Here is a 215,892-nt window from a genome sequence, read left to right as displayed (position 1 = left end):
GTATGGGAAATAAAGTATTGAAGAATTGGTGGTAGTTAAGGTCAAGGGTAAAGGTTTTCCCCAGAGATTAAGTCCAGTCGTGTCTTACTCTGGAGGTTGGTGCTCATCTCCATTTCTAAGCCGAAGAGCCGGCGTTGTCCGTAGACTCCTCCAAGGTCATGTGGGATGACTACATGGAGCGGCGTTACCTTCCCGCCGGAGCAGTACCTATTGATGCACTCACATTTGCATGTTTTCGAACTTCTGGGTTGGCAGAAGCTGGGGCTAACAGTGGGGGCTCTCTCCGCTCCCCCAATTCAAACCTGTGGCCTTTCGGTCCAGAAGTTCAGCAGCTCAGCACTTTAACACGCTGCGCCATCAGGGGATATTATTTCCTAAAGGTTGTGAATATACAATATTTCTGATTGGTTTTTTTTGTTTGTTGGAGGCAAGTATGAATGCTGCAATTAGGAAAAATGATTAGGATGTAATGGCCTTGCAGCTTTAAAGCCTGGCTGTTTCCTCCCTGAGTGAATTTTTTGTTGGGAGGTGTTAGCTGGCCCTGATTGTTTCCTGTCTGGAATTCCCTTGTTTTCAGAGTGGTGTTGTTTGCGATATTTTATGTGCTTCTGCTGTCTGTGGCCCTGAGAAAACAGAGGATTTGCCAGACTTTGATGATGGGAATACTTTGTTGGGAGGTGTTAGCTGGCCCTGATTGTTTCCTGTGTGGAATTCCCCTGTTTATTTACTGTCTTGGTTTTAGAGATTATATTGTTCTGCATTATTCTATCCCAGTAATTATTTCATATTAAAGAAGAATCTCACTTATCCAACATTCGCTTATACAATGTTCTGGATTATCCAACGCAGTCTGCCTTTTCATAATCAATGTTTTTGTAGTCAGTGTTTTAAATTCATTGTGATATTTTAGTGGTAAATTTGTAAATACAGTACAGTAGAGTCTCACTTATCCAACATAAACGTGCCGGCAGAATGTTGGATAAGCGAATATGTTGGATAATAAGGAGGGATTAAGGATAAGCCTATTAAACATCAAATTAAGTTATGATTTCACAAATTAAGGACCAAAACATCATGTTAGACAACAAATTTGGAAGAAAAAATAGTTCAATACGCAGTAATTCTATGTAGAAATTACTGGATTTATGAATTTAGCACCAAAATATCACGATATATTGAAAGCATTGACTACAAAAATGCGTTGGATAATCCAGAACGTTGGATAAGCAAGTGTTGGATAAGTGAGACTCTACTGTAAATACTACATAGCATTACTGCGCATGGAACTACTTTTTCTGTCAAATTTTTTGTATAATATGATGTTTTGGTGCTTAATTTGTATAACGATTACCTAATTTGATGTTTAATTGGCTTTTCCTGAATCCCTTCTTATTATCCAACATATTCACTTATCCTGCCGGCCTGTTTACGTTGGATAAGTGAGACTCTACTGTATATTTCTAATCTTATATTATCTGCTCAGAACTGGATTATATGAGGCTCCTTCTTCACAGCTGTATAAAATGCACACTGAAGTGGATAATATGGTAGTGCGGAGTCAAGATAATCCAGTTGAAAGCAGATAATATAAGATTATAAATGGGTTATATAGCTGTGTTGAAGGGCCTTGAGTCTACACTGCCATATAATCCAGTGCAAATTAGATAATCTGTGGAAGAGACCTAAGTGAGGCCTAAATCTGCCTGTTCCCTAACTGAAACCTGGCTGTCCCTTGGTTGCTAGGCAACCAAGTGGGCAGAGATTACCCCTCTAAACTGGCAGCAATTGGATAAAAACAATTATTGCTCTCCCTCTAATTAGGACTTTATTTTTCTTTTCTTTTTGTTGTATCAACCTTGAGGCGTGGATGATGGGTTGCGTTGTCAAATTTTGAGGTTGGGGGGCCTGTACTTATGTTGTTTTGTGAATTGCCGTGATGCCATCACTCTTTTATATATATAGATATGGTTCATTCAAAGGGCACTTTAATTGGTGGATGTGTGGATATCTTTCTGCCCCGGACTGTACATGTCAGCAGCCATTCTCTACCAATTCCTCAGCTATTCTTGCTGTTCTGTCCCAAAGATGGCAACCAGCACAGAAACTAGGGATGCAAACATTGTGAAGAATAGCTGTGTTTTGAAGACATCCTTCTCCTCCATCCCATACACAATACTTTCTACATTTCTAAACTGGCTTGCGACAGCTTAACAAAGAGAAGGAAAAGAAAAATACAGTACCCAAGTGAGCTTGCCTGGTAGTAGACACAGTATTCCAGGTGTGGTCTGACCAAGGCAGAATAGAGGGGGAGCAGGACTTCCCTGGATCTAGACGCTATTCCCCTATTGATGCAGGCCAAAATCCCATTGGCTTTTTTAGCAGCCGCATCACATCTAAACTATAAATCCTACCATCACATATGGTGGAGTTAAAGTGGAATCAAACATTATAATAATGTAGTACAAATACACTCACTCTTAACCATAATCAGATCCTGCCAAAGAATCCCGGAATTGCAGCATGGTAAGGGTGGTAGGAATTTTCTCTTACAGACTATGTCCTCCAGGATTCCCCATAGAAATGAAATTATTTTGAAATTATATGTCTACTTAACAGGTATATATACAGAAGGCAGGTCCATCAATCTCAACCTCTTCTATATCCACTGTTGGAGTATCTGGCTCTCTGGCATAAATATATTCTTCCTGTTAAGTGAATGCAGATCCACTGAATTAATGAAAATCCAGATACACACAGAAGCACATGCAGTCAGATGAGCACAGGCATAAAGGATGAAAAGGAAAGAAAGACTCTCAAGAGAGAAGATTCAAGATATTAGTGGTCATGTGCCTTTGAAGAAAACATGACAAAATCCCTTGCTACCATGTTATGCCACTAAAGCAGTTTTGCAATGCAAAATCAAGGTCTGTTTCCCTCTCAGCGCTTTACTTTCTAATATAATTAGTTACTTCATTTTTTTCAGTGGCTACCTGCCACTATGATGAAAACATTGTAACTACCAGAAAGAGACTATTCAGGCATGTAGTCATTTTTTTTAAATGGGAAGTTGTCACATATTGTGTCTTTGCACAACTCATTTATTTGTACACTGAGGCAGAATCTTGGCACGGGTGACCCATGCTTCTCTAGGATTTAAGTCTTTATAAGGGCAAAAAGTTAAATGGGGATGTCTTCTGGATCAAACCGACATGAGCAATGTCTAAACATCACCCCAAGAAACTGTTCCTGATGATGTTCTGGTGATGCAATGCTATGGCACAACACTGAAGCCCTTGAGCTAAAAAGAAGTGTCGAGAAGGATTTGCTTCAAAAGAGACCTGTTGGGTTCGCACAGCAAAATTGTGAGGGCAAAGTGGCTGGAAAATATATGGAAGTGTGGCATCAGGTTTGCTTAGAAAGAATATCATATATCACCAACATAATTTGTACTCAAACATTGTGCACATACTGCATTTCTTCTTAGATGGAGCTCTACAAGATGATGAAGGAAATTTCCCAACCAACCCACCTGATTAACTCCACATGACAGATTTATCTGATGGAAATATTCCTCCCCACTAAGAGGACTGTTTGTATCTAACAGCTCAGCATGAAACTGATAAAATAGGAGAGACACTCCAGAACAACCTGCGTGATGACTAAATATGGGGGACAATTTTATTGGGTATGTATTTTGTAAAATGAGAATCTATCTAATTCACATTTTATAAACTATCAGACAGATTTGGATTCAATTATCCTTCAGAAGATAATATTAATATTAATTAATATTATTAATATTAATTAATTACTGGTGCAAAAGTCCACCAGTAGGGTGGCCTTTTGCAGTTGGCAATGACAAAATTACGATCTGCCAGTTGCAAAAGGCCACCCTACTGGGATCTGCACGCATCATTCGAAAATACATCACACAGTCCTAGACACTTGGGAAGTGTTCGACTTGTGATTTTGTGATATGAAATCTAGCATGTTATTAGTTTGCTATGTCATACAATAATAATAATAATAATAATAATAATAATAATAATAATAATAATACTTTATTTGTAGCTCGCCCTATCTTCCCAAGGGGACTTAGGGCGGCTTTCAACATAATAAAGGCAAACATTTAATGCCTGTATAAAACAAAAATCAACATATAAACAACAAACAATAAAATACTTTACACAAGTTAAAACAAGTAATTTAAATAATCACAGTTAGATAATCAACATTTGAACCATTACAAGCCAGGTAAGCCAGTATTTCAAATCAGTTACCTATTCCGTTCCATTTATCAATGTTGTAAGCTGTATTCCTTCTTCTCGTCATATATTTGAGAGCATAGGAATGTTTTAAGTTGCTTTTTAAAAGCGAATAAGCAGGAAACCATTTTGATCTTCTTTGGCAGAGTATTCCACCGAGACCACCGAGAAGGTCCCCCTCTTGTTCCCACCAACCCTGCTTGAGACGGGGGTGGGATCGAGTGTAGGTCCTCCTCAGCTGATGGACAGGTTTGTACAAGGAAATGTGATTTTCTAGATAGCCTGGCCCTGAACCATTTAGGACTTTGTAATAACCATCACTTTGTATTTAGCCCCGAAAGCAGACCGGCAGTCAGTAGAACTGCCACAGCATGGGAGTTGTCTGCTCCCTGAACAGCATTCTGCTTAGTAGTCTGGCTGCTGATCTCTGGAACAGTTGAAGCTTCCAGACTCTCTTCAAAGGCATCCCCACATAGAGAGCATTGCAGTAGTCCAAGTGTGATGTGACTAAGGCGTGGACTATCATGGCCAGATCTGGCATCTCGATATGGCTGCAGCTGGGCACAAGTTTTAATTGTGCAAAAGTGCTCCTGGCAACGCTGTCACCTGAGGTTCCAGGGTCAACAATTAGTCCAGGAGCACCCCCAAACTGCACACCTGCATCTTCAGGGGAGTGTGACCCCATCCAACACAGGCTGCAATCCCACACCCTAAGCTGCTTTCCGGCTGACCAGGAGTACCTCTGTTTTGTCTTGGTTGAGTTTCAGCTCATTAACCCTCATCCAGTCCATTACTGATGACAGGCAATGGTTCAGGACCAGGATGGTGTCCTTGGCATTGGGTAGAAAAGAGTAATAGAGTTGAGTGTCATCCACATAAATTTGACACCGAACCCCAAAACTCTGGATGATCTCTTCCAGCAGTTTCATGTAAATGTTAAACAGCATAGAGGACAGAACTGAACCCTAAGGGACCCCACAAGCCACTGGCAAGGGAATCAAACAGGAGTCCCCCAGCACCACCATCTGGGCCCTATCTTCCAGGAAGGACTGGAGCCACTGTAAAACAGTGCCCCCAATCCCCATCCCGGAAAGACGGTCCAGAAGGATACCATGGTTGATGGTATCGAATGCTACTGAGAGGTCCAGGAGAACAAGCAGGGACACACTCCCCCTGTCTAGTTGTCTTCGAAGATAATTCACCAAGGCAACCAATGCCATCTCAAATCCGTAGCCAGGCCTGAAACCAGATTGAAATGGATCCAGGCAATCGGTTTCATCCAAGAAACTTTGGCATTGGGAGACCACCACCTTCTCTAGAACCTTGCCCAGAAAGGGGATATTTTACACTGGCCTAAAGTTGTTCAGCTGAGTGGGATCCAGATTACACACTTCTCCAAAACAGTAATATTTCAAGACATAGCCATGCTAGTCTCCTTTAGCCTAAGATATATAAATGAATCTTGAACACCTATCAGACTGAGGAAAAGAAACTGTGAAGGGAAGCTTTCATCAGTTCAATCAGATGAAGGGGACTAGAACTAGAAATGTCTTTTTCTCCGTTAGTCTCAAATTGCTTATAGCTTTTGATACTTTTCCTGAAGTTTACTGTGTGGTTTTCAGACTGAAAAAATGTATTAAAATGAATCTACAAGGGGAATTTGCTTCCAAAAAGTTATAAAATAAAGTAGATGCATTCAAAAATCCATATGTCAGGAAAATTGCGGACAAAAACAAGTGTATGTGCATGTTTAATCACAGTATGATGTGAAACAAATTTGTCTGAATGGAAAAAAAATGACTGAATGCATGCAAGACTGCCATGGAACACAAAGTCCAAACTTAATGCCTTTGTTTCATCTTGGTGATGCACTTTTTAGACATGCATCATTTTGTGACACAGTAATTCAGTTTTACTAGCAAATTGGAGATCAGACAAATCCGCTATGAGAGATACAGACACACATATAAAATGGAATAACAAAATGTACGGGGATGTAACATATCTAATTAAAATCTTCCATTTATATATTTTAAATATCTGATTTTTGTCTTATTTCACACAAACACAGAGGTTTCTCATTAGTTCACGTTGCACACAGTAGCAGTTTTTTCAACTTTTGTTTATTTGGGATATTTAGGATTGCAGAATAGTTTTTACTGACTATGATTGAATCAGTTAAGATCAGATGATAAGACAGACAGATCTCTTCACCACTAGCAGCAATGGCTTTGTGATGGTTGGCCCAGTTGCACAGAACTCAGTGCCTTAGGGATGTAGCACCAAAGCTGACATTCAATTGGTGTGGCAGGCTGGTTTCATTTGGAATATGTGTGGGGCACTTCTCTGCAATAATATTACTATCTTAGTTTTGCAGTCTGCAAGGTGTTATTGGCTGATGTTTCAGATCATCAGGGCCCTTTCACACCATGAATTGCAGTGCTACGATTCTAGTTTAGCTGTATGACTGCATCCTGTAAAATCTTGGGGTTGTTGTAGTTTAACGAAGTCTCAACTGAGATTATCCAAATATCTATGAATCGGTATGATGTTGTCAGGTAATGTTGCATATTCAAAGTAATGTCACTTTTGGTAGGCATATTATTATTATTATTATTATTATTATTATTATTATTATTATTGACACAATGAAATAGTTGGACACAGCAAACAAGATAGACATGCTGGATTTCATATCACAAAATCACAAGTCGAACACTTCCCAAGCATTTAGGACTGTGTGATGTATTTTCGGATGATGTGTGCAGATCCCAGTAGAGTGGCCTTTTGCAGTTGGCAGATCGTAATTTTGTCAATGTCTATTGTTTCTAAATGCCGGCTGAGATCTTTTGGCATGGCACCCAGTGTGCCGATCACCACCAGGACCACCTGTACTGGTTTCTGCCAGAGCCTTTGAAGTTCAATCTTGAGGTCCTGATAACGGCTGAGTTTTTCCTGTTGTTTTTCATCAATGCGACTGTCACCTGGTATGGCGACATCAATGATCCAAGCGTTTTTCTTTTCCACAACTGTGATGTCTGGTGTATTATGTTCCAAAACTTTGCCAGTCTGGATTTGAAAGTCCCACAGTATCTTTGCGTGTTCATTTTCCATTACCTTTGCAGGTTTGTGATCCCACCAGTTCTTTACTGCAGTGAGGTGGTACTTGAGGCATAAGTTCCAATGAATCATTTGGGCCACATAGTTGTGCCTCTGTTTGTAGTCAGTCTGTGCGATTTTCTTATAGCAGCTGAGGATATGATCAATGGTTTCGTCGGCTTCCTTGCACAGTCTGCATTTTGGGTCATCAGCTGATTTTTCGATCTTGGCCTTAATTGCATTTGTTCTGATGGCTTGCTCCTGTGCTGCAAGGATCAGGCCTTCTGTCTCCTTCTTCCTTATTATAATTATTATCCAGAGAATGAGGCATGCAAAGCAGCTCTTTTGCTGGAGATGCGATTTCTGAATCCTCCTTTTGTAGAGCTGCATTTGTGCCTCTGTGTCCTGGCATCAGATAGAATTCATGGTGTTTCTGGTTCCCATTCAGCATCTATGGGGCATGTCCACAATGCAAGGAGGATGATGTGGATGTTGGCATCTATGCCTTAACAAAAATATTTCTGTTAAAAGCAAAAGCATTGCAGAATATGCTAAAAGAATCGGAAGGCATGGGGTCATTTGAGATCCCCTACAAATTTTACTATCTATGGAAGGACATCAAGTCAAGGGGTGGGGAACAGCTGAGGGTCAGGAGGCTGCACTGGCCCTTGTTGGCCCTTGGCAATTGCTCTCTCCTAACTAAGCCTGAAAAATAATGATCCTCTTCCCCTCAAAGTGGAGAAAGATATTTAAGACCTCAGGAATCTACAAAAACAGTCCCAGGGCCAGCAACACTTCTTCTGCCCCAGATTTGATGTGATGACACTCCAAATCCTTACAATTCTATGATTCTATTTCATATTTTGAAAAGATTTGGAAGGACCTCACGGGCCAACCCCCTGCCAAGAAGCAGGAAAATCCCATTCAAAGCAAATACATATGACATTTATCTAATATATGATTCCCTCTTCCCTGGTTTGTGAAAATATAGAAATACAGAGTCATTTTGAAGTGGAAAAATGATTCAGACAGAAGAATAAAGGATTTGCTTTCATTTCTGCAATCTACATGGTGACTGCCCCCATCCCCAGAGCTACATTGTTTCATGTGAAAAATATTTTTTTCTCTCTGCTATCCTCCTGACGAACCTATCATTTGGCCCACAGCCTTGGATTTTACAGTATGACCTTGATTGTTATTCTCTCTCCTTCCATATCACTTTTGTGAAAATGGGAGATGTTGTGTATGCTATCATGTATGCCGTGGTTAGCTCCTAGGATACAAAGGTAAACAAAAAAATACCTTTTAAAATCACATGGTTAGAGGAAGCCTGTAGATGACAACAGGATATTTGTGCCAGAAGAGTGATTTGAATGCTGAGGCGAACCACTTTGAGAAGTGGTTTCGACTTGAATGAATGGTTTGCAGCACAAAAGGTTGAAAGCTCTGTCAATGTTTGCAGGCATTCATGGTGAAGCTAGAAGGGAGTGTTTGCAACATACAAATATCTATAACACGGCACTCTGATGAGTCTGTTTAATTGGCATCCAGAGAAGCAACTGCTGTTTCTGCAGACAGTGTAATTTACCTGTGGTTTTTTTTTAATGCTGTGAACAAACTAATTTTGCTATTCCAAATCCCTTGCTGATTCAACTTTCTTTTTTGGCTTACAGTCTTGTATGACAGCTAAGGTGCCCTTCAATACCCAAGGAAATTAGTTAATGAAAAATCAAGACACATAATTTGTTTGAGTGCATTGTTTTTTGCTGTTAATTACTTTGCAATACTACCACCATTGGTACAACAACGATAACAACAACAACAACAACAACAACAACCTCAAAATTGGACTTCAGGACCTCAAAATTGAACTTCAAAGACTCTAGCAGAAACCAGTGCAGGTGGTCCCGGTGGTGATCGGCACACTGGGTGCCATGCCAAAAGATCTCAGCCGGCATTTGGAAACAATACACATTGACAAAATTACGAGCTGCCAACTGCAAAAGGCCACCCTACTGGGATCTGCGCGCATCATCCGAAAATACATCACACAGTCCTAGACACTTGGGAAATGTTCGACTTGTGATTTTGTGATATGAAATCCAGCATGTCTATCTTGTTTGCTGTGTCATAATAAAATAATAATAATAATAATAATAATAATAATAATAATAATAATAATAATAACTTTATTCTTGTACCCCGCCTCCATCTCCCCGAAGGGACTCAGGGCGGCTTACATAAGAAAAACAGTCCATAAATTTAAAACACAATATAATAACATAGTTATTATTTAACATAGTTATATAATAACATAGTTGATTAGTGCAAAATTCTGAGTAAAATCCATGAGTAAAATAATGATGGGCAGAGGAAGACAAGGAATCGATCATATTAAAACACTAAAACCTATAAAATGGGGGGGCAATATTAAAATGCAGCACAGTTCGAAAACAATAATATTAATAATAATAATAATAATAATAATAATAATAATAATAATAATAAAACTTTATATATACCCCGCCACCATCTCCCCAACGGGGACTCGGGGCGGCTTACATGGGGCCATGCCCAAAACAATACAATGTAAACAGCATATAAAAGAACAGCACATCACAATACAATAAGCAATACAATAAATAATATCCATTACAAAATAAAACAAGGAGACAATGAAAACAAGGGCAGACCACATGAACATTAAGTTAAAACTCGGGGTGAGAAAGACATAAAAATAAAAACCACAGCGAACAGGGTCATAAGGGAGTGGGGTATTCTGGAGGATAGATATTAGAGAGAGCAACGTAAAAGAAATATAAAATGGTTACTCTCCAAAAGCACAGCGAAAGAGCCATGTTTTCAAGTCTTTCTTGAAGGCTGCTAGTGTGGCGGCTTGCCTAATCTCCGCGGGCAGAGAATTCCACAATCGGGGGGCCACAGCAGAAAAGGCCCTCTCCCTTGTTCCCACAAGGCAGGTCTGGGATATCGGGAGTGGGGACAGGAAAGCTTCCCCTGATGAACGAAGGGATTGGGAAGGCTTGTGATAGGAGATACGGTCACGAAGGTAGGTGGGTCCCAAACCATTTAGGGCTTTATATGTGATGGTATACACCTTGAAACAAGATACATGGCTGGTGGCCTCTTCACTCAAAAGCGCACATCCATGTGTTTAGACTCTGACGGAAGATGGACAATGAAGGAGCCAGTCTAATCTCCCTGGGGAGCAAGTTCCAGAGTCAGGGAGCCACTACCGAGAAGGCCCTTTCTCTTGTCCCCACCAACCATGCTTGAGATGGAGGTGGGAGCAAGAGAAGGAATTCTCCGGAAGATCTTAGGGCCCTTCCTAAGGATTGGATGATCAAGTCCTTAAGAAGAAGACAAGAAGAGCCCTTTTCAGTCAGACCAATGGCGTATTAAATTCAGCATGCTAGGTCCAGCCAGGTGCCTGTGGGAAACACACAAGCAAGGCATGAAGTGAACAGTTCCCTCTTGTTCTTTTTTCCAAGTGACTGGTATCCAAAGGTACAGTTGTGGCTGTTGATGCTCATGTCAATGGGGTACTGAATCCACTCAAATTTTAACCCAAATGTTAAATAAACTATCCAAGGTGCTGAAGCTATTGGCAGATTACGATTCAGCACCTTGGATAGCTCCTTTACCATCTGGACTAACATTCAAGGGGGATTCAGTGCCCCGCTGATATGGAAGTTACCCGTGTCTATTAGTAGCTATTTATAATCCTATCCCCCAAGAATTGTCATAAAACTGTCATTTTCCCCACCACCACATCCTTTGGGAGGAAATTTCATTATTTAATAGGCATTACTATACATCAATCTAAACCCCTCACGGGTGAAATGAAATATCACTTTCATGAAATATGGCTATACCAAACTGATGAAGAAAGCATAAAAATCTACCAACCACATATAATCACATAACATGATAATGAGAATGACGTTATCAGTGAAATCATCTCCCTTTGATGTCCAGAAATCTCCAACAGAAATAACATGTCTGGCAATATGGATGGAGTAATGCATTGCCCCATGACTTTAAATGAAGGATAGTGCAATACAGACGTATGGAGTTATCCACAGTCTTCTTTTTAAATGCAGTTCAAATTACTATAATTTTCTACCTGTCTCCTGCCATGCTCCTAAATATACTGGAATTTCTCCACAGTACTTTAATGAGTAGCTTAATCAGAGGTATAATTTACTACGATTTCAGTGAAGCTTTCTGAATACATATGAGAACTTTTTAAGAGATGCAGTTATATTTTTCTTTGTTTACCTGCTAGCTTCATGTCTTTAAAAAGGCTTCTCCCTTCTCTCTTCCACCCACTATATTGCAGCCTATTATGTTTAATTTTACTTGTACTGTTGTTTCTCAAAATATCCGTGTGCTGTTCAGGGGTTTTTTAAGGATGTGGAAGCCATTTGCTGGAAAAAGCTTTCCAGGTAGACACCCACAAAGATTCTGAACTCAAATAAATGCCATCAATTCAATGTTAAAGCAAGAATAAGATGTTTAAAAAGAACAAATTCCATCTGGTAAACGAGGCTTTCAGAACATAAGAACAAAATTCTGAATTTTTAATTTTTTGCAAGACAAGGGAATGTCATGTTTCTCTAATGTGTGCCTATGCTATGTTCAAGAATTCATTGAAACATGCTATGCTCCTTTCATTTATTTATCTTTTCCACTTGATATGCTCAGTTTCAGGCTCCTCACAAAGATGCAAAGACTATTTGGTCCTTTAGCAACAAGAATGGGGATATTTTTGGAAATTTCATCTGTTATGAAGGGGCTGCGGTGGCACAATGGGTTAAACCCTTGTGCTACCGAACTGCTGACCTGAAGATTCATAATCCACAGAATGGGGTGAGCTCTTGCTGTTAGCCCTAGTTTCTGCCAATCTAACAGTTCAAAAACATGCAAATGTGAGTAGATCAATAGGTACTGCTTCGGCAGGAAAAGTAAAAAAAGATGCTCCAAGCAGTCTTGCTGACTACACGACCAGGAGGTGGTCTATGGACGCAGGCTCCTCAGCTTGGAAATGAAGAAAGAGCACCTCCCCAAAGATGGAGATGAGCACCGCCTCAAGAGCCAGAAATGAAAGGAGAAGCCTTTGCCTTTGTCTGTGTATTTGTGTCTCATTGTATGTCATTGTAATCGATACATTGAATGTTTGCCTGTTTCAGTTTATACACTGTAATCCGCTCTGAGTCCCCTCGGGGAGAAGGGCGGAATACCGAGTCATAGAGTTGGAAGAGACCTCATGGGCCATCCAGTCCAACCCCCTGCCAAGAAGCAGGAATATAAATAAAGTGTTATTGTTGTTGTTGTTGTTGTGGTGGTGGTTGTGGTTGTGGTTGTGGTTGTTGTTGTTGTTGTTGTTATTATTATCATCCAATGTTGCTCTGATAGAAATGACTACTAGGACTCATTGGCCTCAGTCCTAATGTTGCTCCTGACAAAGGTATGCATCCACACTTTGGAATTAATGCAGTTTGACACCACTTAAACTGCCATGGTTCAATCCTATGGGATCATGGGATTTGTAGTTTGGTGAAACACCTGCACTCTTTGGCAGAGAAGGCAAAAGACTTTGTAAAGCTACACTTCTCATAATTCCTTAGCACTGAGCCATGGCAGTTAAAATTTGGCCAAACTGCATCAATTCCACAGTGTAGATGCACTAAATTTGCCTATATGTTAACTCCACATCCACTGACTGGTTCAATGGGACTACTCTAAAGATGACTTACTCAAAGGTATCCAATGACTGATTTCTTCCAATTTACCACAAGTAAACACTGAAGATTTTGAAGATGGCCATAAACATTTATGGCTCATCCAAATGGTCAGCATAAGCTGAAGATGATGTGTTATGCATACAATAGCTTTTTGAGCATGTTCCCAGATGTTCAAACAGATGTGAAGTGCAATATCAGAAATGTCTATGGAAATATACAATCTTTAACTAAAGTTTACTCGCTAGTATTTTTCAAGCATTGTAGCCACGTTGTTTGTTTCTTTGTGTGTGGAAACAGAGAGAGTTATACCATTAAATATTATTTTCTATCCTAGTATCATTCGGGTATATTGTCCTACAACTCTCAACATCCCTATGTATTGTGAAAGATAGGATTTGTAATCAAATACATCTAGACGTCACTATACTATGAAAATAAACATGGAAATGCAAATACAAGAAAGAGAAAGGCTGTCATCTGCTGTCTTTCTGTGTTTAAATGCCATTCTTAAAAATACATCTGATTCATTTGGTGCTATCTATTGTTTGTTTAAAATCTAGACTCACTGAAACACTTCCTTTCTCCCTTAACTTCTTCCTTCCTTCTTCTTCTTCTTCACACTGTCTATGTATATCTATACTCCAAATCAACAGACAAGCATGAAAAAAAACTTCACATAGCACTCAGGGAATACAAATATGACAGAACCTGGGGGGGAAAAAGTGTTTTAGTGCTTTTCTTAGGGCCTGGGTAGCCACATCCTGTTTGCCGGGATGAGAAAACAAAAGATAAACTTTCAATAACCTTGGCAAGTTGATGGGGCTAAAGTTCTGAGTTTGGAATAAAAAGTGTGTGTCATCTCTTAAATTTATCCATAACAACTGACCACAAGTTTATTCTCTGTTTTGGGAAGGTGTTTCTTTTCTTTTTCTTTTTAACCAGTGGACTTGTACATGTCAGCAGTGCACAGAGATGAAATGCAGAGCTGGATTTAACTGGCTGTTTTTTCTTTTTTTTCTTTTTAAACCATCTATTTCTCAGAACTCATTTCAGGCTTGCAGTTTTCCAGTTCAGAAGAGCATTGTTAAAGAGCAAGTTCAAAAGTGGGTGATTGAGTCCAATTCAGCCTTTGCTGAACTTTCTCTTTCTCTGACCTAATCATACTTTTCTCCTCCTCCTCTTCCTACCTTTTTCCCAATTCAGGAAACAGCCTGCATCACCAGCATCAAGTGATAAAATAGTACTTGCTGTTTTGTTTCTGAGCTCTTTTCAGAGTACTGGAAGTCCTGAAACCCTTGTGGCTGGTGTATGTAATGGAGAGTAGACTTCTGTCCAAGCTTTCACCAACTCTTTGTGCAAATAAATAAATAGTTAGATAAATAAAGGAAGCAAGCAAAGTATGACCCTTGTTTCTTAAGTGTACAATGAAATTCAGGCAGTGTACTGGGCAAAGCACATCAGTATCTGTGCCTGGAAACCATCTGGCTGCTCTTGGGTACACAAGGGGATACTGCTGCAACATCTGAAAAGGTACTTTAAGGGTTAGTGCCAGCGTCAGCCTTAGAAGTACAGGCAGTCCCCAAGTTACGAACAAGGTGAATTTGTATATAAGTCAGAAAAGGTACATTTTTCATTGTAAATCCAGCCAAAGACATACACACACACACACATACATGCATGCTTTGGCTAGCATAGGGAAAGGATAACACCTTTTTGCTGTCTGTGTCCATATCAGACACAGATATTTGTTGTCTAAAGCGATGAGATTAGGGAGTCCAGTCCTGGGAAAGGGGAAATATCAACTTGGGAAGATGGGACACGACCTCCTGTTATCAGGGCAGACGTGCTGGGTGATTAATATCCTTATTATGTCCAAGTGGCTGCACAAAGGACAGTTGACCTGATATCAGGATCCTGCTATTTCTTATATAGCCTGGTGTATGGAGCAGAGATGATGGGTGCTTGGATCCCATTTTTGTGATGACCAGGAAGCACTGGAGGGGACTCTGAGGCTAAGATGTGTCAGGGATTCCTCTTCTTCAGAAGAGGAAGGAGGCAGGAAAGTGTTCATGAATCTGAGGGTGAGTTGGAGTCTGAGGAGGAGACTTTGCTAGTACCCTCATTCCAGAAGAGGCGAAAGGAAACAGAGCAGAGATGTCGTTCAGCTAGATTAGCTGCCAGAAATGCAGCTGAGTAATTGGGAACTGCCCTAGCAGCTGTGTGGGGACCCAGGGCTATAAAAGCAGAAGCAGGTGCAGCCAGCTCTTGCTGGTAACAAACTGGCTCTAATGCCTTCACTCTCTGTGTGCCTGCTCCAAGTCTGCATCTGGACTTATGCCTGTTTCTTTGTCTGAAGTAAGCCTTCCTGGCTTTCTTTTGCATTATTTCACTGAGTGTACTGTACTTTATGTTTTGCTGAAGTAAAGCAGTTTTCATTTACTTACCACAATGTCATAAGGCTGTTCTTGAAAGACAAAACAGGACAAGATGTGTTGGTGAAAGGTTACCTGAGTTTGATTGGTGGCTTGATCCTCAAATTGGTTTCATAAAACACGAAATATTAACTTTACACATACAAAGGGGTTTGCAGACACCAGAAATTCCCGATTGCGGGAACCGGGGCACCCATGGGGGCGGGGGTTGGCAATAGAGATGTCTGCTGTATTTGTATCATTAGCTTAATTCGTGTTTCTGTTTCGTATTGTCTATTCGGATGGCACAAAACAGAAAGACCCCCCAATGAAACAAAAACTGACTTGAAACGAAAGGCAAGCGAGAGCTGATATTGGCTCCAAGCCTGCCTTTCGGATTGATCAGCTGTATACCCTGTAGACCCGGGAGCTTTGGGCCTGCAAGGCCTGGGTGCGTAGGCCCAAAGCCTGTACCCATAGGCCTGGGTGCCTGGGACTATGAGTTTAGGCTTTGGGCCTACGTGCACATGCCTGGCCGGGGCGGGGGGGAGGAGGTTGGGGTGGCTGGGTTGTCCTGCACCTCCCCCTTCCTTTGCCCAGCTCCTTACTGGGCATTTCAGTGGTGCTGGCTGGTGCTGTGGCCTTGGCCGTCTCCTTCCCCCCTCCGAAAAACAAAAAAAGAACAAAACAAAATAAAAGCAAATCAAATGTCTGACCTCCCAATTTCGGGAGGTCAGACAAAACGGATCAGGGCCTTGACAAAAGCCAGGAGACATAACAGAACAAGATAAGTCCTGAAAGCCCATCTTTAGTTGGCAAAGGGATTAGTTGGGATGCATGGAGGTTATAGAAGGAAGGAAGGGAGGGAGGGAGGGAGGGAGGGAGGGAGGGAGGAAGGGAGGAAGGAAGGAAGGAAGGAAGGAAGGAAGGAAGGAAGGAAGGAAGGAAGGAAGGAAGGAAGGAAGGGGAGCCACGCTTCCAGGGCTATGAGGCCAGGTAGTTACCAGGGCCAGCTGCAAGAGGTGAAAAGGGAGAAAAAAAGACACAGGAGGCAAAGAAAATACAAAGAATTAAATTAGAGGACAATGCATCACAATGCGCATTTATTAAAGGGCTATTTTGCAATAAAGGGGAAAGATAGAATGTATCCAAGGTGCTGAAAGCTGAGACTCCTCCGTATCTCCAATCGTTCGCAGAACCGATTCTCATTAGTTAAAATGGAATCATGGTGCTCTGAAATCTCTTTCTCAAGAGAGATTACACTTTCCTGCAAGTGGGTGAAGATCTTTTGGATTTGGCAGGTCTTTAAGAATGGATTGCTTAGTGTGGGGGGAGTAGGCATTGCATAATGTGCTAACTTGCCTATACGTTGTCTTCTATTTATTAGTTGATGGTTTTACTTTTGTATGTCATGCAATGGTTTGAATGTTGGACTGAGATCAGGGTTCGAATCCCAGCTACAGGATCACACTTTTGTAGCTTCAGAGGAAGGCAAGGGAAAATGCTTTCTGATTAAAAAAGTTGCCAAGAAAACCCCAACACAGGTTTGCTTTAGGGTTGTCATAAGTGAGAAGGCATTAAAAAAACTTTTGTAGGCTATGAATTTGTATCTATATTTAAGTATTGTAAATTAACATGATATATATATAAATAGGTAAAGGTAAAAGTTTCCCCTGACGTTAAGTCCAGTCATGTCTGACTCTGGGGGTTGGTGCTCATCTCCATTTCTAAGCCGAAGAGCCAGCGTTGTCCGTAGACACCTCCAAGGTCATGTGGCTGGCATGACTGCATGGAGCGCTGTTACCTTCCCGCCGAAGCGGTACCTATTGATCTACTCACATTGGCATGTTTTCGAACTGCTAGGTTGGCAGGAATATATATAAATAGAGTAAATAAATTATATATATATATATATATATATATATAGAGAGAGAGAGAGAGAGAGAGAGAGAGAGAGAGAGAGAGAGAGAGAGAGAGAGACCGTATAAACTTTTGTGTGAATACAAAGTTATTCATTGTTGTTGCTCTCAATTTACATGAGTCCACTGTGGAACTTTCTTTTTTTTTAAATCCTCACATACTTGTTTAACTAGAATCTGGATCGATTACACCCCTCCATCACAAAGATAACTGTTCAAAAGCCACTGGTGTTTGCTGCTTTAGTTCAGACAGAAGGCAATTATATTCAAGCAACTGACTAACAGTCTGACTCAATACACAACTTCCCAGCATCTTTGATTAATGTGGTCAAAGCTATGATCTCCCTATGACCCATAACATTCTCACCCACCCGTCCCCAACACTTAGAAGAAACAAAAGCTATGCCCTTCAGCCAATATGTTTTCTGGGAGGTGAACAGTGGATGCAAAGAGTTCAGCATATATGGATTTGTATTCCTCTGGAGTCGCAGGGGAAACATTATGGACAGAAAAATAATCTGGGTCAGGATCATTCCACACTTCTGTCCAGAAAACCCGCTTGGCATTTTGGTTTTGGATTTTAGCCTTTAAGAGGTCACAGCATTTAACTCATCTATCTTTCCTAGCAACGTATTTCAAAGTATTTCATGTCTGTTTTTCTAACAGCTGATAACAATCACCACTAAGGAATCTCCTCAAGATAAGAAATCTTTATTTAACCTTGCAGAGACATGTTTGTTTAGCCCTATAGTACTTTGCATTGTCTGGGTTTCTTCCTATGTATTTTGCTTGGTCATTAACACCATGGTTTTTAACCTGCTTCAATCAATGTTACTTTGATCATTAACATTCATTTCCTGGAGTACTTCAGGTGCCTGTTTGAGATCTAGTGTGCAGCCTTGATGGGGCTAGAACTGTCAACCTTCAGCTTACTCACAAAATAAATAAATTTACTTTTATTTCCCTTCTCCCACCCCAATGTTTATGGCAACAGCATCCTATGCACCTCTTAATCATGGAGTCATGTCTCAATAACTGCAGAACAATAGAAAGCTCTGTGGAAAAACCTAAACACCTACTCTCATCCAGCTGATAATTCCAGACTCCCATTGTCAACACAATCCATTTTGCTGCTTGTCCAAATGGCAGTTTCCTTGGCAGAAGAAGCAGCCAAATCAAGTGACCCAACATGTCACTCACTCTGCCAATTCCACATGTGTAAACTGGCCAGATTGTGGGATTATTTCACCTTGGCAAGAACCACAGGTTCAGAAGCCCTGCATGTCAAGTTCCTAAAGGACTGAATAAGACAGAGGTCCCTTCTACACTGCCATATAAAATCCAGCTTATCTGCTTTGAACTGGATTACATGACAGTGTAGACTCATATAATCCAGTTCAAAGCAGATAGTGTGTATTATCTGCTTTGATAATCTGGATTATATGGCAGTGTAGAAGGGGTCAGAGATAGGGTGAAGGCAAAGAACAAAGGCGTTTATTCACCTTGGCCAAAGCAGATGTCAGCAGAGTCTGCGTTCCATAAACTGATAATGCAAGCATACAAAATTATTTGCAGCACTCTGACAGCAGTTTGAAACAAAGGACTTTGCTGCCCTGGTTGCTGATTGGTTCAGATCATGGCTGGCTAGGATCCACTCCTTGATAGGTACAGGAGCATCCTCCATTGTCACTGCTGACTAGCTCCAGTCATGGAGGAAAATTAATAAACTGCCATTGCTTGATTTGAAGTCTAGTGGATGTTTTTGGTCTGCACAGAAAAGGAGTGAGGGAGGAAAGGAATGTGGCTGGGTTTGAGATAATGGGATTTGATGGCTCTGTTCCCGCCTAGGCTAAATGGGACAATGGTTTTCAGCTGGTCATATAATGGATGCCAAGGATGTTGGCATAGCTTCAATGGGAACCCAATGGAGGGGGTCCAATCTGGCAATTGGGATGGGGAAACATTCTCAGGAATAAAATGAGACAAAATCTGGGAGAAAAAAACTGTGCTTCTTCCTAAACCCATTATGCATCTCCAAGGGCATTGTGAGGGGATTGGGGCTTTTCCTTGAACTGAATGTTGAGACATTCCCTGAGGTATGGGGTGTATATGTGGTGGTTGCAGAGCCGGCTCTAGGTATTTTTCAAGTGTAGGCGAACAGAATTTTGGCGTCCCCCCCCCCCAAACCAATCACTGAAAAATAAAAGTGCTGGATAAGCAAAAATGTTGGATAATAAGGAGGGATTAAGGAAAAGCCTATTAAACATCAAATTACATTAAGATTTTACAAATTAAGCACCAAAAACATCATGTTTTACAACAAATCAACAGAAAAGGCAGTCTCAACTGCGTGCCCGTATGTTTCGCGCCCCAAGCGACCGCTTAACTCGCCTCATTGTTGGACCGTCTCTGGGTGTTTGTGTGCACCTTTGGGCAAGTTTATTGGGAAGTCACCTAATACTGTGTGGAAAGTCATTGCAGGCTCAGTTGCTGATGCTTATGGAGCCACAGAGTACAGGATTTGTTTTTGGGGTCTTGGTTTAGCTAAATCACACAAACAGGACAATATCTTCAGTTGCACCTGTAGGTTGCAGGATAGCTTACAGGTCACAGGACATAGGGTATATCGTGCATGCCACTCTTCTCCAGCAGCTTGTCCCACTTCTGCCGCCTCTATCCATTTGATACCCAAAGTGGTTGTCTCACTCGGCCTATGATAGTACAGTTGACCTTCCACATTTGTGTTTTTTACTATTGTGGATTTTATTACTCATAGATTTGATGGTAATATTATTTCTAGATAAAGATAAAGGTAAAGGTTTTCCCCTGACGTTAAGTCCAGTCGTGACCGACTCTGGGGGTTGGTGTTCATCTCCATTTCTAAGCCGAAGAGCCGGCGTTGTCCGTGGACACCTCCAAGGTCATGTGGCCGCCATGACTGCATGGAGCACCGTTACCTTCCTGCTGGAGCGGTACCTATTGATCTACTCACATTGGCATGTTTTCGAACTGCTAGGTTGGCAGGAGCTGGGGCTAACAGCGGGCACTCATTCCGCTCCCGGGATTTGAACCTGGGACCTTTCGGTCTGCAAGTTCAGCAGCTCAGCGCTTAAAGCGCCACCACCAGGGGCCCAGTTTGTTTTTATTTCTAGAAATCTGTAAATCGTCCTGTGCAATTCTATGGTTGGCTCCAGCATAAATTGACCATAGAATCATGTTGGAGAAGTTCCTAGAATCATTTTTGAGGACCAACAATGTCCTTTCAGGAAATTCCTAAAGAGGCATTCATTTGGAAATGATTCAATTGAGAGAATTGGGTGGAGAGAGGGAGATTTATACAATATCAGTAGAGAAGAAACAATAAAATGGCATTTTTATTTGTGGTTTTTCACTTTCATGGGAGTCTTGTACCCCAACCGCAGCAAATGTGGAGAGATGATTTTTGGTTCTGAGCATAACACACATACAGAGGCTGGTGGCTTAAAAAGTGTACGAGTTATATTATTCGGACAGTGATTTCTGCCTTCATATTTTCTACCCTCACATGGATGGAACATTCACCTCGTAGTATTGCAGTCTGCCATACTTATTGCAGAAGGAGCTGACACACACAAATAGGTATCCATGCATTTTCAGTGAAGGATAACAGAAATCAAGAATCTGTAGAATGACCAGCAGAGTAGAAATGTATGCATTGTACATCCACTAGACATCCAAGAATTCTGCTACTCTTCATGAAAGTTTCTTTCATCACATTTCTACCATTTTAGTGACTTCAAACTTTGGCTGAGCATTCTTTAGGCATCCAAAGACATGGATATGACAGAATCATGCAAAACAATGTACTAAAACATTAAATGTGTACAAGACTTTCCATGCATATGCGTTTTATGCATCTGCAACTCTGCATAAATATTCATTCCCAACTTTTACACTTTTGCTGACGCCACACAGGCATTGAGTGTTTTGTTAGCAGATTTTAATCATCTCAGCATTTGAAAGTAACAAATTAGAAGGAATTTCAAGTGAGCGGTTTGCATGGCTCATTGGACTTCAGAACTGATGGGATTGTTACGGTAGGTTGAGTTGCACAATATGCATTTATTACCTAGTCATTGTTATTTAGCTTGCACAACTCTTTTGCATGCAGAGAATCTTGATTTGCATTTTTGAAAGGTTCATGACATGCTTTTTAAATTAAGACGCATCAATTGGGGTTGACTTTTTTTCATGAGCTAGGAAAAAAAACTTATTTTATATTAGCAGATGCCAAAACTCTTCTACCTCCACAATGTCTTTCTCTACCTTCACCAACATTGTCTCACTACACTCCTAGAGTTACACAATGAGGCATTGGTGGCTTCATTTTACAGTGAGAAAAAGGGACAAATAATGGCATAAGGTACCAGATCCCAACTGATCTTGGAAGCTAAGCAATGTCAGCCCTGGTTAGTACTTGGATGGAAACCTGCCTTGCTCAGCTGCTTTTCTAGTTGCTTTTTAACTGCAGGGCTTTTCTTATGCAAAGACAAATTTGTTCACAGACAAATTTCCTCCACTCAAAGTAGTACAAGTCCATTATATTATGTCATTCCCACCACTGCCTCCCACATAGCCGTACTTTACAGGATTGTTACTAGAAAATAGGACATACAAGGTAGAGAATTCCTTAGAAGGGAGCAGATGTGGCAATTAAGTAGCCAGATAGGGAAAAGATAACATAGGTTTAAAATGTGTACACATCTCAAGGCTCCGTAATGGGTTATTCATTACTACAAATATCTAACAAGATATGCTTTCTTTGATCTCCTTTTGGAGACTCCCAGTGCCATGTGCAACTTTTGAGAACTTTTGTAAACTCTGGAGCTTAGAATTCATTGCTGACAATTGCAAAACCTAAATGTTTGTTTCTATGTAGGGGGGAAATTAAAATATTTCTTCTATTAACCAACAGACATATATGAACTTATACAGTCCCGCTGCACTTTGAAGATTATCTATCTATCTATCTATCTATCTATCTATCTATCTATCTATCTATCTATCTATCTATAGCAGGAGCCTTTTTTGACCACAGTTCCCTTCTTCAGCTAGATGGAGTCATGCCTTGGCTCCCTTCTACAAAGCAATATAATCCAGTTCAGAGCAGATAATCTGGAGTTTTTATGGCAGTGTAGAAGAGTTCTTTGAACAGAGGTTCATAGCTCCTAGATTCATCGCTGAGCCTGGAACCCCAAGTCTCAGCGGTGGCCAGGAGAGCTTTTGCACAATTAAAACTTGTGCGCCAGTTGCGTCCATACCTTGAGTCTTGGCCACGACGGTTCATGCTTTTGTTACTTCTTGAATAGACTACTGCAACACGCTCTATGTAGGGTTGCCTTTGAAGACTGTTCTGAAGCTTCAAATGGTCCAAAAGGCAGCAGCCAGATTGTTCACCGGAGCGGCGTACAGGGAGCATACAACTCCCCTGTTGAGTCAACTCCACTGGCTGCTAGTCTGCTAACGAACACAATTCAAAGTGCTGGCTTTAGCCTATAAAGGTTCAAAACATAGAACACAATATGTATATTAGAGCATCATATACATAATAATGTTAACAATAATACAAATAATAATACAACTGATGATCCAATTCTGTCAGCTGTAGTGGCACACAGTCGTAACTTACAAAGTATAGAGATTTATAGACTGCAATCATCCAGATTTAATTGCTACACAGAGCAGTTTTCAGTATAAACATATATCAGACATATAACAACAAGATTCCAACTAAAGTTTGTTAGCAACACGGTATGTGTACATTCAGTCTCTTCAAAATGGCATGTAATATGCTGTAAAACTAAATATATCAGTGTACAAATCAATTGGCTCAAACCTGGCTTGGAGTCAAAACAAATCAAAGTCTCTGTAGTCTTGGAGTAGTTCTATGGGACTCCTCAGGATGTAAATGCAGTCAATTAGCTGTAGCTTCAGTTTGTAACACTTGTTGCAGTCATTTACAGTTCCCAGCCAGGAAGCCTGGTCAAATAGATGTTATTTTAAAGTGGCTGGCTGTGAGCCAAAGTAAGCTGTTTATATAAGCCGTTTAGTACTGGTTCCCAGGTTTGCTCCAGTTTCAGTTAACCCTTCATCTGGTAAGTGGCAATGTTTTGAATATTGTATTGTTTAGAATAGACAGCTGTGTTTAGTTATTATTATTTAGCCTATAAAGCCCTAAACAGTTCCGGCCCAGCTTACCTGTCTGATTGTATCTCCTTCTATGAACCATCTTGGACATTAAGATCGGCCGGGGAGGCCCTGCTCTCGGTCCCACCTCCTTCACAGATGTGACTGGTGGGAATGAGAGGCAGGGTCTTCTCAGTGGTGGCCTTGGGAGTTCCCTAGGAAAGGAGTTCCCTCAGTGGCTGTGGAACTCCCCCCTAGTGACATTAGATCAGCCCCCTCCCTCTTGATCTTCAGGAAAAAACTAAAAACGTGGATGTGGGACCAAGCTATTGGATAATCTATTAGTGCAATAAGTGAATGCAGAATGGTTTAATGATAACTGGAATAGCTTTGGATTATGATATTGGATTACGTGATTTTAATAATGTTAATGTTTGACATGTTTTAGCAGTTGGTTTTAATGTATATGTTTATTTTGTTGGATATATGTTTGTATGGCATCGAGTAGTATCTTTATGTGAGCAACTCTGAGTCCCCTCCAGGATGAGAAGGGTGGGTATAAATATGGTAAATAAATAAATTGGTGGGTCAGTATCTGCACTCTGTATACATCTGAGGAATTTGGCTGTAGTGCACAACAATGGAGAAGTCTTCAAGGTACTGCAGGACTTTGGTACTGATGTTAGCGTGATACATAGTCTGAGTGCTGAACAATTTGAAATCATGGTTCAATTCCCTGCTCAGCCATTGAAACTCAATGGAAGAACGAATGAATCCCACACTCCAGCATCAGAAAACTCTGTAATGCAGTGGTTCTCAGCCTGGGTCCCCAGCTGTTTTTGGCCCTCAACTCTCAGAAATCTTAACAGCTAGTAAACTGGCTGGGATTTCTGGGAATTGTAGGCCAAAAACATCTGGGGACCCCAGGTTGAGAACCACTGCTGCAATAGGTTTGCCTTAGGGTCACCACAAATTGGAAACAACTGGCAGGCACACAACCACATTCACAACAATAACAAGGCAATGGTGTCAGGAAGGAAAGGGCTGGAAGGCACAGCAGCTGTGAAGAAAGTGAGACACCGAAGAATCAGGCTTCATCTTGGGCAGGTCTGCCTTCCCTTTCCAAGCCTGGAAAGTGTGCAGTTGTGAGTATAGTGGTCCAATAAAATCCCAGCCCTTCTGTTTTATCTACTACTAACCAACATGCCCACTGCTTTGAAAATAGCTACATTTAATTAAAATATTTCAGCATAAAACATGTATTAGGATCACGGCAGTGAACTCTTAAAAATGTTATAATGTTAACATACTAAGTTAGTCTCAACCGTTGCTAGATCAAAAAGCAGAGCTATTGATTCCCAATTAAATCACAGCCAAAGATTGGAACCTTTAATGTAAAGAACTTAATTAGCTGTCTTTTTGCTCACCCAGGAATGATTGTAAATTAGATTAAAAAAACCTGAAGATTCACAGAAGAAGAGAAATTAACAGGAGTAAGACAGGAAAGACATATTTTTAAAAGGGATACTAGTAGGCATTTCACACTAACCTTTATAATATGGATGTTATAGCTTTGTTCCAATGGGTGGGGAAACCGTACGGAAAGGGTGTAATCATCATCACCATCATCATCTTTATTTATATTCTGCTCTATCTCCCCAAGGAGACTCAGAGTGGACTACAGGTATATATATGGCAAACATTCAATGCCGTTATACAATTGACAAAACAGACAGTACAAAAACAAAGGCAAGACTTCCCTCTTTTTTCATTTCCAGCATCTGGAGGCTGTGCTCGACCCGGGCATGGGGAGGTGCTGCTGTTCCATTCTTCCACACCGAGGAGTCTGTTGTCCATGGATGCCTTCCTGATCAAACCACTGGCATGTTTTTTAGGGGCGCCTTTCACCTACCCGCCAAAGTGGTACCTATTTATCTACTCACATTGCTGTACTTCAACGTTTCTCAACCTGGGGGTCAGGACCCCGGAGGGCATTGCGAAGGGGTGTCAGAGAGGTATTTTCTGTTGGTCATGGGGGTTCTGTGTGGGAAATTTGGCCCAATTCTATTGTTGGTGGGCTTCAGAATACTCTTTGATTGTAGGTGAACTATAAATCTTAGCAACTACAACTCCCAAATGTCAAGGTCTTTTCTTCCCAAACTCCACCAGTGTTCACATTTAGGCATATTGAGTATTCATGCCAAGTTTGGTCTAGATCTAACACTGTTTGAGTACACAGAGCTCTCTGGATAGAGGTGAACTACAACTCCAAAACTCAAGGTTAGTGCCCACCAAACCCTTCCAATATTTTCTGTTGGTCATGGGAGTTCTGTATGGGAAGTTTGGCCCAATTATATCATTGTTGTGGTTCAGAATGCTCTTTGAGTGTAGGTTAACTACAAATCACAGCAAGTACAATTCCCAAATGATAAAATCAACCCCCCCCCCCCCCACACACACACACACACACCACCAGTATTCAAATTTGGACATACAGTAGAGTCTCACGTATCCAAGCTAAATGGGCCGGCAGAAGCTTGGATAAGCAAATATCTTGGATAATAAAGAGAGATTAAGGAAAAGCCTATTAAACATCAAATTAGGGTATGATTTTACAAATTAAGCACCAAAACATCATGGTATACAACAAATTTGACAGAAAAAGTAGTTCAATATGCAGTAATGTTATGTTGTAATTACTGTATTTATGAATTTAGCACGAAAATATTATGATATATTAAAAACATTGACTGCAAAAATGGCTTGGATAATCCAGAAACTTGGATAAGCGAGGCTTGGATAAATGAGACTCTACTGTATTGGGTATTTGTGCCAAATTTGGTCCAGTGAATGAAAATATGTCCTACATATCAGACTGGTTAGCAACCAGCTGCAACAAATCACTCTGACCAAGAGGTCATGAGTTTGAGGCCAGCCTGGTGCCTGCATCTGTTTCTGTCTCTGTTCTATGTTGTGGCATTGAATGTTTGCCTTATATGTGTAATATGATCTGCCCTGAGTCCCCTTCGGGACTAAATAAATAAGATTCATAACAGTAGCAAAATCACAATTATGAAGTAGTAACGAAAAAAATGTGATGGTCGGGAGGTCACCATAACATGAGGAACTGTATTAAGAGATTACGGCACTAGGAAGGTTGAGAATCACTGCTGTTCCTGCTAAATAGGTAAAAACTAGGCTGACGGCGAGAGCTCACCCTGCCTGCAGCTTGAACTGCCAACTTTCCGGTCAGCAAGATCTTCTGTAGCTGGTGGTTTAACTTGCTGTGCTAGACACTGCCCTAGAACGTGCAGATTACATTTAGATCAGGCATGGGCAAACGTTGGCCCTCCAGGTGTTTTGGGCTTCAACTCCCACAATTCCTAACAGCTGGTAAGCTGACTGGGATTTTTGGGATTTGAAGTCCAAAACACCTGGAGGGCCGAAGTTTGCCCATGCCTAATTTAGAAGGAGAGGGAGAAGTGGAGAGGAGCTGTAATTGTTGGGAATCAGGATTAAAAAGTCCTTTCCATCTTGAATAAGATAGTGGGTTCTTGGTAACTGCTAGAGTTTGCTTCCAAGATCTCCCACCCTTTCTCCATTGATACCATAATCCATGAACTCTAAAGTCCCATTATATACAATGGCATAGTAAAAGAACATCCCCTTATATAACCCCATCTATGCCTTTTATTTATTTTTATTTAAAATATTTATATTATGCCCTTCTCACCCTGAAGGGGACTCAGGGCGGAGCACAACATATATATATATAAGCTTGCCCGGCCACGCATTGCTGTGGCGTTGTCTGGTGGTGTTGGTGAGAAACTGTTGAGGTAGTGGTGGTATTGAATGTCTGTTGTATAGCTGTCTTTATGTTTAGTATGCACACTGAAGTGGATTATATAGCAGTGTGGAGTCAAGATAATCCAGTTCAAAGCAGATAATATAAGATTCTAAATGGGTTATATAGATGTGGAAGGGCCTTGAGTCTACACTGCCATATAATCCAGTTAAAATCTGATAATCTGTGGAAGAGGCCTAAGTGAGGCCTAAGTCTTCCTGTCCCCTGGGCTGAGTAGGTTTGCTAGGAGACCAAGTGGGCAGAGCTTAGCCTTCTAACTTACAGCAATTGGATAAAAACTATTATTCCTCTCCCTGTAATTAGGACTTTATTTTTCTTTTCTTTTTGTTGTATCAACCTTGAGCCATGAATGATGGGTTGTGTTGTCAAATTTCGAGGTTGGGGGCCTGTAGTTTTGTTGTTTTGTCCACTGCCCTAATGCCATCACTCTTTTATATATATAGATGGCAAACATTCAATGCCGGAACATAAAATAAACCATAAATATAGATAGCAACATATGTGGGAGATGGCCATGTTAATTCAGACTTTAATGAAGAAAATTACATCATTATTCACTGTAAACCTCATTCTGAAATGTGAAGGTCTTGAGGCTATTGCTTAAGCACAGTAATAATACATTGTGTTACATGACTCCCTCACTTAACATCTGACTCTCGTGTAGGATCAAGCAAGATTGCTTTGTCAAATGTATATCCTCTGTTCTCCCAGTCTACGCAGAAAAGATAACAATGTACTCTCGGTTCCACAGTTGGACAAAGGATCAATTAATCTGAAGGGAGAATTAATGGTTTTCCTGAACTGTACCATGCTAGACTACAAGAGCCCGCATGGTGTCATGGTTTAAGTGTTGGGTTATGGCTCTGGAAAACTGTGGTTCCAATCCCCATGGAAACTCACTGCACAAACTTAAGCAAGTCACACTCTTCCAACCTCAGAGGAAGGCAAACCCCTGTGAGCAAATCTTGCTAAGAAACTCCAGTGATAGCTTCGCCTTGGGGGCTGCCATATGTCATAAACAACTTGAAAGCACACAACAAGAAGAGAACTATAAATTGGAATGTTCCCCATAAAACAAACCCTCTCTGCATATTTAAATAAAGAGGGAAAATGCCTCTTGTGTGAAATTTTCACATGCATGTTTGTTGCTGGGAGATGGGGTGTTTTCCTGTCTAAATTGGTAGATTCTGGGAGAAATTCTTTCCCCCTTGGCTTTGCTGATTGTATAAATCGGAGCCTCCGGTGGCCTTGGGGATAAAAGCCTTGTAAATTGAAGGTTGGGTTGCTGACCTGAAGGCTGCCAGGTTTGAATCCAATCCGGGGAGAGCACGGATGAGCTCCCTCTATCAGCTCCAGCTCCATGCGGGGACATGAGAGAAGCCTCCCACAAGGATAGTAAAACATCAAAACATCCGGACGTCCCCTGGGCAACGTCCTTGCAGATGGCCAATTCTCTCACTCCAGAAGCAACTCCGGTTGCTCCTGACACAGAAAAAAAAACTGCATAAATCAAGCCAATACTGGTTTGTCTATATATGACTTCTCATAGCTTTGTACAGCATCTTCTATATGAGACATAATAATTTAAAAGAAAATAACATAGCATTAGTACAATTCACAGGCACTTTCCAAAAATAGCACTATGGGAAGAAAAGGGGTACTTGAATAGATTACCCTTGAGGTTCTTCCAGTGGGCAGGAGAATTATAAATAAAACCAGTAAAATAATAAATTAAGTCAACCCAGCACTAATAATTTGGCAAGACTGACTTCTCCTCCTTCTAATTTGTATTGCCTAGACTAAAGACATGTGGGAGTGGTTTGAAGATTGTGATTCATGTTTTAATAATAATGTTGTAATTGGTATTTAATGTTTATTTGGTTGAATTGGGACTGGAAACTTGTTGGCAGCCAATAGAGCTGCTTCAATAGGGGCAATAATTAGCTCCAGTTAGTAAGCTGGCTGCCGATCTTTGTACCAATTGCAATTTCCGAGCCGTTTTCAAAGGCAGCCCCATGTAGAGTGCATTACCCTTGGTTCTGTTTCTAGTCTAGTTTTAACTTGAAACTCTAAATCAATTGGTCAACAGAATGAATCTTTTTTTTCATATAATTTTTATTCCAAAATATATGAGGAATGGGGAAGGGTAAGCCCTACACAATTTGGATCCAGCCTATCTTTGCGACCGCATATCCCCCTATGAACACTGGCTCTAAGATCTGCTGGGGAGGCCGTACTCTCGGTCCCACCTCCGTCTTTGGTGCAGTTGGTGGGGACGAAGAAAACGGCCTTCTCGGTGGTGGCTCCCTGGCTCTGGAACACCCTCCCCAGAGAACTTAGACAAGCCCCTACACTACAACACTTTAGGAAAGAGTTAAAAACTTGGTTTTTCCAGCAGGGATTTGATAACGGTTAGACACTAACCAGAACTGATTGTCAATTACTTAGCACTTTAGATCTATGTTTTGTGCATTCAGCTGGGCTGCTATATGGATTACATGGATTTTAAAACTGATTCTATTTCAATAGAGGTTGTTTTATCCAATTTATATGCCTGGCTTATGTAATGTTATTATTGTTTTCATGTTGATGTATTTTATTTATTTATTTATTTATTTACAGCATTTATATTCCGCCCTTCTCACCCCGAAGGGGACTCAGGGCGGATCACATTACACATATAGGCAAACATTCAATGCCTTTTAACATAGAACAAAGACAATACAAACATAGGCTCCGAGCGGGCCTCGAACTCATGACCTCCTGGTCAGAGTGATTCATTGCAGCTGGTTGCAGCTGGCTTGCTCTCCAGCCTGCGCCTGTTTTATGTATTATGTATTTTATGTATAGCATCTTTGTGTGCTGATTTGTAAGCCGCCCTGAGTCCCTATGGGAGATGATGGCGGGATATAAATAAAGTATTATTGACACAACGACATTATGGATTTCATATCACAAAATCACAAGTCGAACACTTCCCAAGTGTCTAGGACTGTGTGATATATTTTCGGATGATGCGCGCAGATCCCAGTAGGGTGGCCTTTTGCACTTGGCAGATCGTAATTTTGTCAATGTCTATTGTTTCCAAATGCCGGCTAAGATTTTTGGCACGGCACCCAATGTGCCCATCACCACCGGGACCACCTGTACTGGTTTCTGCCAGAGTCTTTGAAATTCAGTCTTGAGGTCCTGATAGCGGCTGAGTTTTTCCTGTTGTTTTTCGTCAATGCGACTGTCACCTGGGATGGCAACATCAATGATCCAAACCTTTTTCTTTTCCACGATTGTGATGTCTGGTGTGTTGTGTTCCAGAACTTTGTCAGTCTGGATTCAGAAGTCCCACAGTATCTTTGGTGTTCATTTTCCATTACCTTTGCAGGTTTCTGATCCCACCAGTTCTTTACTGCTGGCAGGTGGTACTTGGGGCAGAAGTTCCAATGAATCATTTGGGCCACATAGTTGTGCCTCTGTTTGTAGTCAGTCTGTGCGATGAGGAGATGATCAATGGTTTTGTCAGCTTCCTTGCACAGTCTGCATTTTGGGTCATCAGCTGATTTTTCGATCTTGGCCTTAATTGCATTTGTTCTGATGGCTTGCTCCTGGGCTGCAAGGATCAGGCCTTCTTCCTCCTTCTTCAGGGTCCCATTCGTGAGCCATAGCCAGGTCTTCTCCTTGTCAGATTTTCCTTCAATTTTGTCAAGGAACTTTCCATGCAATGTTTTGTTGCGCCAGCTGTCAGCTCTAGTTTGTAGTGCAGTTTTCTTGTACTGGGTTTTTGTCTGCTGTGCTTTGAGGAGTTTCTGATTTTTGACTTCAATCAAAGCAGGTTCTTCACTTTGCTTTACATATTCTGCCAGGGCATGTTCTTCTTCTTTGACTGCTTGTTTTACTTGCAAGAGTCCTCTGCCACCAGATCTTCTAGGCAGATACAGCCATCACTGTGAGGGTGCAGTGAATGATGAATGGTCGTGAGTTTTCTTGTTTTTCTGTCCAAATTGTCCAGTTCTGCCTGTCATTCTTGCCGCCCTTATAAATATTAATAAAATATCATCACTTCTATTCAAGTCCGTAATGCTTTCCGTTAAACCTAAGAGATAATATTCAGACTTCATTGGGAAGATTTTCCCTAGAAGTTTTTGTGTCTCATCGTGTACTTGTCTTCAAAATTTCGATGTTTCAGGGCAAGTCCACCAAGCGTGGTAAAAAGTACCTTGTTTTTTACACTTCCAACAAAGATTCTGGGCATTTTTATACATTATTCAAAAAAGATTCGGTGTTATATACCATCGATGGAACATTTTCATCCAATTTTCTTGTAAGTCTGAAGAATACGTATACTTTAAATTTTTATTCCATGGAATAGTCATTCTTTTTCAAATTTGGAAGGATCTGGTGATTGTATAAGCCTTGTCAGTTTGTTCATCTCTGCCAAGTCCAACATTTTTGTAATCCATAAACCTTGGGTGTGAATTTCTTCTTGTTTCCAACAGTACGCAATAAACATAAACAATCCTTGCTGCAGTTACCATGTATAAAAAGAGCATCAGGAATTTTTTGGTAGTGTTGAATGTGTAAGTTCCAACAGAAAGGCTTCTGGCTCGTGTGGTACTTTAATTTTTAAGATGTTTTCAATGTTCTTATGAATTATAATCCATAAGGACTTGTCCACTATATATGGTCAAAAATTACTTCATTTTGATGACATTTCCAACAAACATTTTTTTACAGAATGAATCTTATTTAGTAGACATCTGAGGTCATACTGGTCTGACTGCAATATTTTGCTGGGCTCTACCATGGCTGTGGCCCAGCCAAAAATTATGCCAGAAAAATGTGTATTTATACCTGAGGTAACCTTTTGTAAATCATCTACGTACCTGATCTACTCAACAGCCATTTCAGGACAAATACTGCAAATCCTTCCAGGAAGATTTTATCTGTTCTCCCTAGTTTGTGTAGTTTACCCTGGCATAGAAAAATACAATGACCACAACCAGGGCCATAGCCAGAAAAAAATTTCGGGAGGGGTTTTGAAAATTTCAGGGGGGGTTGAACCCCTAGCACACACCTCTCCCCGCTACAAACCTGTCAATATCTGCTTGAAATAGTGCCTGGAGGGACTCTTGCCTCTCATAGACTTAGCATGGGGATTTGGTTAACCAGTTAAAATTCATGAGTAAACCAGGTTTTTTTTATAACCTGAAAAATTTGGGGGGGGGGGGGGTTGAACCCCTAAAACCACCCCCTTGCTACAGGCCTGACCACAACACACCGAGCTTTCCCAAACAGATTGTTGATCCAAAGGACAAGTTCTCTTTGGGTATCTTGGAGAAAATACTCTTTAGGGCACACTAACATAAATAGCTATCCCTAAATAACCTTGGAAAACTCTGTGCTCTCCAGAATTACATGGCAATCAATCCCAAGCCACAAAGAAACCAGAGTTTTTCAGTATAGACTTTTCAAGTTAAACAATGGCTGCATTCATGCAATCTGTTGAGCTGATGTTTATCTGCTACCTTCAAATAAGCAACCAACCTAAATAACTTTTTCTATTGTAGATATTGCTGGATTCCTCTGTATATTATCAGCACCATAAAACTGTATTTTGCAATTTTTGAAGAAGAATGCCTATGGACTTCATCCCATTATTCGCGGAGAGTGGGTCGAAATGTCTTCTTAGCGCGCCATTTTGTCCTGCTGTATTTAAAAACAAATCATATCATTTCTCAACACATACCTCTTATTTTGGAGCTTTTGCCCAAAATTATTCATTTTCTGAGCTATCACATGAATGGGTGTAGTCCCCATCCATTTTTAAAGATATATGTTCAAATTTAAGGCAGAATTATGGTGTTAATATTAATTGTTCTAGGGCTATCTAGTGGCTACTACTTTGGTAAAAGAAAAATGGAATTAAAAGTTTAAAAGGTAGCAAAAGTGCTATTTCAAATGCCAAGAATACAGAGAAGGAGAAAATAAGCAAAAGCAAAGTAGAGATCTCTAGAAATTGTGCTATTCCGACTGAACATATTTTAAAATTACCGTGCAAGGATCATGCCACAGGATGAGTGGGGCACCAGAACTCGGTAGGACCCATAGGAACGCCCATTCCCCCACATCACTGAAACGATTCAACATGGGCAAATCTGACAGATCCCATCACAAGTGTAAACAAGTGCCTTCTCCTGGTTCCATGCATATCATGACCTTGGAAGATTTCTCCCCATCTCCAGTCCCCCCCCTCCTTTCTAAACACTTCTAAAAAGTTTTTAAAACAGTTCACTGACAAAACATCACAGACGACAGGCAGAAGTCTGTTAGCATCGTATGATGGGCTCTGTGGTACTTTGTCTATGAACTGTTTTAGAAGTGTTTAGAAATGGGGGGTTACGTGTTATAAACTCCTCACCCCATTGCTATGGCACATATCTTCAATAAAGGTTGCTTCTTATTTTTACATTTTTCACATATCCAATTTGAGAATGTAATTTGATCGCAACTTTGATCCCACAAGGACTCACCAACAGCATGCGGATCCAAAAATACAAGAATAGTTTTGTGCCAGATAAAACTAGCGAAGAATATCAGATAGGAAAGTAGATAAATGGACAGATGGATAGACAGATAGATCTTGCTGTCTGAAGCAGAACAGTTGTATGTTCAGGGATTAATCCATCTGCACATTGAATGATATAAATATATGCTTGGAAGAATTAGGCCACAAGTTGTATTGGTTACAGCTGCTGATGCACATGCATAGGTCCAGATACATGCATCAGCCACCCACCTGTTGATCAATAGCCCAACCATATGAAGCTCGAACCCTCAGAATGACAAGTAAGGGATCTATATGGACAGATTAAAGGTAAAGGTAAAGGTTTCCCCTGACGTTAAGTCCAGTCATGCCTGACTCTGGGGGTTGGTGCTCATCTCCATTTCTAAGCCGAAGAGCCGGCGTTGTCCGTAGACACCTCCAAGGTCATGTGGCCGGCATGACTGCATGGAGCGCCGTTACCTTCCCATTGGAGCGGTACCTATTGATCTACTCACATTTGCATATTTTCGAACTGCTAGGTCGGCAGAAGCTGGAGCTAATAGTGGGCGCTCACTCGGCTCCCCGGGTTTGAAACTGGGACCTTTCAGTCAGCAAGTTCAGCAGCTCAGCGCTTTAACACATTGAGCCACCGGAGGCTCCATGTGGACAGATAAAAATAATAATAATTACTTTATTCTTATACCCCACCACCATCTCCCTGAAGGGACTCAGGGCAGCTTACATTTGGGACAAAAGGTCTACAAGACATAAAAACAAAAATGATCAATTAAAACAAAAAACACCATTAAAACAAGAGCATGATAAAATACAACAAACCAGATGAAAACACAATTAAAACATAAAGTATAAAACAGCAGCATTAAAGCTCCATCAGACAATGTTATCCAAAAACCAAAGGTCAAAAATTACTAAAGTGACTAGGCTGTAAAAGGCTGGCCAGCCTGGGATACTGCAAACAGCTTACCATAGGGCTGGGAAATTTGATGAAGTGCCGAGAACAGGATACTATCTGGCAACCTAGGGACTGGGTATTTATAAACTAGGGACTAATCATTTTCAAATGCTTGTTGGAACATCCATGTCTTCAGATCCCTGTGGAAGGAAGACAGTGAGGGGGCTTCTCTAATCTCTCTAGAGAGAGTGTTCCAGAGTTGGGGGGCCACCACTGAAAAGGCCCTCTCCCTCATCCCCACCAACCGTGGAAGCGAGAGGACAGCCTCCCTGGCAGATCTTAGAGCCTACATCGGTTCATAGGGGAAGATGCGATCACAAAGTAGGCAGGGTCCAAACCGTTTAGGGCTTTGTAGGTCATAACCCGCCTTGAATTGGGACCGGAAACTTATCAGCAGCCAGTGGAGCTGCTTTAATAGGGGCATTGTGCACTCCCTATAATTAACTCCAGTTAGAATCCTGGCTGCTAACTTTCTTAGCTGTCTTCAAAGGTAGCCCCATGTAAAGTGCATTGTATTAATCCAATCTAGATATAACCAAGGCGTAGAACAAGATACAGTCGCACTACTGGTGCACTACTTTAACTGTGCAGAGGCCCTCCCGATCCCCGCCGACACCTGATCATTAAGCGTCAGCGCTGAGTCCGGGAGGTCCCCCAGACTGTGGACATGTGTCTTCAGGGGGAGTGTAACCCCATCAAGTACAAGTTGCCACCCTATACCTCGATTGGCTTCATGACGGACTTGTCTGGATTAATCTTCAGCTTGTTAACTCTCATCCAGTCCATAATGGCTGCCAGGCACTGGTCCAAGATCCGGGGACCTTCCTTGGCATTCAGTGGAAAGAAGTAATAGAGTGGAGCATCATCTGCGTACAGATGGCACTGAACTCCAAAACTCCAGATAACCTCTCCCAGATGCTTTCTTCTGGTTCCTCTGCCTCCACGGGCTGTGTGAAAGGCAACTGCTTCCAAGCAGACATGGCTACATCCAACACAGTGTCATTGGAGTCAGACAAATCAGACACAAAGTAATCAAATGTCTAGGACCATGCATCTCCTGGTGATAGTGGTCCCTCCAAGTTAAGTAGCTGAAATTGAAGCTGTAGAGGGCCTTGTTCCCCAACAAGAGTTTGTGGATGCTGAGGACATTGAAGACATTCCACCATACTTTTCAGAATGATGAAGAGATGGCACCAATTCCAGGACACTGGAAAGGACACTTTTATTAGTTAGGTCATAAGTCTCCCAGCAGCAATGTTGCTGCACACATTTTTTTGAATTTGGACTAGCTACACTTTGATGACTCCATTTACTCTTGTTGGTTTCTTGCATCTGGACTGCTGCCTTGTTATAACAACTCAAGAACCAGACAATGACCTGTAACTGAACTAGACTGAAATAATCAGCTCTTGTATCCTACACCAGCTGATTCCTGGGACACTTGCTGAGTTGCACATCCAAAAGTCCCTTAAGGGAACCCCCATTCCATATGACCAACCATTGTCTAAATTTGTGACAGAATAACAATACAATACAAAGCCACAAGATACACTGACTGCAAATATCTCAAATGGAGGGTGGAAGGGTGATATTCTGTTATAAGCATGAATTCTAAAGCATAGTAGAAGCAGAAAATACCACCCCTTCCCCAACCAGAGTGAAACTCACATTCAGGTGACTCTGGATGGGTAAACCAACCTATGAATTCCAACAACAGTTCAAGTTCATTGGCTGCCAATTCCCAACTTCCCAAAACTCACACCAAGCCACACGGGCATCTGGGAAGGAGAAGCTGTCAATCTACCATAGGAGGAAGGTCCACTGGCACATCCCTCCACCCCATTGCTGCAACTACACCACGTAGTGAGTCATGAAACATTGTAAATGGTGTCCCACTCATCCAACATGTAACCCAAAACAGGTCAAATACAAATGCTCTACAGTGTTCCCTCACTTATCGCAGGAGTTACGTTCCAGGACCACCCGCAATAAGTGCAAATCCGCGAAGTAGGGACACTATATTTGTGTCGTTTACAATCTCACTGGCAAGTAACATCTCTGTCCCCTCCTCGCCTCTCAAGCACGCGCATGCACGCTTGAGACAAAAACAAAGCTGCTTCGGCCTTCTTTTCTCTCCCTTCGGCTTCTCCTTCCTTCCTTCTCCTTAGGAAGGAAGTAGAAAGAGGGATTTATAATATTAGTTTATGAATTATACTATTATTTTAGCGTTTATTTAAAAACCGCGAAACAGCGAATCCGCAAAAAGTGAAGCGCAAAGTAGTGAGGGAACACTGTATTCTATCCCGGTCATAAAAATTGAACCAGAACAACTAAAATGATTAATGATATGCAACTGTTTCATGGCAACCAGAATCTGCTTCCTGAGAGGGCCAATTTACTTTGCCTAATACTAGGGCCACCTAAAGTAGATAGTAGATAGTACACTATGTAACACGATTTTTATTCTTGGGTTATACATGTCATTTCCTAATTTGTTCTATCATAAAAATATGGAAAAAGTTTATTAAAATGCAAATACATTATTTTTGCGGGACATCCCGCAGCACATTTTGCTATAGTTTTTCAATAAGTATCTCATAGAGTCTCAACCAATTCAAACTTGTTTGTGGCAGCCAAACAAAACAAAGATTCTGGAGTATAACAACTATTCTCAAAGTAAATATTTGTTGAGGTCTGTGAAGCCTCTGAGGATGAGGACAGGGATTTTCTGGTTGAGCCTGGTATTTCTCTGGGGGAAAGCGAAAGTGTTTTACAAAACGAAGGGAATGTTTTGGGTAGATCTATTGTCAGGGAAACATGCAGTAATTTTTATGAGTATCAGCCAGGGATTGACTCTGAAAGGAATGTGGAGAAGACAGGAGGGTTACAGATAACCCAAGAGTTTACAGATCAGAGGATATAGTGCAAAACAGAGACAAACCCGGTGTTCCCAGAGACTGAAAGATAAACAAAGGGAACCCAGGTGTGAGAAAGAGTGGTGTCATGGGCAAGTGGTAAAGAACTGAAGTCAATATTTGATAGGGAGATCAACATTGGATTTTCATGTGTCAAGTTGCCTGTCTTGGGAGTTCCGAGTTCCGAGTTCTGTTCTTGGTTCTGTATCTTGTTTTCCTGTTTAAGTTTTATGTCTCCTGTTTGGATTACAAACCTTGTTTCACGTTTCAAGCCTTTGGGATTATAGTCAAGTTCAAGTATCAAGCCTTTGGATTATGGACATGCTCATACTTTCAAGTTTTTGGGTATAATTCTAGTTTAAGTGCAATAACCCTTGGATTACAGTTTCTTGCTTTTGCCTTAAGTGATTTTTGGAATTCCTGTTTAGAGTTGCTCATTGCTTTTTGTTAAGCTTCTGGAAATCTAGCTCATGGATGTATTTTTAAATTGTTTTTGTATTAGAGACACATTTCTTAATAAACTTACTATTCTTGTTCATCTGTGCGGTGTTTGGGTGAAAAGAGGATCAAGTAGGCGGCTGTGCTACAACAATATCACACAATTAAACAGAAATAGCACAAGGAAGAGATTTTTTCAAATTTTGTTACATAGTGTTATGGACAGACAGTGGGAATGCATAACAACAATCCTTTTTTGACTTAAGAGAAGAAAATTGCCCTCCAAATTTCTGGAACATTATTCTAGTCTGCATGAAGGGAACGGCAGGGGCAGTTCACAATAGATTGGCATACAACATCTATAGTACCGTTCTTCCTTCCTATTACTTGTGAACAAGGATCTCTAATCTTCATCCATCTGAACTGGCACATATGCTGTAGCCACATCCCATTTCTGTTTTGGGGTTGTTTACTTAATATGCATGTAAATACAGAGATGTTTTAATTCCATTCACATAATTTTTTTTAATATGCTGTCAAGTTTGCATATTCAATAGTCTAGTTGCAAACTTTTTCAACCCTGGCAGCCTGGATTGACAAAATTTACTGTGTTCCCAGAATGGCCTTCCAACCGGCAATTTCATAAATATGCATGACACAAGATAATCTGTCTCTTTTACGATGTTGTTGCTCCATTTAGGGCTTTGCAAGACTCCTCAATCATGTGAGTCATTTTGAAATGACAACAGACATCACACGAACGCACGCACATGCACACACACACACATGCTCTGGGCTAAAACCTAGGAAAGGCCAGTTCTTTGTATGAGTGCTAAATTACCCATTCTGCCTCTTTCCATCCATAGACAGCATTTTGGAGGGTTTTATTTAATTTCTTCCAAGATGTTCATAATTTTGCCTAAGCTGAGAGCAATGTGATCAAAAGTGGCTCCAAATCTTGCAAAAATCGTTGTTGCCACTGCAGGAAAGGCACTCATTGACCCAATGAAGGCCACCATTATTGTGGCCCTCATATTCCAGCACAATGCATACTTACTACTCTTCTGCCAGCCTGCTTCTGCAGCTTATTCTTAAAGGCTTCTTTGTACTTCGGTCAAAAGCCCACAAAGAACTTTATGGCTGAGATTCCCAAAAGGCCCTTCTCTAAATTCCCAGTGCCAGAATTCCATAGTATGGAGCCATGGCTTTTTTGCACTCTTGAGTAATATATATATATAATTTACATTTACATTTACATATTCATTAAAAACACTGAAGCAAATCTATACAATAACTGTATTTGACTATGCCCTTCTTCATCCCACCCCTTCCCACTGTAGTGACTTCCCATCCTTTGGGTTGGAGACATTCATATATGCAGTAGAGTCTCACTTATCCAACACTTGCTTATCCAATGTTCTGGATTATCCAATGCATTTTTGTAGTCAATGTTTTCAATACATCGTGATATTTTGGTGCTAAATTCGTAAATACAACAATTACTACATAGGATTACTGCGTATTGAACTACTTTTTCTGTCAAATTTGTTGTATAACATGATGTTTTGGTGCTTAATTTGTAAAATCATGACCTAATTTGATGTTATATAGGCTTTTCCTTAATCCCTCATTATCCAACATATTTGCTTATCCAACATCCTGCCGGCCCGTTTATGTTGGATAAGTGAGACTCTACTGTAGTTCCATTCTTCCTTCTGAATGAATAGTTATTATTTATAGATTCCCTACAAAGATTCTAATAGATTAAATTATGAAGCCTTCTATTAAAATTTTCCCCTCTTTCTTTCATTTTTTTACAAACTTTTTTTAGTAATTTTTTATTAATAGTAAAAAAAATTAAGTAAAAAAAATAAAATAAAAAATACATGGAAAGTGGGAGTTTATAAAAAAGGTTAAAAAAATACATCAAACTTTAGGAATGATTCCCAGTCTTTGATAAAGTTTTTTGTGTTTTCTTTGTTCATCATTAATCATTTGTCCATTTCAGCTATTTAAAAAACTTTAACAATCATGGGAATTGCTTTCCAATTGTGTTTCCATTTAGTCACTTGTGTGCCTATAGCCCCATTTATTTACAGCCCTCATCAGCTGTTTTGGATTTAAAACGTGCACAGGCACTGGAACAGTCCACACCAGCGTATGGCAATGAAGTCATGTGTTTTTCTTGACTGCAGGAATATACAGTCATGTGAATATGCACATTTTTCAGACACCCAAAATCAGATCTTAGGGGAGCACACCTTTTAAACACGTGTTTTTCAGCTGTTAATGCAATCCAGAATGCATTTTTGGCAAACATCATCTAGCCATGCGGTTTCTTCCGCATTTTAGGGCCTTTGTAGAAAGGCCCTCAGAACCACTAGCAATAATGTTTGAGGACTCCTGGAAAACAGGAGAAATCCCCACAGACTGAGGACAAATGTTGTTCCCATCTTAAAAAGGGGGAGAAAGAAGATCCAAGCAAGTATCATCTGATCAGCTTGAAATAAAAATCAAGAAAGAATTCAGGGGAAAATAATTAAACAGACAGTCTGTAGGCACGTAGAAAGGAAGTCATGCTCACTAAAAGTCAGTATGTGTTTCTCCAAAAACAAGTTAAGTCAGACTAAACTAACTTTCTTTCTTTTTTCTTTCTTTTTTTTCATTTTGAGAGGGTTCCAAACTTACAAAATGAAAGAAATGGTTACTGACCTTTGGGGCCTAAATTATGGAGATTGACAAAATTATGATGTGAACTTTAGGACAGACCCATGGGTACTCAACACTGCTGCCTCCTCTATGCTATGAGAACACAGAGCAGGATGAAATTGTCATTATCAATGCCTTCTAGATGCTGCTGTAAATGTCAGCATGACACACTACTAATTTGTGAACAGTGTGGTATCAATTCACACACAAAACAAGGGGCTCACTCACCCTAATGCCCCAAGGAGACATATCACTTACCCTGGAACTTTTGGTCTGCCTTTATTGGGACATGTGGATCAGAAGTGACCAGCTTTTTCTTTCAATTCCTTGTTAATGAACTATGATCACAAGCTTCTGTCACAGATTACAATGAAGACTTGTTGGTTTGGTTTTCTTCCCTGAGCTAGACTGGATTTACAATGTGGATTTACATTTACATGTTTTCAGACAAACTCTCTCCAAGTTTGTTTTTATTATTATTTTATTATTGGCATCATCTTGAGCATCGGAGACAATACTTAGAGAAAATGTGGTGTGCTTTAAACACAGATGAAAAAGCAAGAGGGGAGATAAGTCTATGGGGCTGTTCTGCTTAAAGTAGGACAGTTGTGGTGCATACCAGCCATGAATGACAGTGATAATGATCTGGAGTCTCAAAAAGTCCACAAAATGTTTTTTCCACAAGTTGGCATGAATGTTGGCACTGGTACCTCTAGACCACAAGATCTCAGTCCAGGTAAAATTAGGTATGAAATGCAGGAAATTTATAATAATATTTGCTGAAAAGCAAGTTCTGTTGAAAATAAGCAAAATAGTTTATCAGTTTTGAGGCACATGAGGAAAAATAATAAAATAATACACTATTTATTTTCCACTTTATCTCTCCGGAAGGACTTAGAGCGGATTACAGAAACACATATAAGGCAAACATTCAGTGCCTTTTACACAATGACATACAACACACAGACAAAGATAAAGGTTTTCCTCTTTTTTTCATCTCTGGAGGCGATGCTCAACTCTGGCCATGGGAAGGTGCTTTTGTTCCATTTTTCCATGCCAAGGAGCCTGTTATCCATAGATACCTCCGATCGTGAGGCCAGCATGTTTTTGCATATCTACACAGGGAACCCTTTGACCTTCCCACCAAGGCGGAACCTATTGATCTACTCGCATTGCATGCTTTTGAACTGCTAGCTTAGCAAACGCTAGGACTGACAATCAAGTTCAACTCACAGCTTTGAACTGCTAACCCTGCAGTCACTTTCGTGCTTACATGTTTTGCTAATTATAGTTTCAAACTTTGATGAAGAGTACATATTTTAAAAATAAAAATTAAATAAATGCTACCATCAGTGGTATCAATCAGAGTTATGCTCTGTGAGCCGGCAGAACATTGAATAAGTCGCAGCCAGATCGCCCTCACATCCACATTGAATAAGTGAATATGTTGGATAATAAGGAGGGATTAAGGAAAAGCCTATTAAAAATCAAATTAGATTATTATTTTACAAATTAAGTACCAAAACATCATGTTATACAACATATTTGATAGAAAAAGTAGTTCAATGCGCAGTAATGCTATGCAGTAATTGCTGTATTTACGAATTTAGCACCCAAATATCACAATGTATTGAAAACATTGACTACAAAAAAGCGTTGGATAATCCAGAACGTTGGATAAGCGAGTATTGGATAAGTGAGACTCTACTGTATTAAGTTACCAGTTCTTACCAGAACAGAAATAGTGAATCAATAAAACTTACATAAACATTGATATATTCAACTCCTACTGATGGGATATGTCTAGTCATTGACTTTAGGCCTCCGTAGTAGTAGTAGTAGTAGTAGTAGTAGTAGTAGTAGTAAATGTATTTCTCACTTCTCTCTATGATTCAAGGCAAAGTTGTAGCCTTGGGGGGAACCCTTTTACTCTTACATTTATTTGCTTCTATATTTTGTTTTTTTCCCCCATTAAATTATCTCAAGTAAAGTTGTGTCTCCTATATCAGGCTCATATAGTTTTGTGCAGCAAAACTATCATTTAAGCTGTTAAGTCTAATGGCCTGTTAAGATATAATAAAATGTACCAATGCATCAAAATGGCTATTTATAAAGAAAATAACCACCATGACTCTTTCTCAAGATAACTTGATGACCTGCTCCAAGCTGAATAAACTTAGGAGCTATTTAATCAAAAAGGAGATTCTTGGCAGTATCTACCTGAAAGACCCAATAAAATACTATGAAAAGAATATTAATCTTGTGGTGGTAGCTGTCACTCATCCTTTACTACGGAAATGATTATTGACTCAGTACCTTGCAAACTCAAATCCACACCAGACTGTGTTCATAACTGCAGTTAAATTACTCCATCTCTGTCAATAGAGATTTGGAAAGTGATGTTGGACTTTGTTGCGTCAAAGTCCTAACAGACGGAAAATGAGTGGTTTTTCCCAAATGGACTGGAGGTGCTTTATTACAACTCAGTCCATTAAAATTGTCCTGTGTGGGCTTTGCAGTAAGACTCACAGTGTTCAGAGCCTGGAAAAGGTTCTTTCGTTATTTCTTTTTGGCTCCAACCTGCCAAAGGCCAGGGAATGTGAGTGACACTGTTATATCTCAGAAGCAGAATCATTGCTATTTATAAGCAAACAACTTATTCCACACCACTCCACACATACAGCATCTAGAAGAGAAATAGCATAATCTTAGGTAGGGTACATCTACATTGTATTTATTTATTTATTTATTTATTTATTTATTTATCATAATGAAGGCTGAGCGAAGGAAGATAGAGACTTTTGAACTGTTGGAGGAAAATCCTGAGAGTGCCTTGGACCGCAAGAAGATCCAACCAGTCCATACTCGAGGAAATAATATCCGGCTGCTCACTGGAGGGAAGGATATTAGAGGCAAAGGTGAAGTACTTTGGCCACATATTGAGAAAACAGGAAAGCTTGGAGAAGATAATGATGCTGAGGAAAATGGAAGGGAAAAGGAAGAGGGGCCGACCAAGGGCAAGATGGATGGATGGATGGATGGGTGGATGGTATCCTTGAAGAGACTGGCTTGACCTTGAAGGAGCTGGGGGTGGCCACGGCCGACAGGGAGGTGTGGCGTGTGCTGGTCCATGAGGTCACGAAGAGTCGGAAGTGACTGAACAAATAAACAGCAACAATTTATTTACTATATTTATACATCAATATTTGACACCACTTTAACTGCCATGGCTCAATGCTAAGTAATCATGACTTTTGTAGTTTAGTGAGGCACCAGTACTCTTTGGAAGGAAGGCTAAAAGTTTTGTACATATCATTTCATAGCATTGAGTTAAAACCGTGTCAAACTGCATTGATTCTACAGTGTGGATCCATTCTGAGTCTTTGTAAAAAAAAATCACAGTGAGAAACTCTATAATAGGCTGTTCAAACATGAGACCTCATCATACACAGACTTCCCACCATTTCTAAACACTTTAAAATCGGAGTCCCATCAAACAATGCAAGACTATTTCTGGGGTTGCCCATGGCGTTCCATTTTTAAAGTGTTTAGAAATGGGGCAGTTTTGAAGGCAGGTAGCTATTGACTTCAGACGTCTCTATGCACGTAGAAGAGAGAAAATATGCATACTTTTAGGTACTGCTGGATTTCTCCATTTAGGTTCATTTTATGATGTTTATTTGTGGGTATTTTGTTAGATAGAAATGGCACAGCATTTCTAATCATAAGAATAATACTGTTGGATGAACATGTGGTATATTGACAGCACCTGGGTATGAATGTGAATGTCATGATGCAATACCAAAAGGGTAATGGCTGAGTCACAACCATGTGGGGGTTATTCCAAGGGGGGGTTGCATCAGCCATTATCCCTTACTGATGATGACTGTTGATCAACAGGTCGATGGTTCGAATCCGGGGAGAGCAGTTGAGCTCCCTCTGTCAGCTCCAGCTCCCCATCCGGGGACATGAGAGAAGCCGCCCTCAAGGATGGTAAAACATCAAATATCCAGGCATCCCCTGGGCAACGTCCTTGCAGATTGCCAGTTCTCGCACACTAGTGAGAGATGAACATTAAAGCCTTCGGATATTTTGGATGAAAACCTTAATCCGTGAGTTTATTAAACAGTATGTGTAGGTAAGGTCAGATGCTGGCAGTTGGACTCTGCTGATAGACAGGGAGAAGCACATGTCTTTCCTGTATTTTTGCTTGCTTTTGAGACACTTGCTATCCATCTTCCAGTGGTTCGGATTTGGAAACTACAGTGTTCCCTCACTTGTCACTGGAGTTAGGTTTCAAGACCAACCGCAATAAGTGAAAATCCACGAAGTAGGGACGCTATATTTATTTTAATATTTATACATTATTTTAGTAGTTATACACTATTTGTAGTCTTTATCAACCAATCATGTGCTGATAAACCTTCTCCTTCTCTTCCTGTTGCTGCTTGGGCTCCTTTTCTCTCCCTTTGGCTTCTCCTTCCTCCCTTCCTTAGGCTGTAAATTGTAATTTTTTATGATTTATAATAGTCTTTTAGAGTTTATTGAAAAACCGCGAAACAGAGAATCCGCGAAAAGTGAACCGCGAAGTAGTTAGGGAACACTGTATAAATCACTTCACGACCAGCATCTGGTGACATATTCAAATGGGTGGTCTTAAATTTTCCTTAATTCAACTCTCGCTGCCATAACTCCATGAGGACAAAGCCTTGGTGGCCAGCAGGATAAATGAAACAATATCTATAATTAAAAGTTATCACAGTGGTAAGCCAAGACTGGGCTTTAGCCCAGTTGGTTAATCACCAGCTGCAATAAATCTTATCAATTGAAAGGTTGGCAGTTCAAAGCCCGGGTCGAGGTGAGCATCTGATCTATAGCCCAGCTTAATGCCCACCTAAGCAATTCGAAAACAGCTGTGAATAGATAAATTGGGTACCGCTCAAGTGGGGAGGTATTTTATGGCACCATACAAAAGTAATACAGTAGAGTCTCACTTATCCAACATAAACGGGCTGGCAGAACGTTGGATAAGTGAATATGTTGGATAATAAGGAGAGATTAAGGAGAGGCCTATTAAACATCAAATTAAGTTATGATTTTACAAATTAAGCACCAAAACATCATGTTATACAACAAATTTGACAGAATAAGTAGTTCAATGCACAGTAATGTTATGTTGTGATTACTGTATTTACAAATTTAGCACCAAAATATCACGATGTATTGAGAACATTGACTACAAAAATGCGTTGGATAATCCAGTATTTTGGATAAGCGAATGTTGGATAAGTGAGACTCTACTGTACCAGAAAATGCCGGTGATCAAAATAAAGGAGGAAGTCTTCAAAATGGAGGATAGAGCGACAGCATCCCCTGTGACCGGAATTGAGCACAATCTCTAAGATGCTGAAAATGGGAAGATGCCTATATATATATACACCTCTATCTGTTGTCTGTCCTGTCTGTATGACGGCATTGAATGTTTGTCATATATGTGTTTTGTGATCTGCCCTTTGGGGTGGGAAGGGCGGAATATAAATGCTGTAAATAAATAAATAAATAAATAAATAAATAAAGAGAAATCGCAAGCTGTATGATCACGGGAGTGAAAAAGACACGTGAACGTAGTAGTTTTTCCAGAATCGCAGGATTTTGCACTTCCACTATTGTGTCATTTCCCTTTTTTTAAAAAAAAAGGGGGGGGGGAAATAAAGCATCTGAGTGGAAATGACACTTTCCTACATGATGGTAACTGAAGTGGGTGATTGCTGTTGAGACAGCAAGAGTCTTTCACGTATGATGATTGAGACTAAATTTTCCATTTTAAAACAACATTGAAAGATACAGAATGCAACACTAAGAAGATGGTTCCCTTCGCTTTGACCAGGTTTCTCCCCCAAATGAAATGAGGTCAATGGAGGGGACAGGAAAAAAAGCATTTCTCATACTCCAGTTAACAGAAAATCAAATCGTGAACATAAAAAGCTGACATGCAGATCATAATTCTAATCAAAATTTTGAATTACTTTCACATTCCATGTTTGATGGAGGGATATCCTTTCTCCAGGAAAATAATGGCATACGGTAAGTTGTTCTGGTGGGCTGCAAAATTACTATAATGTCTTGGGGATTCTAGAAGTTGTAGAGCAAACAAGCACCTTTCTGAGGCTGTGCTCCAAAACTAGAAAACATCCCAGGTCCAAAACACTGTAGCAAATACAGACTGGGTGTGGCATGCAAAATAAATGAAATTAAACACCCACATCCAGAGAAATGAGTGGCACATCTGTACTATATCTGATTTCTTGCCTAGTTGCCAAGCACCTTGGTGGGATAGAGGTAGTTGTTTCCCCTTTGAATGTCACATCTGGAGCCTGAGCCAGAGGTTTTGTTTCCTGCATTCTAATTGCATAGTCTTAAAAGGTCACCCAGCGGAAGGATGGCAGAAGAGTTTGTATATAAAGCCCAGAAGGTTTTTTTTTTTTTTGGGGGGGGGGGGGGGGTTACTGTGCAATAAAACCTGAAAGATCATCTTTTTCAGCCCAAAGAGCATGAAACAGATTTCCCAGCCAGTCTCTGAAAGTCTGTTGGCAATATAAAAGGGAGCAATAGGAAATATCAGCACAGCATATTGAACTTTGGCTGCAAACCCATCTGATTGAGAAAAGGAAAAAAAAACCTCTGCATTACATTTCATTAACAACAACAACAACAACAACAACAACAACAACAACAACAACAACAACAACACAGGGATGGTGCCTGTGAGGACATCTACTGTTTAATGGTGCATTTTAAAATAAGGGTTGCCATTAAAAAGAAACCCAACAACCATCAGTATACTTCTTACTTCTCCCCAGAACTCAAAGCAAACTGTAACTCAATACTGTATTTCCATGCATCAGAATGCAACTAAAATGCTCACTACTAAAGTCTTCTCTCCTCGTGTCGTCATTACTCCACAAGGACAGACCCTTGGTGGCTAGCAGGACTAATGAAATGTTATATACAATGTTATACACAGCTGCCAGGACTCCAGTAATGCCCTGTGATGTTTCCTGTTTTAAAAAAAGGACCTCCAACCACTGTGCTAGAGCCTTGGAAGGAAGCTATTTAGAATTAAAATAATGGATAGAGCCAACTGCCAGGACTACTCAAATTACTGCTGCCAACGCAGCTTGGAGAAAATTGGACTACAACTCCCAGAGTCCCCTAGCCAGTGTGACCAGCTAACCAACTTTGAGAGATGCAGTAATTCTAAGTTGTGGATTTTAATCTGCATTTCATCACTTGATTTTATCTTATATTTTAACTTTGTGTATCATGTTGTATGAGTTTTAATAGTGTTTTATCTCTTGTTTTAATGATGTTGTAACCCACCTCGGGAGCCCCCGGTGGCATAGCAGGTTAAACTGCTGAGCTGTTGAACTTGCTGACTGAAAGGCTGGGAGTTCAGATCTGGGGAGCGGGGTGAGCATCCGCTGTTACCCCCAGCTTCTGCCAACCTAGCATTTCAAAAGCATGTAAATGTGAGTAGATTAAAAGGTACCACTCCAGTGGGAAGGTAACAGTGCTTCATGCAGTCATGCTGGCCACATGACCTTGGAGGTGCCTATGGACAACGCTGGCTCTTCGGCTTAGAAATTGAGATGAGCAACCCCAGAGTCAGACATGACTAGAATTAACGTCAGGGAAAACCTTTACAATACCTAACCCACTTCGAGCCGCAGGTAGAAGTGGGCAATAAATCAACAACAACAACAACAACAACAAGCCAGTCAAGGTGGTCCCAGTGGTGATCGGCACACTGGGTGCAATGCCTAAAAGACCTTGACCTGCACTTAAACACAATCGGGAATTGGGAAGTGTCCGACGTGTGATCCAATACAACAGCCAGCAGAGTGTTTGCTGTGGACTTATCGTGTTGTGTTTCTAATAATAATAATTTATAATAATAATAATAATAATAATAATAATAATAATAATAATAATAATAATCCACTACTCATTACACCCACATAATGATGTTGACAGACTTTATCTGCCCAGAAAATCACGAGGCAGAGGGCTTCTGCCAGTGAAACAAACGGTAAGAGAAGAGAAACATGCACTGGCAGATTATGTGAAAGATAGTCAAGAACCAACATTGATGGAAGTAAATAATAGAAAACTCCTTAAAGTGCAAAGGACGTAGAGTGCATATTGTAAAAATACAATGCAGAGCAGAAGAGAAAACTGGCAAAAGAAGGCTCTCCATGGACAGTTCCTGAAAAAATTGAGAGCAAAATTGACATGGAAAAAACATGGATATGGTTCACAAATGGAACTTTGAAAAAGGAAATTGAGGGCCCAAGAACAAGCAATTAGAACAAATGCTATCAAAGCTAGAATTGAAAAGTCAACTACAGATTCCAAGTGTAGATTCTGCAAGGAATCAGTGGAAACAATGGATCACATACTCTGAATTTGGAAGTCCCAGAGTAGTTTTCAGGCTTGTGATCCCACCAGTTCTTTTTCACAGATGGTATTTGTGGCACAAGTTCCAATGGATCATCTGAGCACTGGTATTATTCCTCTGCTTATAGTCCGTTTGCACAAGCTTCTTGCAGTCTGCGTGATTTGTGAAAAAGAACCGGTGGTATCACAAGCCTGAAAAAGTTACAGAAAATGAACACATCAAACTATTGTGGGACTTCCGAATTCAGACTGACAGAGTTTGGCGCACAATACTCCTGACCTCACAATTATGTTAAAAAACAAAGCATGGATCGTCTATGTTGCAATTCCAGGTGACAGCAGAATCAACAAGAAGCAACTGGAAATGCTTACACAATACGAGGATTTAAAGATCGTTCTGCAAAGACTCTGGCACAAGCCAGTAAAGGTGGTCTCAGTGGAGATCAGCACACTGGGTGCAGTGCCTAAAGACCTTGGCCAGCACTAAAAAAACAACCGGCACTGACAAAATTACAATCTGTGTCAGCTGCAAAAGGCCACCCTACTCAGATCTGTATGCATTATTCACCGATACATTACACAGTCCTAGACACTTGGGAAGTGTCCGACATGTGATCCAATACAGCAGCCAGCATAGTGATCTTGTTTGCTGTGTACTGATCTTGCTGTGTATCAAATGATGATGATGATGATGATGATGATGATGATGATAATGTGCCCCCCTCCAGACTCTGATTGTCCAGTAAGCCTTATAGGGCTCATCCAGGGGCGGTTCAACCACAAGGCAAATTAGGCAGTTGCCAAAGGCGCCATCCTTAACAGGACACAGTTGAGGTGCTCAAGCGTGCTCACGTACCCTCGCCTCCTCCTCCCAGGTGCCATTGCCGCTTCAGCTTCCTCCTCCTCTCCTCCTCCCCACGTGCGTGGCATGGGCACACACCAGAAATCCCTGCCGCCGAGAGGAGGAGGAGGCAGAATTCGCAGAGGCGGTGTGGACAAAGCAGCGGAAAGAGAGGAAGGCCTCCGCCCAGGGGTGGCCTTCCTCTCCTTCCTCTGCTTTGTCCCCGCCACCTCCGCGGCCTGGGCCCGCCTTCAGCCTGGGCCCACCTTCGGGCGTGGGCCCGTCTTTGGCCTGGGCGCACCTTCAGCCTGGGCCCGTCTTTGGCCTGAGCCTGCCTTTGCCCTGGGGCCGCCTTTGGCCTGTGGTCACCTTTGAGGCCTGGCCCAGGGCCAGGCCCACCTCCGTGGCCAGGCCCGCCTTAACCCACACCTATGGTAGGCATCCTCAGAGGTTGTGAGGTCTGTTGGAAGCTAGGTAAGTGGGGTTTATATATCTGTGGAAAGTCCAGGGTGGGAGAAAGAGCTCTTGTCTGTTTAAGGGTAGTGTGAATGTTACAATTGGCCAGCTTGATTAGCATTTAATGGTGTTGCAGATTCAAAGCCTGGCTGCTTCCTCCCTGGGGGCATCCTTGGTTGGGAGGTGTTCGCTGGCCCTGATTGTTTCCTGTCTGGATTTCCCCTGTTTTCAGAGTGTTGTTCTTTATTTACTGTCCTGATTTCAGAGGCTTTTTTTTTTTAATACCGGGGGCCAGATTCCCTTTTGGTGGCCTTTTAATTATCTGCCTTGATATTCTGGATTATATGGCTGTGTGAAAGGAACCTCACTGCTCTTCCACACAGCCATATAACCCAGAATGTCAACGCAGAATAACCCACAATATCTGCCTTGATCTGGTTTATCTGAGTCTACACTGTATTGTAATCCAGTTCAAAGCAGATAATGTGGATTATCTGCCTTGATATTCTGGGTCATATGGCTGTGTGAGAGGACCCTCAGTTCTCTTCCACACAGCCATATAACCTAGAATATCAAAGCAGAATAACCCACAATATCTGCTTTGAACTGGGTTATCTGAGTCCACACTGCCCTATTACCCAGTTCAATGTTTGGTGCTAAATTCACAAATATAGTAATTCCCACATAACATTACTATTTATTGAACTGCTTTTTCTGTTGATTTGTTGTAAAACATGATGTTTTGGTGCTTAATTTGTAAAATCATAATGTAATTTGATGTTTAATAGGCTTTTCCTTAACCCCTCCTTATTATCCAACATTTTCACTTATCCAACGCTTTTATTTTTCAGTGATAGGTTTGGTGGGGGGGGATTCTGTTTGCTTACACTTGAAAATTACCTAGGGCTGGCCCTGGGCTCATCCTGAGAAGACCAAGCTTTACATTGTCTGGAGGATACTTGTCTCAAAGCAAAGCCATCCCAGAATCACCTGGGACCTGATCTTTTTGCAATGCATTGTAACTCCCTGTTTGCACAGAAAGTCAGCATTTCAGTAAAAGAGGTCTAACCCCCTTCCCATCTCTTATCTCCCAAACCCACAGGATAAAGAAGATATTACTAATTCATATTTCATTTTTTATGAAGAGGAATGTGGAGACCGTGCACATTGGCATACATTTCATCACTCCAAAGATTTCAGTTTTCACAGCAGTTAGTCTCCCAACCAAACAGCAGACAAACAATGTCTTGGCAAGAAAACACACCTGACAGGATCCCCTGAGAATGAAAACAGGCTGCTTTTTGAATTTTAAATGCAAAGCCAGAGCTCATTATGAGATATCTGCTATTTGAGAAGCAAATGATGCTGGGATAATTGGCAGTGTTGAAACTCAACTATATTTCAGTTAGAAATCTGATCTGAAATTAACTGCTGGGAGGATACTGATCAAATCAGCAGCTTTTTGACTGAATTCACACACATCCTCTATCAAGCCTTGTTGTAAATGTTCTTCCATCTTGATGGTTTGTTATTAAAATGGTGCTGTTATGAATGGAAAAATTGTCTACTACAAAAATAGGTGCTTTTACTTACTCACCTCGGCAATATTCCCCAATCATTTGTTGCCTTGGGGTCATGTTTTAAGTGAATTTTCTTCCTAAGGATACTAATCTCAACCAGTCAGGGAACATACAGTGACTAGAATGGAGTCATGAAACCACATTATTATCGAGCCACAGTTAAACCCCCCTCAAAGAGTCATATTTCACCAAAGGTTCAGAAATAAATATATGATTTTTTTTCCTTTAAAAAAACCTTTTCAGGACTTTCACAAGTTCAAGGCATCTGGAGACCGGGAACAGCCCAGATAAGCCCAAAACCATTGTTGCATAACTGTATGGTTCTTGTTGCAGCCCAGATAAGCCCAAAACCATTTGCATAACTGTATGGTTCACCCGAATAAAAATAATAATAATAATAATAATAATAATAATAATAATAATAATAATAATAATAACAACAACTTTATTTTTATACCCCGCCCCATCTCCCCAAAGGGACTCGGGGCGGCTTACATGGGGCCTTGCCCGATACAACAATATAATAACAACAAAACAATAAAACAAATATCCCAACAATAAAAACATCAGCATCAATAAAACAGTAATTAAAATCAACATACAGCATAAAATGTTAAAAACAAGAGACTAATACACAGATCTCGGCCAAAGTGCAGAATATTCCAAAATGGGGAGAGATAGTTTCACAGCTAAAATGGACAATAAAGTGCAATGTAATAATGACAAAGCATCAACGATGGAGCTATTGTAGAATGGGCAGAAGCTGAGACATTGTTGCTCACAGAAACAGACTTAAACATGTGCATTCATTAACACTTTTACTCAACAACTGAGCCCCTGATGGCCCAGGATCATCACCTTTGTTCCAAGAGTCTTGCATCTTTATTTCCTGTAACTCGTATCTTTGTTCAACGGGGAATTGGAGTGTTGAGTTAATCAAAAGCTCATTAACATTTGATTGACATTGCATTTTTGGATTACTCCTTCCCCTAAAGGGACATTGCACCAGCTGATTGGTCCCTCGTCCTATCAATCTGCAGCCATCATTTTTGCCATCAAGAGAATCCTGCCTGGAGGTGGCAATGTTAGCAGATCCCCCAGCCAATCAGGGCACAGATCCTGGCCAGCCTCTTTTTTTTTCAGCCAATCAGAAGAAGGAACAGGAGGTTTTAATAGCTGTCAAATGGTATAAGACAGGGGTCCCCAAACTAAGGCCCGGGGGCCGGATGCGGCCCTCCAAGGTCATTTACCTGGTCCCTGTCCTAAACTTTAGACTTAGAGTTGACCTAGGTCTACCTGGTCTTTGGAGGTCTTTTTGCTTACCTATGGTCTTATGAGATCATCTAGATGGTCTTTGAAGGTCTCTGTGCTTAGCTACGGCCTTATGAGACAATCTAGATGGCTTTTGGAGGTCACTTTCCTTACCTATGGTTCTATGAGACCGTCTAGATGGCCTTTGAGGGTCCCTTTCCTTACCTATGGTTTTATGATATTGTCTAGATGGCCTTTGGGGGGCCCTTTCCTTCTCTATGGTCTTATGAAACCATCTAGATGGTCTTTGAAGGTCCCTTTCCTTACCTATGGTCTTATGAGATTAGATGGTCTTTGGAGGTCTCTTTGCTTACCTATGATCTTATGAGATCGACTAGATCAGGGGTCCCCAAACTAAGGCCCTGCAAGGCCATTGACCTGGCCTCTGTCCTAAACTTTAGACTTCGGGTTGACCTAAGTCTAAAATTACTTGAAGGCACACAACAACAACAATCTTAATTTTGGACTATTTCATCATAGTCCGGCCCCCTAACAGTCTGAGGGACTGTGAATCGGCCCTCCACTTAAAAAGTTTGAGGACCCCTGGTATAAGATATATTGCTTTCCTCTGTGTGTTATGCTTGTACTTGCATCCCTTTTGACCATATTGTATTAAACTTCTGTGGCTTGTCTTCAACCTGATGAGTTGTTTTTCTGTCCTGGACCTTTTGGTTTACCATATGCTTGCCGGGTACAGATCCTCTTATTTGTAGCCTTAGTTAACCACTACAATACCAGCAGTGAGCTTTGTCTAGGTGACAATATCAGTGATGGTGATAGTGCTGTGGTTTTGCATTGCGGCAACGATGGCAAAATTAAGCTTACTGTGTGAAATGATTTAGTAGGACTGTACTCACAATACTGATGCTACAGACCAGCAGTCCTTGTTTTATCATGAAATTCCAGTTTCCTTGCCCATCCAGCACAAGATTATAGTTCTCATCAAGGTCTAAGATAGGCAGATGTTAGATGGCAGGGAAAAGCCTTTCCCTCATTGGCCTCTCTGTCTGCCTGTCACTCTCTTCTCTCCTCCTATCACATTTCTTGTGAGGCTGATACTTCTCGGGAACACACCTGGCAAGCTCCTGGGTTCTCCATTTTGTTCTTCTCCTGTGAGAATGAAGAGAGACAAGATGTCTGCTGTGAGTTTGTAAGTTAAAGATTGTGTGGCTTCTGGGTTTTATGGTCATGTTCTAGCAGCATTTTCTCTTGATGTTTCACCTACATCTGTGGCTGGCATCTTCAGAGTATAATTAGTTATTTAGTTAGATAGCTAGACCGTGTTAACATTCTTATCATGTAGTTCTTTGAATAGTCTATTATAAATTTTCAATGTTGACTCTCCTATTGAATTGCTGAAGCTCAATTTCTCTATTGCTGGTACTAGAAGCTTCTGATTTGCTGAACGGCTGCTAATGCCATTGCTGATGCTTTACCTTTGGAAAAAAATTGTTTTTGAAAATTACCCCTAACAGTTTGTGTTGGTAGCTAAAGAGCCCCGGTGGCGAACTGTGTTAAAGCGCTGAGCTGCTGAACTTGCAGACCGAAAGGTCCCAGGTTCAAATCACGGGAGCGGAGTGAGCGCCTGCTGTTAGCTCCAGCTTCTGCTAACCTAGCAGTTCGAAAACATGCAAATGTGAGTAGATCAATAGGTACTGCTCCGGCAGGAAAGTAACAGCGCTCCATGCAGTCATGCCGGCCACATGACCTTGGAGGTGTCTACGGACAATGGCGGCTCTTCGGAGATGAGCACAAACCCCAGAGTCAGACATGACTGGATTTAACGTCAGGGGAAGCCTTTACCTTTTAGCTATTAGGAATGTGCAACATTTTTGGAAGTTTTGGAAGTTGTAAGATTTTGTTAAATCTGTATACCTGAAGCAATATCCGACAAGTGTGTATGGTCCATGCCAAAAACTTTAGAATCGAAACTTAACCAATACATTGTTGTTTGTATTTTGTAAATCTCGCAAGGCTCCCTCCCAAAGTCAGCTTCATTTTCATGGCAAGCAAGCAAAGCAAAGCCAAAAAGCCTTCCATTCCTCTGTAAAGTAATGGCTTTTCGCCATTAAGAGAGGGAAAGGAGGGACAAAACAGAGATCCATAGATAGAAGCATAGAACTCCAGGAAGTGTAGTTTGAGAATGTGAGGAGCCCTATGCCAGAGAATTCAAAAGGTGCTGCCCTAAACTACATTTCCCAGAATGCATCAGCATCAGAAAGCCCCAATCAGGATAGAGGAGAGAGAGATTTGCCCCTTCCTAACCAGCCAAAGTTCTAGTACACTATGATTTTTGTTCCTGGGTTATAAACGGCATTTCCTAATTGATTCTATCATAAAAAATATGGAGAAAGTTTATTAAACTACAAAAAATTGTCTTTGCGGGAGGGACATTGTGCTATAGCATGATAGTTTTTCAATGAATCGAGTCTCCACCAATTCAACATAGTTTGCGCCACACAAACAATGTTTCTGGAGTAGAACAACTGCTTTCAAAGTAAGAACTACACTATTAGGAAAATAACACTTTCAAACTAGGAACATATTTTCTTTATTATTAAAAAAATGCTGTTTATAAAAACTTTGAAAATTCCCCAATATTCCGTGGATAAGTGAAACATTCTGAAATTTGGCGGGCTAGCAGTAGTAAACCACAAGGTGGCGAAGTGTGTTAAAGCACTGAGCTGCTGAACTTGCAGACCGAAAGTCTCAGGTTCAAACCCCGGGAGTGGCGGGAGCGGCCGCTGTTAACTCTAGCTTCTGCCAACCTAGCAGTTCGAAAACATGCCAATGTGAGTAGATCAATAGGTAATGGTGCTCCATGCAGTCATGCCGGCCACATGACCTTGGAGGTGTCTAAGCTCTTCGGCTTAGAAATGGAGATGAGCACCAACCCCCGGAGTCAGACATGACTGGACTTAACATCAGGGGAAAACCTTTACCTACTAGCAATAGCAAATATGTTCTACCATTGTAGCAGGCTTCACCCCTATAGCTGTAAAAATGAGGGAGAAAGTGGCCCCTGACGTTTCCCAAAATATAATAAGCACAATTACTATAACAAAAAAGTAACGAAATTTCATTATTCTAATTATAATAACTAATTTTTCACTAAGGATACTTTAGAAACACTTGTTGTTATTATTATTATTATTATTATTATTATTATTATTATTAATAATAATAATAATAATAATAATAATAATAACAACAACAACAACTTTATTTTTATACCCCGCCCCATCTCCCCGAAGGGACTCGGGGCGGCTTACATGGGGCCTAGCCCGATAAAACAATCAAATATCAATAACACGACAATAAAACAATTATACCAATAAAAACATCAATATCAGTAAAATAATCATTAAAATCGACATGAAGCATACAATATTAAAACAGGAGACTAATTCATACTGTGTTTCCCCGAAAATAAGACAGTGTCTTATATTAATTTTTGCTCCCAAAGATGCTCTAGGTCTTATTTTCATGGGATGTCTTATTTTTCCATGAAGAATTCACATTTATTATTCAACAAAAAATGAACATTTATCTTATACTGTACAGTAGTTGTCATCACAAACCAGCATAACCAGACAAACTGAGAATCCTATCAAGAATTTCTTGTTACTACCATTATTTCCATGTACAACAATCTATGGTACGTACATTTACCAATCCTGCACGCTCTGGCGTTCTGTTTGGCAGGCATGCTTCCAAACACAAACTTTGTTAGGTCTTGTTGTCGAAGGCTTTCATGGCCGGGATCACAGGGTTGTTGTATGTCTTTCGGGCTGTGTGGCCATGTTCCAGAAGCATGGCCACACAGCCCGAAAGACATACAACAACCCTTTGTTAGGTCTTACTTTCAGGGGAGGCCTTATATTTAGCAATTCAGTAAAACCTCTACTAGGTCTTATTTTCTGGGGATGTCTTATTTTCAGGGAAACGGGGTAGTAAACAAAGTGCCAGCCAGCACCCTCCTTTCCCTCCCACCGCCACCCCTGGTTTTGTAATGACTTTTGAAACATTTTTTTATCGATCACACATGTCTAGTAACTATATTGCCAAGACAACCAGGCTGTCAGCACACTGCTATCTCACTCAAACATCTACATCTTTGCTGCTCTTGGCCAGGCAAGTTCAGTAGTTGCTCCCCCTGCTCTACAATACCCAAATCCATACAGGTAGTCCCTAAGTTATCGTCCTACAAACAACTCCAAGATATGAACAGGGGTGAGACAACAGGAAAGGAGAGGAAATCTACCCCAGGAAGGGAAATTCACTCCTGTGAGGCTCATCATGGGGAAACGGTGTCTCCACTGAAGCTTTATCACCAATCCTTGTTTCCACAAGACAATTTCTTTTCAAACCCCAGTTATCACAAGGATAGAAAGTATCCTTTACAGACAGTAAAACAAACACCATTGAAAAATCGGTGGCATTTCTTGCTGTTTCCTGTAAGGCAGTGTTTCTCAACCTGGGGGATGGGGTATCAAAGGGGTCGCCAAAGACCACCAGAAAGCACATATTTCTGATGGTCTTAGAAACCCCTTTGGCAGAGAAGCCTGAAGGATCTCTCCACCTGTTTGGCCCAATTCTATCATTAGTGAGGTTCAAGGGGCTCTTTGATTGTAGGTGAACTATAAATCCTAGCAACTACAACTCCCAAATATCAAGATCTATTTTCCTCCAAACTCCATCAGTGTTCGAATTTGGGCATATTGAGTAGTTGTGCCAAGTTTGGTCCAGATCCATCATTGTTTGAGTTCACAGTGATCCCTGGATGTAGGTGAACTACAACTCCAAAACTCAAGGTTAATGCCCACCAAACCCTTCCATTAGTTTCTGTTGGTCATGGGAGTCCTGTGTGCCAAGTTGGTTCAATTCCATCATTGGGGGAGTTCAGAATGCTCTTTGATTGTAGGTGGATTATAAATCCCAGCAACTACAACTCCCAAATCACAAAATCAATCCTCCCCCCAACCCCACCAGTATTCAAATATGGGCATATCGGGTATTTGTGCCAAATTTGGTCCAGTGAATGATAATACTTCCTGCATTTCAGATATTTACATTACGATTTATAACAGTAGCAAAATTACAGTTATGCAGTAGCAACAGAAATAATTTTATGGTTGGGGGGTCACCACAATATAAGGAACTGTATTAAGGGGTCGCAGAATTAGGAAGTTTGAGAACCACTGCTGCAAGGTGTGCATCTGAGCCCTTTTTAAATGTATTTCTGGAGGAAGGGGGTTGCCAATTTTCTCTTGTTCAACCAACTCTGTATCTCTTAGAATGAATTTCCTTACAAAATAACCAGTGCCACAAATTCTATGCCCTGGGATGTTCTGGTCCCACTGCCATAACTGTGCATCTGCTGATATATCTGTGTTCGATATTAACCTCATCATTGTGTCTGAAGAAGGGAAATTAACCCCATGAAAGCACTTGTTAACATAAACCAATCTTAAAGATACTGTTAGGCCCCTTCTACACTGTCATATAAAATCCAGATTGTTTGCTTTGAAGTGGATTATCTAGTGTATACTCATATAATCCAGTTCAAAGCAGATAATGTGGATTATCTGCTTTGGTAATGTGGATTATATAGCAGTGTGGAAGGGGCCTTAGAGTCCTTCCGATCTACTATCTTCCTTTCCATAATAAGGGAACAGTACATTTCCTCTGGTTTTAGCTTTCTGTGTCCTACATAGATTTCGCCTACCATAATTCTCTCATAGTTCACTTATGGCTTGTCAGCATAAAAGGCAAAAGTGGATATTATTATCTCATCACAAATGAAGCTTATCTAATCTGGATTAAATGAGCCTAGCAATGCTGTCCTCCTTCTGACTATGTCAAATGCTTGCTGGATAAGATTGTGGCCCATGTCAGCCAGTACTCTTTGAATGAAACTATCAGGCACCAGCTCTACATCCCGTCCTCAAACCCTTCAGATGTGCTAGATATTTAACCCCTATCTATAACTAGAACTGATCTAGAGGCGGTTCAACCACCAGGCCAACTAGGCAGTTGCCTATGGCGCCATCTTGTTGGGGGCGCCATCGAGGCAACTCCTGTCTCCTGTGGCCTGCCTCCTCAAGGTATTGAACTGCTTTTTCTGTTGATTTGTTGTAAAACATGACGTTTTAGTACTTAATTTGTAAAATCTTAATGTAATTTGATGTTTAATAGGCTTTTCCTTAATCCCTCCTTATTATCAAACATTTTCGCTTATCCAACGCTTTTATTTTTCAGTGATTGGTTTGGGGGGGGGGGCAAAATTCTGTTCACCTACACTTGAAAAATATCTAGGGCCGGCTCTGTCTAGAGATAGGATATTGGCACATGCATAGCTCTTCCCTTCATGTCTTTGCGCTCCCAGCAGCACCCCAGACATTCACTTACTGTGAAGTCGAGCTAGAATTTGGAGGGTCTCGCCCAAAGGGAGAGAGCCCACAGACCCACCAAAAGAAAAGGATCCAATACCCTGGCAAGAAAAGGGAGCCTTTATGATCAGCATTTCCTCTGATAAATCTCACCAGAGCTGAAAAAAATGCCACTGAGTTGTTTATTGTGATCCAGCTGGAAAGGATGTCAAACCACGATCATTCGTCAAGCAGACATACCACATAATGCATTACAGTACATTTTATAGCAAAACAGGGTGGTCATAGAATCATAGAATAGTAGAGTTGGAAGAGACCTCATGGGCCATCCAGTCCAACCCCCTGCCAAGAAGCAGGAAATCGCATTCAAAGCACCCCCGACAGATGGCCATCCAGCCTCTGTTTAAAAGTCTCCAAAGAAGGAGCCTCCACCACAGTCCGGGGGAGAGAGTTCCACTGCCGAACAGCCCTCACTGTGAGGAAGTTCTTCCTAATGTTCAGGTGGAATCTCCTTTCCTTGAGGACTCCAGGGGTCCTCAAGCCAACCAAGTATTATTTCCAGTTGTGTGAATATACATCTGAGACTGGCGTGCCTGCCAGAATCCGGATTCTTTGGGGACTGGATATGGAAACAAATAGGTGAGATCTTGATAGCAGTTTTGGCCAGGGTGTGGAGACAAAGGAAGAAGCGGTTGGGACAATCTCAGCTTTTCGAAGGTGGATTGTCCCTCACTGGAATATGACAGGATTACCAGGGGGCATCCTTCTCCAGGTGGCCTTGCTCTGAAGCCTGGAGAGGATGTCTATTGTCCTTGTTCATGCAAAGAGTCTTTTGGTTGAGTCATTTTGTTAAGGGATTATTCACCCTCGGAAATGGGAAGGTTTCCCTGAGGGCTGGAGTGCTGGGGTCACACAAAGGTGGCATTTCATATTTTTATAGTTCATATAGGGGACATGGGGAAAGGGAGACATATGAGGGATACATTCATGAAAGAGGAAATCATATCAACACATCCCACACACCAAAAAGTCCAGGATAAGTTCATATAACACATAGGTAGACATGGGGTTTGGGGAGGAAAAGTTCCCAAAAGACTCCCGAATGGTTGGGCAAAGTTCTGAAGAGGTTGATGATGTGTGTGTGTGTGGGGGGGGGGGGTGTCATCTGGATGAATTTATTATGAAATCCAACTTCCCTTGGCAGCGGGAAACGGAACGGCAAAGACAGCGCGGCTGAGGAGGATCACGGATGACAATCAGCTGTTCCTTTAAACAGAAGTTATTTCCCAGAGCGTAGGAGTCCAGAATGCAGAAAGTGAGATAGCAGTTAGTCTTAGAATTTGTCCAGGATAATGTGATACCAAAATGGAGCCGATCTGTTAATCCACGGTTACCGGGGTCCTCTGGGTTCCCAGTATCCATGGTTCAAAGGAGCGTAATTTGGTTTGCCAGTGGCTTCCCACGGCTGAGAAATAAAAGGTTCATATGTTAGAGAGTTAGAGTCAGTGGAAAGGAAGGCTCAGAGGCTACTGTTAGTGAAAGAAAATACATTGTATCAGTGAAGAGACACACAGTATCACTATGAGAGGGAGAAAAGTTAAAATGCAATGATACTTTTATTTGGGATTAGTTACAATGTTAGGGTTGGGGAAGAAGCAGAGAAGAGGATAGTTCCGGCTTGTTGAGGCTGCTGCTGGGGCTCACATTTCATTAGTGGCTGGCCCAATGGAGCTTTCTGGATCTGTGGAACTCCCTGCTGCAGGTCAGATCAGTTTGAATGCAGGGGGCCCCAGGGGGGCTCGATCTCAACTGAATACAAGGTCTTTGTAGAGGAGGGCTTCTCAAACCATGGTCCACGGACCCGTTGGGGCTCCGCGGGTAATAGTGAAGGGCTCACTATCATGCTGCTTCTCACCTCCTCCTCTTTCCTACTCTTGAGAAATTACAGTTTTGAACCACCGGAAACAGCAGAAGCCAAAGCAGAAGGAGCAGGAGGTGCAGGTACCATTGCAGGTGCATTTTGTAGACATTTTCTTTTAGATTTTGACATGCCGTGTACTTCATTCTTCTCTTCCATGTCTTTTCCCATTGGGCCATTTTAATCTCTTGGTCTATGTTTTGAGCCCATCTAACCATCGAGCCTTTTACTACTTGTATATCACAGGCCATTTTTTAAAACATTTTATTTATAGTTTTTCAGATACATAAAAAGTGTGGGCACAATACAAAAGAAAAAAGGCAGATTGCCGATAGAGAGAAAAGAAGAAAAACAAAAACCCACCAACAAACAAACCAACCTTGTCCATATACACATTTGCATCCACACACACCTGTATATATGTATATGTATATATACACATGACGGGTACCCACTCCCTACCCTTCCAGATCTTCTGCATTGCTAATTCGAATTCCTTCTTATCTGAGTCTTATTGCGACAAAAGCTTTTATTTCTTATGAGCCTAGGATTGATTTTAAACATGTCCAATCTGTTTTTGTTCTTGGCGGGTTGCTTTGTGAAATTACTTGAGTTAATAAGTCCATGTTCCTTATATCTAATAGTTTAAGCAGCCATTTTTCCACTGAAGGAGCTTCTTGCTTCTTCCATATTTTTTCTAGCCATATCCTAGCTGCCGTGGCCATGTATACAAAAATCTTTTCCGTATTGGCATCCATCTGGAAATCCGTTATTCCTAGTAAGAAGTATTCAGGTTTTATGTCGAATTTTTTTTCCAGAATTTTCTCAATTTCTTCATGAATTCCTTGCCAGTACTTTTAAATCTTTTTGCACCTCCACCACATATGGAAAAAGTCACTCTTATGTTTCCCACATTTCCAACATTTTCCATCACTTTTCCCCTTACTAAATTTCGCTAGTCTTTCCGGCGTCAAGTACAACCTAAAGAATAACTTGTACCAGTTCTCCTTCAATTCGGCCACATAAGTAAATTTGAGCTTTTTCCTCCATACTTTCTCCCACTCAGAGAAGTTTATCGAATGACAGGCCATTTTTTAAATGTTGTGCACATGTGCCAAATAAATGAAAGATTGCTTCAGGTAAGTACTACAACATCCTTTCCAGTGGAATCCCATAAAATGTCATCTTTAAAGGCTATTCCACTGAGCTCAATGGGACTTATTCCTCATCCTTCATGTAATATGCCTGTAGATAAAAGTCAAGATAGCTTCCTTTAATTAGGCGCAAGACTGAGACTCTGATCCCAAACACATGCTAGGCCTTGTCTCAGATTCTTAGACGATAAAAGACTGCAGCCGAGCCAAAGCTCACCAGGTTTCTGGAAGGGCCAATTGAAATATTATGCAGAACCGAAAATTAAAGTACTTCCTCAAATGCCCCTATCAATATATTTTCTTGTGAATATGAATAAATCAAGGAGAATAGTGTTTCTGTTAGGGGATTATGTGTTTCAAAATGTAAGATGTCCAAGCCATGTCAGAAGATTTGAGCCAATTTCCCCCCCCCTGCAATGCATCAATTTTATATGTTCAGAGGAACCTTCTTCCACCAGAAGGGAGCATTTAAAAAGCTGTATTCCTTGCACGTACAGCCCTGAAGTGATACCATACAGTACAGCTTGATTATTTGATTCTGCTGATTGCATAAACTGGCCCTGATATGAATCATTTCAGATGCCTTGCCAGAAATGCCTCCTGCTGAGAGTCTAATTGATGTGTGACGTTAATCACATCTGTGTGGTTTGTGTGTGTGTGTGTGTGATAGACATTTGACATCAGATGTCCCTTCCACACTGCTCTATATCCAAGGATCTAATCCCAGATTATTTTCTTATCCCAGATTATCTGGCAGTGGAGACTCCTATAATCCAGTTTAAATCAGATAATCTGGAATCAGGTCCTAGGATTTTATATGGCAGTAAGGGGTCTATGACAGTGTAGTGAACTATGACGCCTTCTACTCTGCTGTATCGTCCAGATTATTAAGGCAAGTAATCCACATTATCTGCTTTGAACTGGATTATTTGAGTCTACACTGCCATATAACCCAGTTCAAAGCAGATAATCTGGAGCCTCCAGATTATAATCCCAGAAAATAATCCCAGATTATTTTCTTATCCCAGATTATCTGGCAGTGGAGACTCCTATAATCCAGTTTAAATCAGATAATCTGGAATCAGGTCCTAGGATTTTATATGGCAGTAAGGGGTCTATGACAATGTAGTGAACTATGACGCCTTCTACTCTGCTGTATCGTCCAGATTATTAAGGCAAGTAATCCACATTATCTGCTTTGAACTGGATTATTTGAGTCTACACTGCCATATAACCCAGTTCAAAGCAGATAAACTGGAGCCTCCGATGGCCTAGGGGATAAAAGCCTCGTGACTTGAAGGTTGGGTTGCTAACCTGAAAGCTGCCAGGTTCGAAAGCAGAGACTGGATCTGTCGGGGGTACTTTGAATGTGATTTTCCTGCTTCTTGGCAGGGGGTTGGATTGAATGGCTCACAAGTCTATGAATCTATGATTCTATCAACAGGTGTAGGTTTAAGAAAAAAGCATTGCTTTATAACGTTTAATTAACTAAAATGTATGTACAATAGTGAAAGTAATATACACAATACAAAAGCACATCAACTCCTACTAAACTACAATACAAATTACTAATACTAAAACTAAAAATAATGCATCCAAATTAAGGATGTTGTACCAAAAACAGTAAAGCATGTTAAAAGTTGACTTCCAACTTTCCTATCAATGGCATAAGGAGCCCCCGGTGGTGTAGTGGGTTAAAGCCTTGTGACTTGAAGGTTGGGTTGCTGACCTGAAGGCTGCCAGGTTCGAATCCCACCCGGGGAGAGTGCGGATGAGCTCCCTCTATCAGCTCCAGCTCCATGCGGGGACATGAGAGAAGCCTCCCACAAGGATGGTAAAAACATCAAAAACATCTGGGCGTCCCCTGGGCAACGTCCTTGCAGACGGCCAATTCTCTCACTCCAGAAGCAACTCCGGTTGCTCCTGACACGAAAAAAGCAGATTATCTGGATTATATATAACAGTGTAGAAGGGAACTATGTCTGAAGGAGAAGAATATGCTTGGGATAACAGGGAAGAGTTTGTTGAAAAGAGAAGATATTTTGTTTGCAGGGAATGAAGGGGCATTTGGCCACTAGCAAAATAGGAAAGAGGGAGAAATGGAGTGGATAAGCAGGAGTGGGTTTAAACTTTTCCTAATCAAGTACCTTTCCATGTATACTACCATTCCCTCTGTCTTGTTGTCAACATGGGTAGCAATGTGGGAAGACTACTTTAGAATTTCAGTAGTTCTAACTGCATTTTTTCCAGATCAATGTTAAATTGTTTCTCTTTTTTCCTTCAATAGACATCCTTGTCTATTGTTGAAGTACATACCTAAATATTTGGACATCTGCTTCAGAATCTATGGCAACACAATGTCGTGGCACAATATTACAAGCTTCGGTAAATGGCTAGATGACACAGTATCTTCCTTAGTGATTTTCTTCAGCTGACATTGTATAAACTGAACACGCCACCATCCTTATCCTCTCTGGTTCAATTTGATTTCAAACAAAAGTTTGTGATCACATTCTGATTCAAAACTAGGAAGAGAAAACAGGTTTTTTTTCTGTTGATGTGTACAAAGCTTATGGGAGTAATTTAAGTGTGTATGTTTCTTATGTGGATGCTTTGGGAGGAGAATTATATAAAAAAAGAAGGCGGCAACCCTATAGAAGCTATGATCCACTATGGCCCCTTCTACACTCCCACATAAAATCCAGATTATCTGCTATGAACTGGATTATATGGCAGTTTCGACTCCTAGATTAGGTAAAGGTTTTCCTCTGACATTAAGTCTAGTCATGTCCGGCTCTGGGGGTAGGTGCTCATCTCCATTTCTAAGCTGAAGAGCCGGCATTGTCCGTAGACGCCTCCAAGGTCATGTGGCCAGCATGACTGCATGGAGCACCATTACCTTCCCACTGGAGTGGTACCTATTAATCTACTCACATTTACATGTTTTCGAACTGCTAGGTTGGCAGAAGCCAGGGTTAACAGCAGGAGCTCACCCCGCTCCCCGGATTCGAACTGCTGACCTTTTGGCCAGCAAGTTCAGCAGCTGAGCAGTTTAACCTGCTGCGCCATCAGGAGTTCCTATAATTTAATCTAATACACACACACAAAGTATATAATATAATAATTAGACTCATATAATCTAATAATGTGGATTGTCTGATTTGATAAATTAGATTACATGGCAGTGTAGAAGGGGCCTAAGAGGAGTGAAACCCAGCCAACACCTACGAATTGGAATCAAATTAAAGTTGCAGCATGAAAATCTTAACTGAATTGGCTAGACTTTGATGTCCACATTTCAACGAAAGCAGGAGAGAGAAATTAATACAAACAGTAGAATTCTATCTGTATCCATGGGATAAATGCATAGATTTCATGATCAATAAAGCACAGAAAAACAAAGGCTTGAACACACTTCAGTGCTTAAGAAATAAAAAGCAGCAAACGGGAAGCCAGGGATGTTGTCTCCGGAGCGTTTTGCCCTCGGTTTATATGCAACACATTGGAATCAATCTATTGTGTTATTCCTCTGCAGGTTGAAACTTGAAACATCAAACACAGTCTGCTAGTCAAGTATGATGGTCCACCTAGGACTCTATGAACCTCCTGATTTTGCTGCTTGCATTGACCAGGGAAAAAACTGGTAGGTTGAAAAGCAACTAACAGACCATACAGCAGGAATGGGCTGGAGGGTTTCATTTCCCTTAGCCCCCTTCTACACTGCCATATAATCCAGATTTTCAAATAAGATAATAATCCACATTATCTGCTTTGAACTGGATTATATGAGTCTACACTGCCATTGTTCCACTTTCTAGTCTCCAGGGCAGCAGAAAACAAGCTTTGCTCCCTCCTCCCTATGACTTCCCCTCACATATTTATACATGGCCCTCATCATGTCTCCTCTCAACCTTATCTTCTGCAGGCTAAACATGCCCAGCTCTTTAAGCCACTCCTCATAGGGCTTGTTCTCCAGACCCTTGATCATTTTAGTTGCTCTCTTCTGGACATTCCAGCTTTTACTATTGCCCTTCAACTGTGGTGCCCAGAATTGGACACAGTGTGATTCCAGGCGTGGTCTGGCCCAGGCAGAATAGAGAGGTAGCTTGACCTCCCTGGAAATAGACATTAAACTCTTATTTATGCAGGCCAAAAACCCCATGGGAGATAGATAGATAGATAGATAGATAGATAGATAGATAGATAGATAGATAGATAGATAGATAGATATCTGCTGCATTGCATTATTGGCTCATGTTTAACTTGCTGTCCATGAGGACTCCAAGATCTTTTTCACATCTACTGCTGTCAAGCCAGGCGTCCCCCATTCTGAATCTTTGCATTTCATTTGTTCTGCCTGTAGTAGAGTATCCCTTAGGAAGATGGAAGCAGGTTATAAATAAAGTATTATTATTATTATTATTATTATTATTATTATTATTATTATTATTGTATGACACAGCAAACAAGATAGATATGCTGGATTTCATTTCACAAAATCACTAGTCGAACACTTCCCAAGTGTCTAGGATTGTGTGATGTATTTTCGGATGATGCGCGCAGATCCCAGTAGGGTGGCCTTTTGCAGTTGGCAGATCGTAATTTTGTCAATGTCTATTGTTTCCAAATGCCGGCTGAGATCTTTTGGCATGGCACCCAATGTGCCAATCACTACCGGGACCACCTGCACTGGTTTCTGCCAGAGTCTTTGAAGTTCAATCTTGAGATCCTGGTAGCGGCTGAGTTTTTCCTGTTGTTTTTCATCAATGCGACTGTTATCTGTGATGGCAACATCAATGATCCAAACCTTTTTCCTTTCCACAACTGTGATGTCTGGTGTGTTTTGTTCCAGAACTTTGTCAGTCTGGATTCGGAAGTCCAACAGTATCTTTGCATGTTCATTTTCCAATACTTTTGCAGGTTTGTGATCCCACCAGTTCTTTACTGCTAGGAGGTGGTACTTGAGGCATAAGTTCCAATGAATCATTTGGGCTACATAGTTGCGCCTCTGTTTGTAGTCTGTCTGTGCAATTTTCTTACAGCAGCTGAGGAGATGATCAATGGTTTCGTCAGCTTCCTTGCAGAGACTGCATTTTGGGTCATCAGCTGATTTTTCGACCTTGGCCTTAATTGTATTTGTTGTGATGGCTTGTTTCTGGGCTACAAGGATCAGGCCTTCTGTCTCCTTCTTCAGTGTCCCATTCATGAGCCATAGCCAGGTCTTCTCCTTATCAGCTTTTCCTTCAGTTTTGTCAAGGAACTTTCCATGCAATGTTTTGTTGTGCCAGCTGTCAGCTCTAGTTTGTAGTGCGGTTTTCTTGTACTGGGTTTTTGTCTGCTGTGCTTTGAGGAGTTTCTGATTTTTGACTTCAATCAAAGCAGGTTCTTCCCTTTGCTTTACATATTCTGCCAGGGCATGTTCTTCTTCTTTGACTGCTTGTTTGACTTGTAAGAGTCCTCTGTCCTCTGATCTTCTAGGCAGATATAGCCAATCAACATCACTGCAAGAGTGCAGTGAATGATGAATGGTCATGAGTTTTCTTGTTTTTCTGTCCAAATTGTCCAGTTCCGCCTGTGTCCAATTATTATTATTATTATTATTATTATTATTATTATTATTATTATTATGTCCAATTGCGTTCATTCTGCAGTGTAGACACACCCTTCAGTCTGGCAAGTATAGCACCACCATATATTTTTTACATTCAGTGCATATTCGAATAGGTGAAGACTAGCATCTCACTTTCCTCCTCTGTCCTCCCAGCTTGTTGTGGTCATAATTTACCACAAACTGCAAGGACAAGTTGGCTGCTTCTGATCCACACATCTCAATGAAAGTAGATCAAAAGTTGACAGTTTTGTTTACAGTGTATGAGACTAAAGAGACCTTTCTTTGTGTCTGAAAGGAAGTACAAAGTCTCCTTGGGGCATTTGGGTGACTGAGCCATTCTCGCTTTGTGTGAATTGATACCACACTGTGTACAAATTAGTGGCTTGTGTCATGTTGACATTTAGAACAGCAACCAGAAGGCATTGGCAAAGACAATTTAATCCTGCTCACTGTTCTCAGAGCACAGAGAAAGTAGAAGTACTACACACCAATGGGTCTGTCCTAGGACTCGCATTGTCTTCTTCCCAGTCTCTATGATCTGGGCAACAGTCTCCAGAAATCGGGACTGGGAGAAGTTGTTCTGTTCAAACAAACAGAAACAATGTGCAGAATTCATAACTGCCATGGCAAGCTATTTCCGAAAGGTCCTCCATTTTAGGCTTTGTCTACACCAGTGGTTCTCAACCTTCCTAATGTCATGACTCCTTAATACTGTTCCTCATGTTGTGGTGACCCCCAACCATAATTTTTTTTCTGTTGCTACTTCATAACTGTCATTTTGCTACTGTTATGAATCGTAATGTAAATATCTGATATGCAGGATGTATTTTCATTCACTGCACCAAGTTTGGCACCAATATCTGATATACTAAAATTTGAATACTGGTGGGGTTGGGGGAAGATGATTTTGTCATTTGAGAATTGTAGTTGCTGGGATTTATAGTTCACCTACAATCAAAGAGCATTCAGAACTCTAGCAATGATGGAACTAAACTCAACTTGGCACACAGAACTCCCACGACCAACAGAAAATACTGGAAGGTTTTTGTGGACATTGATCTTGAATTTTGGAGTTGTAGTTCACCTACATCCAGAGAGCACTGTGGACTCAAACAATGATGGATCTGGACCAATATTGGCACAAATACTCAATATGCCCAAATTTGAATACTGATGAAGTTTGACATTTGGGAGTTGTCGTTGCTGAGATTTATAGTTCACCTACAATCAAAGAGCCTTTTGAACCCCGCCAATGATAGAATTGGGTCAAACTTCCCATACAAAATCCCCATGACCAACAGAAAATACTGGTCTTAGGCGACCCCTCTGACATTCCCTTGTGACCCCCCCCCCAGGGATCCTGATCCCCAGGCTGGGAAATGCTGGTGTACACCTACAGGATATATTTGAGTTAAAGAGCTCTGGAATTGCTCTGATATGGTTCAGGTGCATACCCAGAGCTACTTCATCAGCCAGATAGCATACCAGATTGAAGATGCAGTAGGCTACCACCACTGCTTTGCTGACTGCTAAAAGCTTTTTCCATGTCCCTTCTGCACTGCCATATAATCCAGTTCAAAACAGATAATCTAGATTTTATATGGCAGTGTAGATGGGGTCTCAGACGTTTGTTGGTGACATCATGTTTATGGTCAATGGCTTGGCACCCTGATGTGACATCACTCGAGTGCATCTGGGTGGGAGTTAGATCCACTGGTGCTGTGAATCAGGCAAGATCCAGCCCAACCCAGCTATCCACACCTCCAACCACCTTCCAGCTATCCACCCCACCTTCCAAGAAGCACTCAAGTAAATGCCATGTTCCATTGATGCATATTAGTGGCTGGATGCAACAGTTCTGCTGTGAATCCAGTTGTGCACCATGTGAACTCCCCTACAGCAGTGAGTCTACTTTAATATCGCCAATGTCATCCTTAGAGTAGATCCATTGCAATAAGTATGAACAAATTAGTCATTACCAACTCAATATCCTTAGCATGATCAAGATTAGTCTTGCTCATTGTCTGAATGATTCATACAGATGCTTCTCTGATAATCTGTAAATCCTATCTTATGGTGCACTCATATCTGGAACTTGTGCTTCCTAAACCACATTGGGGCTTCATTCCAAGTGCTGCTTCTGACTTCAGTAAATGCATTGCATCAGTAGGACATACCTATATGTTGACTCACTAGTCAACAATTGATTCAATGTGTCTATTCTAGTTGGGACTAACCAACAGGATTCTAAGATGATTACACTGGCCAACTCACATTTTGGTGCCTCAAATGATATACAGTAGAGTCTCACTTATCCAAGCCTCGCTTATACAAGTTTCTAGATTATCCAAGCCATTTTTGTAGTCAATGTTTTCAATATATCATGATATTTTGGTGCTAAATTCGTAAATACAGTAATTACAACATAACATTACTGCGTATTGAACTGATTTTTCTGTCAAATTTGTTGTATAACATGATGTTTTGGTGCTTAATTTGTAAAATCATAACTTAATTTGATGTTTAATAGGCTTTTCCTTAATCCCTCCTTATTCTCAGAGATATTCGCTTATCCAAGCTTCTACCGGCCGGTTTAGCCTGGATAAGTGAGACTCTACTGTACCTGTTACTGGGGATATTGGACTGCTGATTCAAAACATGCCATTAGTTTTCCCCTATCCCCTTTCTAGTTTTTGAGATACACAAGATACACCATATACAGCCTTCATCTGCTTTCCTATAAAAATTATGATACTCATATCTAAGAAACTAGAGCTAATGGGGTTTATCCAATGCAGTTTTCTGAATCTGTGTCCCAAATAACACCATAAACAGGCCTAAAAAGCAAGGCACCAATATTTTTTTTTCCTTGGGCTGTGATGTCTCTCCTGAACTGTTTACTACTTTATCTTCATAGAATCATAGAGTTGGAAGAAATCACATGGGCCACCTAGTCCAACCCCCTGCCATGCAGGAAAAGCACAATCAAAGTATCCCTGACAGATTGCCATCCAATATTTGTTTAAAGGTTTCCAAGGAAGGAGCTTCCACCACACTCCGAGTTAGAGAGTTCTACTGTTGAACAGCTCTTACAGTCAGGAAGTTCTTCCTAATGTTCAGGTGGAATAGCCTTTCCTGTAATTTGAACCCATTGCTCCAAGTCCTAGTTTCAAGGGAAACAGAAAACAAGTATGCTCCCTCTTCTTCATGACACCCTTTCACATATTTATACATGGCCACCATGTCTCCTCTCAACCTTCCCTTCTGTAGGCTAAACATAATAATAATAATAATAATAATAATAATAATAATAATAATAATAATAAATTATTTATACCCCGCCACCATCTCCCCGGGGACTCGGGGCGGCTCACAACGTTACAAAAGTAACAGCGCAAATACATTAAACAATATACACAGTTTAAAACTCAAGAAAATAATAAAACAGAAGTTAAAACAAAGGTTTATACAACAGTAATAATATCAAACAACCACCAATGCAAATTCGTCAACTTCAAAGGTGGGGGGGGGGGGGGAAACTATAGCAGCAATATAAGATAAAATCATTAGATTAAAATACCCTGATGAAAGGAACCTAATAACATTCAGAATAGAATTATAATGAGGCTGGTCATCCAATGGCTGTCTCTCCAAAGGCCAGCCCAAACATCCAGGTTTTCAATTGTTTCTTAAAGGATGGTAGGGAGGGTGCCAACCTAATCTCCCTAGGGAGGGAGTTTCAGAGCCGAGGGGCCACAGCCGAGAAAGACCCAGTTTTTTTAAAATGCTCCTCATAGGGCATGGTCTCCAGACCTTTGATCATTTTAGTCACCCTTCTCTAGAGTAGAGGGTTATTTCCAAGGCCCCATATCCTTGTACCATGCACTTCCCACCTCAGCTTAGAAAAATCTAATTCAGTATCCTTCTTTCACATTAGAACCTTGTTTCTTGGAGAAATGAATAATCTTGAGTGCATGGAAAGGGACTAGCTTTTCACCTTAACAGTTACATATATACTGGCAGAAGTTTTCTTGGTGAAATTAGCCAGACTCGCTCAGCCCAGTCCACAGAGAACCTTGCAACCTCTCTGATATTAACTGGAAAAGCTGAAGACTGTGAGAAGAAGCCAATGGGGCATTCTCACCAAAGCAGCCCTCTTGAAATAGACAGGATTGGCAGAAGAACACACTCTCTTTTGCAGTCCCCTTTCTCACAGTTCATTTCAATTGGGATGCCCTGGATTCAAGCCTGTAGCCGGAGGGGCGGGGAGGTGTTCAAACCACCCTGGGAATTTTTCAGGTCAAAAATACAAAATCTGTCTCAACCAAATTTTGATTATTCGCACTATCATTACCTACCTTTCTACCAATTGACATTGCCATAGCAGCAGTAGATGACATAGGCAACCATATAACCCAGAATATCAAGGAAGAATAACCCACAATATCTGCTTTGAACTGGAATGTCTGAGTCCACACTGCCATACATCCCAGTTTGAAGCAGATAATGTAAGTTTTTATTCAATTGTGTGGAAAGGGCCATGCTGGAAGCGACCATAGTGGAAGCTGCCAAAATGTGGTAGCTAGCAGGCAAAGCTTAAGGTGAAGGGGATGGAATGGGACGAGACGGGGGGAGGAGGGATTTGACTTGGATTGCAGGTGAAAACTGAGGAAACTTTGGAAATGGTGGTGTTTAGCACTGGTTCATCTAGTTCAATGATTCCCAATGTGGGTGCTACCACCCCCTGGTGAGCACTGCAGCGATCCAGGGGGGTCGGTGATGGCTACAGGTGCATTTGAATGTTTTAACTTTTTTTGTATTACCTTTCTATTCTGAGTTCAAAAGATAGTTTCATAATTTCAAACTTCAATGTTTCTAATTTACACCTTTCTTTACTATATTTTACGAAAATGGTAGAAACATTAATACATATATCTTTCTGTTTAATTGCTATTAAAATTTAAAGAAATTAATTTCCAGCGGGCGCTGAGTAATATTTTTTCTAGAAAGGGGGTGGTAGGCCAAATAAGTTTGGGAACCACTAATCTAGTTCATCCAACCTTTTTTTGACCAGGGTCCACTTGACCAGGGACCACTTTAACCTGGGACCACTCTGACTGGGGACCACTCTCCAACATTAGTACCAAAAGGGTTACGAATCAGTTTTTGGTCAACTTTAGAATCGGTTAGGTTATTTGGGATGCTGAATCAGAAAATTGCATTGGATAGACCACATCAGTTCTAGTTTCTGATACAGAACATATGCCATCTGTCGCCATCTGCTCACCCACAGAAAACAGTATTTAATAATCTAGATCTGATGTGATCTATCCAATACAATGGTCAGCTCTGTGGAAAGGAATAGAAATAAAATTAATAAAATAAATAAATAAAGAGGAAGGAGGTTTGCAGATTGGATTTTTGTTCTTGCGACCCACTGCTGGGCCACAGCCCACAGGTTGAGAACCACCGATCTAATTTAAGCCCTGCCAAATAAACAATGGAACAGGACCAAAGAGAAGAAGTTGTGTCATTGTTAGACCTTGGGCGTTATATGAACAAGACTGCATCTGATGACCAAGTGAAAGCTCAATTGGTGCAAAATCCACAGACACCATTGCCGGGATATGTATTTCCTGTGGATAAGAAGAAGCATCTAGGATTTCAACCCAAATGGTTCAGCAAATTTCCCTGGCTAGCCTACTCATTTCATGTACCAGGTGCACCATATTCTATAAGTATGGTGTGGTGTTTGGAAGAGAAGTTGGGTGGAAAGGTGGGTAGGGTAACTGAAAGCTTGGTGCATTGGTTGCTAAACCATTTGTGCAATGGGAAAATGCAATAGAGGTGTTCAGTAGAGACTAAACAAAATACTATCGGAACAACTTGTGCTTGGCTGAAAACTTCTTGTTAATTCATAGTGGAAAACGTCTTGATGTAATCCATCATCATGATAATGGAAATAAGAAGAAAACAGAAGAAAACAGAAAGAAACTTCTGCCAATTGTGGAAATTATTGTCCTTTGTGGCCAAAAAAAACCCTGACTTTAAAAGGGAGCAAAGATTCAGGGCCAATTACCAATGAAGAACCTTTGCACAATGATGGTAATTTCAGGGCCTTGTTGAGATTTCGTGCCAGATCAGGAGACACTGACCTGAAAAGTCATCTTGAGTGGGAAAAGTTTCAATCCCTCCTGAATTTTTTTCTGGCTAGGAGCCTGACTGGATTGTATTTCTAAGGAGAAGTCCATTGACAAATGGAAACCTTTATATTTAGCAGGAACTAAGATTTAAAATGGCAGCGCCCGCAATCAATTTCACCAAGCAATATTTAATCATCTGGATTTACGAATGAATGCACATTTTGCATAATCATATCTTTCTTTTGTTTTCTTCCACTGTGCAAAAGGAATAATTGAACAATGATCCCATGCATAGACTGGGGATATAAGAATATCAAGGTGAATGACAATTTAATCTGATACTCACCAGTGTTTGGGTGGATTTTTGTAAGTCCTTGATTTGTTCACAATGACACAATACGTATTTTAAACCCCAGTGATGTGTTTGTACAGCTTTTGACTGATTTTATTTGGCTTTCATAATATTTTCTCAGCTACTGTATGATCCCTTCCTAAATCCTTCTCAGTAATCTTCATCCCTCCTCAAAATCTCACATGGAATGACTTGGTCATGCACAACCTGCAACTATTTTTCCAGTGTGAAATTCATTCAAATTATGATAGCTGGGAAGAGGTCAGAAATCACTTGGACACGGTAGGAGATTGACTAAGATGAGTATATCTCAGTTAACAGAGTAATGTGTTCCTGAGCCTTACTCCTTTAACGGAAAATAGGGTAACTGAAAGAGAAATAACATACCGTATATACTCGAAGATAAGCCGGGTTTTTCAGCCCTTACTTCGCTTCTCCTCCCAGGCTGTTTATCTTATTTTTTTTAGAGAGACAGAGACAAGAAGCGAATGTTTTTAAAAGCGAAAGGAGAATGCCTTGCAAGCCAGATTGCATGGGTAGAAGGGGAAGGAAAAAAGATATTCTTGCAAATTTGCATGATTCATTACTATTACTATTACTATTATTACTACTACTACTACTACTGCAAGAACATTTGAGTCCAAAGGGAGGGAAGGAGGGAAAAGAGAGCAACAGAAGGTGTGTATTTCTTTTTATTCCTAAGGAAACAAAAATGAGGTGGGCTTTTTTGGGAGGGGGAGAGAAGTTTTAAAAAGCCTTTTCTGGCTACTTTTAGAGTTTGAAAAAGGGAGAAAGAAAATAGGTGGGAAAGGGCAGGAGAAAAGAGGACAAAGTTGTTGTTTTTTTTTGGGGGGGGGGGGGTTGCTTGCATTTCTTCCTTGGGTAAATGCATGCCCCAAAGCTTCTAAATATTTATATAGATGTTCCCCCTACAAATACATTAATATATGAATTTTCCTCTCATATGTTTACAGGTCTTTGCAAATCCTATGTAAATATAGATATCTAGAGATTTCCATGTACCTGTATATCTGTTCCTATATGTATACATTAATTTTATATATGAATTTTATATGAATTTTACCCTCACATGTTTGCAAGTGCAGAGGGAAAATACACATGCGCATGCACACACACACACACACACACACACACACAGATGTCTAGATAGATATAAACATTGATTAATAGGGTTTGCAAATATTGCAGGAGGAAAATGCACATAGAGAGAGGATTTGCAATGGTTTCAGGGGGAAATACACATGTGAAATTAGTATATATAATGATAGATCTATATCTAGCTCTGCATTATTTATGTACGCATTATATGTTTGCCTGTTACTATATTGGAAGCTGGCCTGAGTCCCCAGGGGGAGAGAGATAGGGCAGGGTACAAATGAAGCGGTTGTTGTTGATGATGATGATTATAAAGTTATTTTTGCTTTTCCACTTATAGAGTTAGTTTACTGTTTTTCTTTGAAATACAGTAAATATTCAAAACATTTAACCCACTGTTGCCTCAATTAATGTAATTTTATTGGTATCTAATTTTATTTTTGAAATTTACCAGTAGCTGCTGCATTTTCCACCCTCGGCTTATAATTGAGTCAATAAGTTTTCCCAGTTTTTTGTGGTAAAATTAGGTGCCTCGGCTTATATTCGGGTCGGCTTATACTCGAGTATATACGGTAATAGGTACAGGTTCCTGCACCATACAAAAGGGCAAATCAGCATGTTCACCAAACTTTTTATTCAAAACTAACAATAATGCACTTGTGAGATGAAACAATCAGGTTGGGTAACAAAGACACATTGAACCTTCTACAGATTATTGAAGGAACTAGCAGAAGTTATTCGGAACCACTAGCAATCATTATTGAGAGTTCTTGGAGAACAGGAGAAGTCCCGGCAGATTGGAGAAGGGCGAATATGGTCCCTATCTTCAAGAAGGGAAAAAAGAATGACCCAAACAATTACCGTCCAGTCAGCCTCACATCGATACCAGGCAAGATTCTGGAAAAGATCATTAAGGAAGTGGTCTGCAAACACGGATTTACCAGAAACTAGTCATGCCAGACTAATCTGATCTCTTTTTTTGATAGAGTTACAAGCTGGGTCGATACAGGGAACGCCGTAGATGTAGTGTACCAGGATTTCAGTAAGGCCTTCAACAAAGTCCCCCACAACCTTCTGGCAAACAAACTAGTAAAATGTGGGCTAGGCAAAACTACAGTTAGGTGGATCTGTAATTGGCTAAACGAACGATTCCAAAGGGTGCTCACCATCCTGGAAAGAAGTCACGAGTAGAGTGCCATAAGCAGGGCTCCGTCCTGAGCCCAGTTCTGTTCAACATCTTTATTAACGACTTAGACGAAGGGTTAGAAGGCACGATCATCAAGTTTGCAGATGACACCAAACTGGGAGGGATAGCTAACACTCCAGAAGACAGGAGCAGAATTCAAAACGATCTTAACAGACTAGAGAGTGCTGCTTGTCCACAAATGTCCCAATATTCATCTGTGAAATGTTGTTTGTTTGTTTTTCGATGTTATTTAACATGAGTGTGGTCATTATGTTACATTATTTCTTAGGGAAATAATGAATATGAATGCTCCCATTAGAAAATGTATAAGGATGTGGGTGAAGTACAATTCCAAAAAATCTTGGGTCAATCCTCCCAAAACTCCCCCGGTATTCACAGTTGGCCATCTTAGGTCTGTGCCAAGTTTGGTCCAGATCTGTCATTTGCTGGATTCCATATTCTCTGAATACTGGTGAACTCTCTGATGCCAAAGTCAATCAATCCAAGTTGGCAGAGTTGGGTCTGTGTGCCAAGTTTGGTCCAGATCCGTCATTGGTGGGGTTCAGGGAGCTCACGAAATACAGGTGAACTATAACTTCCATTGTTAAAGGTCAATCACCCCAAAGTCCACTAGTGTTCCCAGTTGGCCGTGTTGAGTTTGTGTACCAAGTTTGGTCCAGATCCGTCATCATATGGGTTCAGTGTTTTCTCAATACAGGAGAACTATAGCTCCTGGATGTTAATTAAGATCAATCACTCCCAAACTCTACCAGTATGCAAAGTTGGCCATGTTGGGTCTGTGTGCCAAGTTAGTTCCAGGTCCATCATTGGTGGGGTTCAGAGTGCTGTTAGATTGCAGGTAAACTATACATCCCAGTCCCTACAACTCCTATAAATCATGGTGAATTCTTTCCAAATCTCCCTCTCCAGTATATTCAGTTGCTGATCAATTCCTCTGTTTGCTGTGTGCCATAGGAAAAGGTAGGAAAGGGTTAAGGGAGACGTAGTGGGCTGAGTCATGCAAATGGAGAGAGAAAAAAGAACAGTGGGATGTACTCACTGTAACCTGCAATGTCCTTGGAGAGCGTGACTTGGTGGCTCCGCAGCATTGGGAACTATAGCCTGTTTGTGAAGGCCAGAGGCTTTCTGTGTGAGTGGACACCCGTGCCACATACACACATATAGATTTTCACTTTTATTATGTGTATAAATAATGTCTTCTTGGAAGGAACTGGAAGAATAGTCATCTCTTTTCATTGTCATCTAATGCCATTTCATTGGGAGTCATTTTTCATGAACATTCCGGTATTAAATATTATAAAAAGGAAGCACAATATTGTTCACATTAAAATCTCTTGTGAGGAACACACAACATTGAAGAATCAGATAGGGAAAAGTTGACTGTGCGATTAAATGTGTTCTAATTGTTTTAAATTCTCCCAAAGATTATATTGAACATGATCTTATTTACATGTGTCTGGCATCCATAATACATCTTGCAATGGGATTTTGGAAGATCTGTTTCAGCTGCGTCCATTGATCTGCTCCTCCAGCCACCTCCTGTGACAAATATAACTGACAGGAATGTCAATGCATGGTGACAGAAAGGAGCTCTAAGCCCACTCTTGCTTCTCTCGCTGGGAGGCCTTTAAATGACACATTTTATCATCCTTTGGGGCTGCTCTGATCAAATAAGAGGTGATTACCAAATCTCTGACTTACAGTTCAATTTGAGTAAGTCAAACAGGCAAAGATCAAAAGAAGAAGGCCAGGAAGGTAAGTAGATTGGGCATTCATTTAAGTCAAAGATATTTCCCTTAGACAAGAAATCTTTCAAAATGCCTGTCACCCCAGTTATCTTTAACCTTTTTTCCCCACTGAGGTCATCCTTTGTGGAACATTTTATTAGTCTGAATTCTTAACCATTTTGCCCTCAGATATATTACTGCTTGCAATTCAGATGTAGTCTCTCAACAAGGCTTTTTATTTTCCATGGTGTGTGTCTATGTGTGTGTGTGTGTGTGTGTGTGTGTGTATATGTGTGTGTGTGTGTTTTGTGTATGTGTACATATGTCTCTGTGTGTAGATATATAGATATATAGATACACACAAACATACATACATACAGTGGAACGTCTACTTAAGAGCATCCCACTGTAAGTTTTTGAGTTAAAAGCTATCATCCGGCCTGGTTTTGCTTTGACATATGAGCAGTGTTTTGAGTTAAGAGCTAGCACAAGAGGGCGCCAGAGCACAGGGCTTTAGGGAGCAGCCTCTGTGCCTCATGTTCTTGTCCACTTTGGGAGATTGCTGTCCACTTTGCTCTTGTCCGCTTTCAGGAACTTTGAGTTAGTTGATTTTGTGTGGTTTTTATTCCTGATATGTTTGGCTTCATGAAAAGAGGGGGAGGGAGGCTGGAATGAGTAGAGTATGAAGAAAAGGGTGCTTCTGCCTCTTCGCTTTGTGCTTCCTTGCCACAACTTTGTGCTTCTACCGTTTTAAAGTTCACCTTTTTTTTATCGTTCCACATAAATGTACATTTAGACATTGTTTGTTATTTATAAAAAGCATTTTTTTTTATTTTAAAACATGGAACAAAAATTGGGGGAGGGGATTTGGGAAGGGGCTGAACTGATTAATTGCATTTCAATGCATTTCAATGGGAAAATTCACTTTGAGATATGAGTGTTTTGAATTAAGAGTTCATAGAACAAATTAAACTCTTAAGTAAGGTATCACACACATATGCACATACACATGCATAGATAGATATATTTGAATGCCAAAGTCCATATTTCCGCTTTCTATGTAAGATTGTGAATTCTGGACAGTGAGGACAATCACAAGAAAAGAATTGATTCATTTGTCATATGATGTTCTACAGATACCCCTAACTGTCCAAAAATATACATAAATGGTTCCAATAGTACATCAAGCCAGAGCTCTCCTGCAAAGCCAAGATGACAAAACTGAGATCCATTGGACAGATCATGAAACTGTATGACTTGCTGGAAAAAGACAACAAGGGAAATTCTTTTTTCTGCCAGAGACTCTTTCAAAACAAGAATTCAAGTGGTCTAGATGGAAAAGGACATCTTAATTACAAGGTACCCTCCAAGATAGTTGCTTCAATCAAAAGCGAAGGTGTTCTTCTAACAACAATTCTTGAAATCCTTTATGTTGGCCCTATTCAGGGACCTTTTGTGTTCCTTTCCAACTTTTTCTGAACAATCCATCTTGCATTGTATGTCAACCTCTTCATCAGGGATGCAAGCAGTTACTATTACGGTCAAATATATATTTGCTCCTTTCTGTCTCAGAACCGAGGTGCTAATGGCTTATCATTAATTGCTGTCATGTTGGCTTCCATTTAGATTGAACCTGTGAAAAAAGAAGTCTCTAAGGTACCTTGTTATTAACAGCTCTGCTCCCTTCCAGAGTCCATCAGTCTGCAATACGACTTTCCTTATTTCCTCTTGTGTTTTACCTGCCCCCATCTGCTTCACTATTAAGAAACTGTTGGGTTGTTTTGTTTATAAACCCAGTAGCCAAACAATGGATTGTTTAGATTAGGAAGTTGGTACTCCAGTAAAAATAAAATTACAGGGTTGCAAAGCAACCCAATAACATGGATGTAGGCAATCAATCAAAGCAGAGGCCGGGGACTCTGAAACAGGCTTCAAGGTATGGGGACCTCAACGTTATTTATTTATTTACTTACTTACTTACTACATTTATATCCCGCTCTTCTCACCCCGAAGGGGACTCAGAGTGGCTTACAAATCAAATGAACATACAATATATTACTAGCATATAATAGCTAGGTTATATAGCATATAACCCAATATAAGCATTAAATTACTATACTGTACTATATCATTATATGGTAATGTTATTAGTAATATTACATTTAATATATAATATATAATTAATATTATTATATTGGCAGTAGACTTGCCGTTAACGTTGTCTCTTTGCAAGTATTAGCAGATTTATTGTTCAAACTTCCTTATCTATGGAGACTTTTACAAGCACATGTACTTGGAAGTGCCTTTCGTGTGTTCAGTGTTGCTTACTTTATAGTTAATGTGCTGAAGGCAGTCTTTATTTATTGTTCACTAGCTTGGTTACTTGGCATTGCTCAGGTTATTTGAAAAAGTTATTCTTTTCTTTTACAAAATGCATAAGGGTGAACTGCAACTCGCATCATGCCAGGTTAACCACCTGAAACTACACCAGTGCTTAAAGTTTGTCCTGTTGGGCAAGTTTGCTCTCTAGATGCATCATCGGTGGGGCCTGTGGGGTCTCTGGCTGCAGGATGAACTACAGCTCCCACCATGGTGGGTCAGTTCCCCCCAAACTTCTCCAGTATGTTCAGTTGGTCATAGTAGTTCTGTGTGCCAAGTTTAATCCAGGTCCATCCTTGGTGGGGTTCAGAGTGCTCTTTGATTGCAGGTGAACTAAAAATCCCAATACCTACAACTGCCATAAATCAAGGTCAGTTCCCTTCTCTCCAGTATTTTTTGTTGATCATTGGAGTTCTGTGTGCCAGATGTGGTCCGGATCCATTGTTGGTGGGACTTTGGGACTTTTCTTTATCGTGTCAGAAGTGACTTGAGAACATACTGCAAGTCGCTTCTGGTGTGAGAGAATTGGCCATCTCCAGAGATGTTGCCCAGAGGATGCCCGGATGTTTTACCATCCTGCTGGGAGGCTTCTCTCATGTCCCCGCAAGCTAGAGCTGACAGACGGGAGCTCACCACATCTTGCAGATACGAACCAGCAATCTTCAGGTCAGCAATTCAGTCATCAGATGGGTTTAATCCATTGTTGCACCACAACTCACTCCTCTGGGGCTGAGAAAGTGTGACTTGCTTAGGGTCACCCTCCAGTGGGTTTGGATCTGAATCCCAGTCCCCAGAGTCCAAGACTCCACCTGCGGCACCAAAGGTGATCTCCTTCAAAGAGATTTCCAGTCCCGTTCCAAGGCCAGGAAGGAGTCTCAGCAACCCAGGTTCTGCTTACCCTGGAGGGGTGCCAGGCGGGCTCCTTTCCCTTCTCGTCCCCTTCCTGCCTTGGGCTCTGCCACAGGAAAAGAAGGATCTTGGTGGCAAAATGCTGCCAGCAGGCCCATAGCCAGAAAAAAAATTGAGAGGGATTGAAACTCCCCTCCCGAGATGACTTTTGAGACCAGTATCTCCTGATCTGGCACAAGATCACAACAAGGCCCTGAAATGCCCATCACTGTGCAAAGGTTCTTCTCAGGTAACAGGTACTGAATCATTGTTCCCTCTTTAAGCTAGTTCTTGTTGGCCACAAAGGACAATACTTTCCACAATTGGCAGAAATTTATTTCTCTTTTCTTCTGCTTTCTTCTTATTGCCTTTATCATGATAACGGATTACATCAAAGCGTTTTCCACTGTGAATTAGCAAAGAATTTTCAGCCAAGCACAAGTTCCTCTGGTGGTATTCTGCTTTTTGGTGTTTATTGAAGACTTGTATTGAATCTTTCCCATCACACAAATTGTTTAGCAACCAATGCAACAATTTTCTGATGAGCACCTTTCCTACCATCATCTCCTCCAAACACCATACTGTACTTACGGAGCGCACCTTGAACATGAAATGAGTAAGCCAACCAGGGGAATCTGCTGAACCATTTGGGTTGAAATCTTAGATGCCTCTTCTTGTGCACAGGAAATACATATCCTGGCAATGGAGTCTGTGGATTTTGCACTAACTGAGCTTTCACTTGGTCATTGGAAACAGTCTTGTTCATATAAAATCAAAAGTGTAACAATGACACAACTTCTTCTCTTTGCTCCTGTTCCATGGTCTATTTGGCAAAGCTTGGATTAGATCAGTGGTTTCTAACCCGGGGTGGGCTGTGAGACCTAAAATAAGGTCCACAAGACATGCAGAGGAAAATAGCAACTGCACACGTGCTGAGGGTGTGCATACTACTATTGGAAGAGAGAGAGAGAGGAGATAAGGAGAGGGAAAGGAGGAAGGAAGGAGATGCCAGCACATTGCTCGGGGAGCAAGAGAGAGAAGGAGAGTCCATCAAAGTAATTATTATTATTATCTCCCTTTGCCGCACATCAGTTGTAATGGGAAAGCAGCCCTTTGTAAGACCCTGTTTAGTCCCCCAAAGTAATTATTAATATTATTAGCCCCCATTGCCACACATCATTTATAATGTGAAAGCAGCCATTTGTTTAGTCCCCCAAAATAATAATAATTATTGGCTTCTATTGCCAAACACAAAAGTTGCAATGGAAAAGCAGCCCTTTGTAAGACCCTGCTTAGTCCCCCAAAGTAGTAGTAGTAGTAGTAGTAATCATCATCATCATCGAAAAATCAGCTGATGACCCAAAATGCAGACTCTGCAAGGAAGCTGACAAAACCATTGATCATATCCTCAGCTGCTGTAAGAAAATCGCACAGACAGACCAAAGAGAGGCACAACTATGTGGTTCATTGGAATGATTCATTGGAACTTATGCCTCAAGTACCACCTCCCACCAGCAAAGAACTGGTGGGGTCACAAATCCAGACTGACAAAATTCTGGAACACAACACACCAGACAGCACAGTTGTGGAAAGGAAAAAGTTTTGGATCATTGATGTTGCCATCTCAGGTGACAGTCGCATTGACGAAAAACAACAGGAAAAATTCAGCCGCTATCAGGATCTCAAGATTGAACTTCAAAGACTCTGGCAGAAACCAGTAAAGGTGGTCCCGGTGGTGATCGGCACATTGGGTGCCGTGCCAAAAGATCTCAGCCGGCATTTGGAAACAACAGACATTGACAAAATCACGATCTGCCAACTGCAAAAGGCCACCCTACTGGGATCTGCACGCATCATCCAAAAATACATCACACAATCCTAGACACTTGGGAAATGTTCGACTTGTGATTTTGTGAAACGAAATCTAGCATATCTATCTTGTTTTCTGTGACATACAATTATTATTGTTATTATTATTATTTTATTATTATGACACAGCAAACAAGATAGATATGCTGGATTTCATTACTATTATTATTATTATTATTATTATTATTATTATTATTATTATTATTATTAAACGTTAAGGACAGTTTCTTGGGTCTCACGCTCCACTTTTTTATTTTTAAAAATCTCAGTCCCCTCCCCTTCCTTTTTTACATGAGCATTTAAAAAATCTACAGCCCAACCCAAAAAAAAATTTCTTGGTGTTTTTGCTTTTTAGGCCTGTTTCTGGAGTTATTTGGGGGTGCTGATTCAAAAAAATGCATTGGATAGACTACATCTTAGAGCCCCTGGTGGTGCAATGGGTTAAACGACTGAGCTGCTGAACATGCTGACCGAGAGGTCAGGGGTGCGAATCTGGGAATCGGCTCCCGCTGTTAGCCCCATTTTCTGCTATCCCAGCAGTTCGAAAACATGCAAATGTGAGTAGTTTTTTTTTTTTTCGTGTCAGGAGCGACTTGAGAAACTGCAAGTCACTTCTGGAGTGAGAGAATTGGCCGTCTGCAAGGACATTGCCCAGAGGACGCCCGGATGTTTTGATGTTTTTGTCATCCTTGTGGGAGGCTTCTCTCATGTCCCCGCATGGAGCTGGAGCTGATAGAGGGAGCTCATCCACGCTCTCCCCGGGTGGGATTCGAACCTGGCAGCTTGCAGATCAGCAGCCCAACCTTCAAGTCACAAGGCTTTAACCCACTACACCACCGGGAGCTCCAATGTGAGTAGATCAATAGGTATCACTCCGGAAGGAAGGTAATGGCACTCCATGCAGTCATGCCAGCCACAAGACCTAGGAGGTGTGTACGGACAATGCCGGCTCTTTGGCTTAGAAATTGAGATGAGCACCAACCCCCAGAGTCAGATATGACTAGACTTAATGTCAAGGTGAAAACCTTTACCGTTATCTAGACCACATCAGCTCTAGATTATTAAATACGGTTTTCTGTGCGTGAGCAGATGGCGACTACTGGATGGCATATGTTCTGTATCAGAAACTAGAGCTGATATGGTCTATCCAATGCAGTTTTCTGAATCAGCACCCAAATAATCAAACTGAATCTAAAGTTGACCAAAAACCGATTTGTAAACCTTTTGGTACTAATGTTGGAGAGTGGTCCCTGGTCAAAATGAACCCTGGTCAAAAAAAGGTTTGGAACCACTGGATTGGATGAAACAGTGGTAGAGACCTCAGTTTTCACAGTTTCCTCAATTTTCACCTGCAATCCAAGTCAAATCCCAACCCGTCCCATCCCGCACCTTAGGCTTTGCCTGCTGGCTACCACATTTTGAAAGCTTCCACTATGTCAGCTATTGCTGCAATTGCAATGTAAATTGGTAGAAAGGTAGGTAATTATAGTGTAAACAATCCAAATTTGATGTGTTGTCGAATGCTTTCATGGCCAGAATCACAGGGTTGTTGTGAGTTTTCCAGGCTGTATGGGGAAGGTTTATATATCTGTGGAAGGTCCAGGGTGGGAGAAAGAACTCTTGTATGTTGGAGGCCAGTGTGAATGTTGTGATCAATCATCTTGATTAGCATTGAATGGCCTCGCAAACTTCATTCCTGCTGGGGGAATCCTTTGTTCGGAGATGTTAGCTGGCCATGATTGTTTCCTGTCTGGAATTCGTCTATTTTCAGAGTGTTGTTCCTTATTTAATGCCCTGATTTTAGAGTTTTTTTTAATAACTCTTAAGATTTTGTTCATTTTTATGGTTTCCTCCTTTCTGTTGAAACTGTCCACATGCTTGTGGATTTCAGTGGCTTCTCTGTGGAGTCTGGCATGGTGGTTGTGAGAATGGTCCAGCATTTGTGTGTTCTCAGATAATATGCTGTGTCCAGGTTGGTTCATCAGATGCTCTGCTATGGTTGACTTCTCTGGTTGAGATAGTCTGCAGTGCCTTTCATGTTCCTTGAATGGTGTTTGGGCAATGCTGTGGGAAGGAGGAGGAAAAGGGAAGGACTAGGGAGGGAGGGAGAGGTCACATTGGTGGTGCTGGTCCTCCTTGTTGAAGAGCTCCATCCTCGTGGTCCCTATGTTGACTTATCTAAACCAATCCAAATTTGGTTGAGACAATGCTTGCAGTTCTGGAGGGATTCTAATGTTTCCTTCCCATAGAGTTGGCATGGGGATTTGCTCAACCAGTTCTTTTCTTTCTTTCTTTCTTTCTTTTTTTTCGTGTCAGGAGCAACCGGAGTTGCTTCTGGAGTGAGAGAATTGGCCGTCTGCAAGGACATTGCCCAGGGGATGCCCAGATGTTTTTTGATGTTTTTACCATCCTTGTGGGAGGCTTCTCTCATGTCCCCGCATGAAAATGGAGCTGATAGAGGGAGCTCATCCGCTCTCTCCCCGGGTGGGATTGGAACCTGGCAGCCTTCAGGTCAGCAACCCAACCTTCAAGTCACGAGGCTTTTATCTCCTAGGCCACCGGAGGCTCCTGGTCAACCAGTGACAATGCATGAGGCTGGTGGAGTAGTGGGTTAAAGCCTTGTGATTTGAAGGTTGGACTGCTGACCTGCAAGCTGCCAGGTTCGAATCCCACCTGAGGAGAGTGTGGATGAGCTCCCTCTATTAGCTCCAGCTCCATGCGGGGACATGAGAGAAGCCTCCCACAAGGATGGTGAAAACATCAAAACATCCGGGCGTCCCCTGGGCAACGTCCTTGCAGACGGCCAATTCTCTCACTCCAGGAGTGACTCAAGTTGCTCCTGACACGAAAAAAAATCAATGGCATAAATGGTAGTAAGCACCACATCCCCTGCTACTACGTCTTGATCAAAAATACTAATTCTCAAATCACATTTTAATTATCTTCTCGCCTTTTTCTCACAAAAGTGTACTATCAATGATATATATGATAGAAAGTCCTATTTCCCTCATATTCATACGGTTTCACGCTTTTCGATCAAAATTACTAATTAAGCCATGTTTAGTATCTTATTCCCTTTCCCTTGCTACCTATCAAATTTTGTGTTAGCAAAATAAATAATGTGTCAATTTCTGCCCATTCAAACACATCCATTATCATAGAATCATAGAATCATAGAATCATAGAATAGTAGAGTTGGAAGAGACCACATGGGCCATCCAGTCCAACCCCCTGCTAAGAAGCAGGAAATCGCATTCAAAGCACCCCCGACAGATGGCCATCCAGCCTCTGCTTAAAAGCCTCCAAAGAAGGAGCCTCCACCACGGCCCCGGGGAGAGAGTTCCACTGTCGAACAGCTCTCACAGTGAGAAAGTTCTTCCTGATGTTCAGGTGGAATCTCCTTTCCTGTAGTTTGAAGCCATTGTTCCGCGTCCTAGTCTCCAGAGCAGCAGAAAACAAGCTTGCTCCCTCTTCCCTATGACTTCCCTTCACGTATTTGTACATGGCTATCATGTCTCCTCTCAGCCTTCTCTTCTGCAGGCTAAACATGCCCAGCTCTTTAAGCCGCTCCTCATAGGGCTTGTTCTCCAGACCCTTAATCATTTTAGTCGCCCTCCTCTGAACGCTTTCCAGCTTGTCAACATCTCCCTTCAACTGTGGTGCCCAAAATTGGACACAGTATTCCAGGTGTGGTCTGACCAAGGCAGAATAGAGGGGGAGCATAACTTCCCTGGATCTAGACGCTATTCCCCTATTGATGCAGGCCAGAATCCCATTGGCTTTTTTAGCAGCCGCATCACATTGTTGGCTCATGTTTAACTTGTTGTCCACAAGGACTCCAAGGTCTTTTTCGCACACACTGCTTATCCAAGCTTCCTGCTCTGGATTTTCCATTTCCTTCCATGTATTCATGTATAGTCCAGTATTTTACAAACTTGTGTTCTGTGTTAACTTGTGTGCTGAGCATTTCCCATGGAGGATATCACATATGCTGGAAAGAAGTCTGGAGGATGAGGTCCCCTGGGCAACGTCCTTGCAGACGGCCAATTCTCTCACTTCAGAAGCGACTTGCAGTTTCTCAAGTCGCTCCTGACACGAAAAAAAAAATGCATGAGTAAACCAGGTTTTTTATTTTGTTTGACCTGAAACGTTTCGGGAGTGGTTTGAACCCCTTAAACCGCCCCCTTGGCTCCGGGCTTGGCTGCCAGGTGGGCAGGACGGGCAGCAGGAGGTCCGGGTCGGGATCGGGAAGCTGGCATTGAACTGAAGGGGGAGGAGAAAAGGAAAGAGGGGAGAAAGAGGAGGCGGAGAGGAGGAGGAAGAGAAGAAGGGAGGAAGAGAAAGAGGGGAGAAAGAGGAGGCGGAGAGGAGGAGGAAGAGAAGAAGGGAGGAAGAGAAAGAGGGGAGAAAGAGGAGGCGGAGAGGAGGAGGAAGAAGAAGGGAGAAAGAGGAAGAGGAGAAGAAGAGAGGAAGGGGGGAGGAGGAGAGAAAGAAGAGAAGTAGAAGGGAGGAAGAGAAAGAGGGGAGGAGGGAGACAGGAGAATAACACAGGAAGAGAGGAAGAGGGGAGGTGGAGGAGAAGGAAAAGGGGAGGACTAGAGAGGGAGAGGTCAGGTTGGTGCTGCTGGTCCTAGTCCTACTCCCTCCTTGTTGAGGAGCTCCATCCTTCTGAGGCAGACCTGGGAGGAGGAGGGAGGAGAGACGCTTTGGCCAAGGCTCCTCCAGCTGGGACCCACCTCCGCAGCCCTGCCGGCTCCTTCCACCTGTTCTGTCCGCGGGGCAGAGTCCCTCTCGTCCGCCTCCTCCTCCTCGTCCTCCTCCTCTTTGAAGCCATGCCGGGGCTCCGCCGCGACCGCCTGCTGCTGCTGCTGCTCCTGGGGCTGCTCCTCTGCGCAGACCTCTACTTCCACCTCTGGCCCCAAGTGCGGCGCCGCTTCGCCCCGGAGCCCGAGGGGGAGACCCGCTGCTCCTGCCCAGGACGAGGAGGAGACCGGGGAGAAGGCACCGCTTCCCCTGCTGCTCCTTCTCCCGCAGCCTCCCCAGCGCCGCCGCTGCCCGATGGGACGGAGGAGCCCCGGCATTCGCGCTCCAAGCTGCGCCGCCTCTTCGCGCACCCGCTCTACAGCGGCCCCGAGTGGCCGGCCGAGGAACTGCTCAGCGGGCAGGAGGCGCTGCGCTACTACAAGAGGAAGGTGGCCCGCTGGAACAGGTAGCTATTTCTTTATTTATCGTGTCAGAAGCGAATCGAGGGTACAGTTATCATGCAATTAAATTACATTAGAGTCCCTCTTATCCAACGTTCTGTATTATCCAACGCAGTCTGCCTTTTAGTAGTCAATGTTTTCAATACATTGCAATGTTTTGGTGCTAAATTCGTAAATACAGTAATTACTAACTAACATTACCATGTACTGAACTGCTTTTCCGGTCCATTTGTTGTAAAACATAATGCTTTGGTGCTTAATGTGTAAAATCATAATGTAATTTGACAGTTAATAGGCTTTTAATTTTAAATAGGCGGGCCGGGCTGTGGTGCAGCTGGCTAGTAACCAGGCCTGTAGCGAGGGGGGGTTTTAGGGGTTCAACCCCCCCCCCCCCGAAATTTTTCAAGCTATAAAAAAAATCTCGTTTACTCATGAATTTTAACTGGTTAACCAAATCCCCATGCTAAGTCTATGAGATGCAAAAACATTAAGAGTCCCTCCAGGCACTATCTCAAGCAGATATTGACAGGTTTGTAGCGGGGAGGGGTATGTGCTAGGGGTTCAACCCCCCCCCCCCCAAATTTTCAAAACCCCTCCCGAAATTTTTTTCTGGCTACGGCCCTGCTAGTAACCAGCTGCTATAAATCACTACTGACCGAGAGGTCATGAGTTCGAAGCCCGGGTCAGGTTAAGCCTCCAACCATTAATAGCCCCAGCTTGCTGTTGACCTATGCAGCCCCGAAAGACAGTTGCATCTGTCAATTAGGGAAATTTAGGGACGCTTTATGCGGGAGGCTAATTTACAACACCATAAAACTGCCAGCAAAACACGAGGAAAGAAATGCGGAAGTACAGCCACTACTGGACGGTGAAGCAACAGCTCCCCCTGTGGCCGGAATCGTGAAGCTGGAAAAATGTTAAAAATGCCTTTGAGTCTGTCTAATGTATGTTGTTTGTCTGCTGGCATTGAATGTTTGCCATATATGTGTTCATTGTAATCCGCCCTGAGTCCCCTTCGGGGTGAGAAGGGCGGGATATAAATACTGTAAATAAATAAATAAATAAATTTTCCTTAATCACTCCTGATTGTCCAACATTTTCGCTTATCCAACATTCTTCCAGCCTGTTTATGTTGGATAAGTGAGACTATAGAGCAGAGGCGGTTCAACCACAAGGCCAACTAGGCGGTTGCCTGTGGCACCATCTTGTTGGGGGTGCCATCGAGGCAACTCCTGTCTCCTGCGGCCTGTCTCCGCAAGGTATTAAACTGCTTTTTCTGTTGATTTGTTGTAAAGCATGATGTTTTAGTGCTTAATTTGTAAAATCTTAATGTAATTTGATGTTTAATAGGCTTTTCCTTAATCCCTCCTTATTATCACACATTTTCGCTTATCCAATGCTTTTATTTTTCGGTGATTGGTTGGGGGGGGGGGCGCCAAAATTCTGTTCGCCTACACTTGAAAAATACCTAGGGCCAGCTCTGCTATAGAGTTATAATGCGACAGCTATAATGGATTTTGTTTTTGTTCATGCAGTATTTTTGAAAAAAATAAAATACAAAAAAATACATTAACTATAAAGAGACAAAATGCTATGGGATCATGGGAGTTGTAGCTGGTAAGGCACCAGCCAGCCCTCATTGGTGGAGAAGACGGCAGGCTTTGTAAAAGTACAGTGCCCAGGATCCCATTGCATTGAGCCCTGGTAGTTGAACAGGGCCGAGCTGCATTCATTCTACAGTGTTGAAAAAGTTTTGTTAGATTGACGTTTGTGTGCCTTTTAACTGTAGAAGGGGCCTGCATTCATTCTACATCTCCACTGTAGAATGAATGCAGGCCCCTTCTAGACTGCCATGTAATCCAGATTATCAAAGCAGATAATCCACATCATTTGCTTTGAACTGGTTTACATGAGTCCACATTGCCATATAATCCCATTCAAAGCAGCTAATCTGCATTTTATATGGCAGTGTAGAAGGGGCCGCAGTTTGAACTGCCCTGACTCAGTGCTATGGAATCCTGGGAGTTGTAGTTTTAGCAAGGTCTTTTGCCTTCTCTGCCAAAGAGTGCCTCTGCCTCACCAAACTAAAACTCCCATTACATTATGTAACTCGATGTTTGTTCTTGGGTTATAAATGTCATTTTCTAATTGGATCTATTTTTAAAACATGGGGAAAATTTATTCATTTATTTATTTTAAATAAATTTTTATTAAAGTCATTTGCCAAGGAAAAGTTTATTAAACTGCTTTTAAACTTTGTTTTTGCGGGACATCCTGCAGCACATTTTGCGATAGTTTTCTCCTAGAGTATCAAACAATTCAACATAGTTTGTCACAGCCACAAAAACCAAATTTCTGGAGTAGAACAACTACAGTAGAGTCTCACTTATCCAACATTCGCTTATTCAACGTTCTGGATTATCCAACGCATTTTTGTAGTCAATGTTTTCAATACATTGTGATATTTTGGTGCTAAATTCGTAAATACAGTAATTACTACATAGCATTACTGCATATTGTACTACTTTTTCTGTCAAATTTGTTGTATAACATGATGTTTTGGTGCTTAATTTGTAAAATCATAACCTAATTTGATGTTTAATGGACTTTTCCTTAATCCCTCCTTATTATCCAAGATATTCGCTTATCCAACGTTCTGCCGGCCCATTTATGTTGGATAAGTGAGACTTTACTGTACTTTCAAAATAAGTACCGCACAATTAAACAGGAAGTAATGCTTTCAAGTGCCCCCGGTGGCGCAGTGTGTTAGAGCACTGAGCTGCTGAACTTGCAGACCGAAAGGTCCCAGATTCAAATCTGGGGAGCGGAGTGAGCGCCCACTATTAGCTCCAACTTCTGCCAACCTAGCAGTTCAAAAACATGCAAATGTGAGTAGATCAATAGTAGCTCTGGCAGGAAGGTAATGGCACTCCATGCAGTCATGCCAGCCACATGACTTTGGAGGTGTCTAGGGACAACGCTGGCTCTTCGGCTTAGAAATGGAGATGAGCACCAACCCCCAGAGTTGGAAACGACTGGACTTAACGTCAGGGAAAACCTTTACCTTTACTAATGCTTTCAAACCAGGAACAAATAATTTTTCAAATTTTCTTACATAGTGTTATTAGCCTTGCACTATGACAGTTAAAATAGTGTCAAGCTGCATTATTTCTACAGTGTAGCTGCACCCTTAATTGTTAATGGAATCATGGGCATGAATGGCCCAATCATGGGATTTGGATTTGGTAAGGAATAATAATAATAAAATAATTATAGATTTATTTATACCTTGTCACCATCTCCCAGAAGGATTTGGGGCGGCATTCAGAAGCACATACAAGTGCTATAACACGTAAATAAAGGTAAAATTACATCAACATGTTATACAATGACCCTTCTTGGCCTTCCTTGAATGCCCTCCTGAAGCTGGGCTGCCAAGGTTTCCTGAACCCCTTTATTAGAGAGCTAGACCCACTGACCTCTCTCGGGGGTGCTTGGTTCCCTATCCTGCAAAGGCACCCTACCCTTCAGCTTCCCTGCCTTTCGAAAGAATCAGATCGCTGTCCATCTCTTCCCGGTTTGTGTGCGAGGTCTTTCTCAACCCCGGGCGTTTTTTCATGTGATAAATAATGCTTAACTCCAATCTGTCTGGAGCTTCGCTTGCTGATTCCTGGCAACCAGGTTGCAGCCGAGAAGTGCACTCAGATAAGCATTTGCTCTCATGTGTTGACGACCAACCTTACCAAAAAAAGAGGAGAAATTGTTCTTCTTGCTATCCCTGTTTCCTTACATTTCAGGTTCTTTGTAGAGATGTTGGAGCCCTTCTCATTGAAGCATGGTCTAAAGTGCCGACCTAAGTTATTTTGCTGCCTGAGGCAAAAGGAGTCTAAAGGGCTTTGATTGTGTGTCTCTGTATGGTCGAATTTATTTATTTATTTACAGCATTTATATTCCGCCCTTCTCACCCCGAAGGGGACTCAGGGCGGATCACATTACACATATAGGCAAACATTCAATGCCTTTTAACATAGAACAAAGACAAACAAACATAGGCTCCGAGCGGGGCTCGAACTCATGACCTCCTGGTCAGAGTGATTCATTGCAGTTAATTGTACTGGCTTGCTCTCCCGCCTGCGCCACAGCCCGGGCCTATGGGGTTTGATTGGATGGCCCAACTCTAAAGCCTCATCTATACTGTCATATAAAATCCAGGTTGTCTCCTTTGAACTGGATTGTATAGCAGTGTAAATGAATAATGAATAAAATAAATACCTTTATTTGTATTCCACTCTATCTCCCCGACGGGACTCAGGACGGATTTCAGCAACAAAAGGCAAACATTCACTGCCTATAGATTCAGTGTAGACTCAGACAATCCAGTTCAATGTAGATAATCTTGATTATATGGCAGTGTAGATCCAGCCTAAAATGCCATGAGTGCCGACAGGACTGGAAGTTGGCTGATGGTGGGATAAAACCACAATAAACTCAGTTGGAGAGGATGAGCGATATGTTCCGTGGTGCAAACAGTCTGTGCTCTAATTCAGGAAAATTGTTGAGAGGTTCAGGTGGAGTGGGCAAAAGTGTTGCATGCCACTTGTGCCAACAAGGGCACTTTGCCTAATGAAGGAGCCAACATTGGATACCGATCCAGTCTTGCTTGCCAGCTGGCTTAGGACACCACTGTAAAGCCGAGGCTGTTTTTCTGTGGATGGACATCCGAAGTCAAGAGCTGCTTTCAGCCTCAGTGAGGCTGTCTTTGCAGGTGTGAAACGATATGCAGTCCCAAAGGCAAGCCCACCATAATGGCTGCTCAGGCTTTGGAAATGCATCTGCTAAAAGCATTACCCAAAAAGATAAACATTGGGTAGCTGAGGAGATGCAAGAGAGATGAAGGAGACAAGCAAACAGATCTCCCAAGTGACTGATTAATAATAATAATAATAATAATAATAATAATAATAATAATAATAATAATAATAATGGCTCACGAATGGGAAACTGAAGAAGGAGACAGAAGGCCTAATCCTTGCAGCCCAGGAGCAAGCCATCAGAACAAATCCAATTAAGGCCAAGATCGAAAAATCAGCTGATGACCCAAAATGCAGATTGTGCAAGGAAGCTGACGAAACCATTGACCATATCTTCAGCTGCTGTAAGAAAATTGCACAGACTACAAACAGAGGCACAAATAAGTAGCCCAAATGATTCATTGGAACTTATGCCTCAAGTACCACCTGCCAGCAGCAAAGAACTGGTGGGATCACAAACCTGCAAAAGTATTTGAAAATGAGCACGCAAAGATACTGTGGGACTTCCGAATCTAGACTGACAAAGTTCTGGAACACAACACACCAGACATCACAGTTGTGGAAAAGAAAAAGGTTTGGATCATTGATGTTGCCATTCCAGGTGACAGTTGGGTTGATGAAAAACAACAGGAAAAACTCAGCCGCTATCAGGACCTCAAGATTGAACTTCAAAGACTCTGGCAGAAACCAGTGCAGGTGGTCCCGGTGGTCATGGGCACACTGGGTGCCGTGCCAAAAGATCTCAGCTGGCATTTGGAAACGATAGACATTGACAAAATTATGATCTGCCAACTGCAAAAGGCCACCCTACTGGGATCTGCGCACATCATCCGAAAATACATCACACAGTCCTAGACACTTGGGAAGTGTTTGACTTGTGATTTTGTGATATGAAATCCAGCATATCTATCTTGTTTACTGTGTCATACCATATAATAATAATAATAATAATAATAATAATAATAATAATAATAATAATAATAACTTTATTCTTATATCCTGCCCCATCTCCTCGAAGAGACGAGGCAGCTTACATGGGGATCAAGCCCTAAAAACATAATGATACATAGCATGAAATTACATTCTAAAATTAATTTATAAAAATATAAAAACATCAAACATTGTAAAACAATTGCAACTGGCAAGTAAAGAGCTCCAATTGCTTGGGGTGAAGTGCAGACGTTGAGAAAAAAATACTTTTTAAAAATATTACTCTCAGAATCCTCAGCTAACATGGCTAATAAGAGCTGCTGTCCAAAACCCACTTTCCCAAGCATTAAAGAGGATTCAATTAGGACTGGAGGAGTGGTGCTAAGAGTGTGAGTTAGCTCTTTCCAACTTCAGTTTCCCCAGTCTAAGTTGTATCAAAGTTGTTATTACGTGAAATTTGAAAAGGGTGGGAGGCAAGTGGGAAGAACTGAATGCAAGCAAGCACTTCTCTCCCTGAAACTGACCAAACTACTGGATTCAACATTAATCCCAAGGAATGATGTGGCACTCCTGTACAATATGGGATATAGATCCAATTGGAGAGATTTCCCACCCCACCCCACCAGGAGCACATCTGCACTTTAGAATGAATGTTGCTGTTGCACCAGTTTAATAATAATAATAATAATAATAATAATAATAATAATAATAATAATAATAATAATAATAACTTTATTTATATACCACTCTATCTCCCCACAGTGACTCAGGGCAGTTTACAACATAGGTAAAGCATTCAATTACCATTCAGTTCCAGAGCATACAGCACAACCATGTTAAAACATCAACATAATTACTAATAATACTAATAATAACATACTCATGCAAAAATTCAACCACATTCAGTTGCTGATCCATTGGGTAAAATTCAACTGCCACTTCAACTGCCATAGCCCAAGAGTTTTAGTTTTATAATATCTGTAAGGTTTATAAGAAAAGATTTAGAAGACAAAGAGTCTTGGTGCCTCACCAAACTACAAATCCCAGGATTCCATAGCATTGAACCATGGCAGTACTAGTAGTGTCACACTGCATTTATTCTGTAGTGTGGATACCTGGTTCCACTCTTTGATAGTCTGTTGTCAAAGGCTTTCATGGCCAGAATCACTGGGTTGTTGTGCGTTTTCCAAGCTGTATGGACATGTTCCAGAAGCATTATCTCCTGACATTCTGCCTACATCTACCAGTATTAAAAAAAACTCTAAAATCATGACAGTAAATACAACAATATTCAAAAACAGGGTAATTCCAGACAAGAAACAATCAGGGCCAGCTAATTATCTCCCAACAAAGGATTCTCCCAGGCAAGAAGCAGCCAAGCTTTGAAGCTACAAGGCTATATTGATTTAGTAAGTCGTCTTCCACTAATAGTCCCGTATGTACGCCTCTCCTAGCACCTTTGATGGCTATGACACTTTGGATAACCACTCCCCCTGATGATATCGACATAACTAGCACTTTAGCCCAGTTTCCTACAGATCTTATCCATGATTTTATCATGATGTGTTGTATGTGTTTTTATAACTTGTTTTATTGTTGTTTGATTTGTTTTACTGCTTGTTTTTATATTGTCATGACCGGGCTTGGCCCCATGTAAGCCGCCCTGTGTCCCTTCGGGGAGATGGGGCAGGGTATAAGAATAAAATTATTATTATTATACAGTGCTAATCCAGGTGATCAATTGCAACATTCAACAGACAAGAGTTCTTTCTGCCACCTTGGACATTATTCCACAGATGTATAAACCCCACTTGCCTAGTTTCCAACAAACTTCATGACCTCTGAGGATATGAGATTTGTTGATGTTTCACCCATAGATGTGAAAAGAGGAGAGAGTCAGGAGAGAATGCTTCTGGAACATGGCCACACAGCCTGGAAAACACACAGCAACCCTTTGATGGTCTGTGGGGAAGGGAAATAGCTTTCTAGATGCTGGACTTAAATTCTTATGATTCCTGGTCATCAACTAAGTTGGTTATCAGGACTGAGCGGAGCTTCACTCCAACTTCGTTTGGAGATCCAAATATTCCCTGTTCCAAAGCTTGTCTGTTTCAACATCATCTGGACCAACTTTCCCTGCACAGCAGCACTGCTGTTAAATATCCTCACCTCCTTCTATAAAGTGTCCACTCTGGGCTAAGCACACACACATTGGCAGATCATACTTTCCAGGTCGCACTGTCTCTGTTATTGATCTGCACTCTGTTCCTGCTTAAATAAGTTATCCCCCCCCCCCCCTACTTTCCCTCTTTTGGGCTTGAAGGAGTCCCATTTCCCCATTTGCGGAGGAGGTTTCTGTCTCACATCTCTCTTGCTGGAATATTTAGTAGTGATCAAAAATCCAAGAGGAGCTGCAAACAGTTCCAAGATTTTGAGCAGAAAAATCTGTCTTCCAAAGTGGAGCCAGTTTGGTAACATGACCTTTCAAAATATGGCACTCTCTACACTCCTGTACTCCTGTCTTGCAAGAGATCAGGGCAGGAGCCCAAGTGTGTTCATTTATATGAATCGTGCTTGGAGAGGAAAAGAGCACAAGGACAGGGAAATCAACCTTCTTAGACCCAAAGCTGGGGAAGTGACTTTTTAGACTACAACTCCCAGAACACACACACATCCCCCTCCAGCGTGGCAAGTGGTGCTCTTGGACGTAGTCCCCCCAGATCCATTTTCCAAAATCAGTTTCAGTCTCAGTATTCATTTGTGCAAAGAGCTGTCCTAAGCAATGAGGTGGAAGGGTGGGGTGTACACTGAAATAGCAGCAGCAGAAGCAATTTGGACAAATAAAATTAAAACAAGAGCCAAGTCAGGAACCAGTATTTTTTTATAAAAGAAATGGGTACAAACTAGTTTCTGAATTAAGTTCCCAAGAATTTGTTAAACTACTCAGATTACTAATCTATTCCCGTAGTGTGTGGCACAAAAAGTGGGAGAGAAGAAAGGAAAACATTATTGTCACTGGAGATGATATCCCTTTTCCAGAAGTGACCAGACAGGTAATTGTTTACAAGAGATCCTCTTACCATATAATCCTGTTATTTCACTTTAATTTTTTTGGTTTCATCTTGTGGAATCCTGGGATTTGTTTAGAAGCCTTGTGGTGCGTTGTTGACTCAGGGTTAGTCCTATTGCGTTTTCTGTTTCCCATTTCCAGGTGAGGGAGTAGCTCCTGGGATTTGTAGTTTGGCCAAAGGCAACAGAATTACTCCCTGGTTAAGAAATCTAAACACCCATCTCCTCAACTGCAAACTCTAGAATTCTCAAAAATGCAGTTGTGACAGATAAAAATAGACTCATAATATTACAACTGGCCCCTGGTGGCACAGTGCATTAAAGCACTGAGCTGCTGAACTTGCGGACCAAAAGGTGCCAGGTTCAAATCCCGGGAGCGGAATGAGTGCCCGCTGTTAGCCCCAGCTCCTACCAACCTAGCAGTTCGAAAACATGCAAATGTGAGTAGATCAATAGGTACCGCTCCGGCGGGAAGGTAACGGCGCTCCATGCAGTCATGGCGGCCACATGACCTTGGAGGTGTCTATGGACAACGCCGACTCTTTGGCTTAGAAAAGGAGATGAGCACCAACCCCCAGAGTCGGTCACGACTGGACTTAACATCAGGGGAAAACCTTTACCTTTACCTATTACAACTGGGTGGAGTAAAAGGGAACCAATAATAATATAATAAAATATAAAACTTTATAAAAGCATCTCAATGCAATTTAAAATCTACAGGTATACAAACATTAAAACAGAATTAAATATCAATTGTATTAAACAATTCAAAGTTAAAGCAGCTTCATTTTAGGCAAGCTGGTCTTCTTATGCAACTGGAAAGTAGGAATGCTTCCTTTACTTTTCAAGTACCACATACAGTTTCAGTAACTACTTTTGTTAAAATGCTCCTTTAAAGAATCTGTCACCCTCTTAATGGAGAGAAAGCTTTTAAACTTGGAATGGATAAATGAGTCTAGAGTGAGGTTTCATTTGTAGCTTTCTTTGAGCTCCTTTCCCCAGGCTGTATGCATTTTATAATATTTGGCTGTTGCTCCAAAAACTAAGATACAGAGCTATGGATTCAAATTACAGGAAAAGAGATTCCACATAAATGTTTGGAAGAGCTTCTTGATAGTAAGAGCTATTTGACAGAAAAACAGGCTGCCTGGGAATGTGCTGGGGACTCATTCTCTGGAGGATTTTAAGCAGAGGCTGAAAGTCCATCTGTCAGGAGTGCTTTGATTCTGTGTGTCCCTGCATGGCAAAATGGGGTTGGATTTGATGACCTTGGGACATTCTTTGAACTCTCTATAATTTTATGATTGGCAAACCACACTGAATAAACAAAGTAGAAGAAACAGCTTTTCGCACCGGTAATTCGTATCTCCTTTCCCTTAGAAATCTTCCTAGAAACCAAGATGATTAAACTAAGGCTATCCAATTTTGGCACAGTAGTATTAAAGCGCTGAGCTACTGAACTTGCTGACTGAAAGGTTGGCGGTTCGAATCCAGGGAGCGGGGTGAGCTCCCACTGTTAGCCCCAGCTTCTGCCAACCTCACAGTTCGAAAACATGCAAATGTGAGTAGATCAATAGGTACCACTCCAGCGGGAAGGTAATGGCACTCCATGCAGTCATGCCAGCCACATGACCTTGGAGGCATCTACAGACAACGCTGGCTCTTCGGCTTCGAAATGGAGATGAGCGTCAACCCCCAGTCAGACACGACTAGACTTAATGTCAGGGGAAAACCTTTACCTTCACCTATCCAATTTTGAAGATCTCATGAGATGGCATGAGTCACTGCAGAAGATTATAATGCTTTATAATGTTGAAGACAATAGGATAAGAGAGGCTCAAGGAAGCCAGGGCTGCAGTGACTTTGCAGGGTCACTATACATTGACATCAAAGTGATGATAAATAACATGCAGAGTCCTGCTGCTTGCTCTTGCCCATGCATCCAGGTCAAAGTACATTTCAGACTGCCACCATGGGCTTCTAAAATGTGCACTGTGCCAAAAAATTAATTGAGGGCAGGTCGATGCTGTGTTATCAAGTGTGTTGAGCAACCACATCTTTTCTAAATGTAGCGGCTTGTTTAGCAACTTGCTGGCAGCCTTTCTACTTAGCAGGGTCACTTTTGTCCTGCAGGAAAAAAGTCAAGCTGAACACTTTGGCACCGCAGCCAAAAAAGGAGAGGGAAGGGAATTTCATCACCAACCTGCCATGATGTTTGCTTTGTGCCTAGTCCCTAATCGGCACAGCTTACGTGTCACCCTCTGAGGGGAAAAAAAGCAATAATGTCAGAACAAGAACTGATGTGAGATCCAAATAGTGGATCGATGCAAGCGTGCGACCTTGCTCTGGTTCAATGGAGTAACTGTACTTTAAAGCACTGAGACGTGAGACATGACTCACAATAGAGATAAATAAGCCTGTCATGCTAGGGCTAAGCTAGACAGGATGGAAAAGAGGTGAGAATAGCTGTTTGAGGAGCTGGTCTGAACTTTTGTAAATAAGAGCTGGTGATAGGATATATGGAGAAATAGGGAGCTGCTCAGTAGGGCAGCTATGGGGGAAGGAAATTTTCATTGGGAAAAGGAAGAGGAAGGAGAGTGAAACCTCCACTCCCTGATCGGTTTCAGGATTCAAACTGTTCAGAGTAGTTTAAAAGCTCAGAGAACTCTTCACGAATCAATTGCTTTCAGCCTTTGCTCTATACCTGGAAAGGGAACATCTAACCCTCTAAATCAGTGGTTTTCAACCTGGAGTCCCCAGATGTTTTGGGGCTTAAACTCCCAGAAATCCTAACAGATGTTGAAGACAATAGGATAAGAGAGGCTCAAGGAAGCCAGAGCTGCAGTGACTTTGCTGGGTCACTATATGTTGACATCAAAGTGATGATAAATAACATGCAACTGACTGGGATCAACTGGCTGGGATTTCTGGGAGTTGTAGGCCAAAAACATCTGGGGACCCCAGGTTGAGAACTACTGCTCTAGATGTTGAACTGCAATCCCATAATCTTTTCCTATTTGCTATGGGCTCTGGAGCTGAATTTTTTTGCAGTCTGGTAACAGAGACCACAGCTTGCCTTTCTATGAGGCCAGGGACTGAAATGTCTAGACCAGGGGTCCCCAAACTAAGGCCCGGGGGCCAGATGCGGCCCTCCAAGGTCATTTACCTGGCCCCCGCCCTGATGTATAATATAAATTTTTATATCAGTTTTAATACTATATTGTATATACTTATGATATTGATAATAATATTATCATTTTATACAATATAATAATTATTATAATACCATATAATAATATTAATTATATGTTATATATTACATATAATATTACAGTATAGTGGTATAGTTCAATATAGTAATATATAATGCTAATATTGTGCTATGCTAATAATACAATATATTGTATGTACATACAGCTGCTCTGAGTTCCCTTTGGGGTGAGATATAAATGTAGTAAATGAATAAATAAATAATGTTAGACTTAGGCTTGCCCAGAGTCTGAAATGACTTGAAGACAGACAACAACAACAATCCTAATTAACCTGACTATCTCATTGGCCAGAAGAAGGCCCACACTTCCTATTGAAAGTCTGATAGGTTTATGTTGGTTACAAATGTTTTCATTTTTAAATATTGTATTGTTCTTTCATTGTTATTGTTGTTGTTTTGCACTACAAATAAGACATGTGCAATGTGCATAGGAATTTGTTCGGGTTTTTTTTCCAAATGATAATCCGGCCCCTCAACAGTCTGAAGGATTGTGGACTGGCCCTCTGCTTTAAAAGTTTGAAGACCCCTGGTTTAGACTATTGGGAAAGGTTAGCATTAGATCCATTTACCAATTTGCCTCAGGTTTATACCTGAGCTAAAGAATGGAGCAAGATGTTTATGGGTGCAGTCGCCAATGAGGCAGGACCAGGCAAGGGTGACAGAACTTGTATGCTTTCGAATGGAACATAGGAATCTGTTTTGTATGGAGAAGGCCCTTGGTAATCTAGCACTGATCGGTGTTTCTAGCCATTCAGAATGAAGCCATTTTGGAAACTATGCATGCTAAAAATATGCCCAAGGGCATACTTATACAGTAGGCACCCCACTTTCATTTGTCTTAGCATTGCGGTACCCCTGTGAAAGTGAAAAATCAACAAACTACCTGACAGGACACATCTCCAAGAATTTCTAGATCCTTCAATGGGATTCTGTGATCATCTTTAAGAAGGCTCTTTGCTGGAAGCCTCCAAAAGCAATTATTTGTCTTTTAAAAAATTTAAATCCAATACACACATATTAAAACAAATCAAAACTAGAAGTGGACTTTCAGCCACTTTAAATTTGCCTGGATGTTTTCATTTTCTACCTGTCTGTGACCCCTTCTACACTGCCATATAATCCAGATTATCAAATAAAATAATCCACATTATGTGCTTTGAACTGTATTATATGAGTCTAAAAAGGTAGAGGTTTTCCCCTGACGTTAAGTCCAGTCATGTCTGACTCTGGGGGTTGGTGCTCATCTCCATTTCTAAGCTGAAGAGCCGGCGTTGTCCGTAGACACTTCCAAGATCATGTGGCCGGCATAACTGCATGGAGCACCGTTACCTTCCTGCCGGAGCGGTACCTATTGATCTGCTCACATTGGCATGTTTTCGAACTGTTAGTTTGGCAGAAGCTGGGGCTAACAGCGGGCGCTCATTCCGCTCCCGGGATTTGAACCTGGGACCTTTCGGTCTGCAAGTTCAGCAGCTCAGTGCTTTAACACACTTCGCCACCAGGGTTCACTGCCAGATAATCTGGATTTTATATGGCAGTGTAGAAGGGGCCTATGACACATACACCCCTGAGAGTCCTGTGAACAGAAAATTGGTCCCCATACCAATGTCATTTGACCACTGAAACAAAGGGAACACTGTCATGTATGGCAGTGCTATTCCAAGTGATGGTCTATGAACCAGTGTTGACCTGCAAGCTACTGGTTGTTGGTTTGCAGCAAGGTTCAAAGAGAGAGAGAAAGGTTATAGTCAATGGGCATAAATACATCGATGGCCCCTTACACATTGGGGGAATATCCTGCCAGTCATAGAAATGACTGGCACCTCTGTGAGACCCCCTAGGGGTGACAAAAGCGGTATATAAATACAATAAATAATAATAATAATACCATCTGCCAATAGTAAAGAACTGGTGGGATCACAAACCTGCCAAGGTAGTGGAAAATGAACATACAAAAATACAAGTGGACTTTTGAATCCACCCAAGTGAGGTTTCCATGACTGAGTGGGAAATCAAACTCTGCTCTCCAGTGATGTAGTCCAAAACTCAGTATTCCCTCATCCCAAAACAACTCAGACAAAATGTAATTCTCCTAGCTTTTATTACTGGGAGAATGGAGCTCCTTTCCTACATGCAGCCAATGCCTTGTCAAATAGGTTGGGGAAGGAGTTACTACTCTGTTTCCCCTAAAATAAGACATCCCCAGAAAATAAGACCTAGTAGAGGTTTTGCTGAATTGCTAAATATAAGGCCTCCCCCATAAGTAAGACCTAGCAAGGTTTTTGTTTGGAAGCATGCCCATTGAACAGAACACCAGAGCATGCAGGATGTATGTACCATAGAGTGTTGTACACAGAAATAATGGTAGTACAGTAGAGTCTCACTTATCCAAGCTAAACGGGCCGGCAGAAGCTTGGATAAGCGAATATGTTGGATAATAAGGAGGGATTAAGAAAAAGCCTACTAAACATCAAATTAGGTTATGATTTTACAAATTAAGCACCAAAACATCATGTTATACAACAAATTTGACAGAAAAAGTAGTTCAATATGCAGTAATGCTATGTAGTAATTACTGTATTTACGAATTTAGCACCAAAATATCATGTTATATTGAAAACATTGACTACAGAAATGGCTTGGATAATCCAGAAGCTTGGATAAGCGAGTCTTGGATAAGTGAGATTCTACTGTAACAAGAAATTCTTTATAGGATTCACAGTTTGTCTGGTTATGCTGGTTTGTGATGACAACTACTGTACAGTATATAATCAATGTTCATTTTTTTGTTCAACAATAAATGTTCATTTTTCTTCATAGAAAAGTAAGACATCCCCTGAAAATAAGACCTAGTACATCTTTGGGAGCAAAAATTAATATAAGACACTGTCTTATTTTCCAGGAAACACGGTAGCGTCAACAACTGTGATGAAGTAGTAGATGTACTGTAACTGTTCGTATTCATGATCACTATTCAGATACTAGTTTGATACTATTCCCACAATGGTAGGAGATTTGGGCAATATTAGTTGAAGCACTATATTCATATTGGTTGAAGGCATTCAAAAATTGTGTGTGTGTGTGTGTGTTTCAAAAGCTCTGGATTAAAAACATCTGCTGGTCAAGGAATTGGGGGATGGTTGTAATTCTAAAAGGTTTTGCATAGAAGAATGGAAGGGAAGAGATGAGGCCAACATTTTAAGGAAATCCCAGGAAAGAAATGAATGCAAAGAAAAGAAATGTCCTGGAGACATTTCAAATTAGCCAATTAGGTCACAGCAACTTGCCAGTGAGTGGAGGTTGTCTACAGTTGATTGATTGTTTACCCCGATGTCCAGAAACTACTGACTTCTTTTCCTTTCTAAGCTCCTGGCATGAAGTGAAGCCTCTGGGAATTGGCACTGCCTTGAGTTCGGACCAAACTCTTGGGAGCAAAAAGGTCCTTAACAGACTTTAGCTCGTAGCTTCTGGACAAGCATCCATATTATAAAAACTAACCATGGCAAGCTGGAAGAGATTTCCATGCCAGGGGCAGACCAATCTGAAACACTACTGTATTTTTAGACAAGTGGGGAGCTCTTAGCTGCTTCCTGTAGGACTGAATTGGACCCAAGATTGTTTCCAGAATCCTGTTTTCTACACCAGTCTTCACTGCTAGAGAGTGTGCTTTACTTAGCTCTTCTGTGGTCAAAAGCCAACATCCTCTTTGGGCAGCTTACTTCAAGTACATTTTGCCATCTTAAATATTGTCTGACTTACTATTAAAAAATGTCTGACATGGCATTACCGTGTTTCCCCGAAAATAAGACAGTGTCTTATATTAATTTTTGCTCCAAAAGATGTGCTAGGTTTTATTTTCAGGGGATGTCTTATTTTTCCATGAAGAAGAATTCACATTTATTGTTGAACAAAAAAATGAACATTGATTATATACTGTACAGTAGTTGTCATCACAAACCAGCATAACCAGACAAACTGTGAATCCTACCCTGTTTCCCCGAAAATAAGACAGGGTCTTATATTAATTTTTGCTCCCAAAGATGCACTAGGTCTTATTTTCAGGGGATGTCTTATTTTTCCATGAAGAAGAGCTCACATTTATTGTTGAACAACAAAATGAACATTTATTATATACTGTAAAGTAGTTGTCATCACAAACCAGCATAACCAGACAAACTATGAATCCTATCAAGAATTTCTTGTTACTACCATTATTTACATGTACAACAATCTATGGTACCTCTTGCAATTTAGGTTTCACAAGGTTTCCACGCTGATTTCTCTCTATTCTAGTTTCAATGTAGTCATGAATGATGAATAATATAATATACTATAATAATAATATGATAATATAATAATAATAATATAATGATATACAATATATTAATGAGATAATATAATAATTGGATATAATAATAACAGAATATGATAATGATATGGTATTAATAGGATAATATAATAATGGGATATAATAACAGAATAGCATAATAATATAATAATAATAGGATAATATAATAGAACAATAGAATGGAATAGAATGATATAAAATATATTAATAGGATAATATAAAATGGAATATAATAATAATAACAGAATATGCTAATAATAATAAAATAATAATATGATAATATAATAGAATAATAGTATAGAATATAATGATATAAAATATATTAAAAGGGTAATATAAAATGGAATTTAATAATAACAGAATAATAATATGAAAATATAATAGAATAATAATATAATAATAATATAATGATATAATAATAATAATAATAGAAAAATATAATATAATGATTTAAAATATATTAATAGGATAATATAATAATGGGATATAATAATAGTAACAGAATATGATGATAATAATATGGCAATAGAATAATAGTATAAAATAATCAGTTTCATGGCATAGGATAGGAAGATGAGAGGAGAATCCCAATGCGTCCTGTACCTTTAAGGAGCAAAAGCAGCAGGACGAAAGCCCTCTTCCTTCCCTCCCACCCTCCCTTGCCCTGGCTCCAGGAGCCAATCAGAAGCCTCTGGGAAGCAAGGGAGCATGGCCAGCATGGCCTTGTCTCCGAAGGAAGAAACGGCAGCGCAGCAGCAGCCACGGAAGGTTTTTCAAGCCGCGGCTGGGGGACAGGCAAGGCATGGCAGGGAGGGAGGGAGGCACAGAAAGCAAGCACTTTCCCTCCCTCCCTCCCTCCGGTGTATGAATGAGTGCTGCTTCTGCCCTGCAGCCATGCTTCCCAATGAAACTCTGCTGCAGCCTTAGTTGCTAGGTCTTACTTTCAGGGGAGGCCTTATATTTGGCAATCCCCCCAAACCCCTGCTAGGTCTTATTCTTTGGGGAGGTCTTATTTTCGGGGAAACACGGTAAGTGCTATAATTGCATAGTGTGGGATAGACAGACACAAAGAAGATACTTGGGATATTATTTTATGTAGGAGAAGTTTTCCCAAATATAAAGAGGCAATAGTGGGGGGGGGGGGGATCTTTGTTTGCTAAATGCCTTTGGGTCAGGCAGCTGTCTGGTGTGTGTGTGTGTGTGTACAGAAAGAGGGGAGTTGGCAACTTTATCTGTGACCTAGATTAGCCAGCAAGGTATTTCACCATTCTCAGGAACAGGGAGAAATAAGTAACTGAAGCAAAGTGGTCATGATGTTGCAGATAACGAAAGGGCAAATAGATAAGAATTCCGCACTCCTTCAAAGAGGGAAAATAAATTTGACTTCACATTGAAATGTGAAAATGCTGAAGTTTAAATACTGTGGCTGAGAATCTGGATTGTAAAGTTTTGCTCAAGTGGAACTGAGGCATATCTTCATTTCACTGCCCTATGCCCAGTTTTGAATGTGCTGCAGTTTACACATAAACAGGGATCAACTGATCAGCATCCAGCTATGTTCCTGCGACTGGTCATTCAGCAGCAAGCATCCTGGGACTCCTCTACATGTCCCGCAAGATGATATTATTGCTATGCATCTGGGTAAAGGAACATAGCTGAATACTTTTGATCTCCACTAGCCGGGGAACTGTAGCAGTTTAAAACATAGATTTGTGGAGATTTTTTTGTCATTACATAGATCAACAAAGAATTCAGACCTATATAACAACCAACAAAGTGAGCTCAGCAGTTGTAAATTTGGCTTGTTCCCTTTCATGTCACCAATAGGATGCTAGAGAATATCTGCACGACTTCCATTACATTTGATTATGAGACCTGGGAAGTTTTATTCTGCTCTCCCAGAGTTGGGAAAGGCAATCCTGGGGTTCGTCTATATGGGCTAAAATATAGTACGCACTTTATCAGTAATGCGATCCTGACATGTGACTTTATTGACAATTCACTTGTAATGAGCTTCTTCAGACTGTAATCTGTTTACAAATACGGTAGAGTCTCACATATACAAGCTAAACGGGCCGGCAGAAGCTTGGATAAGCGAATATCTTGGATAATAAGGAGGGATTAAGGAAAAGCCTATTAAACATCAAATTAGGTTATGATTTTACAAATTAAGCACCAAAACTTCATGTTAGACAACAAATTTGACAGAAAAAGTAGTTCAATATGCAGTAATGTTATGTTGTAATTATTGTATTTACAAATTTAGCACCAAAATATCATGATATATTGAAAACATTGACTACAAAAATGACTTGGATAATCCAGAAGCTTGGATAAGCGAGGCTTGGATAAGTGAGACTCTACTGTACTTGCCTTTGACCCCAAGGTTTTACTGAAGATACAGACTTTTAAATATGTGGCCTGTCCTCCAAACCACATTGCTTCGCTGTGTAGTTTAAGTTGGGCAGATGAACATTCCTGCCTTTTCTGAGTTGAATTTAAATTATTTTTTACAAAAGAAGGTGCCTATGTATGTGTGTATTTGCATAGTAATATATAATTCATTTGCATGCATAATGGGGAAAGACAGTAGAGTGTCCATAGCACTAAGGCTGAAAAGAAAATGTAAAGGATTGGAAATGCTGACCAATCGCTAAAAGCGAGGTGACTTTGGCAGGAGGAAATATGTGGCCAGTTGTGGTCTCAACACAATGTGTGTGACATTAACGGGGGTCAATGCAGGATTGATACAAACTAGGAAAATGCATGAGAAGATAGGAAAGTTTAGAGAAGAGAATGATGTTGGGGAAAATGGAAGGAAAAAGGAAGAGGGGCCGACCAAGGGCAAGATGGATGGATGTTTTCCTTGAAGTGACTGGCTTGACCTTGAAGGAGCTGAGAGTGGCAACAGCCGACAGGGAATTTTGACGTGGGCTGATCCATGAGGTCACGATGAGTCAGAAGTGACAGAACGAATAAACAACAACAAAAAGAAAAATGCAGTGCCAAACAAAAGACTGTGCATCAATGTAGATAAGTCCTTTGGGAATATGTACCCTGTTTCCCCTAAAATAAGACATCCCCAGAAAATAAGACCTAGTAGAGGTTTTGCTGAATTGCTAAATATAAGGCCTCCCCTGAAAGTAAGACCTAGCAAAGGTTTTGTTTGGAAGCATGCCCGCCAAACAGAACACCAGAAATGTACGTACCATAAAGTGTTGTACATGAAAATATTGGTAGTAACAAGAAATTCTTGATAAGATTCACAGTTTGTCTGGTTATGCTGGATTGTGATGACAACTAATGTACAGTATATAATAAATGTTCATTTTTTTTGTTCAACAATAAATGTGAATTCTTCTTCATGGAAAAATAAGACCCCCTGAAAATAAGACCTAGCACATCTTTGGGAGCAAAAATTTATATAAGACACTGTCTTATTTTCGGGGAAACACGGTATGTCTTCTGGGCTGTGTGGCCATGTTCCAGAAGTATTCCCTCCTGACGTTTCGACCACATCTATGGCAGGCATCCTCAGAGGTTGTGAGGATCATCCATACCTCACAACCTCTGAGGATGCCTGCCATAGATGTGGGTGAAACGTCAGGAGAGAATACTTCTGGAACATGGCCACACAGCCCGAAAGACATACAAACAACCCTGTGATCCTGGCCATGAAAGCCTTCGACAACACTCCTTTGGGAATAGTCTGCTTGTAGTAGCCATCTTGGAAGGCAATGCTTATTGTACAGATATTGCAGAAGTTGCGTCCTCAGAAATACCCTCTTCTTCATAGTAGCTGACACTCTATAGTTCCTCCTTTGCAATGTGATGATTGAAAGATTGAAAGTTCAATCTTGGGCTCTACAATGAAGAGACCTTTTCTAGTGACACAAAAGCAATTTTTGTGTTCAGAATTGCCCTGAAATAAATGAAACCAATAGCTTTTACAAGGGAAAGTGCTTTCATTTTCGCATCCTTCTGGAATTTGTCCATGGTTCATCAGACAGGGTGCTTGAAGAAACGCAGACGATGCTCTACTTAATCACAATAAGAGCTAGTGAAATATTAAAGGCCATCTAAGTAGCAAGTGTTTAAGTAGTATGAGGTTATGCCAGAGTTCCTGCAAATGGATATTGATTCAGAATTTGCAGAATGCCTAATATAAGCCAAAATGTGATGCTATTAAATAGACAAACCAAAGATAGCAACAGACTGCAAACATGGTTGTAGTGAGCATAAGGTGCTATTAGAGAAGACCTCAGAAATGTCTGAAGGGCCAGAAAAACAACAGCAACTACGTTTTAAGTGTATCTGACCTGAATTTTCTATGAATTTTATTTGATCATAAAAGGACCTTTTAAATATATCTGATGATAGCTAATATAATTGTTGTACACTAGGACAAGCAATTTGTGCATTTAGCTTGGCTGGTGCTTTTGTGTCAATGGGACATTGAATCCAATGTGGGCTGTTAAAGGAGCTCTCCAGGGTGTTGAATGCTTTTCCCATACAGCAGTGGTTCCTAATCCGTGTACCGTCCATGGCCCATGGGTGGGTTGTGAGACCTGAAAAAAGGTCTGCAAGAAATTTCAACTGCACATGTGCTGGGGGCGCACATGCCACCATTGGAGGAGAGAAAGAAGGAGAGGAAGAGAAGGAAGGAAATGCCAGTACGTTGCCCAGGGAGTGAGAGAGAGGAGAGTCCCTCAAATTTGTTGTTGTTGTTGTTGTTGTTATTATTATTTTATTGTATGACACAGCAAACAAGATAGACATGCTGGATTTCGTATCACAAAATCACAAGTCGAACACTTCCCAAGTGTCTAGGACTGTGTGATGTGGAACTAAGTGCACCTAACCCATTAGCATTATGGAGAATCAAACCAAAACGAAGTCTATACTGGCTCGGTTGTCGCCCAAGATAAAAAGGACCGCGGTGGATGCTGCTGATTCTGGACATCCATCGACAAGTGAGCTACGGAATCAAAATACAAATGAACAGTCACAGAAGCGGCAAAAATATACAATGCCAGAAAACCGCACTATTATTATTATTATTATTATTATTATTATTATTATTATTATTATTATTATTATTATCTCCCATTGCCAAACACAAGAGTTGCAATTTGTAAGACCCTGTTTAATCCCCCAAAGTAGTAGTAGTAGTAGTTGTTGTTGTTGTTGTTGTTATTGTTATAGCCGTTAGGGACAGTTTCTTGCGTCTCACACTCTGCTTTTTTTATTTTTTTCAACCTCAGCCCTCTCCCTTCTTTTTTTTTACACAAACATTAACAAAATCCATGGATAATAAATAGCACAGCCCAACCAAAAAAACATTTTTTTCCTTGGTGTCTTCAGTTTTGGGCCTGTTCCTGGGGTTATTTGGGTCCTGATTCAGAAAATTGCATTGGATAGACCGCATCAGCTCTAGATTATTAAATATGGTTTTCTGTGGGCAAGCAGATGGCAACTATTGGGTGGCATATAGTCTGTATCAGAAACTAGAGTTGATGTGGTCTATCCAATGCAAGTTTCTGAATCAGCACCCCAAATAATCAAATTGAATCTAAAGTTGACCAAAAACTGATTTGTAACCCTTTTGGTACTAATGTTGGAGAGTGGTCCCTGGTTGAGTGGTCCCTGGTCAAAAAAAGGTTGGGAACCACTGCCATATAGGCTCAGCACCTGAGATAACTTTTTTAAAACTAGCCTAAAATGTGGAATGGGTTCTCTATCCCATTGACATCAGACACTATTGGTTTGGTGTTTTCTACTCTGACTGGCAGTGGTACTCCAGTGACTTGGGTTTTTCCCATTGCCAGGTACTATATCTTTGTTTAACTAGAGGTGCCATGAACCAAACCTGGCCTATTCTAAATAGAAAGTATGTCTCCTGTAGCCCACTAAACTATAATCTGCGCCCCCAAATAAGCAGGGACTTGTTCACATCCAGCAACAACACCATCATGAAGGTTTTAGGGAGAGGAACAAAAAAGAAGAAAGAAAGAACAAGAGAAAGTAAGTGCTAGCACCTAATGCTGTACTGTATGAAAATATGTTGTCGAAGGCTTTCATGGCCGGGATCACAGGGTTGTTGTATGTTTTCCGGGCTGTATGGCCATGTTCTAGAAGTATTCTCTCCTGACGTTTCGCCCACATCTTTGGCAGGCATCCTCAGAGGTTGTGAGGTATGGAGAAACTAAGCAAGGAAGGTTTATATATATCTGTGGAAAGTCCAGGGTGAGAGAAGAACTCTTGTCAGTTGGAGGCCAGTGTGAATCACCTTAATTAGCATTGAATAGCTACATCTCCTGGTTCCTTCCTGCCTGGGGGCATTCTTTGTTAGCTGCCCCTGATTCCCATGCCTGAAACTGCTCTGTTTTCAGAGTGTTGCTTCTTATTTACTGTTCTGATTTTTGAGTTTTTTAATACTGGTAGCCAGATTTTGTTCATTTTCATTGTTTCCTCCTTTCTGTTGAAGTTATCCACATGCTTGTGAATTTCATGAAAATATGAAAATAGCATGATACCACACCACTGTACAGGCAGATTTATTTCTTGGGCAGAAAAGCGTTTCTCTACTCACCATATTACATAGAAAACTAATGGAAGTTTCTTATTATTATATCAAAACAGTATGTTAGATTTTTTTTAATCCTATTAAACTACACAGGGAAATAGTAAACAGGTAACATTGAGCCCTTGGGAATGAGTTACATATGTTTTGCTTGTTTGTTATCCTTTTGATATAAATATACAATCGAATACTCATTGTTACTACCAACTACAATGGAGCTGTTGGATCAATGGGACTTATGTGAATGTTGATTTACCAAGTGTTGATGAAGATTGACAATTAAGTGTAAGTCTTTGTATACATGAAATAAATATTTGGCAATCAATTCCTAAAAGCTAGTGTACCAAGGGTGCCTTAAACAAAATTGGACCACATCTGATACATTTTATATCCCCTCCAACAGGTTGCAATAATGTTTGGTGTTGAAAACTTGCAGAAATCATTGGTGCTAGCATTGCATTGTCACTCCACGTTTCCTGAATTAGAGCCTATATTTTCTCAATCTCCCTGCCATCCTCTTAATCTGCTTTCCACCCTCTTTTTTCTTTCTGCTGCTATATATCTGACCTTTGCTGCTTGCTGTTTTACTTATTTACTACCAGGATTACTTTTGTGATGTCTGGGCAAGCCATTTTGCCCTTGTGTGACTTAGCATTGTATCTTATTCTTCGGGGAAAGAGACAGTATTGATTATTCTCTCACCACGTTGGAGTGCAATATATGGCACTCATAAATGCAGGAACATTCTGAGAATTCTTACAGTCTGTGCTAACACTAAATTTGTCTGTGTTATTCCTGCCAAAATGCAAATGAAACAGAAGGAAGCAAGGGCATTTTTGGCAGTGGCAGCTCTTTGTATATTAAATCTAGTTTACTTAGTGATTTGTTGATGTCAACAAAGTGGAATGTGGGGCGTTTTTAATTCATCACACAAGTAGGAAGTCAAAGGTAGAAGGATAGTTTGGAATGTAGGCTGTTGCCTAATAAATTAAATGTTTCAGGGCCAGTTCCTGTAATGGTGTGTGTGTACCTTCGTAGGATTTTCTGCAGCAGGGAATGCTTGGAACTGGTTTTGCCGTTTCCTTCTTCTGAAATATAGCCTACATCATCTGGTATTCATTGGTGGTCTCCCATTCAGGTGTTATCCAGGTGTACCCTGCTTAGCTTAGGACATGATACCATTAGGGTATTTGAAGTTTTGCTAAAATAACATTTGGCCAGTCTGAGTCTCCAATTTTTTTCTCCCTAGTATTAGGGGATAAGGAGATGTGATATCCCAATCAGTAGACAGGGTATAAAAGGAGGAAATATCTGATGATGATGATGATGATGATGATGATGATGATGATGATGATGATAATCCAGACTGACAAAGTTCTGGAACACAACACACCAGACATCACAGTTGTGGAAAAGAAAAAAGTTTGGATCATTGATGTTGCCATCCCAGGTGACAGTCGCATTGATGAAAAACAACAGGAAAAACTCAGCCACTATCAGGACCTCAAGATTGAACTTCAAAGACTCTGGCAGAAACCAGTACAGGTGGCTCTGGTGGTGATCGGCACATTGGGTGCCGTGCCAAAAGATCTCAGCCAGCATTTGGAAACAAAGGACATTGACAAAATCACAATCTGCCAACTGCAAAAGGCCACCCTACTGGGATCTGCGCGCATCATCCGAAAATACATCACACAGTCCTAGACACTTGGGAAGTGTTCGACTTGTGATTTTGTGATACGAAATCCAGCATATCTATCTTGTTTGCTGTGTCATACAATGTTGTTGTGTCAATAATAATAATAATATCTTTATTTATATCCCGCTAACTAAAAAGACAGTAAATAAATGTAAAACATCTTCAAATGAACAATTTAAAAACAAGGACAATATACATTCACATTAATGTGGCATTATGTTGAGTTATATTGCACTCTGCTCCAGTCAATAACATGATGGCATTTTCTGGCACTTCAAATTTATTTTCTTCGCTGGAGGCCTGTCTAAACAGGAAAGTTTTTAATTGGTTCTTAAAGGAAGAAAGAAAGGGAGTTGTTTTGATTTCTTTGGGAAGGGTATTCCACAGGTTCGGGGCGGCCACTGAAAAGGCCCTCTCCCTCGTCGACACCAACTGTATTTGAAACCATGGCAGAAATATACATACCTATCAGGGTAGATTTTTATATTCGTGTCAAGAGCCTAGAGTACAAGCTTTCATTTAATAGGAGAAGGAGGAGGAGTATCCGAATCCTATAGAAATCAAGATATGAAGCAACTTATGGAGGTACTCTTCAGTCATTTTTTTCCTGAAAGTAAGAAATCCACCTGGGAAGTTCAACCATGAGAATGCTGAGAACAATTCCTATGAGCAATAGAGTCCAAGAGGCAAGCACTGGGTACATCACAGAGGTGTAAAGTCAGGAAAGGAGGGAGCAGGAGAGAAGGAAAATTGAGCAGCATGCAGTTTGGTAAGAAAAAATGGTTCATGCAATTAATGAAACAGATTTTGTAAACATAATATAAATGTACTTTTCTTGCTTATATTGGTTGGAACTTGGGTTAGTCTGAGTAGAACAACTGGAGCAATAGAGCAGAAGAAGCAAGCAAGTGCCACGTCATAGGAGTATGGAGTGAAGTGGTGCATGAACCAAGGGTATGGATACATTATGAGAGGAGAGGCAGGGTAGAGAGTAGGGAAGACAGAGCAAGGAGTACGGCAATTTGTGGTATGCAGGTGGCAGAACTGTCATAGGAGCAACGGAGGTAGTAGAAGAGACAGGAGAGAAAGCAATGCACTCAGTGGCATGTAATCAGTGGAGCCCCTGGTGGCGCGGTGGGTTAAACCCTTGTGCTGGCAGAACTGATGACTTGAAGGTTGGGTTGCCTGTTCAAATCCAACCCAGGGATAGTGTGAATGAGCGCCCTCTATCAGCTCCAGCTCCATGCGGGGACATGAGAGAAGCCTCCCACAAGGATGGTAAAACATCAAAACATCTGAGCGTCCCTGGGCAACATCCTTGCAGACGGCCAATTCTCTCACACCAGAAGCGACTTGTAGTTTCTCAAGTCGCTCCTGACACAAAGAAAAAAAGTGGCATGCAAGAAGGAATAGGGGAATAGAGGAAGAGATTTGAGCAATTGTGTGCAAGACGTAAGGAGCACCACAAGGGTGTGAAGTGAGGAAGGCAAGCATCAATGCAAAAGGCAACATACAAGAAACAGCCAAGAACAGAAACTGAGGTATGACAGGAAGCGGGGGGGAAACTAGAGAGGAAGCATTATGAGCAGTGATGAGCAAGAAGCAATAAGAGATGCACTTGTGAGGTAAGGCAAAAGGAAATGTAGGAGAGATTGGGAGTGCAAGTAAGATGTGTCACAGAGCTCAAGGAGTAAGTGAAGGAATGGCATAAGGCAGAGCTTTCCAAACATTTCCAGACTTTTTAGACACACATCATTTTGTGGCATAGTAATTCAGATTTACTAGCAAACGAGGTTAAACCAATCCCATATCAGAGATACAGACACATCCATAAATTATAAGAAAGAAATTAATAAGGACACAAAATATCTCAGGAAAACCTTTCATTTCTATTTTTTTAATATATGATTTATTGCCTATTTGACATAGACTCAGCAGCATCCCGCTACGTTTGTATGACACACCTTGTGATGGCAAGCCTGAGCCTTTGGGAAAACTATAGTGTCTGACTTTACTCAGGGGCTATCTGTATACCTTCTGTTAAGATCAAGACCCTTAACATACAGAGGCACTTTAGGCAAGGTGAAAAGATAACCAAAATGAGTTTACTGAAGGCAAGATGAATAAAGGGTTAACTCCACCCAGGAGTATTCTAAGATAGCTTAAAACAATACATTACAAAAGGAGATTTTTCTGGGGGCCGTAATTTCTCTGGAGTTACCAAAAACAAGTTATGCCAGACTAATCTGATCTCTTTTTTCAATAGAGTTATGAGTTGGGTTGATACAGGGAACGCTGTGGATGTAGCCTACCTGGATTTCAGTAAGGCCTTCGACAAAGTCCCCCACGACCTTCCGGCAAACAAACTAGTAAAATGTGGGCTAGACAAAACTACGGTTAGGTGGATCTGTAATTGGCTAAGTGAACAAACACAAAGGGTGCTCATCAATGTGTCATCTTCATCTTGGAAAGAAGTGACGAGGGGAGTGGCACAGGGCTCCGTCCTGGGCCCGGTTCTGTTCAACATCTTTATTAACGACTTAGACGAAGGGTTAGAAGGCACGATCATCAAGTTTGCAGACGACACCAAACTGGGAGGGATAGCTAACACTCCAGAAGACAGGAGCAGAATCCAAAACAATCTTAACAGACTAGAGAGATGGGCTGAAACTAACAAAATGAAGTTCAACAGGGACAAATGCAAGATACTTCACTTTGGCAGAAAAAATGGAAATCAAAGATACAGAATGGGGGGGACTCCTGGTTCGACAGCAGTACGTGTGAAAAAGATCTTGGAGTCCTCATGGACAACAAGTTAAATATGAGCCAGCAATGTGATGTGGCCAACGGGATTCTGGCCTGCATAAATAGGGGTATAGCATCTAGATCCAGGCAAGTCATGCTAGCCCTCTATTCTGCCTTGGTCAGACCACACTTGGAATACTGTGTCCAATTCTGGGCACAGCAATTGAAGGGAGATGTTGACAAACTGGAAAGCGTCCAGAGGAGGGCGACTAAAATTATCAAGGGTCTGGTGAACAAGCCCTATGACGAGTGGCTTAAAGAACTAGGCATGTTTAACCTTCAGAAGAGAAGGCTGAGAGGAGATATGATAGCCATGTACAAATACGTGAAGGGAAGTCATAGGGAGGAGGGAGCAAGCTTGTTTCCTGCTGCCCTGCAGACTAGGACACGGAACAATGGCTTCAAACTACAGGAAAGGAGATTCCACCTGAACATCAGGAAAAACTTCCTCACTGTGAGGGCTGTTCGGCAGTGGAACTCTCTCTCTGCTCCAGACTGTGGTGGAGGCTCCTTCTTTGGAGGCTTTTAAGCAGAGGCCGGATGGCCATCTGTCGGGGGTGCTCTGAATGCGATTTCCTGCTTCTTGGCAGGGGGTTGGACTGGATGGCCCATGAGGTCTCTTCCAACTCTACTATTCTATGATTCTATGAGTCTTTGAAAGTCCTCTGCCTCTGATGCAGATATTCGGGAGGATGGGAGGTGAAATGACCAAGTATAAGGACAAGAGAGATAAGCATGATGAGGGGAAAGAACATGTGCCACAAGGTGAGCGAAGAGGAAGAGAAGGTGCAGAAGCATTTTGCCAAAAACAAAAGGGGGAACCTGGAAGATGCTGAGGTAGGTTCAGGGATGGAAAGGAATGGGGAAGGGGTGTGTTAGGAACACAGAAAAGAGGCAAGTCAGCAGCAGAGGTCTTTGGCTGCAAAAACAACTGAAACTATTATCTGTCGTACCTTCCCCATAATCTACCATTAAAGGCTAACAATTTTTACTTGGCATGAGATTTTGTGGAGTGCAGCCCATTTCATCGTATACATGGAGAGTTGCTTTAGTTGGCAGATATTTATACACATGCTTAGTGTGGGAGGATATAATTAGTGAGAGGAGAGGGAATGGGAACATAAAAAGTTCAGATGTTTATCATTCCAAACAATGATTGGGTTGGAACACAGCATAGTCATTCAAGCACAAACAAGCTGCTTATCATGTGCATTCTGAAGAAAGGTCAAGTATATGAAATACAGTTAAAGAAGACTGTTTTCTACGTATACAGGTTGAACTTTCCTTATTTGAGATGCTTAGGACCAAAAGTATGTTCTATTTTGGAATACAAGTAATTGCATAGACAGGGTGAATTTTTTTCGTGTCAGGAGCAACCTGAAAAACTGCAAGTTGCTTCTGGTGTGAGAGAATTGGCCGTCTGCAAGGGCATTGTCCAAGGGATGCCTGGATGTTTTGATGTTTTTACCATCCTTGTGGGTGGCTTTTCTCATGTCCCCGCATGGAGCTGGAGCTGATAGAAGGAGCTTGTCTGCACTCTCCCCAGGTTGGATTCGAACCTGGCAGCCTTCAGGTCAGCAACCCAACCTTCAAGTCACAAGGCTTTGACCCACTACGCCACTGGGGGCTCATGACAAAGTGAATGAGAGATGGGGAAATCACCCATCTAGCACCTAGTGAGTTTTATTCAAGGGCAGACAGCACACTTTTCTCTCTTTTAGCAAAGTAGCTGGGAAGGGCAACAGTCCCATTTCCCCAAAAACATTTCAGTTTTTTTTAGTATTTTGGCTTTCCAGTTGAGGGAGACTCAATCTGTAAAATATTTATTCTGTTATTTCTGGAGAAAAATAGATTTGTCCACTTTTAATTACTATTTGTAATAAATAAATACCGGTGTCTGGCCGCTGTGTCGGACTGGATGAGGGCTAACAAATTGAAATTGAATCCAGACAAGACAGAGGTCCTCCTGGTCAGTCGTAAGGCTGAACAGGGAATAGGGTTACAGCCTGTGTTGGACGGGGTCGCACTCCCCCTGAAGACACAGGTTCGCAGTCTGGGGGTTCTCCTGGACTCATCGCTGAGCCTGGAACCCCAAGTCTCGGCGGTGGCCAGGAGAGCCTTCGCACAACTGAGACTTGTGCGCCAGCTGCGCCCGTACATTGGGAAGTCTGACTTGGCCACGGTGGTCCACGCTCTGGTTACAGCTCGTTTGGATTACTGCGATGCCTCTACGTGGGGCTGCCTTTGAAGACGGCCCGGAAGCTCCAATGAGTACAACGGGCGGCAGCCAGATTGTTAACTGGGGCGGCTTACAGGGAGCATACTACTCCCTTGTTAAGCCAGCTCCACTGGTTGCCGATATGCTACCGAGCCCAATTCAAAGTGCTGGTCTTGGCCTACAAAGCCCTAAACGGTTCTGGTCCAATTTACCTGTTCGAACGTATCTTCCCCTATGAGCCCACAAGAACCTTAAAATCTTCTGGAGAGGCCCTGCTCTCGGTCCCACCCGCCTCACAGGCACAGCGGGTGGGGACGAGAGACAGGGCCTTCTCGGTGGTGGCTCCCCAGCTGTGGAACTCCCTCCCCAGTGACATTCGGCAGGCCCCATCCCTTTTGGGGTTCAGAAAAAAACTGAAGACCTGGCTATGTACGCAGGCATTTGAAGAATAAGCATGTGTTGGCTTCGACTCGGTCTGAATTACGGCTCTTGTATAACGTCTGGTGGATGAATGGCATAAGCACTTTGCATTGTTTTAAACTTTGTATATTGTATTTTATGACTATTTTATGACTATTTTATGATTGTTTTAACTGTTTGAATCATTTTAGTTTATTGTATATCAGTGTAACGGCATCAATTGCCACTTGTAAGCCGCCCTGAGTCCCCTCGGGTGAGAAGGGCGGGGTATAAATAATTGAAATAAATAAATAAATAAAATTTGTCCTTATTTTTCTCTATGCTGCAGCACACTGTGCATGCATTGTATAGCTGCCACTCTTTGATGCTGACTAAGCTGCATCAAATGGTCCACGTTGATGGGTCCCCGGTGGCGAAGTGTGTTAAAGCACTGAGCTGCTGAACTTGCAGACCAAAAGGTCCCAGGTTCAAACCCTGGGAGCAGCGTGAGCGGCTGCTGTTCGCTCCAGCTTCTGCCAACCTAACAGTTCGAAAACATGCCAATGTGAGCAGATCAATAGGTACCGCTCTGGCAGGAAGGTAACGGTGCTCCATGCAGTCATGTCAGCCACATGACCTTGGAGGGGTCTATGGACAACGCCGGCTCTTCGGCTTAAAAATGGAGATGAGCACCAACCCACAGAGTCAGACATGACTGGACTTAACGTCAGGGAAAACCTTTACCTTTTACCTAGATGGGTCCAAAGCAGGGCTGTAACCGGCGTGGGGTGGGGGGTTAGGGGTTCAACCCCCCCTCCCGCCCCCAAAAATTTTCAGGTTAAAAAAAACCTAGTTTACTTATGAATTTTAACTGGTTAACCATGGGTGTCCCCTGAAGTTTATTTGTCTTGAGTGTCCACTGAAGTTTATCAATGGAGCCTGATTTCTAAATTATTTTGTGTTATGGAACTAGTCTTCATGATTCGCTAAAAAAAAGTTTCAACCCCCCCCCCCCCCCATTTTTTTCTGGCTGTGGTCCTGGTCCAAAGGTTTTTAATTTCAGTTCCCATGTTTCAGATCCTGCACTTTAAATCACTATTCTATATTGGTACTCCCTGATTAGGTGTAAGTATGACATTTGAAATAAAGTGGGAAGAAATGGAACAATTAATGTGTCTATTTTGCATAATATACCTTAATATCGAATGAATTTAAGTAATTAGAATTTGAGAAAACAGAGTATGCAACCTCGGTTACTATGGCTTCAGCAAACTCCCATCAGAAATGTGGGCAATATATGGTGGAGCAAGGATGGTTGAATCTCCTAGTTATCTTCCTTACTGAATGCAAACTTGTAAGGGACAATTCTGTTGGAAGAATCATCAACAACTACGAGGGCTGAATGAAAAGTAATGCCTCCACCTTCGTTATTTGGGTTTGAGTGGGAATATTTTAATAAATCAAATGCAAAAATAATCCTTAGAATCTGCTCTTTAGCTACCACTATTCACTTTTCCACATAATCACCAGACAATTGGATACATTTCTGCCAATGATGAACAAGTTTTCTGAAGCTGTCACAGAAGAAGTCGACACTCTGTTTCCGCAACCAGTGTCTCACAGTTTTTTCAACGTCTTCATCAGAAGCATAATAATGACCCCACAGATCTTCTTTCATTATCAGGAACAGATGGAATTCAGTCAGTGCTAAATCTGGACTGTATGGAGGATGTCGTACAGTAGCGAGATCCAGTCTCTGAAGTTCTGCTGTGGTGGCATGTGAAGTGTGTGGTCTGGCATTGTCATGCTGCAGGAAAACATTTCCATTTTCCTTTCGGACCCTTGTTAGCCATTGTTTCAAAGTTCGCAGCATTGTGATGTAATGCTCTGAATTTATTGTTGTTCCATGTTCAAGGAAATCAACATGGATAACACCATCTGCATCACAGAACATGTTGTCATGGTTTTTCCAGCTGAGGGCTGTGTCTTGAATTTCTTTTTCTGGGACAAGTCTTTGTGTCAATATTCCATAGCTGACTCTTTGTCTCCTGGTCATAATGGTGTACCCACGTTTCGTCTCCTGTCACAATTGAATGGAGAAAGGCATCACCTTCATTCTCGTAACGCAAATTTCAAGTCTGTGCACTTTAATTTCAGGTGTCAGCATCCTGGGTACCCATCGTGCACAGGTCTTCCAATAGCCAAGCAAAGCAATAATGCGACCCACATGTTCTTGTGAAATGCCAATTATGCTTGAAATTTCTCTCTGAGTGATACGATGATCGTCCTGAATCAATCTGTCAATCTTTTGCTTGAGAAACTCGGTGGTTGCTGTCACGGGACGTCCAACTCTTTGTTTGTCACGCAAGTCAGATGTTCCCACCTCAGCATCTTTAAACTTACTCACCCAACGACGCATAATACTCACATCAACACCATCACCGTAAACAGCTTGCATTCTCTGATGAATCTCCTTTGGGGTGACACCTTCTGCTGTCAAGAATTCAATGACTGCACATTGCTTAAGTCGCATTGACTGACCGTCTGCGCAGGGTTCCATACTTCGTACTTTAACAACATAACCGTTCAATGCTAAGGCTTCCTGCCAAATGGAACTGTAGAGGAGTCTACTGAACAAGTCAGTACCTGCCGCATATCAGGACTGCCATCTGTTGAAGAGTTACGAAGGTGGAGGCATTACTTTTCATTCAACCCTCATACACTTGTTCTTGCTACTCTCTTGTTCCCTAGGAATGATATGGTTTTTCCAGAAAGGTATTAGCATCTTTCATATTTCCTACTTGTTTTTTTTTCTTCCTTTGTGAGTCACCTGTCCCAAAAGTAAGTGACTGCCTTTAGTTATAAAAGAAAAAGAACTGGGCCAGATTGAACCACTTCGCTCTCCTCCTGCCTGCTCTTAGAGGAAGGGGCACATGCTGCAATATGCTGTTTCTGTCTTAGGTTAGTTTATAAAGGATCAGTTATTCTTCCTGTTGGAAACTGAAAATGTATTTCCCTGCCCATAATTGTGTTTTTTCAAACTCACCATCCTAAAATGGACAATTCTGCTGTGACTGGAATAAAGGCTCAAACAGACCTGCCATTCCAATAATACTCGCTCATGATTCATCCCCTCTAACAAATTCATGAGTTTATAATGGAAAAGGTCAGAAGAAAAATGTTTTAAAGTCACTTGGTCTAAAATTTTGCACTTGTATTGTTCTACTCGAATTTTTAAAAAAACATGCTCCTGAGTGGATAATCCCTTTCTTATAGATCAGGAAGTTACAAAACAGATAACTTGGTGTTAACAAATATTGAACATTCAGACATTTCTTGGAAATTAGGCAAGTCACACTATCAGCTTTCAAGGAAGGAATCCCCGGTGAGGCAGTAGGTTAAATCCTAGTGCCAGAAGGATGGATGACTTGAAGGTTGGGTTGCTGATCTGAAGGTTGCCGGTTTGAATCCAACCCTGGGAGAGTGCAGATGAGCTCCCTCTATCAGCTCTAGCTCCATGCAAGGACATGAGAGAAGCCTCCCACAAGGATGTTAAAACATCAAAACATCCGGGCGTCCCCTGGGCAGCATCCTTGCAGACGGCCAATTCTCTCACACCAGAAGCAACTTGCAGTTTCTCAAGTTGCTCCTGATATGGAAAAAAAGCTTTCAAGGAAGGTAATAGCAAACATCCTTTGCATAAACCCTGCTGAGAAAACCTTGCAAGTTGAGGTGTATGTCTCAATGCTATGAAATCCTGGGATTTGTGATTTGGTGAGGCACCAGCCCTCTTTGGCAGAGATAGTTAAAGACTTTGTAAAACTACAACTACTGTGATTCCATTACATTGAGACCTGGCTGTGAAACAATATCAAACTGTGTTAACTCTACAGTGTTGCTGTACCCTGGCTCACCATAAAATGAATAATGAATTTCATAATTCAACCTAGACCAGACAAGCCATTAACAGTAATAATTCTACATGTAGTTTCATTCAAACTGAGCACCAGTCTGCTAGCATGAGAAGCTCAAATGTATATGAGCTTGTCCATCCTTACAGGCTGTATCACATTGATTACATCTGCTGATTCATGTGTGGTATCAACATGAATTGGCTAATCTTTTAGTGACAACTTGCAAACTATTTCCCTTCTGCAAATGCATTCCCCATCATCTTCACTACACTTCAACTGCCTGGTGAAACATGCTCTTCTCTTTCGATAGTTTATCATAAGAATAGTACAATAATGTATGTGTACTCATAAATACTCACTAGGAGCCCCTGGTGGCGCTGCGGGTTAAACCACTGAGCTGTTGAACTTGCTGACCGAAAGACTGGTGGTTCAAATCCGGGGAGCGGGCTGAGCTCCCGCTGTTAGGTCCAGCTTCTGCCAACCTAGCAGTTTGAAAACATGCAAATGTGGGTAAATCAATAGGTACCACTCCGGCAGGAAGGTAACAGTGCTCCATGCAGTCATGCTGGCCACATGACCTTGAAGGTGTCTACGGACAACGCCGGCTCTTCGGCTTAGAGCACCAACCCACAGAGTCGGACACGACTAGACTTAATGTCAGGGAAAACCTCTATCTTTACCTTACTCATAAATAAACACAACCAAATTCAATGGGATTCAAGGATTGCAACACAGAGAATGTATCTATCTAAGGTGGTAAAGGTTTGATCCAGCCTAAGTAGGCTGATCCTAAGTTTAAGACACTTCTTCTTAAACTGTTGATCCTGACCCCAAATAGATACCCTTAGCTCCATGTTGGGGGTCATGAAAAATTTGGCAACAATAAAAGATTTCAGGATGCCAGCCATTTACACAAATTTGTTAGCAACAACATGCAGTGTTTGCAATGGGGTCTTCAGCTCTACTCCACAAAAAGGAAAATTGGCCTGTTTAGCAAGGCTAGATATCTCACAAAATTACAAATCGCACAAATCTGTATTATTGAGCCATTGCTGTTGATGTCATGTCAAACTGCCATAAGTCTTCAGTATATGGATACAGTCACAGTTAGAATAATCACCCTGAAATCAATGCAACTTACCCTGTCAGTCTTGCTTAATGTAATATTGATTTCAATAGATTTGTTCAAACTAATTCAGGATCCAACCAAATATAAACAGAAGAGATACAATGAACGTATATAATGCTTATAAAGACTATTTCATGAATAAATGAACCAGTTTTCTCTTCCCAAACAAATCAACCTCTCAAGTCCGGAAGTAAAGACTGATAGTTTAATACTATCAAGTGAACATGTTAGTGCTATTTTAGCATTGATTCCATTAGTTTAGGTAGTAAAGGTAAAGGTTCCCCTGACATTAAGTCCAGTCATGTCCGACTCTGGAGGTTGATGCTCATCTCCATTTCTAAACCTAAGAGCCAATGGTGTCTGTAGACACCTCCCAGGTCATGTGGCCGGCATGACTGCATGGAGCGCCGTTACCTTCCCACCGGAGCAGTACCTATTGATCTACTCACATTTGCATATTTTTGAACTTCTAGGTTGGCAGAAACTGGGGCTAACAGCAGGAGCTCACCCCGCTCCCTGGATTCAAACTGCCAACCTTTCGGGCAGCAAGTTCAGCAGCTCAGCGATTTAACCCGCAGCGCCACCATGGTTAGTTTAATACTATTTTAGTTAGTTTCATACTATTTTAATCACCACTTTCTATATCTTTTTAACCATATGTGTCTTTATTTATAATTTTCTGTATTTTGTAAAACACCTTGAGTCTCAGGTTGGGGAAAACGTGGAGTATGAATAGAGTAAGCAGTGAATTGCTTTTACCCCTTGATCAAATACCAGGCTAACTTTTAGGATGAATATCATATCGTATTAAGATCATTTGAATATATAAACACATATCAAGGGGAATTTGAAAATCCTGATTTTAAATGACTTCCATCTCTAAGACAATTTTGGAAAGAGCTCTCTGTGGAACAGCGTCATCATACCAGTCAGCCAGGGTCTTTGTTTGATCATTCAATGTGCAAATGCGCTCTCCAAATATCAATCTGCACGGAAACTGTCTGAATCACATCTGGTAGTGCTCTGAAGCCGGCTAGCTGGCATTTATAACATGCTCAGCGTCATTCATCATTTCCTTTCAATAGCACCACTTCATCTAGGAAGATAGGCAGTGATAGTCAAAATTAGCTGAAGAAATTAATGCAAACGTTAAAAGAGGATGATTGTGATAGACTTCATCTTCTACTCAGAAACAGAATCCACAACCCACTTTAATCCTTAATGAGCTGCTGCTGGGATCAACATTCCAGGCACCATGTTCTCCAGGAGGAATTGTTAGGAAAAGCATCTAAATAAAGCATTATTGTTAGTGGTCGTCTAGATAGATAGATAGATAGATAGATAGATAGATAGATAGATAGATAGATAGATAGATTTAACTTTTTTATTTCATGTTAAAAGCATTGCATACATAAATAAGTATAAAACTGATAAAATAAAGGGAGCACAAGCAGCTAATTGGTTTTAGACCAAAAACAGGCAACAGCAACTGCATTGTCTGTAGCTTTGAACAGTTCTTCCTCTGTGCACGAGGCAGGGCATGGTGGGCAAGCATACAGTTGATAGGAAAGTTGGAAGTCAACTTTTAACATGCTTTACTGTTTTTGGTAGAACATCCTTAATTTGGATGCATTATTTTTAGTTTTAGTATTAGTAATTTGTATTGTAGTTTAGTAGGAGTTGATGTGCTTTTGTATTGTGTATATTACTTTCACTATTGTACATAAATTTTAGTTAATTAAATGTTATAAAGCAATGCTTTTTTCTTAAACCTACACCTGTTGATAGAATCATAGATTCATCGAATTGTGAGCCATCCAGTCCAACCCACTGCCAAGAAGCAGGAAAATCACATTCAAAGCACCCCAGACAGATGGCCATCCAGCCTCTGCTTAAAAGCCTCCAAAGAAGGAGCCTTCAACACATGCTGGGGCAGAGAGTTCCACTGCTGAACAGCTCTCACAGCTCGGAAGTTCTTCGTAATGTTCAGGTGGAATCTCCTTTCATGTAGTTGGAAACCATTGTTGCGCATCCTATTCTCCAGGGCAGCAGAAAACAAGTTTGCTCCCTCCTCTCTGTAACTTCCCCTCATATTTATATATGGCATCATGTCTCCTCTCAGCCTTCTCTTCTGCAGGCAAAACATGCCTAGCTCTTTAAGCCATTCCTCAAACGGCTTGTTCTCCAGACCCTTGATCATTTTAGTCACCCTCTTCTAGACTCCATAAGCTAGATGGTATTGTCCCCCCCCCCCCCCACCCTGATGTGCGACAGGAAATTGCTGCCAAGTGCGAGAGAAATAAGGTTGAACACTGTGAAAGCCACCCACTGTATGGCTATCAGCCTCCTCCCAGTAGACTTAAATCAAGGAAAAGCTTCATGAGAACCATCACTCCCCTTAATGTTCCCCCAGCAACAGCAAGAATATCCCTGTGGGCAGCAAAATCAGGCAATTCCAACTGGACTCAAAGTCACTTACATTAAAAACATTTCAATACAATTTGAAATCTGCAAATATACAAAACATTAAAACATGGAGCCTCCGGTGGCTCAGTGTGTTAAAGCACTGAGCTTCTGAACTTGCAGACCGAAAGGTCCCAGGTTCAAACCCGGGGAGCAGAGTGAATGCCCGCTATTAGCTCCAGCTTCTGCCAACCTAGCAGTTCGAAAACATGCCAATGTGAGTAGATCAATAGGTACCTCTCCACCGGGAAGGTAACGGCGTTCCATGCTGTCATGCCGGCCACATGACCTTGGAGGTGTCTATGGACATTGCCGCACCATGAGCACCAACCCCCAGAGTCGGACACGACTGGACTTGACATCAGAGAAAACCTGAATTCACAGTTAAAATCCATGAAAACATATTCAAAGCTAAAGCCACAGCACCCCTTAATGTGATCTTTAAAACATTATTCTTTTCAAGCCTATCTGAATAAAAAGCCTGCTGATAGAAGGACAGCAAGGAGGGGGCCATCCTGGCTTCCTTGGGAAGAAGGGAGCTCCAGAGTTAAAGTCCAGCCACTGAGAAGAAAGGCCTGCTCTCTCGTTCCCACCAACGGATGGAGGTGGGACTGAGAGAAGGACCTTTCCTGAAGACCTCAGGGCCTGGGCAGGGTTTTACAAGGATATGTGGTCAGCCAAATAGCCTGAACCTAAGCCATCTAGGACTTTAAAGGTCATAACCAGCATTTTGAATAGTGCATGGTAACAGACTGGCAGCCAGCGGAGCTGCTGCAACAGAGGGGTTGTCTGATCCCTATAGCCAGCCCCAGTTAGCAGATGAAGTTAGTAGCCTTAGTTAGCAGCTGAATGTAAGCTAGCTGAATTTCAGGATCATAGAATCACAGAATAGTAGAGTTGGAAGAGACCTCATGGGCCATCCAGTCCAACCCCCTGCCAAGAAGCAAGAAATCGCATTTAAAGCACCCCCGACATATGGCCACCCAGCCTCTGCTTAAAGGAGAAACTCTCTACCATGTCTATCCTTCCAGTTGATGGACTCCAGTTTGAAAATACGGTGTTGCCAAAAATGCCCCATTCCTGAAAAGTCCACATCACAAGTCCATGGACACCATATTGCCCTGAACTGTTCATCCTACTCTGTAATTTAGCCAAAATGGGAAGGAAGCATTTGAACTGGAAATGTTATGATTGGAGTACTGTGCCCCTAAATATAGCTTTCCTTGTGGAGTTGTAGACAGATTTATCAATTGCATCCAAAATGGGCACAGGCATGACTGTTTATCTAGACTCCTTGACACTTTTCAGCACCATTTCTTAGTGGTGAATAGTGGTGTAAGTGATTTAGCTAGGATGGAAGAAGAAATAGCCATTTCCCAAATTCATGGGACTGCTGGGAAGAACAAATAACAAATTAACTAATTGACTGACTAAAATCTATGACGTCTTTCCAGTAGTGTGGGAGGAGAACAATAGCTCCTAATGTATCAGTTTTGTTTTGACTTTTAGAAACCAACTTCCTAGAAGCTCTGCAATTTTTTCAGAATGCTTTTTCCCCCTCAAAAGTAAACATTCCATTATGTTCCATTATGGGAGAGCAGAAAAACAATAACAAGGCATACTGTGCATTTCCTGAGAAATGTTCAGCACTTTGGTTTTACTGAATGGCTTTTTTTTTTCAGAGATCAGAACTTGTTTTTTTATTCCATGGCTTCCCATCCACAATAGTGTCCTATGTGCCTGTTACTCCCCCACTCGCACCTCATGAACTCCCAACTCTAGTATCACAATTGAACAAAGAGAAGCAGAGCATGGATTTAGATTGTGATAAAGACCTATAAGGAGATAAACTGAAAACAAATGCTAGCACAGCAAGTACTGGAACAGAAAGGTCAGATCAGTTGTGCCCCTACCTTGGGAAGTCAGACTTGGCCACGGTGGTCCACGTTCTCTTTACATCTAGGATAGACTACTGCAACACTCTCTACATGAAGTTGCCTTTGAAGACTGTTCGGAAGCTTCAAATAGTCCAACGAGAGGCAGCCAGGTTAATAACTGGGGCAGCTCTCACATTGTGTCAACTCCATTGGCTGCCTGTTTGCCACTGGGCATAATTCACAGTGCTGGCTTTGGCCTACAAAGCCCTAAATGGACCCGGCCCAGTTTACCTGTACAAATGCATCTCCCTCTATGAACCACCACGGAGATTAAGATCTTCCGGGGAGTCCCTGCTCTCAGCCCCGCCACCATCATAGGCGTGATTGGTGTGGACAAGAGACAGGGCCTTCTCAGTGATTGCCCCTCAGCTATGGAACTCCCTTCCTGGTGAGATTAGATCAACCCCCTCCCTCTTGTCCTTCAGAAAGATGGTCAAGACCTGGCTGTGGAACCAAGCCTTTGGGGCAGTGCAATGAGGCCATAATAGGAAGCTTACTCTGCTAACCGGAGCCAGCATGGTGTCCTGAGTTGGTTTAAACAGCTGATTTTAAAATAAATATAACTGATTTTAATGTTTAATATTTTTAATGTTTTCATGTTTGTGTATAATTATTTTATGGGCTCCGGGCTGTGGCGCAGGCTGGAGAGCAAGCCAGCTGCAACCAGCTGCAATGAATCACTCTGACCAGGAGGTCATGAGTTCAAGGCCCGCTCGGAGCCTATGTTTGTCTTGTCTTTGTTCTATGTTAAAAGGCATTGAATATTTGCCTATATGTGTAATGTGATCCACCCTGAGTCCCCTTCGGGGTGAGAAGGGCGGAATATAAATGCTGTAAATAAATAATAAATAAATAAATTATGTCCCAGCATGGAATGCTTGCCTTATATATGTTGTGCTCCGCCCAGGCCCGTAGCCAGGATTTTGATTCAGCGGGGGCAGGGGAGGGGGGCTTGGATTTTGATTCGGGGGGCTTGGATTTTGATTCAGGGGGGCTGGGATTTTGATTCGGGGGGGGGGGCTGAGTCTGAGTGAGAGAGGATCTACCCTAGCAAACATTTGTATCATTATCATTATCCCAATACCCCCATACATTTGAGCATGGTGATCAGATCATGATATGAATAAACATAACAGTTTAAATAATAAATGTACCACCCTGAGAATTTTGGGGAGGGGCTGAAGCCCCTCAAGCCCCCTCCCCTCCCCGGCTACATGCCTGGCTCCTCCCTGAGTCCCCTTCGGGGTGAGAAGGGCAGAATATAAATGTTTTAAATAAATAATAAATAAACAATCAATAAATAAATCAGCCAAAGGTTGTAGAAGGTGGAGCATGTGAGCCATCTCCTAATTCGTCCTCTTTCTTTTATTGCTGATCCTTTAGTCTCCCTGAACCCCCTTTCAGGTGCCCCTCTTCATGTGTTTTTGATGCTAAAGAAAGAGAACAAAGGGTTGTTGTATGTTTTCCGGGCTGTATGGCCATGTTCTAGAAGTATTCTCTCCTGAGGTTTTGCCCACATCTATGGCAGGCATCCTCAGAGGTCGTGAGGTATGGAGAACTAAGCAAGGAAGGTTATATATCTGTGGGAAGAGAACAAAACCTTTCTTACAAGCAGATACCCGTACTAATCAAATGAGAGTCATCACCCAACTTCCTCCTGGGTACAAGAATACATGGTTCTTCATTTCTGGAGAAAGCCTTTGCTAAAGTAAAGAGGTTGGGTTCTATTGTTGATTGGACTGGAATGGATCAGAAATTAACTTTCAATTGGACTTGTGTGCTGCTCCTTTGAAAGGCAAGCCAGAAGCACTCATTGTTATCAGGCTGCAATAGTGGAGAGGATGGCTCATTCCCAGTTTCTTCTGTGTGTGAAACTTCAAAACTCAATGATTGGGGAGCAGAGGAATGTAATCTTTGAGCCAGAATTAACTTAATTGTCTGAACTACATTTTGTCATTTCAGAGAAGTAAGAAATTTAGAAAATATGACAAGTAGGTAAGGGGCTTGATGGACAAAACATGTTTTTGTAGCTACAATGACAGAAAAACCTCTGGGGACATAAGAAAAAATCTCTGGGGCACTTTGTACATGGCTGTATTTATTGGGATTGCCACTTAACAACATTTGGAGAACCTAGTTCCTAGTTTTACCTTATATGATTCACAGTGAGCATAATGGTCCTTGTCCCCTTACATTTTGCATGGAATCCACTTTCTGATTGGTAATGCACAGTGCTGAGGATTTACCCTAATGCTAAAGAGATTTTGCAGTGGCATCTGGTGGTTTCTATGTCATGAGAGTGAGCCCCTGGTGGTAGCGCAGTGTGTTAAAGCACTGAGCTGCTGAACTTGCAGACCGAAAGGTCCCAGGTTCAAATCCCGGGAGCAGAATGAGCGCCCACTATTAGCCCCAGCTCCTGCCAACCCAGCAGTTCGAAAACATGCAAATGTGAGTAGATAAATAGGCACCGCTCCGGCGGGAAGGTAATGGCGCTCCATGCAGTCATGCCAGCCACATGACCTTGGAGGTGTCTATGGACAATGCCGGCTCTTCAGCTTAGAAATGGAGATGAGCACCAACCCCCAGAGTCGGTCACGACTGGACTTAACGTCAGGGGAAAACCTTTACCTTTTAGGAGAGTGAATCCATTCTAGATTCTCACTAGTGTTGAATGAGCTATCCGAGGTGCTATAACTATTTAAGCCTAAGGTTCAGTACCATGGAGAGCATCTTTAAAGCCTGGATGAATAGCATCTCGGAATGGATTCACCAGCTAACCATCAATAGCACTGAGGGAGTTGTTTCAAGAAGGGTTATCAGAAAGATAGAATTACTAGGTGAAATAGCAATTATTTTAAAAGTTTGATAAAATAAAGAGTGTTTTTGTTTTTTGTTCTTTTGGTTTTTTTGCACTGCTAAAAGTGCAGGAGACATTCCAGTATTCCACCTAGTTACCCTTGCAAGAGTATTTTGAATACTGAACACTGCTACTAACATTGTAGGAAAATAGTGCTGATGCTATGTGAAGAATGCATTAATTCTATTATTTCATATTTTCTGCTTCCTCTCTAACGCCTACTCACTTCCCTTTGGATTTCTTCTGATTACTCACAGCACATGTATATGTATATACAGACATACACAGTGTGTCCTGATGTACTTGCAGACCCCCCAGAAAGATATAAATATCTCTTGTGAGATTCCCATTGTGAACAGTGAAGATGCACTCTTTTAGGAACAGATCCTTCTGTTTTCTTTTTATACTTGCTTTGAGTCACTGGAAGCTGTCCATAAGAATGAACATTGCTTCCTTTTTAATTCAAATGGTTTGTGCCATGTTATTTTGCCTAGCAAGACTCAGGCGACTGTTGACATGAAAAATGGTCTAGTTGATATGATGGTTAAAGCAAACTCAAAGGCACCGTATAATTTAGGCCATTTTAGTTCACTGGTGCTTGACTGCCTGTTTGGCAAGCGAGGATGTGCATTAGTGCTGTGTCAGTATATGCCCATTCTGACTCTGACAGCTGAAGAATCATTGGGCCAAATCCGCAATACAGAGTTAAGCCAAACCTCTCCATTGGTTTGCTATCATTGCAGTGCTGTAGGTGCCATATGATGCCAAGGAAGACAGACGTTATTTATATCACATATAGTGCAGGCTTTGTATGAGAGTCGCCCCCCCCCCCCCAAAAAAAAAAAGAAGTCATCATGCCCCCACTCTGGGACTTAATTTGAACCACAGCTGAAAAACATTTGACTCTCAAATTTATTTTCAGTTCATTGTTTGTAAAAATATGCAAAGTAATAATACAGCTGAAAACACTTTTAAGCAAATGTGAGTCCCTTTATAGAGCTGCTGTGGTATAGTGGTTTGACTAACAGTAACACAAAGGAAAGGGCCGGGCTGTGGCGCAGCTGGCTAGTAACCAGCTGCAATAAATCACTACTAACCGAGAGGTCATGAGTTCGAAGCCCGGGTCGGGTTACACCCCCGACCATTAAATAGCCCAGCTTGCTGTTTACCTAAGCAGCCCGAAAGACAGTTGCATCTGTCAACTAGGAAATTTAGGTATGCTTTATGCAAGAGGCTAGTTTAACTAATTTACAACACCATAAAACTGCCAGCAGCATGTGGAAAGGAATGAGGAAGTACAGCACTCAGTGTCACTTGTGGATGATGAAGCAACAGCTCCCCTATGGCCGGAATCGAGCATACCCTCATGAAGCTGGAAATGTTAAAATTGCCTCTGTGTGTGTCTGTACTGTACGTTGTTTGTCTGATGGCATTGAATGTTTGCCATATATATGTTCATTGTAATCTGCCCTGAATCCCCTTCGGGGTGAGAAGGTTGGAATAGAAATACTGTAAATAAATAAATAAAGAGTACTCTGGAGACCAGAGTGCAAATACCTGTGGAAACTCACTGGATGACTTTGGGCAATTCTCTCAGCCTCAAGCGGAGGGAAAACCCCTCTAAACAAAACTCAATGATAGTGTCACCATAGGTCAGAAATGACTTGAAGATACAATGACAACAAAGTCCATTACCCTCACTTGTAAGTGAATTCCCTTGTCAATCTGTAATGAAAAGTCAGTGGTTCGGTATAGTTTTCTGGCTCAGTCTCAGCTCTACATCTACCGGTATCTCATTTTTTTACCCTGTAAGAGCCAAATAGGAAAAAATCCTGGAGAAAAATCTGATGGCCAATAGAATCCCTGATAAATTAGCCATGAATAGAAATTGGTTAAGAGAACCAATATATATTGTGGTTTGAGTACTAGATTAGGTCTCTGGGAGACCAGAGTTTGAACCCTTGCACTCAGCCAAGGTAAACAACTACTGTGAGTTATCCTAGCCACAGCAAATCACCTCTGAATAAATATTGTAAAAAAAACCCCTATGACTTGGTGGGTATAGGTTGGAAATGACTTGAAATGACAACAATGAATTAATTACCTAGTACACTACCTATTCCACATTTACGGGGTCTTTCTCTGGAATTGTTTGAGTCTCAAGATGGAGAGAGTGCCCCAATAAGTCTTAATAAACCATGATTCTGAAATCATGGAGACACATGCTAGGGTTGCACTTTCCTAGAATTACCGTAACTCTGCTTTCTTTATACTATATATTGTTTTTAATGCAGTTTGCACTTGTACACTAGTTCTGGAGGACATGAATATGCAGTTACAAGATGTATATCACCATAAGAGGTTGACAGGTTATAGTGGTTTGGAAAAAAACAAGTCCCTCCTGATTTTTCAGTAGTGTGTCTGCTACATAACTCAGGAAAAGGTTAAACTTGTTCTAAAGAGACCTCTTTGTCTATTTACCACACAAAACTGTTTCAGACTCTTCCCAATGTCATTATGCCCAGTATTTATCTTAATAAATATAGGTTCTCCACACCACGTTGATTTTATGGCCTGCCAAAATTATATACCGTATATACTCGAGTGTAAGCTGATCTGAATATAAGCTGAGGCACCTAATTTTACTGGGAAAACTAAGCTGAGGGTGGGAAATGCAGCAGCTACTGGTAAATTTCAAAATAAAAATAGATACCAATAAAATTACATTAATTGAGACATCAGTAGGTTAAATGTTTTGGAATATTTATCATATTTCAAAGAAAATCAGTAAACTAGCTCTGTAAGTGGAAAAGTAGGGTCAACAAAAACAATATGGCATTAACTTAATAATAATAATAATAATAATAATAATAATAATAATAATAACAACAACAACAACAACAACAACAACAACAACAACAAACTTCATTTGTACGCCACCCTATCTCCCCATGGAGACTCAAGTCAGCTTCCAACATAGTAATAGGCATAAATTCAATTCCTATATAAACAATGCAGAGTTAAATATAGATCTATATTTATATATACTAATTTCACATATGCATTTTCCCTTGAAACATTTGCAAATCCTCTTTTTATATAGGTGCATTTCCCTCCTGCAATATTTGCATGTTTATATCTATCCAGACATCTCTATATGCGTGTGTGCATGCATGCATTTCCCCTGCAATATTTGCAATCCATATATATATATATATATATATATATAGAGAGAGAGAGAGAGAGAGAGAGAGAGAGAGAGAGAGACATACAATTATATATGTAAGGTGAAAAGGCATATATAAAAATGTATACATATAGATACAGATATACAAGTACATGGAAATCTCTAGATACCTATATGTATATAGGATTTGCAAAGACTTGCAAACATATGAGGGGAAAATTCATATATAAAATTAATGTAGATAGATAGATAGATAGATAGATAGATACAAATATTTAGGTACATAGGGATTGCAAAGGCTTACAAGGAGAAATGCCTATATCTCTGTAGCAGAGATTAACAAATATTTCAGGGGGAAATGCTTTTCTAAGATTAATGGGTATATTATATATATTCTTCTTCCTGACTTGCAAGGGCTTCTGTCTCTTTTCAAAACATTCCCTTGGTTAAGAGGGAGGGAGGCTTTGGAAAATAAAACACACTGATAAAGGAGGAGATAAATATATCATATATTTCAAGCAATGGCCTCAGCTTGACTTTGACCGCCTTATAAGCCAAGGGAGGCTTTTTCAGCTCATAAAAAGGGCAGAAAAACTCGACTTATTTTCGAGTATATAGGGTACATATAGATGACTTGTTATCCTACATGGAATGCAAGGAGGATAGTGTGGTTTAGTAACTAGCGCAACTCTGCCCTGTTGATCTTGCACTAGCTCTCTTGACTCATAAAGCAGACTTGCAGTTGACCCATAGGCTTCTGGAAGCCACTGCTGGCACCAGCAATTAGTAGTGAACTCAAAATTGCCACGGAAAGAGAGGACTTCTCAGTTTATGGCTACGAATGGAAGAGCTACTTGAAATCCTGTCAAGCTTAAATGGATCCATGCATACTCTGGGTAGTAATATCTCTCTCCAGGGCTAATGGCATCTAGAACTTGCTGGTAGTGAAGTAATTTCTGTGTGTTCACAGGCTAGAGCTGTGGGGTGGACATAATGTTCCCCCCAAAGGTTGTTGGATCTCAATTCCTAACCAGCAGTGATGAAGAATGCTGGAACCTGCAAATATTTGGAGGACAATAATGTTTTCCACCCATGGCTTAAGGCTTAAAGACTTACTGAGTTGGATCCATTTTGTAAAGATACTTAAAGGATACTGAAAGATGTGGGATTGAAGGGAGCCATGACTGACATGAGTCACTGATTTCAGTGGACACCCTATAAATATGACTAAATCTGTGTTAAAGCCATGTTGACCTTCAATCTAAAGCTCATATCCTAAATCTAATTACTAGCCCAAATAAGATTTGGTTGTTAATTGCCTGCAAGCCATCTTCAGTTTATGGTGAACCTATGAATGAAGCAGCTCCAAGTCACTCTATCCTCAACTGCCCTGCTGATGAAACCTTGAGAACCTTTGACTTCCTTGATTAGATCCATCCATTTGTAATACAATCTTCCTCTTTACTCACCGCCTTTTACATTATGAAGCATTCTTACCTTTTCTAGATTTGTAAATAGTTTTTATTAAAGATTTTGACAATAAGATAAAAAGAAGGGATAGATAGGTAGGTAAATATAGGTAGGGTATTGGGGAGGGGGGTTGGTGAGGGGGATGTCGTAAAAACAACGTAGGGGGGAAAGAGTAAGGAAAGAAATAGAGAAAAAATAAAAAATGAAAAAAGGAATAAAAATAGGAAGAGGGAGTTGTACTTCCATTCTTCTTTATAATGGTGTAAAAACAGGGTTCTGTATTGTCCTTTAATTTTCTCCTTTCCTCTGTTTTTTTTTTTAATGTGATGGTGTTTTGGTCTGCTCTTTTCATTGAACTAGATTAGCATCTTTATTTTATTCTCTTTCAACCATTCCTTGAAAGGAGTCTAATCTGTCGTTTTGATATGTGTATCTTGTGATTGGAAATCAAGAAAGTCAATTCATCCATGTTCTTAATATCTAACGGTTTCTCTATCCATTCCACACTCCGGCGAACACAATTCTTGCCACCATTGTTAAATAAGTAAATAGTTTGCCTTTGTTTATTTCCCATTCAATATTAGTCATCCCTAATAAGAAGAGTTCCGGTTTCAATGGAATCTTTACTTTCAACATTTTTTGGCATAATTTGTGGATTTCTTTCCAGATTTTGCTTGCTTTCAGGACCACCACATACAGTGAAAGGTTCCTTTGCATTTCCCACACTTCAACATTTGTAATTTAGGTCTTTTGAGCATTTAGCAAGCTTCTGGGGGGTCATGTACCATTGGTGCATCATTTTTAGCCAATTTTCTTTCAGATCGTATGAATAGGTATATTTTAATTTTTTGTTCCATATTATCTCCCATTCATCCAACATTATTGTCCTGCCTATGTTCCTTGCCCATTTAATCATGCATTCCTTAATTTCTTCTTTTTCTGTAATCCACTCTTGGAGTAATCTATAAATCTTAGTGATTATTTTTTCCCCATTTGAAAGTTTTTTTTCCCCTAAGGTCGTCACTTTCTCTGTGAAGCCCACTCTGATGTCTTTTTTGAAGTCTTCTTTTATTTGTCAATGTTAGAACCATGATATATATATTCCCAAACTGACGTTTTAATTCTTCTTGAGATTTTATTTTAAATTCCTTGTACTCCTCCTTCAGAATGTCACGATATATGGGCCATGTATTCCAGACTAGCCCCCTTCTCTGGCATGCTTCCTAGGAAGATATCCATAAAGGAGTTTTGCTGTAGAGTCTTCCTTTGTATTTTTCCCAAATCTTTAATAGGGCAGAGTGTACGAAGTGATTACCAAAATTTTTCTTGCCTTTTCAAGAGAACCCACTCTTTTCATGATATGACCAAAGTATAGTGGCTTCAGTTTAGTTCTCCCCACTTTCGATAAACTCAAATCAGTTACTGAATCAGAATATATTATTGATTTTAATGATCCTGCTCTACTGTTACCCCACACAATCATGGTACTTCAGTTATTCTGTGGCTTCAGTAGGAATTTGCACCTTATTTCAAGAGTAATCTGCAAGTCAGGACCAGCGATGAGACAGTTTTCTTATCATGGTTGCCACTTAAACTGAGTTTATGAACTTATCTTAAGCTGGCTGATAGGAGGAGAAGAACTCCTCCTATCAACACAGCCCGGGCTGTGGCGCAGGCTGGTTAGCAGCCAGCTGCAACAAATCACTCTGACCAAGAGGCCAGCTCGGAGCCTGCGTTTGTCTCTGTCTTCGTTCTATGTTAAGGCGTTGAATGTTTGCCTTATATGTATAATGTGATCCACCCTGAATCCCCTTCGGGGTGATTAAGGCGGAATATAAATACTGTAAATAAATAAATAAATAAATTTTTGATGTTTTCTGTAAACATGGTCTTTCATGGGCATGTGAATGTGTGTATTTCAGGAGACACAAGGTGTATCGAGAGGAGCGCAACCTCACCTTGGACTCCATGGTTCAACTCAGACAGGAGGCAAGTTGGCTCCAGTTTCACCTCGGCATCAATCGCCAAGCCCTGTATCCACGGGACAGCCCAGCTATTGACCAACTTTTGGAAGACGTACAAGTTTTGAACACCGTCAGTGCTGGTAACTATTTTATTACAAAAATTAAAGGAAAAAATAATAAGGAATAGGAAGAAAAACTGATAGTAAAATAATAATGGATGAAACCAAATGAAATCCTTCCAGCTGTGAAACTGATGCCATCAGTGGAACTCATAGGAAGTATTTGCCTCCTTTCCCTCAGGATGTTGTTGTTTTTGTTGTTATTGTTGTGTGCCTTTAAGTTATTTCTGACTAATGCAACTCTAAGGAGACTTTATCGTGGTTTTTGGTTACCTGAGACGCTGTGAGTCGCCCATTGTTGCCTATGACCGAGCAGAGAATCCAGCATTTAAAGCACTATACCAAATCTGTTCTACCTCAGCCCTCCAAGATGGTTTTAATAAGATGTAAATGTTGAACATTGCAAGAAAAAGTCTGTTGTGTGAGTGTATTTCAACTGTTGAATTGCACTTTGGGAGAGGCTAGTCAACGTATAACTAATAATAAATCCCTTACTTATTCCTTCTGGCTGGGAAGCAATAAATTAAATTGGATATTTTTCCCTACGTACAGTAGAGTCTCACTTATCCAACACTCACTTATCCAACGTTCTTGATTATCCAATGCTTTTTTGTAGTCAATGTTTTCAATATATTGTGATATTTTGGTGCTAAATTCGTAAATACAGTAATTACAACATAACATTACTGTGTATTGAACTGCCTTTTCTGTCAAATTTGTTGTACAACATGATGTTTTGGTGCTTAATTTGTAAAATCATAACCTAATTTGATGTTTAATAGGCTTTTCCTTAATCTCTCCTTATTATCCAACATATTCACTTATCCAACATTCTGCTGGCCCGTTTACGTTGGATAAGTGAGACTCTACTGTATTTCATACCACTTTGTGTCCCATATTGGGAGAATGGCAGGACATAAATTAAATTACAAGCAGCCATGTTTAATTCTAGAAAGGTACACCTCTAAAGTATCAATCGCTCTTTGCCTGTCAACATTAGAGTCTGATATTCAGGCCCATAGTTAGAAAAAAAAATTCAGGGGGAGAGTGTAAAACATGTTTAAGTGAATCATGAAGAGTAGTTCCATACCACAAAACAATTTAAATTATATGATTCACTGTATATTTTTATATAGACTTAATTAAATCAAATTTCTATTTTAGTTTTTAAAAAACTAAAAATTACTCTTAATTGGCAATTTATGGTTACAAAAAATACCACAATGTCTGCTGGAAACACTTAAAAACTGTGCCAATACATGTGTTGTCGAAGGCTTTCATGGCCGGGATCACAGGGTTGTTGTATGTCTTTCGGGCTGTGTGGCCATGTTCCAGAAGTATTCTCTCCTGACGTTTCGCCCACATCTATGGCAGGCATACCTCACAACCTCTGAGGATGCCTGCCATAGATGTGGGTGAAACGTCAGGAGAGAATACTTCTGGAACATGGCCACACAGCCCGAAAGACATACAACAACCCTGTGCCAATACACTTTGACAGCAATCAGGCTCCATTGATAAACTTCGGTAGACACTCAAGAGTGCAAATCCAGTCAGTCTTTCTTGCCCCATTGTGCTTCTTTTCAAACATTTAAGAGTTGAAAATGACCTTTCATTTGTAGCTCTTGACACTGGCAATGTTGCAGAAAACTGGAAAATTTCTTCACATTCGGAAAAAACTGTCCCTCACAAGCAAGATATGCTTCCAGTGCATTTGATGGTTTTTCTTTTCTTTTTCCATTTTCTACACCACAGGTCAAATTCTTCCATCAGTGTGTCAGTATCTTAAAGGCATTCATTTTAAAGTTCTGTACACTTGTTCAAGTTGGATTTTAAATGGCCACAATTAATAGAGAGGAACACTTGCAGTTCCTGAACTACTTCCCTGTGACTTGTAAACCCTTCTTGAAGCTGATTCAAGTCCAGAAATGGGATGTATGCATTTGGCCTATATTATTCCATTGGTGTTGGTGAAGTTGCCTGCATGTTGCTTTTACAAGTTTGCCTTGGATAGATGCGAGAAATCCTCACTTCTCCACCCATAGACTACACCACTGATCTTGCTGTGTCAAAGATCTCTAGAAATTCTTTCACAGATTCTGTGCACATCTGCCTGGCTTTTTCTAAGAGATTGTCGACATGTTGCAGATATTGTAATTTCAATATGTTGTCAAAGGCTTTCATGGCCAGAATCACTGGGTTGCTGTGAGCTGAAATGCACAAGCATGTGGACAATTTCAACAGAAAGGAGGAAACCATGAACATGAACAAAATCCGACTACTAAAGTATTAAAAGTATTTTTAAAAGAGTATTAAAAACTCTAAAAGATATAGAAGATATAAGATATAGAAGATGAAAACTAGAGGACAATCTCTATGCGGATGACACCCAACTCTACTACTCTTTTCCACCAAAATCCAAGGAAGCCCCTCAGATACTGGATCAGTGTCTGGCCGCTGTGTTGGCCTGGATGAGGGCGAACAAGCTGAGACTTAATCCTAATAAGACAGAGGTCCTCCAGGTCAGTCGAAAGTCCGATCGGGGTATTAGGTGGCAACCTGTGCTTGACGGGGTCGCACTCCCCCTGAAGGCGCAGGTCCGCAGCTTGGGGGTCCTCCTGGATTTGGGGCTGACGCTTGAGGCTCAGGTGTCGGCCGTGGCCGGGAGGGCCTTTGCACAACTAAAACTTGTGCGCCAGCTGCGACCATACCTCGAGAAGTCTGATCTGACTACGGTGGTCCACGCCTTAGTTACCTCTGGATTATTGCAATGCGCTCTACGTGGGGCTGCCTTTGAAGACGGCCCGGAAATTGCAATTAGTTCAGCGCTCGGCAGCCAGGCTTCTAACAGGAGCAAACTACAGGGCGCGTTCTACGCCTCTGTTTAAGGAACTCCATTGGCTGCTGTTTGTTTTCCGGGCCCAATTCAAGGTGCAGGTTATCACCTACAAAGCCCTAAACGGTTTGGGACCCACCTACCTTAGAGACCGCATCTCCCCCTATGAACCTGCACGATCTCTTCGCTCTTCGGGGGAGGCCCTCCTCTCGCTCCCACCACCTTCGCAGTTGCGGCTGGTGGGGACGAGAGAGAGGACCTTCTCCGCTGTGGCCCCCCGCCTCTGGAACTCACTCCCGAGGGAGATTAGACAGGCCCCCACCCTCCTTGCCTTTCGAAAAAGCCTTAAAACCTGGCTTTTCCAGAGGGCCTTCGACGACTAATTTTTGGGGGTTGATTTGCCTGCCCATTTAATTTAATTAGAGAGTGTTCTGCCATGATTATTGATACCTTGCTGAATACTTCTGCCACGAAGCTACAGAAGCCCTCTATTTCGGCCTAGAACTGTTTTATCTCCTTGTTTTTAACATGTGATGTATGTATTGATTGTATGACTGCTTTTCATGTTTGATTTTACAATGTGTAATTTGTCACTGTTTTTATTATTGTTGTGAGCCGCCCCGAGTCCCCTCGGGGAGATGGGGCGGGATATAAGAATAAATTTATTATTATTATTATTATTATTATTATTATTATTATTATTATTATTAAAAGGAGGACAGTAAATAAAGAACAATACTACTACTACTACTACTAATAATAATAATAATAATAATAATAATAATGACAACAACAATGTTATTTTTATAATCCGCCTCCATCTTCTTGAAGGAACTCGGGGCAGCTTACATGGGGAGCAGGCCCTAAAAATCAAATAACAACTACAAATTAAAACACAGCAACAATATAATCAAAACAGTTAAGCAATAGAATAAGACAACATAAAAACCTCAGCGAACATCGAAACTAAAAAGTGGGACTATTAAAATTGCAAGGGAGGGGCATGGCATGTGCAAAATGCAGGACAGTAGGGTCAAGAGTGGGAGTAAAGTGCTCAAAAGACGGGAATTCCAGACAGGAAACAATCAGGGCCAGCTAACACCTCCCAATAAAGGATTCACCCAGGCAGGAAGCAGCCAGGCTTTGAAGCTGCAAGGCTATTCAGTACTAATCAAGTTGATTAATTGCAACATTCACGCTTGCCTCAATCAGACAAGAATTCTTTCTACCACCCTGGACATTATTCCACAGATATATAAACCTCACTTGCCTACTTTCTAACAGACTTAACAACCTCCGAGGATGCCTGCCATAGATGTGGGTGTAATGTCAGGAGAGAATGCTTCTGGAACGTGGCCATACAGCCCAGAAAACTCACAGCAACCCATTATAATTTCATCTTATTACAAACAACCAAAAACAAAATGTCAGGCTGGATTTAAACTGCCAAGTAATGCAGTCTGAACTACATTATATGGCCAGTGTAGACCGTATAATGCAGTTTAAACAGCATTATTTGGCCATGTATATCCAGCCTAAGATATAGAAGATGAAAACTAGAGGACAATACAAAAAAAATTATAAAACAGAAGGGCTGTGAATGGTGTTGCCTAGCTGTTCAATCATTACAGAATGAACATGAGACAAGGACATTAAATAAAAGAACCAATATGGTTGCAACCTTCCTCAGTATTATAACAGAAATTGTATTGATTTGGACATGTATTTGCAAAGAAATGTGGTTTGGTTTGTTTCCTCTGCTGTGCTGTGCCAGGACCATCTTGAAACCATATGGTCTTTCCTGCTGGCATATTCACGTAGAAGCCCACCCACACAAATGGCAATCATCACAAACCCAAACATACGACACACAGTGCAAAATTCCTCCCAGAATCATGTACATACTACATACCATCTGTCGTGGCCCTGAAGCTTGCCAGGTATGGACTGTTTTCTGTGAGCCACTTCTGCAGACGTGAAAATAGCTGCACTGTTTTACTGTCTTTCTTGAATTTCTGCAACAAGTGTGCCTTCAAGTTGTTTGGTACACTTCACGTATGGCAACCTCAAGGTGATTCTATCATGGATTTTCTTTGCAGACTTGGTTGAGAGGCAGTTTGCCTTCCCTTCTTCTAAGGCTGAGGAAGTGTGACTTGCTCAGTCGCTCACTAGATTTCTATGACTGAGTAGGGATTTGAACCTTTTTCTCCAGAGTCATAATCCGATACAAATCACTGTACCATGTTGGCTCATACTCCTGTTGGTTTTTTTGGGGTTTTTTGTGCATTGCAATACCTTTAATACAGCAGAATAACAATGATATACAAATACACAGAATAAAGGTAAAGGCTGTCGAAGGCTTTCATGGCCGGGATCACAGGGTTGTTGTATGTCTTTCGGGCTGTGTGGCCATGTTCCAGAAGTATTCTCTCCTGACGTTTCGCCCACATCTATGGCACGCATCCTCAGAGGTTGTCTGCCATAGATTATCCATACCTCACAACCTCTGAGGTTGCCTGCCATAGAAGTGGGCAAAACGTCAGGAGAGAAAACTTCTGGAACATGGCCACACAGCCCGAAAGACATACAACAACCCAAAGATAAAGGCTTCCTCTTTTTATCTCTGGCTTTCTAGAGGTGGTACTCAACTCTGGCCATGGGGAGGTGCTCTTGTTCCATCTCCAAGCCAAGGAGCGTATTATCCATAGACACCTCCTGGTTGTATTGCCAACATGGTTGTGTGGGCACCTTTATTACCTTCCTGCCGAAGCGGTACCTATTGATCTACTCACATTTGCATGTTTTTGAACAAGTTGGCAGGAGCTAGGGCTAACAGCGGGAGCTCACCCTGAGCTGTATCCTTGAACTGCCAATCTTTAGGTCAGCAGATTCAACAGTTTGGTTTAACCTGTTGCACTTTCATTTATGTTAGACATGGTTTTTACTACCAGATTTCAACCGTTGTAAAAACCAAATATAATTCATCCAAGCTATAAAAAACAAACAAAGCTTGCAATGAGTACCCTATCCCAAATCCATAGTTGATCCTAGTTTCAGAAACCTTTTTACTTCCACATTAGCTTCAGTTCTCTGTCCAAATAACTCCCTTTCTCTTTTTGTGTGTTCTTCCACTGCTCTGGCCTGGAAACCTTTTGTGTCAATAAAGTCTCTCAAATTTACATTCTGTTCTCCCAGTATAAAATCCCTTAATCATAAAAGATTCCTCCTACCCTGTTTCCCCTAAAATAAGACATCCCAAGAAAATAAGACCTAGTAGAGGTTTTGCTGAATTGCTAAATATAAGGCCTCCCCCAAAAGTAAGACCTAGCAAAGTTTTTGTTTGGAAGCATGCCTGCCAAACAGAACACCAGAGCATGCAGGATCGGTAAATGTATGTACCATAGAGTGTTGTATAGGGAAATATTGCTAGTAACAAGAAATGCTTGATAGAATTCACAGTTTGTCTGGTTAGGCTGGTTTGTGATGACAACTACTGTACAGTATATAATAAATGTTCATTTTTTGTTCAACAATAAATGTGAATTCTTCTTCATGGAAAAATAAGACCTAGAGCATCTTTAGGAGCAAAAATTAATATAAGACACTGTCTTATTTTCGGGGAAACACGGTAGTTACACAATTCTTCATTTCCATTTGAAAAAAATCAAACCATCTCTGTCTTACCTTTCATTCAGACTTGGGCTTCTCCACTTTGATCATCATCCTGGTTAAACTCTTGGATCATATAAGCTTTTGGTTCCTCTCAGGATTCCTCTCCAGTTGCTAAAAGTCATCATTTGGTTTTGATACACTCTCAATTATTTCACCTCTTTATATGTTTCTTCCCAAATTGCTTGATCGTCTGGGCATTCTAAATTGTCTTCCAAATATCCCATATTTCCTTCAAATTTGTTGATCTTTATCATTCATACCTTTGATTCAATTTCAGTCAATGTGGACGCTCCAACTGCAGAAGCACACTTATAGAATTGTAGAATCATAGAGTTGGAAGAGATCTCGTGGGCCACCCAGTCCAACCCCCTTGCCAAGAAGCAAGAAAATCGCATTCAAAGCACCCCTGACAGATGGCCATCCAAAAGCCTCCAAAAAAGGAGCCTCCATCACAGTCCGGAGCAGAGAGTTCCACTGCTGAACAGCTCTCGCAGTGAGGAAGTTCTTCCTAATGTTCAGGTGGAACCTCCTTTCCTGTAGTTTGAAGTCATTGTTCCGCGTCCTAGTTTCCAGGGCAGCAGAAAACAAGCAGGAAACTATTGTCCTTGTCATAGTTCAGAGGTCAACCAAATGTGCTTTTACACTTCTTAAAATGTGTTTTTCTTATTATTCTTGTCTCTTGTAAAAGATTTAAGTACCATTGCTCTACAGTTCTCCCTGGATCTTAATTCTTGCTTTTTATCAAAAGCTCTTTCGAAAAATTCCAAAGTCAATTGACCCAACATGTTTTGTTTATGCAAAGAAGTGAATTCACCAAAAGTGTTAGTCACACCATTGTATTCATAAAGCCTGTTTTAAGCATAATCCATTATTTTAATTCCACTTGATTAAAACGATGGGTTTTGTGGCTCTATAACCTTTTCTTAAGTAAGCTTCTCTCATGGTATTGTTCTCCACCCATGAGCATTCACCGCAGAAGTGATAATTTAATTACTAGGAGTTGGGTTGCAGACCTTTTTAAGTGTAGGGGATGGGCTTAGCACAGTGGGTTAAACCACTAGCTGCGGAAAATCCTGCCAATTGAATGGTTGGCAGTTTTAGTCTGGGTCGGGGTGAACACCTGCCATCAGCCCCAGCTCAACTGCCTACCTAGCAGAAATGCAAGTAGGTAAATAGGTCCCACTTTTAGTGGGGAGATAATAAAAAGGCGCCCTTAAGGATCTCAATCGGGAGGGTGTCTAAGGACAACAAAGCTCTTTGGCACAGAAAGATGGAGCAACAGTAAATTCACAGATCACTATGCTGACTGTTGTATTGGATCACATGTCGGACACTTCCCAAGTGTCTAGGACTATGCGATGTATCAGCGAATAATGCATGCAGATCCAAGTAGGGTGGCCCTTTGCAGCTGACATATAGAAATTTTGTCAGCACCGATTGTTTTTAAGTGCTGAACAAGGTCTTTACTGGGAACACCTTTACTGTCTTGTGCCAGAGTCTTTCCAGTTCAGTCTTTAAATCCTCGTATCGTGTCAGCTTTTCCAGTTGCTTCTCGTCAATCCTGCTGTCGCCTGGGACTGCAACATATACGATCCATACTTTGTTGTTTTCTACAATCATGAGGTCAGGAGTATTGTGCGCCAAAACTCTTGTCAGTCTGAATTCGGAAGTCCCAGAGTATATTGTTATTATTATTGACCTCCCAGGCTCCTTTTAATCCATGGAGGCAATTCTTAGCAGCCCAAAAGCAGTTTATTGGTGAGCATGGTGCAAGGGATTTCTTCCTGCAGTGGATCACTGACAAGGGGTGACTAGCAAGTCTCCATGTCCAACCTCTCTCACCTACCCCTCATTAAAAAACATTAGTTTTCTAAAAGTTTTGAAAACATTTAAAGTACAACCAATGCACCAACACCCATTAAAATATTCCCAAAACGCTGCAGAACGAAAAGGTCATTGTTTGCTGGAGAAAGGAGAGTCTTTCGTCTTGCCTCTGGTGAGACAGTTCCTGAAATGCCTGCTTAATTAATATGACACTGAATCCACTGCTTAAAGGTTTTGGTTTTCTTTTAGTGAAGCATGCTCATTTAATTAAATTGTTCTAATAATATAAACATCCCTGTTTAATAACCAGTTCATAATCCACATTTTTTAAAAAAGCACAAATCAAAACTTTACAAAATAAAAACAAGGATAAGAGAAATTACAGAAGAATTACTCTATTCTGACCACATTATTGTCCTGTGTAAGCTTTGTGTAAAACCAGATGTTCACTTGTTCTCATTCCATATCTGCCCTTTTGTCCCCATACTGGCAAATAATACCTGGCAATCCCTTCAAGAACGTTGCTGCTACTGTCGTAGCTCAGTACTAGATAATTCGTTCTACAAATACAAGCTCCTGGGGTTAGAGAGCCATCTTGAAAATATTGAGGTCCCATTCACTTTATACCATACTAGCTGTGCCCGGCCACGCGTTGCTGTGGCTTAGTCTGGTGGTGTTGGTCAGTCTACATTAGGTTGTATTTATGCTGTGAGCTCCACCTTCTTTATACTCACATTAGTAGTAGTATTTGAAGTCTGTTACCTTCTTCAATTTTTGTGTTGATTGATAACTGTTTGAGATCCCTGTTGTCTTTTGTTTGTTGTTAGTTGTAATGTCTGATTATGTTGAGTGCGGTTTATATTTTTATTGTGGTACAATAGTCTTTTTTTTGTTTTGCCTGTGTAGGTGTTTATTATTATTGTTGTTGTAGTGGTCATGAAGGTTGAATAAGTTAGATGCTACTGCATTGTTTTTTGGAGGCCCAGTGTAGCACTGATTGGCCTCTCAGCCTCAGTGCCTGGCTGCTTCTTGCCTGTGATGGTGTTGATTCTTATTGTTGTTGTTGTTGTCATTGTTATTGTAATTGTTTTTTTGGAGGCCAAGTGTGAATGTAGGGATTGGGGAGGTGGATGAGTTGTGTTGTCAAATTTTGTATTTGTTATAGTCACAATGCGTTGTTGTGAGTTTTGTGGGTCCGGATTGTGGTTTTGTGGTGTGGTTGTGTTGTTACAACTGAGAGGCAAGGCTTTTGTGTTGTGTTGCCAAGTTTTGTATTTCTGGGGCGTTTAGTTGTGTGCCAAGTTTTGTATTTCTGGGGCGTTTAGTTGTGTTGTTATAGTCACGATGCACTGTTGTGAGTTTTGTGGGTCCGGATTGTGGTTTTGTGGTGTGGTTGTGTTGTTACAATTGGGAGGGAATGCTTTTGTGTTGTGTTGCCAAGTTTCGTATTTCTAGGGCGTTTAGTTGTGTTGTTATAGTCATGATGCGTTGTTGTGAGTTTTGCGGGTCCAGTGTGGTTTTGTGGTGTGGTTGTGTTGTTACAACTGGGAGGAAAGGCTTTTGCATTGTTTTGCCAAGTTTTGTATTTCTGGGGCATTTAGTTGTGTTGTTATAGTCATGATGCATTGTTGTGAGTTTTGTGGGTCCGGATTGTGGTTTTGTGGTGTGGTTGTGTTGTTACAAATGGGAGGCAAGGCTTTTGCATTGTTTTGCCAAGTATTGTATTTCTGGGGCGTTTAGTTGTGTGCCAAGTTTCGTATTTCTGGGACGTTTAGTTGTGTTGTTATAGTAATGATGCATTGTTGTGAGTTTTGTGGGTCCGGATTGTGGTTTTGTGGTGTGGTTGTGTTGTTACAAATGGGAGGCAAGGCTTTTGCATTGTTTTGCCAAGTTTTGTATTTCTGGGGCGTTTAGTTGTGTGCCAAGTTTCGTATTTCTGGGGCGTTTAGTTGTGTTGTTATAGTCACGATGCATTGTTGTGAGTTTTGTGGGTCCGGATTGTGGTTTTTTGGTGTGGTTGTGTTGTTACAACCGGGAGGCAAGGCTTTTGCGTTGTGTTGTCAAGTTTTATATTTCTGGGGTGTTTAGTTGTGTGCCAAGTTTCATATTTCTGGGGCATTTAGTTGTGTTGTTATAGTCACGATGCGTTGTTGTGAGTTTTATGGGTCCGGATTGTGGTTTTGTGGTGTGGTTGTGTTGTTACAACCTGGAGGGAAGGCTTTTGCATTGTGTTGTCAAGTTTCGTATTTCTGGGGCGTTTAGTTGTGTTGTTATAGTCATGATGCGTTGTTGTGAGTTTTGTGGGTCCTGTGTGGTTTTGTGGTGTGGTTGTGTTGTTACAACTGGGAGGCAAGGCTTTTGCATTGTGTTGCCAAGTTTTGTATTTCTGGGGCGTTTAGTTGTGTTGTTATCGCATGATGCGTTGTTGTGAGTTTTGTGGGTCTGGATTGTGGTTTTGTGGTGTGGTTGTGTTGTTGTAACCTGGAGGCAAGCCTTTTGCATTGTGTTGCCAAATTTCGTATTTCTGGGATGTTTAGTTTTGTTGTTATAGTCACTGCGCAAACAACTTTATCATTTTATATATATAGATTACTATGGCCCATTCCACACAGCTATATAACACAGAATATCAAGGCAGAAAATCCCACAATAGCTGCTTTTGATGAGGAACTGAAAAATATGGATTTTTAGACATATATTGTATGCACATTAGAAGCAGTGAAATGTAGAAAAATCAGACTCTCTGTGTGTTACATTTTAGGGATGCACAAGCTGACAGGACAAGCTGGGAGAAGTGGGCCAGTTTTCTATACATTCCAGTGTGAATTGGTTCCTAGTACAGCTTGACAGGTCAAGAGTGGCCTCTTGATGGATCTCTCTTTTGGTGTCTGTGACTTGCTACAAGCTTTTAGAATGCTTAGATAGAAAAATGCTGATTGTGCATATTTATGCCCATGTATGTAAGTATGTGAAGTGACGTACTAATGACGAGATGTATGTAGAAGCATGTTCTTTGTCTGAAAATGTATAAAAGGCAAGTCAACGCCTTGATCGTCTCTCTCTGGTTTGCTTTTTGGAAGAGATTCCACTTCCAGGAACTCAGCTGAAATAATAAACCGGACTTTTTGGCCTCTCAAAAGGATCTCTCTTTGCGTTATCTCTCCCTTCATCTACAACACTTTGAAGTGGGATATCTGAGTCCACAATATGATATATTCCAGTTCAAAGAAGAAAATGTGGGATTTTATTCAGCTGTGTGGAATGGCCCTATAATTCCACTTGAACTGCAAATGGTAACCGCCTATGAAAGTTGAGAGATGTGCCATTAATATCTTCACCCAGGGGCATCTCTGACCAAAATACACATTTCAGGTTAAGAAGCAGCCATGACAAAGTTAAAGTGGGATCACAGAGCTATAATTCTGCAGTATGAAAGGGCCCTAGAACTCATCTGATTCTGTTGCATGTACAGAATAACCTTATTCCAGCATTTGCAATAGCCCTATTTCCTTCAAAACTAAGCTATAGGGCCCTTCCACACTGCCCAGATAATCCCAGATTATCTGTTTATCCCTGGCAGTGGGGACTCATATATTCCAGTTTAAAGCAGATAATCTGGGATCAGATCCTGGGATAAAGAGCAGTGTGCAAAGGCTCTTAGGGGACAGCTTGTGGGACGAAAGCCAGGCTGCTTAGCAATGCATAGTAGAGGCAACAAGTGGGTTCCTTGATTATGAAGGGCAGTGAATCCACTCTGGGTTTTAAGTCTGAACTTTAAAGGAGTGATCCAACATTCTGCATCTTATGTTCAAAGTAAGACCAATGGCTTCCAAGCTAGTTTTAATCAGGAATTTTAAACTTGTGCCTTGTGTTTAATCTTTGTTCTGTGTCTTTTAATATGTATTTTGTAGAGATATGTTTTAATATATGTATTTTATAAAAATGTTTTAGATGATTATGTGTTTTTAGTGATGTTGTAACCCACCTCGAGCCACAAGGAGAGGTGGGTAATAAATACTTTTATTGTTATTATTAAAAAGTTTCAGATTAAATCTTTAAATAGAATTACTACTATACTACTACTACTACTACTACTAAAGAGTTTCAGACTAAAACCTTGGGTGGATTCACTATTTTTTTATTTTTTTATTTACAGTATTTATATTCCATCCTTCTCACCCCAAAGGGCACTCAGGGCACATCACAATGTACATATACATACATAGCAAACATTCAATGCCATTATTACACATACAACACACATACAGACAGTAGAGGTAATTCAACATTTTCCAATTTCTGGTTTCAGCAAGTTATGCTCGATTCCAGCCACAGGGGAAGCTATTGCTTCATCCACTATGACACCGAGTCCTTTTTTTTTTTTTTAAGAATTTTATTAAATTTTTTATACTACACCGAAAGAGTGAGAACAACCAAGGTATAGAAAAGTAGGAAAAAGAGATAAAGATAAAAGTCTACAATCTACAAAAATATACCCACACAAAAAATGTGACTTCCATTCCATCTTCTTGGATAATATTTTCTTATTATTCCATAATATTTTTCCTTACTAAAGAAAAAAATTTGTAAAATTGTCTCTCGTAATTTTCATTTTCTCAAATTATCCAGATAGTCCTGAAGATCGTCCCAATTCATTCTTTTCATTATCTTGCCTGTATTTTTCTTCAACAAAAAAGTCAGTTCGTCCATATCCTTTATTTCTCTTATCTTCTCCACCCACTCCTCAATTGGTGGGGCTGAGTCCTTTTTGATTGTAGCATTTCCTCCTTGCTCTTCGCTCGCTGGCAGTTTTATGGTGTCGTAAATTAAATTAAATTAACCTCCCTGCTTTAAGCGGTCCCTAAATTCTCTACTCACAGCTGCAGCTGTTTTCAAACTGCTCAGGTGGACAGTAAGCTAGGCTATTAAATGATTGGGTGCTCAATCCGACGTGGGCTTTTGAATTCATGATCTTTTTGTCAACAGTGATCTATTGCTGCTGGCTGTTAACCAGCTGTGCCACAGCCCAGAGCAGCATTGATATGGAGCCACTTGTTCCAGCATCTACTGTCTGTGGTATTCATATTAGGGTTATGTTTGCCCTAATATCTTCTCTGTTCAGTGAATCTTCTCTGTTGAGTGAATCCGATTTTCAATCCCCCCTTTTTTTTTTGTTTCAGATTACAGCCAGGATGAGAAAGCATTGCTAGGCGTCTGTGACTGCACGCAAAGTAGGTAGACTATGTTCTGTTTCCATGACCTTACTTGATTAATGCAACATGGGGATCCTTTGCACTGCAAAGAGTAAATACATTTTAATAATAACAGTTCTTATTATACTACCCTGTGGTGTACGGGTTTCTTTTTCCCCAGACTTGGTAGCAGTGATGGTTTGTTCCCTACTTGGTTTCATGAATAAAGAGTTACCTTATATACTCGAGTATAAGTCGACCCGAATATAAGCCGAGGCACCTAATTTTACCACAAAAAACTGGGAAAACGTATTGACTCGAGTATAAGCCGAGGGTGGGAAATGCAGCAGCTACTGGTAAATTTCAAAATAAAAATAGATCCCAATAAAATTATATTAACTGAGGCATTAGTGGGGTAAATGTTTTTTGAATATTTACCGTATTTCAAAGAAAAACAGTAAGCTAACTCTGTAAGTGCATAAGTAGGGTCAACAAAAACAATATGGTATCAACAATAACTTTATAATAATCATCATTATCATCATCAACAACAATAACAACAACTTCCTTTGTATCCTGCTCTATCTATCTCCCCATGGGGACTCAGGCCGGCTTCCAACATAGTAACAGGCAAACATTCAATGCCTATACAGTAGAGTCTCACTTATCCAACACTTGCTTATCCAACATTCTGGATTATCCAACGCATTTTTGTAGTCAATGTTTTCAATATATCATGATATTTTGGTGCTAAATTCGTAAATACAGTAATTACTACATAGCATTACTGTGTATTGAACTACTTTTTCTGTAAAATTTGTTGTATAACATGATGCTTTGGTGCTTAATTTGTAAAATCACAACCTAATTTGATGTTTAATAGGCCTTTCCTTAATCTCCCCTTTTTATCCAACATATTCGCTTATCAACGTTCTGTTGGCTCGTTTACGTTGGATAAATGAGACTCTACTGTACTAATTTCACATTTGCATTCCCCCCCCTGAAATGTTTACAAATCCTCTGTGCATTTCCCTCCTGCAATATTTGCAAGTCCCATTTATCTATGCTTATATCTATCTAGACATCTCTGTGTGTGTGTGTGTGTGTGTGTGTGTGTGCATTTTTAAAAGGCCTATATCTATATTAATATCTATCTATCTAGACATTGCTCTATATATAGAGAATTATACCTTTATAGGACTTGCAGAGACTTGCAAACATATGAGGGGAAAATTCATATATTAAATTAATGTATTTCTAGGGGGGAATCAATATATTATTTACAAGCTTTGGGCCATGCATTTGCCCAAGGAAGAAATGCAAGCAAAGCCCTCCTAAAAACAACTTTGGCCTCTTTTTTCCTCCCCTTTCCCACCTCTTTTATTTATCCCCTTTCAAACTCTAAAAGTAGCCAGAAAAGACTTTTTAAAACTTCCCTTCCTCTCCCAAAAAACCCACCCCATTTTTGTTTCCTTAGGAATAAAAAGAAATACACACCTTCTGTTGCTTTTCTTTCCCTCCTTCCCTCCCTATTGACTCAAACGTTCTTGCAATAATGGTAATAATAATAATAATAAATCCTGCAAATTTGCAAGAGTCTCTCTCTCTCTCCCCCCCCCCCCCCCTTCCATCCATGCAATATTTTTCTTCTTCATGGCTTGCAAGAGGCTCTCACTCACTCTCCTTTTGCTTTTGAAAACATTCCCTTGTCTGTCTGTCTGTCTGTCTGTCTGTCTGTCTCTCTCTCTCTCTCTCTCTCTCTCTCTCTCTCTCTCTCGTAAAAAAATAAAATAACTCCAGCCTGGGATGAGAAGCAGAGAAGGAAAAGAAAACATACTGTGGCCTCCAGGCTCCGCTGCCTGGCTTGACCTTGACTGGATTATAAGACGGGGGAGGCTTTTTCAGCCCCCAAAAAGAGATTTAAAAAATTTGGCTTATCTTCGAGTATATACGGTACTTATTTTGTAGTGCATCAGGATTCAATAGAGGTTGGTGGAAGTGAGTAAGAAGAAGTGATCTTCCAAACTGCATAAAAATTTTGGGTTGCCCCTTCAAAATGCATTGTAACACTTTCTGGGGCAAGATCATTCAATATTTTGCCCAGGAAAGGGGGTTTTTTTTCCAACAAGAAGTAACCTGGAAATCAATTTGCATGTCACTTCCTTTTATAAAAGAAGCCTAAAACATTTGCAGGGCTGGATTGCCAGAATTGCCTCCCACATGTTTGGGGGTCTTTAAGGTTACAAACTGTTGTGGTGAAGTTTCTTCCTTCCACCAAAAAAGTTGGTGGGAGAAAATCCAGAAAATCTATCTACAGACCCTACTTTCCCTGTGCCAGGTTCAGATGTGGGAGTGCTCTATGGCTGGATCTACACTGCCATATAACCCATTATTTTAATCCATGCTTTTATTAGTTCTTGTCATTTGTTTTTATTGGCTAACGTTTAAATTTTTATAATTGTGCATGTTTTTTGTCTATTGTTGTGTTTTATATTGCTATTGTTTTTATTCGGGCTTGGCCCCATGTAAGCCGCCCTGAGTCCCCTTTGGGGAGATAGAGGCGGGATATAAAAATAAAGTTATTATTATTATTATTATTATTATTATTATTATTATTATCTGATCTTAGATTATCTGCTTTGAACTGGATTATATGAGTCTACACTGCCATATAATCCAGTTCAAAGCAGATAATCTAGATTTTATATGGCAGCGTAGGCCCCCTTCTACGCTGCCATATAAAATCTAGATCATCTGCTTTGAACTGGATTATATAGCAGTGTAGACTCATATAATCCAAAGCAGAAAAGTGGATTATCTGATTTGATAATCTGTATTATATGTCAGTGTAAAATGGGGCCTATTTTTATATTTATCAGGAACTAGCTTGGGAACCCGGCGGTGCCCGGGTTATTTGAAAAAAGCATTATTTGTCTTTGAATGTTATGTATTCTGTTTTGAGTGGGTGAACTACAATTCCCGGAATCATGGGTCAATCCTCCCCAAACCTTGCCAGTATTCAAAGTTGGCCATTTTGGGTCTTGTGTACCAAGTGTGGTCCAGATCCGTCGTTGGCTGGGTTCAGTGGTCTTTGGATACAGGTGAACTACAAGTCCCAAAATCAAGGCCCATTCCCACAAACCCCTGCAGTATGTTCAGTTGGTCATGAGGCTTCTCTGTGCGAAGTCTGGTCCTGGTCCATTGTCGGTGGGAGTCACTGTTTCTCTGGATGCAGGTGAACTATAAGTCCCTTTTTCCCGAACTTGTCCAATATGTTCTATTGGTTATGGGGACTCTGTGTGCCAAGTTTGGTCCTGGTCCATCATGGGTAGGGTTCAATTGCAGGTGAACTATAAATCCCAGTACCTACTACTCCCAAATGTCCAGGCCAATTCCCCTCAAAACCCACCAGTATTTGAATCTGGGCATATCAGATATGCATGACAAGTTTGATCCAGACCCATCATTGTTTGGGTTCATAACGTTCTGGGTGTAGGTGAACTACAACTCCTCTAAATTCCCCAGTAGGACTCACAGGGCTTTGACTTGATGCAGGGTGAACTACAACTTCCACCATGTGGAGTCAGTCTCCAAACTCCTCCAGGAAATTTAGTTGCTGCTCTGTTTTGCTCTGTTTGTTATGCAGACAGATTTGAACGGGAAGGGCAGTAGGCGGGGCCATGCAAATTCCACACCAGTGGAGAACCCTGGGATGCCTGCCTGTGGTGGAGAAAAATGCACAATCTAGGATGAAATGGTCCCCAAATGAAAGCATTCCTTGGGTGGTGGTTCGTAATGTTTGGGAAGGACATTGGCAGGGTTTGAGATACATGTTCTTGGAGCTCGCTGTAACTGCAAAGTCAGTGGAAAAGAGTGACTTGCTGGCTCCTCAGCACTGGGAACTATAGCCTGTTTGTGGAGGCCAGAGGCTGTCTGTGTGAGCAGACATCTGTGCCACATACACACATATGCGTTTTCACTTTTATTATGGATATAGAAGATATAGAAGATATAGATATAGAAGATATAGAAGAGATGGTTGATGGTCCCATGCACTTTCCCAGTGCAAAGAATCTGTATTGCAAAGCAAAAGTCTGTCAGGGATCCTGCTTTTCCATGTCACAACTCCATTCACACCAAGGAGTTGGATCGAAATTGCATCCAGCTTGCTTAGATAGATGAACAGACCTCAGTTGATCCCTGTGTCTGCCTTCGGGTCAGTGGGGAATTGGTGGGAATGGGCTGACAGCCACTGTGTTGCAGCATAACTACAGCACTTAACATCTGTAATTGTTGTGCAGTCTTCCAGCCCGTCTCCTTTTAACTTTAGGTTGCAAGAGTGACAAGTGAATTGGGCTCCTGTGCCCTCAGTTTTGGTCTAGAAGAATAAATTTCAGCAGGTATGCAACTAAATAATGACCAATATCTACTGAAATCTTCTTTTCTGCACAAAGGGAGAGACACTATCTCAGGTTTTAATTTTCACAAAACTGCCTATAGGCAAATGCCCCATTCTGACTACTGTTATCAGGCAGCTGGCCTATTAAAATCAATTCCACTAAACAAATTATAGTTAGTCAAAATTTGAACAGAAGTGTCAACTATGCTTTTCTTTCTTAGTTGTCAAGCCCAGTGGTGTGCATCTGAAACTTGTACTTCGATTCCAGGACTTTGGCAAAGCCATGTTCAAACCTATGAGGTAAGCTTGCTCCACTTGGAAGCATCTGAATTAATCATGAAGGTGATGGGGAAAATGTTTGTTAACCCTACTTTGAGCAATTTGTGATTAATGTGTTGTCAAAGCCTTTCATGGCCAGAATCACTGGGTTGCTGTGAGTTTTCTGGGCTGTATGACCATGTTCCGGAAGCATTCTCTCCTGACATTTCGCCCACATTTATGGCAGGCATCTTCGGAGGTTGTGAGGTCTGTGGGAAACTTGACAAGTGGGGTTTATATATCTGTGGAATGTCCAGGGTGGGAGAAAGAACTATTTTCCACTGGAGGCAAGTGTGAATGTTGCAATTGGCCACCTTGATTAATACTGAATGGCCTTGCAGCTTCAAAGCCTGACTGCTTCCTGCCTGGGGGAATCCTTTGTTGGGAGGTGTTAGCTAGCCCTGATTGTTTCTTGTTTGGAATTCCCGTTTTCAGAGTGTTGTTCTTTATTTACTGTCATGATTTTAGAGTTTTTTTAAAATACTGGTAGCCAGATTTTGTTTATTTTCATGGTTTGATTATGTGTCAAGTCTTTTCTGATGTATGATGAACCTGTCATGTGGGTTTCTTGGCAAGATTTGTTCAGAAAGAGCTTGCCTTTACCTTCCTCTGAGGCTAAGAGAGTGTGACTTTCCCAAGCCCACCCAATCATTTTCCATGGATCAACAGGGATTTGATTACTGGTTTCCCATGTGGTAGCCCAATGCCACGACTCGATGCTGTCCCAGATCATTCTATGAAATAAAGGTAAAGGTAAAGGTTTCCCCTGACATTAAGTCCATTCATGTCTGACTCTGTGGGTTGGTGCTCATCTCCATTTCTAAGCTGAAGAGCCGGCGTTATCCATAGACACCTCCAAGGTCACGTGGCCGGCATGACTGCACGGATCGCCGTTACCTTCCCACCAGAGCGGTATCTATTGATCTACTCACATTTGCACGTTTTCGAACTGCTGGGTTGGCAGGAGCTGGGGCTAACAGCGGCCGCTCACGCCGCTCCCAGGGTTTGAACCTGGGACCTTTCGGTCTGCAAGTTCAGCAGCTCAGTGCTTTAACACACTTCGCCACCGGTGCTCCTTCTACGAAATAAACCAAGATAATAAAACAAAACTGGAGTTGTCATCGTTCGCACAAATAGTGATTTTGTGAGTGGTGGTTTGTTTTATCAGTCAAAAGCAGATACGATAGGAGTTGATCTGGAGTTCTCACCCTAAGTTGAAAAATAAATTGAAGGCTTTAATCTTTTTCATTTCTGCTGCTATCCTGATACTAGTTTGCAACCCACACCTGCATGTTAAATGAAGTTGAAATCCCCCTTGATGTAGTGTGGGCTGCATGTACCCCAAATACATGGGAAGTCATAGGGAGAAGGGAGCAAGCTTGCTTTCTGCTGCCCTGGAGACTAGTACGAGGAACAATGACTTTAAACCAGGGGTCCCCAAACTAAGGCCCGGGGGCCGGATGCGGCCCTCCAAGGTCATTTACCTGGCCCCCGCCCTCAGTTTTATAATATAATGTATTGTATATACATATAATATTGATAATAATATTATAATGTAATACAATATAACACTAATAATAATAATACCATACAATAGTATTAATTATATATTACTAATAATATTACTAATAATATTACAGTATGGTGGTATAGTTCAATATAGTAATATATAATGCTAATAGTGTGCTATGCTAACAATATAACATATTGTATGTACATATAATTTGTAAGCCACTCTGAGTCCCCTTTGGGGTGAGAAGGGTGTGATACAAATGTAGTAAATAAATATAGTAAATAAATAAATTTTAGACTTAGGCTCGCCCAAAGTCTGAAATGACTTGAAGGCACACAACAACAACAACAACAACAACAATCCTAATTAACTTGACTATCTCATTGGCCATAAGCAGGCCTACACTTCCCATTGAAATCCTGATAAATGTATGTTGGTTAAAATTGTTTTTATTTTTAAATATTGTATTGCTCTTTTATTGTTATTTCATTGTTCTTGTTGTTGTTGTTTTTGCACTACAAATAAGACATGTGTAGTGTACATCGGAATTTGTTTGTATTTTTTTTCAAATGATAATTTGGCCCCTCAACAGTTTGAAGGATTGTGGACTGGCCCTCTGCATAAAAAGTTTGGGGACCCCTGCTTTAAACTATAGGAAAGGAGATTCCACCTGAACATCAGGAAGAACTTCCTGACTGTGAGAGCTGTTCAGCAGTGGAACTCTCTGCCTCGGAGTGTGGTGGAGGCTCCTTCTTTGGAGGCTTTTAAGCAGAGGCTGGATGGCCATCTGCTGGGGGTGCTTTGAATACGATTTTCCTGCTTCTTGGCAGGGGGTTGGACTGGATGGCCCATGAGGTCACTTCCAACTCTATGATTCTATGATTTCTGAGGCATCCTAAAAGTTTCCTGTGCCCTTCCCTTCCTTTTTTGCAAAATCAGAAGAGAGTAGTGGGGAATTCTAAAATGTTTTAACATTAAATAATACTTTCTTGAAACCTTTGGGGGGAGGATGACTCTATATCCTGATTCAGAATTACCAGGTGTCTCCTTAACTTTTTAAGGCTCTGATGGCCTCTCCAGGTCCTATAGGTATGTCACCCTATAGGATCTGGGGTTAGCATTATTCCCCATACTCGGTCATTTCCTTTTTTTTAACCGTGAAGAGCAGTGTTCCTTTTTAGGCCCCTTCTACGCTGCCATATAACATCCAGATTTTCTGCTTTGAACTGGATTATATGGCAGTGTAGACTCATATAATCCAGTTCAAAGCATATAATGTTGATTATCTGCTTTGATAATCTGGATTACATGACAGTGTAGAAGGGGCCATACACAGTACCCCAAGGACTGAGGTTTTGCAACCCATCCCCTTCCAGGGCCCATCCACACAGCCATATAATCCTGGATATCAAGGCAGAAAATCCCACAATATCTGCTTGGAACTGGGTTATCTGGGTCCACACTGCCATATATTCCAGTTCAAAACAGAAAATGTGGGATTTTATTCAGTCCCTGCTTGGAAACACCTCTTTATCTGCTCTTTGAAAGTAAAGTGTGTTGTGAGAGGCTATTTCCACAATGATTTTAACCAACCATTGGAATGACCTGAAAGGAGCGAAATGAATAAAATATACCTCCTGTGCCTATTGTGAAGCACTTTTCTTCACACTGAAATGATGTCAACTGCTAGGGTTCATAACCCCTTCCTTTCTTTCAGACAGAAACGTGATGAGGAGACTCCAGAAGATTTCTTCTATTTTGTTGACTTTCAAAGACACAATGCAGAAATTGCTGCCTTCCACCTTGACAGGTAATTCCACACAACAGTTTTCTGACCTCTTCCTTCCACTGCATAGCTGAAAACGAAATACATTGCAGCTTCAGATGGGGAGAAGGAAAAAAATAGTAGCTAAAGCTCAATGAAGGATGAAGAAAAGATCTACACTGTTCTATATCCCAGGATCCTTCAAAGTAAAAGCTATTTGTACTATCTAGGCTGATTCCTATCACAAGAACTGCAAAGGGTGCTTTGGGGCTTGATGGTGTTTTGTCAGCAAAACAAAACATTATTGATTGATGAGTCAGAAACCACCAGGCAATGAAGGATGGAGAAGAGATCTACACTGCTCTATATCCCAGGACCTTCAAAGTAAAAGCTATTTGTACTATCTAGGCTCTGGTCCCAGATAATCTGCTTTAAACTGGGTTATATAAGTCTACACTGCCAGATAATCTAGGGTAAGCAGATAATCTTGGATCCGATCCTGAGATATAGCGCACTGTAGATCCAGCTGGAGTTGAGAAAGGATTATTGCCGGGCTGTGGCGCAGCTGGCTAGTAACCATTGCAATAAATCACTACTGACCGAGAGGTCATGATTTCGAAGCCTGGGTCGGGTTAAGCCCCCAACCAATAAATAGCCCGGCTTGCTGTTGACCTATGGAGCCCCGAAAGACAGTTGCATCTGTCAAGTAGGGAAATTTAGGTACGCTTTATGCAGGAGGCTAATTTAACTCATTTACAACACCATAAAACTGCCAGCAAAACACGAAGAAAGGAATGAGGAAGTACAGCCACTAGTGGATGGTGAAGCAACAGCTCCCCCTGTGACCGGAATCGTGAAACTGGAAAAATGTCAAATGCCTCTGTGTCTGTCTATACTGTATGTTGTTTGTCTGTTGGCATTGAATGTTTGCCATATATGTGTTCATTGTAATCCGCCCTGAGTCCCCTTCGGGGTGAGAAGGGCGGAATATAAATACTGTAAATGAAATAAATAAATAAATAAATAAATATAGGACTATTGCAAGAAGTGACTCCAGATCATGGTTTTAATCAGCTCCCAACCTGGGTGACGTTTGAGGGAGAGCTACCAAACACTATGGGCCATGAGAACTATGCCTTTCCTGCCATCTACACTGCCATATAAAATCCAGATTATCTGCTTTGAACTGGATTATATGAGTCTATACTGCCATATAATCCTGTTCAAAGCAGATAATCTGGATTGTACATGGCAGTGTAGATGGGGCCTCAGTCAACCTCACTTTATTTCCTGCTGAATTTCTGACAGATCACAATGTGTGGTTGGTGGACTATGTGTTTGGCTTGGTATGTTGCAGGATCCAAGATTATTTGCTGTTTGTTTGCTTTTATGTTTAGCAAGTGACAAGCTAAACTCCAGTTCCAGCTATCTTGGGGACATTTTAAGAGGCATTTGTGTCAGTATTAGTCATTCTGCCTGGTGGTTTCTGACTCACCAACCAATAATGTTTTGCTGACAAAACACCATCAAGCCCCAAAGCACCCTTTTCAGTTCTTGTGATAGGAATCAGTCTAGATAGTACAAATAGCTTTTACTTTGAAGGATGTTCCAAGCTGTTGCTGTCTGAACATAAGTAGGGCCCTTTCACACAGCCCGATATCCCAGAATATCAAGGCAGAAAATCCCACATTATTTGAGTGTGAACTCAGATAACCCAGTTCAAAGCAGATATTGTGGGATTTTCTGCCTTGATATTCTGGGATATAGGGCTGTGTGGAAAGGCCCCTAGAGTTTGACTTGAGCAGACCAAAGACCTCTCTGGCCCCTGCTACAGTGCCATATAAAATCCAGACTATCTGTTTTGAACCGGATTATATGCCAGTGAAAACTCATATAATCCAGTTCATAGCAGATAAAATGGATTATCTACTTTGATAATCTGTATTATATGACAGTGTAGCAGGGGCCTCTATATCCAGCATTCAGTTCCCACAGAAAGTTCACAGACACAGAAAGTTCACAGACATGTTGGGAGTGCAGAAACACCCTCCCATTCATGCTCCATAGCAACTCTTATGGAGAGGCATATTGTCTCCAATAGGCCAGGCATAATACACAGCCATCACAACTGGTAGACATGGATAACTGGTTGTTCGCATGGTGCCTGTTCACTGACCTCACCAGAACAACAGGATGGGACTGTGGCTCTACTTAAGCTGCCATGGTTGCCTCCCATGCAATTCTAGGGTTTGTCATTTCTTCAGAAGAACCAAAAGTTTTTCCTTCAGTTGAAAATCCCAGGATCCTATACAATGTGGCCACAATGGTTAAAATGGAATGATGGGGCTATAATTGTATAGTGTGAAAGGGTCCATTGTTAAAGATACCTGAGGTTGCACTTGGCACCTTTTGTATGCAAATCTCTATGGTCGAGATACAAAGAAAAGGTTGCAAAAGGTTGAAAAACACAAACCAAAATCCACTTTCTTGTCCCAACTAGAAGTATACACATTGAGTTAATTGCTGGATGATAAGTCATTCTTTATGCAATTGATTCAGCATGTGTTCTATTGTTGGGGCCTAACCACTGGATTTAAGAATGTGTGAATCATTTATCAACCTATACCCATTTCTGTGTACCAGGAAGGCTATGCCCTATTCATCCTGAAATCCTTGCATAACTCTGAGTATTTTTGCCTCGTACTCCACATCATTTTGAAACTATGATTACTGACTGCAGCTGTTCCTGATACCGAGAACAGCTCCATGTCTTGTAAGGAAGCAATAGATATTTTCTACCTGAATAGTGGAAGCCAAATAGACAGAGTCTTCCTGTTGGTCAACCTCCAGACAATTACATACCATATTTCCATTTTGCTGCAATCCTCCTACATAAAGTACTTGGCAGAACATTTAATCCTACCCACATTTCACTACAATGCATGCCAGCCTTCATTTGCAAAATTGGCCATTCTGCTCCTTGGTTCTTCCCAGCTGACCTCATTCAAAAGTATCTACGGCTGATGAAACAGTATCACTAAGTGCAATAATGTGGCATGAAGCATAAGCCATTTTAAAAGAATGCTTTGCAGGAAATGTACCAGGCACATAGGGAACTATCACCATCTCCGCATAGGGAACTACAGGAAATGATATCATAGCGGACCATCCTATTTGGCCTTAATCCTATTTTGGGAGCTTACTTACTAGAAAGGATAAGATAGACAGATCTGGTCCAGGAAGTGTCCACATTTTTGACATGAGTTAATGAACCCGTCTTTCTTTCAGTGGCATCGCAAATGGACGAGGTTTCTTCCATTCCTTCTGATAAATGCTTCCCCTTCTTGTTTCCAGGATTCTGGATTTCCGTCGTGTTCCTCCAGTGGTTGGGAGAGTGATAAACATTACTAAGGAGATTTTAGAGATCACCAAGAATGAAATCCTCCAGAGTGTCTTTTTCATTTCACCAGGTATGTTTTGCCATCATTTCCTGAAGGTTAGCATTGGCCAAAATCTTGTTAGGGATTTGCATTTTCATAAGTGAACTTATATCTGTGGAAAATAGAATTGGGCAGTCTGATAGCATCCATGTTCAATAAAGGGCTTCTGGTAGGGAAGCCAGCAAAGTGGCTGATGGGCATTGGGATCAATACAGAATAGGACCAATGCATATGAATGGGGTGCTCACTAGGAGTGCTGATGATCATCAGGGAGATGTTGACAAGCTGGAATCTGTTCAGAGGAGGACAACTAAAATAATCAAGGGTCTGGAGCAGGGGCCCCAAACTAAGGCCCGGGGGCTGGATGTGGCCCTCCAAGGTCATTGACCTGGCCCCTGCCCTCAGTTTTAGACTTAGGCTCGCCCAAAGTCCGAAATGACTTGAAGGCAAAAAAATCCTACTTAACTTGACTCTCATTGGCCAGAAGCAGGCCCACACTTCCCATTGAAATCCTGATAGGTTTACACAATATGTTGGTTAAAATTGTTTTTATTTTTAAATATTGTATTGTTCTTTAATTTACTAATACTGTGCAATCCTAATAATGTAATATACACGATATACACAATATATTGTGTACACATATAATATTGATAATACATACATATAATATTGATAATAATATTATAATGTAATACAATATAATATTTATTTATTTATTACAGTATTTCTACTCCACCCTTCTCACCCAATAGGGGACTCAGGGTGGCTTAAAATAATAATACAATATAATAATATTTTATAATATAATAATATTAATTATATATTATATATCAAATGTAATATTACTAATAATATTACGGTATAGTGGTATAGTACAATATAGTAATATATAATGTTAATATTGTGCTATGCTACTAATATAATATATTGTATGTACATACAACTTGTAAGCCGCTCTGAGTCCCCTTCGGGGTGATAGAGGGTAGGGTATAACTGTAGTAAATAAATAAATGTTGTTGGGGTTTGTTTTTTGTTTTGTTTTGTTTTTTGCACTATAAATAAGAATGTGCATAGGAATTTGTTTGTATTTTTTTAATGATAATTCGGCCCCTCAACAATCTGAGGGGCCATGAACCGGCCCTCCACTTAAAAAGTTTGAGGACCCCTAGTCTAGAGAACAAGACCTATGAGCAGTGACTTAAAGAGCTTGGTATATTTAGCCTGAAGAAGAGAAGGATGAGAGGAGATATGATGAGGGCCATGTATAAATATGTGAGGGGAAGTCATAGGGAGGAGGGAGCAAACTTGTTTTCCGCTCCCCTGGAGACTAGGATGTGGAACAATAGCTTCAAACTACAGGAAAGGAGATTCCACCTGAACATTAAGAAGAACTTCCTCACTGTGAGAGCTGTTCAGCAGTGGAACTCTCTGCCTCAGAGTATGGTAGAGGCTCCTACTTTAGAGGCTTTTAAGCAGAGGCTGGATGGCCATCTGTTGAGGGTGCTTTGAATGTGATTTTCCTGCTTCTTGGCAGGGGGTTGGACTGGATGGTCCACTGAATGGACTGGATGGTCTCTTCCAACTTTATGATTCTATGATTCTATTCTCAGGATCTGCCAGTGCGCCATTTACACACCTTTGCAATTGACTAACAAGGTTTTTAGTTCCTCTGCTATGTAGCTAAGTATGGTTGGCCCCCACATCTACAGATTCTGTATCCACAATTCGAAAATATTTGGAAAAATATTAAGAGTGTTTGCCGTATATATGTGGTGCTCCAGCCTAGTCCCCTTCGGCGTGAGAAGGGCGGAATATAAATGTTATAAACAAATAAATTTTACAAATCCAAAAAAGCTAACCTTGATTTTGCTACATGCCGGGTACTACACTAATGCATAGGCATTCTCTGCTTTAACCTTCCTCATTTAACATATGCTCAGGTTCTCAAACAGTGATTTGTTCACTGTTTTATACAAAGGGCACCATCTTAATAATGCCATTGAGTACCTTGATATCCATGGAGCAGGGGTCCCCAAACTTTTAAAACAAGGGGCCAGTTCACGATCCTTCGGACCATTGGAGGGCCGGACTATAGTTGGCCACCGAGCAATAATTAATAATAATGATAATAACAACAATAATAAAAGGAGGGTTGGAAGAGACCCTTTGAGCCATTTAGCCCAACCCCCTTCTGCCTTTGTGCACCAAAAGCACAAGCAACGCACCATTGACAGATGGCCACCCAGCCTCAATGTTAATAATAATAATAATAATAATAATAATAATAATAATAATAATAATAATAATGGTTGTAAGAAAAGAAGAGATCCCTTGGGTCATTTAGCCCAACTCCCTTCTGCTCTTGTACCATGGGGGCAGGATAAATAGCTTCGATGGGCCGCATCCGACCCCCGGGCCTTAGTTTGGGGACCCCTGCCATGGAGGATCCTTGAACCAAATCACTTTGGGTAACAAGGGCCCACTGTATATATAAAGCTATGCATCATACACAATGGTGGAGGATTCTGGCTAAGTTTCTCAATGACAAAGTGTGAGCACAGCCTCTGACTTTTGAATAAATAAAAATTTGAAAGCATGCAGATCATAACAGAGACTTTTGCTTAATGCTAAAGGTATTTGTTATCCTATACATGTGGTGTTCTGGAAAGGTATTTCTTTATTCAAATGGACATTCTGTGAGAAAGCCACAGCTTGCCAAAGACTATGGAAGTGACAGAAACAAGATACAAGTGATCTGCATGTGTGACAGTCCACACATAGTTGGCATGCTTTCTTTGTCCTCTGTGAAGACTACTTGCTTAGGAAATTTGTCCTCATACTTATCTGTCAGGAAGAGTAAAAGTATAACATTCCAGGAAGTAGATGGATGACAGAGTTGGCAGCAACAGAGCGGCTACAACTCCTAAATCCCAAATGTTGAAAAAGCATGAGTCACTAACAGATATTTGTTTATGTACTTACTTTATTTTTATCCCATCTTTCTCCTGATATAGGTACTCAAGGTTGCGCACAATAGATATAAAATCCTAATTAAAAACAATGCAAAGACATTAAAATATAACAGTACTTCAACTATCCAGGGCCCAAGCCACATAGGACTTTATAAATCAAAACCAGCACTAAAAACAAGGCAGCACCTAATGGAGGTGTTGCAACAGGAGAGTTCTGGGTTCCCTGTTGTCATTATAATGATTGTAAGTGGATATTCAAAATATAAAATAATATTAGATTTTGTCCCTTTACAATCCTGAAACCGAGAAATCTACCCCTTTTAAGGAAAAAGGAAATAGAGGGGTTGTAGATATCTGATTCTTTGCTATTATAGTAATAGGACACTGTTCTAAACGCCATGTTACTCATGCATCCTGCTCTCTCCATAGCCAGCAATGTCTGTTTCTTTGCCAAGTGCCCTTACATGTGCAAGACGGAATATGCTGTATGCGGGAACCCTCACCTGCTGGAAGGATCCCTCTCTGTTTTCCTGCCTTCCCTCAATTTGGCACCCAGACTCTCCATCCCCAATCCGTGGATACGATCCTACACTTTTGCTGGAAAAGAGGAGTAAGTGGGTAAATGGACCTCTCTCTTTGCCTATGACTACTATCATTTCCATACGCAGCACTTTAAAAATGTTTGCTCTTTGGTGTTTATTGTGCCTGGTGGTTCTTCAAAATCCCATTGTATTGATAAGTTGAACATTTAAGATAAATGTTTTCCCCTGACATGAAGTCTAGTCGTGTCCGACTTTGGGGGTTGATACTCATCTCTATTTCTAAGCCGAAGAGCCAGCGTTGTCCATAGACACCTCCAAGATCATGTGGCTGGCATGACTGCATGGAGGGCTGTTACCTTTCCACCAGAGCGGTACCTGTTGATCTACTCAGATTTGCATGTTTTTGAGCTGCTAGGTTGGTAGAAGCTGGGGCTAACAATGGGAGCTCAACTCGCTCCCGGATTTGAACTGTCGACCTTTCGGTCAGCAAGTTCAGCAGCTCAGTGCACTATCGGGGGCTCCAATACATTTATCTGACAGCAAATCCCTGTTAAACACAATGCCACGAACACTAATGTTATTCCAGATCCATATAAAACCTATGTTTGGCCTCATCATTCAACAGTTGAATCAACTGGCCTTTTCTCATTGTGGACTAACCAGGATTCAGTCCATTGGGTTTAGTCTGCTGCCTTGTATTAGTTCACTTGTATTAATATACTCAACCCTCCAGATAGGTTGTAATAAAAATCCCATTAATTCCAGTCAGTACAGTCATCATATGTGCTGCTGGGAAAATAAGGAGTTGTATCAAATACTAGAGCAAAGCAAAACTACCTGTACTTTTACACAATGAAAGCAATGTGGTATTACTTCGGAACACAGTTTTGGCTTATTTGGGAGCATTGCTGGCATTTGGGAGATTGGGGACAGAATAAACAGCCAGATTTGTGTCTGACTTTAAGTCATTTTGGTGGGTTTTGAGATGAAATTTACTTGAAAACAGGCATAATTATTCTTTTTAAATGATTCTGAGGACTAAGGGGTTAGGAGGGCCAGCACTTTGCTTTCCCAGTCTAGAGAGAGTTAAGCTTATCAACCCTGTTCGTTCTGCAAAACATTTGGGAAACAGCTTAATGTGGTCGGAGCAAATCAATTCCTTGCCTAGTTTTCTCCATGCCTCACAACCTCTGAGGATGCCTGCCATAGATGTGGGCGAAACGTCAGGAGAGAATACTTCCAGAACATGGCCATACAGCCCGGAATACATACAACAACCCTCAAATCAAGGTTGTTTATTTCAATGAACTTCATGAACACAGTCCAGTTAAAATCAACTGGAATGGATTTGGAAAACATGATGTAACATACCATAAATGGAATAAAACAGAGTATGTCTTTGTAGAAGCCTTTAGGCCTTGAATCCTGCTGGTCATTCTAATTAGAGTGCACCAATTGAACCAATGGGATTTACAGAAAAGTTGACTCACTCTGTCAACAATTTATTCAGGGCTTTGCGGTGTCTGAACAAAGCAATGATCCCCAAGCCAGTGAAAGACTAGTATAGCACCGACTTGCCCAACTATGTGACTTTCTCATAGTGGTTCTCAACCTTTCTAATGCCGCAACCCCTTGATACAGTTCCGCATATTGTGGTGACTACCAACCATAAAATTATGTTTGTTGCTACTTCATAACTGTAAGTTTGCTACAGTTATGAATCGTAATGTAAATATCTGATATGCGAGATGTATTTTCATTCATTGGATCAAATTTGGCACAAAAACCTTATAAGGCCAAATTTGAATATTGGTGGGCTTGGGAGTGGATTGATTTTGTCATGTGGGTGTTGTAGCTGCTGGGATTTATAGATAACCTACAATCAACGAGCATTCTGAACTCCACCAACGATGGAATTGCACCAAACCTGGCACACAAAACTCCCATAACTGAAAATACCAGAAGGATTTGGTGGGCCTTGAGTTTTGGAGTTGTAGTTCACTTACATCCAGAGAGCACTGTGGACTCCAAACAATGATTGATCTGGACCAAACTTGGCACTAATCCTCAATGTGCCCAAATTTGAACATTGGTGGAGTTTGTGGGAAATAGACCTTGACATTTGGGAGTTGTAGTTGCTGGGATTTATAGTTCACTTACAATCAAGGAGCCCCTTGAACCCCACCAATGATAAAAATTGGGCCAAACTTCCCACACAGAACTCCCATGACCAACAGAAAATACTGGAGGGATTTGGGTTCCTAAGATCATCAGAAATATGTGTTTTCTGATGGTCTTTGGTGACCCCTCGGAAACCCCTCTCGTGACCGACCCCCCTGGGGTCCTGACCCCCAGGGTGAGAAACAACGTTCTAAAGTATTGGATTGCAGCTGCCATTATCCTTAGCCAGTATGGCCAGCTGTTGAAATAGCTGGAGATTATGGAAATTGTAGACCAAGACATCTGTAATGGAATAGGTTGGGGAATGCTCCTGTCGCAAGTTAAATATGCAGCAGATATTAATCTGTAATGTACCTGCCAAGTGGAGGCCAGGATAGAATCCAAAGGTTAAACAAATACAGATATCGCAGGCCAAGAAGTCAAGGTTCATGCTGAGCTTGTTGTTCTCCAAGTGACCAAGACAGAATTTGAAAAGCTTCTTTGGATGCAGCACCAGGATTTCTGACTCCCCCACCCCATTTGAATGCTTGTGGCATTCAGTCATGTATATTTACAGACTTATACAATGCTTGGTATTTCTGTTTATGCCCACCTTTCTTCAGTTTGATTATTTGTATACTGGTTATACAAAGGAGCCCGGTGGCGAAGTGCGTTAAAGCGCTGAGCTGCTGAAGTTGAAGACCGAAAGGTCCCAGGTTCAAATCCCGGGAGCGGCTTGAGCGCCCACTGTTAGCTCCAGCTCCTGCCATCCTAACAGTTCGAAAACATGCCAATGTGAGTAGATCAATAGGTACCGCTCCGGCGGGAAGGTAATGGCGCTCCATGCAGTCATGCCGGCCACATGACCTTGGAGGTGTCTCCGGACAACGCCGGCTCTTCGGCTTAGAAATGGAGATGATCACCAACCCCCAGAGTCAGACATGACTGGACTTAACGTCAGGGGAAACCTTTACCTTTACCTTATACTGGTTATACATACTGGTAGCGGATTTGACAGTTATTCTGCCAAAAAAGAAAAGAAAAATAGCCACCTCCCAAACTCTGCAGGCCAATATAATAAAGCCATTTGTTATAAAACGGAGACAAATGAAGAATGAAGACTGTATTGTGTGGTGGGAAAAAACAGACAGTTTTGACATGCAGTGTGATGAACAGATACCAAATTAGAGGTGGCTCTTCACACTGACATGGGTGGGAACATTCAGTTTTTGCCTGCCTATAAAGTAAGTCGTTTTGAGATCTGAATCCATTGGAGACAGTGCATGTTGTTTGTGTGGCTGTGGTTGTGTGCCTTCAAATCATTTCTGACGTATGATGACTCTAAGCAACCATACCACACGGGTTTCTGGATCAGAGAGAGTACATCTTGCCCAGTGGGTTTTCATGGCCAAATATGGAAACGAACATTGGTGTCCAGGGTAGTAGTCCAATGCTCAAAACACTGCACCACACTGCCTCTTGAGCACTGTTGTAGAAGAAAAGTGGTATCTGCTCAAAAACAAAATTATAAACATTTGTATTATGGACATTTCTTAGTGAATGTAGACCTCACTGCCTATTCTTTGAAAAGTGTAATAACATGAAACACACTGGATCTAAGTTTCAATCCTTTTCTGCAGGTGGGAAGTGAATCCCCTTTATTGCAATACAGTGAAGGAGATTTATCCTTACAACACTGGGAGCCGGCTACTCAATATCATTGACATGGCAATCTTTGACTTTTTAATAGGTAAGCGGAAACAGCTAATCATGTTAATTTGATCGAGAGCTATTTGCTAATATTATTGATCTGACATGCTGCCCCTGAAGCTGAAAAGGTCCCTTCTTATTTGGGATGCAGCTAGCTTGAGAATCCCTTAAAGATCTGTGTGTGGCATACCTGGATGGCATCAGGTTGGAAAAAAATGTGACAGCCAACAACATGGGGGTGAGATGTTAGAGTGAAGCTCCCAGGAACCAATCCCAACATAACCAACAATGAGGAAGACTAAGAGTTGCAGTCCAACAATATCTGGAAGGCCACATGTTTCCCCTTCCTGGTGTAGTGACTAAAAATAAAGATATGTAGCATAATGCAATATCGAATGTGTAGGAATAATAATATCTAGAAATGATAACATTGTAATGTAATAGTGCTGATATATTGCACGTAATAATGTTGTAATATAATATATTGTATATTATATATATTACAACTTATGATATGGTACAACATATTATAGAATACTAATAGTATAATGTACTGGTAGTGTATTATTATATATTGTGGTATAATAATATAGTAGTAAAGGTAAAGGTTTTCCCCTGACATTAAGTTCAGTCATGTCCGACTCTGGGGGTTGGTGCTCATCTCCATTTCTAAGCCAAAAAACCGGCGTTGTCCATAGACACCTCCAAGGTCATGTGGCCGGCATGACTGCATGGAGTGCCCTTATCTTCCCACTGGAGCGGTACCTATTGATTTACTCACATTTGCATGTTTTCGAACAGCTAGGTTGGCAGAAGCTGGGCCTAACAGTGGGTGCCCACTCTGCTCCCCGGATTCGAACCTGCGACCTTTCGGTCCACAAGTTCAGCAGCTCAGCGCTTTAATACGTGGCACAATCAGGGGATCCTAATAATATAGTATGATATAATAATATGATAATTGTATATAATATATTACTAGTAATATTGCAGTGTAATATGTTATTGTTTTTGTTATAGATGTGCATTTTTTTAGGGATTTGGGGGTCGATTATTTTTTGTATTTGATCAGCTTCCTACGGCACTGAATGCTTGCCAATATCTGTTGCATTATTATTAGTAGTAGTCGTGTACAACAGTGAGGAGTAGTACATGAAACAGATGGTGCAGATACCATCATTTGCTTTGTAACCAGAAGACTAATTCAGTATGGGCACAGCAGCTGAATATCACCTCCAAAACGCAGATATCTTTCCAATATACAGCACAAGTGAGCTAAGAGTCTGGCATGTGCTGCAAAGCTCACATGGCATCAGTACATGATGGATCAGATTATAATAAAATATAACTATCCTGACCAACATTCTGCCTATATAGCAGCTGTCCAGCTATCCACAAACCATTTTATATGTGTTTGCAGACTCTGTTGACTCTCTGCTCCCTGAACACCCATATTCAAGGAGGGATACTGTGAGCCTTTTAAACATTTATTTAGTTGGATATGATGTTTGCTACCACAGGCTTCTTGTTCCTTAGGATAAAAAATGCCATCACCACACTGATATATCCTAAATGTTATGTCTGCACACAACAGGGGTTGCTAATCAAGTTTTTGTCTCTCTTTAACAAGGCAATATGGACCGTCATCATTATGAGATGTTCACCAAGTTTGGAGATGATGGCTTTTTGCTCCACTTGGACAACGCAAGAGGGTAAGGTAGAAGATTTGAAGAAAGAATGGGTGATTTTCTTTCAAGAAGTAGTCCCAGGATGTTCTCAAGCAAGTAAAGTGTTAGCAAAATACATTCTAATTCCTCCTGGAATCTCTTGCATTTTAGTAGGGCATTATGAAGTATTGTACTAACCAATGGGGGCCGCAGTGGCGCAGTGGTTTAAACCCTTGTGCCAGCTGAACTGCTGACCTAAAGGCTGGCAGTTCGAATCCATGAGACGGAGTGAATTTCCATCTGTCAGCCTTAACTTCCCATGCAGGGACATGAGAGAAGCCTCCCAGCAGGATGGTAACACAGCCAGGCGTCCCCTTGGCAACGTCTTTGTAGATGGCCGATTCTCTCACACCAGAATTGACTTGCAGTATGTTGTTTATTTATTTATTTACAGTATTTATATTCCGCCCTTCTCACTCCGAAGGGGACTCAGTGCGGATCACAATGCACATATACATGGCAAACATTCAATGCCATTAGACATATACAGACAGACACATATAGACAGACACAGAGGCAATTTAACATTCCATCTTCCGGCTTCATGTTCTCAATTCACTTCTGACACAATAATAAAGTAAATAGTACTAACCAATTTTAGAGTTCCCACCAGGAAAACTGGGGATTCTAAGGTTGTGTATGGGTTTTGAATGTGACTAGATGCCAAGGATTTAGTTATCAGTGAATGTGTTCAGAATTCCATGAGAAGTATGTAGACAAGAAAAGCCAGAGGTTTGTAGTGTAAATTCAACCTCACATATACCAAAGAAGGGAATGGGAGTTCCTCTTGACATTTTATTAATTTCACACTGAGAAGTTTTCTGTATATTTGAGGGCAAAAACCAGGAACTATTCGGGTACATCTCCAGCTATGGAAGCTTCTCTGAGGGCCCTTCCACACAGCCTTATATCCCAGAATATCAAGGCAGGAAATCCCACAATATCTGCTTTAAACTGGGTTATGTAATAATGTGGGATTTTCTGCCTTTATATTCTGAGATATAGGGCTGTGTGGAAGGGTCCTGAGTCCAAATAGGGGAGTAAGGGGGTTCCTCTTCCTATTGCAACCTATAAAAAGGTAAAGTTTTCCCTTGACGTTAAGTCCAGTCATGTCTGACTCTGGGGGTTGGTGCTCATCTCCATTTCTAAACCAAAGAGCCGGCGTTGTCCGTAGACACCTCCAAGGTCATGTGGCCGGCATGACTGCATGGAGCAACCTATAGTGTCCCTCAAAAACCTTTCTGAAAACTCCTAGAGGTAGGATCAGGCCTAAGGTTTAAGGTAGTGATTAGGGAAAAGAAATTCTATTGCACCAACACTTATGCAGAGATAGCTGTATATGTTTGAATGTTATTGCCATAGACATGGCAGACCACACTTACAGTAATAATATTTTTTAAAGCAAGCAAAAATTCAGACATGTCATTTTTCTCCAAGAGCAGGATTAGTGTTTCACAGCAGCCTTTTAAAAACCACATATTCATTGGAAGAATTCTTCATGACAACCCGTTGGATCTGAAGCCACACTTCTACCAGTGGTGACAAGCGACTATATTTTTGTTTCATCCAATGAGCAAAAAAAGTGAACATGCAAACAAACACTTTTCCTTGGCATGAAGAGCAGGCAGCCTCTCGAGTAATAGAGTAAACAAATAATTATGAATTTTCCATTATTGAAAAGTATTGGAGTAATTTAATGGTTGGTCTTACGATCTCCTGTGCTTTCCATTAAAATGCCTCCAGTGGCCGAAAAAACTGAATTGTTGAAGATTCTTTTGAAGACATGCATAGGAATCCTTAGATGGGGTTCTGGGGATGCAGCACTGGGTAGGTAAAGGTAAAGGTGTTTATTGTGCCTGGTGGTTCTTCAAAATCCCATTGTATTGATAAGTTGAACATTTAAGATAAATGTTTTCCCCTGACATGAAGTCTAGTCGTGTCCGACTCTGGGGGTTAGTGCTCATCTCCATTTCTAAGCCGAAGAGCCGGCGTTGTCCATAGACATCTCCAAGGTCATGTGGCTGGCATGACTGCATGGAGTGCTGTTACCTTCCCGCCAGAGCGGTACCTATTGATCTACTCACATTTGCATGTTTTCGAACTGCTAGGTTGGCAAGAGCTGGAGCTAACAGCGGGCGCTCAAGTCGCTCCCGGGATTTGAATCTGGGACCTTTCGGTCCGCAAGTTCAGCAGCTCAGCACTTTAACACACTGTGCCACCAGATTGCACTGGGGGAGAGTGCAATTTTTTCACTGTTAATTGCAAAGCTACGCCACTTGCGGACAAGACATACAAATTAGTATTGCTCTTTAGACAAGAGTTTACATTAATCTAAACAGAGGAAATTGAGTTTGGGGTGGTGGATGTTCAATGAGAAGATTGTAGATTGGTCAAGCCCAACTCCAGCCTGACCTAGAGGGTGTGTAGGAGTTGCTTTTCAACAATTTATAGAGAAAGGCTGTTCAGTCTAGAGCATCTTATATACCGTTTATACTCGAGTATAAGCCGACCCGAATATAAGCCGAGGCACCTAATTTTACCACAAAAAAACTGGGAAAACATTGACTCCAGTATAAGCCGAGGGTGGTAAATTTCAGAAATAAAAATAGATACCAATAAAATTACATTAATTGAGGCATCAGTAGGTTAAATGTTTTTGAATATTTACATAATGCTCTAATTTAAGATAAGACTGTCCAACTCTGATCAAATCATTATTTTCATCTTCTTCAATGTAAATGTGCTTATGTATCCTTTTAATAATAATAGAGTAAAAATAATACATATAATAATAATAATAATAATAATAATAATAATAATAATAATAATAATAATAATAAATACAGGAAAATAATACAAGTAATAATAAATAGAGTAAAATAATAAATGCAATAATAATATCAGAATGAAATAATAAATGTATTATTAATAATAATAAAAATAGAGTAAAATAAATGTAATATAGTAGAGTCTCACTTATCCAACATAAACAGGCCGGCAGAATGTTGGATAAGCAAATATGTTGGATAATAAGGAGGGATTAAGGAAAAGCCTATTAAACGTCAAATTAGGTTATGATTTTACAAATTAAGCACCAAAACATCATGTTATACAACAAATTTGACAGAGAACGTAGTTCAATACACAGTAATGCTATGTAGTAATTACTGTATTTATGAATTTAGCACCAAAATATCACGATGTATTGAAAACATTGACTACAAAAATGCGTTGGATAATCCAGAACGTTGGTTAAGCGAGTGTTGGATAAGTGAGACTCTACTGTAGTTGTAACAATAATAGAGAAAAATAATAAATGTAATAATACCATTAATAATAGAGAAATATAATAAATGTACCATATATTCTCGAGTATAAGCTGACCCAAATATAAGCCAACCAGGACCCTCACCCGAGTATAAGCCGAGGGGGGCTTTTTCAGTCTTAAAAAAAGGGATGAAAAACTAGGCTTATACTCGAGTATATACAGTAGATTGCCACTTAGTTAAGTCCATTGAGGTTTGGAAAGTCACACAGACTGCAGGGAGGTTTTCTTTTATATCGGGTAAAACTTGACCTTTGTGTCCCATGCAGACACACACACACATCAACATTTTTGGTGGCAGTTGCTACTGGTAAAAGCATACTACTTAGGTAGGAAGGAGACCCTCTGCTCTGGCAATCTACAGGGCTCTGTACTTCAGGAGGATATGCCAATATTTCTGGTGTATAAAGAGTTACCCTAGTTGGGTTGCTGTGAGGTTTTTGGGCTGTATGACCATGTTCCAGAAGCATTCCTCCTGACATTTCACCCACATCTATGGCAGGCGCCCTCAGAAGTTGTGGGGTTTGTTGGAAAATAGGCAAGTGGGGTTTATGTATCTGTGGAATGATGTCCAGGGTTGGAGAAAGAACTCTTGTATGCTTGAGGCAAATGTGAATGTTGCAATTAGCCACCTTCATTGGCATTGAATGGCTTTTCAGCTTCAAAGCCTGGCTGGTTCCTGCCTGGGTAAATCCTTTGTTAGGAGTTACCCTAGTTGCTGTCAGATTTTAGCAGTACAATTACTGACAGTACCAATGGTATCAATAACAAACCTCTTCCCCCAGAAAAAGACCTTGGAGTCCTCGTGGACAACAAGTTAAACATGAGCCAACAATGTGATGCAGCAGCTAAAAAAGCCAACGGGATTCTGGCCTGCATCAATAGGGGAATAGCGTCTAGATCCAGGGAAGTCATGCTCCCCCTCTATTCTGCCTTGGTCAGACCACACCTGGAATACTGCGTCCAATTCTGGGCACCACATTTGAAGGGAGATGTTGACAAACTGGAAAGCGTCCAGAGGAGGGCAACTAAAATGATTAAGGGTCTGGAGAACAAGCCCTATGAGGAGCGGCTTAAAGAGCTGGGCATGTTTAGCCTGCAGAAGAGAAGGCTGAGAGGAGATATGATAGCCATGTACAAATACATGAAGGGAAGTCATAGGGAGGAGGGAGCAAGCTTATTTTCTGCTGCCCTGCAGACTAGGACACGGAACAATGGCTTCAAACTACAGGAAAGGAGATTCCACCTGAACATCAGGAAGAACTTTCTCACTGTGAGGGCTGTTCGACAGTGGAACTCTCTCCCCCGGACTGTGGTGGAGGCTGCTTCCTTGGAGGCTTTTAAGCAGAGGCTGGATGGCCATCTGTCGGGGGTGCTTTGAATGCGATTTCCTGCTTCTTGGCAGGGGGTTGGACTGGATGGCCCATGAGGTCTCTTCCAACTCTACTATTCTATGATTCTATGATTCAATGGAACTGGATTCCATTGCATATCCCATATATCAGGAAGTGGTTCGCCTCTGTTTCAAGGCACCAGGGACTTGTCTGGAACTGAAGATAGTAGGCTCTGTGGCATGGTGCTTTGATAGATTGGATTGGTTGACTCAGAACTTCGTACCATTTTCAGTCACTGTTTCCTCTGCAGGAAATTGACTACTGATTTCTAGGTTGAGCTCGAGGTGTGATCTGGTTTTTAGATCAATGCATTTTTTTCTCTGCCCTATGGCTCAGTAAAGTCCAGATTGGTTGTGTGGGAAATTATTAGAAAAAGAGATTAAAAATACCCTCCCTTCAGTGTGATGGAGCTGCAGTGACACAATGGGTTAAACTAGTGGTTCTCAACCTGTGGATCCCCAGGTGTTTTGGCCTACAACTCCTAGAAATCCCAGTCAGTTTACCAGCTGTTAGGATGTCTGGGAGTTGAAGGCTGAAACTCCCGCCCCGAGTCCCCACGGGGGAGATGGTGGCAGGGTATAAATAAAGTTTTATTATTATTATTATTATTATTATTATTATTATTATTATTATTATTATTATCTGGGGAGCACTGGGTCAAACCCTTGTGTTGGCTGGACTGCTGACCTGAAAGTTGGGTTGCTGACCTGAAGGTTGCCGGTTTGAATCCACGAGATGGGGTGAGCTCCCATCTGTCAGCTCTAGTTTGTGGGGACATGAGAGAAGCCTCCCAGCTAACACATCCAGGCATCTTCTGCGCAGTGTCTCTGTAGGGCCAATTTCTCACACCAGAAGCAACTTGCAGTATGTTCTCAAGTCGCTTCTGACACAATAAAAAAGTGTGATGGTTCTTTTCCAGTCTGATCTTTTGGGGCAAAGTCAAATAGGATCAAGCCATATATAACAGACTAGCTGTACCTGGCTACACATTGCTGTGACCTAGTCTGGATCAATGAGAAAGTAAGGACAGAGAACCGTGTTATTTTCCTGTTGGGATTGACTGTTGCTTATGCCGTTGCTAAGGGGAGGAGTCATCTGTTAGGATGGTTGCTAAGGGTGGGGAGACTGATTGGTCATTGCTTAGGGGTTTGTTTTTACCTTTCTCAGGTGGGTCAGTTTTGTGAGAGTAGGTTTAAAACACTCGTCAGATTGAATGCTATACTGTGTCAAAATTTCATATCAATTGGTGGAGTAGTTTTGAAGATAATGATGTCCTGCACTGACAGACATTACATTTTTATTTATATAGATTTACATCTTATTGAGTACCTCCTTCTGTCGAGCACTCACTCCAGCTGATCCTCCCCCCCCCCCCCCATTTTCTTAGCTTGTTTAGGATACTTTCCCATTGCTACTTCTTTAACACATGTATCTGTTTATCTCACAGATTTGGGAAGCACTCCCATGATGAGATCTCCATTTTGGCTCCCCTGGAACAGTGTTGCATGTAAGTACTTGCCATTCCAAATTATTTTAATTAAATGTGTAAAGTTTTGTCTTGTTCTTTAAAAAAAATCTTGCTCCCTGGGCCATAGAAAACAAGCAGGCAAGGACTTGATTAAGCTGATGGTGATCGAGTGAGACATCATCGGCCGGCTGGACCCTCAAGGTCCAATTTGTTTTGGCATCTATCAAAAATCCTTCTCATCTCCTCTTATCTCCCAAATTTATCCATTTTAGTTCAATAGGGGCTTCTAGGAAATGGAAAAAGAGTGTATTTTTACAATGCCGATTGTCTCTTAGCACTTTCCTTGCTAACATTGGTCCTGAACTTTTTTTCCTGCCCTGTGCCCATCCCAGTTTCAGAAGGTGAAGAGTATGGTGGGGAAATCTCCAAGGAATTGTTGCAATGAAATATACATCTCTGAGATCACCCCACTGTCACCAGCTGCTCTTTCAAAGTTGAGTGGGCCATTTAAAAAAAAAAATAGCATTCAGCAGATCTGACAAAAGAGATCAGTTTCTCTGAATTATTTGCAGAGCAGGCTTGCTTGAAATTACAGTTGCATGCAAATTTCACAGTCTTAACTAGACACCCAGCCTTTCACCTCCAGAGCTGCCATTTGTCATCTCTCATGGAGACCGAAGCATTTCTTTTGATTCCTGTCAAGAACATTTGGATTTGATTGGTATCGGAAGGGTCTGAAAGAGCCCGAATCCCATTTATTACATATGTGCCCCCTGCAGCCATTAAAGTGCTGGTCATAAATTTTGCTGCCAGAATTCTCTCCAAGCTACTCTTTTATGAATGGGTATAAATCAGGAATCTAGGCATTTAAAGAGCTGTGGCAAAGGGTTATTCACCTTCTGGGTTTTTTCATCAGCTACATCTAACCCATTTCCACCTTCTTCCTTCTGCCTCCCTGGGCTTCCTGATGCCCATAAGATCATCCCTGGCGATACAGCTATATTGAGCCTCCAGGTCAGATTTCAAAAGCTATTATTCACACCTTGCAGGACTTCTAGTTGATAATTACAGGGTTGCCAATAAATCACATGAGCCTGCGTGATTTCAGATTGGCTCATGACATGAGCCTGAAATAACCACCTCCTCGCAGCCACCAACTTTTACTCAATCGGTATATCAATTGCAGGGAGGATCTGGCCTGCAGCAACATCAAGCATTAATAACAAGAATCGGCAATTTGTGCCTCCAAGGAGGTGCATAGGACTGTTTGTGATAAATACATTTCTCTTTCAGAGATTCATTCCTGTTTTCCTCCCCAACCCTTTTGGCTGTGAAGCCACCCACCTTCCTTTCTTTTTTTCCCCATTGCCAGCCCCTGTGGCTCAGACAGGTTTTGTGACTAAAAAAAACCTGGCATCTTTCATGTTTTTTCCAGCTAAAGGTTGATTTAAGAAATAGCCATTTTTGGTGGAACGTTGCTTCAAGAGTGCATGGAAGAGTAACTCTTTGGGATCTGATCCATGTAGGTGCTATATTTCTACCCTCCCTTTGCTGAAAGAAGACAACTATGGTGTGTATGGCTTTCATAGAATCACAGAATCAAAGAATAATAGAGTTGGAAGAGACCTCATGGGCCATCCAGTCCAACCCCCTGCCAAGAAGCCCTTTTTATCGTTCCAATGGACCTGTGAGGTAGGCAGATAGTAACTACAAGCAAAAAGGAAGAGGGGACGACCAAGGGCAAGATGGATGGATCGTATCCTTGAAGTGACTGGCTTGACCTTAGAATCATAGAGTTGGAAGAAACCTCATGGGCCTCCCAGTCCAACCCCCTGCCAAGAAGCGGGAAAATCACATTCAAAGCACCCCCGACAGATGGCCATCCAGCCTCTGCTTAAAAGCCTCCACCACAGTGAGTTCCACTGCTGAACAGCTCTCATGATGAGGAATTTCTTCCTAATGTTCAGTTGGAATCTCCTTTCCTGTAGTTTAAAGCCATTGTTCCGCGTCCTAGTCTTGGGCTGTGGCGCAGGCTGGAGAGCAGCTGCAATGAATCACTGCAATGAATCACTCTGACCAGGAGGTCATGAGTTCGAGGCCTGCTCAGAGCCTATGTTTGTCTTGTCTTTGTTCTATGTTAAAAGGCATTGAATGTTTGCCTATATGTGTAATGTGATCCGCCCTGAGTCCCCTTCCGGGTGAGAAGGACGGAATATAAATGCTGTAAATAAAAATAAAATAATAATCTCCAGAGCAGCAGAAAGCAAACTTGCTCCCTCCTCCCTATGACTTCCCCTCACATCTTGATCCATGGCCCTCATCATGTCTCCTCTCAGCCTTCTCTTCTGCAGGCTAAACATGCCCAGCTCTTTAAGCCGCTCCTCATAGGGCTTGTTCTCCAGACCCTTGATCATTTTAGTTGCCCTCCTCTGGACACCTTCCAGCTTGTCAACATCTTCCTTCAATTGCAGTGCTCAGAATTGCACATATTGTGATTCCAGGTATGGTCTGACCAAGGCAGAATAGAGAGATAGCATGACTTCCCTGGAAATAAACATTAGACTCTTATTCATGCAAACCAAAACCCCAAGGTCTATTTTTTTTGCCACCACATCACATTATTGGCTCATGTTTCACTTGTCCATGAGGACCCCAAGATCTTTTTCACTCGTACTGCTGTCAAGCCAGGCATCCCCCATTCTGTATCGGTGCGTTTCATTTTTTCTGCCTAAGTGGAGTATCTTGCATTTGTCCCTGATGAACTTCATTTTGTTAGTTTCGGCCCATCTCTCTAATCTGTTAAGATCATTTTGGATTCTGCTCCTGTCTTCTGGAGTATTAACTATTCCTCCCGATTTGGTGTCGTCTGCAAACTTGATGATCATGCCTTCTAACCCTTCATCTAACTCATTAATAAGGATGTAGAACAGAACCGGGCCCAGGACGGAACCCTGCGGCACTTGGTTCTGTTTAACATCTTTATTAATGACTTAGATAAAGGAGCTGGGAGTGGCAACGGTTGACAGGAAGCTCTAGCGTGGGCTGGTCTGTGAGATCACGAAGAATCAGAAGTGACAATGAATAAACAACAATTCCAGCAAACAGCAGCAGCAACAACAATAATTCCAAGGTTGTTTAAGAACCAGAACCAATCACCCGTCTAATATACACTAACCACTACACTATACTTTCATTTGATCATTATTCTGCTTTTCTCCTGGAATCGAGCCCATAATGCAGTTAATATTCACACTTGTTTCTGATAGATCCAGCAGCCAATACTAGGAAGAACTGTCTTCTCCTAGACTTAATTTTCTCATGAATATCAAATGCCCCTGTAGATTCAGTGGGATCGTCAACTATAAACTATGTGCATTGTTTTGCAACCAAGTTTTTAAGACTCATCCCCAAAATAGCTTGATACGTATAAATGTGGGTTACCTGCTAATGCAGGGATGACGAAAAACCCATATCCCTTCTGATGTTACTGCTTCAGGAGCAGTTTTGTGGAGAGGCATGGGGGGATCACTTTTTGAGCTACAATTTCCAGTATACCTAAGTACAGCCATGCTGAACAAGGGATTTGGTGACTGTAGTAAAAAAGAATTTCCCAAACTTTTTTTATTTCATATCTGATGTATTCACCATCCATGTGGCAAACACACAATTGAAAGGTATTAGTAATCTCAGAAATCCAGGAAAAAGGTTCTGTCTTAATACACTGCCCGCATGCATAACCAATTACTGGATCAGAATTTCAAGACAGCCAAGGCTTAGCTTGTTATTATATATTTTAAAAGCTAGGGCACAGCTGCAGGGGAAAAATGAAGCAATAACAGTGTTTTACTTAAGTGTATTCCAATTTTTTGTCCTTACATTAGGGAGCAGCAATGCAAGACCTAGCCTGCGCAGGAGTAAGAAATGGATACAGCCCAATTGTATAGTAAAACAAAATAGGATTCAGCACTCGAGAGAGAGAAAAACACACTAATTTCATTCTATTTTCTTTAAAAGAATTGACATTTTGAAATGTGAATTGTTCCCTAGTAAAAAGATCTGGAGTGTGTATATTTCAGGTAGTTCCTACACTTTCTTAGACCACTCTTTTCAGAATATGTGATGGCTTCTTTTTTTTTCAGCAACATACAGTAAGTATCCATAGATGATACATTTCCATCTGGACTAAATACCACATTGGCTTACCTCCAGTTCCAGGATATAATAATGGTAACAGTTTACAGCTAGTAAACTGGCTGGGATTTCTGGGAGTTGCAGGCCAAAAACATCTGGGGACCCCAGGTTGAGAACCACTGGTATAGGACATAGAGATTCTTTACGAATTTGCTAGGTTTTACAGTAACTTCCAGGAGAAGCATACCATAGAACAGGCCTGCACAACCTGTGGCCCTCCAGATGTTTGGGCGTCCCAACTCCCACAAGCCATAGCCAGCTTGTCCAATGGTCAGGGACGATGGGAGCTGAAATCCAAAATACCTGAAGGGCCGCGGCGTGTGTGTGCAGGTCTGCCATAGAATCACCTGGGGGACCTAGCAAATGTTGAGAAATACCATTTTGTAAGTGAAATCACAAATCTGGATTCCACATTTATCATAGAATCATAGAATAGTAGAGTTGGAAGAGACCACATGGGCCATCTAGTCCAACCCCCTGCTAAGAAGCAGGAAATCGCATTCAAAGCACCCCCGACAGATGGCCATCCAGCCTCTGCTTAAAAGCCTCCAAGGAAGGAGCCTCCACCACGGCCCCGGGGAGAGAGTTCCACTGTCGAACAGCTCTCACAGTGAGGAAGTTCTTCCTGATGTTCAAGTGGAATCTCCTTTCCTGTAGTTTGAAGCCATTGTTCCGTGTCCTAGTCTGCAGGGCAGCAGAAAACAAGCTTGCTCCCTCTTCCCTATGACTTCCCTTCACATATTTGTACATGGCTATCATGTCTCCTCTCAGCCTTCTCTTCTGCAGGCTAAACATGCCCAGCTCTTTAAGCCGCTCCTCATAGGGCTTGTTCTCCAGACCCTTAATCATTTTAGTCGCCCTCCTCTGGACCCTTTCCAGCTTGTCAACATCTCCCTTCAACTGTGGTGCCCAAAATTGGACACAGTATTCCAGGTGTGGTCTGACCAAGGCAGAATAGAGGGGGAGCATAACTTCCCTGGATCTAGACGCTATTCCCCTATTGATGCAGGCCAGAATCCCATTGGCTTTTTTAGCAGCCGCATCACATTGTTGGCTCATGTTTAACTTGTTGTCCACGAGGACTCCAAGGTCTTTTTCGCACACACTGCTGTCAAGCCAGGCGTCCCCCATTCTGTATCTTTGATTTCCATTTTTTCTGCCGAAGTGAAGTATCTATCAGAGGTCTTAATGTATATCCTGAATATTTGATTGTCTAAAGAGCAATCTAAATATCAAACATTAGTCACTAACGTGAGAATGAACAAAGATGTTAAATGGGTTATGAGTCTTTTGGGCTGTTTGGCCATGTTCCAGAAGCTTTATCTCCTGACATTTTGCCCATATCTGTGGCAGGCATCCTCAGAAGTTGTGAGGCATGTTGTAAACTAGGCAAGGAAGGTTTGTTTATCTGTGAAAGGTCCAGGGTGGGAGAAGGAACTCTTGTCTGTTGGAGGCAGGTGTGGATGTTGTAATTAATCACCTTGATTAGCATTTGATGGCCCTGTGGCCTCAAGGCCTGGCTTCTTCCATCTGGAAGAATGCTTTTTTTTTCTCTTTTTTTTTTTTTGGAGTTGTTAGCTGTCCCTGATTGTTTCAGAGAAGCCATTGAAATCCACAAGCATGTGGACAATTTCAACAAAAAGGAGAAAACCATAAAAATGAACAAAATCTGGCTACCAGTATTTTAAAAACTCTAAAATCAGAACAGTAAATAAAGAAAAACACTCTGAAAACAGAAATTCCAGACATGAAATAATTAGGGACAACTAACACCTCCAAACAAAGGATTCTCCCAGACAGGAAGAAGCCAGGCCTTGAGGCCACAGGGCCATCAAATGCTAATCAAGGTCTACAACATTCACATCTGCCTCTAACAAACAAGAGTTCTTTCTTCCACCCTGGACTTTACACAGATATATAAACCTCGCTTGCCTAGTTTCCAACATACCTCACAACCTCTGAGGATGCCTGCCATAGATATGGGAGAAACATCAGGAGAGAATGCTTCTGGAACATGGCCATACAGCCCGAAAGACTCACAGCAACCTAGTGATTCCAGCCATGAAAGCCTTTGACAATACAAAGATGTTAAATGCCAAAAGAAAACAAAAAAGAGTTACTGAGGAAAAAAGAGAGTGATGTGAGGATGCTCAGAGAAAGGCCAAAAGTTTGAAGAAGTTTCAAGAAAGGAAAGCCAGACACACTGAGGTTACAGGGGACAAGGACTTTGTTTCAGCTCTTCGTAGCTTTTTCCAAAGGGAAGTTCATATCTGGCTGATAGGAACCGTGACCATAGGAAGAATAAAGACACTTTTCAAAAAGTGTAACACTGAGAAGAAAAAAGCATAGGGAACCCTTGTAGGCTGAAAGCAATACATAAACACTTAAAATAAAATAAAATAAATGGCTGCACCTGATTTGAAATGTATCATTCCAAAAGCGTATGAACACTACCCAGATTAGACTGTACAAAAGGATTTTTGAAACACATGAAGCCAGACCATGGGTTTATTTCACCGAACATTTGCTCTTCTCTGGAAGTGTGTCCCTGAGATTTCAGGCAGCAATCTTATAAGCCTTGCTTTAATATGGAAGTAATAAAGAACTGAATTCGAGCCTAGCTACGTTGCAAAGCACGCCTTTCACAGCTGAGCTGAAACCCTTCTCTGTATGCCAAATGTTCTTTTCACTTGTAATTGGCGCACAACCAGTTCCCAAACATCTGGAATGAGAAGGAGACTCTCAGCAGGTTTAAGCCCAAACACCTGTTATTAAAAATTAAGCAGTGGGCATAGGGATTCATATTCATTTCTAAGCAGCTTTGAGGACTGTGTAACACAAAGAAGCAAAGCTCTCTGGGCGAGAGAACTCCTTTGAAATCTCTTCTTTTCTTTTCCCTCCTCCAGAATAAAGAAGACAACATTATTACGACTGCAGCTCTTAGCTCAGCCAGACTACAAGCTCAGTGATATCATGCGGGAGTCCCTGATGCGGGACCGCCTGACACCAGTACTCACAGAGCCACACCTTTTGGCACTGGACAGGAGGTTACACATCATCTTGAAGACAGTGGAGAAATGTATAGAGGCCAATGGAGAAGATATTGTTGCGGTTGACACCAGACCTCTAGAGATGCCCATCTTTGACAGAGTGACGCAGCCAAGCTAGAACTTGCTGGAAATTAGACTCTACGCTTTCAATGAAATGCTCTTTTATCCTGGACAAATGGGAGAAATGGGCAATGGGGGAGACCTCTAGAAGGTCACATTTGTCTAAGTGGAAGGCTGGTTAGGTGGTCACAATGGTAAAATTGCTCAGATTTCGTTTTTATATCTTGGAACCTTGCTCGCTCCCATTCCAGGGACCTTGGTGCGTCTTCTCCAAAAGATGTGAAAGCACTTTCTAGATGAAGACCATGTACTTTTGGATATTGGGTGCACCTCGTCCAAAAGATGTGAAAACACACTCTAACTGAAGACGGTGTGCTTTTGGGTTTGAGATCTGTCTAAGCACTTGCAGTCTTAGGAGGTGTATGATTAGAACTTAACTGGTGGCTTGAATAAAAAAGGATCAATGGAAGGAACGCATGGTTACCATCCATCTGAGCATCTACAGCAAACATGAGGATTGTCAGCAACCCTTGGCAGTCATATTAGGAAAATTGGCAGCCTTGACAAAGACAAAATTAAAGTGGGCTAGCATAGCATAATTTCACAGTCTTCTCAGTGATGGTATGTGGTGAGATGATAAATGCAACCCAAGTTGCAGAGAAGAATGAGAGTTAAAAGAGGCTGTTCAGAGAATACAACCTGGCATGTCCCTAGGCTGCTGCACAGAGATTTGTTTTATTTTGTGCCATGGATGTGTGTTGCCTCTAGGGACCTCACTACTATGCCAATAAAGGGTGATAAGAACTGTAGTGTAATACTACCGTGAAGGCTACATGCTTCCCACCTCTGTAATTATTCATTAACTACTTTGCATTGTGTTGCTTCTGTTGAACTTCTGGAAAAAGTGGAGAAAGATGTCCTTAAAGTAAGTGCAAAGCACACAACACCCTGGACCTGTGTGTTATTACAGCTGCTATATGAAGTAGTCAGTACATGGACCTCATCTCCCCAAAGTGACTTTGAATATAAGAAAGAGAATACAATGCATGCTAAACTGCAATATGTCAGTATTCCACAGGATGAAGCTATGGCAGGGTAGGTGGAATCATGTTGCTCTTAATTGTGTAGAATGAAGAAGATCCCTGGCACTGAAAATACTTCAGGGATAGGAGCTGGCTCCATTTAAGCTCTACCAAGGAGTAAAAGTAGAATAGCAGCCTGAATATTCAATGGGTTTTTGGCTGGGCAGAATCACGGGGCCCCAGAAATTGCTGTGCTCTCAAGCAAAGGATCTGGAGGCTGAAGACACCTTTGCCATCTCTACCATAATGAAGTCAAGCTATCCCAAACTAAAATACTCACATTTCAAGTTGTTCTAAGGATGTGTCCCAGATATAAAAATAATAGTTGGCCATCAAGAATTAATTAACATGCCATAGGATTCTGAGAATTATAGTTTGATCATAGGCATCCACAGAAAGTGTGTCAGCACAATTAATATTGAATTTGGGGGGGGGGGGGGGGTAATCAAATTAACAAACCCAAATAAATGCTATTTGTGCATTGTGTAACTGCTGGTATTGTATAGCAACACTTGCGCCCATCAGATTGGGAAATTGTCTAAACATTTCCTGCCAAAATGAAGGAGATGGGAAAAAAGATCTTTCAGCTATTTTGGACAAGTAGCAAGGAAGCCTTACATCAGCTTACACACCAGAAGTTAACCAACAAAATAGTCCAATACTAATAGGAAATATATTTGTTTCAGTTTTATCCCTTTTTTTGTTTTCCACTAGATATCATTTTTGTTTGGCTTTCAGCAACAGAATGGCATCTTTTAAAATGGATTATGAAAACAGGTTACATTTCAGTATTTAATATCCATGTCATAAAGCTCCCTCTGCTGACATTTTTAGGTAGTAACAAAATTTCAATGGCAAAGGGACTGCCCAGGTTCGAGGGACATGAGGAAAAGGAAGAGAGCTCACATCCCATCACTTAGTGATTCTGAGATTGGGGACATTAATTATGCAAAGGTAACCATCCAAAAGTAAATGCACTAACCCAGAATCCAATGGGCTCAGTAATTCATTTCCCATGTAAGTCAAATAAAAATTCCAAATATGACATTAGATCTAGAACAGGAAGGGGGTCTTTGCAAAGGCTGCATGTTATAAACGTCCACAGTAATAACAAAAAAGGAACCAGGATTTCTTGTTTATATTCCAAATATTATCAGATGCAACTGGTATGTCGGCCTATTGAAAGCATGGTGGAGAAACCCCTGCATGTGGCCTCCCAGGAACCCAACTATTTTTAATCATGGTGGAGGGGGTCAATTTTGCCATGTTTTTAGGCCACTCTGGGTTGTCTTAGGTCCAGGAGTGAGCTCTTTCTGTAGGAAGTAACCATGTTAAAAAGAAATCTTCTCATTGGCCTAAAATCAGAACCAATAAGAAAGCAAGTTGCCCCAATTTCTCTAAAGAGCACATGTGAGCAAGGAGTACAGTACTGTGCAGTCACCTCACTGCCCAGGAAACCATTCAGTCCCAGAATTGTTGGCTACTTAACTCAGTCTGAGATCAAACAGGACACTTAATTCATCTGAAAAGCCAGGTTTTTGATCAATGGCTATTTTAATTTTCAGTTCTGCCCATAACTTTTGGAATTCTGTTTTTATTATGTTAATCAACAGCTGACAAGCTCAATTCACACTTCTAAAAATGTATAGGTCAGGACAGGAAAGTAACAAGCCCAAGGTTTACAGACCTGAGTTTGAAACCACATGCCTGCAGGCTGCCTATGTCCATTATTTATTTTGTGGCTCACAAGGGTCCCATGTCACAATTGAAATTTGGTGGCATGCCACATTCCTGGCACTTTGGCCTTTGAAATGCTATTTTTCGGCAAGGCACACAGTTTTAATAAAACTACTTGTGAGAAAGATAAGCATTGGTGAGAAATTATCATTTTAAAATTTTGCCAGAAGAATTAGAGATGAAATTATTTGGTTAAGCAGTAATGTCCCCTGGATCCACGGAAATTACCCACTCTTTTCCTTTTGAAAATCATAGAATATAGTTGGACTTGACCTTGAGGGTGACAAAATCTAGTTGAGCAATGTCTTCTTTAGGGTCAATCAAAATGCCACAGGACAGCTCCAATTTCTCCAACTTATCTAGCATTCCTTATATCAAGTTATGTAGCATACACATTAGGGGAGGTGGAAGGAAGCAGAAAACAGAACAACAACAACAACAAAACAAACAAGAACCATTCTTCTGGCCTGGAGGTTTATAGTTAAATTCAGTCTCATGATGGAGACTGCAGACTGAACAACTCATTGGTATGTGGGCAAGTTTTGGAATACATCAAACAATGAAAACTGGGACAGATCAATAGAGCCCTGTATCTGAAAAATATAAAGGTCATCTGGCATAAAGCAGAAAAAGGAGAAATGTGACAGTCCTTACATAAGCTTTACAAGATCAAACATATCAAGCATTTATTCTACTGGCTTCAAGTGTCAACCAGCAGATACTAACTCAGGAAAAATATAAACAATGGTCTTCAGAAGTTGACTTGAACTTAATAGAAAAACACAAGATGTAAAAGTGTCTCCCATGAACATGAGAGGGATCAATTTAATATCTGATGCAGGCACAATTCATCTTTTGATTAGGATGAAACAGTCTATCTCTTACTGAAGGGCAACAGAATTCCCAAAATGATCTGGCAAGAGAAACCAGAAATCATCTATAAAAGCAATCCTAATGTAACTTCTAATTTAAGGAATGCAATTACAGTTGATATTGGTTAAGATACAACCCAAGATAGAAAAAGGACATCATATATACCACCTTTGAGTAATCTGCCCACACGGCAGTATGAAATAAGACACTGATTACATCTAAGAATTTAAATCATTTTATTGCTTTACCTGCCATTAGGACAATCTATAACAAAAGGAATATATTAGCATACACAGTAAGTCAGACTAATAGTCCGGTAACAATACAAAAATGGTCCTCTGGTTTACTATAGCACTCAAGGGCAGTGGATTTTTTTTTATTTGCTAAGGTGACCTAGCAAAGAAAAAAAAAAGATAACTCCCAAAGCCCTGAATGTTAGCTAAGGCAAACTATACCAACTGTGGATTCAAACATGTTTAAATTGCACACAAAGGTAAAGCTTTAACTGTGATTAATATTTAACTCAGACATAGCTGGTTCATCTTAAAATCTTGTTGGTAAAACTACAAAAGGGAGTAAACAGCAAGCTAAAAAGACGCAGTAGTGAAACTTGATTAGAAAGCCTTATATAAAAAATGTGCATTTTTGTGGCGCTCTAACTAGCTTACATAAGATTTAAAATCTTTTTTGGTGCTTCAACAAGGATCAAATCAAGCTTCAAAAGTAACAAAGATATAAGTGGGAAGGGTGGGAAATCCCTGGATAGATTAAAACTGAACAAAGTTTTAAAGAAAGCAATGGGATTGATGGACTCCAGAACAATATAAGCAAATATTCTAACCTCACCAAGTTCTTGAGAATGAACAATATATATTTTACATTTAATCCATATGTAGAAATGTGGTCATACTGATAACTCCCCACAGTTTCCTTTTTATACTAAGGCTGCTCTTTCTCAGGCTCTAAATATGATCAGCAAACATTCTTCCAGTGGTGAACAGGCCAGAAAGGTATAGACTAGGTCCAATTGTTGCCAGGGAGAGGAGGAAGAAGAGGCTTGGTGGGATTCATAAGAAATAACTGCATAACTAATGCAAAATACCTGCTGTCACTCCCTATACTAATTTTAGATAATGTATAAGTTATAATGAAACAGATTTGCCTACATCATCAAACTGAGAAACTCCGTAACAGTAATAGATAAGTTTGGGGTCAGACAGAACTTGGAAAATACTGAAACACATTTCAGACTTGTCAACAGGGTAAACTTTCCAAAAATAATTATTCTGCCAGACTAATCTGAAAATTTGGGCAGAAACAGTGTTCAGTGTGTTTTGTCAGATTAAGGTGTTTGTTTTTGAAAGCTCAGAAGTAAGAAGAACTATTTGGACAAAAGAGGTTCTTGTAAAGAAAGGATTGGCAGGAAGCAGCACACCAATTTTCTCCTTCCTGTCTTTCACATGAGCGAGCCTCATGTTACCTTCCTAAATATACAGGATTGTATATTCTATCCTCCTTTGAATGTCAGCTATGGAAATAGAATTCTCTGGCTCCAAAATTAACAGGGAAAGCAACGCTTGGAAAGGAAAGGCAGCACACTGGACACAGAGAATGTACCCTTCAGTTTCCTGTTCCACATACAGCATGTGAGGTGTTTCTATTTGGCACTAGCTAAGGAGCAGGGCAATTCTTATACCAGTATGAACACCAACAGCAATATTCATGGATTTAACCCAGTGGTTGGGCTTTTGGGTATCTGCACAGAAAGAGAACTGGGAGGGGGCAAGTATGAATATTCACAACAGAGAACAGGCAAAAAAGGTTTGCTGCGCCAAAAATCAGCAACACAGGCAACAGCTGCCAGAACAAAAGCCTGTACACAAAAAACTCGACAAATAACCAAGCCAGCTTGAACCAACTGAAATGGATACAGGTACACCAATTATGAAACTTCTAACTGTGGCTTTGCTAGGAGCTGATCTCAGTAACTCAAGCCAAAAATAACCCAGATCCAGAAATATTTATGCCAAGTAATTGAGCTAAAAAGGTAAGTTTCTCTGTCTAAGAGTAATACAGTAGAAAGTGATCACAACTTAAAGGACACACAGGTCTCACAAGCTGAGAAACATGTGCCTCCTAATAATTTTCCACTGTTACATTCTTGACTCTATGGCAATAACCTTGGTGCCGGGAGACTTTCCCAGCAAAAGGAATGGCAGTCACTGGCCGGTTTGGACAGTGTACATTGCACAGAGAAAAACAGTAACAGCAAATGTCTCCGTACAATTTTCTATTTATTTTAAATGGGATTGGGAGCACCAAAATAATGCTCTAAAATTTTAAAAGGGTGCCAAGAAAAGCAACTGGTTTCTCTGATTTCCTCCCTCAGACAGACAGGAAGCAGCAATAGCCAGTGGCCATGTGGCTTTGCACAAGAGTAATGAAGCAGTCTGCATTTGTGAAGCGTGTATCTGAGAAAGAGGGAGGCTTCAGACAGACAGAGAGACAAAGCTGTTGTACTGCTGGATGTTCCGCTTGAGGATATCCGAGCACGGGCCCAAAACACGTTCAAAGCGGGGCCGGTCGAGCTTCACACATTTCAATGGGCCACGAGCGACAACGGTGGCCGCTCGGGGACGGTTCATCAACAGAGCTATTTCACCTAGAGAAACAAGACAGAATATTCTATTCAAAGTGGACAAAACGTTAAGAACAGTGGTCTAAAACAGATCAACAAACTCAGTAAAAAAAACAGGGTACAAGATGCAATCTCAGAGACTTTAACATGCTTTTAAATCTCTCATCCTCTATCAGTACATATGAGGTTTGCAAAATGATGAAAAGATCTCTTTTTGTTAATGCTCCAACAGCAGTAAAGAAATATAGTGGACACTATTGGTGGTATGGAGTAGTATGGACAGAAAATTGGGTGAGGTTTGCTTCTGCAAGACCAATGACACATCTTTTGGGAAGGGAGAGGAACTGCATCAACACTAGAGCTGGGATTGAGAAATAAAGGGGAAAAGCTGCTCCCTTTCAATCATGAGCGGTGCAATTCCCATAGTAGTGCTTCCTTTAATTGTCCAGTCTGATTATGACTATTCTGGTCATTTTTGAGGATACCACAAGGTTAATTATGAAGACGTGTGCAGTGTTGCAACTCACCCACATCCTGCACAAATGTACAGTCCTCATCGAGGAAATAGGCAGATGAGCTAGCTGGCAGGGAAAGGTCCGTACAATTTTCTATTTATTTTAAATGGAATTGGGAGCACCAAAATAATGTTCTAAAATTTTAAAAGGGTGCCAAGAAAAACAACCGGTTTCTCTGATTGCTCTCTTTGTTGGCCTCCCTCTCTTTTGCTCTGATAGCCCCCAAGTCTGCCATTTTTATTCTTCTCCTGTCAGCATGGGGAGATGCAATATGTTTACAAATAGCTACACGCTTAGATAGCTAAGTTACATTTCCTATATAGAAATGTAGTTCTTTCAATAAAGTCTTTTGGAACTTTTAAAGCTCAACTCTGCTCTTGTAATTGCTGAAGCTCACGTGGACCACTTCTAGCTCAAGAAGCTTTTGATCTGCTAAATTGCTGCTGTCGTTACTGATTTACATTTTTAAATGCTTTTTCCTTTTTGAAATTACATAATATAAAGTCCATAAAAGATCACAGGAAGAAAACCTGGGTTTTCCTTTAGTTTTAGGTCAGTGGTTCTCAAACTGTGGGTCCCCAAATGTTTTGGCCTTCAACTTCCAGAAATCCTAACAGCTTGTAAACTGGCTGGGATTTCTGGGAGTTGTAGCCCAAAATACCTGGGAACTCACAGATTGAGAACCACTGTTTTAGGTGATTTCCCCTTTTTACAACTGCTAAGTTTTGACTCAGAAGTCAAATGTAATGGTAGCCTCTAAAACTGCAATATGAAAACTTCAAAATAGGGGCATACTGCTCCCATCAATGCCACCATTCACACAGCAAACACACCTGTTGTATCTTCCACACTGGGTTGCCTTACATTTCAGACCAAAACACTGTCTCAAAAGGACAACAGTCCCAAAGACTAGTCAAAGGTAATTTACTTGCTTTCCTAAACTGATTCCAGTTTTATTAATAAGACTTACTGCTTGTGATGTGTAACTTCACTTCAGTGTTTTAGGCAACTTCTCAACCTAAATTATAAAGATTTTGCTACAGTGCCACTGGCTTCTCTCTTAATTCCTTTTATTAATGATTCCAATATTAGAGAATGTCATAAAATTACAAAAGAAACCTTAAGTGAGTCTTGTAACTCTGTACTTCAACAATGCAAGCAGTACATGTTTGCACAGGGAGAACCATTTGAATACCTTACAAATATCGTAATTTAAGATGGAATCATTTTATTAAATTATAGCATACTAGCCTTCAAATAATCACCATATATACTAGTAGCTGTTAAGCTATGTATACATTTCTAGGAAACCCTGTACACATTTTAAAAGTCCAGTCCTAAATGAGATTACGTCAGTAGTCTATATTTTATGGGTTAAATAATATCTAGTTGATGTCAATGTTTTGTGATAGTACAATGTTTTGCCTGACTCCTGCACTGCTTTATGAAGGAGAGTATAGGAGACCCTATATGTTTCTGCAAGCATCCAAGACTGGGATGAAACGAAAGAAATGGGAGAAGGCAGCAATGTTTTTTAAAAAGACCTCGTCATTGGCACTAGTCAAAGTTTTAAAAGATTTAAAGAACACTCTCAAGATGCTTGAAAGTATTTAAAAATTAGTAATAATTTCAAGGAAAACTTTAACAACATTAAAGAGCATAAAGGAAACTTACCAAAGTAATCAGATGGTGCAAGCCTGCCCACTTCGACAAATTCTTCATGCTCTGACCTGCGCTGTAACACAGCAGCTGTGCCCTTTAAGTGAACCAGAGCATTAGGGATTATGTTTGTTTTTCTTTCATATATAACAGCTTCATAACTTGGAATCAGAAGCATCCCCATTACATAGTGTTTCATTAGCCCCCAGAGAGATTACTCAGAAAAGAAGGTAAGTGAAGTAAATAATTCAAACAAGAGATAAATGTATGTATGAAATTAATATAACAAAGAAAACATTGACTGTATGTCTAACTGCGCAGATATATGAACCTGACACACGGTACATCACTATTACTAATACTCACTTCTAGTATGATGAAGAACTCATCTCCTGGCTCTCCCTGCACCACAATCTTTTGTCCATCTTCAAATTGAACAGGCTCTAAAGCATCAGCTACTGTGAGACGCTCCCATTTGTCAAGAGATTCTAAATTTAAAAAATAGTGTATTTTGTTGTATTAGGAAGATTTAGAATTCAAATCACTTTAACTCAAATAGGGACACATTCCCATCAACTCCAACATTCACACAGCGACCACGCATATTGTAATCTCCCACACTATGGCTTACATTGAAACCACTGTTTTCAATAGGATAGCAGCCAAAGACTGGTCAAGTGTTATTTAGTCAAAGCTATGGTTGGGAATGTTGCAGCTTTTATTAGATAAATTATGGTAAAATATAGTAATATATGTTCTTAATAATATAAGGGAAGAATCTTTTGGGAAGTGAGGACAATATGGGATTTTGGATATGATTATTGGCTAAATATCTGAAAGTGTATGATAGTTAGTGGGAGTGGGAATTTGCTCTGAGAAAGTTAGGAGTCTGTCAGTCAGGTTATTTAACAGTGAGTTAGAGCCAGTATTAGCTATGATTTAAATACATTAAATAAGGAAACTGTGATGTTATGTCGAACTTTTGTTTAATAAATCATTATTTTTCATTGTACTCTCCAATATCCCTTATGTAGAGTTTTCAGAGATTTCTGTTCAGTTTAATTTGTCTGTTGGTATCGACAGTGAATCAAGAATGGTGATGTCTGTTGGAGAGCTAAGTCTTGCAAAGGCACCAGAAAGGTATCTAGAAGGTCCCAACGCTTGATGCCAAATTGGTGGGACATTGGTGATAGAGGTGGGGATAAGTCAAAACCTTTTCAGTAGTAGAGGTGGAATAAATGAAAATATACACAATCAGGTTGCAATAGCCAGGATATGTGGAAGTCTCCAGTGGTTCCTGTGCTTTTTTGTGTGTGTCAGGAGCAGCTTGAGAAACTGCAAGTTGCCTCTGGTGTGAGAGAATTGGCAATCTGCCCAGGGGACACCCGGATGTTTGATGTTTTATCATCCTTGTGAGAGGCTTCTCTCATGTCCCCGCATGGGGAGCTGGAGCTGACAGAGGCAGCTCATCCGCATTCCCCCCGGATTCAAACCGGCAACCTTCAGGTCAGCAACCCAACTTTCAAGTCAGCAGTCCTGCTGGCAAAAGGATTTAACCCATTCTGCCACCGGGGACTCTGGTTTCTATGCTGATGCTGGTCCATACGGCATTGGCTGCTTGTCCCTAGCAAGTTTCCAGGAAAGGAACAGCCAAATGTGGACACATACGTGAAATTGTTTTTCCTGACACACTGGGGAAAATAATCGCTAGTCCCCTGTACAGGACACCTTCAGAAGCACTAATTTACAGTACATTTGCATGTGGGATCCGGGAGCCGAAACAAGACTTTGCAAAGTTTTTAAAAAGGTTTTGTGTGAAAATCCCTTTAAGGGTACAGGAAGGTCTTGAAACATGATGGAAATGTTCCCTAGAGCACAACTTCTTAAAGTATGGGTCAGGGTCCCAAACAGGGTCGCCATAACTGTATGTTAGGGTTGCCTTCCTTTCTCTCCTGCTTCCCCTTCCCTTTCTCTCTTTCACGCACACGTTTCTCTCTCTGTTTCCCCTCTGTTTAATATACTTAGGGCCATGAGGCGAAAAAACCTTAAGAAGCAGGGCTTCTTAAACTTTTCCACTTGCAATTCATTTTGGCCTGATAAAATTTTTATACAACCTCCAGGTATATAAACTAGGTATAATATTCAAACATTTACTCATTACAAGTTAGAATTTGCAAAACTTGTTAAACAGCCTGATTTTTGTTGTTATGAACTATGACTGAAGCATCTTCTGCAGAAACCCTGCACAATAGATTTATGCAAATATCTCAACAGCCACTAAATGATGTTCAGAAACTTTTTGGGACCCCAACATTAAGTTTAAGAAGCAGTATCCTAGGATATTCTGAAGGGTGGAGGGAGAGATAGGCTGACAAACAGATAGTGAATGTGTGTGTGTACTTATGTATTTATTGCTGGAGCAGGTATGGTGATGAGAATGGCTCTCCAGGGCTAGTGAAGCCAACTAGCCATCCACAGTTGCCCTTCCCAATTTCAGACCTCAATTATAATTAGGCCTTTTGACCTGCCCATGGTAAAAAAAAAACCCTAGTATAGAATGGCAACTTTGCAGCACTAATAACATCTAGAAGATGAACAGAGTGGTTAGAATCCTATCCAATTTTATTGTTGAATACCTATAGGCCACTGGATCCCTCATTTCATAATTCCACAAAAGGTACCAAAGGCTTGAGCTCAACCACTTCAGCTCAATCAATCAGGTCCCCACACATGATTACAAAAATGAGAGGTCTACGCCTGTACTTGAGAAACAATTGTCAGCTTTAGAGATGTATGTAACCATTGAGAAAATGCTTGCCCAGCTATTTTTATGTCAGCATAGCTACTCAACAGGACTACCAATATTTACTCGCATTGTGTCATTCACACATGACATCTAATTTTAACTGTAGATTCTTCACTCACCGAGTATTGACACTTTGCTGAGGAATTCTTCGTACATCTTTCTCTTTCTCAATGTACTACCCTGAAAAGAAAACACAGACAAGTCTGAAAATCACTGGTCTAACTTTTTATAATGTATTTTAAAAGGCGCTCCCGTGGCCAAGGGGATAAAAGCCTCGTGACTTGAAGGTTGGGTTGCTGACTTGAAGGCTGCCAGGTTCAAATCCCACCCGGGGAGAGCGTGGATGAGCTCCCTCTATCAGCTCCAGCTCCATGCGGGGACATGAGAGAAGCCTCCAACAAGGATGGTAAAAACATCAAAACATCTGGGCGTCCCCTGGGCAACGTCCTTGCAGACGGCCAATTCTCTCACTCCAGAAGCAACTCCGGTTGCTCCTGACACGAAAAAAAAAGTATTTTAAAGATCTTAGGAAGATTAGATGGATTCTATCCTATTCTACCCTGGAGCCCCCGGTAGCAAAATGGATTACAAAATGGATTACTGCTGACCGAAAAGTCGGCGGTTTGAATCTGGGGAGCGGGGTGAGCTCCTATCTATCAGTTCTAGCTCCCCATGCGGGGACATGACAGAAGCCTCCCACAGGCTGGTAAAACATCAAACATCTGGGTGTCCCCTGGGCAACGTCCTTGCAGACGGCCAATTCTCTCACACCAGAAACGACTTGCAGTTTCTCAAGTCGCTCCTGACACACACACACAAAAATCTTCACCCTTCTGAGAGTGGTTGTAAAAAAACTAATCTATTCCTTCTGCCTTCTGATGACCTGAAATTTTGTTTTTTCAATTTTTATGTTGCCTCTTACTTTTACTTGTGAGCCTATGTATTTTGTTTCCAAATAACTGATTATTTGCTTATTACAAAAGTTGCTGTTTGAGCTTCAGTTTACATGGCCTTACCACACACGTTTCTGATTTTATTTCACATGGAGATCTTTTCACAATGAAATAGCAATTTTATGAATATTAGCTCAGATTGCACATGCTACAAATTCACATGCAGTAAATGATAAAGATCTGTGTCTCACTCTTCCATCTCTCACAAGAAACGTAATAGTGCTATTAAGAAATACAGTCCTAAAGATATAAGTAAATCCTAACCTTGATTATAAATCAAGAACAAGCATCCTGCAGTCTGTATATGCCCCCTATTATTTTAGTCTTGCCTCCTCTGAAGCCCTCAGTCAACGGCAAGAAAATGCTGTATTTCTTTTACTTTTGTGGTTATTCAGAAAACCAGAAACTCATACCTTGTTTCAAAGTAACTGCCCCAGAAGAAAACATTTAAACATTAATCAGCTTTAAAACAAATCCCTGCAATTCCATTCTTCTGCTCCAATGCCACAAAATTTCAGTAGCACTCCCCAGCCATGGCTGCGGGTAACAAAATGATTCCCTGATCCAGGAAGACAGTCATACCCTAATATAAATTAAGCACTGTTAAAGGGAGCAATTTTAGTATTATTTAGATCTACTTGGAAATCTGACATTCTAATTTCTTTTCCAAACTTCTACATTCAGGAAGAGACAACATGAGACCATTAGGTAGCAGGTAGTTGTCAGACCTGTCTTACAGTCTCAAGGTGGCACCCATGCTGACAAAATCAAAACCATTTCCTATCTGACCTTACTTGTTTCAGCATGAGCTGCAGATATCTCAAGAGGTCTCCATGGTGCTGGAGAACAGCCTATCCCCATCATGCAACATAGAAAGCTGCAAAGCTGCCAGTAAATAACAGCAGCGACCACAAATTCACTTATGGAAACCACTTCCAGTGGTACCTTCAAACAGTACATTTAGGAACAGATCAACACTGGTAAATGATGGTTATAACTCAACATGTTGAAATATTTAAATCCCACTAATTCCAAACAGCTGAAATATTGTTTGAAGTGTTTACATGTGGCTGACTTGTGCCTGAAGTTAATAAAACTGGTTTAATCTCTTACATCTTCCTTCAGTACTTAAGGTGAATTGCTGTATCACACAAATAAAGCAACACACTATGAAAAGGCAAAGACACAACCCCACTCAGAATTCCTGTTTTTTAAAGTATTACAAAAACTCACCATAAGAATTCTTCTGTAGCTATCTCTGTCAATGCCCCACAGCTTCACATTAGTTTTTGCTTTGACAGTTGCTGCTCGAGGTGTTCCATAGATCAATGCAAGCTCCCCAAAGCTGCCCCCTTCACCAACACTAGTGGCCCATTCATTGTTGACATAAACCTAAGGAAGCAACACATGCAACTGAAGGACTGACGTTTCTACAAATATAACACGCCTGACATGTGCATTGCCATTCCAGAAAATTCAGGATATAATTGTTTTACAATATATCTGTACTGTACAAGGCGACTGAATCAAAAGCAATTTTGAGAAGAATCAGATGAAAAGTACTGACTCCGACTTAAAAATAAATAAAATAGTATAAAATACAATGTAATTTTATAATTGTTGTAGCATTTAGCTAGAGTAAATTCATTATTAATATACTTAATATACATTTGGTATTATACAATTTTGCTTCATTTTGAGAAACTCTGAGGCATCATAGAGATATTGAATATTTTATTTTCTGGTGCCTCCCCCCGAAAATAACATACATTTTCAGAAAAACTGAAAATGCAGTATTCTTACCCATTATAGAGTGAAAATCATTTTATTACTAAAAGAACATAAAACGTGTTATGATTAACTTGGATTGGCATTAAAATTATTGTTTGGCATGCAGTATTCACAAAATAGACACATATAGTTTCCATAGTATTACATGTATTATAAAAGCATCCACCACAGGCAACAGATTAATTTTAGAAAAACCTACATCCATTTCTCCTTGATCGATAACATAGAAGTTGTCTCCTTCATCACCTAGGGAAAATTTGAAGAGGACAGGTTGAGTATGAACTATTGCTCTGGTGGGCGACTTCAGCCCTCCAGATGTTATTGATACTATAATTCCCATAATCCCCCCATTATTGGATTTTCTGGATAGGGCTATTGGAGGTTGTACATTGTAACAATCTGGAAGGACAGAGTCACTCAACTGTTCTACTGACGCAAGCAAACATTAGAAAAGTTCATCTAAGCAGCACATTAAGTCCAGCACATGACACTATTTTGTTTTTTTGCAGATATTAATATTTCCTTGTGTTTTGCATTAATCTGGAGCATATTTAGCTATCAAACAAAGAGTTTAAAAAGATATCACTTGCCTTGCTGTATCACAGTCTCACCAGCAATATAGGTCACTGGGAACATAGCATCAAATATATCACTGGGAAAAAAAAAGATTTTACAATTGCTAAGCAGACCAGATGTGTTGCATCTCTGTTTTCAGGCAGGACAAATCACAAAGCTTAACTAGAACAGCTCAATATATTCTAGAATGAAGCCAGAATAAAATACGCAGCGATTTGATTGACCAAATCAAACTTCATCATATATTGCTTTTCTACTTCTTATTTTCATGAATTAAAAGTCACTGTAAACTATTTTTACCCTAATTGTCTCATCTGGGCTGTTAATAAAATTTATAAAATACATATGGCATACATAAATGATTTAAACTAGCCTATATGTGTTGAAAGATAGCCCTCAAAATGCTCGTCAGTTCTGTTGAAATACAAAATCACAAGCTTCAGATGTGAATTAATAGACTTCCTACCTTCTTTCGTTGTCATCAAGATGAGCAAAGAGCACATTCTTCTCTATGGCTTTTGCTAAAGCAGCCATAGTTTTATAATCTTTTGGAATAACCTGTAGGACAGAAAACACCCAAGCAGTTTCCATTAAATACTCCAAGGCAGAAACAAACCCATTTCCAACAAGTCAACATTCTGCTGACACTTCTTCCCCACCACAATTATTTTGTTTACTCTTTTTATGCTAAAAGCATGCTTTTACAGTGATTTACAAAATTATATAAAATGAGAACTCTTTACAATGATTTACAAAACAAAACTGAAAAGCTCCTTTATAGTCTTTTCAAATTAGCATATATTCTCTTCACGGAAGCAACTTCTAGAAGGAATGTTCATCTTCCACGAAATAATCATTCATTCATTCAAGAAATAAGAAAAACACAAATTTGAGAAACTCATGATTGTGCACATTTGCCTGAATAACCCCAAAATAGAAACTGCCCTCCCTAACAGGGTACCAAATTTGCTATTTATGAAAATCATGGTTGAATTTAATAAGGCACAAACATTGCAAAACCAGGAAAGCAGTTATACTTCCTCCAAGACATATCTTACTTATCATATCGTTCCGTCTCTCCATCAACAAACTGTAAAAAAAAATCCAGACATATATGAGAGAATCAAGTAGCTACACCAAGACAGGCATTCATTAGCCTCGTATGTCTGGATAAGGGGATGACTGTTCCTAAGTAAGTTGAGCTAAATACAGAAAGAAATAATGGGAAATAAGATGAATAACTGGATGCTACACCTTTCTAACATAAGAGGCTGCATCCTCTTCTGTGTAAACCTCTGCACTGATGGCGCCACGCCTTCTGCGGCCCTTTACCACTGGGTTCATGGGTGGAGGTGGAGAAATCTCATCTTCACGCGAATCTGTGCGAGACTTCTGCTGAGTCAAAAATTGTTTTGTTTCTTCCTGCAATGGAAGGAAATAATTACATATTACCATCCAAAGCACTTGCCTAGTAGCAACCTGACTGTTACATTCATTTCAAGCGCTGTAATTAAGTTGCACCATGGTTTGAAATTTCAGCTTATAACGTACCAGTGCATCCCCTTGAATGCCACCTGATTTTAGAAACTAAGCAAAGTTCTGGGACATCAGTAGCCAATATCAGGGTCATCTGCAGTCAGAACTGATAGCACTGGGCTAAATTTCTCAATTATCTGACTCAATATAATAAAGCTTCCTAACTCCCCTAGAAGAACCTGCCTGTCGTAGCGTATGTAAAACAATAGCATATCATTTTAATGAAAATATATTTTTATATTTCTGTATTCAAGATTTTTTCAGAGCTGCATATTACTCATATTTTACAAGGAGTTGCATGTCCTCAGTTGTGTTCAGACAAAATCATGTTAGGCCAAGCTGTGAGAGTATCCCATGCCAGTGCAGACTAAGGACTCTGAGCACATTACTTGGCTGAAGGTGAGCTACTGCATATGCATTTTATATGAAATGGCAGCTACCTGTGCCAGATTTAACTGCTTCTCAAACACATATTTATCTCACCTACACTTGAAATTTTGAAAGCGCAATCCTAAAAGACATCAACCTAAATCCTACTGCTTGTCCCACCTAGAGGAAACCTAACTAATCAATGGGATTTAAATAAGCATTGACTTGCTATTTAATAAATGATTCAAAGGTTCAGTTCTAGTTGGAACTAACTAATAAGATGCAGGACAAATTCACAGAACACTCCAAAGCAGGCATTTGAAACCAGGTCACTCAGGTTTAAGTTCCAACAGCTACCCACTATGCAGCTTGGGTGCTCTTTTACCTACACTGAATGAAATTTATTCTAAGAAAATTAATAATAGAAACTGTTTTTAGTGAAACAGAGCAAGTTTTAATTTCAAGACTACTTATGTCAAAACTTATTATGCTAGGGAGTGCTATAATAGTACTTGGAGAGATGACTGATTTTGCATAATCTCCAAACAAAAGACAAATCATGTATTCTTTTAATACTCAATGATGGCAAGTCTTAAATTTGTACCCCTACCATTGGAACGAGTCAAGAATTACTGAGGCATATAGAAACTTCCTTCAGTGCATATTCTGGAGTAAAATCACTGGCCATGGAAGATAGAAGACAAATAAATGTGTGTATGTATGGGGTCAACTTATGCTGATCCCATACATTATATAGGGTTTCCTTAGGTAAATAATATTCAGAGGGATTTTTGCTACTTCTTTCTTCTGAAATATAGCCTACAGCACTTATTACAGTAGTCTCACTTATCCAACATAAATGGGCCGGCAGAACGTTGGATAAACGAATATGTTGGATAATAAGGAGAGATTAAGGAGAAGCCTATTAAACATCAATTAGGTTATGATTTTACAAATTAAGCACCAAAACATCATGTTATACAACAAATTTGACAGAAAAAGGAGTTCAATATGCAGTAATGCTACGTAGTAATTACTGTATTTACAAATTTAGCACCAAAATATCACGATGTATTGAAAACATTTACTACAAAAATGCATTGGATAATCCAGAACAATGGATAAGCGAATGTTGGATAAGTGAGACTTTACTGTACTCATTAGCAATCTCTCATCTAAGTAGTAACCAGGGCTTACCCTGCTTAGTTCCCAAGACTGGACAGGACCTGGTGTCCATACGGTATTTAGCCCATCTCTCCAATATTCAATAATAATATTAATACAATCAAACTGAAACTTGCTAACAAGGTAGCTAATGTTGCAGAGATAATAGATTTCAAGTAATGGAACAGAGTTGCTTGACAAGTCCCTAACAATGACAGCAGAGACACATTAGATCTTAGGCAAGCAAGCACTGAACATATTAGAGCTCTGAGATAATTTTGCAGCAGCAGATTTATGTGCTGTAATGATGCTGATCATACTTCCCGATACATCATCCGGTAAATCAGATATCATGACTGCCTTCAGGGCTTCTCCATCCATATCAAATGAGAAGCAGCAAATTAAGAGATATTATAGTTAAGTTTGCTAAGAAAGGCACACAGGACACCTCCCTGGTTACTGTGAAGAATAAAAATTCTACAACGTGTCAAGTTGAGTTTGTGGCCTTCTTTCAAAATACAGTATCAGTCTTCCAATACACAAAGATTTTGAGAGAAAAAGGATACTCATGTTGATGCTAATAGTTCCCTGTGCAATTGTATTTTAGTCTTTCTATGATTTAAGTACAGTATTACGTTGTATATTGTATTAATTTTCGCCGCTTTGAGTCTCTTTTAGGAGAAAATTGGGATATAAATAAATATAATAAAATATATGCATGTCCTACAAAGTTCATTGTCCAGTATGAATGAATACAAATGCACTGCTTTAAATAACCCTGTTGAAGCGCAGGCCTTTCTCACTCAAAAATCATATTGCCTCAACTGACTTGCTGAAAGATAATACAGTAGAAGAATCTCTTAGAAATCTTACTGTGCCTGACTCACAAACCCAGCAATGCCCAAGTAGCATGTGCAAGATGCCTGTCGATTTCTGGCAACTCCATGAATTTGACATGGTTGCTTTTAGCAGGGAATACTTCCCTTCCTGCCACTGTGCACAGGCCTTTCAAAATGATTAAAAGTGATAAGGTGGCAAAACAGTATTTACCTGTTTATAGGTCAATTCAAGTTTTTGGGTGAATTTTTTATCGACTTATACATAAGGATATACAGTATGTTTCCATCTCATTTCAATTAGACTTTTACTACACATTGATATATGTAAAAGCTAGGAGGAAAATTAATATAAGCAAGTTGTTGCTATAATAGCTTGATGATTAGAATACTCTCATTAAAAGGCTGCCACACAAGCCCTTTAGGCTCAGGAAGAGGGCTCCAGTGTTTTGAAAAATGTGTGAAAGAAGCAGAATGCTGGGCTAACTTGTTGTCACTGTTCCAAAGCACTGGACAGTATGGAAAACACCTTCTCCCCTCCGCTCATGGACCTCTTAAATGTAACCCCATCTCATTCACACACCTTTACTTCACTCACTATTAATGGGATGAGAAAAGTGAATTTTTTTTGCTTTTTTGTACATATTTTCACAGGTACTATCTTAAGCACAACATGGGGGGAAATTCACATTTTGTCAGAAATACAAGGTAATACTGTAAACCAGGGGTCCCCAAACTTTTTAAACAGGGGGCCGGTCCACAATCCTTCAGACTGTTGAGGGGCCGAATTATCATTTGAAAAAAACAAAACAAATTCCTATGCATACTGCACATGTCTTATTTGTAGTGCAACAACAACAACAACGAAAAAACAATACAGTATTTTAAAATGAAAACCATTTTAACCAACATCAATTTATCAGGATTTCAATGGAAAGTGTGGGCCTGCTCCTGGCCAATGAGATAGTCAAGTTAATTAGGATTGTTGTTGTTGTGTGCCTTCAAGTCATTTCAGACTTTGGCCGAGCCTAAGTCTAAAATTAATTATTTATTTACTACATTTATATCCCACCCTTCTCATCCCGAAGGGGACTCAGAGCAGCTGTATGTACATACAATATATTATATTATTAGCATAACACAATATTAGCATTATATATTACTATATTGAACTATACCATTATACTATTATATAATATGTAATATATAACATATAATTAATATTATTATATGGTATTGCTATTAGTATTATATTGTATAACATAATATTATTATCAATATTATATGTATATACAATATATTATATTATTAAAACTGATATAAAATATTATATTATAAAACTGAGGGTGGGGGCCAGGTAAATGACCTTGGAGGGCCGCATCCGGCCCCCGGGCCTTAGTTTGGGGACCCCTGCTGTAAACAGTAGAAGGGTGCAATTTTTAAAAGCTCAAGCCCAGCAAGGAGGCTCATAAAAAGTAGTTACTGAATATAAATTCTTCACAATATATGAAGGAAGATGAGACAGAATGCTTTTTTATTCTTGCGTACAAACACAACTGTAATGCAACCCAGAGCAAACTGTGACATCTTTTTGCTACTTATTAATGCTGCATCTACATATTAATAGTTGTTCACTTGATATTTACAAAGCATTAACAAAAAAAATTCAAAATTAATAATTAAACTGATTAGAAATTAATCACTTAAGCATGCATAATATTATTTCAGTTGCAATTTTAAATTGTTGAGAATGATATAGAACACTGCAGCTACCACTGGAGTGTGGAATATGCTATTTTAGGTAAAATAACAATGAACTGACTTTGAAGTAAAACAAAGATATTGCTAATTATTCTGAGCAAAGATCATTTTAAGTATTTCCACTAAACACAAACTCAAAGTTTCAACTCTAGACTAAAATTTACAGCCCTATCGCCAGGTCTTTGTTCCTCATCTTCACTGCAAGCCACTGTGCTTTCAACTCTCTTGAGCAGTGTTCCTCAAACTGGGCTCTTCCAGATATTTTGGATTTCAGCTCCCACAATCCCAACAGCTGGTAAGCTGGCTGGGATTTCTGGGAGCTGAAGTCCAAAACACCTGGAGGAGCAGTTTGACAAACACTGCTTTTGAAGGTTGAGAAATGCTCTATAATGGTGTTGAGATCGCGTACAGAGAATTATAGTCTAACAGTAGAAATTGTCAGAACTCAGTGATGGCTCTTGCTTGAATGTAAGATCTCCTCGACTAGTACAAGGCATCTTTGGGTTCATGCCAGAAATCTAAAATTTATAAAAATCCGAATGATCTAGAAAAATTGTATAGCTCAACTTTTGAAACCAGTAAAAATGCTAAGCTGGATATTTCACAAGACTCCTATGACCATAACTGTTATGTGATCATATATACACCCTTAAGGCTGGCTCAAAAGGACAAGCACCCAAACTATACTTGCCTCTTACCCTAAATAAATTACATATTCTTCCAACATGGGAACATACATATTTTAATCTGACAATTAGCAGTGACTGCAGGAATCATTAAAACTGGTCTTATGATTTGCCTTTAAGTCATCAGCTGCCACGCATGAATGTTGCTGACCTTCTCTCCTTCCACAGAGTGTTGACACTGTGATGGGAGAAGTTGTTAGTGACACAGCGAAGAACAAGAGGGGGGAAAATTAGTGGTCCTGCTGCAGAGCCAAAACATTTTAGACAGCATGAGTCTTTTTACCTGTGCTAAAACGTGCCTGCAGATTACACACACAACACTGAATGTAAGCAAAGCCACCCTATTTCAACTTCAACAATTCATTTAAAATAGCTATTTAATGGTAACTTAAAGTATTTTTGTTGCGGGATAACAAAACTGTGCGTGCCAGTTTTCCCTAATTTTCTATCAGTATGTTTCTGAAACTTTTGTTACGACTGTTCCTGATATGCCAGTAAGAGTTCTCACTATACATTTTAACATATCCCGCAAATGGATATGGCTGGAGGCAGACATGCTAGCTATCTCCTTTCCCCAGTCTCCTCACACTCAAGCTTTCCAGGCCCCAAACATTTTGCCCTTTCGTGATGACAAGTGATGCTATTAATCAGTGCTTTCCAAAGTGGCAATATTGCCCGGGGGGGGGGGGGGGGGGGCTGGAACAATTGAGAGTGTTGGTAGTAGCCAGGAATGCAACTAGGGAGGGCAATGAATGAAAATAAGGGGAAGTGGAGGCATAAGAAAAAAAGAGAAGACAAATAAGAAAAATAAATTTGGCAGGAGTTGTAGTATAATAATACCTGGAGGCCTACAATTCTCGGGTATTCTCAAAACACAAAAGTAGGTTTGTTCTCTAAGTTGCATGCAAAGTAATCTAAGACAGGTTCTTATAATATGAATGCTAAAGGTATATCATTAACATTATATAATACTCAAGGTAGGTTATGGCAGCTTATCCCATTTGTTAAACTACCAACTTCCATGTATGAAAACAATACTGCATGGCTGTATTCTAGCAATCATGCTGCCATAAAATTAAGCTATGCTTTGTACTTTTTGAAAAGCTAAAAATGTCAACATCATCTAGGCCAAAAACAGTATTCAGTTTAAGTTATTTTAATAGAGGCTGCAAATGGTTATGTTACTCTTCAACATTTTTCCAAGGTTATTTTTACCTTCTCCAGTTTTTCAAAGTGTTCCCGGAGGAAAACCATGGGTCTCTCAGGGCGCACTGTACATAGCTGGACGATGCAATCCTTCAGGAGTTGCTGGATGTTGTGTTTTTGGACATACTGTTCACATTCACGGAGGCTACGATCCTCCTCACTGCTGCTGCTGCCAGAAGCTGCCATTGTTGGCTTCTGAAAGAAAAACATGTTTGAAACATGTGAAGAAAGATGTTCTGCTGCTGTTAACACTATTATATTTTAAGCAATCAGACATTAACTAAACTGCAGCTAATTAGTAGCAACGGAAATACTATGCACTTCCAAAGTGAGCTGGTATTCTATTCTTTTCTCTGTGCTGTGGCCCAACAGTACTTGAAAGAACTGTGACAGCAGAAATAAAAAGGTTGCCTTTGGAATCTCACAAACTGTTTCCAAGCAGTACATATCAGATAACTAACAGGTTTTCTAAAATGCAACTATTTTGAGAATTTTCTCTAAAACAAAACTGCAACAATCAATAAGTAAATGCATTCAGTAATTTGTTTTGCAAACTATTAATAAATATAAGGTTTTATGGCAGTCATAGTGTATTTTCCAATTGCTCAGCACTTACGTGAGATGCAGCTAACAGCAACAACTACAGGTATGCACAGAATTTACAGGAGAGGGTGTTGATCCCAGTATCACCTTTCAAGAAGGAAGTAAGAAAGTGAATAACTGAAACTCCCAAGTGTTACTGTCCTATTAATACATACTTTCTTAGGAGACGTATTTAGATACACTGCACATATGGCAATATACTTGTGATAACAAACTTGTGCCTGATTTCTGTTGCTAAGGTTTTTGTGGAAATTAAAGCTGATGAATGATTTTGTACACTTCAAATAAATTGCACTCTAAATATCGGCAATCCCTGCAAAAAGTCTAAAGGTTACAACATATTACATTCTTGTCATCTGTAATTCTTACAAAGAGTCTAAAGGTTATGGTATACCTGTTTCTATTCAAACAGAATGCACATGTGACATTTACATCACACTGCTTTGGAGATCTGCAGTTACCCTTTTGTTTTGACAACTCGCATAACGAAGGTCAGTAATAAATGTTCTAATTAACGGCCCATGGCTCCATGACAGCCTGTAAATTAGTTTGTGGAAAAAAGCATTCATACTGCTGACAGACAGCATCAGACACTAGTGCTTAAACACAGCTCTAAAAGTACTGTTCAAAATCTTGTTTCTCAAATATTTTCTCAAATCAGTGAAAAAACAATGTTCAGTAAACAAAAGTCTTCACTGTGCACTTTCAGATCATTTGTCTTAACGAAAATAAGAGCGAACTGGGAACTGGAGTATGAGTAAGAACTTTAGGTTTTTCCTAATGCAAAGCAATCTCCAAGCAAATTCTGAAGCCTAAATTAATTATTCATTGATTGAAATATAAGTGCTTGTTTATCATTCAAGCCACTGATTCAATGGATCTAACTCCAGTTGAAACTAGCAAGTGGAATTAGGCTCAAGTCTTTGCAGATCTTTCAAGATTACTATATGATCTGAAAGGCTTACCTTTTCATCAGAGAACACCAAGATGCCAAGAATCCCTCATACAATAATTTGTAACCTAATTTAAGAACTGAACAGTGACAATGTCAATGCAATCTAGGACAAGTCTACATAATTTGTTGATGGATTAGTAACACTTTATTGAAAGATGCAGTATAATGTAGCATACCTAAAGAAAACCTTATCAGAGAAAGACTTCTGAAAGCTACAACATCTCTGAATCACTCATTCTAATCAACCTATGTCCCCATAATATAATAGAGGAACCTTGAAAATCTTATTCCATATTAGAAAGTAACATATTTCATTTGCAGCTCATTTCTTCAGGATAGGGAAATTCAGCAATTATCAGCCATTTCAAAGACAGCATTAACAGTAAAACAGCGAGAAGCTTTTCTCTAGATAAGAGAGAATACAAGTCTCCACCAGTGTTTCGTTTACCCAGAACTTGGAACCTACTGGGGATCCACATCATAAATATGCTTTTAACAAAAGAAAACAAAAAGAACAACTCAAGTTTTATTTAGGCACATCTGAACAATATCAACTACACTTCAACCATTTCCTATTGATTACAGCACTTTGCCTACTAAATCGTTGGATCTGGAGTTTTTTGTGGTACCAGAACTCTCCAACAGAGAGGGCTAAGTATTTCACAAAACTAAAAAAATAATAATCCCAGATTTAGATAGCATTGAGCCATGGCAGTTAAAGCAGTGTCAAATGGTTGCAGTTCTGCAGAGTGGCTTCCTCCTCCCATCTTTTCTCTCCTGTGACTTTCCAGCAGATCTTCTCCATTTCTATTCTGCCTCCCAAAAACTAGGAGCCCCTTGTACATTACCATGTAAAATCCAAATTACCAGCTTTGAAGTGGATTATATGGCAGTGTAGACTCACATAATCCAATTCAAAAAAGATAATGTGGATTTATTTTATCATGTCATAAGCAAATTGAGAATACAGTTGTAATGTATAAAAACATTACATCCAAAGTTAAAAACTTTGCATTATGCTAAATTATCTTTGACCAGAAGCTGGCCACTTGGAATGCATATGGCAGGACTCAGACTGCATTGTAGTAAGTGGTCTGTGGTTTTCTCTTCTCCACACTTGCATGTCATGGACTCCACTTTATAACTCCATTTCTTAAGATTGGCTTTGCATCTCGTGGTACCACAGCACAGTCTGCTCAATGCCTTTCAAGTTGCCCAGTCTTCTGTGTCCCCAGGAGTGAGGTTTTCATCCGGTATCAGCCACTGATTGCAGTTCTGGGTTTTTACCTGCCACTTTTGGACTCTCACTTGCTGAGGTGTTCGTGCGAGTATCCCACAGGAAGCCTTCGCGCAGGATTGTAACATTCAAGTGATGGCTGATTCTCTCAAACCAGAAGCATCTTGCAATGTGCAACCAAACAAATGGACCTTTTCAGCACCCACTATTACAATAATATTGCAAATGAATCTTGGGTGGTTTCTGAGAATTGTTTATGTTGATATCATTTAAGTTACATTAAATTTAAGATTGTATGTCATAATTTGGTCATATACGTGGGTTTATTTTGATATATATGAGTTTATTGTGGTATATGGTGTTTCTTTAAATTGTTATCTAGGTTAATGTTTTTATGTTAAATTACTTGATACTCTATGTTACCATCTAATTTGTGGTTGTAAGTATTAATCTGACTTTAGACGTTGGTACATTTTGGGACTTGGTTGGGTTATTCTTGTATCTGTATTTGAATTTGAATGTATGGTCTTGTCAAGGCATTGAATGTTTGCCTTTTTGTTTGTTGGAATCCATCCTGAATCCCCTTCAGGGAGAGAGGGCATACTATAAATAAAGTTTTTAATTTATGTATTAATTATATGTTGGTTTATTTTGGGTTCTGGTAGTATTATTATTGTATTTGTATTTATTGTTGTTTCAGGCATTGAATGTTTGCCTTTTGTTGTTGGAATCCGCCCTGAGTCCCCTCGGGGAGGTAGGGCGGAATATAAATAAAGTTTTTTTTATTATTGGGTTGCTGTGAGTTTTCTGAGCTGCACATCCATGTTCCAGAAGCATTCTCTTCTGATGTTTTGCTTACATCTATGGCAGGCATCCTCAGAGGTTGTGATGTATATTAGAAACTAGGCATGGGAGGTGTCTACATCTGTGGAAGGTCCAGGGTGGGAGAAAGAACTCTTGTCTGTTGGAGGCACATGTGAATGTTGCAATTAATCACCTTGATTAGCATTTTAAAGCCTTGCAGTTTCAAGGCCCTGGCTGATTCCTGCCTGGGGGAATCCTTTGTTGAGAGGTGTTAGCTGGCCCTGAATGTTTCATGTCTGGAATTCTCCCATTTTCAGAGTGTTGTTTTTTATTTACTGTCCTAATTTTAGAGTTTTTTTAATACTGGTAGCCAGTAGTAATACTGTTCATTTTTATGGGTTCCTCCTTTTGTTGAAACTGTCCACATGCTTGTGGATTTCAGTTACTTCTCTGTGTTGTCTGATATGGTAGTTGTTAGAGTGTTAGCATTTTTGTGTTTTCAAATAATATGCTGTGTCCTGGTTGGTTCATCAAGTGTTCTGCTATGGTGATTATGATTATGATTATTAACATTGACGGCATGTCAGCTGCCAAAGAACTGTTGGTTTATGAACTTTGCTGAGATAATGTGTATTATATCACAGTGTAGAAATGAATTAGATTTTTCTTCAGATCAAACATATCCCCCTCTTTCTAGAGTCCCTTCCACACAGCTGAATAAAATCCCAGATTATCTGTCTGAACTGGAATATATGGCAGTGTGGATTCAGCTATTCCAGTTCATAAGAGATACTGTGTGATTTTCTGCCTTCATATTCTGGGTTATATGGCTGTGTGGAAGGGCCTTAAAATCAAGTACATCTCTATCTCTATCTATTCATCATCTTTGAACTTGCATTGCATTTGTAACTCTAAGTCTCCATGGTGCCTAGAGACAACTGTGTGCTCTTCTGCTTAACTTACACCTTCCACACAGATGAATAAAATCCCACATTTTCTGCTTTGACCTGGAATATATGGCAGTGTGGACACAGATATCCCAGTTCAAAGCAGATACTGTGGGTTTTTCTGCCTTGATATTCTGGGTTATATGGTTGTGTGGAAGGATCCTAGGACCTCTCCTCCAACAGACCTGCAGATCCCATTCGCTTACAGCTGAGAAACACTGCTACAGCTTTAAGGGCCTATCCACACATCCATATAACCCAGAATATGGTGCCTCCGGTGGCCTTGTGACTTGAAGGTTGGGTTGCTGACCTGAAGGCTGCCAGGTTCAAATCCCACCTGGGGAGAGCGCGGATGAGCTCCCTCTATCAGCTCCAGCTCCATGCGGGGACATGAGAGAAGCCTCCCACAAGGATGGTAAAAACATCAAAACATTCAGGCGTCCCCTGGGTAACGTCCTTGAAGACGGCCAATTCTCTCACTCCAGAAGCAACTGACACAAAAAAAAACCCAGAATATCAAGGCAGAAAATCCCACAATATCTGCTTTGAACTGGGTTACCTGAGTCCACACTGCCAGTTCAAAGCAAATAATATGGGATTTTATTCAACTGTGTGGAAGGGGCCTAAGGTTTCTGCTCCTATTACTGAAGAAAAGGCCTTCCCATCAAAGAGGCACATCTTCCCACTCAGGGCGTGCATGCAGTTTGACACCACTTTAATTGCGACGGCTCCAATGCTATATGTCCTTGGGATTTGTAGTTTGGCAAGGCACCTGCACTCTTTGGCAGGGGAGGCTAACGGGCCTTGTCAAAATACAACTCGCTGGGCTCCACATCAGCATGGAGGCGCGGGGGTGAAAGTGGTGCCCGAATGCTTTCGCGTCGATGCGCCCTGAAGCGCTCCCTTCCCGTCCCTCCTCGGCCTACATACACGGCGTCACCACCCCTCGCCTGCAAAATGCCAGATTCAGGGGCCTTCCATTCCTCCCCCTTGACAACAAGGCCTCCCGCGCGCGGCCTCTCTCCTCAGAAGCGAGAGGGAAGGCCTCTGCCGCCACGGCCTCCCTCCCTCCCTCCCACCCTCTCGCCCGCCTCAGGGAGGACTTACTACGCGAGCTCCCCGCCTGGGCCTCGCCTCGGCCCCGCTCCGCGACGACGTCCTGCTCTCGTCCCGACTCGTAGGCCGCCTCCTCCTCTTTCTTTCTCTGCCTCAGCACCCACCGGAAACGCAGCGCCCTCCGCCAATCAGCACCCGGCCTGACGTCAATGGGCCTCGCTCTCACTCGGCGAACCGTCGCCCTGGCAACCTTAAAGGAGAAGCCGCTGCTGCTCTTCGCCCGGGAATCCAGGAGGAGGAAATAGATCTCGCCGCCGTACTCCTTTCCCTTTAAAACGTCCACTGACGTCAGAGCGCTTGTTGCAAAGGAGCCCTCGGCAGCGCTGGCCCCGCCCGCTCAGAAAATAAGGAGGGAGGGGGGAGGAGGAGGAGGAAGAGAAGGAGAGGAATCCTCTTGGCCAGTCTCTTCCTCCGAAGCACCCATCAGCCTGCTTTCCCCCAGGCTTCTGTGGCTGCTCCATGGCCACCTGTTGCTCTGTTTCTAGACCTTTTTAGCATCACAGGGCCCTTCCACACAGCCATATACCCCAGAATATCAAGGCAGAAAATCCCACATTATCTGAGTGTGGACTCGGATAACCCAGTTCAAAGCAGATATTGTGGGATTTTCTGCCTTGATATTCTGGGGTACAAAGCTGTGTGAAAGGGCCCTGGGATATCTGAGTCCACACTACCATATATTCCAGTTCAAAGCAGAAAATGTGGGATTTTGTTCATGTCTGTGGAAGGGGCCCTAGTTTCTCTTCTTTGGACATACCCTATTTGCTCAAATCTTAATACTCGCCTTAGAATCATTAACAACCTATGGGCGCTTCCAGACCTATGCCGTCACATCTAGGCACCTATTGGAGCTTTAAGATGTGCTTTCTTTGTCCGGGTGAACTGCGGGGGCCTTACTTTGAAACTCAGGAATCCCAGTAACCAGAGTCACTTCAAGTTGAACAATCAAACAAGATTTTATTTTCTCAAAGTCCTTGGCAGACTTCTCCAAATTGTTGAGGTTACAAATACAAATAGTCAACTTATAAAACCTTGCAGACGTTCCTTTCTTGCTTTTCCCCTTAGTTGCTGGGTTAACTTCTTCCAAAGGCGAAGAGATCCTGAGATCCTTTCCACCCTACCCCTGAGCTGCTATATCAAAAGAGCAGGTCTTTCACTATCTAAGCTCAAAGCTAGCTTGGAGATGAAGTAATTAGAGCTTCTTCTGATGGCAAAGAAATGCTGGGATATTCTTTGCCCCAGTGCTGAGTTGCTATCTTGGAAAGAGCAGGTCTTCCCCTATCTGAACTCAGCACCAGTTTTATAGGCAAGAGGTCAGTACTTATGATGGCTTGTCTGAGCTGGCCTGGCTTGACCACACAAGCACATCTGAGTTATTTTCTCTTCTATCTAGAAGGCAAAAGGCTTCTCAAAATGGAGATTTCATCCCCAGGAAAAGAGGCTGTCTCCAGAACAAAAAGATACTTTGCAAGCTTTCAGCAGCAAAAACTTTGCTGAGCTGGCAATAAACTGTGCTAATGGTTAACTATCAGGGTGCTGCAGAATCTGCAACAGCCCTGGAAGAAATGCAAACAGGTGCTATTTCCTACGACTATGGGACAATGCAAATCAAACTCCTGGGAGACGGAACAAGACCATTAAATC

At 40.9% G+C, this 215,892-nt stretch overlaps 2 protein-coding genes across 3 annotated transcripts; one reads left to right on the top strand and one right to left on the bottom strand.

Moving 5' to 3' along the window:
* Positions 1-88,717: 88,717 nt before the first annotated feature.
* On the top strand, positions 88,718-187,342 carry fam20a (FAM20A golgi associated secretory pathway pseudokinase). Its single transcript, XM_003224706.4, has 11 exons — positions 88,718-89,672; positions 138,680-138,861; positions 152,353-152,403; positions 156,985-157,063; positions 160,312-160,404; positions 163,714-163,829; positions 167,204-167,384; positions 171,117-171,226; positions 172,814-172,895; positions 179,077-179,136; positions 186,195-187,342. Exons 1-11 carry the CDS (start codon positions 89,296-89,298, stop codon positions 186,454-186,456), a joined length of 1,593 nt encoding a protein of 530 aa, XP_003224754.2. The 5' UTR covers positions 88,718-89,295; the 3' UTR covers positions 186,457-187,342.
* A 2,967-nt stretch (positions 187,343-190,309) lies between these two features.
* Positions 190,310-214,397, bottom strand: prkar1a (protein kinase cAMP-dependent type I regulatory subunit alpha). 2 transcript variants are annotated; one of them, XM_008116710.3, is made up of 12 exons: positions 214,240-214,397; positions 209,203-209,276; positions 208,596-208,781; positions 202,283-202,450; positions 201,495-201,586; positions 201,043-201,104; positions 200,652-200,698; positions 199,895-200,053; positions 197,828-197,888; positions 195,269-195,390; positions 194,918-194,999; positions 190,310-192,752 (listed from the first exon to the last, which is right to left on the bottom strand). In XM_008116710.3, exons 3-12 carry the CDS (start codon positions 208,770-208,772, stop codon positions 192,580-192,582), a joined length of 1,143 nt encoding a protein of 380 aa, XP_008114917.1. In that variant the 5' UTR covers positions 208,773-208,781; positions 209,203-209,276; positions 214,240-214,397; the 3' UTR covers positions 190,310-192,579. The 2 variants fall into 2 exon arrangements, with proteins under 2 accessions (XP_008114917.1, XP_003224747.1); XM_003224699.4 differs by lacking the exon at positions 209,203-209,276 and having other exon boundaries at positions 214,240-214,394.
* Between the last annotated feature and the right edge of the window lie 1,495 nt (positions 214,398-215,892).

The sequence above is a fragment of the Anolis carolinensis genome, chromosome 2, assembly GCF_035594765.1.
Source record: "Anolis carolinensis isolate JA03-04 chromosome 2, rAnoCar3.1.pri, whole genome shotgun sequence".
Classification (NCBI taxonomy): domain Eukaryota; kingdom Metazoa; phylum Chordata; class Lepidosauria; order Squamata; family Dactyloidae; genus Anolis; species Anolis carolinensis.
This window is presented reverse-complemented; position numbering and strand designations above follow the sequence as displayed.

Excerpts from the sequence above, each read along its gene's own strand:
- fam20a (XM_003224706.4), top strand. The coding sequence starts at position 89,296 with ATGCCGGGGCTCCGCCGCGACCGCCTGCTGCTGCTGCTGCTCCTGGGG. Across the intron at positions 89,673-138,679 it reads AAGGTGGCCCGCTGGAACAG|GAGACACAAGGTGTATCGAG; the intron begins GTAGCTATTTCT and ends TGTGTATTTCAG. Across the intron at positions 172,896-179,076 it reads CACTTGGACAACGCAAGAGG|ATTTGGGAAGCACTCCCATG; the intron begins GTAAGGTAGAAG and ends TTTATCTCACAG.
- prkar1a (XM_008116710.3), bottom strand. The coding sequence starts at position 208,772 with ATGGCAGCTTCTGGCAGCAGCAGCAGTGAGGAGGATCGTAGCCTCCGT. Across the intron at positions 202,451-208,595 it reads ACTTTGAAAAACTGGAGAAG|GAAGAAACAAAACAATTTTT; the intron begins GTAAAAATAACC and ends CTTCCATTGCAG. Across the intron at positions 201,105-201,494 it reads CTTGATGACAACGAAAGAAG|TGATATATTTGATGCTATGT; the intron begins GTAGGAAGTCTA and ends TTTTTTTCCCAG.